The sequence below is a fragment of the Castor canadensis genome, chromosome 11 (assembly GCF_047511655.1).
Source record: "Castor canadensis chromosome 11, mCasCan1.hap1v2, whole genome shotgun sequence".
In the NCBI taxonomy this organism is placed as follows: Eukaryota; Metazoa; Chordata; class Mammalia; order Rodentia; family Castoridae; genus Castor; species Castor canadensis.
This window is the reverse complement of record NC_133396.1, coordinates 139340446-139584238: the sequence shown is the minus strand read 5'-3', so window position 1 is coordinate 139584238 and position 243793 is coordinate 139340446. Positions and strand designations below refer to the sequence as shown.

General features: G+C 45.8%; 3 protein-coding genes, 1 long non-coding RNA gene, 3 other non-coding genes and 3 pseudogenes across 11 annotated transcripts; 3 read left to right on the top strand and 7 right to left on the bottom strand.

Moving 5' to 3' along the window:
- Nucleotides 1–4684: 4684 nt before the first annotated feature.
- Drc8 (dynein regulatory complex subunit 8) lies at nt 4685–92144 on the bottom strand. Of its 3 annotated transcripts, none has more exons than XM_020185341.2 (7): nt 92011–92144; nt 59631–59715; nt 25166–25238; nt 7182–7261; nt 6507–6549; nt 6349–6415; nt 4685–4842 (listed from the first exon to the last, which is right to left on the bottom strand). In XM_020185341.2, exons 1-7 carry the CDS (start codon nt 92039–92041, stop codon nt 4727–4729), a joined length of 495 nt encoding a protein of 164 aa, XP_020040930.1. In that variant the 5' UTR covers nt 92042–92144; the 3' UTR covers nt 4685–4726. The 3 variants fall into 3 exon arrangements, with proteins under 3 accessions (XP_020040930.1, XP_020040929.1, XP_073904898.1); XM_020185340.2 differs by lacking the exon at nt 4685–4842 and adding an exon at nt 4849–5580; XM_074048797.1 differs by lacking the exons at nt 4685–4842; nt 59631–59715; nt 92011–92144 and adding exons at nt 4849–5580; nt 38118–38250.
- On the bottom strand, nt 7316–92143 carry LOC141413991 (uncharacterized; annotated as a pseudogene).
- Nucleotides 38461–59918, top strand: LOC141413992 (uncharacterized). Of its 2 annotated transcripts, none has more exons than XR_012439113.1 (3): nt 38461–38543; nt 45797–45961; nt 58197–59918. It is a non-coding gene; the product is annotated as an uncharacterized lncRNA (long non-coding RNA). The 2 variants fall into 2 exon arrangements; XR_012439114.1 differs by lacking the exon at nt 58197–59918 and adding an exon at nt 51603–54344.
- Nucleotides 92145–100580: 8436 nt separating the features above from the next.
- LOC141414135 (small nucleolar RNA U13) lies at nt 100581–100682 on the bottom strand. Its single transcript, XR_012439221.1, has one exon. It is a non-coding gene; the product is annotated as a small nucleolar RNA U13 (small nucleolar RNA).
- Nucleotides 100683–110321: 9639 nt separating this feature from the next.
- LOC141414367 (U6 spliceosomal RNA) lies at nt 110322–110427 on the bottom strand. Its single transcript, XR_012439415.1, has one exon. It is a non-coding gene; the product is annotated as a U6 spliceosomal RNA (small nuclear RNA).
- Nucleotides 110428–126104: 15677 nt separating this feature from the next.
- LOC141414196 (U2 spliceosomal RNA) lies at nt 126105–126294 on the bottom strand. Its single transcript, XR_012439275.1, has one exon. It is a non-coding gene; the product is annotated as a U2 spliceosomal RNA (small nuclear RNA).
- Nucleotides 126295–158121: 31827 nt separating this feature from the next.
- Hnrnpu (heterogeneous nuclear ribonucleoprotein U) lies at nt 158122–167878 on the top strand. 2 transcript variants are annotated; one of them, XM_074048795.1, is made up of 14 exons: nt 158122–159043; nt 159887–159998; nt 160080–160153; nt 162091–162230; nt 162730–162829; nt 163191–163303; nt 163743–164006; nt 164266–164385; nt 164705–164833; nt 164933–165101; nt 165348–165602; nt 165888–166069; nt 166550–166621; nt 167029–167878. In XM_074048795.1, exons 1-14 carry the CDS (start codon nt 158359–158361, stop codon nt 167080–167082), a joined length of 2469 nt encoding a protein of 822 aa, XP_073904896.1. In that variant the 5' UTR covers nt 158122–158358; the 3' UTR covers nt 167083–167878. The 2 variants fall into 2 exon arrangements, with proteins under 2 accessions (XP_073904896.1, XP_020040932.1); XM_020185343.2 differs by having other exon boundaries at nt 158123–158983.
- Nucleotides 167879–172522: 4644 nt separating this feature from the next.
- On the bottom strand, nt 172523–181606 carry Cox20 (cytochrome c oxidase assembly factor COX20). The gene is made up of 6 exons (XM_020185349.2): nt 181479–181606; nt 176482–176596; nt 176326–176389; nt 175505–175700; nt 172825–172862; nt 172523–172694 (listed from the first exon to the last, which is right to left on the bottom strand). Exons 1-4 carry the CDS (start codon nt 181518–181520, stop codon nt 175562–175564), a joined length of 360 nt encoding a protein of 119 aa, XP_020040938.2. The 5' UTR covers nt 181521–181606; the 3' UTR covers nt 172523–172694; nt 172825–172862; nt 175505–175561.
- A 1329-nt stretch (nt 181607–182935) lies between these two features.
- On the top strand, nt 182936–184556 carry LOC141413990 (prostaglandin E synthase 3-like; annotated as a pseudogene).
- Nucleotides 184557–223500: 38944 nt separating this feature from the next.
- Nucleotides 223501–228146, bottom strand: LOC109681015 (UV-stimulated scaffold protein A-like; annotated as a pseudogene).
- Nucleotides 228147–243793: the final 15647 nt, after the last annotated feature.

Here is a 243793-nt window from a genome sequence, read left to right as displayed (position 1 = left end):
CGGCCTCTGTTGCACAGCCTGACTATACCACTATCTGGGATGTGGTTGGTAACTGACTTGTAGTTCTCCCTCACTGAACTATGACCTTGAATAGCAGATAGGGACTTACTCATCTTCAACTCCAGTTCCTGGCATGCTATTTTGTAATACTCAGTAAACAGTTGATGAATGAACAAACAGTGATAAAGTCTCTGGGGTAGCACGTGTGAAGAAGAATCACAAGTGGCCTAATACTCTTTTATGTCTGAGCACACATGTAGAGGCTATATTAGCCAGCTTTTTGGCACTGTAACAACATACCTGAGACAATAAACTTTCAAAATCCTTTAAAAGGATTTTTTAAATTTTAGCCCACATTTTTGGAGATTTCAGTCCATGATTGGTTGGCCTGGTTGCTTTGGGGCCTGTTGCAAAGCTGCATATCATGGCAAGAGCCTGTGGCAGACGAAACCGCTCACCCCATTGCAGTTGAGAAGCAAAAAGAGAGAAGGAAGGGGGAATGGGTGCCCACTATCCCCTTTGAGGGCATGCACCCAATGGCCTATTACCTTCCAATAGTGCTACTCTAGAGATGGAGCCTTTAACACATGGGCCCCTGGGGGCATTCCAGATCCACAGTACAGCGGCTGAGAAGCCATCTTTAACTGGAGATCACTGTGTCTGTGTGCTGTATGCAAGAACATATAGACAATAGAGGAGTGCTCATTTTCCTTCTGCATGTCGACCCATGAGATTTCCATTGTGACTCCTGAGCTCAGCTCTGCCTCCTGCACATCAACACTTTCTCACTGCTCTTATTCAAGGCTATGGTTTGGTTGTGGCTTCATGTGTCATTCCCAAGGTTCATGTGTTGGTTTGGTCACCAGAGAGGCAGTGGCACTCTTAGGGGGTGGGTCTTCTGTGAGGGCCTTAGCCATTGGGTGTGTGCTCATGGAAGGCGGGTCTCAGGAGAGGACTGTTACAAAAGGAGCAAACCTGGCCCCACCCATTTTCTCTGCTCCTGGTGAGAGGTGACTTGCTCCAACAAGGTGCCGTTGCTATGTGCACCTTGAGGCGATGTATCCAAAGGGAGACCCTCACTGAGCCTCCACTATGCTATTTGGACTTTGAATCTCCAGGACCATGAGCTAACTAAGCCTCTTTCTCACACAGTTAGTCTGTCTCAGGTAGTCATTATGGTAGCAAAAGCTGGCAAGACACTCAGTGTTCAGGACAGTATTCCTGGAACAGATATTCTGAATAGGTAAGAATTCTAAAGACCACAAAACAAATTGCCACTGCCTCCCATTATCAATTTTCATTCAGCCTTCTTTGTCTAGATTCAATGATTTCAACCATTTTAGCTAGATGAGCAAATTTAAATTTTTACACTGTTATAATCTTGAATGAGATTTGTAATTGGCATTCATAAGGAATCAATTACTAACAGACTTTTCAATAACTCACCTTCCATATTCAGACTGCTGAAGTTTTGTTCTTTTTTAGAAAGAATCCTTCACTGGTAGAGTGGCTCAAGTGGTAGAGCACCTGCCTAGCAAGAGTGAGGCCTTGAGTTCAAACCCCACCTCCAAAAAATAACTAGAGCAAAATGGACTGGAGGTATTGCTGGCCTCAAACCTTGATTCTTCCAATCTCAGCCTCCCAAGCAGCTAAGATTACAGGTGTGAGTCACCAGGGCCTGGCTTGTTACTTAATCTTTAATACTGATACATTTAACAATTTTGAGCATTTAGCTTACCCAATAAGAACCCTAGCTCCTCTCTTCTTTAACCTTATTGTAGATGATGTTTCCATATTTTTACTTCATTGAAATCTCTGCTTTGCTTTTCAATCGGTGGCCTCATCATTGCTGTATGTGCTCCCTCTTCCGAGTGGCAAATTGCAACATGGAAACACAAGTAATGTAAAAAAGCAAGGCGCTATGACTCATCCAAAACTCATAACATCTCAACAACTAAATCAAAAAATGCTGAAATGGCTGAAATTCCAAAGAAGACAAAACTTCAAAAAATGATCCATGACCTCAAAGAGGTTTCAAATAAACAGATAAATTAAGTGAGGAAGTTAATTCAGGACTTAGTTAGATAAGAAAGTCAGCAACGTGCAGGAGAAATTCATCAAGGAAATTGAGATCCTGAAAAAAAAACTGTGGAAATAAACAGTTCAATAAATCAAGTAAAAATATAGTAGAGAACACTATCAGTAGATAAGATCAAGTGGAAGAAAGAATATCAGAATTGAAAATAAGATGGACAAAACACTTGCAAACTGAATTCAGCAACACATCAAAAAGATCATATGCCATGATCAATATGGCTTCATCCAGGGATGTGAGGATGGTCAACACACATGAATCAGTAAATATGATACAGCCGTAAACAGAATAAAGGACGAAAACCACACGATCAGCTCAGTAGATACAAAAAAGACTTTGACAAGATCCAACATCCTTTCATAATAAAAGCTCAGCAAAAACTAGGGAGAGAAGGAATGTACCTGAAGGTATCTGATAAACCTACAGTTCACATGACACTAAATGGTAAAAAACTGAGACTACTTCCTCTAAAGTCAGGAACAAGACAAGGTGTCCACTTTCCCCACTCTTCCTATAGATAGATGACAGATAGATATCTCTGGATTTATCTGTCTGTCTGTCTATCTGGAATTCCTAGCTACAGCCATAAGGCAAAAGGAATAAAAGGGATATAAATAGGAAAAGAGGTCAAATTATCCCTATTTGCAGCAGGTATGATCCTATAATTTAAAAGACCCTAAGCCCAGTGCTGATGCTTACACTTGTAATCCTAACTGCTTGGGAGACTGGGACTAGGAGGATCAAAGTTGAAGCCAGCCCGGGCAAATGTCTGAGAGACCCCATCTCAACCAACAGCTGGGTGCAGTGGTGCTTGCCTATGGCCCCAAGCTACGTGGGAGGCTGAGTTTGAGAGCATAGCGGTTCCAATCCAGCACAGGCAGAAAACTTTGTGAGACCCTATTTCAAGGAGAAAAACTAAGAGTGGTGGTGCACACCTCTCATCCCAATGATGGCAGGAATGCAAAATGGAGGGTCGTGGTCCAAGTCAGCCTGGGCAAAAGGCGAGACCCCCAGCTCCAGAATAACCAGAGCAAAAAGGACTGGAGGTGCAGTGCAAGTGGTAGAGCACCTGCCTAGCAAGTGTGAAGCCCTGAGATCAAACCCCAGAACCACAGAATAAAAAGACTCCATTAAAAAATTCCTACATCTGATAACACTTTCAGCAAATAGCAGGATACAAAATCAACACACCAAAATCCATAGCTTGTCTGCACACCAACAATGGACAGGCTGAGGAAAAATTGGGAAATAATCCTAATCTCAATAACTCATGGAAAAAGACCCACCTAGGAATAAACATACTATAAAGGGGAAAGACTTCTCCAACAAAAACCATAAAACCTTGAAGAAAGAAATGGAAGAAGCCACTAGAAGGTGGAAAGACCTCCCATGTTCGTGGATTCGAAGAAATACAAAAAATTAATCCTAAAGTTCATGTGGAAACCTAAAAGACCATGAATAGCAAAGCGATCCTATGCATAAAGGGCAATGTTAGAGGTTTCACATGCCAGACTTGGAATTTTCCTGCAGAGCCATGGTAACAAAAGCAGCATGGCACTGGCACAAAAACAGACATACAGACTAATGGAAGAGATCAGAAGACCCAGGACTAAACCCACACAGCTAGTCATGTGGTTTTTGGCTTTTGACACCTTTTGACAAAAAGCACCAGCAACATCAATTGGAGAAAAGACAGCCTCTTCAACAAATGGTGCTGGGAAAACTGGATATCTGCATGCGGAAGACTGAAACTAGACCCGTCTCTCATCCTGCACAAAAATAACTTCAAAAGACATCAGTGTAGTAAGCCTTGAAATTTTGAAACTACTATAGGGAAAACACTTCAAGATACAGGCCCACGCAATGACTTTCTGAGTAGCACTCTGATAGATCAGAAAAAAAGAGCAAGAATTGACATAGTGGGATTGCATCAAATTAAAAAGCTTCTGCAGAGCAAAGGACTCAATCCTCAAAGCAAAGAAACAGCCCACAGATTGGGAGAAAATCTTTGCCGGTTTCTCATCTGACACAGGATTAATATCCAGAACAATTAAAGAGCTCAAAAAATTAAATACCAAAGAACAAATACTTCAATTTAAAAATGAGCAAATGAATCAAACAGTCCAGAAGAAGTCGAGGGCTGGGGGCGTGGCTCAAGCAGTAGAGCTTGCCTAGCAAGTGCAAGGTCCTGGGTTCAATCCCCAATACAGGAAAAAGAATACAAGAACTAGAGTTCAACTCGAGTACTGTTTAAAAAGACAGCAAAAGTACAAAGGGCAGATGAACACGTGAAGAAGTGTTCAACATCCTTACGAGAAAGGAAATGTAAATCCACACAACACTGGGATTCCACCTCACCCCAGTCACAATAGCCATCAAGTAAACAGACCGGGCGGCGGAGTGGCTCAAGTGGTAGAGCGCCCGCCTAGTGAGCGTGAGGCCCCGAGTTCAAACCCTAAGACCACCAAAAACCCCCAAAATTGTTCTGACCATCATCAGCAAACAAATTATCCTGAAACAGTTAGGTCACCAGGCATTGAAAGCAGACACGGGAATGATAATATAAGATGTGAACTCAACACACAGGCAGTTCTTCAAGTTGCGCTTTAATTAGACGCCAAGGCTTGGACGTCAGTTCTCGTCGATCACCATCATCGTTATGTAGTCTCTGTAGTTCATGGCGTTTGACTCCGGGTCGATTGCCGCCGACAGCATCTCTTCCATTTCCTCTTGAGAGAAAGGCTCACCTGGGAGAGGTAAGGGAAGCAGCCATTTACACTCCGCTCGGGTTTTCCTTTCTTCCCACTCACCAGCCGAGCAGCCCTGGAGTCTCACCGGCCCCACTGCGTCACTGCTTTTCTCCCTGGACCTGCAGGCTAGCCCATGGTGACTGCCAGGCTCGTAAAGCATACTGTTGCACACCCCACGCCCCAGCAGGCTGGGGACTTATTCCACTCTGCAGCTGTACACCAAGCCACATGCAGTCGATCACCCCAGCCAAGGTGACGGGGACACAAAGAATCGGGGACAAAGTCGTTTATTCATTTAAGCAACAATGACTGAAATTAGCAGTCTATTATTATGTTCGGTAAAGTATGAAGAGGTGATTAAACGTTTGCATGATACTTGCAATAGTGACCCCTGTGTTCCCTCGCCAGTTCCCGCCACACAGTGAAGGGACAGTTTTAGAGTTTGGCCCAGGGTTGGTGTCCGCTGAAACCAAACGTTGGACGGAAAGACTGTGGCTTTCGTTGGACTCAGACAGCGGCTGGGAGCCATCTGGAAACTGGCTTCACCGAGGTGAGCAGCCCAGGAAGGAGGCTGAGAAGACTGTGACTCTTCAGGCAGAACGTCGTCCCAACTTCAGACCAAAATGCAGACCATCTTAGCGTCCTGGGGAGAGCCTGACGCATGCAGCCCAGTCCCTGAGGCCTGAGGGGTCCCGGCCTCGAGCCTAAGACACCTGCCACTCTGAACAGCACCTTCTAAATGAGAGCTCAGTTACTACACGAACTATTCAAACAGGGATTCTGATGACAATGATGAGAGTAATATGAAAGATTTGAGATCATGCCCACGTCACAAAGAAGAATGCCGAAAACGCTACAATGACAAATTCAGAGTCTCTCTTAAACCCGATCATTAACTACTAAATCCACTGCTCGGGGAACTTTGGTGTAAGTCCTCTAGAGAATGCTACCAACCAACATTTATTGAGCACCACTGTGTACCAGGCACTCAGTGCTTCATGAAATATGTCACTAAGTTAATCTCCCAACATATCCCCGTTTACAGTGCTCTCTCTCTCTCTCTCCTCTCTTTCTCTCTCTGTCATGTGTTGCTGCCGTGACGTTCTGTCTACACACAGGTCCCAGCAATGGATGGGGTCAAGAGACAGACTGAAACGTGAGCCAAAATAAGTCTTTCCTCCTTTCAGCGAGCTCCCCTGGGGATTGTGTCACAGTGACAGAAAGCTAACACACACACTACCCACCCTGGGGTGGTACCAGGGTCACGTGTGCAATCATTTGAGCAGCACCTGGGAAGAGAACTTGGGGCCGGGGACGGAGCGCCTGCCTAGCGGGGGAGAGGCCTGAGTTTGTGCCCCAGTACTGTCCAAATGAAAGGGGAAAGGGAAACCTGGCTGACGCTAGATGGCGACATAGGTCACCGAGGTCACAACCCCTCACATAGGTCACTGAGGTCACAACCCCTCACACAGGTCACTGAGATAAGTAAGCAAGTGCCCTCACCTTCTTCGGTCATAAGCTTGACGAGTTCTTCTCTGGTAAGATAGCCACGCTTAGCAGTATCTAAAACCTAGGGAAAGGCAGGTGTAGACATTTTGTTGGTGAATAAATTCTACCTATGAATTTTTCACGTATATTTAGCTGAATAATCAAAAGCTCACCTCGAAAGCTCGAAGAAGGACGTCTTCTGGAATTGGTCTGTATCTGTAATCGTGTCACAAAGTGAGTTAATGCCAGGTATTTATTTCAGTCTGTAGGTGATAAATGACCACACAAAGCAAAACAAAGTAAAAGCTACCACAGTCAGTCACCATTCGCTAGAAGAAGAATTAAGATTGGTTGGTCTTTTTTGGCTTTTTGAGACACAGTCTCACTATGTATGTAGTTCAGGCTGGCCTAGAACCCAAGATCCTCCTGCCTCAGTGCTGGATTACAGCTGTGTGTCACCATGCCCAGCCAGGATTAACTCTTACTTATAACTGGTCATTTACGACAGAAGCTAATTAGAAGGTTGTGGGGTTTTTTTTGCATCTTCTTTTCCCTTTAATTTTGTTTTGCTTAGATAAATATTAAGGTGGTTGATATTTCTAAGCATATAACAACTGGCAATTCAGAAGTAAACTAAAAGGCGAAAGGAAGCTACCCTAAGGTGTATGGGTTAGGAAAACATAAAAAGCCAAGCATTTTGCAATTAATGTAATTCCTGGGTTGGGGGAATAGCTCAAGTGACAGAGCACTTGCCTTGCAAGAGAGAGGCCCTGGGATCAATCCCCAGCACAAAAAAGAAAGAGTTAAAGTAATTCTTGTTACCTAGCCTTAAAATTGCCTTAACTTACCTTCTTTCCAGAAGTACCTTGGTCATAACTGGAAGAAATTTTTCAAATCGAATGTATCCAGTGGGCTCTTCTTCCTCTACCTAAACATTCCGTTAAAGAGACAGCCATTTATTCACTCAATGGGTGTACTGAGCAACGACTTTTTTCAAGCACTCTGCCCCATGTGGGAATTTGAGGATGAGCACATGCAGGCTTGATCCCTGACATAGAGTTTATATTCGGCTAGAGGAGGCACAGATTAACTCAAAGCCCACAGGTGAGTGTCTCATTTCTTCTTGAGATGCCAGGCACCAATGGTTCACATCTGTAATCCTAGCTACTCAGAAGGCAGAGATCAGGAAGATAGTGGTTCGAAGTCAGCCTGGGCAAATAGTTCTAGAGACCCTATCTTGGAAAAACCCATCACAAAAAATAGGACTGGTGGAGCAGCTCAAGGTGAAGACCCTGAGTTCAAGCCCCAGCACTGGGAAAAAAAAAAAAGATGGGGGGTCTCAATATGTAGCCCAGTCTTGCTATCTTCCTGCCTCAGCTTCCCTCATGCTGGGATTATAGGCATATGTCACCATGCCTGGCTTGAGTGTCTAATGACAAGCACATGCAAGCACAGTGAAGGAAAGGAGCATGGGTCTAGATGAATTTTCTAGACCAGGAGGTCAGAGCTGTCATCTGTGAGGAAGTGATAGGAGCTCATTTATAAGGGATGCATGGAAGATAACAAGACAGCGAGCGGGGAAGAGAGACCCACATGGAGGAAATGCAGGCCCTGGAACAATGGCGATGGCCCCAGGGGCAGTGAGGCTGGGGCGCCCAGGGAGCAGCAGGAGGCTGTCTCAGGAGAGGCTGGAGAGAGACAGGACCAGACGGTGCAGGGCCTTATCACCCACGAAAGTGACTTTGGTTGTTATCCAGAGGACACGGAAACCAGAGGGTCTGCAGAGTTCCCACTGCTGAGGTCTAAGCAGCCGCAGTGAGGACTGACTGAACCAGGCACTGTAACCTTCCCATCAGCCTCTGCGTGAACACTGTGCATTTTCACTCCCTTTCAAAGACCCTGTTGAAAGGGTCGCAGACCCCAGTTAAACAGGTGAGCTTTAAAGATTTGCTGTTTGGGCGGAAAATCAGAAATGGATCAGTTGCTGTGCTTGGAGCGCTGCAGGAGAGCCACAGCCAGGGTGGTGCAGCCCTCAGGATCCACCACCACAAAGGCCCACGTCTGCTGACCGAGGCCACAGAACCTCTGAGCCCTCCAGACCTGAGCGATTGCCTTCGGCTGCCTCCAGGCCCAAGGTCAACGTCTTGGGGATCCAAGTTCACGTCGCCGGCAGCTCCCAGCCGGGAGGCTCTTAAGAGGTGGGGTTCTGATCTTGCCTCTTCCTGGGCAGCCAGCCGCCACCATGGCGGTCAGGTGCACGGTTTTTGGGGTACGGGATCTACAGGCCAGCCTGGGTGGGAGGGTTTCCCATGTCTTAATGCAAAATGCAAGTCGCCATTCCTTTCCAAGAGGAACGCTTGACAGGTAACCTGGACTGTCCTCTACAGAAGAAGGCACAAAAGGGACAGTGGAAAGAAATTTAAATAAAGAACCTGACGCACAAATTCCAGGCGGCTGTCACCTGCTGATGTGACACGTCGTGATTTCCAAGAGGAATCAGAAACCGGGAGTTAGAAAGGCCCCAGAGAGCAAGCCAGCGGGCGGCAAGGAGGCAGAAAGGCTGAGCGCTGAGGTGGGAATCCTAGAAAGCCAGAGCGGGAGGCCGGGGAGGCTTTCTGCTCCCGAGTTGGTGGAAAACACTACCCTGGCAGATCAACTGTTTAAAGACCGGTCGCCAGGGCACTAGTGCTTCGCGCCTACGACCCCAGCTTCTTGGGAAGCAGAGACTGGGAGGATCATCATTGCAGGTCACCCAGGCAAAAAGGTTGGTTTGTGGTCCAGGCCGGCCCAGGTGAGGAAAACTACCTCAAAAACAACCACAGCCAAAAGGGCCGAAGGCCTGGCTCACGAGGCAGCATGCCTGCCCAGGGCCACTCAGTAAGTTAATTAATTACTGATTAAACGCGGGTGACCGCAGCGCTGGAGCGCTCGCCTCACACGTGCTGAGGCCTTGGTCTTGATTTCCAGCACGCGCGCGCACGCGCACACATATGCACGGGCACGCATGCGCACACATATGCACATACATGCACGCACGCGCACACACACGCACGCGCACACATATGCACATACATGCACGCACGCGCACACATATGCACATGCATGCACGCATGCGCACACATGTGCACATACACGCACGCACGGGCACGCACGCGCACACATATGCACATACATGCACGCGCGCACGCGCACACATGTGCACATACATGCACGCACGCGCGCACACACGCACGTGCACACATATGCACATACATGCACGCACGCGCACACATATGCACGCAGGCGCGCACACATGCATGCTCGCCAATCCCAGGGGATTGCCCGTCTTCGGAAGCTGGGGCAGTGGTGGCCCCGCCGCCACCCCGCCGCGGAGCCCGTGTCGCAGGCGGCTCGGCCTCACAAAACCAAAGCCTCCTTTACCCTCGAGCACCTTCAGCATCTAAAACTGCTCTCGGCCCGTGAGAATTGACAGGATGCGGCGCGCCCTGTGACTCGCCCCTGGCCCCTCACAACTTGCACAGGCCCCGGGGGACGGGAGCACGGGCGTGGGGGACCTGCAGCTCCGTCCTGCCTCGCAGGACGTTGAGTCAACGTTAAGGGAGCGGAAAGAAAACCTCAGTCGGCCCAGCAGAAGGGCGCCCCACTTCCTGCGGCCTCTTAAATAGGGCGAGTCCAGAAGCCTCGGGGTTGAGAGGAGAGGAGAGGGCGTGCGCTTGACTGGGTGGGACCTGCGCCATCGCCCCATGGCCCAACACTGCCCCTGGGGGGCCACACCCGCCCGGCCCCGCCCCGCTGCTGCACCGTGGCCGCCTGCTCCAAGGGCAGCAGCCACGCTGACCCCATGGGCCACGTGGTGTTTCACGATATGAAACACGTGTGCCCAAGAGCCGGTCAGTTTTAGGTGTTCTCGATTTATAACGATAATACAAACTTCTCGGATTGGTTTCCCTTTTCTCAAGCTTTATTAAGGTAGGAGTGACGAATCAAAATCGTGCGTATTTGGCGGGTGCAATGCGATGTTTTGATACACTTGAGCGGGCGGAGCGGCTCAAGCGGTAGAGCGCCTGCCTAGCAAGTGTGAGGCCCTGAGTTCAAACCCTAGTGCCACCAAAAAAACCAAAACGTAACATACGTGAACGCATTCGCACATTAGGATAACCAACGTGTCTGTCGCCTCGCCGTCTTCCCGTATGAGATGAGCACCCTTCAGGTGTACCCCGCAGATCTTAACTGCGTGGTACGTATTACCTACAGACATCAGGCAGAAACCTTTCACTGAAGGTCTCCCCGCTTCCTCACCCTGCCCGGGACCCAACCTCCCTCTCTCTTAGATCCCACACGCGAGGAGCTCCTGCTCTACCTGTTTTTCTATGTCTGGCTTACTTTGCTTAGCATGAAGTCTTCCAGGTTCATCCACATTGCAGAATCAAATGGCAGAATTTCCTTATTTTTAAAGGCTAAATTATACTCCACTGTGTGTATATACCACATTCCCCCTGTGCACTCACCCACTGACAGGCTCTGGAATTATTGCCATGTTTGGGCTGTTGTGAAAAATATTGCAACAAACACGACAGTGCAGGTAGTTTCCCCAAATTCCAATTTTATTTCCTTTGGAATACATACATACCCAGAAAGGGATTTCCGGGTCTCACCGGAATTCCATTTTTAGTCTCTCGAGGGACCTGCATACAGTTTTCCAGAACAGATACACTGCTGTCCACTCCCCTTGCTGGTGCAGAAGGGAACCTCTTTCTCCACCCTCGGCGTTTCCTGATAGATGTCTTAGGATGAGGTTTGAGGTGACGTCTCATGGTGGCTTTGTGTTTCCTTGGTCAGAGTTGTGGCAGCCTTTTTGGATGCCTGCCGTCTGGTACGTCTTTGGCCCTCTGTCCATTCTTTAATGGGGTTTCCTATTGAGTTGCATAAGTTCCTTGTGAGTCTTACCGACGTGGCCTCTGAATCCCCACCCTGCTGGCTGTCCGCCGACTTCCTTTCCCGCACAGGAACTCAGGTCTGATGCGTTTCACTTTTCACTTGTGCTTTTCACTTTCGTGGCCCGTGTTTTCACAGTCATCTCCAAAATCGTTGCCAAAGAGCTTTCCCCGTGTTCACCTTTAGTTTTATGGTTCCACGTCTTAAGATTAAATCGAAATTTTGAGTTGATTTTTACATGTGCTGTGAGGTGAGAGTCCAGTCTTCTCCATGTGGACTAAATTTTCCTAACAGCATCTATTAAAAGAGACCTTCTTGTCCCCATTGTGGACTCTTGGAGTGTTTTATTTATTTTTTTTTGCAGTACTGGGGCTTGAACTCAGGGCCTTCACCTTGAGCCATTCCACCAGCCCTATTTTTGTGAAGGGTTTTTTGAGATAGGGTCTCACAAACTACTTGCCCGGGCTGGCTTCAAACCATGATCCTCCTCATCTCTGCCTCCTGAGAGGCTAGGATTACAGGCGTGAGCGCCAGTGCCTGGCTATTGGAGCTCTTGCTGAAAATGAGCTCACCACACACACATGGGTTTATTCCTGGGATTACATTCCATTGGTTCCATTCATTCCATTCATTGGTTCCATTGGTCTTTATTTTTTCTACCATACTGTTTCAGTTATTATTGCCTTGTAATATAATTCCTCTATGGCTAACTCTCTGTGACACACTGTCACAACTAATAAACCAGTACTGGACAGTATTACTCACTAAACTCCAAACTTTATTTGGATTTCATTAGTTTTTCTGAAAGGCCTTTTTTTGGAAATATGGTATATTCCTCTACTATAAAAAAGAAAGAAACTGGGTGCTGGTGGCTCACACCTGTCACCCTGAGCTACATGGGAAGCTGAGATCAGGAAGATCGCAGTTCCAGGCCAACAGGACAAAAAAAAGTTAGTGAGACACCATCTCAACAGAAAAAGAACTGAGCACAGTGGCTCACACCTGGCATCCCAGCAAACAGCAGGAAGCGTAAAATAGGAGGATGTGGTCTGGGCTGGCTTGAGAAAAAGCAAGGCTGTATCTCCAGAACAACCAGAGCACAGAGGGCTGGAGGTGTGGCTCAAGCAGTTTAGCACCTGCCTATTAATCAGGAAGCCCTGGAAGTACCACAAAAAATGGGAAAGAGAGATTAGGGTAGAATCCCATTTCTGGGAATTTCTGGAACAGAACAAGCTAGTTAACTATGGGCAGCATCAGTAAGGTAAGAATCCAACTCCAGAAATGTGATTACTTAATGACTTAAATGATTTTATTTAAATCTATGGATTAAAATGCCTTTAAGATTTTTTTTAAATGTATGAAATATTGAACCATCTTCCATTGTGTGTGTGTTGTGTGTGTGTGTAGTGTGTGTTACGGGTTGAGTTGTGTCTCCCATCCATATGTAGAAGTCCTAATCTGCACCAATAAAAAGCCCACAGAAACTCAACCTATACCAGCTTATACAAAAAGTGAAAAAAAGCAAGAAAAAAAGGAAAGATTGAACTAAAAAGCTCTATTTGCCCACCGTGTGGTCTGTGTGTGACGCAGGTTCACTAAGGGGGAGGAGTGCATCTAGGGGCACCGTGAACGCTCCCCCCGCCACCAGCAGCACACACCCCTCCCTTCCCCAGGTTTTCCTGTTTCCACCAGGAAGTCAGCCATGGCTGGGAGCCCGTAGCCTCTAATTCTTGCACGCCATCACATTTACAAAACAACAGATCTGTTGCATCCCATCTCCAGTGCCAGAAGTGTAGGACCAACGGCAAATAAAACAGTTCATGTCACCAGCTTTTCTTTTCTTTTGGGGGGGTACAGTACTGGAATTTGAACTCAGGGTCTTGTGCTTGCTAGGCAGGGGCTCTTACTGCTTGAGCCACTCCCCCAGCTCTTTTGGTTATTTTTAGTTTAGGGTCTCTGTGATTTTGCCCAGGACAGCCTCAGAGCACAATCCTCCTACCTATGCCTCCCAGCAGCTAGGATTACAGTTGTGAAACATGATCCCTGGCTTTTTGGTTGCAATAGGGTCTCATTAACTTTTTGCCCAGGCTGGCTTCCAATCTCTGCCTCTTCTGATCCTGGGCTCCACCCCGAGTAGCTGGGATTATAGGTGTGAGCCACCACACCCAGCACATATCATTTTTAGTAAGAAAATGATTACTCCCATCCTTTCCCATTCTCTGGGAAGACTGAATGAGATGAACAAGAACCAGGCTGGGGTTGCTGGAGAGTTCTGCTTCACAGGGTGTAGATTCTTTAGACCTTGTTCTACTAACTAAAGGGCCATTTCTGAAGTTTCAAACAACAAGATCCTGAGGACATTAACCAATGAAAAATAAAAAGAAACTGTGATTTGGGACTTCTGGTGTGCTAAGGTATTTTCCATCTAAGATGGAGAAGTATAGGACATGACAGGGCAGTCATCACCCTGCTCAGGGAGAAACTGGGGATTTCTCTCTTTACTCTTGCTCTGACACCACAATGCTTCTCGACACAACTAACTTAACGTTGAACCCTGAGCACATAGATACAGAACTACCGAGCTTTCTGTGGGTTTCCTCATCAGGCTAAATGGATCAGGACTGAATATAATCTTAGATATTTAAATGTGCGTGTACTTAAATTTTGATTATCACAATGGTTAAAATGTTCAAAATTATCCTGAGTTAAATTAGGGCAGTTTTCTTCCCTGTATTCCTGGTATCCCATCTCTGCTAAATGTTCCACAATTATCTGTTGAATGTATGGAATAATTTTGAATTTCTTTTACTCATGTAAATTGGGGGGGGGGGTGAGTGTGTCAATCAGATACACCAATTTGTAATAATAAAATAGCTCTACAGCGCTTTCCCAGCCTGAATTTCTGCATTCGCTATCACAGGACCTGTGCCAGTTGGATCTAACCATTGCGCTACACTCTGTAAAGCAGTAGGGCAGAAGAGAAAAATGAGAAACAGAAGTAGAACCAGGATATGACAAGACTTGTAAGAAACCACAGAGCAGGTTCTTGAACCAGAACATGCCAGGCTTGGCTCTAGATGCTAAGTATTAGTTTTTGCCTTCGAGGAGTTTGTATTTGAAGGAAGAGGCAGACACATAAACAAATAAGCAAGATAGTTTCAGATCATGGAGAATAGTCCTGAAATAACACAAAGGGTTGGACTGTCAAATTAGACTCACCATAATCTGGGACTCTGCCCAGAAACAAAACTTACGAATGTCAGGGATAGAGTGAGACAGGGACAGGCTCAGGCACCAACACTGACTCCAAGATCATTTCCTGACACATTACAACTTGCCCTGGCCAAATTCAACATATGAAGTCTGTAACTGCTCTGGGCACTTGGAGAAGAACCCCTGGTATGGGTAAGAGTGAGAACAAAGGCTTTGAACCGAATCCAAAGGGAAGCCAGTGGGAAGCCGGGTCAGTGGCAGGAGCTGCCGGCCTCATCCGTGAGGACCTTGTAAGCCCGGGTAAGTGGGAGTGGTCTGGACCTTCTCTTCAGAAGTGGGGTTGTAAGCAGTGGAGTGTGGCTCTAGCTTCACCTGTTTAACGGGGTGCCCATTAGCTACAGTGTGAAGTCTGTCCTGCAGGGTCTGGGTGAGAGCAGAGAGCAGGGTGAGGCAGTGACTAATGAAGAAAGAAACGTCTGAGGTTCAGGTGATGGACGTGGAAGTGGTGACAGGATAGTGAGGATGGTGATGAAGTGGTGACGGGAGATCAGACTCCGCTGTCACAGACACAGCAGAAATTGCTAATGTCAGACCAGTCTTTTAACTGGTGAGTTTAGTCCAGTTGCATCTCTTATGGTTATTATACCATAATCTTGTGTTTCCCATGTACCTGGCATGGATCTTTCTCTTCTTTATCAACATTTTATTTTTATAGTTTTTGAAATACAAATCAAAGTACATTTTTGTTACATATCACTTTAACAACCTTGACATTCTTTTCAATACACGGTTAGTCAATATAGGTACTTTAAATTTTCCCTTTTTAAAAATGAACACCTTGTTTTGGAGGAAACCTAGCTCATCAAAAAGATAAACGGGCACACAGACTATTGTTCCTTGTTATTTCAGAGCAGACCTACTGGCTTAAACTTTGGTCCACTAGATGTGTAAATATTCCTCCTGTAACAAAAATAAATGAAACCTCCCAGTGGAGAAGACAGAACTGCTTGCCGTAGACCTCTGGGTGAGCTTGCGCAGTCGGCTGAGAGGTTTCAGGTGTGCAGAGGAGCCTGTGGAGCCCACGCCACCATCTGACAACAACTGGCCTGCTGCCACCCGGTTGTGCTGCTTCCAGTACAGAATAACCAGGGACAACAGGAGGTCACCGCAAGTTATACCTCACCATCCATGCACAACAGCTACGTTAACTCGCAGGTCACTGGGACAACAGAACACCTGGTGAGAAAAAATGCCAGCTGCCCAACCTTCCACCATCCTCTGGAGTGTCAGGCCCAGGCTGCAGGGGAGTCTTTCCTTCCTTGTTCTCAAGGTCAATGCTTGCTCCTTGGGACACCAGCAGCTTGGATTCTTCCAGTCTCTCGGAACAGGCTAAGTGCAGAGGAGTGTTGCCCTCTGTATCTTGGATGTTTGTGGATGCTGAGTAGCGCAGCAGGGTCTGAACCATCTTCAGGTTGCCCTTGGCCGCTGCCCGGAGCAAGGCTTTGGCTCCTATTGGTCCTTAGCATCCGGATCACCCCCGCCTTCCAGCAGCAGGGCAGCAATCTCATGCCTGTGTTTGGAAGCTGCATAATGAAGGGGAGTACAGCCATTCTGATTGACAGCGTTCACTTGTGCGCCTTTTCCCAGAAGGGCTTTTACAATCTCTTCATGGCCGGCAGAAGCAGCGATGTGCAGAGGGGACCAGCCTGCACCGTCTTTCTCACTCACTGGCACTCCGAGTTGCAGCAAGAATCCCACGATGTGCGTGTGCCCGGCCGAGCACACCCAGTGCAGCGCCTTCCTGCCGTCCTGGTCAGCACTCGTAGCCAGGGACCGGTCGGCCAGGATGCTCTCTGTCAACTCGTGCAGCTTCCCGCTGTAGGCCAGGCTGCAGACCAGCAGGTTCCACATCCCCCTCCATTGCACTCTCCCACGGCCTCCGCCTCCGCGGAGCACAGCAACCACACCTGGATTCCTCTCTTTACTCCTTTTTTTGGAGTGACTGAAGGTACTTAATTCTTTTATCCTCTATAACAATTTGGAGGGATGGGTTTACTTTCTGTTCTGTTGTAGCTAATCTTAACATTTAAACAACCATCTTACCATGCTTTAGTTCCAACATCTAGTAATACTCTCTTTCAAAAGATTATTTAGGAGCTGGGGATGTAGCTTGATAGTAAAATGTGTGCTCAGCATGGGGAAGGCCCTGGGTTCAATCCCCAGCACTGCAAAACCAACCACAAAATGAACAAAAGAGATTCTTTAACAATATCTCACGTAGGTTTACTTATTTAGACTGACGTGGAGACGGGCTTATCACGTGACCCGGGCTGGCATTGCACTTGAGATCCTCCTGCCTCAGCTTTCTGGGGACCGGGACTGCAGGCGTCAGCCACTGTGCACTGTACGTCACATTGCTGTGGAGTAGGGCTGCTATTTTCTGATTAATCAATCAGATGTCAATGGAATTTCTGAGTGAAGAAGCAAATTGCACATATGCACCTAACTTCATTCTCTCTCAAGCCTCATTAAAAAAAATTCAGTAAATGAATTTTTAAGTCATAAACCTTCTATGGGAAAATAGCAAAACATACAAGGGGTAAAATTCTGGAGTCTGCAGAGCAGATGGACGAGTGACACCATGATCAGGTAGCCCCTGAGAGCAGACCCCGAAGCCGGCAGTGGTGAGCCACAGTTACTTCTGGAGCTAAAGTGAGGAGCACTAGGGCAGAATCTGTCTGAAAAGTGTCCCCTGACCCCCGCTGCCCCAGGTGACAGGTGACAGCCTCACTGTCCCAGCAGGGGTCTGGAGATTAATGGACCAGACAGTGTCCAACCAGCAGTGAGGTGCTTTTGCCTCCCACACAGACCAGAGGCTGCTCTGGGAGTCAAGACAGCACAAGCGGGAATTCTCACACTGATGCTGGGCCAGATCGCCCAGCAGTGAAGCTTACAATAGGCCAGACCCGGGCACACTGTCACAGAACTGGTTTATTAGACATGTGACAACAGCTACCAGCAAAAAGACTAAAACAAACACAAATGTCAACTTGAAGAAAACAGACATCGTACAAAGAGAAAACAACTTCAAATAAACTATCACAATATCTTTAGGGATGTGAAACAAGGATAGCAAAGTTATTTACAAAGGAACACTCAAAAACAAAAACAACTACTGGAAATTAAAAAACAACAGAAATGAGGAACTCCATAAAAATACCGCAAGGAGTTCAAGAAATGTACCAGAGGGTAGAACAAGAAGACAGAGCTGGAAAACAGAAGAGTGAAAAGAAAGAAAATGAGAAGGTGAGTCCAGAAGCACACAATGAATAAAGGAGGGCCAAAAGAGTTAAACTGAACACAGAGGAGAAATGAACAAGACAATGGTAAGAAACCTCTGGGGCTAGAGGATGAAAGTTGCTAGTTTGAGAAGGTCCACCAGTCCATACCACAGATGAAAATGGACCTGCACCAAGGTAATCCACAGGGACATTTCTAACTCTAGAGAAGAAGAGATTGTCCAGAGATGAATTTTAATTAGAAAGTTGCATACAAAGGACGGGTTTGCACAACCTCAACAGCATCGTCACAGGCATAAGGACAAGAAGGAATGCCTTCAAAACTCTTGGCGGTTTCTTTGTTCTTGTGGTGATGAGGATGGAACCCAGGGCCTTGCACATGCTAAGTAAGTGTTCTGCCACTAAGCTGCATCCCCACCCCTCAAAACTCTTCATGAAGTCTTGAATGCAGAACTCTGTTCCCAAACCAGACTCGCACAGTTGTTCTCAAACATACAAAGTCTCAAAATTTTGACTTCCAAAGCACTCTTTTTTCAAGAAGTTATCAAAGAATGTAGAGCAATTATAAAGAGGGAAACCTGGATACAAAGAAATCCAGCCCATGCTACCAGCAATGGCCAGGACTGGCCCAGAATGGCAGTGGTGAGCCAGTGTAGAGGGAACCATTCCAGACAGAAGGAGTCTGACTAAAGACATGGCTCTACCACCCATACCACCACCTCCCTGCCATGGTATCACCTTTTTACCCAGGAGATGAATCCCAGGTCAGCCTGCCCATTCTTCTCATTCACTCCCCCATCTTTACCATGTGTTAGGAAGGCTTCTGCTCACTCCTCTATACCCTGCTCTTGGCCTGATGTGGCCTTCATTGCATTCCTAAGTACTTTTTTTGCTTTTGCTTAATCTTGAAAGCTAGAGAAGTAGGCTATGGTAAGCTCAGAAATTAAAAACTACTGGACCTTCCCACTGGCTCTCATTACAGCTCTTCCAGAAGACAGCCATGTCAGCCACAGCCCCCTTCCTGTGCAGGAAACAGAACTGGATGATGTCCCAGCCATCATGTTTAAGCCAAGGTAATAAACAGTGTGGCTGGGACACTAAAACAAGTTCCATGTGAATGGAGGGGCAGGGAGACCCTCTGAAGGACAAGTAAGAGTAATGGCAGAGGTCTCCCTCAGACTTGTTTCTACAACTGCTGCTGGCTGGCTAAAGTTCCTCTGTAACCTCCCTTCCTTCCACCTCTCCCACACAGGGTCAGACCTGTGCTGCATCTGCACAGTTCCTCCCTCCCTGGTCTGACATTTCCCTGTCAGTATTTCCTCAACAAACCTCTTGAATGTCTACTGCTCAGTGTTAGCTTCTTAGAGCACCCAAAGTAGCCCCTGTGGAGCCAGAAGTGGCCTGAGAACACAGGTGGTGGGATGGGCTCCAAGGAAAGCTTTCTAATTGCTGGGGAGGCAGAAAGGATATTGGAGCGAGCTTTCTCACACTCCTGCTACTACTGAACCTAACTGGGGGTAAGATGCAGAAAGCACAAAGGATAAAGACAGACATGCAGAAAGTTGGGGCCATGTAGGCTGGGCACTCAGATGGACACGCACAACAGTGTCATTGCTTCTTTTCTCTATTAACTCTTCTTTTACTTCTCTTCTTTTCTCTTATTCTTTAAGGCCCTGATTCTTTATTATTGTTTAAAACCTTGCTTCTTTTCTATTCTTTAAAGTCTCTTTCCTTAGACTCACTCTGTCCCATGTGTTCTTTAATCTCTCTTAAAGTCTTGGCCCTCAGACTTGTACACACACAAACAACCAGCAGCAGCAGCCAATCAATCAATCCCCCATCAAAAAAACCCTGTGTCCTCCTTTAGGAAGTCTTTTATATCCAGTGGTAAACAAGGAGGTGGAGCAACAGTTCTCAGGGAGGGGTGTGACATTGACACTGTAACAAGGGAAACCTGTGTTCCTACTTCTCTGAATGTAAACAACTTAGGAAAAGCAGCTGTGCTGCATTCTGCCTCGCTCTTTTCTGTGGCTGGGGCCGTGGCAAACTCAGCCTGCAGATCATTGAGCACACAGTTGTGTGTGATCATAGGCTCCTCATAAAATCTGCTCCCCACAGTGGTATTTGGAACATAGAGGGCCTGGCAGTCCATTGCCACAGATTTCACCAGAGGTAACCTGGGAAAATGCTACAGAGGAGCAATGTCCTGCAGGTGCCAAGCTCTGAGCACCTGAGCACTAGGGGACTGATGCCCACAAAGCAGCAGAGTGGCCCGGGGGCTCTGGCAGCCTACAAAGAAGCTCTGATCTCCATGGTGTGTCAAGCTGAACAGGAGTGGCACGTTTCTGTGAAGGAGGAGATAACAAATATTTTAGGCTTTGTAGAGTACGTAACACCTCAGTGCACATTTTTCTTTGTTTTTAGATTCCTTTAAAAATATAAAAACCACCCTCAGCTCGGGCTGTATAAAATAGGTCACAGGGAGGATTTGGTCTGTGATACAGTTTGAAATTCCTTGAATAGAAAACACAAGTTCAAGACCTGGAGATGTTTAAATGCTCAGCTGACACAGGTACAAAGGCCAGGGACCTGACCTCAGAAGCCTGGCCCGCTGGATGGCAGGATGGAGAAATGCAGAGGTGGCTGAGGATGCTGGCTGAGCAGATCCCCAGAAGCCTGGGCTCGCACCCTCCCTTCCTGGCACCTCTGCATGCTGCAAAGCAAGAGCCCCGCCGCCAGGAACACCCTATCTCCTCTCCTATCTGGCAGCCTGACAACCTGGCTTAAATCCCAGCATAAACTGGTTGGGAGGTGCTGGCCTTTTAGGGGAGAAAAGACTGTACTCTGAAACAGCAACCCGGTCAGGCTAGCGTGACCTGGAAGAGCTCGGCGAGTCCCCTGGGCAATGGAAGAGGGTGAGTTGTCCTCTGGTGAGCCAGAGAGCTGGATAAGCAAGAACTGCCTTGGGGACTTTCTCAGGTCATGGGACCCAGCCCCCAGGGAGGCATGGGGCAACAGTGATGCCAGGGAAGCCCTTAGGAACCTGGAGTACATAATGACTAACCAGTGAGCAAAGCAGTGTGGCCAGCCTTCTGGGACAAGCCTGTTATGTATGAGCCAGAAAACCAGAGGGACAGTGATACTCTGTTGGAAGACAGAAGGACAGACAAGCACTGCTCACCCTGGATGTCAGCAGCACCCTGGCCAGAACGGCATGGCAGGTTTTAGTTCCGTGTGGCCTCCTTGGCAGGTCTGGGTTAATAGAGCAGATGATCCCAGACCTGGGCTTGCTGATTGGCTAGCCAACCCCACACCCCATGCCAGGTTACAGAAACAGGTAGAGCTGTTCAGCCATTGCCAATGAATGACCAGTGAGGCTGAAGAGGAAGCCAAGAGCAACTGCAGTCTAGGAGTCAATGAATGTACAATGAATGACCAGTGAGGCTGAAGAGGAAGCCAAGAGCAACTGCAATCCAGGAGTCGGGAGCAAAACGGACAAGAGGCCAACAAGGACACTGCTGGAATGGAGGAGCAGGAGGCTGAGGGTGGCCACCCCAGTAAATAGCCTGAGTCGATAATCTCCCCAGCAGAGGTCTGTTTTACAGACATCTTTCGGTTCTCCTTTGTAATTAGTATAACTTCTCTGCGGTTCCACTTAGGCTTGAACTTCAAAGGACATAGACCTCTAATGGCTTTTCCACTGTTCTAAAATGCCATCCTCTCCTCTCAGCTGGCCCCCACTGGTGATCCAGACAGCGCTAACGGAACATCCAGGGCAGGGGCGTCTGGTAAAGCACGTCTGCGTGACCTCACTGACCCTTACTCATAGCTGCTGGTTTTATCGTCCTCCATAAGGCTGACACTATGAGCAAGCAGTTTGCTGGTTACTGAATAGTATGTGCTTGGATCAATGCTGAGTGATTTTTAAATGGTCTACTTCAAGAGAGACATAATATGTCAAACTGGTCTTCAGAAAGCAAAGGGCAGAAAGTTACAAAAACTGAAGAGAGAAGAAGGCACCCACACTACGACTCAGACACGAGGTGACTAGAGATCTACACATGGTCTCATTAAAGTGGTTTGCTCTCTGAAGCTATGACAGAGCAATCAGCAGCCCGACATTTACCCCCAGGTGTTTATCACGTGGAACTTCTACTTCCTAAATGTACTTGGTGCATGCAAACATGTGTGCCATATTCTCCCTGGTTTATTCGGGAAAGTTCAGAAAGGGTAGCCGGGGTGGTTATAAGTATATTGCTGGAGCTCAGCTGGAATAAATGAGTGGGCACATACAGAAAGCCATTCAGAGTTCAACTGAGCTCCCCATCCCCACTGGCTTGCAGCTGTTTTAGACATAAGTCAGGGTCGGAGGTCATGGCAGTGTGGCTATGACAGCATAAAGACGAGTGAGACGCTGAGCCGAAGCACCACTGTGGTTTGTGCCCCGGCCAGCAAGGAGGTTCTGTGGGACAGTCACCACAGAGTTGGCAACCAAATACGCACCCAGTGCCCAAAGAGAAGCAGCTGACTCCTCACAGCGGTGAGACTCAACCCTCAGAAGAACACTGGTGTTAGCAGACTTCTTCCATACATGTACATCCAGGCTCTTAGAGATGAAGGGATCACTGAAGGCCATGCAGCTCTAAGCAGTAGCTTATATCAGCGACAGTGTTCCGCTTTGGCGCAAGAACTGGCAAACTTGCCAGGTGCAGGTGGCTCAGGCCTGTAATTCTAGCCATTTGGGAGGCTGAAATCTAGAGGATAGCAGTTCCAGGCCAGCCTAGGCAAAAAAACTTCATGAGATCCCATCTAAACAGAAAAGGCTGGGCATGGTGGTGTGCACCTATCATCCCAGCCACAGTGGGAAGCGTAAAATAGGAGTACTGCAGTCCAGTCCAACCTGGGCAAAAAACGAGACCCTAATTCCAAAACAACCAGAGAAAAAAGGGCTGGTACTCATGTGGTACCATGCCTGCCTAGAAAGCAATGAGCCATGAGTTCAAACCCCAGTAGTGTTCCCCTCCCCCTGAAAAAGCTGGCAAACTTTTGCTATAAAGAGTCAAATAACAAATATTTTGAGCTTTGTGTGTCATGGAGTCTACCCCCACTACTCAACTCTGCCCTTGTGATAAGAAAACAGCTAACAAGTTTAGCTGCGTTCCTATAAAACTTTATTTACAAACAGAGGTGGAAGGCAGAATTTGGCCTGCCCCTAATATATAGTAAAACACAGAAATAAGCTGGGAACAGGTGGCTAACGCCTATAATTCTAGCTACTTGGGAGACTGAGTTCAAAGCCAGCCGAAGCAAATACTTCCTAGTAAGGATGAACATAAGGCATCCACGTTAGGACCAGACCCTCCACCCCTCACAGGTGGCTTACTGGAAACTCTCCACCCAGCCCTAAAGAATAACAAACATCCACCTTTAGCTGTTTACTAGAAACTCCCCACTTGGCCTCCAAGAAAGACAAACACCTGCCCTTAAGCCATTATCTCAGGAGGGTCAGAGGGCAGATTGAAGATTTTCCCACAGAGCAACCGCCCTGGGACTCTCCCTCTACCTTCCTATAGATACCCCCAGTCTGAGCGACAGTGGGCTCCAGCTCTTGCAGCTCTCTTGCTGGAGACCCTCTCCGCAGGTTTCTTCTCCCCAATAAAGCCTATGCTGACATACTGAGCCATCTCCACCTATCTGTACAAGCCTTTTTTCAGTCAAACATTCCTCAGACTTCATCTCCAAAAATAACCAAAACAAAATGCACTGGAGGTATGGTTCAAAGACAGACTCTCACTATGTAGCCCAGGTTGGCCTCAAACTTGTTGATCCTCCTTTCTCAGCCTCCTGAGTGCTGGGACTTCAGGCATACACCATCACATTTTTTCTTTGACTTTCTTTCTTTTGTTTTTTTTTAATGTGAGCACACATTCAGGAAAAATAAGCATTTTCTCCTAATCTTGGTAAAAATACCTTTTTGGAATCCAAAATGGAAAAAAGATGCATCCTTACGACTTAAGACTTCCTTATTGGATATTTTTAAATGTTAGTGAACAGTTGGGGCTGCAATTTCGGTGCCAAGGTGCTAATATGCTAATATTACTTTAGATAGCTAAGCCTTAGGAGTCAAAAATTGTCTCTTTGCATATTATTTTGTTTATCTTGAAGCAGAGCTTGAAGTAGGTATTATCAGGGAGAAAGCAATACTCAACACAAGTTAATGCCCGATGGCCAAGCTCCTGCCTTCAATGCAGCACCAAACAAGCAAGGGCTGTGAGGGACTGAGAAGAGGGAGGGGGCACATTCCACTTGTCTTTCTCTCTTGTGCTCTTTGTTGAGCCCTGTCCTCCACCAGAACCCTAGGCCTGGACGAGCAATTTGGGACAAGACTGGGATTCAGGTAGCTCCCCTCCTGCAAGGTGTTTGCTTTGATGAGCTGAACGTTTCACTTGCAGTTAGATCAGAGAGCATTCTGGAAAACCAAACATGGGTGAAGCTCTCTGGACCTGGGCTGCTCAGCCACTGCTTTTTCTCTCCAGAGCTCATCTACACTGTTGAAAACCATAGAAGGCCATTGCTTTGGAAGAAGCCCCTATACTGGGCCCTAATGGATCAGACTAAAAACCAAAGTGGAGTCACCCCGAGAAATACCATCACCACCGAGCAGAAACCGAATTGTTACCTGACCTTCCCAGAACCACCTGGATCCCCCAACCAGCCAGTCCCAGTGCGCAGGATTGCGAAGTTCCTCCTACTTTAACCCTTACCCAAAAGGGGTCCTGGAGGAGCCTGATGTCGACCAGTCCTCCACCTTTCTACTGTTCTGTCCCCTGACCCCGTACAAGGAAAGTAACTGAAATGACCAGCTCCCCTTGGCCCCGGGCTTCTGCTTTCCTCTCTTTGGAGCACCTTGGGGACACTTCTACTCATAGAACAAGGGCTGCTCATTCTAGAATCACAAAACAAAGTCAACCAAGATCTTTAAACCAAGCATGTTGTAATTTTTAATAATATTATTACAGATAATCATTTAAAACTTGAGGCTACTCAGTGTTCTTATTTTACTGTTTACCACTTACTCTGCAACTTAGTTTTATTTCCCCAAATAAGTAAAAATTCCTACAGTCTTTCTTTCTGCTTCTATTCTTCCATCTTTCTGCTTCTCCTCCTTCACCTGCACTAGTCTTTCTGCACATAGTCAGTTCCCTGTGTCTCCTGGCCTATCTTCAACTAATTTTAAAAAGACGCTGTAGTGCTGCTTCTTGATAACCATTTCTTCAAGACCTGGTCCCACCCCAACTCCTTCAGATCCTGTGGCTGACTGATCTACACAGTGCAGAGAGAGGCATTTTTAGTGTTGAGTCAGAGCAAGAGGCTCGCTCACTCACCTCAGCAATCAGATCGTGCAGCTCCCCTTCACTGGGGCAGCATCCCAACGACCTGATGATTGTCCCAATCTCTCTGAAAAAAGAAGAAAATCGTCAGTAGTTTCAGAATACAAACTGCAAAGGCAACTATTGGGTAACTATCAAGTTAATAATTATCGAAAGGATTTCAGATGCTAGGTAACATAGCAAGCCAAATCCCTCAAGTTTAGCCTCATGACCATAAAAGACACTTTCTGGCAGAAGAAAAAGGCAGACAAGGGAACCAGAGAGAAAAAGAAATGTTTACATTGACTGAACGCAAGCCCTGCCTGGGCCCAATCACACAGCTCCACAAAGGAAGAGAGACGGGAGGAGGGGGGAGAAACGCCAGCCACCTGAGGCCGATTTTAACTCCCCTGAACTCCTGACCTTGGGTTCCACGTCTATAAAATGAAGATGTGATGTCCCCCCCACAGGCTGATGGCGAAGGTCGCCTTAGTGGCTGAGCTCTTAGGCTACTGCGTTCTTCATAACTGACGAGGGGACAACAAACCACTTAACTACCGACTTTCCATCCAGTAGTCTCCTACACCCGAGGCCCTGGTCTCAGCAAAGACACGTGGAGTGTGCAGATGCACAGGACACACCAGATTCAACTGCACCAAAGGGCACCGACGCCTCACGAGCATTTAGTATGGGTCGAATATCAAAATGATGCTTCACGCATATCGAAATGTCTTACACACACAGGTCAACAGTGTTTAAATTAATTTTTTACTTTTTACTTTTGAAAAAACGTGGCTACGATAAAATGAAAACTTATGTGGGCGGTGCTCCTTTTGGCCAGTGCTGTTCTGGGGACAGCTGCCATCACGAGGTAGACCGCGAAGAGAGGTGATCAGAGCGCCCTGTCTGCAGTGTGACCCCCTGTCCCTCTGAGAAACTTTTATCCTTTCAGTTGTGCACATTGCGGGGGGCGGGGGGGGGGGGAGAGGCTGGACCCCAGGAACAACTTCTGATGTTCTGTAACAGAGTAACTGTGGTCAACAGTGATGATTCACACAGTTTAAAACAGCTACTAGGGAGCTCGTGACTGTTCCCAACACAAAGAAATGACATGATGTGCCTTGGCCTTGATCTCATCGTTTCATTGTAAGCACATACGGGAAGATCACACTGTACCCCACAAATACATACAGCCATTGTGTGCTAGTTAGCAAGGGTTTGGTTTTGTCATTGAGACCAGGTCTCACTGAGTTGCCCAGGCTGGTCCCAAACTCCTGGGTTCATGTGACCTCACAACTCAGCCTCCCAAGTGGCTAGGATTACATGTGCACACACCCACACCTGGCTTTGTGTCCATTACAAATAGTTTTAAATGCAGTTCAATTGCTTTCCAGTGCTTTTGGGACACTGCACAGTGGTTTCCTTCTAATCTGAATACGAGACTCGACACAGCCATTTAATATTCGGGTTGCTAAAGTACAAATTTCCACAACTTCATAAGGAATTAGCATTTGTCGACTGACATGCATAATGTCTGGAAAGTACTTTCACACACACCATCTCTCCTCGTCTTCACTTCACCCCATTCTGGGCCCCTCAGGACATTGTCTCAATTCACAGAGAAGGAAACAGAAACCTGGGACAGACAAACGACTTGTCCAGGGTTGCACAGCCCAAAGAGCAGCAGCACTGGAACTAAAGGGGTTTCCAGTGACCCATATCCTGTTCGTTCCACACAACAAATATGAATCCCTACTATGTGCTAGCCTACTAAGTGCAGGGATGCAGTGATGAGTACGATATGGAATTTATGCCCTAAGGAGCAGAAATACAAACATATGATTATCATAAAGGAGATAAGCCGGGCACTGGTGGCTCACATCTGTAATCCTAGCTACTCTGGAGACTGAGATCAAGAGGATCATAGTTCGAGGCCAACCCAGGCAAACAGCTTTTGAGACCCCCACCTCCAAAATAATCAGAGCAAAATGAACCGTAGGAGTGGCTCAAGTGGTAGAGCGCCTGCTCTGCAAGTGTGAAAGCCTGAGTTCAAACCCCGGTCCTACCCAAAAAAGGGGGTGGGGACAGTGGCTGGTAAAGAGTAAGGGGCCTAATGAACAAGTACAGAAGGACGGTGATGACACAGGGGCTGTGGGATGGGGAAAACTGCCATCAGAGTTACCTTGCATTTGTGTGGGGGCAGTGCTGGAGACTGAACTTTTGGCCTGGCAAGAGACCTACCACTTGAGCCATGCTCCTGGTCCCACAGAATTAGCTTTTAAATCACTTAGAACTTAAAACAGAAAAAATGTCTCACGCAAAGGAAATAGCAAAGGCCCTGAGCTGAGTGAGAGCGATCGCTGGCCCTTCAAGGAATCAACAGAATCCAGTGTGGCTGGATTCCCTGTGGATAAGACAGGGAAGAACAAGAAAGCAAGTCAGAGTCCCGACAAGTCATCAAAGTGCACGGGACACTGAAAGTGCTAAAGAGCCAACGGTGTTTGTAAGAGGTACAGAGTGGCCCTGAGGGCTGTTTAAGTTGCATGGTGATGACTCTGTAGTTGTATATGCAGAAAATGATATTACGTTCAAAGCTATTCAGTGCAGCATTCTTATAGTAGTGACGGGATAATACAAACTGAGTGTCTAACAACAGGACACGGATCAAGTAAGTTACGGTTCATCCACACGGTGGAGGGATGCACTGAAAACGAGATTACATATACAGATACAGAAAATGATGCCCAACACACATTATTATGTGAAAAAAAGGTACAAAAAATCGTTTGTCACCATTTGTACATGTGTGTGAGTAGGTTTTGTTCCTTTTTTGCTGACAGAACCCAGGGCCTTGCCTATGCTGTCATACCCCAGTCCTGTTTGTGCTTAAAAGAAAACAGAAAGGGAGAAAGAAAAGAGGCCATGTCTGCACAAGCTCCACAGGAACTGGTGACATGGCCTGGAGGGCAGGTGCCCTGGGGAGAGCAGATGGCAGGGCAAAGGTGGAGGGAAGTCTTTTCACCACAAACCTTTTGAACCTTTTCAGTTTCAAACAAATGAAGTAAATTGTAAATCAAGTGACTTAAAGTAAAATGAGTATTATAGGTGTGAGATGAAAAGCTATCAGCTTTAACCAAGGGGAAGTGTGGGGGTCTGACCAAGGGGCATATAATGGAGGCCAAGAAGAGCAAATGCATCCAAGAGACAGCAAGAGGGGCCATCCATCTCGGGCACATGAGAGGGAGGGCCGGAAGAGAGCTAAGGATGAGTCACCATCCTTGCCCATCCATGGGCTGGCAAAAGGGAAGGAGAAACAAGTTTAGGACAGATGGAGATGAAGAGCCTCTTTTCAGACACACTGAACATCTTCCTTGCTGCGTCAGGAATGCAAGGCTCCAACCAAATTTTCAGGGTTGGGTTTACAGTGAGTGACCTTAGGAATGAGGTGATGTCTCCCTTCAGGACAAAGCAGGCTTGCTGACTGTGTGCAGACATCTTCCCAGGTCAGCGCTGCCCCTCTGCCTGCCCCCGACTGCTTGTGCAGGCACCCATCTGGGCCCATCGTTGCGGAACTCTGAAGGCAGTGGCGACTGACGCCAACGGGTCAGTGCCCATGCAGCTTGCTGTGTCGATTGTAATGGAGTCCTGTCACTGACCCACTGATTTCGTGTCTTCTCCAACATCCATGAAGCACCAACAGACTATACTGGCTTAAAAGCAGGGTAAAATCAAACCATAGACTTGACACTTCTAAGAATGGCAGCTGCAGGAAAAGCCCTGGGTTGGAGATCCAGAGCAGGTAATGAAGCGGGAGCACAGATCCTGTGACAGGACCACACTGCTGGAAGGGACACCAGGCCAGGATGAACTACAAAGTTCACACAGTCGAGAGAACAGAAAAAAGGAGCCAGAAGTCTACATGAATGTGCAGGGGATATTCCACAGAAGGCAAGAAAAAAAGAGGGAAACAGTGGGAGTCATCCCCAGAAAAAACAGCCCTCTTTCTCTCAGTCCCAAAACAAATGCCTGACAGACACAAGGGGAAAAAGCACAGACTGTTCCACTGAAGCACCCATGGTGGACTAAACAGCAATTCAACAGTCACAGGAACTCGTGCTGTCCACTGGACCACTGACTGCTAGCTTACCGTCTTTTCCTCTGATGACTCTGGACAATGTTCCCTCCTGGAAAGCTCATCTCTCCACCTGTGCACAGGGCTCCCTTGACTGACCTTGGAGTGGAGGCTGTAGACACTGCCCCTCTCTGGCCTAGGGGTCTCATCAGCACAGTGGGCTTCCTCTCCTGCTTCTCAAAACTGCAGCGCCCTTGGCATCTCAGCACAACACAAGAGAGGAAGAGCAGGAGCCACAAAACCTATTTGCTAACATTGAGCTTTTTACTCGTCCTAGTGAGTGGGGGCATGGATTAAACTCAGAAAAATCTAGGGACGTGACTCTATACTCTGTTGCCTCAAATCTCACCACACAGCTCCTATCTCTAACCCTTGAGTGGTCTGGACCCACACCAGTGGGATAACGAGGAGATTCCCACAGGAAGACTCTTTCCTCTGGAAAGCCCAGGGCAGGGTCCATGCCATGTGTACCAAGCTTAGCAAATTTCTGCTCTCCACCCATCACTCCACCACCACTGCTTGCCTCTGCAGATGCCCCATCTCAGGACACAGGCCCTGGCCTGGCGCACCTTCTACAGCCTGCTCTCTGCCTGGTGGGCGGTGTATTATCTGTGTGCTCCTCCTGAATCCCACTCATTCTCCTCTCTGCCCAGTTTCCCCAAGGGACTGACCTCTACTTTCACAGGCTCCCTTGCTGCGTGCTACTGCCATGCTTGGGCATTGGGCACAGCACTGTGGTCCTCCACTGCTGTGCAGCAAGCCACCACAACACAGCGGGCATGACCAACAATGACTTCTTAGTTTTTACGGTTATGGGCTGGTTTATCCAGCACTCAATTACAGACTTCACTCGTTTACACCTAGGGTGCTCAACACTCAATACTCAGCGATTCCATAGCTCCGTTATTACCATCCTGAACTCTGGGCCCCTTCACTTCCATCCTGCCTGCTCATCACCCATAACCCTGAGAAGCACCCTGGTCCACCATGAATTCATGCCATCCAGCATCCAAGGAGTCCTGGATGTGCCCTGCACTCCTTCCGCCCATCTGTGTTATTTCCTAGCAAACCCCCTCCAGAGTAGCTACTGTCATCATGTCTGCCTAAAAGCTCCAAAGCACTGCTCCCCTCAGTTCAGCAAAAGTCCCCATCACCTACTGCGTGGCCTAGTATGGTTTGGATCTTCAACGTCCCCCAAAGGCCCATGTGCAAAGGCTTGATCACCAGTCTGGTGCTTTTGGGAGGCGGTGAAACCCTTAGGAAGTCAGGCCTAGTGGGAGGAGGTTAGATCAGTGTGGGCATGCCCTTAAAGAGGGTATTGGGACCGCAGTCGTCCTGTCTCTCTCTGCTTTCTGGCCACCATCAGGTGAACCAGCCTCTTCCACCACTGCTCTCACCTCCATGGCCCAAAGCAATGTGGCCAAGCAGCCACTGGCTGAGGCCTCTAGAGACCAGAAGCCTCTCCTCTCTTAAGAGCTATGCTGCAGCTCTTTTGAGACAGTGAGGAAAGGCTGAGTTGTACTGCCTTTTTAGCACTCCAGAGGTATGTGCTATATCTCCTTGCTTATAATCTTGGCCTTGGAGGAAGAAAACGGGCTCTTCCTTAGTAAGATGAGCCCCTCGTCATTTTTCTTGGCTTCAGTCTTGGTGCAAGTGTGGTCCTCATGCACTTGCCTCTCCCTCTCAGCATCTTCATTCTTTCCTTTAATACTTGCTTCATCTTCTGCCTTAAAATATTCATGCATCTTTCTCATCTTGAAAAAAAGGCTTTTGATTTTTTGGGGGGACTGGGGTTTGAACTTAGGGACTCACACTTGCTGGCAGATGCTCTACCACTTGAGCCACTCCACCGGCCATTTTGTGTTGAGTATTTTTGAGATAGGGTCTCACGAACTCTGCCCAGGCTGGCTTTGAACAGTGATCCTCCTGATCTCTGCCTCCTAAGAAGAGTAGCTAGGATTACAGGGGTGAGCCACCTGCGCCCAGCAGAAAAAAATGTTTTGATCCATGTCTTACCACCCCCACCCATTCTTCTTCCCTACTTCTCAATATTTCTAAATGACTGACCTTTTAACTGCCTACCCCATTTCCCCTCAAGTACGCCACGCCTAACCCTTTGCAGAATCCAGCCACCACTGGCTCTCTACCCCTCCCTGAGGCTCTGTCTTTCATGTGCCCCCTCCATTCCTGCTGTCTTCCCTTATCTCTGTCTCTCTTCCTCCATAGCCACCTTGTTGCCCCTGCCCTCCAGTCCTGGTTGCAAGATTATCTCAACTATTTGAAATCTCACAGAAGGCTAAAATAATATCTTAGATCTGGGCACAAAGATCACTAGTGACCTTGATGGAAAAAAAAGGGGGGAAGAAAAAAGCCCAAGAGTGTTGCTGGTGAGAAGACTAGATCACAAGTATGACACACAGTGAGGTGCGTGGCTACTACAGAGTGCAGCCACACTGACAGCCAGCAGCTGTGAAGCTCCTACTGTATGCTGGATGCCACTCAAGCACAGGGCTGTGTAACTCACCGAGCCTCGCGGCAATCCTGAGCACGTCCTTACCATCTCCACTTCACACACGAGGAAACTAACTTGCCCAGGATCGCATACGGGCAAGACATTCAGCTCCTTAGCACGGGGAAGTCTCGGTGAGGAGGAATTCGCCGAGCGTGGGGGCAAACAGACAAGGCTCTCGCAGCTGAGAATGGAGACTCCTCGCTCTCTGACTTGGGAGCGAGCAGCCACCTCCTTTTAGTCTCCTAGGAGAACAGCCTGCACGTCTGTCTTATGCCAGGATCACGATCTGTACGGATGTGCGAACAGCATCTTCGGGCTGTCAGATCAGTGTGAGTTAATAAGCTATGGTGTTTCGCTGTGCGCTAGCCTGTTGTAAGTGTTTTAAATATTCTTGTTCTGCTGGAAGGTTGGTGAGGCTCAGGTAATGCAGTGCCTGCCTAGCTAGCCTAGCAAGCATGAGGCTGTGAGTTCAAGCCCCAGGACCACCCAAAAAAAAGAAGAAATTACTAGCTGATGTGTGAATCCCACACCCTAGCAGTCCTGCTTGCCAGGCACCAGTGGCTCACGCCTGTAATCCCAGCTACTCGGGAGGCAGAGATCAGGAGGATCTTGGTTTGAAGCCAGCCAGGGAAATAGTTCCTGAGACCCTATCTCGAAAAAGCCCTTCACAAAAAAGGGTTGGTGGAGTGGCTTAAGGTGTAGGCCCTGAGTTCAAACCTCAGTGCTGCAAAAAAAAAGAAAAGCGCTGTGAGGAGGTGCCACTGAACCACAGAAAGTGTAAGCAATTCCCTCAAGGCCACACACAAAGAAGCAGCGGAGTGGGATTCACACACACGCAGCCTGGAACCGTGCAATTAGCCACGGCAAGAACTGCCTCCCAAAAGCTCAACCAAGCTTAACCATAGCAAGGTGCTTCCCAAGGGAACACTGAGACAGATGGGGTACCGAGAACTCATGATCAAGGGACAAACCTGGCCTAAGGTAATGTTGGGGTTTTGTTTTGTCTTTTTAACCACAGGATTCATTGTTTATGATCTGAAGCGTGGCGGGGAGGGGAACTCACCACATGCAGGCTCAGCATGTACCTTCCCGTGTCACACGTCCTGTCCTGTACTCCCAACACGATGTGCTGCCTCACCACAGGCTCCAAAGCAATGGGCCAACTACACACCGAAATCTCTGAAACCAGGAGCTGGCATAAACCTTTCCTTTTTTTTTTTTCCTGTTTGTTTGTTTTGTCATTGAGACCAGGTCTCACTATGCAGCCCAGGCTGGCCTCAAACCTGTGACCCTCCTACCTCAGCCTCCTGAGTGCTGGGATTACAGGCGAGCACCACCACGCCCAGCTTCTCTTCCTTCTCTTTAAGTTGAGTAACCCGGGTATTTCATCACAGTGATAGGAAGCTGAGTGACACACTCATAGACATAAGACCTATCACTTACATGAGAGAATGTTCCCGCTCTTGGCAGACCCACACTGCACATTTCAGGAAAGAGAACACTGTCTAGGACCTACTCTCCCGGCACTGCAAACAGAAACAAAACAGAAGTCCAGAAACTAGAGAAGGTGATGGTCAGGAACTAGAAAGTGAAGCAAAAATAAAGTTGACTGACCTATTTCTACCAAGTGAAATTTTGAAATTGAAACTTATTTTAAAGTAACCTATTTTTAATATCATTGGAATTACTTCTAAAAACATGAAAATTCTTAATGTAACCTTTTAAAACAACTCTTTTAAAAAACTGAAGCCAGGGTAGTAAAATAAAATGACAAGTTTTTAATAAGCAGAAGATGTTATATATCCTTTACCCAGGTTCCCCATGGCGAAATGTTGCAAAGATGTACAAAAACCAAAAAGGTTTTACAAGTTAAATGCTTCCTTCTTTCCGTCAGGTTTTGAGAGCAGAGAGAAACAGCGAGTTGAGCTCACTTGAGGAAACAGGGTGGGTCACCCGGTCCCGGGAAGCAGCCGGATGTGTTTCCCACAGCATGGTCAAGGCCAACACCAGGAAGGGCTCACAGTGGCACACAGGTGCAAAGCATGTCCCCACACTCATCACCTTAGGTACACAGCAAGAGGTAGACGTAGCAAGGTAAGCAGGGGCAGTAAATTTTGAGTGCGTACCTTCTGGGTTTTTTCATTGTTAATAAAAACGCTTATTTCCCATTTTATACAGAACCACCTGAGAAACACGTGGGACCTTTCACGAGTGTGCACCAGAGCCACGCTGACCGCTGTACCATTCCAGTGCTTTGGTTCAGGGGCAAGCACCTTCGCTTTCACACAGTGTAACTGAGTTTAAAGATGTTTAAAAAGGGAGCTAGTTTTTGTCAATGGCGTGCAGAATTGTGGAAGTTTAGCGCCGGCCCTGCTGAGCTGGTGCAGTGTGTGCCATGTGGTTTGCACACCACTGAGGCTGAGGCACAGCCTCTTCCTGACAGCCGAGTGGCATCCGTGCGGTCTGCACCCTGGCCGGCCCCTGAGGCATCAGACGTCAGGACCCACTCCCTCGGGGTGGTGTGCAAAGCAGATCTGATACACTCTTGTTTAAAACACAAAGCTTTGCAAGCCACACAGCGCCTGCCTAGCAAGGCTGAGGCCCCGAGTACCATCAAAAAAATTAACTGAAACTTTCTTCTTTCTTACAAATGATTTCATAGGATTGTTTTATTCATTTATTCATATGTGCATACATTGTTAGGGCCATTTCTCCCCCTCTGTCCCCCGTCATAGGATTTTTAATAAATTGTAATACTGCAGTTTTACTGAGAAAATGGACATCACCTATTTCATATAATTTTTTCTAAACATGGAGACTTCGTTTCTTTTGTCAAAGTTACAGAGATGCCTTAGATTGCCAAGTACAAGTTGAATCCCAAAGCCTTTGGAGTCAAGTATAAGAATTTCCTCCTGTGTTTGCAGCACACATAGAACAGTAAACAGAGCAGTAAAATTATCCCGGGACAAATGAGTCACGAGTGGCTGGGCAGTGGTGTCATCACTTCAGCTGGCCCAATGAAGACTGGTTGCCAGCAAGCGGGGCCCAGTAGGTGTAGTTTCATGTTTCTGACACAAGGTGGCGCAAGTGCCACTGCGCCAGGCCGGAGCCTTTGCTAAAGGGCAGTCTAAGGTCAACCGATCTCAACGTGAAGGCCTGCTGCAGGGCACTAGATGCAGTTCCAGGGGACAAAAAAACAGCAAGACACATCACCTCCTCCGCAAAACAGCTGCCACCACGCGAAGTGGAAGAGCACTTATAAAGCAATGTGAAAACTAGACAGAGCAGATTGTGAAAATGGTTTTCATTCAAATTCATTATTTTCTGACATTTTTCACACATTCACTTTTTTTGAAGCTAAATAATGAAATCAAGCTAAAACAATGGCAATATCTCTTTATTTGGCAGAACTACTCTGTTCAAAAAAGGTAACTTCCTCCAAGGTCCCTGTAAATGAGAAGACCTTAAAAAAAAAAAAAAAGTCAGGGGCTAGTGGCACACACCTATAATCCATAATCCTAGCTACTTGGGAGGCTGAGATCAGGAGGATCCAGGTTTGAGGACATTGGAATTAAAGACCCCTCTGGTGCCAAAAACAGACACATGAGAGACAGAGAAAATCTTGACAAGGCAATTTCTTTTGATCAAAAGGGTGCAAGCATGCACTCACTCCAGCTGAGCAGACACCTGAGCACAAAATGGCCAATCGTGGCTCCTCCTTCTATCCCTGATGCAGTTGTACCTGCCCCTCACCTGGGATTTGTCCAGGGCAAAGGTTTACAGTCTTTCTCAATTGGCTAAAAGGCTTGGGGGATGGATTAGGGCATGCAATTTGATGGGCAATTTGGGGGGGCAATGGGACTATACAAGAATCCAGAAGAAGAAATAGGAACGCTTTAAACAACACAAGTCACCTAAGGTGGAGACCTGAGGAATTTTAAGCAATCTAAGAGGGAGATCACTTTTCTTACAAGGCCAGCCTGGGCAAATAGTTCAAGAGACCCCCATCTCCAAGATAACCAAAGCAAAATGGACTGGAGGTGTGTCTCAAGTGGTAGAGTGCCTGCTTTATCAGCACTAAGCCCTGAGTTCAAACCCCAATCCCACACAAAAAAGGAAAGGAGGGAGGGAGGGAGAGAGGGAAGGAGGAAAGAAGGAAGAAAGGCAGGCAAATGCTCCTCCAATGCCTTCTGGTTTAAACTGCCATGCACTGGAGTTTACAGCCCCAGCAATGGCCTTTGATCTCCTGTGCATCACAGGAAAAGCAGCTCTGGACATTACAGAGTGGCACGGTCAAAATTTGATGACAGGGCCACTCTTAGTCTGCGACAGCTGGGCAAATGCCTGGCACTGGTTTCTGTGGTGAATCAAGCAGGCGGATCCCTCTTTAAGCCAGGTGGGAGAGAGCGTAGCATGCTGAAGAGGAGCTAGTTTTAGTCAGCGATAAATACTACACTGTGTTCATCCCCTGGTAACTGTATTCGCTTGCTAGTGTTGCTGTAACAAAACATCCCATGCTCACAGCTCTGAAGGCTCCAGCTGCAGATGGAGGCATCGAGGTTTCTGCTAAGGCTGCTCTCTATCTTGCAGAGAGCCACTTCTCACCATGTCCTCACTGGTCACCCCTCTGTGTGTGAGCACCCCTAGGATTGCTCTCTTATTTTTTAATTTGAGACAAAGTCTCTCTATGTAACCCAGCTGGCCTTGAACCTGGGATCCTGCCAGGCTTCCCCACTAGGAAGTTTATAACTTATAAATGCCTCGTCCTCCCCAGTGCTAGGATCACAGGTGTGTGCCACCATGCCCATTTGGTGCCTCTCCTATAAAGAACAGTCACAGTGGATTAGGCCCTACCTCAGCATTTTTAACTTAATCGCCCCTTACAGGTTTTATCTCCAAGTCAGGTTACATTCTGCCATACTGGAAATTAAGACTTCAAAATGCTAGGGAAAGCCAGGTGCGAGGGCACACGCCTGTAATCCCAGCCCTCGGAAAGCTGAGGCAGAAGGATCTCAGGTTCCAGGTCAGCCTGGGCTACAAAGTGAGACTCCTGTCTCAAAACCCCCCCAAAAGAAACCTCCAAAAAACAAAAGAACAACTAATAAACTCCAAAAAGTACAAGTGACAAAAGCGAGTCCAAGCAACAGGATTCTGCCAAACTTAGAAGCTTCTGCACAACCAAAGATGCAATCAGCAAACAGCCACAGAATGGGAAGAAGTGATGGCAAAGTTTACCTCTGACAGGGGAGTACATGTAAACATAACCTGGCTGTGAAAATGGCAAATGGTCTGAACAGACATTTCTCAAAAGAAGACATGCAAACCGCCAACACACGTGAAAAAATGCTCAGCTCCACGACTCACTTGGGAAATGCAAATCAAAACCATAGCATGAGCCCCTCTCTCCCAATGAGAATGGCTACCACCAAAAAGGCAAAAACACCATCAAATACTATCAAAAAGATCATATCAGGCTGTTGAAGGGACTGTAAATTAGCAAACACTAACAACAGTGTGGAGGTCTCCAAGGAACTAAAATAGAGCTATGACAGGACCCAGCTGCACCCTCTGGGTATAATGCAAAGGAAATAAAATCAGCACCTCAAAGACATGTCTGCACCCCTGCTTGCTGCAGCACTACTCACAGCAGCCAAGACGTGGAACCACTGATGTGCCCACCAGCAGATGCCTGGGTAAAGAGACTGTGGAATATATACATAGTGGAGTATTATTCAGCAATTAAAAGGGTAAAATTCTCTCATTTGCAACAAAATGAATGGAACTGAGTGTCTTCCATTGTCAGGCAAAGGAAGACAAATGCTGCAAGCTCTCACGCATGTGGAAGCTGAAAAGCTTTAGTCATAGAAGAGAGAATCTAAGCCGGGTACCTGTGGTGCATGCCTGTAATCCCAGCTACTCAGGAGGAGATTGGATATGGATACAAAATGCAGTTGGCCTGGAGGAACAAGTGGCGGTGCTGCATGGCACACACATAGTCCATGCACATGTATGGAAGTGTCACATGCCCTAGCTATTACATGTCCACTTAAAGAAAAAAGGACTTCCAGGCATGAATTTGGGGGAGCTCAGCCCACGCAATAACATAACTTCTTGGCCGGCACTGTGCTTGCCTGCCCCCAAGCTGTCCCTTTTGCTCTGGTCTCACCAGCCACCCCATCCTCAGGCCAGCAGAGCTGCTGCTGATTCACTTAGAGCGCTCCCGCTGTCTGAGACTGTCGAAATGAATGAATCTGTACGACGCCCTTTAGACTGAAAAGCCTTCAATTAGAAAGCACTTGCGTTACTTTCCCTCCTTTACTCACAGCAGCCGGCACTGGAGAAAGGAGCCAGCACCGGTCCTGGAGGGCCACACTGCTCCCGCCTGGGCTTCCGCCTGACACCATTTGCAGATTTGCATTTTCATCATCTCAGTCAGCTACTACCCGTGACTGGAAGTGAGAAGCGGTGCAGAGCACAAGCTGCAGGCACAGGGAACACTCGTTCTCAGGACGCTTTGTCACAGCAGTGTTCAATTAGTGTCCACTGAGTGCACCAAACCACCGTCCGCTGCCGGGAAGGTCTAACAACTTCCAAATCGCACACTGCCAATGGCCACCTGCTGCCCGCTGCCCGCAGAAACGAAAACAAGCTGCTGGCCCAGTTTCCCTCTGAGAAAGAACCGGAAGCACCATTTGGCCAACTGCAGTGGTAACTGTCGCAGAGCAGGGGACTGTCGGAAGCTAACACTGGTGAGTGAAGGTGGCAGGGGAGGTGGGCGTGCAGAGTCTCCACTACAGGGAAATTCCATGCATTTATAAGTTATAAACTTCCTAGTGGGGAAGCCTGGCAGACAAGGTCACCAACCTTAATCAGTAAGATGACATGACACTGTCATGTGTCCCTGACAATAACACTCCAAGACAGGTACAAACTCACTCCTGTGGCACTCTCGCCAAAAACACAACACCTCATTCTGTCATGAGGCGACCTTTGAGGACATTCTACAAAGTCAGGCATGAAAGACACAGTGGCTGAGGAACTGCGGTGTGGGGACTGAGGAACCAGAGGGATTGCTGAAGGACTGAGGAAAGGCCCATGAGACCTGTGGTTCAGCTCATAGTGTCATACCTACGCTGACCTCTTGGTGCTGCGCCCTGTCCTATGGTCACAGAAGACGTGAAGATCAGGGGAGGTTGGCAAAGGACATCCAGGGACACTCAGAACTAAGTATTTGCATTTCTGTAACTCTAAAATTATTTCAAAGTCAAATGTGTGGTGTTTCCTTGTTTGTTTACTTTTGATGCTGGGGTCACACCTAGGGCGTTGTATATGAAAAGCAAGTGCTCTACCACTGAGCTACACCCTGAGCCCGGAAAATGTTTTTTAAAGAACTGAAAAGATTAAATTGTAAAATAATGGAATACTAAGTTCTGTTTTTCTCTGTGGTTAAGAAGTGGAAGCCGGGTGCAGTGGTGCCCACCTATAATCCCCCCACTTGGGGGGTGGACACCAGAGGATCGCAAGTTCCAGGCCAGCCTTGGCTACAAACAAAAAAGTGGAAATTTCTGATGACTTGGCTGTTTTTGGAAGAGTTACGGCTTTTATCTCTAGGGTATTGGCCATTTGCAATAAAGGATTTTCTCGTGCCATTTCTCCTGATTTTTTACTATTATTTTGGGGAAGGCTTGAAATTTTTTTATGTGGTTGAATGTCAATCTTTTTCCTTTTGGAGTTTGTTTTGGGCCATTTTCCTCACTCCAACTTTATAAAGGAGCTCACTCACATATTTTTAATACTGTGTCTTACGCCTACCTCTGAGGCACATGTGGACTTTACCATGGTATCCAGCATCAAGACCCACCTTTGTATCTTCCCAAATCCCACCTTTCCCCTCCTGCTGGAGATGTCACCGGGTTCTTTGTTGACATTCGCATGAGCTCGAGGCCGTCTTTGGGTTTTACTCTGCCTAGTGGAGCCTTTATGCTGTGCTCCTTTAATACTGAGGATTTGGGGTTTTCTGGTGCTGGGGATACCCTCAGGGCCTCACACATGCTAGGCAAGTGTTCTCTTACCAACCTATATTCCCATCTTGTAATATTTTTTGGTTTGTTTGATGTGGTTTTTTTAGGCAGACTTGCGCTGGGTGATGTCTAATTCACCAAGTGCTGGGGTCACAGGCGTGTGCCACCACACGTGGCCTGTCACACACTCTAATATCAAGTAGAGTGAACCTCGCCTCCTGGCTCTTCCCTGTCAACATTTCCTCACCTCTTCTTGGTTACTTATTTTTCACAAGAACGTTAAAATCTACTCCAGAAAGATATACTGGTATTTTAATTTGTGTTACATTCTTAAGTTAGGATTCTTTGATAACTTTACTGTTTCAAGTCTTCCCATCCAAAGACACGGTTTCTTTCCATCTGTTCTGTGTTTCTAGATGGAAAAGACCTAAAACAGCTCCTGTACATTCCTTGCTGCATTTTCTTCTGTAAAGGTTGCTCCTGTTGCGATCACCATTGGGTCGTACATCCCGTTGCCTCGTCTCCCTGGCACTGTGCAGGCGAAGGCCCTTGGTCTCTACACACCAACTTTATGGTAGTGCATTGCTTTATTGCATCTTCTTTTTCTCTGCAGTAGATTTTCATCGATTGTCTTGGGCTTTCCAGAGATCTGATCACATATCTACAAATAAAGCTAGCTTCTCTCTCTTGCCTTTCCTGCCCCCTTATTTCAGGCACAGTGTCTGTGTCAGTCACGCGCCCAAGTGGTTGGCTTGTGCCTCTAGTTAACATTAAATAGCCGTGCAAGTGTAGTGACCTCACCTTGCTCCTGACTGGAACAGCACTGCTCCTGAAGTCTTTTCACAAGGTAAGAACCTCATTTGAGCTGCACACGGATTTCATGTTAAGGAAATAGTGTCTCAGTTTCTGCTTTATTGAGTCTTTAAAATTATGAATGTGTGCTGAATTCTGTCAAATGCCTCTTAACCAAACCTGTGATTTTTCCTTCTCAGATCTATTAATATGAAGAATTACATTAATAAACTTCCAAACACAGGACTATTTTTATATTCCTAGAATAAACTTCAGTTTGCTTAAATGTGCGACTGACTTTTGTTGCTAAGATTTTATTTGCAATTTTTGTACAGATATTCATAAGAAAATTGTTCTGTAGGTTTTTTTTGTTTGTTTGTTTTTAAGTGGGACTAGGGTTTTAAACTCAGGGCTTCACACTTGCAAAGCAGGTGCTCTACTGCTTAAGCCACATCTCCAGTCCATTTTGCTCTGGTTATTTTGGAGATAGGGTTTTGTGAACTACTTTCCTGGATTGGCTTTGAACTGCAATCCTCCTGATCTCAGCCTCCTGAGTAGTTGGGACTACAGTTGTGAGCCACCAGTGTCTGACAAAGACTCTTTATTGACTTGCCTTGCCACCTTTGCTGAAGATCAATTGGCCATAAATGTAAGAGTTACTTCCAGACTCTCATTCTACTCTGTTAATCTGTGTGCCTATCGTAATGCCCTTGTGCCGGTATCACAGTCTTGACTGATGTATCTCTGAAGTAAATTTTACATCAGGAAGTGTGAGTCAACTTGTTCTTCTTTTCAAAGACTGGGCTATGGCAGGTCCCTTACAATTCAACAGGAAAATTTTAGAATCAACTTGTCCATTTCTGGGGAGAAGGTGACAGGGGTGGGTATGTGGCTCAGTGGTAGAGTGCTTGCCTGGCATTTGCAAGACCCTGGCTTTGATTCCCAGCACAGGAAGAAAAGAATGGAAGAAAAGGGAAGGCAGGATAGGAGAGGGCGAGGAGAAGGGAAGGAGGAAAAGAGAAAGGAAGAGAGGGCAGAAGGTTATGAGTTGGTTGCTGCTCAGCTCCCATGTCTTTGAATTAACCAAAGGCTCCCTTAATAGATGGCACTTTGTGGCTGGCTTCTGACCTGGTGTCATCGCCACGCTCTACAGTGGCAGTGGCACCTCTGAATATTTGTTTCTAGTCGCTTCAAAGACAAATTAATGAAGTCTCATGCTGCTTGGAACACTGCTGCTGTGACCCCATCTTCTCCATTTCTAGCTGTGTGAACAGTCCTGTCTTTTTGCCTCCCCAGGGCAAAGAGCAGTTGCAGACATGGAAGATGCAGATGTCTGCCTCACTGTACAAGCAAGTGGCATGGATGGAGTTCCTGTCCCTCCCTCCACCTGCAGCACACATGTTGCAGTCCACTGACTATAGTGAAGCTGCAGTTACTTACTCCATGTATGTGAGCTAACACTCGTTATTACTAATGAGTGTTGGTGATACTACCTTCCTTCTCTAAATAAACCTGGGGATGAGATTTTAAACTGCTGGACTTTCTCATGCCATTGCAACTGTATGTGACACTCACAGCTTGTGGTTTGTGGAGGAATTCTTACAGGGAGACATTCTTCATGTCACACATGACTGAAGGAGCAAGACATTCAGCAGTCCTCTCCAAATGGCCTGAGACACAGCTCATCATGATGTCTGGGTGACCAAACCCTTCTATGGGTCCCTGTGGTGCAAATTCAGGAATGCCACTAGGTGAGGATTGTGACTGCTATAGAAAGCTCCATTTCCAGTGACTTAGGAGTCACAGAGGTGGCTTTCCTCCACAAAGTCGTTCAGAACCAGCTCCTTTCATCTGTGGTCTGTCACCTGCAGCACACAGCCTACAAACATCACTCTGCTGTATGGATGAGGCTCTCAGCAGAAAAGCCTGACGGTCCCACACGTGAGGTTTCTATGCAGCAGGACTCCGAGTGGCACACATTCCTCTGGTGACAACTTGATTATGATAAACCCTGGGATGTTAAGACCTGGGACATAGCTTATGGGATTCCGAGGATACCACACCCTCTGCAATGCCGTCAATAAACCAAAGTTTACGGCACTTACACGCTCAGCCTAAGCCTGACCTGAAAAACCATGCCCACTCAAGACCTCTGAGTGCTACCAGCAGCCTCAAAAATGACCTCACCCCACTCCAAGCCAACAATACTAATACCACAAAAGTATGCAGCCATTTTTTGTGAAAAGGGATGAAAGTAGGTATGTGGATTACTGTGCACACAGAACTCTTCCAGAGTGGTCCCTTTGGCTACTGGCTCTTGGGGGAGCAGGTGAAAAGAGGGCAGAAGAACTTTTCTTTGTACTTGGCTGTCTTTGGATTTTTAACCATGCAACTACATTATCCATTTGAAGTATTTTAATGTAATCCCCGTCCTAACCACTCCCTCACATCACATCACCACTTAGCTTTCTCTACTTACTCAAACTTCACTCTCCCATCTTTAACAAATTCTGCTTCCAATCTTGGTCAATGGGTCCCACCCACCATTTGAGCTGTACAACCCAGGCTGGGCTCAAACTTAAGATCCTCCTGCATCAGCCTCCCAAGCACAGCTAGAATGGGTTTCTATTTAGCCTGCCTACCATCATGTTCTCAGACTTTATTATTAGATTGCTATAACCTATCTCCCAACAACAACAAAACAAACTCTTCCCATTTAGGAAAAGAGACTGGGCACACATGGCAGTCTAGTAAAGCAATAAGGTACTTGACCAACTCCACATTAAAAATGGCAGCCCTGTCACAATTACAGAAGCGTCATGGTACAAACAGCCCAAATTTCCAACGTTAGGAGATGTTAAATTATGGCTAGTCACATGTTGAAACACCTTGCAACCATTAAAAATGGTGTAAATGTATAAGATATCATTCAAGGGCTGGAGGTGTGGCTCAAGTAGAAGAGTATCTGCCTTACAAGCACGAAGCCCTGAGTTCAAACCCTAGTATGATGAAAAAAAAAAGGCACTCAAATACAAAGTGTTCTGGTACAAAGCAAACATTTTTAACATGAAAAAACATCCATAAGCACTTTCTGAAAAAGAAGAAAAGGTGACGAGAATGCAGACAACAGAAACAAATCGAAGAGTGCAAGAGTGGAGAACACAAAAAGGAAAATGGTAGACAGCAGTGACTCAGTTCAGATACACAGGAAACACATAGGTGGTGTGTGAGCGCTGCCATGTGAGCAGGCCACCTGGGAATCCCAAGATGCCATACAAGAAAGCTTGGAAGTAAACATTTCATTATCTTCATAGTGAAAAGCTAACGGATTCTTTTAACCCTTGAAATAGATCATTTGAAAACAAAAGAAATACAGCCTCTTAATGTGTTCCCTCCATATCTTTCCTGTACTTAAAACAAATAATGTCTCTTATGACAAACATCTGAGATTCTACGATTTCTTCCACTGAAATTAGTATTCCTTTAATTTCATTTTTTTGTTTTGAAAAACATGACTATTGTGATCTCATTTTTATAGAATCACTCATCCATTCATTCACCTAGTAAGCACTTTGTTCTAAGTGCTAGGATAGCAGGGAACAAAAGAGAAACCTCTGCCTTCATGAAGATCATATTCTAGATTTTCTTTCTGGTAGTGGGGATTGAACCCATCACTTCATGCATGGTAGGCCAACGCTCTACCACTTGAACTACACCACAGCCGTTGTGTATTTTTTATCCATGCTAAGCTGAAGACAGAGGTTACATTAAAACAGATTCCCTCCATTAGCAAGATGCATGGGGCTCCTGGACTGCAAAACGTTTGTGTAAAGACTAAGAAACAGCTGGGGAAAATCTCCCACATACGGGGCAGGTACAAGGTCAACAGAGTAGCTGGGAACACTGCAAAGGTGGTCATTCCAGGATTGGACTCTGTGTTATCTTAGCTCATCAAAGTCTTGACTATCAATTTGCTCTGAAATTGCTTAGAATAGAGTGTTTAAAAATATGCAAGCTGATATAAGTCAACCGACTCTACTGACTTCAACCTAAATTTCTTCTATCAGGACAATTCTTGGGGCTGGCTGGTTGAGCATCTGCGTAGCATGGGAGAGGCTCTGTTTCAATCCCCAGCAGCAGCAAAAAAAAAAAAAACCTACTCTAAATTTACTCTAAATGACTATTGTCTCCAAAAATTAGGTTCATACTAAAAAAGTAAATAACCTGAGTATTGTCATTTCTGAATACCAGAAAACAAAAATATAGTGAGGAGACAGATGATATATATGTCACAAAGATCAAAAGAAATAATTAAAAAAGAGAAAGAGGTCATAAAATGCCCATTTAAACAAAAGTAATATAGTTTTTGGAGCTACAAAAGATGCTTAAAATTCTGAAAATGAGGATTAACTCTGAGTTTCCATTTTTTACATATTGGCAAAAATCCCAAAGTTTGACAATTAGCTTTGTTTTAGAGAGAGAAGAAATGAAACAGTCAGCATCACATAATATGATGAGAGACTATTTTCTCAAGAGAGCAACAGGGAACAAAAATATCCATGCACGTTGACCTGTTTCTGAGCACGTATCCTAGAGCAAACTTCTCCCGGCTGTGCAATGGCATGCACGTTAAGACAGGTTCGGCGGTGTGGATTGTCACAGCAAAAGCCTGGAAACCACTGGAGTACCTACTAATAATGCCAGATGATGCCAGTGTATTACAGCTCATCCACACAATGAAATTGTAGCAGAGATGAGGACCACAAAAGAAACAGATAGGCCTGAGTTCTGATAAAGTAGCAGGCGGGAAGGGATGGCATAGCAGAGAGATAAAACCTAAAGAATCCAAAGGTAAAGAAGGTCACACAGCACCAGAGGTAGAAAGGCACTTAGCACTAGGCTAAAGTAGCCTATAGAATTGCATGTAACCATATATGGCCTAAACCTTGCTTTTTTTTATTTTATTGCTTCTGTAACCTGCTTGCAAGGGTACATAAGGTGATGCCCCTTTGTTCTCGGGGCTCAGCCTTTGGACCCAAGTCCGCTGGGTCTGTGCCAGCACAATAAAGTATTGCTTCCTTGCCTCAGCATCCTGTGTCTCTGTTTTGAGTTTCCTATAACATTTCTTGGGGGCTCATTGCTGGGATTGTGGAGACTGATTTTTTTTTTACCTCCCTTGTCACCCCCAGGGTGTGTCCCCTGGACTGCCAGGAGAAGTGATCCCGCCAGGTGCCAATGGACAGCTTGATCCAGAGAAGGGATTTGTCCTCCTGGGTTCGGGGTGAGGGCCTCCAATGCACCACGGAACCTGATGAGGCACAGGAACCAGCGAGGGGAGCACTACCATCAGATTGGTAAGAACCGGGTTCAAATAATAGGCCACCTTTTGAAGGCAGAAAGGGGGATTGATCACCTCCCAGAGACCCTTAGTAGCCATCTTCTGGGGTGAAACTATGTCTCTCAGGTCAGGGAGTGGGGTGGAATTACTGTGCTATGTGAGAGTGTGTAAAAGTGAGATCCTGAGATGCAGACCAGCTGCGAAACAAGTGCAGAGTACCAATCTGCATGTCCAGGATGAACTCACATGGTCAAGGGTGAGCCCTAACAGGGCCTCTGGTCCAGGGTTTATACGGACTCACTACAGCCAGGAGCTGCCTAAATCCTTGTGAGGGGAGCGGCCAAATGGATGAAGCAAGTGAGGACCCTGTGTAGGTGCAGTTCCCAGCCAGGTGACCATGTCCAGATCACCAATAAGGAGTGTGATTGTTCTCCCTTGTGTGTTGGAGAAGAGGCCCTCTTACCTCGTCTCCAAAACCCCTCCCCCTCTATGTCTGTCTTGCCGTCTGGTAATGAGAGGAGATAGGTGGAAATAGAGTAAAAGCACTCCCTTGGGGTATAATGTTAAAAACTTAAAAAGGGATTTAATGGAGACTATGGAGTTAACTCCTAACAAGCTTAGGTCCTTTGTGAAGTAGATTGGCCTGCTCTTGCTGTAGGGTGGCCCCCGGAAGGGTCATTAAATAAAAATGTGGTTAATGAAGTTTATAGGGTAATTGTAGGAAGGTCTGGGCACTTAGATCAATTTCCCATATTGACTGCTGGCAGGATGCTGTTCTTAGTTGGCCCACATGGCGAAGGCCTTACCTAGAAGAGGCCTGTAGGATTATGGTGGCTAGGGTGGCCACAACTTCCAAGTGTAGAGAGAAAGCAAAGGAGCCTATACCTACTGAGGAACCTGAGGAGGTACCACCACCCTATGTGACACTTCATCCACCTCTGCCACCAGTGCCCTGTTCTGCACCCCACCTCTGACACTGAATGGGGAAACTAAAGGGACAGTCACACCTGTAAACTCTGGTTCAGAAGCCTCTGGGGCCTCAACTCCCCTGACCTCCCTGAGTCCTATGGACACCATACCCACTCCAAGTCCACCAGTGCTCACCCCACATCCCCCACTCAATCGAGAGCATCTAACCAGTCTCTGTGAGGACTCCTCCTTTCCTCAAACTCCTGCTGCCCCTGCAGATGCCCCTGAGGGAAGCCCAGAGCCCCACATATTATAACCAGGAAGGCCAAATAAAAGGAGGAGGATGAGTATTTGTCTATCAGCCCTTTACCACCACAGACTTCCTCAACTGGAAACATCAGGCTCTGACTGATTCGATGCAGTCTATCATCCAGACTCACAAACCCACCTGGACAGACTGTTGACAACTTCTCCTGACTCTTTAATACTGAAGTATGGGGCCGTATAACGTTGGAAGCATTAAAGTGCTTAGAAGATCATGCCCCTGAGGCACCCTAAATGCCCAAGCATACACTCAAGCTCATTTTCCCGAGGAAGACCCCCATTGGGACCCCAGTGATGACTGAGATTACCAGCAGCTTGAACGGGATCAGGAGGCATTCTTGGAGGCATGAAGGAAGGAGGGGAAAAGGTCATGAACATGAGTGAGAGAAGAGAAGTCCTCCAAGGGCCAGCTGAGGGTCCCAGCCAGTTTAATAAGTGATTGTGGAGGCTTCCCATATGTGCACCCCCTTTGATCTGGAAGCCACTGAAAACCAGAGGATGATAAATGCTGCTTTTGTCGGCCAGGTCCAGGGACACATAAGGTGAAAACTGCAGAAACTGGAGGGATTTGCTGGAATGAATGCCAGCCAGCTCCTGGAGGTGGCCACAAAGGTTTTTGTCAATCAAGATCACGAGGCTAAGTGGGAGGCCAACAGGAAGATGAAAGAGAAAGTGGACCTCCTTGCAGCAGCCCTTGCTGGACAGTCAGATGGGCCCCAGCAAGGCAGAGGCAGAAGCAATCCCCGAGAACAAGATGCCCCCAGGATGCCCCTGCCCTAGTGAGAAACTAGGGCAAAATCAATGTGCCTATGGTCATCAGGAAGGGCACTGGAAGGATGAATGTCCCCCAACAAATCAGGGACTCCCAAAAGGTCCCCCAGACCAGAGGCAGAGGCCAGGCTGTTGAAGGAAAATATCAGCCCACCCGCAGGGGAGCCAGTCCCTGAGAGGAAAGCACTGATGGTCTGGCAGGCCTGGGAGGCTATGAGGAGGACTAGGACAGACTGGGCTCCATTCCACTGGGCCCCCAGGAGCTTATGGTCCAAATAAAAATAGGGGGCCATACCACTGAGCTCATGGTAGACACAGGTGCCAAACATTCAGTTGTGACCCAACCAGTGGGCCCTCTTTCCAACAAGCATGCAACTATTATTGGGGACCAAGTCTGCAACTTCTTCTTAGTGTCCAGATGGCGCAAACTTGGGAGTCATGAAGTAAGGCATGAATTCCTCTATCTCCCCTATTGCCCCATGGGCCTGATGGGCAGGGACTTACTATGAAAACTGAGGGCACAGATAGCTTTTGATTCAAATGGCACAGCAGTCTTAGAATTGAGAGGACCTAAGGCAAAGACTTTAATCCTCACAGTTGCACAAGGGGAGAAATGGCAGCTCTATATTCCTAAGGGAGGCCTCTTGAGATACCTGAGCTTCCCTTCAAGATTCTAGGTGTGTGGGCTGAAGATGATCCAACCCCAGGTCTGGCCCAAAATGTGCCCCCAGTAGTGGTGGAACTAAAGCTGGGAGTCACCCGTCAGCCAAAAACAGTACTTCATCTCTCCACAAAGCCCAGGACAGAATTTAAAAACATTTTGCCAGACTCCTAAAATATGGGATCCTCTGACCTTGTCAGTCATCCTGGAACAAACCCTGATTACCAGTCCAGAAACTGGGGACTGAGGATTTCAGGCCAGTTCAGGACCTCCAGGCAGTAAATTCAGCAACTGTTACTTTGCACCCCATAGCCCCAAATCCATACACACTTTTAGGACTTGTCCCAGCTGAGGCAACGTTTTTTACTTGCCTAGATCTTAAAGATTCTTCTGCGTCATCCTGGCTCCACAGAGCCAGACTATTTTTGCCTTCCAATGGGAAAATCCCAACACTGGGGAAAAGGGGCAGCTAACCTGGACTCGGTTGCCACAAGTTTTCAAAAATTCACCCACTATTTTCAGAACTGCCTTGGCATCTGACCTAAAAGCCTTCTTAGCCAACCAGCATGGCTGCCTACTCCTCCAGTATGTAGATGACCTCCTGCCTCCTGTACCACCTGGGGAGGACTGTATGGAAGGGACACACCTTCTCCTCTCTCTTTTATGGAAAGGATACAAAGTCTCTAGGAAAAAGGCCCAGATTTGCCACAACACTGTCAAATACCTTGGCTTTCACCTGTCCCAGGGGCTACGCAGGCTCGGCCCTGAAAGAAAATAGGCTGTATGTTTCATCCCAGTCCCTAAGACCCACCAGCAAATTAGAGAGTTTTGGTGAGCTGCAGATTTCTGTCAAATCTGGATCCCTAACTACTCCCTTTTGGCCAAATCCCTCTATGAAGTCACAAGGGGGAAAACGGGAGCCTTTAGCATGGGGGAGGGAGCAAGAGGAAGCCTTTAAAGAAATCAAGGGGCTCTCACCAATGCCCCTGCTCTAGGCCTGCCAGATGTGATGAAGCCCCTTTTCCTGTATGTCCATGAGTGAAAGGGAACAACTGTTGGGGTCTTGACTCAGTTACTGGGCTCCTGGCACTTTCTGGTGTCTTACTTGTCAAAACAACTTGATCCCATTTCTGGAGGCTGGCTGCCTTGCCTGCATGCCCTAGCAGCCACAGCTGCTGGTGACAGAAGCAGACAATCTCACCATAGGGCAGGAATTCACTGTCTGGGTTCCCCACTCCATCCTGACACTCATGGAGTACAAGGGAAATTATTGGATGATTAATTCTTGGATGGTCAAATACCAGAGTATGCTATGTGAAAACCCACACATCCGGCTGGAGGTTGTTAAGACTCTAAACCTGGCCACCCTATTGCCAATTGACTCCAGCCCCCCAGAGCATGACTGCTTAGAGGTTATGGATAAGGTTTTCTCGAGCCAGCCAGATCTAATTGATTAGTCAATCGGCAATCTGGACATTGAATATTTCACAGATGGCAGCACCTTTGTCTGGTATGGCACATGCATTGTGGTTATGTGGTGGTGACTTTGGACTCAGTTATTGAGACTCGCTTGCTGCTAGTAGGGAATTATGTGCAAAAGGCTGAACTTGTCACCCTCACGTGGGCTCTCCAGCTTGCTGCAGGAGTATGAGTAAACATTTACACTGACTCTAAATATGCCTTCACAACCATTCGTGTCCATGGGGCCTTATATAAAGAGAAGGGACTCATTAACTTGGGAGGAAAAAGTATCAAGTATGGGCAGGAAATCCTCAAACTTGCTAGATGCTGTATGGGCCCCTAAATGGGTGGCAGTTATACACTGCCAAGGGCACCAAAAGGGAGATGCAACAATTGCCTGGGGAAACCGGAGAGTTGACAGAGGCCAAACAAGCAGCCCTCATGAGGGGACCATCCCCAACTGTCCTGAAGGCTGCCTTGTTCCCAAGCCCCTTTGCTGAATGGGACACATGGGACACACCACAAGAACAGGCTTGGTCCAAGACTGAGGAGGGAAATTTCTACCAAACAGATGGTGGAAGTTTGCTGATGGCTGCATTGCCATACCTGAGTCACTGGCCCCTACATTTGTCAAGCAGGTCCATGAAGGAACTCACTCAGGGTGAACAGTCCTTGAGACCACCCTGGCTCAGCAGTTTTATGTCCCCAAGCTCTCCAACATAAGTAAGGCAGTATGTGAGAGATATAGCCAATGTGCCAAAAATAACCCCAGACAAGGGCTAAAAGCACCTCTGCAGGCACAGAGTGTTGTGGGATTCCTCTTGAAAACCTCATTGTGGATGTCACTGAAATGCCACAAGCTCAAGGATGCAAATATCTGTCAATTTTTGTTTGTACCTTCTCAGGATGGGTGGAAGCCTTCCCCACATGAACTGAAAAGGCCCGGGAGGTGGCCAGATGTCTGTTAAAGGAAACCATCCCTCTGTTTAGAATACCTGTGTCAATTGGGTCAGATAATGGCACAGTCTTTGTGGCAAAGGTGGTACAGCTCATTCCTAAAAGCTTAGGAATCACCTGGAAATTGCATACAACCTACTGCCCCCAGAGTTCAGGAAAAGTGGAACGCATGAATAGAACCCAAAAATTATAGTTGGGAAAACTGTGTCAGGAGACCCATGTGCAGTGGGATCAATTACTGCCCACAGCATTGCTGAGGATTAGGTCTACTCCCACAAAGCAGACAGGGCTCTCACCTTTGAAGTCCTTTATGGACGTCCATCCCCCTTAATCAAGGGCATAGTCAAGGTTAAGGGAATAGATGACCTCACCTTAAGGCAGCAGATGCAGGCCCTCAAGTTGACTCTCTCAAAGATCAATGACTGGGTCCGGGAGAGACTTCCTGTCAGCCTAACAACTTCCATGTAGCCTTACAGGCCAGGTGATGCCATCTGGGTAAAGGAATGGAGTGTCCAACCATTAAAGCCTCATTGGAGAGGCCCTTTTGTTGTTATTTTGTCTACCCCTACTGCAGTCCAAGTAGCAGAGATAACTCCTTGAACCCACTACAGCTGAGTCAAGCCAGCTTCTCTTGAGTGGAAGTGCATCCCTGATCCGGCTTCACCATGTAGGATCACTCTCCGGAAAGTCAGTGCCCTTCCTTGGCAGGACTCTGCTTCCCAGGAAACAAAAGGGAACCATGAACAAGGAGACAACAGCTCTACTCTAGTCACTCCAGAAGCTGACTAGTCTACGCATGGGAGAAGCGTGAGGAATCAATTGTCTAACAGGATAGAACTGTTTCTATGTCAGTAATTTTACTGCAATGCATTGTCACCCCTTGTCTGTATCTGTTGCTACAGTTCTCATCCTAATCTTTACCATAGGTTTGTCAGAAATTGCCCCCCACTGACTGGACTCACGGTGAAAAGTTTTTATCAGCTCTCTTCTACCTCTTTTGAGCAGGATGCATAATTACTATTTATAATTACTGATGTGGTCTCCCTTCATGGTCCCAGAGCCCTCATCCTGTGACCTATACATACATACTACTCAGGCTGGAAGTGTTGTCACCAGGACTTTGCTTTTCCATACTTCCTATTCCTGTGCAGGCACCACCATCAGGTCATGCACTCACAGCCATACCATCTATTCAGTGTGTTCCTATGGTAATCAGCAGGTCTGTTTCAACCCCACCTATAGCCCTCAGGAACAATGGTTGGAGGTCTGGAGATTTGACAGTGCTATCAGGGGAGAAATTAGGGACCTCATTAACCATACCCAGGTATTCAACCCTGATAAACCAGCGTCAGTGTTTTTTGATGTATGTGCAGCCCTAGGCTGAGGTAGCAGGGGATGTGGAGGCCTCACCTAGGAGAGAGCCTATGTGTTACATGATAAATACATGTGCCCGGACCCATGCAGTGGGTCACGCAGTGGCAGAGGTTGGCATTATTGTGCTTACTGGAGTTGTGTCTCATGGGCTACTTGGCAGAAAGCAGGGCATTCGGCTCTCCTCCACAAGGGAACACCTATATCCAACTGTACACTTGGCAAATGTAATCCTGTAAATTTTACTGTACTTAAGACCTCAGACTGGGAACAGGGATGTAAGGTTGGTAAAGATAAATGGAAAGGGGTACGATCCCAGGACCCTACTGCTCCTCAAGTTAGTGACTATCAACAGTAAGTGTTCCTCTTACCAAGTGTTTCATTCCTTTTATGAGGAAATGAAAAGTTCCCTATATCTGACAAGACCAAAAACTTGTTCCTCTCACTGGCTGAGCCTATAGTCCAGGCACTGAATGCTACCTCATGCCATGTCTGTGGGGGAACCCAACATGGGAGACCACTGGCCCCCAAGCAAGGGAGCAAGATCCATGGTTGCCCTTTGATGAGACCACCTTCCCCAACCACAGGAAAAGTGTCTGGCTCCTAAAAACTTCTATCATTGGGAATTACTGTATCTCCCACCCAAAAGGCCAGTTCTCTACTTGTTTAGGACAGAACTTTTACAATGACACTGCCCAAGATACCTAATGGTGGGGAGCTCCAAACCACACAGAGCCCCAGCCCCACCACTGGCCAACTTTTCTAATCTCCAGAAAGCTTGGGACAATCCAGGGGGCTGTATTGGATCTGTGGGAAGCAAGCTTATACTGTGCTACCCAGCAGCTGGTTTGGGTCTCATGTACTAGGCTCAATCAGGTCATCCTTCTTCTTGCTTCCCCTTAGACAAAAACTGGGAGTCCCCATAGATGAAGAAAAATTAACAGACAAAAATGGGGTGCCTTACAAATTGGCAATTGGAAAGATAATGAATGGCTTCCCGAGCAAATCATCCAGTACTATGGTCCTGCCACTTGGGCAGAAGACAGGTCCTGGGGCTATCGCACCCCTATATATATGTCAACCACATCATCAGCCTACATACAGGCTGTTGTTGAAATTATAACTAATGAAATGGCAAGCGCTCTCAATTTTCTGGCAAAACAAAGCACTAAGATGCACAATGCCATCTATCAGAACCGTTTGGCATTAGACTATTTGCTGGCTTCTGAGGGAGGAGTTTGTGGAAAATTTAACCTAAGCAACTGCTGCTTACAGATTGATGATAAAGGGAAGGTCACAGAAGAAATCAGAGACCAAATGAGGAAGCCTACCCATGTCCCTGTCCAGACTAGGAAAGATTGGAACCCTGAAGAATTATTTAGAGGATGGTTTGCAACTTTTGGGGATTCAAAACCCTCACAAGTGTTATGCTTTTGATTTTAGGGGCTTGCCTGGTTTTGCCCTGCCTGGCCCCAGATTGTAAGGTCTGTCTCCAGCCTCATCGAGGCCACAGTTGAAAGAAAAATGGCCTCACATGTAATGATGCTACAGTAATACAAACCCCTAGATCAAGATGATGCTCTTTGACCCTAGGTGGGTCCAAGCATCAAAGCAGGGAGTAATGGTAGCGGGAAGGAAGATTAGAAGAGAAAGACAGGCCTGAGTTCTGACAAAGTAGCAATGCGGGAAGGGATGGCCTAGCAGAGAGATAAAGAATCCAAACGTGAAGAAGGTCACACAGCACCAGGGGTAGAAGGGCACTTAGCACTAGGCTGAAGTAGCCTATAGAATTGCATGTAACCATAAATGGGTTAAACCTTATTTTTTTATTTTATTGCCTTGTAACCTGCTTGCCAGGGTACATAAGGTGAGGCCCCTTTGCTCTCAGGGCGCAGCCTGTGGACATGAGTCCGCTGAGTCTGTGCCAGCACAATAAAGTGTTGCTTCCTCACCTCAAAGTCCCATGTTATGAATTTCCCATAACAAAATGACGAAGATCCACGTAGAGGAATAAGGAATAATCACCAATATATACTGGTAAGAGAGGAAAGCAGAGCGCATAATGGCTCATATGGTATCTTACCACTTGTATTAAACACACATGGACATCCCACAGCTCAACAACAATGAAAAATCAAATAACCTGATTTAAAAATGGGCAAAAGACTAGACTTTACATTCCTCCAAAGAGTATACAAATGAGCAGCAAATACACGAAAAGCAGCTCAACGTTACTATCACTAGGGGACACAGATCAAAGCCCAATGAGACACCGCTGTGTACCCCTAAAACACAACAAAAATCCAGAAAATAAGATTTGACACGAGTATAAAGAAACTGGAAGCTTCATGAACATCTAGGGTAGGAATGTACAATGGTGTAACCACTGTGAAAAACATAATGGAGTTCCCTCAAAAAGCCAGGCAACACAGCGACTCCACTGCGGGGTATACTTCCAAACGCAGTAAAAGCAGGGACCCAATAGGTGTTCCTACACAACGCTCACAGGAGCTTCAGTCAGAGTCAAAGGGCAGAAGCAACCCAAACGTCCAGCAACAGATGCATGGCTAAACACAATGTGTGTACACTACAATGGGAAAGTACTTACAGGAAGCTGGGGAGGGAGGGGACTAGAAGCTGGGGAGGGAGGGGACTAGTTACAGTTAAAGGAGGCAGAGTTTCAGCTTGGGAAGATGAAAATTAATGCCGCTGAACAGACACTTACAAATGGCAAAAAATGGCCATTCTTGTGTTGTCTACATTTTACCCCCAATAAAACACATGCGCACACACACACACACACGGACTGTTTCTATAAGAATTAGAGAAACTTGTTACAATTCTTGCCTTTAGAAAAAGAACTTGGACAGCCAGGAGTTGGAGGTGAAAGATTGTCATGATATGTGTTTTATACTTTTAAGAATTTTCTCCCATTTACATATATTATCTATTCAAGAATCTAACTTTCCATCAGGCTTATTGATTTCTAAACACAAAGCAGGAAAATGTATATAAGTGAAAAAAAGATTTTTTTTTAATTTTAGTGGTGCTGGGGTTTGAACTCAGGGCCTCTTGCTTGCTGGGCAGGCGCTGTACCACGTGAGTCATGTCCCCAGCCCTTTTTGTGCTCGTTATTTTTGATATAGGGTCTCACCTTATGCCCAGCCAGCCTGGACTGGGGTTCTCCCACTTGTGTTGTGATGACAGAGGCACGCCACAGTGCCCAGCCACTGGTTGGCATGGGGTTGCACGAGCTCCACCCCACACACACACCCTGCTAGTCTTGAACAGTGATCCTGCTGATCTCTGCCTCCCACATAGTTAGAGGCTCGAGCCAACATGCCTGGCCATATAAGTGAAAATGTTTACAGTCTATTTTGCAGCAAAATGAAAACATCCCTAATTAGCAATACTAAAAACCTACGCAATGCTTTTCAAGGAGCTAGTTTCAAAAGCTGTTTAATTTTAAAAAACAAAAAAGGAAAGGAAAATGAAATGTTTTAGAACTTAAAAGACCAATACAAAACACACACAAATAAGTTAGCTCCTCTTAGGAGGTTTCTGTCACATACAGCACAACACTGCCCATCCAGTTAACAGGGCAAACATATCTGCACTATTTACTTGAAGAATATCAGTTGGAATGATAATGATAATAACATTGTTTTGAACTTTAATTCAAATCCCAAGCGAATTTGTTCCAGGCTACTATCGTTCCATTCTTAGCTACTCGGGAGGCAGAGATCAGGAGGATCACGGTTCGAAGCCAACCCTAGCAAACAGTTCTCGAGACCCTATCTTGAAAAAAAACCATCACAAAAAAGGGCTGGTGGAGTGGCTCAAGGCTCAAGTGGCTCAAGGCCCTGAGTTCAAACCCCAGTATCACAAAAAAACCCACCACTGACAATAGCAGTTCTCAAACGTTTTGGTCTATACTGCTTTTTCTCACTTAATCATTTATGTAAGTTATATGGATCTACATTTATCATTATTAAATAAAACTTTAAATTTAAAAATATGCATTCATAAGCCAGGTGCCAATGGCTCATACCTGTAATCCTAGCTACTCAAGAGGCAGAGATCAGGAGGATAACAGTACGGGGCCAGCCCGGACAAATAGTTCACAAAACCCGATCTCAAAAAACCCTTCACAAAAATAAGGCTGGTGGAGTGGCTCAAGGTGAAGGCCCTGAGTTCAAACCCCAATAGCACACACACACAAAAAAAAATTCATTAACTCATTTAGAAATAAGTAAATCCACTATATGTTTACAAAAATAATTTTATGAAAAACAATACTTTCCAAACAAAAAGCAAATTTAACTGGAATAACGGCCTTGTTTTGCATGTTTGCACACCCTGTGATGCTGGCTGAGGAGGAGAGCAGAGGTCCCAGTTCATGTTTCAGGTGGTGGTAAGCTACCAGCTGCTAGCCTGGCAGTCACAATACCCGCCTCCTTTCTATTTAATGTGACACAATTCAAATTAAAACTTTCAACATGCACAGCAGGATAAGAGGAAGGGAGAGTAGCCGCCATAAAACACCCCTAAGAACCAGGTGTCAGTGGCTCACGCCTGTAATCCTAGCTGCTTGGGAGGCTGAGACCAGGAGGATCTTGGCTCAAAGTCAGTCCAGGCAAATAGTTCGAGAGACTCCATCTCCAAAATAACCAGAGCAAAATGGACTAGAGTTGTGGCTCAAGTGGTAGAGCGCCTGTTTTGCAGCCTGAGTTCAAACCCCAGTCCTAACAAAAAAAAAAAAGACACCTCGCTACCCTGCTCAATCTTTATACAGAGTACTGCCTTCCATCCTAAATCAAAATGTTTAAAAACAAGGTCACAAAGAGGTTTTACAAGTACTAAAGCCTTTTATAAACTGATAGCACTTACAATAGTACCGAACTGGTATTGACTGAGAGGTAAGGCAATAGATCTGAATAAGCTCAAGTTAGATCTAATCACAAAAAAGGTAGCATGTTATAAAGCAGACCTAACACTCAAAACGTAAACAGACTTTAGCGAGCTGAAAGTAAAAGTGTACTTAGACTTTCACTTTTAGTTATATGTGAAAATAAATTCCAGACAGATCAATGGCTGTTGTACGTGGAGAAGCCGAGGCTGGGAAAGGCAGAGGCTGGCCCTTGTCAGTGCCCTCCAGAGCCTCCCTGGGCTGGTGCACAGTCAGGCTGGAAAAGCTGACTGAGCAGAAGAATCTGACTTCCAACTTGACCGTTAACCCTTGTGGATATTGGGCCAGTTGGTTTGTCTCTGTCCTTCATGTCTAGTCCACAGAGGTGGGTGAAAATGACACCCACAGCACGAGAAACTCATCATAATCATACAAATTAGCATCAGGAACCAAGACCCGAAAGTGACATTCCCATGGTGCCACTCCTGGAATGTGCTTAGTCTTGATATTTTAATGCAAAAAGCAACACCAGGTTTCTCAGAAACCATTCTTATTTAAGTAAGTTGTGGGAATGTACCCTTCCTTCAGGGCCTTACTAAGGTTATTTTATTTGGGAATAAGAAAAAGACATAGCCATAAACATGTGTATTTTTCTTCAATTGGCCCTTTGACCAAAAAGGCCTGACTGGCATCACCACCCTAAGATTTGGGGATTTTCTTCTCACTGCTATGTCAGGAGCTAAAGACAAGAGATAAGGCTGTGTGAAGTGGAAACCAGGGCCAGGGAGGCAGCGAGAGGAAAGCAGGGATGGGAGACTTAGCATAGGAAGAGCCAATGTGATGCTGATGTGACACTGAGCAAACTATTTGCCATCTCCTTGATTCCAGAGACTGGAGAAGTTACCTCTTGCCACACAAATGAAGACACCACAATGAGGTCACACACAAGTCACCCACAGCTCCCCGCTCTGGGGAGCTCCGAGGTCACAAGAGGTGAGCAACTACTTCCCTCCTCTCCATCACAAAGCCGTGCTAGGACTGGGTGCAGCTCAGTGGTGAGCCCGTGCCTAGTGCGTATGAGGCCCTGGGTTCCATCCCCAGCACCACCAAAAAACAAACCCACAAACCTAAAGCCATATTTCCCCTGACTTCTCTCTTTTTTTTGGGGGGGGGGGCAGTACTGAGATTTGAATTCAGGACCTCATGCTTGCTAGGCAGGCACTCTACCATTTGAGCCACTACCTCTGTCCCCAGTCCCCAGTAGCAGAACTCTTCAGCTTCAAGACAGGTCGAGGTCAAGGTGCTTGCCATTCATACGTGGTAAACTAGAGCTGTTTGCTCCCTGTGTCCCTTTCAGGCCCTGCCACCACCACCGTCCCCTCACCACTCATTTCCCAGTACTCCATGCAGAGCATTCCCAGAGAACGCAAGGAGTTCAGAGCCCTGGATGCTGTGCCAGGCCACAGCCCTGCATGACCCTCACGCCTCCCCTCTACACAGCCAGGCTGGCTGAGCCAGGTGGACACAGGCGAAAGAGAAACTTAACTCTACCTTTCACTTCACCCCACAGTAAGGCCCATCGATGTAGCTGCGGTACAAAACAAAACAGTTTTGCAGTGTCACTATAAAATAATAAGACTGGAGTGCTTATCAATCTTGGACCTCGGGGTGAGAAAGTGAGACAGAGTCACAGCCTGTCCTGAGTAAAGTCCCCTACTGCTGGTTCAGTTGAGCTCGGGTATAAAGCACCCAACCCTGACTAGCACCTACAGTGAGCGGCAGCCTGTGGCATCGAACAGCCCCTTCCTGTACCAGCTTTAGGTCACCTCCCACAGCTCAGCCTGGTGACACTGTGAGGTCTCCACCTGCCCCTCACCTCGCCTGGCCTCTTGGGAGAATGTTCCTGCCGCCTTTCTTTGCTCTGTGTGGCGCCAATCCCACAATTCTGTCAGACTCGCCACACTTCCTCTGCTTTGGCTCTTCTGTGTCCTGCCTCCACTCAAGATCTACCAATGCTCCTGTGTTTCATTCTTCTATGTTCCATTTTGGTTCTTTTTGCTGTTTTGCCATTCTTTAAAAGCAAATTCTACTCCTTTGCTCAACAAACATATACTCATTAGCAACCATGTACACTAAAGCCATGCAACCTAGGTAGGAATGGCAAGGAGACCGTTCTGTCCACCAGACCATGACACCACAAGGAGTAAAAACCAGGAGTGACTGAAGCAGTTGTTAGCAAATACCCTAGAATGTAAAAAGAAAAGTTCCCACTTCTACTTACAAACTGTACCAGTAACTGAGGACTGTGACACAGTAACAAACCTCACATCCACGGTGTCATTCGACTCATGGTCAAACACTTCAAACGCCTCTTTGATTTTCCTGTGAAATTCTGCCACTGTTACTTCTGAAAAAAACAAAGTAAATAAAATCATTTTACTTTAATTGTGAATTACAAACAAAAATCTCAACCATCAGACTGGAAATCTTCCAAGGGTTTTTGCTTGCTTGCTTGCTTGCTTTTGAGACAGGGTCTCCCTGTGTCGCCCAGGCTGACCCTGAACTCAAATCCTTCTGCCTCAGCCTCCCACGTGTTGGGAATCCAAGCGTGGGCCGCCATGCCTAGGTTAGTTTTTTCTCTTGATCTTCTTTATGGATCAGCACTCAGCATGTTTAACTTCCTCTGGAGGTGTCAAAGAATGGAACAGACTATAAATTTTTCTTTCCGAGGCATAACACCAAAGTTACTTTAACCTTAACCTTGAGTGCACAGTCAAGGGCTTTCCACCCGCTACACCCTCAGAGCCACTGCCCAGATCAAAACCAGAGGCCTCTCCAGCGCCCTCTCTCCGGCAGCTTGGCTGCAGTCCTGGGGGAGGCAGAGTAAACCCAAGGCAACAAATGCTGTCTGCTGGCCTCAGTGTGCCCCGCCCACTGGGCATGTTCTATGCCCGGGGAGGCTGAAGTGGTTGAGGCACATAAAAACCATTCTGTGACCTCCCTCAAAGAGCTTGTAAACAACTTGTAGAATAGGGCTTGCTTTCAGAAAACAGTGATGCAGTTGATAAAAGTTTATTGAGTACTTACTGTGTTCTACCTGCTTCTCTATCGGACAAGGAACAAAACATACAAAAGCCGCTTCCTCTAGAGCTATTTACTGGGGAAGACACACAAGCTTGTACATATCTGCTGAAATACATAGCACGCCAAATGGTGCTAAAAGAAGAAAAAAAAAATAGAGGGAAGAGAAACCAGGGAAGGGATAGGAGTAGTGCTGGGGAGGAGGAGGAGCCTGAGGCGATGTTGGGGACACATCTGATAGAGAGGAAAGAGCCAGCCTGTGAGCACCAGCATCTTGAGGTTTCAGGCAGAGAGAACAAAGTGCCAAATCCCAGGAGGGAAATCCCAGAGGGGCTACCGTAAGGACTTGGGCTCTCACCTGACTGCCATGGGACCCACTGGAGGCCTACTCTGCTCCTGTCTCTCTGTCCACTAGGTGAGAGGACTCTGGAAAGGGAAGGAGGGAGCACAGCCCAGGTGGGGCTGCAGAGAACCATGTGGCTGGAGCAGGAGGGCAACAGTGGAGACAGAGAGAAACAACAGGGTTCTGGATGTGTTCTAAAGGACAGAGCCACCAGCATTTGCTGACAGACTTGATGTAAGGTACAGAGAGAAAGAACGGGGACAAGGCTAACCCCAAGGTGTTTTAGGCTGAGTGAAAGAATAAAAATGTAACCAAGCTTCAAACAGTAAGTATACAGTAAGAGTAACAGGACACCCAGAAAAGAAGTGAGTGAGTATAGAAAATGTAATTATAAATATAATACCTCCAAACAGGAAATGGGTCCCCCACCCCCTGCTCCTGCCCCCACCGTTGGGTGTAAGCAAGGAATCATAGTAAGATCAAAAAAGAAAACGGGAAATCCTAATGACCCATCACTGTAACTTCACACACACGCTCTGGACAAAGAACTATCCACTGAGACGAGCTAGTATGGGGAGGCCCCTCGTGAGCTCCTGGAAGGGTTCTGGATCCTGGCCCTGAGATGAAGACCTGGGGCCATGAGAGGCCAAGCAGGAGCGACCAAGTCCCACAGCTGGGCAGCAGCAGAGCTGGGGCCAGAGCGTGGTCCTCCTGCCTCCCAAGATGTTAAAATGAGTCTGCGGACATGACCCCCAGCGACTTAAGCAAAGCATGGGACAGTGTGGTGACTTCAGTTCTGGACAGCTCAGTGGAGATGTCCCCACCCGGGGGGACAGACAGAAGCAGCAGCACAGACGGAGGGCACGAACACAAGGAAACAGCTCCTGTCCTAACTAGACAGACTTTTACTGAGGGTTTTCCGATTTTTTTCTGCTCTTCTGTGATGTAAGTTTTCCTGTTTGCATAGTGGTTGGTGATTTTTCACTGAATGAGGGTAAAATATATAAAAATTAGGGTTGAATTATAAAGTTTTCACATTTAAGTGTCATTTTCTTCTACCTGTGTCAGTATACAGAATGCTAAAAGAATTAAAGAAATACCAACCCCCCCACCCCCAAAAGTCTTTACTGAATCCGCACTGCGTACCAGCTGCTTTAGCTACCTGTACAACCAGAGAGGCAAGTGAGAAACCCCCAGCTGGGTTTGCCCAGGATCCCAGCTCCTCCCCCGACCCTCCCTGCTGCTCAGCCCAAGACCCACCACCTCTACTCCTTCACCTCAACGCTGCATAACCTTCCATTTTAACACTTCCGCAGAAATGTCCCAGTTTATTGATGGAATTTTTATTACAAATAACATGACAGTGAAAAACTTGGTAATTTTATAAACACAAATGCCTCGTCATTATTTAAATTCCACTGCTCTGATTACAGGCGAATCCGCAAAGATGTTTCCTCAAATTCTGCCCCCTTCTCAGTCCCTACTGGCTCCTCCATGGTCTTTTAAGAATCTGAGCTGAGAAACACTTAACCCCGTGTCAAAATGACTGCAAACAATGTTTAAGCTCAGTTGTGGCGTTTTGCTTTTCTAAAATGAAAACACCTCCACTTCCTAATCGCCAAAAATCATACATTACTGGGGGAAGGATATGGAAGAGTTAAGTAAAAATCTTCAACTCCTAATATTTCAACCCAAAATTTTGTTATAAGTGTCCTTCCTTTCAAAAGATACTACATTATCATTTTTCCTGCTGCTTAGCATTCATCTGGAGGGTTTCATCAAAATTTACCTAACTGGCATCCGAACTGTGAAAGTTCAAGGTTCTCCCAACCGTCCCTTGTTATAATCCACTCTTTAGGGACCTGTCTTTTCCATTTCATCTTCGGGCATCTGTGACGTCTCACAGAAAGTCAGTGAGTAGAGAATGGCTGAACTCGGGGTATGGGGAAGGTTCTCATTAATCATAGTAGCTCTTGGGAGAATCTCGCTTGGTTATGCTACACTACTGTCACCAGGTTGTGTTCCCAAACTTGGTCCTTTTCCCTCTGGGGCTGTGTAACCAAGAACAAGAGCAAGCCCCACGTGAGCAGTGAAGACTTTTGTTCCTGACAGAGTAGCTCAGGGGGATCAGGTGGCTCCAGAGCCAGTACAAGGAAGGAGGGTGGCGGAATAACAGAGAGGAATAGTCCTGCCTTTTTCTGTGGGAAGGGCTGGGATTTTCAGGGAATTCAGATGCTGCCTCTTTTCTCCTTTCACGGTTTTCTCCAGTTGTTGCCATGGCAATTGTCAACTCTCAAGGCGCCAGGCATGGATCATTTAGCATGCAGATGGGAAAGAGACAATCATCCTTTTTCCAGGAGTTTAGTGAATACTCAAACTGTTTCCTTCTATAGTTTAAAAATGCATTTACACCGCCCATTTGTATGTTTGTTTTTGAGATGGGGTTTCCTGTGTTGCCCAGACTGGCCTTAGGTACCTGGGCTCAGGCGTCCTCCTGCCTTAGCCTCCTTGGTAGCTGGGATTATAGGTGTGCCACTGTGCTCAGCTATATTACCCTTTAAGCCATCTGAAATCTATTTGACATGATTCAAAGTGAGTGGCTAAATTAACTTCTGTAATTTACTTGATTCTTTGCTTCTAGTTTATAATGTACGCCAGTCTCTGCTTTCTACAGGCTGTGCATTCTGCTGGCTCCAGTCTGAGCTACGTCTTTATCCCTGTACCGTTGGGACACTGTTTTACCTCCTGCCGCCACGTCAGTCTCTTTTTAGAAATGTTCACTAAAATTCTCACCAGTTTACCCTCCCAAATGAAATTCAGAAATGCAAATAAAGGCCTTGGGGCCTGGCTCAAGTAGCACAGCACCTGCCTAACAAGCTCGAGGCCCTGAGTTCAAACCTCAGTACTGCCAAGAGTTTTAAAAAAAGAAAAGCAAACAAAATTTTAAAATTCCAAATAAATACTGTAAGGAGTTTTATTATTGGAATCAAGCTATTGATGGAGATCATTGAGAAATAATTCACACTTAAAAAATTTCAGTTTTCATGGCTAAGAGAGATCTATTTAGATGTATATCCCTTTTTATAGCCTAAATTAAATAATCTATATCGTAGGGGCAGAGGTCCAGCTCAGTGGCACAGCACTTGCTAATAAGCAGGTTCAAGAGCCTGAGTTTGATCTCCATCACTGCAAAAATAAATAAAAACTTATGCATTTCCTCATATAAGTCACACACAATTCTCTAAGGAATGTGTTCCTGGGCATTTGTGGGTTTTGTAGACATTGTGAGGGCACCTTGTTTAGGTCCTGTAATTTCCATTACTGGAGGTGAATACTGGGTTCAATTGCTCTTACATCCATCTGTTTTTCTGGTGTGTGCTGATGGTGTTGTTCACACTGAACCACATCCCATCCCTTCTTGCAACTTTTCTTTTTTCTTGGTGGGACCAGGGTTTGAACTCAGAGCTTTGCTCTTGCAAAGCAGGCACTCTACTGCTTGAGCCACTCCTCCAGCCCATTTTGCTCTGGTTGTCTCGGAGATGGGAACTAGAGAACTATTTGACCAGGCTGGCCTTGAACCGTGATTCTCCTGACTCAGCCTCCCAAGTACCTAGGCTCACAGGTGTGAGCCACTGGTGCCCAGCTCCTTCCCGCAACTTCTGATGAATTTTATTCCTTTGGTGATTGTTTTCTCCTTCCTTTTTTTGGTTTTTGTGGAGCTGGGGATTGAACCCCATATGACGCCTGCTAGGCAAGCACTCTACCACTGAGCCACCCCTCCAGCCCTGTATGGAGCACTCTAGTGCACACTGATGCAGTAAAGGAGCATCGTACAAAGTCACTCTGATCATGGAACCCCTTTCTCTAGTTATCATCTACTGGAAATCATTCATGTTCTCATTAAAATCTAGGGCTTCCCTAACTCAGGAATCCTCACCCACTAGACACTGGACCCTGTATGATGCGAGCGGATCACGGAGGCACCTGAAAGCGCTGATCCTCACATTCTCAGTGTAAACGGGAGGAAACGGTCCATTCCAAGGCTCACCAAGAGGCAGCCAGAGCAGGGCAGGGTGGGCAGCAGGCCCCGGGTTCTGTGCAGGCCATCAGGCACAGACCACTCCCACCACAGGACCATGGTCTTCCACAGTTCTCCTTCACAAGCAGACGCACAGCGCGTCCATCCTGTGTGGACAGGAACTCAGGGTGCTGTTGGAGAAGTCCACTGATATTCCGGGCACTCACCCCAATGTGAGACCAGCCAACTTTGGGGGGCTTATGCAGAAAGCAGCCCCAAACACCTGTCTTTCCACACAGCAGCTACTCTGTCCCTCTGCAGCTGCTGTGCCCTTTCAGTAGCACGCAAGCTTGTTGCATGGCCGTAACAAAATTAAACTAAATTAAATCTTCATCATCATTTTGAAATAAATGACATGAGAAAGTTCAACTGGATTAAGAACCACTTGCCTTATCTGAAAATTTTCTAAGTGATGTTTGTCAATTAAAGGATGAGTTCTTAGATTACAAAGCTGTAATTTCAACTGCTACCAAATCTTTAAGGGTTGTGAAAAATGATTTCATATTTCTGTGATAACAATTCGTTACTTGTAGAAAACTAACCAAAATTGACTCATATTAAAAACGTTTATAAGAACTGAATATAGCTAGGCAGGTAGTACACACCTGTAATCCCAACCCCAGCATTCAAGAGGCTGAGGCAGAGGTTCACAAATCTGAAGCCAGCCTGGGTTACACAGCAAGCCCCCATCTCAAAAAAATAACGACAAAACACAAAATACAGCCATTTCAAGCAAAAAATCTCATATTAAAAAGGAGTATTGGGGGATGGAAGCTAAAATTCCTAGTTAAATTTTTAGAATATATTTGGAACTGTTCAAGAAATTCATCAATTTAAATTTTCCTAATATCTGTTTTTGTGCCCTTAGAAAAGTTATAAAGAAGCTGGGGGTGGAGGCTACTGAGGAGGCCAAGGCAGGAGCGTGGTGAACAAGCCCTGGTAAATGTCTGGAAGCTCCTCACATTTCCCCAGTGAGCCCCACAGACAGACACTCTAGGAAGATCTTTCTAGACTGTAAGCGTAATCATGTGACCTCTATTTTAAAACCCTTTCCTGGTTCCTGCAGTCTTTCAAACTTCAGCCTCCTTCACCAGGTGTGCAAAGGTCTGTATGAAGCAGGCCTGCCGTCTGTCTCTTAGCTCTCTCCCACCAGACCCCCGCCCCAGAGAACTCTGGTTTTCCAATGGTTATGCTTTCCCACAATGCCTTTGTGACTGACACTCCTACCTGGAATACTGCTCTCTTCTTCCTTAGCTGACTCCTACTTTTGTTTTAACCTTGTCTTGGGGATAGTGAGGTTTGAATTCAGGGTCTGTGCTTGCTAGGCAAGCACTCTTCCACTTGAGTCAAACCACCAGCCATTTTTGCTTTGTTTTTTGTTTGTTTGGTTTTGGATTTTGCCCCCTTGCTTTGGTTATCTTTGAAAAAGTCCCCTGTTTATGCCCAAACAAGCCTGGGCTACAATCCTCCTAGTTATGCTTCCCATGTAGCTGGGACGACAGGCATGTACCACCGCACATAGCCATTAGTTAAGATGGGGTCTCATGAACTTTTCACCTGGACTAGCATCAAACTGTGATCCTCCCTATCACCACCTCCCTAGTAGCTAGGATTACAGTCACAAGCAACAGCACCCAGCAAACTCATTCTTTGTCCAAGTTTAAGAGTAACTTCTCTTGGGAATACTATCCTCGTCCTCTCTTTTAGGGCTCTGCCCTCCCATGAAATCACGTAGTGCCCACAGACATCACTACCACAACCCTGTATCAAACTATATTACAATTTGTACCTAACGTATTCGTCACCCTTTCCTACTGTAACTTTGACAGAATAGGCACTGCTATTTCACAGGTATCATTATCAGTTTTATACTTACTTCCTTCTTATGATGAAGCTGGGTGAGGATTTATTTTTTTCCTACATATGATAACCTCTTCATTTCATCATATTACATTGATGAAATCGTTAAGCAAAATATTAAAATGATTACACATTATCATCGCATGACATTAGTTCCATATATAAAACTCATACACCACATTAACAGAACAAATGGGAATTTCCTCCACATGAGAAAAGGCATTTAGGAAAAGTCCACAGCTAATAACATATTCCACAGTGAACACTGAAAGCTTTTCCTCTGAGATCAGGAGCAAGACAAGAGGACCTAATGTCCATTCAGAGGGTCTGGGCAAGCATGGAAGCTGGAAAGGAAAAAGTCAAATCATCTCTGCTTACAGATAAGAAATGGCGTGTGTGCACGTGGGTGTGTGGGTGTGTGTGAGAGTGCACAGTGCTTGGGATGGAGCCCAGGCCTTGCACATGCTAGCCAAGCACTCTCGCACTGAGCTATACCCCAGCCCCAAGACATGACCCTTACATAGAAAACCCTATAGATGCCACAAAGAAAACTGTCAGAACTAATCAATTCAGCACAGTTGCCAAATCCACAAAACACCAACTGCATTTCTAGACATGATAATGAGTAATCTGAAAAAGAAGTTAAGCATATAATTCTGGTTTTTGTTTGGTTTGGTTTTTGAGACAGTTTTGCTATGTAGCCCAGGCTGTCCAGGAACTCATGGTCCTCCTGCCTCAGCCTCCCAAAAGCTGGGATGTCACGTATGCACCACCAAGTCCGGCAAACAGTGCCATTTATAATAGCACCAAATAACAAAACAGAAATAAATTTAACCAAAGCGGCAAAAACTTGTACATAAAAACTAAAAACCACCACTGACAGAAACTAAAGACATCCCAAGTTCGTGGTTAAGGTGACAACACTATCTGTTACATGTTGAATTGTGACGCTCACTCTTTCCCTGAATTCATATGTTAAAGTCAGTAGGTACCTCATACTGTGACCTTATTTGGAAACAGGACATTACAGATGTAATTAAGTTAAGATGAGGTCATCCTGGAGCAGCAGGGCCCTCATCCCACTGTCACTAGTGTCCTCATAAAAAGGGGAATCTGGACAGGGACAGGTGCGCACGGGAGAACAGCGCATGGCTGTGAAGGCAGACAGAGACAGCAGAAGCTCAGGAATGCCGAATGGTGCCAGAAACTAGAGCAGGAGCACAGAGCAAGTTTTCCTGATGCCAGACTTCAGGCCTCCAGAACCATAAGACAAGCAACTCAGCTCGTGGTACTTTGTGACAGCAGTCCCAGCAAACCAGCCCACTACCAAAGGAGACCTAAGATTTGATGTAATTCTTATCACGGCCCTAATGGTAGTTAGGGTTTTTGTTTGTTTTCCCAGAAATAGGGAAAATCATCCCAAAATACAAATGGAATCTCAAAAAACCCAAATAGTCAAAACAATGTTGAAAAAGAAATATAACCTTGAAGGATTCACACTTCCTGATTACCGCAAGCTACAGTAACTAGACGATGTGGTGCAATCACACAGCCAGACAGAACAGACTAGAAGCTGCAGGGACAATCCCAGGCATAAATGGGCAACTGGTTTTTTCTTGGTGCTGGGATTGAACCCTGGGCCTCATGTATGCTAAGCGATGCCCTGCACTGAGCTGCACATCCAGCCAAGTCAACCAAAATAAAAACAAATCTTTTTTTTTTTTTTTTGGCGGGGGTGGGGGAAGTGGTAGTGTGGTGCTGAGACAGTCTTGCTATACAACCCAGGCTGGCCTCAAACTCAAAATCCTCCTGCCTCAGCCTCCCAAGTCCTGGGGTTCCAGGCATGCACCATCATGTCTGGCTTTCAGAATGTACTTTTTAAAACTATTACAACAACAAAACAAACCACCTGATTTTAAAATGGGCAAAGGACTTGAATAGACATTTCTCCAAATAAATTATACAAATAACCAATAAATGCACGAAAACACTCGACACTGCCAGCCATGAGGGAAATGCTACTGAAAGCCACAGTGCCACAGCGCTTCACACCCATTAGGGTGCCTGCTTCAGCAGCTGAAAACAGCAAGGTGCTACAGCTTGAGTTTTGTCTCCTCCCAAGCTCACGCTGAACTGTAATTGTCACTGTAAAGTAAGAGGTGATTAGGTCATACTCTTCAAAATATATCTTAATAAAGGTGTCACTGGGGGTTGGCACCAGTGGGAGGGGGTGGATATAAGGAAAGGGTGTAGGAGGGTGAATGTGGTGGGAATATTACGTACTCATGAATGAAAATGGAGAAGTGAGACCTGCTGAAACTGTTCCAGGAATGAGGGGAGGGGGCATAAAGGAGAATGATGGAGGGGTGAATTCAACTGTGATATATTGTAAACATGTTTATAAATGTCTCAGTGTACTCCCAATACAACAATATAATTTTAAAAATAAATAAATAAAATTAAAAGGGGCAGGTATGTTATAATTCTTAGACTCACAGAGAACAAATATGTAAGTAAACATCTCTATTATTCTAAAGAATAGACAATGAAAAATTATTTGACAATACCTAACATCGTTTCATGTTAAAAACACTCTGGAAACCAGGAACAGGAAGAGACACCTGCAACATGACACAGGTCTCTACAAACCCTCAGCCAGCACCGTGCCTCTTGGTGAAAGCCGTTTCACTGCCCTGAGAAGTATTTACCAGATGCCAACCTGGTGCAGAAATAAGGGCTTCCGTTGATTCTAAGATGACTGTGACCTAAGTTTACAGCAAAGATGCCAAAAGCAAGCAGCAGGGAATGCTGGGCCAACAGCCAGTGTACAGGCTGCCTTTTCACTTTCTCACTGCTCTTAGCATTTACTAAGCGTACATGGGGTTCCACTGTGACATCTCCATGTGGGTACCCATCAAACTCACCCCGCTAGTGCTTTCCTCTTCCTACCTCCCCCTGCAGAATATCGTTTTAAATTAGATGTCTCTGAGTGTTGTAATGAGTATACTTTGAATCAGGCATCCTTAGTTTTTGTTTTTGTTTTTTTGAAATGAGGTCTCACTGTATTGTACAGGCTGACCTCAAATTACTGGGCTCAAGTGATCGCCTGCCTCATCCTTCAAGTAGCTGGGACTACAGATATGAACTACTGTACCCAGCTAGGCTTCTTGTTATTGATACTCTGTCAGTGTCCTTTTATTGATGTTGTTCTTTCTGGCTTACAAATTGCTAAAGTGTTTCCTCTATACTTACCGAGTACTCTTCTGAAAAAGATTACAATTAAGACTTGTAACAACTTAGTCACATAAAAACATCAGCCCAAGAAAGGAAATATTCTCAAGAATAAAATATTGGTTTGAGATAGTCAAAGTCTCAAAACTCCAAGTGATGTCAGTCAAGTTTCCCCAGTGAAGAAAATAACAATGCCGCACCAACGATGACGCTGACACACAGAGGCGGCAAGTATGGTATGCTGGTTAAGAACAGAGGCCGGGAGCCAGACCAACCTTGGTTTGGATCATGGTTCACGCTTTGGCTCCTCTGTGTTCTAGTTGGGAGACCTGGGGCAAGTTACTTAGCCTCTTTGCCAGTTTTTCTTTATCCGCAAAATGGTGACAACAAGAATATCAGTATCTTCTGTGGAAAAGAGGATAGGGGTTCCTCAGAAAGTTACACACCAACTCACCATATGATGCAGCAATTCCACTTCTGAGTAAACACCCAAAAAAACTAAATAGGGACGTGAATATCAGTGTTCACAGGAGCACTATTCACAACAGCAAAAAAGTGGAAAACCAAATGCCCACGAATGGATGGACGGACTGATGGATGGATGGATGGATGGTGTATGAGATTTCCATTACTATAACAAAGTGCCTGAGCTAATCAACTTATGAAGAGGAAAGTCTGTGCTGGCCCATGGGTTCAAAAGTTTGAGCCATGGCTGATTGGTCCCATCACTTTGGGCCTGTGGCAAGCCAGCACATCACAGCAGGGCTGCGTAGTGAAACCATTCACCTCATGGTCAGGCTGTAAAAGAGACAGGAAGGGCTGGATTCCCACTGCCCCTTCGAGGGCATGCCCTCAGAGACCTGAGACCTCCACGAGGCCTCACAGGACACCAGCCCCATGGCTGGGAGATCAAGCCTTTAACAGAGGACTTGGGGGATATGTACCCAAACCACAGCAGATGGTGGTACCACAAAAAAATGCGGTACCACAACAAAAAATACCTTCCTTATAAGTCTGGGTATGGATGACACTAGACTTTATTAAGAAATAAATATCTATATATAGAACAATAAATAATATATACATATGATAGATATAAATTTTAATAGCTGAATCTGACCTTGAGGGAGATGCTGTTACAAAATAAACTATTATAAGATCAAGGCGGTTGAAACTGATGAGCTTACACTATGAGTGAGCTCTTATGAAGAAAAATAACTTATTAAAACCTTCATACTAGTGGAACAGTTCAGGTGGTAGAGCACCTGCCTAGCAAGCGTGAGGCCCTGAGTTCAAACTCCAGTACCGTCAAAACAAATAAATGAAATAAAGTAACTGTTAAAAAAACCACCTTCACGGAGATTTGTGAGAATGAAAGTAAGTTAAGGAATTCCAAGATGGCAGCTAGAGGGAGGAAGCAGAAAGCGTGCCTCCTATAGTGAAATCTTGGAGAGATGCTGGAGACACACCTTGCAGGCAAAACAACCAAGAAGAGGCAAAACTTAGACCCCTCCACACCTCCAGCCAGCGCAGAGAATCTCCACTTTACATTAAACGTAGAAACCAGGAGGACCCCCAGGCCGCCAATAGCCCGCGCCCAGATGGCATAGGAAGATGCTGACTACTTTATGTGTCCCCTTTGATGAGACAACTACAGAACAACATCTGAGGCACCATCTCCAAGATTGGAGGCTGAGACGGACACCAAAATTATTAAGACTGAAGCTTCATTGCATTTGAACTTGGAGGTCTTTTTTTCTATTTTTCATTTTGTTTTATTTTATTTATATATATATTTCTTTCATTTACTTATTTTTTATTTTTATTCTTATCTTTATTATTTTTATTTTTTATTTTCAATCCTCTCTCTGTCTCTAATGCCTGTTCAGCTTACTGTCGATTAGTACACTAACACTCCCTGTTTATATCTTTGAAATTTTTTGTTTGATTCTTTGTTTTGTTTTCTCCTACTTGTCTGTTTATTTGTTTTTCCCTTTTTCTTTAACTTCTTTGCTTTCCATCTCCTCTCACCCTTCCATTCTAAATATTACCATTGTTATTATTACAAGCTAGAAAATACTTAATTGCACATAGTACAGGGACAGTAACAACACCAAGGACAATGACGGGAAGACAGAAAAAACAGGGAAACCAGTTTCCCCACAGCAAAAAATTAGTACAGGAAGCAGAGGGAAATGAAGAAAACAGATACTCAGATCCAGACTCCAACAAAATGAAGATAAACTAAGCCAAAGAACCCAATGAGGCCCACAAGAATAATTTAAAAGAAGACATACTGCAGGTAATCAATGAGAATTTTATAGAGATGATACTGGATAGGGTCAACCAAAATGTACAGCACACACTAAAGAAATTCCAAGACAACAAAAATAGAGAATTTGAAAAAGCAAAAGAAGAAATAAAGGAAACCACAGAAGCACTGTATAAACACCAAAGTGAAACAGAGAACACGATGAATAAACAGATAAATGAACTCAGGACAAAAATAGACAACATTAAAGAGGAAACCACCCAGGATATGGAAAACCTCAGAAAAAAGAACGAAACAGAATTGCAAAACAAAATGGAAAGCCAATCCAGCAGAATAGAACAAACAGAAGACAGAATCTCAGAACTCGAAGATGAAATGGCAATTAAAGAAAAAACTGAAGAACTATTAGTTAAACAACTCAAGACCTGTGAAAACAAAATGCAAGAACTCACCAACTCCATCAAAAGACCAAACTTGAGAATCATGGGCATTGAAGAAGGAGAAGAGGTGCAAGCGAAGGGAATGCGTAATATATTCAACAATATAATAACGGAAAATTTCCCAAATATTCCCAAACAGATGCAAGAGGCCTCCAGGACACCAAACAGACCAGATCAAAATAGAACTACCCCATGACATATCATCATTAAAACAACAAGTTCAGAAACTAGGGAAAGAATATTGAAGGCTGTAAGAGAGAAAAAACAAATAACATACAAAGATAAACCCATCAAAATCACAGCAGACTTCTCAACAGAAACAGTAAAAGCAAGAAGAGCATGGGGTGAGATCTTCCGGGCACTGAATGAAAATAACTTCAACCCCAGGATACTCTACCCAGCAAAACTGTCATTCCAAATAGATGGAGCAATAAAAGTCTTCCATGATAAGCAGAAACTAAAACAGTAAGTGACCACAAAGCCACCACTACAAAAGATTCTTCAAGGGATTCTGCACACAGAAAGTGAAACCCAACATAACCATGAAAGGGCAGGCAGCACCAAACTACAGGAAAAGAAAAAGCAAGAAAGTAGAGAGTGACCTCAACTTAGGTACACACAATCAAACCTTCAAACAACTAAGACAACTAAATGACAGGAATCACCACATATCTATCAGTACTAACACTTAATGTTAACGGACTTAATTCACCCATCAAAAGGCACTGCTTGACAAAATATATTAAAAAGGAAGCTCCAACAATTTGTTACTTACAGGAGACTCATCTCACCAACAGAAATAAGCATAGGCTTAGGATGAAAGGCTGGAAGAAGATTTACCAAGCCAATGGCCCCCGAAAACAGGCAGGAGTAGCAATACTTATCTCTGACAAAGTAGACGTCAAACCTACATTGATCAAACAAGATAAAGAAGGACATTCCATACTAATAAAAGGGGAAATAGACCAAAAGGAAATAATAATCATCAACCTGTATGCACCCAATGTCAATGCACCCAATTTCATTAAGCATACCCTGAAAGACCTAAAAGCATATATTAACTCCAACACAGTGGTTGTGGGAGACTTTAACACCCCATTATCATCAATAGCTAGGTCATTCAAACAAAAAAATCAATAAAGAAATATAAGATCTAAAGTATACAATAGATCAAATGGACCTACCTGATGTCTACAGAACATTTCATCCAACTTCTACAAAATATACATTCTTCTCAGCAGCCCATGGAACCTTCTCCAAAATAGATCATATCCTAGGGCACAAAGCAAGCCTCAGCAACTATAAGAAAATAGAAATTATACCATGCATACTATCTGATCACAATGCAGTAAAACTAGAACTCAACAACAAAAGTAAAGACAAAAAACATGCAAACAGCTGGAAACTGAATAACTCATTACTTAATGAACGATGGATCATTGATGAAATAAAAGAGGAAATTAAAAAGTTCCTGGAAGTCAATGAAAATGAAAACACAACCTACCGGAACCTATGGGATACAGCTAAGGCAGTCCTGAGAGGAAAGTTTATAGCCATGAGTGCATATATTAAAAAGACTGAAAGATCCCAAATCAATGACCTAATGATACATATCAAACTCCTAGAAAAACAAGAACAAGCAAATCGAAGGAGAGAAATAATACAAATAAGAGCTGAAATCAATGAAATAGAAACCAAAAAAAGCCATACAAAGAATTAATAAAACAAAAAGTTGGTTCTTTGAAAAAATAAACAAGATCGATAGACCCCTGGCAAGCCTGACTAAAATGAGGAGAGAAAAAACCCAAATTAGTAGAATCAGGAATGCTAAAGGGGAGATAACAACAAACACCATGGAAGTCCAGGAAATCATCAGAGACTACTTCGAGAGCCTATATTCAAATAAATTTGAAATGGACAGATTTCTAGACACATATGATCATCCAAAACTGAACCAAGAGGAAATTAATCACCTGAATAGATCTATAACACAAAATGAAATTGAAGCAGCAATCAAGAGTCTCCCCAAAAAGAAAAGTCCAGGACCTAATGGATTCTCTGATGAATTCTATCAGACCTTTAAAGAAGAACTGATACCAACCCTCCTTAAACTGTTCCACGAAATAGAAAGGGAAGGAAAACTGCCTAACTCATTTTATGAAGCCAGTATTACACTTATCCCAAAACCAGGCAAAGACACCTCAAAAAAGGAGAACTATAGGCCAATCTCCTTAATGAACATTGATGCAAAAATCCTCAACAAAATAATGGCAAACCGAATTCAACAACACATCAAAAAGATTATTCACCACGACCGAGTAGGCTTCATCCCAGGGATGCAGGGGTGGTTCAACATACGAAAATCAATAAACATAATAAACCACATTAACAGAAGCAAAGACAAAAACCACTTGATCATCTCAATAGATGCAGAAAAAGCCTTTGATAAGATCCAACACCATTTCATGATAAAAGCTCTAAGAACACTAGGAATAGAAGGAAAGTACCTCAACATTATAAAAGCTATATATGACAAACCTACAGCCAGCATTAAACTTAATGGAGAAAAACTGAAACCATTCCCTCTAAAATCAGGAACCAGACAAGGATGCCCACTATCTCCACTCCTATTCAACATAGTACTGGAATTCCTAGCCAGAGCAATTAGGCGAGAAGAAGGAATAAAAGGAATACAAATAGGTAAAGAAACTGTCAAATATTCCTATTTGCAGATGACATGATCCTATACCTTAAAGACCCAAAAAACTCTACTCAGAAGCTTCTAGACACCATCAATAGCTACAGCAAGGTAGCAGGATATAAAATCAACATAGAAAAATCATTAGCATTTCTGTACACTAATAATGAGCAAAATTCCAATGACATTCATGAGAGATTGAAAAATCTACCGTGAAATTTATATGGAAACACAAGAGGCCACGAAGAGCCAGGGCAATACTCAGTCAAAAGAACAAGAATCACGATACCTGACTTCAAATTATATTACAAAGCAATAATGATAAAAACAGCATGGTACTGGCACAAAAACAGACATGAAGACCAGTGGAACAGAACAGAGGACCCAGATATGAAGCCACACAACTATAACCAACTTGTCTTTGACAAAGGAGCTAAAAATATACAATGGAGAAAAAGCAGCCTCTTCAACAAAAACTGCTGGGGAAACTGGTTAGAAGTCTGCAAAAAACTGAAACTAGATCCATGTATTTCACCCTACACCAATATTAACTCAAAATGGATCAAGGATCTTAATATCAGACCACAAACTCTAAAGATGATACAGGAAAGAGTAGGAAATACTCTGGAGTTAGTAGGTATAGGTAAGAACTTTCTCAATGAAACCCCAGCAGCACAGCAACTAAGAGATAACATAGATAAATGGGACCTCATAAAACTAAAAAGCTTCTGTTCATCAAAAGAAATGGTCTCTAAACTGAAGAGAACACCCACAGAGTGGGAGAAAATATTTGCCAACTATGCATCAGACAAAGGACGGATAACAGGGAACTTAAAAAACTAAATTCTCCCAAAACTAATGAACCAATAAAGAAATGGGCAAGTGAACTAAACAGAACTTTCTCAAAAGAAGAAATTCAAATGGCCAAAAAACACATGAAAAAATGCTCACCATCTCTAGCAATAAAGGAAATGCAAATTAAAACCACACTAAGATTCCACCTCACCCCTGTTAGAATAGCCATCATCAGCAACACCAACAACAACAGGTGTTGGCGAGGATGCAGGGAAAAAGGAACCCTCTTACACTGCTGGTGGGAATGTAAACTAGTACAACCACTCTGGAAAAAAATTTGGAGGCTACTTAAAAAGCTAAACATTGATCTACCATTTGATCCAGCAATACCACTCTTGGGGATATACCCAAAAGACTGTGACACAGGTTACTCCAGAGGCACCTGCACACCCATGTTTATTGCGGCACTATTCACAATAGCCAAGTTATGGAAACAGCCAAGATGCCCCACCACTGACGAATGGATTAAGAAAATGTGCTATCTATACACAATGGAATTTTATGCAGCCATGAAGAAGAACGAAATGTTATCATTCACTGGTAAATGGATGGAATTGGAGAACATCATTCTGAGTGAGGTTAGCCTGGCCCAAAAGACCAAAAATCATATGTTCTCCCTCATATGTGGACATTAGATCAAGGGCAAACACAACAAGGGGATTGGACTTTGAGCACATGATAAAAGCAAGAGCACACAGGGGAGGAGTGAGGATAGGTAAGACACCTAAAAAATTAGCTAGCATTTGTTGCCCTTAACGCAGAGAAACTTAAGCAGATACCTTAAAAGCAACTGAGGCCAATAGGAGAAGGGGATCAGGAACTAGAGAAAAGGTTAGATCAAAAAGAATTAACCTAGAAGGTAACACACACGCACAGGAAATCAATGTGAGTCAATGCCCTGTATAGCTAACCTTATCTCAACCAGCAAAAACCCTTGTTCCTTCCTATTATTGCTTATACTCTCTCTTCAACAAAATTAGAGATAAGGGCAAAATAGTTTCTGCTGGGTATTGAGGGGGTGAGGGAGAGAGGGAGGGGGCGGGGGCAGGGGGGAGAAATGACCCAAGCCTTGTATGCACATATGAATAATAAAACAATAAAAAAACCACTTTCACATAGCCTATTATTTAAATAGATTAAACTAAGCTGACCTCTTTTAATGTCACTACTCTGACAGCTTCCAACAGTCATGCTGGCACCTGACAAGTGCCTGAGAGAGCCCAGTGATCACCAGGAACACAGTGCCTACTGGACAGGCTGCCTTTTAGTATTTCAAAATTATAAGAAAGGCCATGGAAGAGAGGAGACACCACAGTAAGTGGGCATACTTCATCCTAACTCAATGCACTGCTGATTAGAAAATTAGGGTAGAGTGGCAGAGCACCTGCCTAGTAAGCATGAAGCCCTGAGTTCAAACCTCAGTACCACATAAAAAATTAAAGGTCACACATATTTTAAACAAGACAATCAGTTAGCAACACTGCTCCTTCTGCAAAGTATTACCCAAGGAGTCAGGTAGTTAACCAAACAGCCAGTCAAAACCAGACAGAACCATCCCTTTCTTTCTTGCATTCTTTCAGCTAGTGGTTTTTTTAAAGTATCCCGAACATCTTTCATTTAACTTAATTTTTCATCTTAAAATTTTTTTTTAAAAACCAGATTGACTACACCTTTATTGCCAAAATATAAGACATAGTCTTATCATCTTTGCCTAAATTGAAATAGAAACATGTCAGAAAGCTACATTAACCACTACCCTTTTCATGTTAACCTAATGAAATCTCTGTCAGGAGAAGAACTGAAACCTCTTCACATTAAGTAAAAGTGTAACAATGCAGCTTTGCAATCATGGATGTGAATGAATGTCTGGAAAAAATATTTGGTAACTTGCATGGCTCAAGTCAACATTCAAGATAATAACTGAAAATAAGCTTCCGATTTTAAAATAGTTCATGAGAAAATGACTTATTTGGAAAAACTTGATTTAGAATATAAAAAATGAGGTTGTTAAGAAAATGATTACATGTTCAGAAACAAATTTTTCCACATAAAGTTTATCGGAATGAAGAGCAATGTGATTCCACATGTCATCAGCGATTTGTAAAAGTGGGTGGGAAATCCCTGTGCCTTCCCCTGGCAAGTGAGCATCTGCCTCATAAACGTGAGCCCTGGCTTTGATCCCAGCCAGCATCACAAAAAAGAAAATTATTTATTTTTAAAAAGTGCTCCTCTCTACATATTTGTGTAAATGTAACATCGTAAATTGTTACTACCTAGTATGTCTTCATTACTTATTAATGTAATAGATCAAGATTTTATAGAAATTTTGAGGTACTCCCATAAAGTGTAAGTTTTGTTTGATGGTAAACCGTGGGGTCAAATGCAACTGGTGTGAGAAGCATAGGAGAGACCACCATTAGAAATCAGGAGACCAGGTCAGTAAGAAGAATGAAGGAGAAAGACCTCAAAGGGATTTCTGACAAGGAGTGGAAGTGAAGGTCCCTGGGCTATCAACTGGGTGGTAGTCTATACAGGGTAGGCACTCAGAAGGACAGTGGAACTGGGGTGAACTGAAAAGTGACAAGTCCAAAGTCTGATGGACAAGGAGTAAACTAGGAGACCAAAAAGTGATGATAACAGAAGGTGGTTAAAGTGGTATAAATTGCAAAGGAAGAATTTTTATGTGAAAGTAGAGTGCAGTAATCTGGAACTGGAAGTAGGCTGACTAAACATCCTGACTGGAAGACCAAAGACATGGGCAAATGAGCGGCCCTTCGTCAAGGAGGCCTCCAAAGAGTAGAATTCAAGAGGGAAAGCCAGGATATTAAGACAAAGAGAATTTGTAAAGAAGTTTACTTTAGGAAAAATCTGAGGACCCAAAGGACTCCATAAAAGTGTTGAGAAGAAAAGACATGGAAAAGGTCAGAGTCATATAGAGAAGAAAACAGAGCTGACTGAAAGTGGCCACAAATAAAATGAAAAGTCCTATCAAGAAATTTTCAACATTTGCTCAGCTCAGTTTTACGAACCTGTGGCTGCGTGCCTCCTGTCCCCCTCCTGCCTTTTAACTGAGGTGATGTATGTGGAAGCAATCCTTTGCACTGTGTGTTCCTCAGTTTACAGGTCTACAGACTGAGCAGTTGTGCTCAATGAGCTACACTTAGCAACAACTCTCTCCACACCTTATTTTGACATGACACTCTGAACTGAGCTGATGTTGTAATAGGATGTAAGGCCCACTTCAGGACCTTGGGGGTTTTTTTGTTTTTATTTTTGCTTTTGGTGGTACTGGGGTTTGAACCTAGGGCCTCAACATTGCTAGGCAGGGGCTCTACCCTGAGCCACACTCCCAGCCCTGAGCAGCCCAGGGAGAGAGAGTGTATTGTGCGTGTGAAAAGGATGTGAACTACTGGAGGCTGTGGTGGACAGCCGCCAAGATGGTTCCAGTGATCCCCTCCCACCTCTTGGTTTTCACGCCATTTTATAATGTTCTCCAATATTATAATAGGGTTCGTTTATGTCACTGACAGAGTATGTCCAAAGTTATGGTGTGTCACTTCTAAGAATAGGTTGTAAAAGGTGTCATAGATTATCTTGACCTCTCTTTCTCTCAGTCTCTTGACTGACTCGCTGTGGGGTGTCAGATCCATCTTGCGCAAGAAACTTAGGCCTGCAGGGAAGAGTCAGTGCAGAATGAAGGCTTCCTGCCAACAGCTCTGTGAGTAAGCTCCAGAATTAGGGCAGATCTTGAACCAGCATCACCCAGCAAAGCTGTGTCCAGACACTGTGAATCAGTAAGTGTTTGCTAGGTTTGGGGTACGTGGTTACACAGCAGTAGATAACTAACACAGGGACTATGTCAGTCAGTCCTTTGATTCTGGAAAACTGGTGCTTAACAGATTTTATTAAATTAAATCAGCTTTCCTTTCCCTTCCCTCTCCCACCTGGATTTTTCACTTTCTCAATTTTATGAAGAATTAGAGGTTTGAAAAACTATTTGGGAAGTAGCGTCACTAACCATATACCTAATTGTTCCACTGCTGCTATCGCCCCATGTTAAGGAAAATGCATCCAACTTAGCTTCAAAATGAGCAGGGCTGGTCTCCATCTTGTCATAGTTTGCTATTTTACTAAGCAGCTTTGAAGGAAAGAGTCTCCTTTCTGAAAAAATTATCAAGACTAAAAACAGCAACCACAGAAATGCCTATAAAAAGACGTCTGTCAACCGCACATTATAATTGAGAAGAAAGCATACTGCAGATTTTAGCTCCCAGTCAGCTATTCCTAGCTATTTTGTTAGTGTGCTGTAAAACACAGTCATAAAATGTTAAAGGCCTTCCATAAACCAATCAGTCCAAAAAGTCAATTGCAACAGCTTTCTACATTCTTCGCTATGAAAAACAGAAAAGTGGCTCAAGTGTTAAGAGTGCCTGCCTACAGACAGCAAGGCCCTGATTTCAAGGAAAGAAAACAAAACAAAAAGAAAAAAGTCTTTTTTTTTTTTTCTTTTTTAAGGCTCAAAGTAGCCTGGTTTGGTGGTGCATACCTGTAATCTCCCAGCACTTGGGACAGGAGGATCATGAGTTCAAGCCCTGATCTATAGAGCAAGTTCAAGGCTATCCTGGGCTACATGGGGAGACAGTGTCTAAAAAAAAAAAGGACTAAACTCTATGAGAATAACTTGAAAGGCATTGAATGTCAAGACAAAACCAGAGCTTACTCATGGGTATTTGTTTTCTTTTTTTTTTTTCTTTTGAGTATTTGTTTTCTGATTTAACAAATGTCAGTAGTTTTTCAGAAATTCTAAGTCATTAATATAAAAGTTTAAAATAGCAGGCAATAGTAAAATGGTAACCACACAGGCTCTACCTTCTAACTAGCCTATCTCTCATTTGCAAAATGAGACATCCTCATACAGTTGTGATGAGGATCACATAAATGACGCACACACAGGATTAGCATAAAGTTGGCTCACAGAAAGCAAGTTCTTACTAAATGCAACTAGAATAATAATCAGAAAGACTAATACCACAAAAGAGAGTGCTAAAAATTCAGCCCTACTACCACTCATCTCCAAGGACAGGGACTGGGGACTCAGTTAAGCACAAATGGCTGTGATTCAGTCAAGCCTGCCTACATAATGGAACCAGCACCAGAGCTGTTAAAGAAGGCTCTGGAGAGCATGTAGACTGCTGAACACATTCATATGCTGAGCAGGTAGTGCACCCTGACCCCACAGTGCATGCACCATGGACACCACAGGGGACCTTGGTACAGAAAAAGGACAGTAGGTAAACACTGAAAAAGTCTGAATAAAGCATGGACTTCAGCTCACTTAAAAAATGCTTTAGGGGCCGTGGGTGCAGATCTGTGGCATAGGGCTTGCCTAGCTTGCACAAGGCCCTAGGGTCCATCTCTAACACCAAAAACCTTACTTTATTAACATCTTATCTTAAACAAATTTTGCCACTAATTCTAGGTTGCAACACAGTGCAGTGGTTTTAGTCATAGACTCTGGGGCCAGACCACCCAGGCTTAAAGATCTCACTCTCTACTTCCTAGCACTGTGTCCTTGGGGACGAGTCACTTCACTGCTCAGGAATGGGGTCTTGCTCATCTGTAAAATGGGAAACATCAAGAGTGTCCACCCACAAGGTTGTTTTGAAGCACACTGCCCAACATGTAGGACCCCGAACACCAGCAAAAGTTACCCGTTACTATTACTGGTTTTCTCTCATTTGCAGGAGCTGCTCAGTGTTGTAGGAAAGTAAGCTATATATATTTCATAAAGAGAAAGTAAGTTTCCTATTACTCCACATGAACTGTACATAGAAGCAGAAGAAACAGGCAATATCTAACTTTATACTCAGTGTTACTAGAAACAGTTTTCACAAATTTAAGTCTTACAAGAATCTGCTGATGGTTCACTACTGACATTTTCAATTGGTAATTTTTATAAGTTTGTATCAGGTTAAATATATTAATCTTTCTTAAGATATTAAATATAATTTTATATTTCATACTCCTTTAAAAGTATTCTCTACCTCAGTTTTAGTTGTTCTTACTCTATCACGCACAAAACACACCTTACTTATTTATTTTAACATGAATGTAGCTAAGTTAGTATGTTGTATAATAGTAAAATGCTCTTTAACTGACGAAATTCCAGTCTGAGGCAAGTGATATCATTATAGACTAATTCCCTTTTTTCTTTAATTTCATATTAGATATTACTCCTGTCAAAAACTTCACAGTATATTTGATTTTTGCCAATAGAAATGCTCAGACTAAAACTACATATGAAATTAAGCTAAAATCAAACCATAAAAAGAAAAACCAAAAAATGGCTAAGCTTAACTTCGTAAGAAATGAATGATGGTACAGCCATGACCAGCACGGAACAATGACAGTTTCTGGACACGAAGTGCGCCGAGGCTTTCCTACAGCTCAGAGGTCTGTATACGTAAACATCTAACTCGGGCTCCAAACCCACCTACAGAAATTAGATGGTAACAAGCCCCACGAGAAACAAGCACCATGAGAACCACTTGAAGCACACAAGAGAGAAGTGGAGAAACGCCCTCAAGGTTAATTAGCTGGCAGGATAAAAAATGTTATTGTCCTGCTCACTCAAGCAATGCCAGCACCTATTCCAGACATATGCTGCTTAAAAGAAGTCAAGAACCAAGCCTCGTCTTTCTGAACTCATGTTTCACAACCAGCCTTATCCAAAGACAAATGCCATCAAAGCACCAGCTCACATTCAGTCATCAACTAGCTCTATGATCCGTGCCTTCCGCATCAAATGTCCACTGGTCATCCCCACACGGTCGGAGCAAGAATGGATTACTGCTACAAGTCAGCAAGGTGGCAGCACTGTTGGAAAGCAGGAGGGTGGTGCCTTCCTGCAGCAGGGACCTGAGGAGGGGCTTGGAGACCAGCAGTCAGAAGCCTGCTGAGAGCGAACTCCAGGCCATCCTATCTTCCCAGTGCTCACACCCAATCCCAGGAAACGCGGGATCTCTAGGCTAAAACCAGAGCTTTTGCTGATTTTTCTACTGCCACCTAATCCAAAGTCTAACAGGGGCTCAGAGGCCACTTTTGCTAAGGAGCACTGACTCCTTATTGGGCCAAGGAATTAACTGAAGGCAGGAGAAAAGCTTGGCACCCCACCTCCATTTTGTATCTGCATCCTTTGCTCTGAGCCAGTCTCTCCGGCAGTCACTTTTCAGCCTCTTGGAATCCAGAAAGGACCAGGATAGGAGACAAAGACCACCTGCCAATCCTGAGACCAGAAGCTGCCAGACAGCCTCTAACCACCTCTGACCCCTGGAACACACCTGAGACTGGGACTGTTCTGTAATTGTGCATACCTCCTTCTGCCCCCAATTCTTCCTCCTATTTAAACCTAAAGTATCTGTTTGAGGAAGATGTCTGAAACGCTTTCTACCCAAGGGGTATCCCTGCCATTTGATAAACTTCCTTTCTATGCCCTTCACTGTGTCTCTTTATTTGGCATTTTGGGGTGAGTGGCCAACCTGACCCAGAAGTGTAGGCCTGGAACCTAAAATCTCCTGTAACAAAGGCACCACCATGATCATCTGCCCCTGCCCTGCTCCAGTCTCCATGGGGCAACCAAGTGACATCTTTTTTTAATTAAGAAACTTTCTTTAACTTGTACAATCATAAACTCAAGCGTCAAGATTATTTGCATACAATATATATATGAGTAGCTTGAGTAGTGACCTTTTAACCCCAAACACACAAAATAAAATTTGTTCCATGTTTGAGGTTCTCCTCAAACCCGACATTTAAAGTGCAGTGTGTGAAACAAATCACTTTGGGGGTGGGGGAGGAGAGGAAGGGTTGATCGATGGCACTGAGCTGCAGGCAGACAGGAGCGACGTGGAGAAGGGCAATGACAGATTCCAACTACGGACTACCTATTCCAAACAGCTAGGAGGAAGGATCAGCTAGGAGGAAGTTTTCACCGTGAAGAAATGATCTGAGGAGACAGACATGAGTGACCTCCTAAGACAGAGCAGGATTGTATCCTATTCCCAGTTAAAAGACTGTGATGGCTTCCTCTGGTCTTAGTAAAAAGCCAGCCTGTGGCTGGTTTTCAGAGGGCCTGGCCTCTGCCTCCTTACAAGCCTTATCTCCCACCCTCTCCCAGCCTCCTCTCTCCAGTCCAGTCAAACTCTCTACTAAGCTTTTCTTTTTTTTTTTTTTCTTCAACCTTTTGAATTTGAACCAACTACTTTTCAACAGAAGGGGAATCCACACTCAGAGCCCCTTTTGTAAGGAAAAAAAAATCAAACAAGGTGTCCTCTCTTCTGGAACCTTGAACTTTTTGGAACTATTTATCCCAAAAGTAATTAAATTTTTTAATGGCTTTCTCAACAGTATGCAGGTTCCAAAAGGGCAATCTGTTGTGTCCTCCATCGGGCCCAGTGCTGACACGATGAGCAGTGACTGACTTACAGAGCTCCACTGGCTGCATGCTACCCACTGGTCCTGCTACGCCCCTCACTGACATGGGAAGAAATCTCCAGTCAGGCAGCTAGCCTAAAGCTAGCCTACTAGCTCGTACAACTAATACGGATTTCACGTTCTTAACCACTCACTAGTACTAGTGCATAAATTGCAACATTGTAACAGAAAATTTGGAAATAATCTAAATATCCAACAGTCAAGAAAACCTTAACTAAATGACAGTCCATAAATGTAATGTGTGCGTGCATGTGTGTGTGTGTGTGTGCTGGGGATGGGACCTAGACCCTGTGCATGCTAGGCAAGCACTCTACCTGCAAACTATATATTTTTAAGAAATATTTATGACATGAAAATGTGTATATACAGTAACTGAATAAAGCTGCAAATAAAACTATATTCAAAATAATCAAAGCCAGATAAAAAGCTGCCCAAAATAAGCCTTGAAGGAAACACACTAAAATGATCAAATTTACTTAGGTTTCAGATCAATGTTTCCAACCAGCATCTTCATCTTACAGCAACGTGTCAGAAATGCAAACTCTCTCATTCCCACCCTGACCTGTGGTTCAGAAACTTGGGGCTTGGGGTGAGGACTCAAGATGTTTTAACAAGCTCCCTAGGTGATTCCAACACACAGTCAAGTTTCAGAACTACTGCTCTAGAGAATGACATGCTCGCAGGCCAATTTGATTTTCTTCTTCTTTAAGTTTCCTCTTGACCTGGCCCTGTGTCAGGCATACCAGGTAGATGTGCGTGTTTCACAAACACCTGGCCACCTCGCTGCTTTGCCTTGCTTTTAATACTTTAAACATTTCACTCCTCTGTCTCCTGGTTTGCACAGTGCCTGGCAAGAGGTCAACTGTAATCATCATCCTTGTTTTCTATGCTGGTTTCTTGGTATTTTTCCTGGTGATGTCCTCTGAGTTTCCTGGATCTGTGGTTTCGTGTCTGTCATTCACTCTGGAAAATGCTTGGCCATCATTTTTGTTTTTTCAAATATTTCTTCTGGTCAATTCTTTCCTTCCTTCCTCTCTCCCTCCTCCCTGACTCTTTATCTTCCTTCCTCCATCCTTCTTTCTTTTCCTTCTGGTATTTCACACTCACACAGAAGTCTCTGCTCAGCCACCAGGAATTTGCCAAAACAAAAGTGTCAGGCTGGGGCGAGGCCCTGAGTTCAATCCCCAATATCAGCAGGTGTTTCTTCCAGATCATGTCTCTAACACCAGCAGGAGAGATAACTTCCAAGCTCTTACCTTTTCCAACTAAACCTGGAAACCTGCTTTATTATGTAAACCTCCATTTCCTCCCCTGTAGAAGTTTCTAGATGATAGTTGAGGCACCTGCCATACTGGTTAATTACAAGGATTACAGGGTGTAATGCAACACAGCCCCCAGCATCTACTTTATAGGACATGCTTTGTAAGTGTTCACTGTGGGGCTGTCTGGGGTGTTTTCAAACTTTTTGAGCATTGTCTTCATAACATCCTCTTTCCATGCTTGGCTTTCAAAACTACTGCTGCATTTAAAACATAAACGGCAGAGCCAGGGATGGGGCTCAGTGCAAAGCACTTGCTGAGCATCAGCAAGCCCAGGGTTCCATTCCCAGCACCACAAAAAGGAAACACATGAGATTTAAAAACAAGTCACTGCGCTCCTTCAGTAACTGTGAAATCCACAGGACACGTTTACAAAGCACTGTCAAGTACAGGATCTGATAACCATGTGTTCACATGGGTGAAATGGGTAAGAATAATTTGTAATTAACCTACTAAGTTTTGAAAGGTTGTAGAAATGAGATTTAAAAAAATAAATGCCCTTAAAAATCTAGCCACCCTGATTTCAGCAACTTTTGTGTTCCTTGTAGTCCAACCCATTTACACGTATAATTTTCATCTATTTTACATTTTAAATGGCTCAACTCAACAAGTGGGTAAATAACAGCTTATTTTGCATCCCCATTTGTTGGTAAGTCAATTGTATTCATGTTTCAAATTTATACGTAACTTTACATTGATCATTTTTGTGCTTATAGCTTTTCCCTTTTTAGAATATAGTTCTAAGTATAAACACCAGAAGTATATTGAAGATTAAAGCATGTAGCTGTCACTGTTTCTTTAATACAAGTTTTTACCTTCCAAATACAATGAACCCAATGGGTCTTTATTCACTTTTTATGTGATTTATTTTAATTGTAGTAAAATATACATAACATTTACCATTTCACCTACTTTTAACTGCACAGTTCAGCAGTGTTAAGGACACATTCATACTGTTATGCAACCAATCCCCAGAGCTCTTTCCTCTTGCAAAACAGAAATTCTATCCCCCTCGAACAACAGCTTATTTTTCCCTCCCCACAGCCCCTTGCAATCACTAACCTAACTCTCGTCTCTCCACTTGACTGTACTAGGTAACTCACATAAATGAAATCATCCAGTATTTGTCTTTTTGTCTGGCTTATTTCGCTTAGTGTAATGTCCTCAAGGCTCACCTAGGTGGTAGTAATGGGTCAGAATTTCTTCCTTTGAAGAGCTAAATAATATTCCACTGTATGTACAGACCACATTATGTTTATCCATTCACCCACTGAAGGACTCTTGGATTGCTTCTGCTTTTTGGCTACTGTGAATATTGTTTCTATGAACATCAGTGAACAAATACCACTTTGAGGCCCTACTTTAAATTCTTTGGGGTTATAGTAATAGTAGAACACCTGCCTGGCAAGCATAACGCCCTGAGTTCAAACTCTGGTACTGCCCAAAATAAAATAAAGAAAAATTTCAAACTTCTAATTCCTTTGGGTATGTACCCAGAGGCTGATCAACTGGTGACATGTTTAATTTCTGAAGAGCTGCCACACTGCTTTCCACAGCAGCTGTGCCACAGCGCATTCTGCCACCCGCACAAGGGTTCCAATTTCTCCACTTCTTACTGCAGTTTTACGTTATGGTAGCCATCCTAGTGAGTGTGAAGGAAAACAGGAGAATCTCATTTCCCACCGATTTTTAAATTATGTCTATCCTGGAAAAAAATTAGTACCCAGATGAATTTCAGTCTGGTTTTTCTCAAAATTTTTTAGAGAAACGTTTTAGGCAAATGCTCTACCATTGAGCTATACCCCCAGCTTCAGTTTTTTTTTTAATGTAAACCAAGTTCATTTTGCTTTTTAAGTAGCGTTTTGAAGCACTGTAGCTTGATAAATAATATAAATTAATATAAGACTTCTCAAAAGCCAGAGTTTTGCTTGTTTTTTAATAAATTGTTTAAAAAAATCTATATAGCCTATTCTAACCAGATAAACTCAATATTTAAAAAAATTCTGACTTAGAGTAAGTAAATTAGGTTTCAATAAGTTAGTTAGGTGAGGTTGGGCTACATGGTAAGACCCTATATCATAAAAAAAAAAAAAGTTTTCATCTTTGTTCAGCCTCTGCTTGAAGGTTTACGTGTTCTGAACAGGCAGAACAGGCACAGGGCACCACGTGTGGTCCTGGACTGTGAGACAGGCCTCAGGTTTTCGTAACGGTCAGACTCCACGTCCAGCCTGTGCTAATAACCACGAACTTCCAGGACGCCCAGCACTGCGTTCCTCTTTACTCACGTTCATTTAATACCAGGCACTGTGCTGGTGCTGGGACACGACCCTGCGCCATCATGAAGGAGATACATCACCCCTGCTTTACACGTGGGGAGTGAGGAGCCTTACATTCACACTTGGGTTAAGATCACATAGTTACAGTTTGGGAAACTGCAGTTCAAAGTCACGTCTTACTCCAAAGCTCACCAAAGATGAGACTTGTACTACCCACAACCTCCACTCTACCAACACTTGCCCTTTAAGGGAGCCCTTATAAAGTAGTATTCACTGTGCTTTCCACATTTCAATTGAGATTTCCACGTGCTGTCAGAGGAGTGCCACAGTGCAAGGAATTAAAACCCGTGTAAGCCTCCTCCACAGCTGAGCTGGAGGCAGTTTAGCAAGGTTGTCAACATGCAAAGTAACAAAGCATATGTTAGTGCAAACAAAACCAGCAAATCCTAGAGTAAGCGCTGAGTATCTGCAGCTCATTAGAAAAACTGACTTAGCTTGCAAAGCTCACTGGCCTGACAAGAGCTACGGCAATACCTGACAGGACACTAACTGCTCCTATGCTAAACTCCCTGGGACACAGGGGCAATGAGATTTAAAGAGCCAAAGAATCAACAGTTGCACCAGCTCTCCATTTAAACAAAACCAGAGAGAAAAGAAAAAAAGAAACAGTCTGGCCAAGAAAACATCGAAGAACTTCAAAAAGGTTTTTTTGTATCCCAGTTTAAAAGAAAAGTCATTTGAAGTTAACTTGATCTTAGGGCTGGCAGAGTGGCTCAAGCGACAAGAGCACCTGCCTAGTAAGCATGATGCCAAGCTCAACCCCAAGTATCACCAAAAAAATTAACTTGATTTTAAATTTTAAGTTTTCTTTTTTAGCTAATATAATTATGACAATCTTTTAATCTAGGAAAAACAAGTAAATTATATTGTGTTAAAGCACAAAAGAAGCTACAAGAACAACTTCACTGTATGCACTCTTACAGAAAAGTCTCCCTTGGAGGGTGTCTTGACCCCCACAGCTCACAGAGCCCAGGCGAGTGGAGGCCATGTTTCTGACCTACCCGTCTGTTTAGCCCAGGGACAGATTGAAATTGAACAGACTACCGGGACGTGGGGCCTCGCTGGAAGAAATGGGTGGCAGGGTATACCTCTGAGGGGACGTCTTGGCCTGGCCCCCTCCTCTCTCTCTGCTTCCTGACTGCCATGAAGTGAACAACGCTGCACCTTTCTACCATTGGTTCTGGCCCACCCATGGTCCACAAAAACAAAGCCAGCTGACCTTGGACTAAAGCCTCTACCACCATGAGCCAAAATAAATTATTCCTCCTTTAAACTGCTTCTCTGACTTACTTGTCATGGGCGGTGGGGGGGGGCGGGGGTGCAGGACACAAGAACACTAACACACCCCTGTAACAAATTTTTCTTATAGTATTTTCAATGCTTGAATCAAATTTATCTTCTAAATATTAAAGAGGAGCTGGACATATAGCTACCCAGAACCTTTACAACTTTAAAAAAAAACCTAGAGGGCTGGAGGCATGGCTCAAGTCCTAGAGACCCTGCCTAGCAAACACAAAGCTCTGAGTGCAGACCCCATATTGGGGAAAAAAAAAAAAAAAGTCTAGAGATTAAAGATGAACTACTTAAAACATAATTTCTACAAAAAGTTTCTTGTAGTTGTTTTTAAATACATGTCAGTGAATATTCTGGCACCGTGAAAACGTGTTTCTTGAGCCAGGTGAAATAGAAACACGTAGCTGAGCTGTAAGGAAGAGGGAAAAAAGGCTGGAACGAGTTTCACACACTTATGTACAGAACAGCTTTGGTTAAGTGGTAAGCTGTCTCTGGCTCACAGACAGCTCTGAACTCTGGCTCTGAACTCAGCCTCCAAATTCAACAAGGATTCACTGAGTGGCTATGATGCTAAGCACTCTGTGAGACAGTTTAGAAATGATCACTGGCCTTTGGGGACACAGGGGACGATGGACATGTACCTCAAGACTACCCTTTCTTTTGTGTGATTCCCGCTCTCTAGCACCTTCTGAAACGCACTTACTCTCCCCAAAGCTCAATATCCACAGTCACTGCCAAAATCATCTTTCTGGTCAATATCTCAACAAAACCCTATTTAAACTAATAAATTGGATTGGAGGTGTGGCTCAAATGATAGAGCACCTGCTTTGTGGGCACGAATCCCTGAGTTCAAACCTTAGAGTTGCCAAAAAAAAAAAAAAAAACCACCCAAAACCAATAAATCATTCAGGTTTGTACTCAGTCTTTCATGATTTGAGTTAGCTTGAGTAAATCCCAAAAATCTGATGAACCGTGATTAATTGGCTTAGATGTAATTTCTGAACCTTCAGACACAGGAATTAGACATAGGAATGGAACACTCCATGCAAAGATCCTGAACTGTGAATAAACGAGACAGACCCTCTAAGAGCGCTGCTTCTCAAGCCGTAGTGCACATAGGGGTCACCCCCAAATGTTCAAATGCGGGGGGTCCGGGAGGCCAGGGGTAGGAGGCCCAGCCTTCACCTGTCCACTCCCCATGAATGCAGGGCTGTCCTGCATACACGAGGGTATGCTCCTCGCTAGGTGCCCAGCATGGTCACCATCATCTTTCTTGGGAGCAAAACCAATTTCTTTTTCACCCTTAACACCATCCGAAGTCCTAACCTGACCCTATCTTCCAAACGACAGACTTTAGACATGTGCCAACTGAAATGGCATCCAGCCTCCAACAGTCACTACTTCTACGATTATAGACACAATTATTTCACAAAGAGCTTAAAAAAAAAAAACTGGAAAATAAACAGGGAAGCTACTTAAAAAAAAAAAAACCCTAGGGACAAAAATGGTAAAAATTTGCAGCACATTCCGGTGCATTTCTTTCCACGCTGACCTGGTCAAATCTTTGGAAAGTCATTCATCTACGCCCTAACGATTTTCCACATTTTTTGGTACATACACAGTTTAGTAAGTCACTCAACTTCAAGGGGAAAATTTCAAATTAACCTAAAAAAGTCAGCACTTCTGTGCGATCGCACAGCCGCATAAAATGGCAAAGAGCCCTCGGCGAGGGTGACAGCGGCAAATCCACCCCGGCCTGGCGGCACCCGAGGGCGGGCGCGCCGGGCTCCGTGGATTTTCCGCGGCCGGTGTGGCGCTGCAACCCCGAGCGTCCCCGAAAACGCCTGGGAAACGGGGCGGCCTTGGCTCCCGGGACCCCGGCAGCGATGGCGGCGCTCGGGCGGCGACTGCCCACCACCGGTCGTCGCCCCGCTATTTCTGAGTCACTTCACGGGCGACAACCACGCCCCGGGGCTGAAAGCCGCCACTCAGCGCGGACGCCGCGTTTCCGCCCGGGCCCCCCTTCCGGCCAGGGCCGCGGCGGCGCCTCGGCCGTCGTCCTGTTTCCCTCATTTCCAGGCAGCCCCCGGGCGGCCGGGCGGACCCCCCAGGGCCAGGTGGGGCTGCCAGGCAGCGGTGTCCTCGCCCAGGCCGCGCCCGGGACCCGCTGCCCGGCCGCACCGGAGCCGGCGAGGGCGGGGGGCGGCGGCAGCTCCGCGACCGTGAGCAAGGACGCCATGGCCGCCTCCCGGCGCGAACCGCGCGAGCGAAGGGCGGCGACGACGAGGGGCGGGGGAGGGGGCGGGGGAGGGGGGACGCGGCGGCGCCGTCCCCGGGCCGCTCTGTGCGCGCCGCGGGGCCCGAGATGGAGAACGGGTCGTGGCGGCGGCCCTGGCGGCCTACCTGCACCTTCTCGGTCTTTCTCCTCCGCCATGTTGGCGCGGCCGTCGCCCGGGAGACGCCGGCGGGGTGCGCACGGGCGCGGCGGGGACCCTCGCGGGCGGCCCGGGTGGCGGGGGTGTGGGGAGGGCAGGAGGACCGTTGAATGGGATTGCAAAGCCCCCCTGTCCCCGTGGGTGACTGATTTGGTGACAGTACACGCCGCCCCTTCCCCGGGACGACGTGGCGCGTTGGGTGGCGGTGCCTTAGCCGCTGCGGCCCGAACTGCGTGGGACGCAGGCGGGCAGCGCCGCAGAGAGCCGGGTGCAAAAGGCGCGCAAACGCCGCAGAGAGCCGGGTGCAAACTGCGCGCAAACGCCGCAGAGAGCCGGGTGCAAACTGCGCGCAAACGCCGCAGAGAGCCGGGTGCAAAACGCGCGCAAACGCCGCAGAGAGCCGGCTGCAGTTTCGGATGCAAAGTGAGGTTCTCCGAGCAACAATGGGGCGCCCGCCTCAGCCCGGGGTCGCGCACCTCCAGACTGGACGCGACCTCGGCTGGAAGTCACCGGGGAAGTCGTTTGAGTCCTGGCTTCTGCAACTTGGTAGCCTTAAGATCCCGTTCATTTTGGTTCCTTTATAGATAAGCTCACTGCGCTAGAGTATTTTCTTGTTATATAAAAAGAGCTTTGGGGGTTCGATCCCCAATAAGGAGAAACAAAGGCTTTAAATAAAACGAGCTAATGCGGCCCAAACGAATGCCTGTTTTTAAACAAGATTGAACGTTGTCAGCGCATATGTGTAATAATCAAACGACCTCTGTTACATAAAAGCGATTTTTAAGCTGAACTGTCCTGCAAAATACAAAAATATTCGTACTTAATGGTTTTATTAGCACACTTTTGCATGCTCCTTTTATTCAGGATCTCAGTAAATCCCAACCGACAACATTCCTATTTATTAAAATGTCTTCCCTGTGTCAGTTTGGTGCTGTGATCAGCACTCTGTTTGAAAGTGAATGTGAACTGAGTCGTCACGAGACGACTCATCTTAGAAGACAGATGCTCGTGTAGGAGAAATAGGCACGCCTGCAGGAAATCCTTAAGACCCCCAGATGCTCAAAACTACCCTTTGAGCCACGCCTCCAGCCCTTTTTGCTCTGGTTATTTTGAAGATGGGGTCCAGCTTAATACCCAGACGGGCCTGGACTGTGAGCCTCCTGTTTCACCCTTCCCACCATAACTGGGATGAAAGGCATGCACCACCGAGTCCAGCTATTGGTTGAAATGGGCTCTTGCTAACCTTTTACCCAAGAACGGTGATCAGTCTTAGCCTTCCAAGTTCTGTTTTGTTCTATAAAAGAGTCTCTAGGTTGCCCAGGCTGGTCTCAAACTCCTTGGGCTCAAGTGGTCCTCTTGTCTCAGCCTCCTAACTAGTTGGAACTACAGATGTGCACCATCACGCCTGGCTTGAAAAAACATGTCTTAAAAATTAAGAAGGTAGCCAGGTGCCTGTGGCTCAGGTCTGTAATCCTAGCTACTTAGGAGGCAGAGATCAGGAGGATCTAGGTTCAAAGCCAGCCCAGGCAACTAGTTTGAGAGACTCTTATCTTGAAAAATCCCTTCACAAAAAAGGGCTGGTGGAGTGGTTCAAGGTGTAGGCACAGTATTGGGGGGCAGGGGAGAGGAGTTAGTCTTTTTTTTTTTGAAAACCCAGGATTCAGCCTGGCACCTGTGGCTCACACCTGGAATCCTAGCTACTCAGGAGGCAGAGATCAGGAGGATTGAGGTTTGAAGCCAGCCCTGGGCAGCAAGACCCTATCTCGAAAATACCTAACATAAAAAAGGGCTGGTGGAGTGGCTCAAGGTGTAGGCCCTGAGTTCAAGCCTCAGTACCACAAAAAAAACCCCAGAAAACCCAAGATTCAACAAATGTATTACAAGTAAGACATTCGTTATATTTTTGTGTCGCTGTAAGTATTGGCAGGGCATGTTGATAAGATGGAATCTTTATATAAGCATTTATACATAAAACTAGTTACTATATTAAGAGTTGAACAGATTTCTCTGCAATCCCCTCCCAATAATTTTTAATATATTTTACTAAATAAAACTATGTTCAGTAAAGTTTATTATTTAAGGTATTCCAAGCCGCATTAATCTCTAAATTCCTGCAGCGCTGTTTAAAATTACCCTTTCCCCATGTTTGGGCAAGTACAAGCTAATGTGTGTTGTTTACCTGCCTCCCTCTAGGTTGGAAGGCAGGAGCCTAATTATACACACTTTTTTTTCTTATGTACCTTTTGAATCTCCACAGAGCCTGCCTAACTGGGTTGCATATTAGGTGCTTAGTACAGATTTTCAACTGTTAGACATAAAAGTATATAATTATTCTGGAAAACAGTCCACAGATGAAAATGATCACCCAAAGAACAGAACAGGCCACGCCTCCAGCCCTTTTTGCCAATGATAAGTCACCTGCAATTATTCTGACCCCACTTTCTATTAAGTAATCATGTATTTTTGGTTTTGGTAGAATGGGGTTTGAACTCATGGCTTCATGCTTGCAGAGCAGACGCTCTGCTGCTTGAGCCACACTTCTAGTGCACACCTTTCTACACTCTGTGAAAACCTGACTGCTGATTAAATTATACTTTTAACTCTTTAAATATTAGCTTGCTTTGGACAATGACAAATGACAGCTGTGTTTGTTTTATTTTTCCTGAGAATATATTTTATTTCTGAAGTATGATGTGGGTAAATTTCTAATATGGTATACTTCTAAAATCTCAGTGATTTTCAGAAATTCAGAATCATGAAACTGCTTGATCCGCCCGTGGATACTATGAAGCATTGTTAGGGCTGCATCCAAGAAGCAAGAGCAGTTTTAGACAATGGTTTTGATTTGATTCATTGTGTTCTACAGGGCCAGATGAGTGTGTACAGGTCATGTCCTTTTAGATATCTGCTCTGACAAGTCGGTACTGAGCCCACCAGACACGGGAAGTGTTTCTTCTGAGTACAGTTGATCCAGTGACCTGAGATGTGAGCAGGGAGGAAAGGGTGAGTGATGGGGAAGATGGACCTGGACACTGCTGTGAAGGAAGCTGAAGTCCCCTGGGACTAGGGACTTAGCAGGGGCCCGCAGAGACTGGTTCCAAGACCCTTAGGGATGCCTGAAGCCACAGACAGCACTGAAGCCTATGCATACTGTTTTGTCCTGTGCGCACCCATGATAAACTTCACCAACCAGGCACAGTAAGACACACGCCGAACGGCAGGTCTGGGCATCTCAGCACGTGACTTCTTGCCTCGTGGTCAGAACTCACCTTTCCGCGTGCAGGAAGCGCTTCTCGGCTTCCCTGTGGCACGGCTGAGCTGCCAGCGTCGCCCCTCTTGCACCGTGAGTTCATGAGCAAGTAAAATAAGGGTCCCTTGAACACAGCACCGCAAGACCACGACAGCGGTGATAACCAAGATGGCTGCACCGTGTACATTGAGGACGAGCTGGGAAAAGCTGACTCCCATCCCGGGTGGGATGGTACACAATACTGCATGAAACTCCATTTCCAGAGTGGCAATGACGTAAAACTTACAAATTGTTTGTTTCTGGAATTTTCCATTTACTATTTTCTGGCCATGGTTGAGCATGAGTAACTTTTAACTGTGCAGATAAGGAGGGGTTACTGTAATTTAGTCAAAGAAAAGCTGGATTGCCATTTACTGACCTCATGAGACTAGAAAAGTCATGTAATCTCTCCTCTCTCTCCTTTCCCCCACGTTTGTTTGTTTGTTTTTCTAATTTTTATTTTATTCATATGTGCATACAATGTTTGGGTCATTTCTCCCCACCTTCCCGCACCCCCTCCCTTACCACCCCCCACCATTTGTTTTGTTTTTGAGGCCACTGTGTAGCCCAGGTTGGCCTCAAACTCAAGATTCCTCCTGTCTCTGCCCTCTGTGCACTACGGTTACAAGTGTGCCCTACCACACCCAGCACAAGTAATCTCTTTAAAATTTAGTTGATTCAGAAAAATAGAAATAGCAATGTCCCAACTTCCTCCCTTTAAGTGTTCACAACATTCCATAGATATAACCAAAAACTTTGGAAAGTTTAAAGAACTTGGGAGAAGCAGGCTCGGGTGGTTCACACCTGTAATCCTAGCCACTCAGGAGACAGAGATCAGGAGGATTGAGGTTCAAAGCCAGCCCAGGGCAAATAGTTCATGAGACCCTATCTCAAAGATACCCAACACAAAAACAGGGCTGGCATGGTGGCCCAAGTGCTGGAGCTCCTGCCTAGCAAGTGTGAGGCCCTGAGTTCAAACCCTGTACCACACACAAAAAAAAGAACTTGCAAGGGAATCCACTGTCTTCAGGAAACTGCTTACACATAGTAAGGAACATGAGAGGCCAAAGCCCAGCGTCTGTCCCGAGGTCCAGCTCCCACCTGGAACGTGTGCTTTCCTGCACTGGGGGATGGTCTGACTCCTACTGTGTGCGGTGATCTAGCTACATGATTCAGCTGACCACTGTTGGTCTGTGGCCCCTCCTGGTTTTCCCTTGCCATTTTTAAACCAAGCAGATGTGTCCCCGGCACATCTAGATTCCTGGAGCTCTAGGCACAGGACAGTGAGAAGGAGGCTGTTGCAGCTCTGTGAAATTCTACCTTCCTAACAGGACAGCTCCCTTCCCTGGATGGCTAACATGGAGACTGGCCCGCCCCTCAAGGAAGAGCTGCCCCTTTCCATAGGTGAGCAGCCTGCCCTGATCCCAGAAGGAAGACCTTACCAGAATACAACAGAGTGGGCGTGGGGTGGGGCTCAGTGGTAAAGCAGGTGCTTAGCGTGCCTGAGACCACATGCACACACGCACACACACAGTGCAACAGAGTCAGAGTAAGGGTATGGTTTCATGACGATCATAACGACTGCTCTTTTATTAGCTACGTGCAACTCTTTGTACACGTTATCTCTTTTAATCCTCATGAGGTTCACACGAGTCTCCTTGTTTTACAGGCAAAAGGACCACGTCTTTCCCTAAATGGTGTCTGAAGTTCTCATCCCTGGTTAGGTAACGGTGCTGATTCCAGAGCCACGCTGTTTCTTTACAAATACGTCACCAGTAGGTCCGACTTGGTAACTCAGGTATTTACAGAAGACTGCTAAGGGCAAAAATTCTGCACAGAATGAGTCACCTCTCTCCTTGTGTTTTTTTGTTTTGTTTTGTTTTTAACTGCTTCAATCCATGAAGCAAAGCACCTGGCAGAGCCTCGTGGAGCTGTTGAGAGAGGCAGACAGTGGCATGCACTCTGTCCTGTCCGCACAGACAGTGATTTAAACTGAGCGCCTGGCCCAGCCAGCTTCTGGACAGCAAAGTGAACAAAACTCACTCTTCAAGGGCCTAGAGTCTGCCTTCCTTGAGCCTCTCTCTCCCTCCTGCCCTGCTGCACACTGAGGTTCAGGCCGGTCATGAGGGAAACAATGTGAAATCCGTGGCCCCGGACAAGGGCAGTGCGGGAGCTCCTTCAGTCTGATCTTTAGGGAGAGCAGGGACAAGGGAGCCAGGTAGCACTTATGGGCAGCTTGGTGGCAAACCTCACATGAAGCCACAGCCCTGAGAGCACTCAGAAGAGTCACACGTGACCCTGGCTGTCAAAAGCACATGCTTCTTTCTGTCACAGCAAGTGACTGATTCATTACTTGAACAGTTCCAGTCCCTAACAACACTTATGAGGACACTCATTGCTAAGCTACTGTCCTAAGTCTCTGTCCTTTATTCAATGAAAGTAAGACAGCTGATGCAAACCATCCTGGCTCTGGGATCAGAGCTCAGGTGGGTGAAGCCGGGCCATGAGTGGACTTGGAGTCTTCCTGGAAGTTTAGAGTCCCAAGAAATTCAGCCGCCCCTTCTGCAGAGAAAAAGCCAAATCTCAGCTGTCTCCAGTTAAAGAGACCGGGACTCAGGCCAGGTGCAATAGCTCATGCCTGTAATTCTAGGTACTTGAGAGGATCGTGGTTTGAGGCCAGCCCCAGAGGAAAAAAGCCATGAGACCCCACCTCAACCAATAGTTGGGCATGGTGACAAGCACCTGTCATGGGAGTTGGGGGCGTAAAATAGAAGGCTTGAGGTCCAGGCTGGCAGGACATAAACAGAGACATTATCTCCAAAATAACCAACACAAAAAGGCTGGCAGCTTGGCTCAAGTGGTAGAGCGCCTCCCTGGTAAGCATGAGGCCCTGAGTTCAAACCCCAGTACTGCCAAAACAGGGGTGGGGGGAGGAAGAGACTGGAGCTCTTTCAGATGATACCAACTAGGACTGGAGGTGGGGGCTCAGTGGTAGAGCATTTGCCTAGCAAAACCTTGGGTTTGATCCCCAATAGTGCAAAAAAAAAAAAATTAGAATAATAAGAACTTAAAGGTGAAGAGTGGAGGCTGACCTAAAGATTCAGTGTTTATGATTGCTCACACAGCCTCTTTCCCTTCAAATGTGAGCTTATACTGCTCATTAGTTGACTTTGGAATGTTTTGTTGATTCCAGCTCCAAATCCAAATCTTTGAAACAAAGTTTTGTTCATGTTAACATTTACATTAGGAGATGATGCTGTAAGGATGAACAAGTAGTCTTAGGATGTGACGTGGTCCATTAGCTATTTGGCTTTGTTTTGGTTTTGCTTTGTTTTGTGGTGTTGGGGATCTTACCCAGGGCCTCAAGAATGCTAGGCAAGCACTGTACCACTGAGCTATCCTCTCAGCCCAGCTAAATGACTTAGGTGATGTAACTTTCCTATAACCTCAGTTTCCCTATCTGTAAAATGGAGATAAAGAGATGACTCATCATTTTGGATATGCAGTCTACAGTTCTCCCTGACAGGTGGCCTGTTCTGATTTCTTTGGACTCTGTTCGTGTGACCCTGTCAGGACTCCAGGGACCATGATGCCCCTAATCGGAGCAGTCCTATGTTTCAGGAAATAAGACAAGCACTTTGCATGCCTGTCTCACACAATCATCACAATAGTCCTATAAGAAAGATACTAATGAACTCCCAAGTTAAAGATGGGAAAGCCAAGAATAAGATTCCAAAGTGGCTTCTTTATGAGGAGGAGCCACCCTACTGCAGGGCCCCAGGCCTCTCCTGGGGTTCTGCCCCAGAATCTCACCCTGGATTTTTCTTTTCCTCCTTGTATCTAGCCCCAGGGACTTAGCTTCTTGCCTCCTCTGGAGGGAGGTGCTGTGGAAGGGGCGAGGCCTCCCACTCTTTCTAGCTTCTGTCTTCCTTGCTACCCTTGGCCACAGCCGTGTAGATGTCTTTAAAATCTGAAGGATTTGCCTGCTGACTTCTGGGGAAAGAGATAAGATAATAAAATTTGCAAATGGAGATGTTATGAAAGTTCTGGAATTTTAGAAGAATTCCTGAGGCATGGCCCCCATGCATACATTTCTTGACTCTGACATGGTAAAGGGGTGTGCCTCGCAGGTGTGGCTCTCTCACTACCATTGCCGGTCTGCCAGGACTAGTATTTTTCTTCCCAGAGTTTACACAGACAAAGATGGTGTAGGAGTCTCTCATAGAAGAAAAGAAAATATCTTGGAGGATGAAGAAATACATACAGCCATACACCATAGAGTGATGGGCCCCATATGAACATTGGGTGGCTCCATAAGATTTTAATGGAGTTTGTTATGGTGTGGATGGGAAGTGTTCCCCAAAAGGCTCATGTGTTGAAGGCTTGGTCTCCAGCTGCTGGAGCCAGTCATTGAGAGGTAATTGGGTCGTGAGGGCTCTGACCTAATCAATGGATCGATCCATTGATGGATTCCTAATTTGATGGCATTCTTGGTGGGTGATGAAAACATTAGGCGGTAGGGCCCCATTTAAAGAATAGGTTACTGGGGGCCATGACTTTGAAGGCTGGACCTTGTCCCCTGCTCCTTCCCCTGTCTCTGCTTCCCAACAACCATGAGGTGAGCACCCCTGCTCCATCATGCCCCCCCGCCTCGCCTCATGCTAAGCCGTGGATCCAGCTGATCACGGACTGAAACCTCTGCATCCACGAGCAAAACAAGTTCTTCCTCTTTTAAAATTGTTTCAGGCCGCTGGCACCGGTGGCTCACACCTGTAATTCCAGCTACTCAGGAGGCAGAGATCAGGAGGATCTCAGTTCAAAGCCAGCCCGGGCAAATAGTTCACGAGACCCTATCTTGAAAAACCCTTCACAAAAAAGGGCTGGTGGAGTGGCTCAAGGTGAAGGCCCTGAGTTCAAGCCCCAGTACCGCAAAAAAAAAAAAAAAAAATTTGTTTCAGGTATTTGTCACAGCAACAAGAAGTCTGACTAATACAGAGCTGGAAATTTCCTACCACCTAGTGACGGCTAGTTAACTGTGGGGAGGCTGGTGCAATGAACCCACAGCGCGGCCAGGAGTGGAGCACATTCGAGCGTGTACAGTGTGTAATACTTAACGATAAGCACTGCCTATCACTGCTCTGTGCTTCAGACCGTTCTTTACAATGTGCTGTGCTTATAAAAAAACGTTTACTGCAGAGCAGCCTGCCCTGTTACGTCAAGAAAAGCAATCTGTACCTTTTCCTTTCTCACATCAGACCAGTAATACGCCAACATCACAACAGGATCTGAGGAAGGCACATCTCACACAAAGTGTGAAAACTCAATCATCACACTTTACCGTGTCCCTTGATTGCAAGGAGGCCACACTGAGTTGCTGAGGCTTACCATCTAGGGTTGTGAGAGTACACAACGTAATGTTTGCACAATGATGGAACCAACTAATGTCACCTTTTCGAGAACATATGTCCATCAATAAGTGACACATGTCTATAGCAACAATAGATAGATATCTGAATAATGTTTTTGCAGGGCTGAGGACTGATCCAGGGCCTCCCGCATGCTAGGCAAGTGCCTTATTGAACCACACCCCAGCCTAAGGAGATGAGAATGTTTTAATTGCTGTAAGCAAACAGTAAATGGTGAATTTGTACAATATTTTGTATTGTGGACAATTGCAACACCATGTTCCGCTCTAAATGTGAGCATAGGATTGGGAATGCTGTGCTTCATCCTGACTGTGGAGGCCCGGCCCATGCCCTCAGTCAATGCCAGCCAATGACAACAGCTGAGGCTCGTGTGCATGTGATCTGGAGGCGAGCTCCCTCACAGAGCTCCAGATTGCCCATAATGCCCTGGAATAGGAACAAGAACCGCACCCTTCCCAGCAGAGGACACCACTCAGCAATGCAATGCAACCATGAGAAAATGCTGTCCGCTTTCGCTGGAGCTGGCTCCCCTGCCCCCTTTCAGGCAGCGATGTTTTCAAGGAGGAAAGCAAAGGTGTGAGATGGGAAATGAATAGCGTTGATGGGAGAGAGGTTGGAGAAGAAAGGCATTTCAGGAGGGCGTGCATGGGCCAGGCGCAGAGAGTGTCAAACCACGGGGAAGCGGGCTAATGGGGAAGGATTTACCTAATGCTCTGTTCCTCTCCTTCCTCGTTCCACACTTACAATCCTTCCTCAGCGAGGAATAAAAGGACGAAAGGACAGCAGCTGGCACACCTGGGGCGTGCTGGTCTACTTCAGCCTCCCTGTCCACCTTTCTCTTTCTGTCATGTGGGTGGGGGCGATGGACCCCAGGGCCTTACACATGTTAAGCCCGTATTCATGTTACCATGGTCTGTGTCCCCAGCGCCCAGCACCCATGGAGCTCCTGCTAGGTTCTGGGCTGGCTGCAGGGCACACAGGGAGGACACAAACACAAGAACTACTCTGCACTGGCAGAGATGTTGGAGTTGGTAGTTCTAAACTCGCCATTTATGCTTTGGTTTGGCTTTTTCATTTAACCCTTTTGCCCCAAAGTGCTAAATCAGTAACCCACAAAACTGCTTGCCTCCCAAAGCTACTTTCCTTTTTCAAATAATGCATCCTGTACTCTTCTCATGGCTGCAGTACACCAATGGTTTGTGTCTACAGTGTGTCAGTCACTCCAGAATGCCATCAAGTGTGTCGCTACACCAATGGTGTCTTGCCCAGGAGGCAACTGGGAGGTTATACCTGTTTGTAAAGAGCAAGGTATTGTAAGTTTGTGCAATCTAAGTTATTTACTAAGTTGTTCTATTTGAGTGCCTTAAGTGGGTCTCAAGACCTTACACCTAAAACTAAGTAGAATATTAACTAGAAATTTGGTACTAGTTACAGCTTATTTCAGATGAAATAACTAAATGTGGAACTAATAATTACATTTGCCCTGATCATGCAAAAATGTTTTTCATGTTGTATGATCAGGATAAACACAATCTTTTTTTTTTTTTTAAGTGTAATAGGCCAGGGTTGGTGGCTCACATCTGTAACCCCAACTATTCAGGAGGTGAAAATCGAGAGGATCAAAGTTCGAAACCAGCTTAGGCAAAAAAGTTGGTGAGAGCCTATTTCAACCAAGCCATACATGGGATCACATACATCTGATCACATACAATCACATACATGGGATCACATACATCTGTGATCCCAAGCTGCAAAGGAGGTGTAGGTAGGAGGATTGTGGTCTGAGGTTGGCACTAGGCAAAAACACCTAACTAAAAAAATAACTGAAGCAAAATGAGCTGGGAGCATGGCTCAAGCTATAGGGCACCTGCTTAACAAATGCAAAGCCCTGAGTTCAAACCCCAGTACCAAAACAAAAAGGTATAACCAATAATGTATTTTAAAATACTGGGCTGCAGGCATGGGGCTTGCCCAGCAAGCTCGAAGCCCTGAGTTCAAACCCTAGTACTGCAATTTAACAAATGTTAAATTAATTGCCACAAATACAAAACCTTCTCCAAATGATCTTGCATAACCATACCTGTACAGAATTAGGCTAATAAATATCTTCTTAATGCCTTTCTCTCCCCAAGAGCCTCTGACCCTATCTTTCTAAAGAACGATGAGCACTTTAACAATGAACAGTGGAATGAGAGGGGCAGAGCCCTGGAATCCTGAATTTTATTTCTATTTTTGCTCTGGTGTCATTCACGAATGTTAAACCTGTATGCCTCCATTTCTTTAAAGCAGCTACAACAGACCAAGATGGCTGACTGGAGGTGCCTGATATCTCCACAGCAAAAGACCAAAGCAAAGAAAAACAAGAGCTGTTTCCCTGGAGTGTGTGAGGCAGAGAGCAGAGGGGATGTGGCAGAGACCGTGAAGGAATGGGATCCACAAGGCCTTATGACAAAAGGAACCAGGCACACAGCACCCACTGTCCCATCTCCTGAGACCAACCCCGCACCACTTGGGACCCTGCTCAGCAGGGAGGGGGCGGGCAGGAGGCCCCATAGTTTCCACTGCAGCTTGTGCTGCTGGAGATGCCTGCAAGCCTTCTAGCACTGTGCCCAGGTCAGGGAGCTGCAGGGTCACCATGCCACTGCACTGCCCAGGAGTAAGAGCCAGCCCACCGTGTGGCCCCCACCCTCAGACTCATGCGGCACTCTGTCACCTGAGACCCCACCCAACCCGGGTCTGTGAAGCAGCCAGGCAGCTGCCCCCAGCAGCTATGCTGGCCCAGTGCTGTGGGCCACCCATGGTCCCACAGTCACAGCAGCAGTCAGCAGCCCTACCCACCTCCCAGGACCCCAGAAGCTGCAGGGCAGCCTCTGCACTTGGCTTAGCCTGCCAGGACCCTTGGGAACTAGCCGGGTACCCCCCACATCCTGGAGGCCCAGGAAGCAGCTGAGCAGAACCTTGGCCCACAAAGGCCTTCAGAAGCACACACTTGGCCTCATCCCTCCACCCTTGGCCACAGGAAGCAGTTGGGTAAACTTCCCTGAGCAGATCAGCCTCTGAAAGTCCCCATGAAATCACCCCTGCAGCCCTCAAACAGTGGCAGGTGCCCGTTTGGGTTCCCTTGGGTGCACCCTGGCCCTCAGGTGGCCCTTAGAAACCGAGGTGTACCCACCTGCTGCCAGACGTGCTGCACTACACCCTGAAAAATGGGACAACTCCATCCTTGCACGACCTGCCCCACTTGAGGTAGCTGCTCCAGATGGTAGTGAAATCCCTCCACCCTCCCAGCTGAGGCACAGAGACACCCATACATTCACCGGTGCTATTCACAGCCGAAGAAGCTACAGGGCACCTCACTACAGTGTCCACCTGCAACCAAGGCCCACCACACATCACCAGCAGAAAGTCTTTCTCAATGAGAGCTACTGTGTAAAACCGATCCATCAGATGCAAATAGCAAGGTGGGAAACAAGAAGGAAATGTGATGCAGTGACTCTAGACGAAGATTTCAAAAGAACTATCTTTGGTTGTCAGTACTGGAGTTCGAACCCAGGGCCTCACACTTGCAAGCACTCTACCACTTAGCCATGTGCCCAGCCCTCAGAAAAATGTTTTGCCTAGCAAGCATGAGACCCTGAGTTCAAAACCCAGTGCCACCAAAAAAAAACCAAAAGAATATTTTTAAGAATGCTTAATGAGATATGCGAGTATGCATTTTAACAAAATTAGCAAGACAGTTTATGATATGAATGAGAAATTCAGCAAAAAAAATAGGCATAATTAAAAAAAAACTATTAGAAAAGTTAAAGTTCTAGGTGTGGTGCATGCCTGTAATCCCAACACTCAGGAAGCTGAGGCAGGAGGACTGTGAGTTTGAACCTGGGATACATAATGGGAACCTGAGGATAAAGAAAGAAAAAGAAAAACAAGAAAGAAACAAGAAATCGTGAAGCTAAAGAACTTGATAAATGAAGTGAAAAATACAGTTGAGAGTCTTAACAGCAGAGCTGACTAGGCAGAAGAAAGAATTTTTGAGCTTAAAGAGAAGTCTCCTGAAATAACCCAGTAAGAAAAAAGAAAAGGGAAAAAAGAAAGAAAGTCATAGACACTTAAGGAACACCGGCAATCAGGCAAACACTTGCATTGTGAGTATTCCAGAGGGAGAAGAAAAGGAAAAAGACATAGAAAATTTGTTCAATTGAACAATCCCTGAAAACTTTCCCAATTTGGGAAAGACAAAACACCTAGGAAACTCAAGGCCCCTGAGTAGATCTGACCAAAAAACCCCTATGATACCAAGGCACATTAGCGTCAGACTCAAGAATTCTATAAGCAGCAAAAGAAAAATTTCAAGTCACCTAGAAGGGAACCCCCATCACACTAACGACAGACCTCTTTGTAGAAATCTTACAGGACTTACTAGGCCAGAAGAGAATGGGATAATACAAAGTCCTGAAAAAAAAATTGCTGACTGAGAAAACTATACCCAGCAGAGCTACCCTTCAGAAACGCAGGGAAAATACTTCCCAAGACAAGCACCAACTGAGGAGTTCACCACCACCAGGTTGCCCCCCACAAGAAGTGCTTAAGGCAGGGAGCCCTATTCCAGAAGCAAAAGGATAACAGCCATACGAAAGCACAGAGCAAAACAGTACAGCAGATACACAGAGAAGAGAATGTAAAAATCTGCTTTTACTGGAGGCATGTGGCTGAAGTGGCAGAGCACCTGCCAGCAAGCACAAGGTTCTGAGTTCCAATCCCAGTACCTCCAAATAAAAATGTTTTAGGCACTTTTCAGAAACTCCATTTACAATTTTCTGGGCAAAATATGAGTCCTCTGTGTCCTCTGGGATGGGGGTGGGGGTCAAGGCAAATCAGATGATCCCTGCTCTGGGAACGACCAGACCACACTCTGGGCTGATGAGTCCCCAGGTGAAGGGAGGGTGTTAGGGTCTGTGGTAGCTCAGCAGGAAGTGGCTGGTCAGCCATGAGAAACAGAGATGGGAGGAAGCATGGAAAGCCCCAGTGCAAGCAGTGGAGGAGGGAGGCTGGGCAGGGGGCGAGCCAGGGTGCAGCTGGAGCAGGCTGGCCAGGGGCCTGCCAGGAAAAGGGTGAGGGAGGGGGTGTCACGGCCTCAGAGGACACAGTCTGTGGGACAGGAAGCTCAACCAGATGAATCTTAAAAACCATGTTAGGTAATTTTTGCTTCTGTAAAAAAACAAAACAGTTTTATTGGGCTGGTGAATGGCTCAAGTGGTAGAGCATCTGCCTAGAAGTATGAGGCTCTGAGTTCAAACCCCAGCACTGCCACACAACACAAAGCAAAACAAACAAACAAAAAACAGTTTTAGCAAGGTAAAACCGACGAATTAGAATACAGTTAGCTGCATCTTTGTACTTTTTAATTTACTTTTTGTGGGACAGGTCTCCTAATGCAGCCCAGGATGGCCTCAAACTCATGGTTCTCTTGCGTCAGGGCTAGAACCGCAGGCCGAGCCACTATGCTCAGCTTTACTTGGTTTTGTTTAATTGTTTCCACCATGGTGTCGTGGTCAGACCAGAACCCTGCACACACTACGCTGAGCTCTCCACCACAGCCACACCCGGCCTTGGCTGTACTTCTGTAAAGTCCACAATTTGATTTTTTACTTTAAAAACTCTTTATTTTCTTTTTTCCTCTTTTTTATATTGTTTAATTTTTAATCAACACAGTATTTTACCTAATTTTACATAAATGTAAATTATATAATTTTAATTATACAGAGAGCATAGCATGATATTTCAACACATGTATACAAAGCACAAAGATCAGGTCGGGATTATCTCAAATATGTGTCATTTCTTTGTGTTAGGAAATGCAAAGTCCTCTCTACTAGCTAATTAATTAAAGGCTGTCAACCATAAAAAGTGGCTGTGATATTTTTACTTCTTGATGACCGTGCTTTGAGATCCTGAGATGAAAACTATGATCTTTTCTGTAAGTGTCACTTGCCTCGTATTGACCCCAGCAGAATTTGAGGACCAAGCACATTAGATTGGATTTCACCAAGTTAGTCCTTTTTTCTTTCTTCAGTGCTGAGAACTGAACCCAGAGGCTTCCACAGGCTAGGCAAGTGCTCTGTCACTCCAGTTCTTTGGTTTTCTATTTCAGTTTTGAGATACGATCTCACTAACTTTGCCAGGGTTGGCCTCAAACTCTGGATCCTCCTACCTCCACCTCCCTACTAGCTGGAATTACAGGATGTGCCACCATGCCCTCCCCTTATTCCATTTGGTGTTGCTATAACGGAACACCTGAGAGTGGATAATTAGTAGAGAACAGAGATTTATTTTGCTCACTATTCTGAAGACTGGGAGGTTCAATGGCACTGCCATCTGTCGTGGAGCCTGCATGCTGCCCCCTAACACAGTGTAGGGCAAGACAGGGAGAGAACACTGGGCGAAAGCTTATCCTTTTGTCAGGAACTCACTCCACGAGATCTAACTGACTCCTGAGGTACCGTCAGTAATCCATTCACAAGAAGTTCCCATCTCCTGCCTCTTTTTTGTGTGTGGTGCTGGGGAAAGAAAGGCAGAGCTTTGAGTGTGCTCGGCAAGTACTCCTACCACCAAGCCACATCCCAGCCCAGGCCCCACCTTTTAACACTGCGGTGATGGAAATTAAATTTCTAGGAGTCTTGGAGGGGATTCAGACCATAGCAATCGCTATTTTCCTAACGTTGAAGATAAACTTTGCTCCCAGGACAAAGTGGGCGAGAAAGACCTCAGCTGCATGAGAGTCCATTTTTAAACAAGACAATGCCTCAGCTCGTTTTCCTTGTTGGACCAGTTTTCAGTTTTAGAAAAATTAAGTGAAAAGGCAGAGTTTCCATATGCCCCATTGTCCCCCAACAATAAGCTCCCCTATTAACATCTTGCATTGGTGCAATCCCATGCTTTTTTGTTGTTGCTATTGTTGTTTTGAGACAAGGTCTTGCTATGTAGCCCCACTGTCTTACCTCAGCCTCCTGAGTGCTGAGACTTCAGACACATGCCATCATGCCAGGCTCCATTCTTTCTATTCTATAATATTCCAATAATTGAAGGGAGCAAACCGTCCAAAAACCGGACCTCTGTATCAGTTACTGGCAGGATTACTTTGGCATTATCTATATCCAAACCTAAACTATTTTATTGGGTGGTAGTTCCTATATTTAAATAGCTGATCTGCTCATTGAGGGTACCCCGTGCCCGCAAACACCTCAAAGGAAGCACTGAACTTAGAACAAACTGTAGACTCATGCTGTGCTCCTGACTGCCCTTGGCTGTGATTTTGACTGGATCCCTTACCTGGGAAACAATGGGTTAGCTTAGAAACTGTAAAATAAACTTTCTGAGCCAAAATTTCATTAACTGATTGGTCCTTTATTTCTCAAAGTGAATGGAGGACTATTGGATCGTTCAATTTTTATTTATTTACATAATTCTATGTTTATTTTAAAGTATATTTTTAAAAAATCTACCAGGCCACAATCATATTTCACAAATACTCTTTTTTTTTTTTTTTTTTTTTTGGTGGAACTGAGGTTTGAGCTCAGGGATTCATGCTTGCTAGACAGGAGCTCTACCACTTGAGCCACTCTGCCAGCCCCCACAAATATTGTTTCTTAAAAGTGACATTAAATTGTCTATCTCTGAGGTGGAGACCAGCAGGATCCTGACTCAAGGCCAGCTGGGCACAAAGTTAGTGAGATCCCATCTCAACCGGCAAGATGGGTTATGGTGGTGTATTTCTGTACTTCCAGCTTTGGGGGAGGCATGGGTAAGAAGATTGTGTTCTGACAAAATATGAGACCCTATCTGAAAAATAACTAAGCAGAAGAGGGCTGGAGACCTGGTTCATGTGGTAGAGCACCTATCTACCAAGCACTGGGCCCTGAGTTCAAACCCAGAAAGAGGGACAGAGACTAAATTTTTTAAAATTAGCCTACTTATGTCAGCTTGAAGGAAATGTTAGGTGTCTAACAGCATGAGCAACACGGATGAAAGATAACTGAACATTTTCAGGAAACACTGCACCAACCAGCAAAATAATGTAGTCAACAAACACAGGATGGGAGCTTGGCTATAGCTCCGTGGGTGACTGCTTGGCTGGCACGTGTAAGGCTCTGGTTTCAATTCCCAGCATCCATCAAAGAAAAAGAAAAAGAAAAGAGTAGTGTCAAATAGAGCTGTGTCTAGAACTCTTTTTAATCCATAGTCTTAGATAACTTGGCTCAGTTAATGAACAAGTGCATCAGAATTTACAGATGGAAGACAATAGAAGGAGAAATGCCTGGGAGTTAGAATGTACAGGGAAAGACCAGTAAATGTGACTCCAAAATGCCTTCAGCCCTTCTGGAAGTGAGACAGAGACTACAGGGCCGCTGTGTGAACGAAGAGAAGGGCTCACTGACCTGTCTTAACAGTCCTCGGAGGATCCTGCACATCAATGTGACATCCTAACCTTGAACGTGTCTGCTGTTTGAATTTGTTCACAACTCTCCTAAGTGAAATGCTGTCATGGCTCTTCGGGAAGCCCACTCCCAAGGCCCCCACTGGACATCCATGTGGAGGGGACCAGAGATTTGCTTTGCATTTTTATAGATGGTTTCCTTCCCTCTCCTCAAGTCAGTAGCATGTGCTCTTTCTTCATACTTGCAACACAGAAGGCCAAAAATAATAATGTCTATTCACTGTAGCATCCCACTTGTCTTTTTCAGAGGCTCCAGACAAATACTTGTTGGGCCAAAAGTTTAAATAACTTAATTATAAATAAACCATGAGCCAGTCTTCTAAAGACACTCTCACAATATCAGTCATTTGAAAGCTTTTCACCTGTTCGTCTTTTCTGGACTTTTTCCATGTCCTACCTATACAAGTCAGAAGGCAAAGATTGTGGAGCCTATGCTTTGCTGCTGTGCTGTCCAACCCCCCAGCTGTCCTACAAAGTGGACACAAGGCGTCTCCCTTAAACAACAAAGCCGTTGGAGACATTACTGATCCAAGATTCACTTGCCACTTCCTATTTGAGTTTGGATAGCCTTCTTAATGAATGTTTATTGGGGTTGTGGGGGGTTTTTGCCAGAAACTTAAAATAATTTTTTTCTTAGCCCTTGGGAAAATCACTTCTCAATTAATAGTGGGCCACTTGGCTCAGATATTCAGGATACCTTGTTCTGTTAGAGAGTGGCAATGGCTGATGTTTGTAACACATGGCTGATCCTACGCGCTGAGCCCGTAGCCAGGGGAGGGAGCTTAGCGTCACGACCACTGTATGGGGTGTATACTGTGACTACCCTCCTGCTTCATTTTAGGAAGTCATGGCCCAAAGAAATGAGACTCTGGTCCAAAGACCCGCCGTTAGTGCGGACCAAATGCAGGCAACTAGACCCAAAATCTATGGATATGTTTTTATCCCCAACTCTCTGGATTTTCATAGTTTTCCAAGTCTAAACCTCATTCAAACTCCTTTTAAAGGAGAAATGATTGCTTCTTAATGTCTGAATCAATTTTGTGGTAAGTTTCTGTAAGATATTTGTCCTTTTAAGTGTGGGACGCTTTGTGAATTTGCTTGTCTTCCTTCACAGAGGCCACGCCAAGCCTCTCTGTATTGTGCTAATTTTAGTACATGTGCCACCAAAGAGAGCACCATAAGGTTTTTAAATCCTTTTGACGGGAGCCAACAAATCATGCTCAAATGTGTCTGCCTTGGCTTTCGTACTGCAGGGAAAGTTTTGTTTGATGTGACGTGAATGTGTTACCTCAAGTCACAGCACACACCACCTGTCATCTCGTCCGATGGTCATGGATAAGACCATGATTTAAGGATGCACTGCTCGCAGCTCTCCGCAAACAATCATGCCCTAGCAACTGAGAGAAAAATCAGAGTGTGCGCCAAACATTCTAACAGGAGAGCGTGAGCTCCGTCCTCCTCCGGTTCCAGGGAAAGGGTCTCCACATGGGGACAGAGTTCCTGCCTGCACAGCAGCTCCTGGGGTCTCAGGTGACAGAATGACACTCTTAACCCAACTGCCTAAATCTGTCACTGTGATTTTACTGTGCAGAGCTCATTGCTGCCTCCCTCTTGCCCCTACCAATCTGGCAACATGCGCACCTCCACCCAAGTATTTGAGGCATCAATGACCCCTTCTCCTCCACCGAAAGATTTTAAAGGACTGGGACCGGTGGGGGGGGGGCATAAAGTCCCGAGTTCAAACCCCAGAACCACCACAAAAAAAAGGTTTAAAGGACTGCATGTTGTTGTAGTGTATCTGTGTATCAATAAGCTCCAAGTCTGAAAGTAAGAAGCTTGTGAACAATGTCACTCAGATGAACAGAAACATGTCATCTCCGTCCATGTGTGTGCTCACGTGGACATTTGTGTGCCATGTGCATATACACGCTTTCGTGGGAGAGGAGGCCAGAGCGGGACTGAAATGGAAATGGATAATTTTATCGCATGCATAATCCACTTTCCTGGGCTCTTCTTTCTTCTGCGACCACGGTCACTGCTTTCCACGACTTGATATCTTAGATTCCATTTCTACGCTTGCTATGTTTAGAATCTATTTTTGACTTGGCCAACTGACTTGCTATGGAGCCATGTGAGGGTTGCTATTTTTAAATAAATAATACTTGTCCCTAGAACCCACTAAAAACCACAAAGAAAGTGATTGTGTCTGCCCTGCTCTACCGCAGGATATAAGCTAATAATTCAAATAAATAAACATTTATGGACTCCCACGTATGTCAGGCAACAGGCCTGTGCTTACATAAATTTCCTCAAAAATAAGCCTGTGTGAACGAGACTTCTTGTCTTATCACACACATTGTAACGCTGGGCACAATTATACAGCTGTGTGCGGAGTGTGAGATCGTGGGTCTTCATGCCAGCCAGTCCTGAGTTCAAATCCCATCTTTGCCACTTGGTGGCTCTGTGAACTTGGGCAAATTACCTAACGTCTCAGCCTTTTCATTAGTAAAATGAGAACAGGACTTCCTTGCAGATTGGTAGGAAGAAATGTCAATTGACTTTAGGCCATGTTAGGCCCTGCTACAGTGACCAGAGCAAGCAGCAGCACATTGAAAGTAGTTACCATGATTTTTAAATTATTTTTATTATGCCCTAGAAAAGAAAAGCAATTTGCAGAGGTTAGAAGGCCCATGTTAGTTACAGGGTCACTGCACAGCTCCTAAGAACGCTTTGGCCCACGCAGTTTGAATTTGAGTGGCTGGAAGTGACTACAATAAACCAAGGTGGCATTTGAGCCACTGCCAGGTCTTTTGGTTGTGTTGGTTCTGAGAGTCCTCAGACATCTGCTGGAGACTCAGGAGTGACCCCTAGTCATTGTTCAACAGCTTTGACCAGGTGCATCCCACCTGCTGGGGCAGGACAGTGCTTAATGGAGAAGCAGCTCTTTGTACACCTGCAGGGGACCGCCTTCTCACTTGTTCCTATCTGCCGGGTCTGTATTAAAGCCATGGGGATGACTTCCAGTCTCTGCAGTGCTCTCTGGCAGTCCCACTGAGAGGCTCTGCTGGGCAGCCCACAGTGATACCTCATGACTGTGTTTGCCCCGACTGCCCACAGAGGTAACAGTCCATCATCTACTCCTGCTCAGGTGGCCCCTTCAGCATGGCCCCCTCTCCTGTCTGCCATGGCACTGTCATATTAGAGGACACTGACACAGCTTCTTCAGTGTAAGGACAGGAGTTAAGAAATCTTGCTGCTGAGGTTGGGAGAAGGAGGCGAGAGTTCTCACATTCACTGACCAGAAGCTACTGTATCAAAAATGTCCCCAGGAGATGACACCAGTGCCCCCAGGAAATTCAGGGGACACCCCCTTCCCACCATGTATGCTTAGCACAAAACCTCACATGTGCCTTAAGAGCAAAGTGTTCTGTATGACTACTTCAGAAAACAAATCATTTTCTCCTGGTTATCTGAACAAACTGAAAAGAAGTGCCAGGCATCTTCCCAGGAGCAGATAATCCATGTCTTATACCACCAGGAGACCCCGGGAGAAATATTGGCAGGATGTGACTCGAGTCCCGATTCCTGTCCTTTGCCAGGGCTTGTGACTTTCTCAACCAGTTACAATATCCTCAAGGGAGAAAGTTTCTGGGCTTTAATTTTTCTTCTTTTTTGTGGACCTGGGGATGGAGCTCCAGGCCTCATGCTTGCCAGGCAAATGTGTTACCACTGAGCCACGCTCCCAGCTTGCCTTTCACTTTTCTGGCATTTCCCGTCACCTCTCCCATCTCTGTCACAGTGTCTGCTTCACAGCAGCTGCCCGAGCAGCGAAAATCGCAACGATCTCACCTAATACAAGACTTAAAACATTTCCACATAATTACTGCATTCATTTTTTTTTTTTAACCAACTGAAGGACTTTCATTTCAAGTGACCTAAAGATGTCCTCAGAGGTGGTTGGTTGGTTTATTTGAGATGAGGTCTTGCTCTGTAGCTGAGGTTGGTCAGAAACTCAGATCCTCCTTGCTCAGTGCTGGGATTATAGGTGTGTACCAACAAGATAGTGAACAATCATGTTTAGAAAACTCTTATTTGCCTTAAGTGGGCAGTCAGGGACTGGCAGAGTGGCTCAAGTGGTAGAGCACCTGCCTAGCAAGTGCAAGGCCCTGAGTTCAAACCCCAGCACTGTAAAAAAAGTAGGCAGTCATGGTTTATGTAAATTGTCAATTGTTCATATAGAATTTTGTCAGCAAAAATCAAAGATAGATAGAATCCCAAAAGTAATACAGTTGCCCAAAATACTTTGGAAAATATCTTTTGATATTTTAATAGCTAAATTGAGCCTGCCATCTCGCTCGCTGTGTTTAAAAAGTGTTGGTGGTGTCGTCAATAGATTTTTGCAGTGGCTCAGGCTTCTTTGTAGAAATAGTCTCTTTCCGCCTGAATGCTGAGCAGGCAGAGTGTAGGAATCATCATGAAGTAAACCTTTTTTGAACATGGTTCATTTAATTGGCATAGCTCACCCATATTAGCAGATATGAGTGGGACTTTTCAGAGAATTTAGTTTGGTTTCTTTGTATTCAAGGCTTTGCGATTTGATAAAAGTGCTAAGTAGAAAGGATACTGTTATTTAAAATTCTTTTTCTACTACTTAAAAATGATTCACTATTTTTTTTTTGAATCAGTAATATATGCACAGGGCCCAAAATTCAAAAGGTACAAAGGCTTCAAGTCCCTGTCCCCAGCCCTCTATTGTCACTCCAGATACAGTTATCGGTGTCTGGTTTCTCTCCACTTTTTAAAAACCAGATGCATGTATTTAAATTCTTTGGTTAGTGTCGTGTTACCTTCCTTCTAGAATAACTAGGAAAATGGCACAGACTATAATCCATCCAGAATCTCACACTAGCTTCTTACTTTGCACGTGAAGCAACATGAAAAATAAAATTTTCATGTTGGGAAAAGGTTTTCTATTGCAAGGTAACACAGCAACGACTGAAAAGTCTGCTACAGACTATGGGGAAATACCCCAGTGAGCATATGGCATACTTGAACAAAGTAGGAAGGTACTTTCATCAAAGTTAAACATCCTAATGAAACAATTTAAAAGCATTTGATAATCATTTTTGTATATACTAATTTCCCTTGACTGGAAATCCTGCTTCTCTTAATGTCTTTTCATATGTAAGTTAAGAACGTAGTATTGAGGGTTGGGATGTGGCTGGGTGGTGGAATGTTGCCCAGCGTGTGTGACCCATGGGTTGGATCCCCAGCCACAACCATGAAAAGTAATCTGCACCCGATCCCTTGAATTCGGCATGTCTAGCCCTCTTAACGCCTTGCAAGATTGGGTTCGCAGTGCAGTTTGGAGTCAGGAAACAAGCTCTGCGAGCCGAAGTGACTTGTCTCAGGGCTGTGGCACTGAGGGCAGGCTGGGTGTACACCTCGTTCTCAGGACCCACAGCTCGACCCACAATGCTTTTGGGAACACAGAACCTTCCAGTCCAGAAGAAGGTGGGATGCTGGGCAGCCAGGTCTCATTCCACCAGGGCATGGGCCCCCGAGCCCCGCATACAGTGGAGGTAAGCAAGGAAACTAGGTGAGAATAGACTTAGAAGAAGTGATAATGGATAAAATCACAAATGCTCCCAAGTGGTGACTAACTGCCAGTGCGTTCCTGGGGACAGGGACAATAGGGCTCTGTCCTTGGCCCTGTCCTCATCACCACTTTATTGGGACCAGAACAGTGGCTATTACATGGTGAGACCTATAAATACCTATTGAATGAATGAATGAATGAATGAGGATATTTGTATTGTGCTGATCATGTCTTTAGTTGTCACAAAGTTTTAAGTTAAATAATTTTATCAAACAACATATTTAAGATGAAAAAAATCATAACATGGGTAGAGGGCATAGCTCAGTGGAAGAGCAGGTGCTTAGCAAACAAAGCACAAAATCCTACAAGTGAACCTAATAAGTCAAGGCTAAAACAATGAAATTTAACAAGAATAAATATTAAGGAGGGGGATGAAGAAAGAGAAACAGAGGGCATGCATTTGATCAAAGCCCCTTACGTGCATGTGTGACAATATCACAATGAAACCCCTTTGTACAGTTAATACACACTAACAAAAAAGAGAGAGAAAGAATAAATAGTACGACTTAAATGTAAGCTTTCACAGTCAATTGTAGAATGAGAAGGTATGGGCACTAAGCCCTAAATTGGGGAAGGGAGGGAGGGAGCAAGGAAAAGAGGGAGGGAGAGAGGGAGGGAGGGAGGGAGAAAGGGAAGGAGGGAGGGAGCGAGGAGGAAAGAAGGAAGGGAGGAAGAAGGAAGGAAGGAAGGGGGAGGGAGGAAGGGAAGGAGGGAGGGAAAGAGTGAAATAAAATAACTTTGTTCTTTAGTGGATAAGAACCTCAAAACAAGGCCAATAATATAGCTGCTAAGTGAAATTAATAGACAATTAGAGAACAAAATAAAGGAAGATTTCCTTACATTTGCTCTATGTCAGGAATATGCTCCAAATCCGGGTGCTGCGTGTTAACAGAAACAGTGACGATCTGTAGAGAAGCCACGGGACACGGGACACGACTAGGGTGATGCAGAATTATGCTGTGCTGGGTGAAGTGAAATTGGTGGAGCTACCGCAGCGAGCATGAGAGCCCTCCTTCAGAACTAGAACAGCTATGGAGAAAAAGACACTTACGGGAGAGGACTAGGGGACTGGACCCGGGCTGGAAGCCCTCAGGGGTTCTCGCCCACCCGTCCACCTGCAGCTTGGCTCGCTGACACGTACCCCGGTGTGCATGTGACATGCACTCACGATCTGGACTCTAGATTAGTGGTTGTCGGAGTGTGGATCTGGGATCCTGGGATCTCGTGAGGGACAGGCAGCTTTTAAACTCCACCCAGATCTCCGGAATCAATGAGGCCCTGTGAGTCAGGGTCAGCCCTGTCTCATCCCAGCCCTCCAGGTGGCTCTGATGCAGGCTGAAATTTGAGAACCGTTAGAGACCACGGTTAGCTTAAACTCTCGATTGTGTCATATTTGAAAACCTATCTTCTCATCAATTCCTATTCACCCGGCCTTTGAACTGGTCCAACCAATATAATAACTCAGTTCAGCCAGCACATTGATGGTGACCCAGTCTTCGATTACACGACATTCAAATTCCCTTCTTATTGGAACTGACCATCTGTTTTACAAGTCTTGACGGAAGAAAGGCCAAGGTCCCCTGTGGACACCAAAATGTCCAGGTCCTCCCTCTTCTAACCCACTTGGGGGTGGGGTATAGACATGTCCTATAGTTGGGTGTTAAATGTTCCCCAAAGATCTATGTGTAACAGGCTTGGTCCCCAAGGTGGCATCATTGAAGGTGTGGCGCCTGTAAGCATGGCAGCCCCTTCTTGCCGTTTCTCTCTTTTGCTTTCTTGCCATTAGGCAGTGGTTTTGTTCTGATTACCCCCACTCCCGTTGCCATCCAACACCCCCACCAGAAGCCTAAAATCAATAGGCCCACCTGATCATGGTCTGTAACTTCCAAAAATGTGACCCAAGGGCTGGGGGGGGTGGCTCAAGTGGTAGAGCACCTGCCTAGTAAACACCAGGTCCTGAGTTCAAAACCCAGTACCATAAAAAAAATTTTTTTTTAAAGTGAGCCAAAAGGAACTCTCTCTATTTGTAAGTTATAGTGATGAACTGCTGACTAATACCACTTGTGAGCCAGCCTGACAACTTAATAGCTCTTGACCAGAATCCTGGAACTTAACCAAGTGACACAAAGAAAAAGGGGTGGTTTAGGATTCACTCATAGCGCAGAGCCTAGGCCAAAGGAAGACAGGTGTGTGTGATGCTGTCGGGGGAGCAGAGCAGCCCTTCCCATCCTGTGAGGTGGCCCTGGCTGTGAGTGCTTCTGCCCAGCTTCCCACGGATTCTTTCTTTCTGCCTGTGGTTCTCCAGCCTTCCTACAGATGCTACGATCCAGCCCAGGTCCTTGTAACACACTGCCATAACAGATTAGGCAGAGTTCACCTCTGTTGCTGCCGTCAAGGCCGAGAGACTCCTACCTTAGTATACATGCCACACGCCACATCCTGGGTCCTGCTTTGGACAAGGACAAAATAGGTAATCAACACCAATCCTGTGGGGACATTTTCATTTTCTGTCATAACGATTCTTTGGGACAGATCCCCAGTGCTTTTGGGACTTATCCAATATTGTTTGCATTTTGTAGGAAGTTCTGTTAAGTACCCATGGCTACATCTCCTGTGAGCTATTCTTGTGAAGAAACTGAGCTGCATCTAATCAAGCTTGTAGAACTAACTTTTGTTGACAGGAAATAAGGGGGACAAGTTAAGTGACACAGGAGGAAGCAGATGGGCCACTCCAGAACGTGGGATACTGACGTCTGTTTGTTTGCTTGTTTGTTCTGCAGTGCTGGGGATGGAACCCAGGACCTTGCACATGCTAGGGAACTCTCTGCCACTGAGTAGCACCCCTGGCCCAGGGTGTGGGATATTGTGCAGGACAACTAACCCAGGATCTCTCATAAAACAATAGCATGTAAAACAAACAGGTGAGACGAGCACCTGTGGCTCACAACTGTGATCCTAGATACCCGGGAGGCAGAGATCAGGAGAACTGTGGTTCAAAGCCAGCCCAGGCAAATAGGTCTCGAGACCCTATCTCGAAAAAACCCATCACAAAAAAAAAAAAAAAAAAAAAGACTGGTGAAGTGGCTCAAAGTGTAGACCCTGAGTTCAAGCCCCAGTGCCGGAAAAGAAAAAGAATAAGAAAAATAGGTGGAGTGGAAGGAAGGACTCTAGACCAACAGAAACTTAAGAGATGTAGTAGCCAGGGGCTGGGTGGGGCTCAGTGGCACAGTGCTGGCCTAGTGCCCACGAGGCCCTGTGCACACTAGCTGTGACACAGGGTGTGACGTATGAAGAAGAGAATGTGATAGGTAACGATTTAAAAGGAAACACTTAACTGCATAGTACCAGCACACTTTGATTTTCCCAAAGTGTTAGATAAAAAGATGACTTTCACGTAATAACAATACAAAGCTACCCTGCAGGTTTCTGATCTGTGAGTTCTCCTTATGGCCATTGCTCCATGACCCTGAGCAGATGACACCAGGCACTCTGCTGTGAAGCAGGAAGAACAGTGAGAAGTCAGGGTAGAGATCAGGGAAGCCAGACACAGCAGTGCATGCCTGTAATCCCAGCACCTGGGAGAGCTGGTTCATAAGGTGAGACCCTCGGTGCAGTCCAGGGCATCACCAATGCTTAGTGTTGTACCCACACCTCCATGAGGCAGCCCCTCCTGTGGATTCATTCAGAGACCCGGTCAGGTCACTGCAGGTGGATGGGGCATGGGATTTTATCACCTGTCTTCCTACCTCTAACAAGATTTTGCCTAAAGTAATGTCACATCAGGAACACAAACTGATGAGGTGGGAGCTGGGTGACAGGGAGCAGAAGGCAAGATGTCTTTCCTGTATTTCCACTTTCGTTTTAAAGTGAGACAGGACCTCACTATGCTGCCTCGAACTCCTGGGCCCAAGAGATCCTCCTGCCTCTGCCTCCTGCGTACCTGAGACTACAGGTGTGTGGCGCCCATGCCCGGCTCTTTTCACTTCTTCTCTTTCAACTGAAGGTAACATTGTTCCTGGAAAAATACGTGTCTTCTGAGCCCCAGGTGCAGTAGGACAGGAAAGCATCAGACTGTGACCCCCTCCCCACTCCTACCTTATTTATTTATTTACTTTTTTGGCAGTTCTTGGGGTTTGAACTCAGGGCCTCACACTTGCTAGGCAGGCGCTCTATTGCTTGAGCCATTCCACCAGCCCTTTTTTGTGTTAGGTATTTTTGAGATACGGTCTCTCAAACTATTTGCTCCTGATCTCTGCCTCCTGAGTAGCTAGGATTACAAGCGTGAGCACAAGCGCTGGGCCATCTCAGCTACTTTTAAGCGTGCACTTGCACTCATGTTCACAGTGTTCTGAAGATTTCTAGAACCTTCCACCTTTCCATTCTCAGAAAGCAAAAATGCCCCTTTTTTCCTCACCCTGGCTCTGGAAACCCTTTCTACTTTCTGTCTCTATGAATTTGACTACTTTAGGAACCTCATATAAGTGAAATTTGGGGATGAGGGATAAGGGAGAATGATGGAGGGGTGAATTCAACTATGGCATATTGTAAGCACATTTGCAAATGTCACAATGTACCCCAAGTACAGTGATATGATAATTATAATTTTAAAAAGACAAAAAAAAATTTAGTTTTTTTTTTTTTAAAAAGTGAAATTTACAGTCTTTGTCTTTTTGTGAGTGACTTATTTACTTACCTCAAGGTCCCTCTATGTTGTACCATGTGACAGGCACTCCTTCCTTTTTTAAGGCTGTGTGGTATTCCCACATAAGAATAGATCAAATTTTTGTTTGTTTACTCATCCATTGATGACAAGAGAAAGGAGAGGAGAGGGGTGGGAGGGGAGGGGAGAGGAGGGGAGGTTAGTTCTACCTCTTGGCTGTTATGAATAGTACTATAAACCTGAATACGAGTGACTCTTCGAGGTCCTCCTTTCAGTTCTTTTGGCTGTGCACTCAGATAGACCACAGAAGAAGGGAAAATGGGAAAATATTAGAGGGGTGAACTTGTTCAAAGTACTCTGTCCACATGTGTAGGATTATCACATGAAACCCCCTCATTATTCACATATGCTATTCAGAAAATACTAAATTAAAAGCTGAAAAAGAAGTGGACTGAGCATAGAAATTCTTTTGTTTCACCTTTTGAGAAAAACTGCATTGGTTTTCACCGCAGTTGCATCATTTAACAAATCCTGCCGCCAGTTCACGAGGCTCAACCTCGCCACATCCCCACAAACACTCCTTTATTCTGGCTTTGTTTTGTTCGGATAATCCTCTTGAATCGGTTGATTTGGTATCCGGGTCTGACTTCATTCCTTTGTAGTGGATGTGTAGTCTTCCCAGCACCATTTCTGGAAGAGATTGTCCTTTCTTGGGTACGTGGTCCTGGCCCCTGTGCCAAACATCATTGACAGGGGCTGGGGATGTAGCTTGGTGATAGAGGGAGGCCCTGGGCTCCATCCCCATTATGAAAAAAAAAATCATTTGTCCATTGATGATTTATCTCTGGGCTCTCTATTGTATTCCATCTATCTATCTATCTGTTTCTATACCAATACTGCACTATTTTGATTGATTACTGTTCTGATTTCAAAATCAGAACGTGTAACTCCTACAACTTTGTTCTTTTTTTCCCTAAATTGTTCTGGCTCTCCTGGGTTCATTGAGACTCCATATGAATTTTAGGATGGACTTTATGTATCACACATAGGAACTCATGTCGATAATCCCAGCTACTCAGGAAGTGAAGATTGGGAAGATCACAGTTTGAGGCCAGCCTGGATAGGGTGTTGGTAAGATCCCATCTCAACTAACAATTTGGGCATGGCTAGTGCACTTCTGTAATCCCAGCCATGTGGGAGGTGTAATCATGATCCAAAGGTGAGACTCCACCTGAAAAATAACTAAAAATCAAAAGGGCTGGAGGAAAAAAAAAAGGGGGCTGGAGGTGTGGCTCAACTGGTAGGAGTGCCTGCCTGGCAAACACAAGGCCTTGAGCTCAAATCTCAGTTCCACAAAAAAAACAGATTTTTTTCTATCTCTGCAAAAAAAAAAAATGCCATTGGGATTTTGGTAGGGATTACACTGAGTCTCTAAATCACTTTGGCTAACGTTGACACCTTAACAATAAGACTTTCAATTCGTGAACACAGGAAGTCTTCTCATTTATTTGTTTTTGTTTTGTTTTGTTGAAGACAGGCTCTCCCTGTGTAGCCCACGGATTTTTTCTTTTTGTTTTTTGTTGGCACTGGGGCCTAAACTCAGGGCCTACACCTTGAGCCACTCCACCAGCCCTTTTTGCGAAGGATTTTTTTTGAGATAGTGTTCCCTGAACTATTTGCCTGGGCTGGCTTTGAACCGAGATCCTCTTGATCTTGCCTCCTGAGTATATAGGATTACAGGCATGAGTCACTGGCACCCGGCTGGTCCAAGGACATAGCACAAGTTCGGCCTCTACTGTGTGGCCTGTACTGAAGAGTCTGTCTCCTGGGTCAGGTGTAGCTAAGTGGCACAGGGCTTGCTTACATGCGTGGGCCCTGGCTTTGATCCCCAGCACTGGAAGGAGGAGGGTGGGGAGGGGGGAGAGGGATAAGGAAAGGGAGGCGGGAAAGAAAGGCAGGAAAGAGAGTCAGTCTCCCACTCAGCCCCCCACCTTAGTCTTGCTCCACCTGACTCTACCCTACCCCTGATGTCTGTCATCTTTCTAAACCTCAGGTGTGCTCAGGTCCCTCCCCAGCTCAAAAAATGTAACATTCTTCATAGTGGATAGATGAAGTCCCAATGCCCAAATGGCTTCATAATATGACATCTGTCTGACTTTCCAGCTTCCTGTCTAGTGGCATTCCTGCACTTCCAAAACCCTTCCTCTCCCAAACCCTTTACCGAAAAGGAATCCCTGAATGCTTTTAGCATCCTTTGACTTTTCTCACAGTCTTGGTCCATTGAATGGAAAACCCCTACGCCTATAATCCTAACTATTCAGGAGGCAGAGATCAGGAGGTTCAAAGCTGACCCAAGCTAACAGTTCACAAGACCCCATATCAAAAATACTCAACACACACACACATAAAAGGGCTGGTGGAGTGGCTCTAGTAGTAGAGTACCTGCCTAGCAAGCGTGAAGCCCTGAGTCCAAACCCCAGTGCCACCAGAAAAAAAAAAAAAAAAGAAAAGCCCTCTCCCTTGCAGAAAATCATAACTAACCTCTGTACACAGCAGCAGTATTCCCAAATACTCACTAGAAAGTGAGTCTGGTGTCAGCGGTTGAGTCTATAGCCAGCCTCCTGGGTTTTGGTTCACTATTTATTTGCTGTGCAACTATGGACAATTAATTTAACCTCTACAAGTTCCTTATGTTTAAAATGGGAACAATGATAGTATCTTTTCTGCCAACGTTCTTTTGAGATTCACAGCCTTTAGATCATCAGCAGACAACCAGTACACATGTCATTCATTTCACGTGGCAGCTGCTGTCTGTCCACAGCCCTCCCACTGTTAAGCAGCAAACAGCTCAAAGTGTCTGAAATTGGGATTTAGGTTTTCTAACTTGCAAGCTTATAGGTGATGGATTCTGCCATAACACACAATTTTTCCTCCTTGCAAAAATCCTACTGTTCTCAAGAATCTCCTGCCATTCCATCTCTCTTCATCCGTGTATGACCTTGATAGACAGGTCATGTTTCATTGTAAGATGCACCATTGCTTTAATGCATCATCCAGTAGGAACGAATTGCCCATGATAACTGTGGGACGCCATCCAGTGTAAGGTGTGTCCAGATTTCAGAGACATTAAGCTGCACCTGAGAACAGGTAAAACAAGGTAATCCTTCTCTTCCCTGGGCATAGGTGGCAGGCTGTGTCATGGTTGTAGTTGTTGGGGTCCAGGCTGTGTTCCCTTCTAAACTGTGAGGAAAGTAACTGTCAGGCAGGGGAACCTGTCTTACTTACCTCGGGATTCCAGTGCCTAACACTGTGCTGCACTTAAGATCCAAGTTCAATGCCTATTGATTTGCTTAATGTAAATTGAGATCCCATACACAGTAGCAGACACTGTGAGAGTGACAGATGTGTGAGAGGCTTTGCATAGTAACAAAAGTTCAGAGACAACAGCTCAGCCAGACATGCCTTGGTAAACTGCACAGCGAGGAGTGCTAGGTTGCTGTCTATGCCGGCACTCCTCTCCACCGGAGGGAACAGGAGCCCCCCTTGGTGGGAAGTGCTGCCAGAAAAAGTAAACTAACAGGGGCCGGCAGAGTGGCTCAAGTGGTAGAGCACCTGCTGGCGAGCATGAGGCCCAGAGTTCAAGCTCCAGTACCACAAAAAAAAAAAAAAATTGGGTGCTACATCGCTCTGTGACAACATAAAGCCAGCTCTAGTTGTTTCAACAGAAGAAATGGAGCGATCCCTTCAAATTTAGAGGAAACATGATTTTCAAACTAAAATCTCACTCCCAGCTGAAGAGATTAAAGTAAAAAGTTTTCTTCAACACTCTTGCACGGCAAAGATTTCATTTGCCCCTGCTTTTTCTCAGCAAGTTCCTTAAGACATACAACATCCAAAAGCCAGAGCAGACCAAGAAGAGGAAGATTTCCCGAAGAGACAGGAAATCCCATGTAGGAGAGAGATCATGAAAACCCAGGGCACAGGTGTGTGGCGAGCAAGGAGGGCAACCAGTCCAGGTTGGACTGGAGGGGGAGGACTCCAGTGAGTGTGCTGGTCAGCTTTCCCTCACTGTAACAAATGCCCAGATACCCAACTTCTAAAGAGAGAAGGTTTGCTTAGGAGCATGGTTCTAGAGATTCTGATCCATGATCAGGCAGGCCTGCCTCTGGTGGTGGTGACGGAGGGACTGATGGGGAGGTCAAGGCAGAACAAAACTGCTCACTGTAGGGGCAGAGATGGAAAAGAGGAGGGGCCAGGGTCTCACCACCCCCTTAAAGGGCAAACCTTGACCTAAAAACCTCCCACTAGGCCCCACCTCTTAAAGGTTCCACTGCCTCCCAACAGTGCCAAGCTGAACCAAGCCTTCAACACATGGGCCTTCGAGGAACACTGAAGATCCAGCATAGTGACGCACCTGTAATCCCAGTACTTGAGAGGCAGAGGCAGGAGGACTGCAAGTTCAAGGCCATTATGGGCTACAAAGCAATACCGTGCCTCAAAAAATTAAAACAGAGCTGGGTGCCGGTGCTCACACCTATAATCCTAGCTACTCAGGAGGCAGAGATCGGGAGGATCACAGCTTGAAGCCAGACCTGGCAAATAGTTCTTGAGACCCTATCTTGAAAACACCATCACAAAAAAGGGCTCGTGGAGTAGCTCAAGACATAGGCCCTGAATTCAAGACCCAGTACTGCAAAGTAAATAAATAAATAAATATTAACATCAAAGTGGGAAAACTAGGAAAAGCAAAAAAAAAAAAATTACACAGGAAGAAATATGCAATTGGCAGTGAACTGTGCGTGCAGTTACAATGACACGAATGCTAATACTGATGACTACACTGGAAGGTGGGGGCAATGGAGCAGGTGCGCCAGCCATGCCTGTGATGGAAACAGGTTGTGATTGATTGTGACTGATACTGGGTAGGAGGGAAGGTGTCTTGGGAAGTGGGCAGGACACTGTTGCTTCATTGCAAACCAGTGCTAACTTTGACTCTTTAACGCATAAAATTAAGTTTAAAAAGTATTGTAACTTTTGCAAACAATCCTGACTTTTCCAGTTGTTTCATGTGTCAAGTCAAATTCTTCAACCTAAGGATAAAGTTTCTCCAGTTTCTCCCCCTTTCTCATTAAGCTTATCTTTATTTTGTTGTTGTTTTTGTTTTTGTTTTTCATCTCATGGTATGGGTTCCAAATAAGAACTCTTCCTTGGTCTCCCTCAACCACTTCAAAAATATCACTGATCAAGCCTGGGCTGTTCGCTGTCCTGTGTGATCCAAAAGATTCGCAGAGGATGCAGTGAGGAGGCAGGAAGTGAAGGCTGTCCTGTGAGAACAGTGCTAAGAAGCACCGAGGGCCAGGTCTGGTGGCTCACAGCTGTAATGCCAGGCACTCCAAGAGGCAGAGATCAGGAGGATAGCAGTTCCAGGCCAGTCCTATAAAAAGTTAGCAAGACCCCTATTTCAACCAAGCAGGGCATGGTGGTGTACATGCCTGTAATTTCAGCAGCACAGGAGACTTAGATAGGAGGACCAAGGTCCAGGCCAGTTTGTCTTAAAACACAAGACCCTACCTAAAAAATAACTAAAATAAAAAGGGCAAGAAGTGTGGTTCAAGTGGCAGAGCACCTACCTAGCAAGCACAGGAAGCATCAGGCCCTCACCGTGCCCTGATGACAAAAGATTGGGTTGGGCTCCTTGCTTTGTCTTGGGCCTTGCTTGAACTTTGCTGCAGCTGGCAAATGGCTAGCACAGCTCTGAGTTAGGTAAGACTTTATTTATGGGCTTGGTGGAGTTCTTCCAATCAGTTCCTCTTCAGCCTCGTTCTAGGGCAATCTTCATTTTAAAATAAATTTTAAACATTTTCTTTTACAGTTATCAAACATCTAGAATCAGAGAAATGAACCTAGTGACCCCCACTGACTTGTCACTTAGCTCCAACAATTGTCAACACTGGGCCAAGTTCCTTCCCATCACGCTACATGTGCTCTCCACATTTTGAAAACAATTCTGTTATAATTTCATTTATAACATTTCAGTGTGTTTCTTTAAAATACAAGGATTTAGTTGGGCACTGGTGACTCACAGCTGTAATCCTAGCCCCTTGGGAGGCTGAGGTCAGAAGAATTAAAGTTTGAGGCCAGCATAGGCAAAGTTTGGAGACCCTATCTCCAAAAAAAAAAACCAGAGCAAAATGGACTGGAGGTGTGGCTCAAGCGGTACAGCACTTGATCTGCAAGTGTGACGTCCTGAGTTCTAACCCCAGTCGAACAAAAAATAAATAGATAAAAATAAAATATTAGAGGGTGTGTTAAAATACAATAGGACGTGTGTGTGTGGCATAGATCAAACCTCAAGCTCTACCACTGAGCTACAACCCTCCAGCCCCGTAAGAAATGTTTTTGTTGTTGTTGTTGTTGTTTGCTTGTTTGTTTTGGTGGTACTGGGGTTTGAACTTAGGGCCTTATGCTTGCTAGGCTGGTGCTCTACCACTTGAGCCACTCCACCAGCCCAAGAAAGGTTTCTTTTTTTTTTTTTTTTGGTGCACCATTTCAGGAGGTACCGCAATACCAGGTCGATGTGTGGAGTGGACGGAGCAAGCTCCTATTCCATCTCCCTGTTCCAAAAATCCATTTAATATGCTGTCCTCGGATAGAGGACGTATCAGATAGTAAACTGATAAGAACAGATACTACACTTGATCTTAGCCAAAAGGCTGGAAGCGATGAAAGTTTTTTTAAACATAACTACAACTATATTATCACTTCTAAAAATGTTTATGGTAATTCCTTAATATCATTAAAAAGCCAGTCAGCTTAGATTTGATTTTTCTAATAAATTGTTATTTTCAATTTATTGGTTTTTGGTTTTGTTTTTCAGTACTGGGGTTTGAACTCAAGGCCTACACCTTGAATCACTCCACTAGCCCTTTTTTTTGTGATGGGTTTTTTCAAGATAGGGTCTTGCTAACTATTTGCTTGGCTGGCTTGGACCCACAATCCTCCTCACCTCTGTCTCCTGAGTAACTGGGATTACAGGCGCAAGCCACTGGTGCCTGGCAAGTTACTGCTTTTGTTGTGGTAAAATATAACATAAAACTTATCATCATACCATTTTTAAGTGTACATTTCAGTGGCCTTAAATACACTATTCCTGTTTCACAACCATGCCTGCTATCCATCTTAGTAACTCTTTTTTTACAACTTTAAAAAGTCAGGGGATGGGTTCCACAACAAAAGTCAGAAATACAGAGGTCAGGATCCAACCAAGGCCAGACACTGCAATTGTCCCTGGTTTCTTCTGATCTATGGCCCCCCCTACACACACACACACACACACACACACACACCTTTTTTCATCCTCCTGGCAACTGATTGTTGAAGAAATGGAACCATTTGTCCTGCAGAGTTTGTCACATTCTAAATTTTGCGGATTGCTTCCCTGTGATGTGTTCCTCTGACCCCAACAACATAGCAGCACCACAAGCAAGGCGGCTGTAAGATTTCTGGGGTACAGTCAGAAGCGCTGACTGAAAGTGGGGTGTTTTCAGCATGAAAGAAGGGAGTGATTAGTTGCAGCACATGGAGACGCATCCATGCGTTCCAGTAAGACCCCCAAAATAGATTCATAGGTCACTCTGGGAGGAGGCTTGGGAAACAAGTCTTTATTCCAAAAATAAAGAATGAAGCACCCATCCTGTCTTTCCTGCATGCACTGTGTCTCGGTAAGTAAGTAACTGATCAGAAAAGAGCTTGCTCACAAATGATGAAAAAGTGATAGAATTACAATGTTGTCATTTTGGAGCTTGAGTAAAAGTAACTAAGCAATGCACTCAGAGGCCGCTCCAAGCACAGGTGGCTGCGGATGGGACCTTTATACTGGACGCAGCAGGCTGAACTCGCTGACCAGTCTTCACAGCAGGAAGATCCTGCCGTGCCACTGAGCTGACACTCTGGGACGTCCACGGCCCACGGCGTGGCCAGGCCGAAACCTCCCCCCTGTCCCACGGAGCCCCTGTGTAAGACCCGCTTGGCGGAGGTTTGGCCTTCCTCGGGGGTGCGCGAATAACACCTAAAAGGGCCTCAGGACACGGGTGGGGGAGAGGCGCGCCCAGCGAGGGGATGTGGACTTTGGGGTGTGCCCAGTACCCCGCACCCCATGGTCCTCAGGCTCCTGCATGCTGGGATGGTCACGGTAGGCCCCAGTTCTGCATGTGCCCCATCCACGGTTCCTGTCACACATTTAGCTGATTTACTTAGGTTCGCTGGGCGGGGATGGACGCCAGCGCTCCCGCGCGCTAGGCAGGCGTCTACCCGTGACCTTGGCTCCGGCCCAGGGCTTCTTTTTCCGCCCTCCGCTGCCGGCGAGCGCGTTTCCACACACGGCCTGGCCTCCTTCCACGCGGCCCGCGCGCTGCGAGGACGAGGACGCGGGCGCCGCGCCGCCCCCGCGCGCGCCCCCGCCGCCCCGCGCGCTCCGACCACGCCTCCTCTCCGCCAGTCCCCGCCCCCGCGCGCACGTGACTCGGAGCGGGGCCACCCCCCCGCGCGCGCGCACGTGACACCGAGCGGCCCCACCACCCCGCCTCCCCCGCGCGCACGGCCGGCCGCAGTGCGCAGTGGGTCGGTGCCTGTCCCCGCCTGCCACCGCTCCCGCCAGTGGTTCCCAGCTTCCCCCGAGGCCTGCGCGTGTTTGTCGCCTTGTCCCCACACACCAGCCTCCCAGGCTCCCGCCTGTCCTCCAGCGTCGCCTCTCGCACCGCCCAGCCGGCCTCCCAGGACTGCGGAGATTTCACATCCGAGCTCCGCCAGGGCCCCGTGTCGCGCGTGGAGTCACTGATGAGGGGCCTGGTGGAGTGGCTCAAGTGGTACAGCACCTGCCTAGCAAGCAGGAGGTCCTGAGTTCAAACCCCACTTCTGCAAAACAAACAAAACCCTGATGCGTAATTTTACTTATTTATTTATTTATTTTTTTTCAGAAATCCGGTGAAAAGAGCGTGAGCTGCAGGGAAGGAAATTAAACCCGCAGTGCGCGTGGTTCCCACCGCAGGCAGACTGCGGTAACTTTTAACATAGAGACGATTTCACAGGCCACTGGGTTCTTTCATTATCTTTTCCCTTTTCCAGTATATGAAAGAAATAACCAAATAGCACTTTTTAAATAATTTTGAAAAAATACTACTTGATCGCAAAGAGTAGAATTCACGTGGTTTTCGGGTCTTCTAAAGTCCTTCCACAACCTGACAGCTGAGAGGGAAAAGCGCCTGGGGCCTCCGGCCTTCTCAGGGCAGGGTGGTGGAGCTCAGCTTCCACTCTTCAGATTCGACCCTTTTTTCTTTCTTTTAAGGAGGTCCGGTGGTGTACACATGGGAGCTGAGTTAAGCTTTTATGACTGTGTGCGTGGACTCCTGAGGTTCCACACTTGACATTTACTACCGGTGATCATAGATAGAGCCACTAAAGCTTTCCCAACAAGGCAGGCACCAAAGAGCCTCACAGTCGTGCCCAAGTGTAACTCACAAAAGTGGAGGAGGAGCTGAGAGGCAGGTAGGCAGAGGCTGGGAAAGCAAAGCAGAGCCCGTGCACCGCCCAGGTGTGCGCTTCAGGGCCCGCAGCGGCCGTGGAAGACTCCGGGCCATCTTTTATGACATGTTGTTTTCCCCGGCCCTGTGGGATGCGTCTTGTCTTGTGGGAATGGTGTCTATGCTGCACTCTCTAAGCCTAGAATACACTGAGATGATGGGAAGGCTAAGATGAAACTCCTACTGCATATTACAGCTGTAACTCACGCTCTTCCTCATGACATCCCTAATAGGATTTGGGAGAACAGGGAGGGGAAACATGGCTCACATGCATAGGAGCTGTTCCTCGTGCGCTTGTCTTTACTGCTTTGTTTGTAGAGCTTATCCTAAAATATTAATACCTTCAACACAGTCATTATCTTGTTTTGAATATGTTTTGACAACCACAGAGGGATTTTACTAGGGTTCTGCTTCAAACCAATGGAAAGGTTTGCAAAGTTTCAAGTGTGTATTGCAGAAGCAACTGTCACTAAGAAATTTTTGTTTAAAAAAATTAGGACTGGTGGAGTGGCTCGAGTGGTAGAACGCCTGCTGAGCAAGTGTTCAAACCCCAATACTGCCAAGAAAAAAAATTAAAGGTGTCGTTTGTTAAATGGTGTCATTTGTTAAATGTCATCATTATCGTGACATCGAAGTGCTGGTTTTCACTTTTCTCCTGTGCAGGGAGAAGGCAGGGTGGTTCTCAAGGTCACGGCCAGCCCCTCTGGCTCTTCGCATCCAACGTCCTGGTTTGGAGCAGGGATGACAGGAAGTGCTCTGAGCTTGTTCGCTAAGTAGATGACGAAAGGCTTCTGATTCAGCTTCCTTCATGTTTGCTGTAAGCAGTGGGCCCTGGTGGAAATCATAGAACACGACTAAAAAGAAAGCATTTGAACCCTCAGCTCTGCTGCAGAGATGGGAGGAGAGGAAGAGTGGAGCCCTCCCTGGAAAAGGAAAACTGATCAAAAATCAACAAAAAGTCTTTTAAGAGCACTGAGGCTAAATGGAGAAGAAATGAGATAGTGGGGCATCATTCACTGTGTCATCCTTGTCCACAGTGGGTTGGTGATCTTTCTTCTCTCTTTCCTTTTTTAACATTTTCAATACTGGGGATTGAACCTTTTTTCTCTCGTGATGGGAGGAATGGATCCCAGAGCCTCATGCATTCTAGGTAGGTAAGTGCTCCACAACAGAGCCACAACTCCCCAAAGCAAAAAGGTTAATTTAGCATGTGGTAGTTAAAAAATGACCAGGGCAGGGCTGCAGCTCAGTGTGAAGCCCTGGGCTTGATCCCCAGCACTGCCCCCCAAAACCCAAAAAACAAGACAATGGAAATACATATTTATGTATATAATGATTAGCTTAGATTCCTTTAAAATAATTTGCCTTATTTTCCCTTAATTTGCTTTTAAGCATAAGTAAATACTTTTTATGTTGAATTAATTAATAATTAATAATTTAATATTGATACATACCAGAACATGGCACTGTTCTATGCCTGATAATTAACCAGACCATTTTCTTAAGGGTTGGATGTATGGCTCAAGCCATATAGCACCTGCCTAGCAGGAAGGCCTTGAGTACAAACCTCCAAAAAAAAAAAAATACTTTTCCTTGGTCATGGCTGGAGCTGTCTCGTGTTGGACACTTTGTCATGCAGTGGTGTCCTCAACTGTTAGAGCTGGAGGAACCTTGGAAATCTCCTCCAGCTCCTCCAAATCACTGAGGAAGGATTGAGACCAGCTTGCACTGAGCAGAGATGATGCCCAAGCCATCAGGTGCTCCCAGAAGTCCCTGCTCCTGTCCAGTCCTGGGCCTCTGTCCCCTGGGGCAGAGCTTTCCTTATTCCTTAATTATCTCATCTGGGTGTTTGTTTTTTCCCTTATTTTCCAAAACTTCCAAAACACAAGTTTTAAAGAATTTATAATCAATAAAAGTAGCCCAGGACCCTGCACATGCTGGACGAGCACTTTGCTACCAAGTGACATCCCCAGCCTGGGAGCTCATTTCTTGAGACAGAAATATAAAGTAAGAAAAACATGAAAACATGAAAGGAATTTTGTCAAGCTTGTTCAAGTCAATCCTTGCTGAAGTTTTTGTTTTGTTTTGTTTTGTTTTACTCCCCCTCCAAAAAAATCATTTTATTTTGGAAAAACTTACATAGCTCAAATGTTTTGTTTTTTGCGGCACTAGGACTTGAACTCCGGGCCTCATGCTTGCTTAGTCTTTTTTTGTGATGGGTTTTTGTGATAGGTTCTCCAGAACTATTTGCCTGGGGCTGGCTTTGAACTGAGATCCTCCTGATCTCTGCCTCCTGATTATAGGCGTGAGCCACCTGGGGCCTGCATGACTTTCTTTTTTTTTTTTAACCACTTGAGCCCCTCCACCAGCCACTCTTGCTAAGTTTTAATCACGTGTGCACCAACAGAAATGATCAAACTCCGGTAAGATTAGTATGTCACCAAGAGGTCTGAGTAAGTAATTTTTGAATTTCAGTTGTGGGATAGCTTGGTGGCAAAGCATTTGTCTGGCATGTGTGAGGCCCTGGAAAAAAGAAATTCTAACATTTCTTCTTAAAACTATGGCTTGAAACCCTAAAATACACAGCCAAAGCAGATAAACCTGGGGCTGCTCTGCTGAAGTTGAAAAAGGGAGGCCCAGAGACTGGGCCTCCTCTCGTTTCGCTTCCTGGAGGAGACATGGCCCTGTCAGAAAAGCCAGTGACTTAGAGGAATTCCAGAAATGGCCAGAACAAGTGACCAGTGTGTCAAAGCTGAGCTGTTTTCACTGGTTCACAGCCTATTTGATCACTGCCGTGGGATCGATTTAGCTGTTGCTCCAGGATGCTGAGCTGAAATACACCTGTCTCTTTTTTGAACGTTCTGTATGTTTTTCTTGTTTTTCCTTCTCTGTGGCAGGGTTTTACTTTCTTTTTTTTTTAAGTTTATTTTTTAGATTTTCACTATTTCAGAGACAGGATGTTGCTCTGTTGTCCAGGCTGGTCTCGAACTCCTTGGCCCAAGCAGTCCTTCCACTTCAGTCTCCCAAGTAGCTGAGACGCCAGGTGGGTGCCACCATGAACTTATAAATGTGTAGTCCAGAGTGAGAAGCACCTTATTATCTTTTTCTTTTTTGATGCTTGGGGGCCGGGGAGGAACCCAGGGCCTCCGGGCTGAGCACGGACCCCACAGGGTAGGGGTTGAAACTGCAAGGTGCTTAAAGGTGACCTGGAGCACGTTGAGGATGTAGGTTCCCAGCCTCCGTCCTGTCTCCTGTGGGTTCAGGAGCTGTGGGGCAGCCCTCCATCTCTACTCCTGATGAGGAGCTGCGGGCCCCTCCCTGGGGGTCTCCTGAAAGGCCCTGCACTCGACTCACGTGTGAGAGTAATTCCTGGATTTCACTCTCACCAAGTTAATTAAAGAGGGACCCGACTGGCTATGCAAATGGGGTCAGTACTAATTGATAATCCAATTAACGCACATTAAACTGGGCCGGTCTGCAGGCTTTGGACTAAAATGAGATATACGTGGAGTCTTGTGGAAAGAACTCTGAATTAAGCAGGAACTGTAAGAAATAAAATGTTCAGAAAATATTCATAAGAAAAAAATAGAAGGACTCTGTAGTTCTCTGAAATGAACAACTAACATCATACTTGGTGGTAAAACCCGATAGAAATTCATTTTACAAATCTGAAACAGAAGGGTAAAGTGTCTACTCTCTTTGTTTTTACTATTTAAAAAAAAAATGTTAATTTGAGGGATGTTTTTTGAGACAGGGTTTCACTAAATTGCCCAGACTGGATTCAAACTTGGCCTCCTGCCTCAACTTCCCTAGTGCTGGAATTACAGGCATGCACCAGCGTGCCTGGCTCACTATCACTATTCAGTGCTCTGAATACTGAATACTGTGACAAGATTATACAAAGAAAGCAACTCTTAGCCATTGGAAAATGAGATTAGATTAACTTTTTTTTCTCTTTTGCAGTTCCTTTGTCCATGTAAACAACCCCCACGCCCAGCTCAGGGTGTGACCTAGTGGTGCAGGGCGTACTTGCCACTGGGTTCAATCCGCAGCCCCAAAACAAAAACATCTTTGTTGGAGAGAAAATTTTGTTATAAAATTAATATTGAAAATAGATTTCCGGTAAACCAACTATAAACTATAATGAGAAAATATCTGATTCAAATGATCAACCAAGGGCTGAGGGCGTGGCTCAAAGGGTAAGTGTGAGGCCCTAAGTTCAAACCCCAGTACCACCAAAAAACAAAACAAAACAAAACAAACAGAACATCATCCAAACACTCCAAATGAGCAGTGTAAGGTGCTTTAGGAAGAAAAGCCAGAAGTCATTGGAAGTTCAGGGACGACCAAGAAATGGGGAGGAGAGATTTCATTCTGAAACCAGGTCAATTTATCCCCAAATTAATGGGCACATTTAACTCAAATTCAACAAAGAGCTTCCTTAGAAAGTAACAAAGAGACCCCTCCTGGTTCAATTAACAGAGTGAGTACAGGACGTCCCCAGGCCTCTTCTTAGGAGGAACAGTAGCTCAACCCCTTCTCTTACTTTCAACAGCAGTCACCTCTACTTAGTGTTCCTTTGGTGGTTGGGAAGCTGAGGCCTGGATAGCTAACCTTAAAAGCCTGTTTCCCTGGGACCTTCCTCCTGGGCCTCCCTGTTCTCTCCACCAGGTCCTTTCTATCACGTGAGAGTTTTCCCATCATATTTTGATATTTTTCTTTTTTTCTTGGTGAGACTGGGGTTTGAACTCAGGGCTTCACACTTACTAGGCAGGCATTCTACCTCTTGAGCCACACCTGTAGTCCATTTTGCTCTGGTTATTTTGGAAATAGGGGTCTTTTATTTTTTTTTTTTGCAGTACTAGGTCTTGAACTCAAGGTCTTCACCTTGAGCCACTCCACCAGCCCTACTTTTGTGAAGGGTTTTTCGAGATAGGGTCTTGTGAACTATTTGCCTGGGGCTGCCTGCAAACTTCTCCTGATCTCTGCCTCCTGAGTAGCTAGAATTATAGGCATGAGCCACTGGTGCCTGGCAGAGATAGAGTCTTGCAAACTATTTGCCCAGGCTGGCCTCGAGCCACTGGAACCTATAAGAGGTGGGGCCCAGAGGGAGGTCATTGAGAGTGTGGCCTCGAAGGGAATTGGGGGACCCTGGCTCCTTCTGCTTTCTCTCTTTGTGTCCTGGCTCCCGCTGTGGGCAGTTTTGCAACTCTGCTTGCTCCTGCCATGTTGTGCTGCCCCGACACAGGCCCAAGGCAATGAGCCAACCGGTCATGGACTGGAACTTCCAAAACTGTGAGCCAAAAGAAACCTTTCCTCTTTTTAAGTAATTATCTCTCAAGTGTTTCATTATCATGATAGAAAACTGACTGACACAAGGACCTTCCCCCTACTTTTGATACCCTAAAAGATCATTTCACTCTTAAGATCATAAACTCTTTACACTAATTTTCCGACATCACAATTTCTGCCCATCCTAACAAAATGAGTGTCCTAGCAGTATTGTTTTTAATGCCAAGCGTGGAAGGTTCTTTGAAAAAGAAGGCTGACTGGCTTTTCTACACCTCACAAGTGCATTCACATTCCTGGTGAATGGCACTGAATTAGACCCTGAAAGCATGGGGGTTTTTTGTTTTTTGCAGCACTGGGGTTTGAACTCAGGGCCTCGTGCTTGTGAGGCAGATGCTTTACCACTTGAGCCACTCTGCCAGCCCTTTTTTGTGTCAGTTTTTTTTGAGATAGGGTCTCAGAGCTATTTGCCCGGACTGGCTTCAAACATCTCTGCCTCCTGAGTAGCTGGGATTACATGCGTGCCTGGCAAGGCATGGTAATTTTACAGCAGGTGAATTCTGCCTCAATAAAAAATAATTCACGTGGTGAAATTTGCCATTTTAACCATCTTAAGGTGTCTGATTCAGTGCTGTCTAAGCCATGCTCATAATACCATGCTAACATCACCACCGTCAATTCCAGAACGTTCTCATACCCGTCCCCAAAGCCCCGGCCCCATTCAAGGCGGTCACCCCTCTCCCCCACCCCCAGTTCATGGTAACGACCAACCCATTTCTGTCTTCACAGACTTGTCCCTGTTGGACCTTGTGCATGAAGGAAATCATGACACATGGCCTTTTTACACCTAGGTCTTCCGCTCAGTGTGCTGTGTCCGAGGCCCGTCCATGCCGTGTGCCGGATCTGCCCAGCAGCTCTGGCTCCTCACTGCCTTGCGTCAGAAATCCCCTGTTGGGGAATTCAAGATTAACGCTCTTATAGTCGCCTGCTGGGCCACTGAGCTCCTGACCTCAGAGGGAACTTTCGTTAGCCACACTGAACTTCAGGAGTTAATGCCAGTGGGAGATAGATGAATGAACAAGTGATCCTAGAAGTTCCGAGAGTTCAGGCTCTCCCTTTAAAACCTATCCTGCTTCTTGGGGTGAGGTCTGCAGTCTTTGGGACATTAAGCCCCTGCATCCCTCAATTTGCCAGTAAATAAAGCCTTTATTTCCTTTTCTCCAAAACTCTGCTCTCGTTATTCTAATCAGCATCAAGCTCAGAGAACCACTTTTAGTAACAGCAGCACGCGTGAGTACTTTATCCTTTTTATGACTGAATAATATTCCACTGTGTGCATATACCAAAATTTTCATCTACTCCTCTGCAGATCAATGTGATGGGTAGTTGAGTTGTTTCTACTATTTTGGCTCTCAGCAATGAGGCTGCTACAGACATTTGTGCACACATTTTTGTGTGACTGTTTCCAGCAATCCTCAATAAATGCTTATGAGTTCAATCACTCCAACACGTGCTAACTCGAGGCCTAACTTTCTGAGGATCTACCATGCTGTTTCCATGGCAGTCAGTCACACTGTTTTGTGTTCCCATAAGCACCAGGGTTCTTTTTTGCAGCACTGGGGTTTGAACTCAGAGTCTCATGCTTGCTAAGCAGGCGCTCTACCACTGGAGCCCCTCCACCAGCCTAGCACCAGGGTTCTGATCACCCCACAACCTTCCCAGCAGCACTTGCTATTCTCCACATCCTGGGGGTGGGCAGGGGGGGCGTTGTGGCTTTGATTTGCATCCTGGTTAATTATGTTGAGCGTCTGTTCACAGACTTACTGGCCAGTTGGTTTCTTCCTGGTCTTCAAGTTTTGTCTTCTCAGAAAGAACCTTGCTCAGCACCGTCCACACTAAGCCTCCCCATGGCCTGGGCTCCTTAGAACACCGGCCACCTTCTCCTCTGAGTTGCTTGTTCACTTCACTTTGCCAAGCACAGTTTCTGGCACATGGTGGGGACTCAATAAATATTTATTCAAGGAACAAATGCATCAGGAGAGCAAAGAGACCTGAAGCCAAGCAACGAGGTTGCCCAGCGGCAAGCAGTGAGGAAGAGGAAACCAGAAAGATGAAGTGAGAAAGGGGCAGAAGGAGTCAGAGACAGGTGGCCGGGGTGGGGGGCAGGACAACTTGTGAATGCTGAATTCAGTGTGGGAAGCAAGTTGGATGGAAGGAGACAAAGCTGCTGAAACATTCAGCCTTTACAAAATGTGCGTACTGCTGAGGGAGAGGCTCAAGTGGTAGAGCGCCTGCCTAGCAAGTGTGAGGTCCTGAGTTCAAACCCCAGTGCTAAAAAAAAAAAAAGTGCATTCCTATGCCTTGAAATGTATCCTGAGAAAATAACCAGGGCTGTGGGAAATTTTACATAACAAAGACATTTCTTGTGGTGTTTCCCCACAATATCAGAAAGTTGGAAACAGGTGAATGCCTCTCAGTTGGGAGCAGTTAGGTGAGAGTGGTGGTACATGCCTGTAATCCCAGCCATTCAGGAGGCTGAGGCAGGAAGATGGCTTGAGTTCAGGAGTTGGAAGCCATCCTGGCCAACATGACGGGACCCAGTGTCAAAAGGGGGGTTAGATGGTCACATACACCACCGTGGTATTTCACCCATGTGATGAAATACTACGCTGTCACTACCTATGAGAGTTCTTACTGAAGTGAATCAGAACTAGCCTTGGGAAGAGAAGAGATAGATGTTCAGAAGCATTAATTGAAGAAACTTCCAGGGGCTGGGGCCCAAGGCCAGGTCCTCGATCTGAAGTAAGACCCTTAGGAGAAATCTGTGGTACTGGGAACAGAACCCAGGGCCTTGTGGGTACCAGGCAAGCGCTCACCACTGAGCTCCACCCCCATCAGACTCTGCTCCTCCTTCTTGGTAATGGACAGTAGCTTCTAATTTTTTTTTTCTTTTTGCAGTACTGGGGTTTGAACTCAGGGCCTTGTGCTTGCTAGGCAGGCACTCTACCACTTGAGCCACTCCTCCAGTCCTGTTTTTGTGTCAGGTTTTTTCGAGATAGGATCTCACAAACTATTTGCCCTAGCCGCTTCGAACTGCAGTCCTCTTGACCTCTGCCTCCTGAGTAGCTAGGATTACAGGCGTGAGCCACTGGTGCCGGCACTTTTAATTTTTAAAGAGCACGAATGTGAACAGTCGAAGAACCCTGGATGGAACCAAACCGTTTCCAGATCTGGAGACCTGCAGAGAGCCCTGGCTGTGTGTTCCAGTTCTGACCAGGCTCAGGGCCGACGTGCTGTGCTTCCTCCTTCCACTTTTTAATCTGAGTTACTGATGCTCTGTCCCAGCCAGGGATGGAGCAGCTGGGTGGGATTTAAGTCCAAGGTCTGGCTGCCCCCAGGACACTGCAGTGTCCTGGGTCTCGGACACCATGGCTGGCCTCCCCCTGCCAAATGCGTTAGGTGATGATATGCTTGTCAGAGGTGAACGACTTCATGTCAGCATTTTAAAAACATTTTGTTAGCATACATTAGCTCTATGGGGGGCTCACTGTGACATTTCCACATTTGCTTACAATGTACCTTGGTTAGGGTCACACTCTCCATCATTCTCCCTCATCCCTCCCCCTACTTAGAATGATCTGGACAGGTTTCCTTGTTCTGTTTTCATGTAAATATATAAAGTGCATCGACCACATTCACCTCTTCACCTCCCCACTCACCTTCCCATTAGTGCCCACCACCTAACAGGATCCGCTTTACGTTCCGGTCCTTCAGTGTTCAAGTGCACATTCATCGGTCACGGTATTCCAGCACCTGGACTTCAGTCAGGTTGACCCCTCTGTGGCTCTCCCCCTTTCTCCTGCTCCCGACTAATTCGACAGCCTCAGGGCGTGTCATGTCTTCTTCCTACACAGATTTGATGTATTTCGGTATTATTCACTCTATCGCTCTTTTTCCCTGCCTCCTCCCTTGCTGTCTGAGACAGCCGCACTGTTGCAAATATGTTCCATATTTATGTGTGTGTGGTCCTTTGCGTTTGTGTTTATCTTTGGAGCTGTCTTCCACATGGGAGAGCACATGTGGCCTTTGGCCTTCTGAACCTGGCTGACTTCACTTAACATGCAGTTCTCCAGTTCCATCCACTTACCTGCAAACAACATCATTTCATTCTTTTTTTTTTGTGTGTGTGGTACTGGGGCTTGAACTCAGGATCTACACCTCAAGCCACTCCACCAGCCCCTTTTTTGTTGTTCGGGCTAGCTTTGAACTGTGATCCTCCTGATCTCTGCCTCCCAAGTAGCTAGTAGGATTACAGGTGTGAGCCACCAGTGCCTGGCCAATTTCATTCTTCTTTATGGCTGAATAATACTCCATTGTGTATACATACCACATTCTCCTGATGTATTCGTCAGTCGTGGGCATCTTGGCTGCTTCCACAGCTTGGCTCTTGTGAATAGCGCTGCAGGGAACATGGGTGTGCAGGTGTGTCCACTGTCTCCTGAGCCATATTCCTTCAGATATATGCTCACCAGTGGTACACCTGGATTGTATGATAGTCCTATTTTTATTTATTTATTTTTTGGTGGCACTGGGGTTTGAATTCAGGGCCTCATGCTTGCTAGGCAGGCGCTCTACCTCATCAGCCACTCCATCAGACCTTTTTTGTGATGGATTTTTTTTCAAGATAGGGTCTCCAGCCTGGGGCTGGCTTCAAACCATGATCCTCCTGATCCCCTCAGTAGCTAGGATTACAGATGTGAGCCACCGGGTGCCTGGCTGTATTTTTAGTTTTTTGAGGAAACTCCATACAGCTTCATAGTGGCTGCACTAGTCTACGTTCTCACCAACAGTGCATCCTCACCAGCGTTTGTTGTTGTGTTCCTGATGATCGCCACTCTGATGGGGCTGAGGTAACAGCTCAATCGCGTTTTGATTCACATTTCTTTTATGGCCAGAAATGACATATCAACATTTTCGAGATGTTCTGATGAAGTGTGGCTGTCCCTCTCAGACCAGTGACTCAGTAAGGATGATTTTGCACCATGGGGACACTTGGTAATTGTGGGGCTTTGTGAATGTCACCACTTGGGGAGGGTAGGTGGGGGCCAGGATGGAACCAATGTCCTACAACACACAGGCAGCCCCTCCCAAGGAGGAATTATCTGGCCCAAAAGGTCGACAGTGCAGAAGTTGAGAGACCCTGCTATAAGGTGAAGAACAAGCCAGTGATCTGACGGCTATGGAAGGGCTCTCTCTCACTTTCTCTCTCTCTCATTATTGTGTCATTTTGTACAGAAATACCACACGATTTAACAACAACAACAAATTATAAGGATTCCTGGGGCTCGGAGCATGGCTCAGTGGTAGAATGCTTACTAGTATGTGTGTGACCCTGGGTTCCATCCCTACTGCAAAACAAAACAAAACTCCCCACTCTTAGCTGGGTGCTGGTGGCTATGCCTGTAAACCTAGTTACTTGGGAGACTGAGATTGGGAAGATGGTGATTTGAGGCCATCCTGGGGAAGCAGTTTGCCAGACCCCGTCTCCAACATAACCAGGGCAAAATGGACTGGAGGTGTGGTTCAAGCCATAGAGCTTGAACCTGCTTTGTAAGTGTGAAGCCCTGAGTTCAAACAATGGTCCCACCCCCCAAAAAAAAATCCTGCTCTATGACATTGTGGAAAAGGCAAAACTATGGAAACAATAAAACCATCAGTGGCTTCCACCAGCTTAGGAGGAAGCTGGGCTGAGAGAACAGAGGCACTGAAGCTACCCTGTGATTTAATGGTGGCCATGTCGCTGCCCACTTGTCAAAGGCCGTAGAAAGAGCACACACCCTTGTGTAATCTGTGAGCTTTGAGACAGTACTGGGTAGACAACGAAGGTTTGTTGATTGTAGCACATGTTCCCCTTGAGTGGGGCGTGTTCATAGTGGTAGAGGTTGTGCGGAAGAGGGGACAAGGGCTTATGGGAACTTTTTATACTTTCTGCTTAATTTTGCTCACACTACCCTAAAAAATAAAGTCTATTTTTAAAAAATAAAGCTACCTGGAAAACCTACATAGCATGTAAGAAACTTGGCTGGTTTCCCACTGATTGGTATTTGAGAAAAGGGAATTTAAATATTCACAGCTGGGGCTGGGGGCAGCTCCAAGCCAGGGCTCTGTCTCCAGCACCATTAAAAACTCAAACTGACCTTTATAACTAAATATATAACTACACCCAAATCTTTCACTATAAAATTCTGAAGGCCATATCACAATTAAAGACAAGAGTGAAGATCCCAGGGCTGGCCAGAACCCGGCCGCCATTTTCCAGGCCATAGAAGGCTAGTTGTGCAGATGTTACCTGGCCTGACTGGAAGGAAGGTGTTTGGGAGATCCAGAGGCTGGGTTTTGTTTTGTTTTTTTAATTTTATGAAGAGCTCCTCGGGGCCTCCCAGAGGCTCATGTTCAAATCTCTGAGTGGGTTACCATTGCTAATGTTCCCCAAACCAGACCAGAGGTTCTATTTCTTTCGGGTTTTTTTGTTTTGTTTCGTCTTTTGCTTTTTGTGTGTGTGTGTGTGGTACTGGGGTTTGAACTCAGGGCCTACACCTTAAACCACACCTCCAGTCCCTTTTAGGGATGGTTTTTTTCAAGATAGCGTCTCGCCAACTATTTGCCCAGGCTGGTTTTGAACCTCTATTCTCCTGGGCTCTGCCTCCTGAGTAGCTGGGACTACACTGAGCCACTGGTGTCTGGCTGAGGTTCTTTTTCTTAAGACACATCTCAAGGGACTACTTTGGACAGACACGTTGTATAGAAGGCATAGAAGAGTCACTCAGGTTGGTTAGTGCCCTGGTCTCTCAGATGTCACCTCCGTCCCCTGTTTCCTTATTTGAAGCCTTCTCACTTGTTGGTTGCCTGTCTTTGCTCTTGGAACTGTTGTTCCCAAAGTTGTCCCCGGTCACCTGGAGTCTGAGCACCTTGCTCCCTGCTGGGTGTCCCAGCACAGGTGGTGACATGGCCCTCAGCAGCTCTGTCACTGGGGAGCTGAGGGAGTCTCCATCTGTCCTTCAGGTATGGCTGATTCCACCCAAGAGTCACCTGCTGCGAGCTCGCCCAGCCCCTGATCCCTGAGCTCGGGAGCTGGAGTTCATCCTCCTCCCGCAGGAGAGGGAAGTCAAGTCCTCTTTAGTGGCATTGGGAACGTTTTCCAAGTGAGCTCACTAGGCCTGTCTCCTGATGTCGCCTCCCTTGCCTGCCATCCAGGGGAGTTCCTGTGAGTGGGTGAGCTGTGCTATTCTGGTCCCTTTCCTGGCTGCCAACAGAGCAGGTGTTTTTCATGAAACGCTAGAGCTGCCAGGATCCACGCCACCTCCCCGTTTGTGCTCTGCACTCGTGTCTGGGCTGTCTGGTGCTGCCCAGTGGGAACTGTGTTTCTGTCCCTCTTCTATTGCATGAGAATACACAGTCATCTGTCAGCTCCACAACTGTCTCCTTTGTCTTCATAGAGGACAATGAATTTCCAGTCTTTCTTTTTTAAACTTTTTGGGGTTTGAACTCAGTGTCTTGAGCTTGCTAGTCAGGTGCTCTACTACTTAAGCCATTCCCTCCTCCCTGTTTTTTTAATATTTAAAATGGCGAGCCTGTGGTAGTCATGCACAGCTATAATCCCAGCTACTCAGGAGGCTGAGGCAGGAGAATTACTCGGGAAGTTGGACGTCAGCCTGGGCAACATAGCAAAATTCTGTCTTTAAATAAATAAAGTGGAAAACCTGATCAACCATCTTGGAAGTATTTCCCCCAAAAGACTAAATATATTAGGAACTCCTGTACACCAGGCACCGTGCTAGGTTCTGGCAATAAAGACATGACTAAGACATGGTCCGTACCTGTGGGCACAATGACCAAGAAGCAAGTACTCCCCGTGGGGTAGGCAGTGCTGTGGATGCAGAGGGGAACAGGGGGATCTGGGTGGGTTCCAGGAAGATGTCCTGAGCTAAGTCTAAGGGACTCACCCAAACTGCTAACATGACATACTTCATTCAGATTCCCAATGAATTTATTTTCGACTGCTTGTATATAACACATATAATTGGGAGCGTTTTATTTCTTTAGATCTTGATTAGGATCTTAAGAATTATTGCTCAATGGGTGGTTGCCATCACTGGAGTGCTCATTTTGTCAAAAGTAACAAGAGGGGGCTGGATGCAGTGGGGTGCCCCTGTAATCCCAGCTGAGGCTAAGTCAGGAAGATCATGAGTTCAAGGTCAGCCTGGGACATCTAGTGAGACTCTGTCTTTGAAAGGACAAATAAATAAATAAATGCGTGAAAGGAAAGTCACAGTAGAAAATCTATGCAGGAGTTGAGGAATCATGTGTAGCAGATTACATCGGTGGGACCTGTTAGAGTTTGCAAAGCACGTGAGGTGGTGTCTCATTTGGTCCCAGTGTCATCAAGTGGCAGGGAGGTCACATGCTAACATGAGTAACATGGCAGAGTCAGGCTGGGGATCGAACCCTTGCCTAGCATGCAAGAGACTCTGGGTTCCTTCCCCAGCACCACTAGGAAAAAAAAGGATAAATGAATAAACACACACGATGAAACAAAAAAGACATGGCAGTGTTAGGACACATATTTGCTCTACTGCAATGACAGGAGGAAGAGGGGTGGGTGTGAGAGCATCCTCTGTCCTCAGGTAGAAGGAGCCATCCCTGGAGACACAAGGGAGCAGCTGGCAGGGGCTGGGCGGCCCTGTCACCCTAGAGTGGAGCTCACACTGCCAAGTCTCCCTGCTTCCTTCCAGCTCTGTTGGGAGTGGATTACAGGCTGCTATGACAGTCACAAGCCAAAATCAACACACAGGCAATGGAGGAGACCTGACATAAATGAAAGTGCTACAAAAATGAAAGAGAGGTAAGATAAAATGACAGCAATTTTTTTTACAAGAGGAATATCCCACAATACAGAAATTGAACACCAAGAGAGTGAAGAGTTTAAAGGGTTAACCAGGTAGTCTGCTAGTCAGTGACTAGGAATTTAAGAAACAGAACAAGAGGAGAAGAAAATTATAAAAGAAATAATAGAACAAAAACCTCCCAGAACAGGAGTCAGGCTTCTAGGCTCAGAGGGCCTGCCCAGAAAAGTGATCCAACTAAGTTATAACCCGACAATGTTTCAGAACACTGAGATAAAGAAATATTTTAAATGTCTCTCTCTCTCTTTTTTTTTTTTTTGATGGTACTGGTGTTTGAACTTAGGGCCTACACCTTGAGTCACTCCACCAGCCCCACCCCTCTTTTTTTTTTTGTGAAGGGTTTTTCGAGATAGGGTCTGGTGAACTAATTGCCTAAGCTCAAACCGCTATCCTCCTTATCTCTGCCTCCTGAGTAGCTAGGATTACAGGCGTGAGTCACCAGAGCCCAGCTTAAAAGTTTATTTTTAACATTTCCAGCCCTCCTTTGGCATCTGCAGGCGGGTAGGGGACTGGTTCCAGGGCTCCTGTGGGCACCAACATTAGGGAGGCTGAAGTCCCTTATGTTAAAGAGTGTTGTGTTGGCATACAACCCCTACACACCCACCCATATTATTAAATTACCCCTAGATTGCTCATAATACCTAACACAGCATACAAGCAATATAAATAGTCACACTATATTTTTTGTGGAACTGGGATTTGAACTCAGGGCTTCACACTTGCAAAGCAGGTGCTCTACTACTTGAGCCACACCTCCAGTCCATTTTGCTCTGGTTATTTCAGAGATGGCATCTGGAGAACTATTTGTTTGGACTGGCCTCAATCCTCTATCCTCCCAATCTCAGTCTCTCAAGAAGCTAGAATTACAGGTGTGAGCCACTGATGCCTGGCTTATACTGTATTGTTTAGGGAATAATGACAAGGGAAAGTCTGTATGTGTTGGGTACGGACACAGTTTTTAAAAAATATTCTCCATTAGGCTGGTGAGTGGGTCAAGTGACAGAGAGGCCCTGAGTTCAAACCCCAGTGCCACCAAAAAAAAAAAAATTCTATCTCTGGTTGGCTGAAGTACAGGTGCAGAGCTGGTGAATGTAGGAGCGCAGGTGTATGGTTCTGGAGGGAGCATGGCCGTGCAGTTCTCAAAGACAGCATTAGAAACTGGCAGCCTTCAATAATCTGAGGGGCAGAGATAATCTTCAACCTAGAAGTCTTTACCTCCCCAAACTTTTGATCAAGTGAAAGTAGTACACAGACATCTGTGTTCCCCCAGGCACCATCCTCTGGAGCCCCATGCCTGTGCTCTACCACAATGGGAGAGCAACACAAGAAAGGGTAGGGTGTATTCTAGATCAGGAGAAAGGAGAACAGACCCAGGAAAGAAGCAAAGGGAGCTATCTGGTTGCTGCACCAGACAGCACCAGGCAAGCAAGGAGCCCGGCCAGAATGCTCCAGGAGGGGACGGAGGAAACCAGGAGGTAGATGACCCGTGCAGAGGAACGTGGGAAGAAATCATGACAATGATATAAGAAGTGGGGCAAATGAGAAATGAAACAGTGCCAGGTGCCAGTGGCTCGCGCCTGTGATCCTAGCTACCGAGGAGGCAGAGATCAGGAGGATTAAGGTTTGAAGCCAGCTGGGCAAATAGTTCAAGAGACCCTATCTCAAATAAACCTATCACAAAAAAAGGGGGCTGGTGGAGTGGCTTGAGGTGTAGGCCCTGAGTTCAAGCCCCAGTACAGCAAAAAAAAAAAAAAAAAAAAAGGAGAGACAGAGAGAAATGAAACAGTATAAGAAGGAGTGGAATGGGATGTTCCTCAGCTTATCAGTGATGTACAAGAAGAAATAGGGCCGGGGAGCAGCTCGGTGGCGAGTGCTTGCCTAGCATGCACGAGCCCTCAGTTCCAGCTCAGCATAATAAAATAAGCAATAAGAGCAAAAAGAAAATATTGCCCGACCAGCATTTTGATGTGATTGTGCTTGCGGGCTGAGGAAGCAGAAGTGGGGGCAAGGGTAGTGTTGAGGCAAACGGTGCCTGTCCAAGAAGGTAGCATGGCGGGTAAGCGTGCCATTGCTAGGCATGGCGCTATGCACAGAAAGAAGAAAGCCAAATGAAGAGGCGGACCCCGGGGAAGGGGCAGGCTGCGGAATGAGGCGGGTCGGGAAGGGTTCTGGGTACTGCCGCTGTGTGACAGCCCACCCCCAGACTCGCCAGGAGCAGTCATTTGATTTTGCACTTCAGCACCATTTGCAGGAAACAGAGCTGGGACAAGAAAAACTGCGTGGCCTGGCCAGTCACCTCGCCTTTGTCTCACCGTCCCACTGCTTCTCCATGTGGCAATAACTCGGACTTTTCCATAGCATGTCGACCTCAAGGTAGTTGGACAGTGAGTATGACAGCTCAGGCTTCAAAGGTGAGGTCCCAAGAGGACAGGATGCACATAGAGCTGTGACGGTTAACTGCACGTGTCAACCTGACTGCTCCACGGGATGCCCAGATACTTGGTTGCAAGTTATTTCTGGGTGTGTCTGGAAGAGATGGCCTTAGCATCAGTGATGGAGGAAGCAGACAGCCTCCCCCTGTAGGGGAGCCTCTTGAGAGCAGTCCAGGGCCCAAACCCATCAAACAGGTGAAGGGAGAGTTCTGTCACTCCCTGCCTGAGGGCTTGAGCTGGGGATGTGGACCTTCCCTGTCCCTCAGTGCTCCGGCCTTCAGATAGGGACTGGAATCTCAACCCTTGCTCTCTGCTATCTGGTCCCCACACTATACCGTAGGCCTTCCTGATGCAAAAAAAAGCATAAGCCGTTAGTTGAAGCAGAGGAAGAAGAAGAGCAATTGAACGTTGACTGGAAGCGATCCTGCTTGCTTCAGTTGAAAATGACCTTCAAGGAGCTACAGGTCCCTGACTACTGAGGGTAGCTCAGTGATAGAGGGCTTGTCAAGTTGTGTGAGGCCCTAGCTTCGATCCCAGGAAGGAAGGAAGGAGGAAGAGAGGGAGGGATTGAGGGAAGGAAGATAGCTTTCTGATGGAAAGCTAACGTAGCCAGGAGTCTGGATTGAAGCTGTGGTGGAGTGAGATTTAAGTGGCAAATGGCAAAGGGTTGAGTGTTTCTAAAAATGTTGCTTTTAAACAAAACAATGTCTTATTTAGATTTAGCAAACACTGCACACATATGAAGTGCTGACTGCTCAGGGTATAAGGACAACAGGAGCTAGTCTGTCCAGTTAAAACGTGTTTTATACACGAAGGGTGACTGGGTTTGAACTTCAAGTTTATTTTCTTCATGGCATACTATTAAATAATTGCAAGGGTTAGGGACTTGATTCAAGTGACAGAGCACCTGCCTAGCAAGCACAAGGCCCCGAGTTCAAGATGCACCTTTATGTCTTAGCCATAGCAGACACTCTGAGAACACTCACTGAACTGAAATATTAGCGGTGGGGCTGGGGTGCAGCTCAGTGGTAGAGCGCTTGCTTAGCATGCAGGAGGCCCTGGGCTCCATCCCTGCAAACAGCGTGTTTCAGCACTGGAGGACACCACGCAGGCCCTAGGAACAGGTGGGACCCAGGGCTAAGGAAGCACAGAACGGCCTGAGATCAGACTGGAGAGGGGTCTCCTGCTACCTCCTGAGGCTGGGGTCAGCAAGTGCTACCTCCAAGAGCTGGAGGCAGGCCAGGGTCTCCCATTTTTGCCCAGGGCTGGCCTCAGCCCTCTGTTCTCCTACCTATGGCGTCCTGGGTAACTGGGATGGCAGGCAAGCACCACAATATCCTCTTGTTGATTGAAACGAGGTCTTGTGAACTTTTTGCCCCAGCTGGCCTAGAACCTTTCTTATCCCATAGCTAGGATTACAGCATGAGACACCACCCCCAACCCCAATAAATAAATTGTATAACCAGACTCTGAAGACCTGACAGAGGAAAGAGCTAGAAATGAGCCTATCAAATGTCTCTCCTGACGGGAAGAGACCACCCTTCCTGAGAGAGAAAGTCTAAGCAGCCTCCTCTCTCCACTTGTTGATTCCTGTCTTCCCTCGGGGCAGGGCGGTCAACTCTCGCATCCCCTCCCACAAAATAACATTCTGTTTACAAAGTGATTCATTTGAGATAGAATTTGCTTCAGACTCATCTGCCATAAGCTACTGGGTTTATCCCATAAAGGCCAACTTCAGAGTTCAACACCCTCAACCCAGCCGCCTGTAGCCCGCAGTGCCTTCCTGTCCTGCGTGGGTCATGGCCCAGTCCCTGGTGAGAGTGAGGGCTGGACACCCCCTTTGTCAAAAAGCAAGCTTTGTCACTCGAGGGGTAGGTGGTGACGTTGCCCTTGTATTTGAAAGCACTGCATTCAAGTTTGGGCCTTATCATTTTTAATCTTTTATTACCTGTGAGCATTACGATCCTTCTGCAGAAAGCAACATGGATAAGGAACCCGCGATCTTTTTTAATCAGCAGGAGCAGCGGCTCTGAACCCCATGCAAAAGACAAGCACTCAAGAGTTAAGAACTTCTCAAAAACACGCGTTTAGATGGAACATTAATACTCCTGGAGAAAGTGACCCGAGCGTGGACTCGTCTCCGAAGCAGAAGAGGTGTCGTTAATGGAACAGCAAATATTGATGTACATGGCAAAGCCTTTCAATAAACACTGTCTCAGCACTCGATTTCTGCTCCAGATAGGTAGATAAAACCTCTCAGGCTGGTAGAGGGCCTACCTAGCAAGCATGAGGCCCTGAGTTCAAACCCCACTACTGCCAAAAAAACAAAAAACAAAAAACAAACTCTCCACCTTCTCCACCTCCCCCCCTGCATTTGGTAAGTGGAAAATGATTCGTTGAGTCCATGAATTTTGAATTTTGATAGGACTTTATAGTTTAGGGTTTTCGTGTGTGTGAGCCTTAGCACTCTGGGGAGATAGTAAGGATTATCACTTGTGGATGTAAAGCAGATGTGTCCAAGGTTACCTGTGGTAGGGGGCAGAGCCACATCTGGTCCACACAGGCCCATTCATTGGCACATCCTGGGGCTGAACACTTACTTCCAAGCCAAGGCAAGTGACATGAAAGGAGTCAGTCACCCAGCTGAGACAGACACAAGAGCAGACAGCTATGGAGCCAGAGCGCAAGGATAGCAGGAAGATTTTGGAAGCTCAGCACACCTAATCCAGTCTGGGCCAGGGAGGGTGGAGTAGGGGTAATCAGGAGGCTCTTCCTGGAGGAGGGAACTCCTAAACCAAACAATAGGAGGAGGAAGGCCCAGCCTCACACAGAGCCACAGTGACGGGGAGGTCACTAGACTATTCATGTTGTAATATTTGTAATCTGTGACAGATTGATAGATGGTGCAGCAGGGACTCTGGGAGATGGCTGGGAGAGAAACTGGTACCTTCCTGCTAAAAACCAAACCTGTTGTGAAATTCCCTCTCCCTCCCTCCCTCCCTCCCCCTCCTCTTCCTCTTCCTCCCTTCTCTCTCTCTCTCTCTCTCTCTGTCCCATCTCTGGACATCTGGACAGTTAAGACTCACTGAGGAGATTGGAGCAGCCTTCCTTTCCAGAGGCTGTACTTGTCCTCCATGACTCCACCCACTTCAGAGGTCTCCCTGGTGCTTCACCCTTTCCACAGGAAGATACCGGGGATGGGGAAGCTCCCACATGTTACCTGTTGCTGAATGGTCTACATTTAACTCATGTGCCTTTGAATCTGAATTGGGCATTTTGGGGGTGAGGGAAATGAGAGAGTTCAAGGTCAAATGTGTTCATACACTCTTGTCCAAAAAGACCAAAACCTGGCCATTGTGTGGCCTTTTCCCTAGTAAAGACCGTGCCTGTGGCAACAAAATACTCCACCTCCGTTCAGAAGTTAGAAAGTTAACCCAAATCGTTGGATAGTTGAATTTGCCAAGATTGAGTGGTCTTGTCAGAGTCCAAACAAGTATCACTGGGGTATAAGAAACCCCAGCAGTTTCTCTTTCCTTCCTTCCTTCCTTCCTTCCTTCCTTCCTTCCTTCCTTCCTTCCTTCCTTCCTTCCTTCCTTCCTTCCTTCCTTTCTTCCTTCCTTCCTTCCTTCATTCCTTCCTTCCTTCATTCCTTCTTTCCTTCTCTCTCTCTCTCTCCCTCCCTCCCTCCCTCTCTCCCTTTTCTTGGCAGTGCTGGGGTTTTAACTCAGGACCTCACACTTGCTAGGCAGGTGCTTTTCGACTTCAGCCACACCCTGCCCTTTTTCACTTTTTTCAGGTAGGACCTCACATTCTCTGCCAGGCCTCGGCCATGGATCCGATCCTCCCCTGTAACTGGCGTCCCAGGACTGAGCCAATGCACCTAGCCTCTTTTTTTTTGGCAGGGGGTTGGGGCGGTAAGGACTCACTCTGTAGCCCAGGCTGACCTGGAACTTGCAGTCCTCCTGCTTCCTCCTCCTGAGTGCTGGGATTACAGAAGGGCACCACCACACCTGGCCCCTAGCAATCTTAAGGGATCTTTCTTAACGGCCCCTTTACCATTCTCAAGAACATTTTCCTGGACTTGGTAGTGTGGGCCACCTCTAAAATCTAGGAGAGGTCACATAAGAATAAAGTTTCTCCACTTTCCCTCAAAGAATGTCAAGGGTCCCCTCCGTACATGGTCACTGTCGTCCTGCCTCTGGACAAGGGCCCTCCTGCAGACCTTCAGTGATTCCCAGCACTCCCTAGCATGTCCCTGACCTGAGTCCAACGGCCACCTGCCAGGTGTCATCATTTTACCCCTGTCCTTCATTGTTCTTGCCTATAACATGTAGGCTTGTGACTTTTCAACACTCTCCTGCTACATGGTCTCTGTAAAATCCAGAACTGACCATGCCACTTATCAGCTTACAGTCCCTTTATTTTTTGGTGTACTGGAGTTTGAACTCAGGGCCTCACACTGGATAGCCAGGCACTCTTCCACTTGAGCCATTCCAGCAGCCCAGCTTATAATTCCTTACTGCTGCCGCCCCCCACGTCTTTGTCTGAAGATGGAGCTCCAACTTCTCAGCATGGCCAGGCTCATCTTGACCTGCCTCTGTTCATTGAGCGTTTCCTCACCTGCCCCTGCCCTGCAGCCCTGTTCCCATTCCCACTGAATTCCAGCCGCAGGGTAAAGTTAATCTCTGTGCCTTCGCAGAGGCTCTTCCTCTTACCACCCTGCTCACTCTTTGAGGCCTCAGCTCAAGTACGTTTGCCACAAAAAGCTCCTTGCTCATTTTCTGTATGTTCCCATAATATTGTAAAGTAATTGCTGGCTTGCCTGACTCTTTCTCCTGGCTGTTTATCCTCAGCTCTGGCTGGAACACTGCATGCTGTTTTTAACTGAAACCCTAATGATTTGAACTTTTCGGTGCACAAAAGCCAGGCAGGCCTGACCTGACATTTTGGTTAGGTGCCTTAGCCATTCTGACTCCCAGTTTCCATTTTTATAAACTGAGACTAATAGGTCCTACCCTGCACACTTGCCATGAGAAGTGGAGGTATTTTGTATATGCCTAGCACAGAGGCTGTACACAGCAGGCACTCAATTACTGGCAGTTAATATCAGAAATTAATAAAGTGGACAAAACACACCAGACTCAAAGACAGCTCATATAAAGTGTGCGTGGATGGGGCAAAGAGAAAGCAGAAAAGTTATGCGTTGTCTTGGTAATTAGCGCAGAGTTCAATTATTTTTTCCTGACTGTGTGTGTTGCTGGGATCAAACCCAGGGCCTCGTGCATGCTAGGTAGGCTCCCTACTACTGAGCCACAGCCCCGTGTCCCCCTCCCCAGCTTTTGAGGAAGGACTTGCTCAATTACCAGCTAGCAGAAATCTGCGAGTGACAGGTAGCTCTGCATACAGAATAACAAACGTGGTACGAGTTAATCCTAGCTAATTAGTGCTTACCGCCACTGGCACACAACTGAGCCCAGGTGCATGTGTGTGAGGTTTTCTTTTGTCTTCTTTAGTGGGGATGTTTGTGTGGGGCAAGCACAAACCCACACCACGGAAGCCCGAGACAATGGCTCAGCAGCTGGCCACGATGCCTGGCTCCCCGTGCGTCATGGCACCCTACTTAAGGCATGCCTCGCTCTCTGACTGGAGGATCCTGGAGGCGGGGACCGGGTTGTCTGCATCTGTCTTCCCTGCACACAGTGTGATACTTGGTACCTAGCAGTCATTCAATAAATAGTTGTCATATAGACAGATGTTATATGAAAGTTGTTACGTAGATAAATGGATCTGGAGTGGATTAGATGTAAATGCTTTTCTCCAGTGACAAATATCCATATATCTGTGTGTCTGACACATTTTTATTCCCTTTCCCAGGGCCAGGTTTGCATTTAGTCTGTCTATTGAGTCACTTCTAGACTACATATACTTTCCTTGTTGTAAATTGCAACTTCCAGTCAGTCTATACCAGCACCATCTCAAAGAATGCTGTGATGGAAATATTCTAGTCTGTGTCTTCCAGCGCAAGACCAGTGGCTATGGAGGAACTTGAAATGTGGTTAGTGTGACTGAGAAATTGAATTTTGGATTCTATTTTAATCAACTTCAATAGCTATGTGGTGGATGGTGGCTACTGTATTAACAAGCACTTCTCAGAGATGTCCAGATGTCTGCCATCTCTGGGTGCTTTTCTAGATCACAGTCATGTGCTAGATCCTAGGTGATATATTTTTTTTTTTACTGGCGTTTAAACTCAGGGCTTCATGCTTGTTAGGCAGGCACTCTACCACTTGAGCCACTCTGCCAGCCACACTGTGTTTTTCTGTTTTTTTTTTTTTGTGGTTCTTGTATCTAATTGGAAGACTTGCTTAGTATTCTAATACCACCATTTAAATAAAGTAAAAAGTGCTTATTGAGCATCTGCTACTCAGCAATATTACAGGAATTATGGAGGATTGTGATGTCCCTACCTTTGTGATGCTACACTTTAACAAAGAAATGGATCGGGGAATGTGAAGCACTAAAACAGAGAAATAGAAAGCTGGGCACAGTGATGCACGACTGTAATCCCAGAAATCAGGAGACTGAAGCAGGAGGATCTTGAGTTCCAAGTTACCTGAGCTACATGAAGACCCTGTCTCAAAAACCAAAATAAATAAATCAAGAACAGAGAAATAGATTATAGCCTGCTCTTAACAGGAGTCTGAAATCAGTTTTGACACAATCCTGCTTCACTCGGTGCAGTTGCTAAAATGACAAAATCCACCGTGGATGGAGAAAGGAGAGTACTCAAACATCTAATTGAATCTGTGGGTCATGAAACAGTCATTTAGCAACTCTAAGAGTTTGGTTCAGGACCACTGATTAACCCTGCCGGGGTTCACTAATGGTGCCCACAATGATAACCATGGTGTCAGACTTTTCATACCTATGACAGAGCACCTGACATCACTGACTTATGGGAGAAAAGATTTAGTCTGGCTCACAGTTTCAGAGGTTTCAGTCCCTCGTGGTGGGGAAGGTGTGGCAGGGCAGAGAAGCTCACCTCAAGGTGACCAGGAAGGGACGAGGGACAAGATACTCCCACGGACCCACCCAAGAGGGCTACTTCCTCCAGCTGGCCCACCTCCTAAGTTTCTAGCACCTACCAAAACCACCAGCAGCTGGGGATCAAGACTTCAGTGCATGAGCCTTTTGGGGGTCACTTTCTATCCAAACCATAACATTGCATCCACTCCTGGCCCCCAAAAGGTTCATATTATCTCATAATGCAAAATGCGTTTGGCTCAGCTCCAAGAGTCCCCAAAGTCTTCACAGTTACAGCGTTGCGCAAAAGCCAAGTCCGAGTGTGTGGTGCATGTCTACAATCCTAGCGCTTGTAACTTGCAAGTTACATACTTCCAAGCCACAGTCTCACAGAGTAACCATTCTCATTCTGAAAGGAAGGAATCGGAGAATAGTAGCAAAGACCGAACCAAAGCGAGACTGAAACCCTGCAGGACAAACACTACACCCTGTAGCTCTGAGTCTGGTCTTTGGAGCATGTGGGATCATGACATGGGTTTCAGTGGATTTGGGCAACCCTGCAACTCTGACTGCTGTTTGCAGCTCATGTGGCCTGTCTCTTGGGCCGGCCTCAGCTGTTCTTTGCAGTTTTCCTCAGCAGATAGTTATTCCATGTTCCTGACATCGCCAGCGTCCTGGGGTCTCCATTGCAGCTTAGGCTTCACCCTCACAGCTTTACCCGTTGCTCTCCCAGGAGCTGCCTGCAGGGACTCCAACCCTGTTACACGCTGCCTGGCCTCCCTCCTAGGCTTGTTTTCCTTTGAAATCTGGGTGGAAGCCTCTGTGACCCCATGACTCCTGCATTTGGCATGCCTGAGAACCAGCATTATGTGGGCAATGACAAGTGTGGATGGTGACAAGGCTTGCCACCAGCTCAAGTGGTAGCTGGATCCCTTTGGTCACAGCTGCAGCAGCCTCTGAGTGCCTGGACAGCCGAGCAGCATGAAACAAAATGGGGACAGAATGCCAATAGAAAGGCAGACAGTAAAGCCTGTGCTCACGAGGTTCTGGATGGGAATGACAAGTCTATAGGGTACTGGCCTAGAGGCCATGCATATTACATGGGAAACAACTTCCCAGATGGCCCTGTGTGAGCAGGGCACCCCAGAGACTCTCCCTTCTCAAGGGGAAGTCTGTCAAATGAGCTCACTCTTTCATGTTCCTGAGTCTGAGATGGGTGGGGCCTGGCCAACTCCTAAGATGCCTTCAAGGCTTCAGTGCATCTTCCCTATTGGTGTAAAGGACTTACCTTCTTTTTAGTAATGCTTTCATTGGTCCAATGTCATTTCATTAAAATTATTTGTTGCCCTTGGATTAGAACTCATGGCCTTTTGCTTTATTACTTAAGTCATATCTCCTGCCCAGCCGTTAAATGAGTTTTGATTCTAGTTAAACGGCAAGCTTTTCAAATCGTTCTGCTCTTTTTTTTCTCAATTCTCACTCTAAACCTGGCTGAAACTGGTAGTAACCGTGCCACAGTCTGAATGCTAGTTGCCTTGAAATTTCCTCTTCCAGATTAATTAGTCTGTCACCTTTAAACTCAGCCTCCCGCAAAGCCTCAGGACAGGCAAAGTGTAGACGAGTTCTTTGCCACAATAGAACATGCATAGCCTCTAGTCCAGTACAGTCCTCATTCCCATCCAAAACCTCGAGCACAGGCTTTACTGGACACGTATCTGTCGGCATTCTGATCTTCTGAGCGCCCACTAGAATCACCTGGTCAGCTCTGCTTACAGCTTCCGAGGGCTTCTCTACCTCTCATCTCCAAACGTCCCCAAATTCCTCCCAAACCAGTCCCAAAGGCTTCAGAACTACAGAATCTGACTGTCACAGTAATGCTTCCACTTCTTGGTGCCAATTTTCTGGACTGGCTAGTCCTATCATTGCTGTGATGAAATACACAGGGGAGGAAAGGTCTACTTGGGCTGTTCCAGAGGGCTTAATCCAGGCAACTTGACTCCATGTTTCTGGGTCTATAGTGAAGTAGTGCGTTGTAACACAGGAGAGGAAAGGGAGGGAGAAGGGAGAGAGAGAAAAAGAGAGAGAGAGAGAGAGAGAACGAATATGCTGGCACCCTCCCTCTCCCCCAGCCTGTTGAACAGTGCTGTCACATTCAGGGTGGCTCTGCCCCACGTCTCAGGGAAATGTCCTCACAGAGACACACACACACCGGAGGTGTGCTTTCGTCCTAATCTCTTAGGCACTTCTCAATCTAATCAAGTTGACAGGCAAGATTAACCACTACTCCCTGGAAAGCAGAGCTTTGCAAGGTAATTTTAAGTAGTTTATTTTGCAAGTGATATGTCAAGAAGGCTGTAGCAGGTAGAAGTTTTTAAGTGCATAACATATTGCTCTTGATGGTAGGTACCTATGTTGTACAGCATGTCTGAACTTACTCATCCTGTCTAAACTTACTTAAGCTTGCCTGGCCACCCCATGTATAACGAAAAACTCATCCTCACCCTGTCCCTGACTCTCTTCTGTTTATTAATTTGGGGGAAGCATGGGAGTTTGAACTCAGGGCCTCACGCTTGCTAGGCAGGTGCTCTACCACTTGGGCCATTCCACCAGCCCTCTCCTGCTTATTTTTCCCTATAGTATTTATTATCATCTGTATTTTTTTTCTGTTTTGGTGGTACCAGGGTTTGAACTCAGGGCCTTGCCCTTGCTAGGCAAGTGTTCTACCATGTGAGGTATACCTCCAGTCCCATCTGTACTTTTTTTTTTCAGTACTGCAGTTTGAACTCAGGGTCTCAAGCTTTTACCAGGCAGGCACGCCATCACTTCAGCCACTCCACCAGCCCCCATCTGCATTTTAATTACTAATTCTAAGAGAGTAAAGGCATAATTCGTAGTTTACTGCAGTAACTCTGGTAGACTACTAGTGCCTGTCATAAAGATGTTCAAAAAATACTTGCTGAGCAGTGTCACATAGCATGTTCCTTTGCTTCAAGTTCAAAATGTAATGCTAACTTTGTAATTCCCTTTTTTTTAAAGACCGTCTCACTACGTAGCTCTAGCTGGCCTAGAACTCACAATCTTCCTGCCTCATTCTCCCCAGTGCTGGGATTCCGTACCCAGCTTGTAACTACCTCTCACAGACATACTGTTGATGGGTAATTCATTTCTAGAGAATTTGTGACCTTCCTACTCTGTAATCTTGGTAGATGCTAGAATTTTTAAAACCAGGGAACTCTGGGCTGGGTGCTGGTGGCTCATGCCTGTAATCCTAGTTACTTGGAAGGCTGAGTTTGGAAGAATCTTGGTTTGAGGCCAACCTGGGCCAATAGTTCATGAGACCCACCCCCCCCAATCACCAAAATAATGAGCAAAATGCATAGAGGTGTGCCTCAAGTGGTAGAGAGCCTGTTTTGCAAGCAGGAAGCCCTGACTTCAAACCCCAGTCCCACCAATGCTCCCCCCCTCCCAAAAAAAGAAACCCAAACAGCAACTGGAGAACTTGAAGTTTCTTATGGGACCCTCAGAGGTTCGGAGGAAGTGACCTGCCCTTTTGCTGTCTCGGTGGAGCAAGGCTATCATGGCAGCAGTATGAATGTAAGAGGTGGGGGTGAGCTGTAGCTCCTGAGAGAGGGCACGCACACACAAAGGAACCCAATCTGATACACATGGGATCTAATGCATGCATACGATAAAAACATATACGAGAAGCAAAAATACAATAACTAAGTAACATTTGGGCTTGTAAGTGGTAAGATATGGACTGGCTCCATTCTTGTTAAAAGGGCAGTGAGAAGATGGTGGAAAAAAACCTTTTCTTTCCTAGGGGAGCGTGGTGTGAGGGCGAGGGTCTCAGCATCCTGGGCAGTTCTGTGACCAGGCTGGCCCCACCCAGCTCTAACAGTCTGCAAAGCTCTTGCAGATAAAGCTATGGAAACTTCTGGCCATCAAAAGTCATAGTCCATATTTATTATAACTGATGTAATACTTTCAGAATGGTGCCATACGTGTACTACACTCAGCTATATCGAATGTTTTCAGTTCAGTTTATTTCAGTTAAATGGAGATCGTTTTTCGTATCACTAATATTTGAAAAATATCTAAGGATACATAAATTTGAGGAAGCCTCATAATTGCATTTGACTCGGATTCTCTTAGGGTAGTTACGTTCGTGAAAACGTAGCCCCCATAGCTCTCTTCTGTGTCTGAACCAGAGCAGAGTTTAAATTCCAGTTTGTGGCTTGTTTACAAGCTTCACAGGATTCTAACCAAGGGCTGCTGAGTTCTCGCATCCTTCTGAGGGCTGCCGGCACCACCTCCCTCCGCTTGACCTGAGAATTAGCAGGACGGTCCCTCGTCCATTGATTTCCACTCAGATCGTTCACAGACGTTAATGTTCCACGTTTTCACAGGACTGCGTGGTGAGATACAGGCTTTTAAAAAGCTACTGAAAAGAAACCTTCAAAACACATGAATCCGGTAACTCCTATCAGCCAAGGGAGACCGTTCCCGTTTGTCCTTGAGGCCCGGGGCGCGGGCGGTCACTCGCCGCGTGCTGAGCTCGGGATGGCAGCCTCGAGCCTGTCCTGCCTCCATTTACCCCGGGGAATTAAAACGCTCCAGTGCGACACAAAGGGTTTCCTTGAGAGCCGTGAGGCTGGAGCTCCAGCATGGCGAAGGGCACTGCTACAAGAGCAGAGGGCCCGGGCCTCTCGGTCAGCGGCGGGCCGGGCTGGGCCGCCGTGCAGGCCTCGGCCGGCGGCGCAGACAAAGAAAGCCGCCGCGGCCCGCGAGCGCGGTCCCCGGCCGGCCAGGGCCTGCAGAAACCAAGCCGGGCACAGCGGAGGGGCCGGCGGACGGCCACCGCCGGTCCGTGCCGCACCAGCGCGCACTGGACTTCAAGGACTTTTGGACCAACAGCGGAGAAACACACAAGGGGGTCTAAGATGGAAGAAGCGGCGAGGGAGTCGAGTTGCAAACGCCAAGTCGGGGATGGGAGGCGGCCCCGGGCTGGACGAGCAAAGCGCCGACGGGCAGTGCCCCCGAACACCCGGAACGGCCGGGGCCCGGGCGGCGGACGACCTCCATTAGCCGGGTCCCCGCGGCAGCGCCGAGCGCGGCAGGAGCGCAGCCCGGCGCCGTGGGGGCGGGGAGCGGGGGGACAGCGGGTCCGGGAATGGGCGGGGCCGGCGCGCTCCGCGTCCCTCCCGCGCGGCGCCGTCACGCAGGGGGCGGGGCCGCTATATTACGTGCGCGGCACCGCCCCTGCGAGAGGACGTTGCGTGCTCGCTCGCGCCAGGCGAGTCTCCGCGTCTCCCTCGCGAACTCGGTGAAAGGAATTGGCGCCGTTCGACACCAGGCGGGTCCGCTCTGCAGCACGAACCCATCTCCAGCCGCAGCCGCCGCCCGGGCCGAGCAGCCGCCGCCGCCGCCGCCAACCAGTGGCCGAGGGAGCGAGCGGAGCCGAGGTCGAGCCAGCACCCAGCGCTGAACCGGGGCCCTCACCATGAGTTCCCCGCTTGTTAATGTAAAAAAGCTGAAGGTGACGGAGCTGAAAGAGGAGCTCAAGAAGCGCCGCCTGTCCGACAAGGGCCTCAAGGCCGACCTCATGGACCGGCTCCAGGCCGCGCTGGACGAGGAGGCCGGCGGCCGCCCCGCCATGGAGCCCGGGAACGGCAGCCTCGACCTGGGCGGGGACTCGGCCGGGCGCTCGGGCGCAGGCCTGGAGCAGGAGGCCGCGGCGGGCGGCGACGACGACGACGAGGAGGAGGAGGAGGAGGGCATCGCCGCGCTGGACGGCGACCAGATGGAGCTCGGGGAGGAGAACGGGGCCGCGGGGGCGGCCGAGGCGGGCGCCATGGAGCAGGAGGAGGCGGCGTCGGAGGACGAGAACGGCGACGATCAGGGCTTCCAGGAGGGCGAGGACGAGCTGGGCGACGACGACGAGGGCGCGGGCGACGAGAACGGCCACGGGGAGCAGCAGCCCCAACCGCCGGCGGCGCCGCCGCAGCCGCCGGCCCCGCAGCAGCGCGGGGCCAAGGAGGCGGCGGGGAAGAGCAGCGGCCCCACGTCGCTGTTCGCGGTGACGGTGGCGCCGCCCGGGGCGAGGCAGGGCCAGCAGCAGGCGGGAGGTAAGAAGAAGGCGGAAGGCGGCGGAGGCGGCGGGCGCCCCGGGGCTCCGGCGGCGGCGGGTGAGTGCTGCGTTGTACGTTGCGCGCGGCGGGCGCCCCGCGCGGGTGGGGACCGTGCCCCAGGCCTGCCGGAGCCCCCGGGGGAGGGGGAGGGGCGGGGAATCCCGGATGAGGCGAGCGCGGAGCGCGCGGGCGGCCGCGACGGTGGCGGCAGCGCCTCCATTATGTGGCTCGGGCGCCGGGGGAGCTGCAGCTGCCGCGGGGAGGGGGGGGTGGGGGTGGGGGTGGGGAGGAGCAGACACCGCCGGCCGCGGTGGCGCCGCCGCGCTGCGTGCGTGCGTGCGTGCGCACGGTGCGGGCACATGTCGCGGGGGGAGGGGGGCGGCCGCGGTCCCGGGGCGGGCGCGCTTTGGCGGCGCTGCGCCGCGGTATTGTGCAAGGAGCGCAGGGCCCGGCGTGACGTCACTTCCGGCGGGCGGAGCCGGCGCCCGAGTGGGGCGGAAGCCCAGTACAATGCGGCGGCGGGCGCGCGGGCCGGGTGGGGGAGGGGCGCGGCCCTCGCGCCCGCCCCGCCCCTCCCCCTCCCCCCGTCCCGCGAACTCGGGTCCGTGCGCACGTGGGGTCCCGGCCGCTCGACCGGCCGCGCCGCGCTTTTTGTCTGGCTTTCTGGAATGGTGGAGGAGACGGGCCAAATTAGAAACGCCTTGGGACTGCGTCACTGCAGCCCGATTCCAAAGCTGATTGTTCTTTGAATGCTTCCTCGGTTCCTCAACCCAAAGGTCTAAAACCAGCGTGGAAAAGTACAGCTCTCTTTGCGCGCCTCCAAATAGAAAAGGTAGTTGTACGTGGTTTCTTTTGGTTGTTAGCGCTTTGGAGTCTTAAAAGTGGTGTTGTGTGTTATAGGAGACGGCAAAACAGAGCAGAAGGGCGGAGATAAAAAGAGAGGGGTTAAAAGACCTCGAGAAGATCATGGCCGAGGATATTTTGAGTACATTGAAGAAAACAAGTACAGCAGGTAGAGGACGCTAACCTAGTCTTGCTTGTCACCATCTTGTGTGGTGGGGAAAGCTGTTCAGGAGACGATTGTGTCTTTCAGAGCCAAGTCTCCTCAGCCACCTGTTGAAGAAGAAGATGAGCACTTCGATGACACAGTGGTTTGTCTTGATACTTGTAAGTGAAGTTGACTCTCCTTCCCCCATTACGAGATGCTGTGGGTCTTTTTTTTTTTTTTCCTCCTAATTTTTGGTTCTAAAATATTAGAAACGTAACATGTTGAACTAAGTGAAGAGCTTTTACTTTTTTTTAAGAAGCAAAAAGCTAACAGTTTGTTCAGAATCCAGTAGTTTATGTTTAGTACAGCTTCATTTCTATTAAAAGATTTGCAGGCTATAGTAATTTGAGAATAACTTCGTGATGTGTAAGTTTTCTTTATTAGGAATGTAAAATCAATGCCATTTTTTATCAGCTATCAGAAACTTGTAAAACTACGTACAATATCCTTCAAATAAGGCTACTACAATAATTTCATTTTTTGTGGAATTACATTAAGTGAGCTATTTGGGCTAGTTAAGTATTTACGAGTGACTTTAACCCATTAGCACACAAGTATATTCCCTATTCTAAAAGATTGTAATATTACTTTTTCAATAACTGCTCTTTTGTTCTCAATTCCAGTTCAGTAGCTGCTGCTTTAACATAAGTTGATTTCTTCCAAAGACCTGGGGCAGCAGCAGTGGGCTATCACTGAGCCACTAGCTTTCTTCAGCAGCGAATGGTATCAATGGCAGCGCTGTAAATACCGCTACTTTACCCAGTTGGGTTGCAATGAGTATGAGGAAGTATTGCAAACCTCTAAATGGGCCTTAGCTGTCAGACATGGTTTTTTAAACATAAGAAATTATGTGCGTGTAGTGTTTGACCAGAATGCATAATTTGCAGTGCGATGAAGAGAACAAAAGGTAGAAGTGCTTGAAAGATAAGTACAGTTTTGACCTACTGTTAGATGTATTAGATGTAAAGAGCTGAAGCTTAAGAGTCTCATGTTTCCTTGTACATACTGTTGTTATTCAGATTTGTAAGTGTAAATGTAAAACACTTGATTTCTTAATACCTTTTAAAGTTGATAGTTTTTAGAGAAAAAAATGCAGTCGTTGGTTTGAAAGTTTTTACATGAAATTCAGTGGTTTACATATAAAACAGCTAGGAATTGGCAAGGAGATATAGCAGTGATTCAAGAGTGTTCCATTGCCACTGTTAGGAAGTAGACTTTAGAGAGTGGATCAGCAAGTGCTTTGATAATGGGTTTAAACACAATGTGTTAAATTCTGTCAGTGATCGAGAGTGTTAGGAGCAAAGCTTATTTAAGCAGCAATCCAAAACTGTAGAGTTAATTCTTTTATTAAAAACTAAAAAATCCCAGCTAACTCGAGGTTAGCTGTTAATTGAGAACTCTGAGAAGATGCCTATTAATGAGCTAGTGACCCAAAGGTTAAGTGTAGGTACTTTGGATTTGGATAATCAAGGAAGTGGCTACTCCCTAATTGTAATAATTGGCAAGTTTGAGGGAAAGACATAAAATGCTGTTTATGTTGACAGCCTTAGACTACCATGCCTATAGGTTGAGACTGCCTTATTCACAAGTTCTAGGAATGAACCCTGGTTTTAAGTTAGAAAGTGCAGGATCAACAGCTCATGCTCCTATTTCAAAATATTTGGTCGTGGCCTCCCTTCAGTTTTTTTCTGGCACTGGTAAATTCTACCTGGTTCTGGCATGCTTCACTTTGATTTCCTGCTATCCTCTACTGCTTGCCTCTAAATCAAGGTAAAGAGCAGAGCAGGTATGTATTAATGTCACATTGTGTTGGTTATTTCATGTACTTAACATGTTAAGCCTCGGTGTTAATTTAATAGGCAGTTTACACCTTAGTACTTAATGGACAAGAGTGACTTGGTGGGGGTGGGGTTTAAACTGAAAATTGGAACAAGAGCATGATAGTAAATCTGTGAGGAATTTAAAATATAAAAAACTTAACCAAGTTTTGTCTACATAGCAGAGATACTTAACATTGGCTGTCAAAAGAATAATATTGTATTTGATATAATTACAGATAATTGTGATCTACATTTTAAAATATCACGAGATCGCCTCAGTGCTTCTTCCCTTACTATGGAGAGTTTTGCTTTTCTTTGGGCTGGAGGAAGGGCATCTTATGGTGTGTCAAAAGGCAAAGTCTGTTTTGAGATGAAGGTAAATGCAGTTTTGTGATTTCCCCTCCCAAAAAGTCCATTTGCTGTGCAGGTCAAAGAAAAGTTTTACTTCTGGAGCTTCTGTGAATATTTATAAGGTACTTGGGGGCCTTTTTTTTTTTTAAGATTAAACAAATTTGTAATATATATGCCATGTGGAGCCAGACCATTTTTTATTTAGGGTATGTGCCTCCTGTCATGTTGTAGAAAAAGGCCACCGAGGAGTTCTAGATTCCTGGTTTTGTTGGAGAGAAAAAGTATGCTTTAATTGACTTTAAAAGTCTGAATTAACTTATTTTCTCAATTTTGAGTTACAAGTGAATACGTAAATTTAAAGTTCTCATAAATTATGGGATAGAAAAGGTTGGGTAGAGCTGGATGTCTTCTCTTTTTCTATTAATAGTTGGAGAATTAGCTCATTACCCAAATGAAGCAAGACAGAGTTCAAGGATTTACCTTCCTTGATTTACAGTTGAATCATGTAACAATTTGACTTGCAGGTTACAGAGAAGATCCCAGTGAGACACTTATATACAAAAGATATTGACATACATGAAGTTCGGATTGGCTGGTCACTAACCACAAGTGGAATGTTGCTTGGTAAAGTTTCCATTTGAGTACTCAGAAATATTAAGGGTCTGGTTCAGTATTACAATTAACTTAGAAGGAATTCTAAATCTTTACCTGTTGACCATTCTGTGTTGGTATTTTGCAAATGAGTATCAGATGCAGAATGAATTTCATTTTTTGTCTTAAGTTATGAACATGATTAATCATCCACAATATATAATTAGTTATACATTTCATCTAGATCAAAAATTGCTTTTCTGGTACAGAGGTATATGAATCAAAGATTAGGTTATGCTGATTGTTTCTCTTAAACCCTGTATCTTAAGTAAAAACAAAATAGGTGGGTCTTTGGACTGTTTAAACATTGCCTTCACGAAAGTTATGTTCTTAGGTGAGGAAGAGTTTTCTTATGGGTATTCTCTGAAAGGAATAAAAACATGCAACTGTGAGACGGAAGATTATGGAGAGAAGTTCGATGAAAATGATGTGATAACATGTTTTGCTGTAAGTTAACAAAATTCTCTGTCAGTGACAAGTTACATTTAAGAATTTTTTTCAAAGTTTATATCTATCTGCTGTACTAGCTCTGGGTTCAAGACTGGTAGCACTTGAACTGGAAGATATGGGACACTTTTTTGTGGGGCTGGTGGAGTGGCTCAAGTGGTTAGGGCACCTGCCTAGCAATCATAAGGACCTGAGTTCAAATCCCAGTAGAAAAAAAGGACATGGATGAAATGATTAATGCAGTTTGACTGAAAACTTAAATAAGTTTTCCCTCATCTAGGGTAGTATTTCTGGATGTGTTGCATTGTCTACAACCATCATCAAGTTCTTAGCATTTAACCTTAGTGTTTTCCACAAGATAAGCTCAGTACTTACATTTTGAAATATGTTAGAAAGCTTAATAGAAAGTAAGTTGAAATGTAATTTCTCTGTTTAACAGAACTTTGAAAGTGACGAAGTAGAACTTTCTTATGCTAAGAATGGACAAGATCTTGGCATTGCTTTCAAAATCAGTAAGGAAGTTCTTGCTGGACGACCACTTTTCCCACATGTTCTCTGCCACAACTGTGCGGTTGAATTTAATTTTGGTCAGAAGGAAAAGCCATATTTTCCGATTCCGGAAGACTATACTTTCATCCAAAATGTCCCCTTAGAGGATCGAGTTAGAGGACCAAAGGGGCCTGAAGAAAAGAAAGATTGTGAAGTGAGTGATACATGTCTTTTAAATACGGCATCTCAAAATTACAAAGTTGAAGGATTGGGTTTTGGTTTGCATTTTGTTAAACCTGCTTTCAGTGATTTTTCTCTTAGTTGTATTTTTCCTTTATGTGTAGTATAAAACTTTCTAGAAACAGATTCCCTTAGTGTAGGGAACATGAAAATCTAGATAGGCATTTTGTTAGGCTTAAAAAGTGTTCAACAGTTAATTGCATGGTCCCTGGTAATAATATTTTCCATTGTAGGTTGTGATGATGATCGGCTTGCCAGGGGCTGGAAAAACTACCTGGGTCACTAAACATGCAGCTGAAAATCCTGGGAAATACAACATCCTTGGAACAAATACTATTATGGATAAAATGATGGTAAGTAAAATGTTGAAGGCTGGCTTCAGCTTTCAGAGGGGACTGAAGGTCCTCAGTTACTGTATTTATCATTTTTTCCTTTTTACTATCTTAGAGGAGTTTGCCCAACACTAAAATAGGGTACTTAAGTAAGCTCTATAAGGTAAACTGCCCTGCAGTGATGAGTCTTACTTTCCCCATAGATTATTTTGTTGTATTCTTCTATAGATTTTTTAAACTGAATATAGAATGTTGCCTCTTTGCATGCATGTAGATGTAAGCTAGTATTTAAAAGCATAGATTCACAAGTTTGAAAGACAAATTTAATTTTTGAAAACAGGTGGCAGGTTTTAAGAAGCAAATGGCAGATACTGGAAAACTGAACACACTCTTGCAGAGAGCCCCACAGTGTCTTGGCAAGTTTATTGAGATTGCTGCCCGCAAGAAGCGAAACTTCATTCTGGATCAGGTAAGCTACTGCTTTAAGGTTGACAAATGTTAACTGATACTTGATTTGGTGTAGGATTAATGTTTAAAGTCATTAACTTTTTTTTTTTTTTCCTTCAAGACCAATGTGTCTGCTGCTGCCCAGAGGAGAAAAATGTGCCTGTTTGCAGGCTTCCAACGGAAAGCTGTTGTAGTTTGCCCAAAGGATGAAGACTACAAGCAGAGAACACAGAAGAAAGCCGAAGTAGAGGGGAAGGACCTGCCAGAGCATGCAGTCCTTAAAATGAAAGGCATGGCGTTTTTATTGCTACGTTTGTTTCAGCTAGAAATTTTAACACTTTTCCAGCAATACTGTTTTAGGGATTATAGTAGCTCTTGGTAAATGTGTGTTGGTTTACTTTGTTTTCAAGAAAATGTTGCTAAGCCATGAGTAGATAATCTGTTGAAAGAATTAAAGCCATTCAGGAATTGAAAGTTACAGAATTGTAGATATTTGAATTAGGTTTCTAAGTTTAATTTGACGTTAATCCCTGTAGGAAACTTTACCCTGCCTGAGGTGGCTGAGTGCTTTGATGAAATAACCTATGTTGAGCTTCAGAAGGAAGAAGCCCAAAAACTTTTGGAGCAGTATAAGGAAGAAAGCAAAAAGGCACTTCCACCAGAAAAGAAACAGAACACTGGCTCAAAGAAGAGCAATAAAAACAAGAGTGGCAAGAACCAGTTCAACAGAGGTGGTGGCCACAGAGGCCGTGGAGGATTCAATATGCGTGGTGGCAATTTCAGAGGGGGAGGCAAGTTAATTTTAAGTGTACTTATTTCATTCAAGATTGAAGTGAAAGAGAAGAGATTGGGTGTGTAGTGATCTAGCTAAGTTTAACATAACTGTGTTCTTCACATTGGTCTTAGTCTGTCATAGTAAGTAGTAAAATCTTTAGCTGATTCAATTGTACACACCTGGGTTATATAAATTGTTAAAATTAAGCATTAGTTTTTAAACACTTTTCACTAAAAAGTTGTCTGAAATAACAGTCTGTGTAAGTACAATACAATTAAACTTAAGTACGCCTTGTTTTTAGCTCCTGGGAATCGTGGTGGCTATAACAGGAGGGGCAATATGCCACAGAGAGGTGGTGGTGGTGGAAGTGGTGGAATTGGCTATCCTTACCCTCGTGGCCCTGTTTTTCCTGGTCGAGGCGGCTACTCAAACAGAGGGAATTACAACAGAGGTGGAATGCCCAACAGAGGGAACTATAACCAGGTAACGATTTAAGATTCTTGAAGGCACTGATAACCTCAGTAATTTAATTTGTAAAGTTGTAGGTCTATGATGGGAGCCTCAGTAAGGAACTGAAGGAACATGGTGTGTATATATGCATTAACATAAGTAACATCAGGTGTAATAAGTAACAAGAAGTCAGGAGGATTTTTCTCTTTTTTTTCTTTTTGGTACTGAGTTTTTTTCTGTTTTTTTTTTTGTTTTTTTTTTGGCACTAGGGTTTGAACTTAGGTCCTTGCACTTGCCAGATAGGTGCTCTACCACTTGAGCCACTTCACCAGCTGAGGATTTCTAAGGAATAAAAACAATGTCAGAATCCAGCAGAGGGTGCCCAGGGTTTCTGCATTCCTCCAAGATAGTCAGTTGTCAGTTCTTGCCCCTTCCCCTAACCCTAACAAAATGGATACACTGTTTGGTTCAGAGATCTTACCAGGCTTCTTTTCCCCCCATCCTTTTTCATAGAACTTCAGAGGACGAGGAAACAATCGTGGTTACAAAAATCAATCTCAGGGCTACAACCAGTGGCAGCAGGGTGTAAGTAATTTCTTATGTGATTCTGTACATTCATTGTATTGAGTTACAAAAATCAGTCTTAAAGAATCTTGTCCAGGAATTGAAGTAATGTGTTACAGTTTTAGCTATGAACAGGTTGGAGCTGCTGTAATGTTAATATTTTTTAGTAAAGTAATTAATACATATGGTTCTTTTTTACTGCTAGCTTTAATTGTGTAAACTAACCCAAGTTCTAATGTTTCCTTTTGTAATGTGTATTGATAAATAATGGGATATTAAACTAAGTCTGGTTTAGTAGGAATCAAGTAATGACAAGTATAAATTTGTTTCCAGCAATTACTCTGAATTAGATTCATTGTCATTTCCTAAAAGCAGTTTGAGTGGCTTATTGATGTTTTTTTCTTTAAAAAAAAAATTTTCTCTTACAGCAATTCTGGGGTCAGAAGCCATGGAGTCAGCATTATCACCAAGGATATTATTGAATACCCAAATAAAACGAACTGATACATATTTCTCCAAAACCTTCACAAGAAGTCGACTGTTTTCTTTAGTAGGCTAACTTTTTAAACATTCCACAAGAGGAAGTGCCTGCGGGTTCCTTTTTTAGAAGCTTTGTGGGTTGATTTTTTTTCTTTTCTTTTTTGTACATTTTTAATTGCAGTTTTAAAGTGAATCGTAAGAGAACCTCAGCATTGTGCACGATAAGAGAATGTGTCAGTATTTCAGGGTTCTACATTTTATCTGTAAAATGTGACTTTTTTTTTTATCACAAAAGTAAAATGTTGCTTTGTACCTGGTGTCTTTTATTAAGAATTTACTCCCCCCAATTTCTCACAGAGAATAACAGTCGGGAGTCATTGTCACACTATAATAGAAATGTTAGCAACCAGATTCATGTAAGGACTAAGTGGTCCTCATGAATTGCATAAGACTCTGTAATGCTCATATTACACTCCATCCTCTCTGTAGTGTGCTGATAGTAGTGGAGGGGGTGAGCTAAATAGTAATTTCTGAAAAAAACTGACTGGGAAGGCCTTTTCTGTTTATTATCACAATGGAATTGGGTGTAATTGGGAATGAAGATGAAACTTGGAACTAAGATGGAGAAGATGGAGTGTATGTAGAAGGGCTGTTAAAAATGTAAAACTCGGTTGCATTATTTGTGGAGGCTCAAACTTGTGAAGGTTAAATACCATAATTTTTCCATTTGTTCTGCATTTTGATTCTGAAAAGAAAGCTGGCTTTGCCCATTTCTTATTAAAAAAAACTTGTTGTAAATCCAGTTGTCTAATGGGATCTATATGAAGTTAGCTCTGTCTGTATGCCCTTCTCCCACAGATACTGTATAACTAGTGTGCTTGTAGTAGTAAGCTCCACCATCTTTGTAAGCTAATGGAATTGTGAGTCACCCATTTATATCTTAATTTTTAATCATGTCAGTTCTTGAATGGGTATCTCCTTAGCCTGCTGATTTCTTTTTCTTTCTAAAGAAAGTGGGTGGAGAAATTAATTTAGACGTTTGTTTGCAATAAAAAGAATTCATTTTACTCTCGTTTTGGGATTCTCGCCATCAAGGTTCAAAATCCCTTTATATAACTCCCAAGAGGAGAGACTTTAAGTGTGCGCTTTCTGGACAGCTTATTCTTTTACTCTGTACTTGGAACATTTAGGTTTTAAAAACTTAAATGTGTACTGACGATTTTATAATATGAATTAAAGTTGAATTCTTCCCTTCCCCTCCCCACAGACTGCTCTTAACATTGAAGGAGGGGAAAAGGTACTGGCTGGGAGAAGTTAATGCTCAGTTTATCATCTTTACAAGATGCTAATGGCTGTCCTCACGTGATATTTTTATATACATGAATGTGATACGAAACATGAAACTCTGGGAACATATGCTTTTAGAAGCAAGCTGTCATGCAAGCCAGTCATTGATTTCACTACTACACATCACTGCTAACTTACTGTAGCTATTCAATAACATTAGATCCCCTAATTGTAATTTTATTGGGTTTGCACAGAACACTTAAATCTTCTAACAGACCCTCACTGTGAAGTGAGGAATCAGGAGTCAAACTGTAGAACTAAAACTTCAGCTTAGTATTTTGGTGTTTTTAACTTCTGGTAAGTTCAGGTCTGCTCTGTTCCTTGTTGGTTAGAATTTTGTTGTAGTTATTTTAAATCAGATTTTTAACTTGAGTTCATACTTCAGGAATTTTATTGCTACAAGCTAGAGTTGAGTTTTAGATGATACAGGTTCAGTTGGAGTTTTTGGAACAGGCGAATTACCATAGAAAAACCGCATAAGGTAGTAGTATCCTTACAGGTTTTTAGCAATTACCGGCTAGCAACTACTGATGTGTTACTTTTTCAATATACATCATGATTAGGATTGCTTATACTAAACTATGGGAAAAGATTCAAACTTGATACTAACCGGGGTTCAGGTTCACTTGTGCCTGTAAAAATCGTGGCTATGCCTAGTTAAAAATCACTTGAAGAATTCATAATTGAAACAGGAAGATAATGGTCAAATAATAGGTGGAGCATTATGCATGTGCAGCCAGAAAAATGGGGAAGGGAAGATGGAACTGATTTTAAAAATGCTGTCTGGAAATGTTAACACTTTGAAACAGTCCCAATATTAATGGTGTTGTCTACACTTCTGAAAAGGAAACAGCCTTAGATTGTGTTTGAGAAATTCAGGAAAGGGGGGATGCACCAAGTAGTAGGCAAAAGGGGAGAAAAATAGGTAAGTTATTTTAAAAGTGAAATGCCAAGTTGTGGGAGAATAAGATCTGAGAGACTGTAGTTTTTGTCAGTCACTTCTCCCTGCCTGCTGTGCCTTCTTCCCCCAAAATGGCAAGCAAAACTACTTCAATTTGAACAAATTCTGACCATAGAAAACTTAATGTGAGATTATTGGTTCGAAAAGTGCTTTCATGAGAAGCTTAAAATGGATGGGGTGAGGATGTAGCTCAGTGAGTTACACCCCTGGCATGTGTGATACCCTGGGCTAAGTCCAGCACTGCTAAAATAAAAGGATGGGGTTTGTCAACTCTGGGGGTACAGTAACATTATTAGGAGGAGGGAAAACAAATTTTCAAGGCTGCAAGATAGGAAGTGATTAAGTACTAAGACTAAAAGTCTTACAGAAAAATTTGGTTGCTGGTGGGTTACATGATACAAACTAGCTTTTGAGGGTCCCTGGCTGTGCTGCCTTAAGAAGGCAGATGCCTTAATAGACAGCAGAATGAAATCCTGAAAAGAATAGTGAGGCATGAGTTAGCCAGAAAGTGACAAAAGGAAGCATTTGTTTTTAAAGCTTGAAAGCATAACCAATAGCATTTGTTTCTACCTAAGGACTAAAATGCCTCATTTGAGGGGGTTGAGTAACATTTTTCTATAATAAGCTCGCTCAGTACATTTTTTTTTAGACTCTTAGGAATGTTTTAATGGGTTCTGCGCAGAAAAAATATTTTAATAGCTTTGTGTACACTTGAATGTGAAGACGTAGTTGTAGGTTTATGAGAATGATTTTCCTTAGTGAAGTAAAGGGTAAATAATTTCCTTTGTGCACATAACTGAGTGAAACTTGTAGCAGAGGAAAACTGTTTGCTCACCAGTCCCTCCAGTAGTCATTCAGCTGTTTCCCCCGGAAAGGTGAATACAACACACATAACCAATGCCATTTTTTTCCTAAAATGCTTAAGATGGTTTTGAGTCTAAGCTTTTTCTAGAAGCCTGGGAAGTGGAATTTGGAAAACTGGGTTCAAGTTTGAAAGCTTTTAGTAATAGTTAATGAAAGTAAGAAACATAAGTTAGAAGGGACTATTAAAAATAAATTTATTAGTAATGAGAGCCACAGTTTATTCTTAGTGCCTAAGCTTATGGAAACTATGGAAAGCCCTTTCCTTGGATGATTCTTGGCTTGGATTTTCTTGGTCATAGCTGACCATTCCTCAATTTCTATATTAAAATACGAAGATTTTAGATCTAGCCAGTGCTTTGGAGTCATCCCCATTTTGTTTTCTTAGTATTAGTACTTCAGGTACATGTTTGTAAGACAAGCATTAAAAGTACTTTGCCTGCTAACTCATCTTGAAGTGCCTTGTCCAACTGAGGCTTACTGCTAACCTTTATAAATGACTGACAGCTTTGAAGGGAGGGGTCAAAGTAATAGTATGTCCCTTAAGTGTGTTGGTAGAAAAACATTAAAGAACAAGGGGTCCACAATTGATCTTGACAAATGTGTTAAACACTTGTCTGTCTCATGCCAAACAGCAGAAGATACGATTTGGTTGAAATAACTGAAAAAATGTGCACTTCTATTTCACATCCTTGCCAATTGAGTAAAAATACAATGGATTAGTTGTCCTAGGACTCGATTAGTTTATAAGGTATTGCAGACTGGAAAGTAAATATTCATAAAGTCAAAACCAGGGTTGTTAGAAAATGTAACAACTACACATTTTATGAAGACATTTGGGGATGTCAAGTCCAATACTGGGATAACTTGACGTCTGATAGGCCAGGACATTGGTAATCACTGCATGGTTAGGTGAGTTTTTAGGGTCCATTAATGGTCCTTATTAAGACAAGGAACTACATAGTCACCTAATTTGCCCAAGAAGAAAGGGTTTTGCTTTTAAACGTAGTTGCATCTCTGGGTATGTGAAAATTCACAGGCTAGTGTGGAAAAATGTCTTCAGGTCTTTTGCATTTAAGTCATGGCTTGTTAATGGCGTAACACTCAGCACTAGCACAGTGCTTAAGAAGTTATTCAAGGATTGTGGGCTGGACAGCTGACAGCATCCAATACAAATAGTGACTAGTCATTTTTTCCTGCTTTGCCAGTCCCATTGTATAGAAAGAATCAGCTTTGCTCAATGAAATACTTTGTATGTGCAAACACTTGAAACATTACTATAAATTGAGCTTAGCCACCAAGAAGAGATGGCCACAATAGACGGTGAGCCCTTAGGTGTAATCTAAGTGCTTCAAAAGTAACTAAAGCATATGTAGAGAAGAAAAAACAACAGAGCTTATTTGGCTACTTTTGTGAAGAAGATGGGCAGAGGTAACTAAATTTGAGGTTATCTAGTTAAGGGAGATGGGAGAGTCAGGGAGAAGTATAAGAGTAAAAGGCTCCAACATACATTACTTGTTTTTGTGAAGGTAATAAAGCAAAAAACTCTGCTGATTTTAAATTTCATCTCCTTTTCCTTAGTCTGTCCCTGTGAATGTGCTGTGTGGAGGAGTAAAAGGGCCCAACTAAATGTGTTCCAGTGATTCCAATAGGTACTCCAAATTAATTGCTGCTTGTATATTTAACAGTTGTTATGTTAGGCTTCCAGGAGCAACTTCATGAGTTTAAGACTGGCAACCAGATGGACAGATTGTCTTGATTTTCTAATTTGCAAACCTGAAGTATTTTGTGTTTTTTGCAATTGGCAAGTCTATTGCATTATATAGAGTGCAGAATACCTTTCTGTCCTTGGTTTCCTAAAATCCTTTTCTGCATTTTTATAAAATAACAATTTTAGAAAATCTGGAAGATAGATTGAAATCTTTTGGGGTAATAAAGTATAAAAATCAAAGTGAATTTAAAGTTTACAAGATGGAGGGAATGCGGAAACGTTCATTTCCTTGTTACCAGTACAGAGAGAGCATTTAATCTACTCTTACAAGTCTGAAACTATTAAAGACTTTGTAAATTGAAAGAAAATTTGTTCTTCCAGCTAATTAAGTACAGGGAATAATGTTTTAGGTGATAGGGAAGGACTTAGTTGCATTTCTGATAACAATGTCACTTAAATGAAGTATGACTTACGGAACCTAATGGCTTCAAAAGTAGGCAACTTGGGATTTCATAACCTTCCCTGTGAATGTGAGAAAAATTCATAAAGATACAGAGAAACATTTAAAATAAACTTTGAGTTTATGTGGCAAGGAATGTTTCATTTCACATAACTTGTCTTCATGGTATAGTGGAAGAAGCATTTTCTTAGAAACTCATCTTTTAATATGCACAGATTATTTTGTCCAACGAGGGTGTGTCATGATAGGTGGGTTAAAGTGTCCAGGATTATTCCTAGAAAAACAAGGTAACACCTGTTCATTGACCTATATAGTGAACAGCAGAAACTTCCAAAAATACTACTACCTTATTCTAGAAAATGGAAGCATATGGTGAATGCAATGGCTGAAAAGCCCTGACATACCTGCAGTGGGGCAGGAGGATCCTGTGTTCAAGGCCGACCTGGGTTATCAAAAGCAAAACAATATCTGCAACTCGTGTAGTGCTCACATTACAAACTCTGAAATACAATACTTCGAGATTTGTTAAGTTTCCCCATTTAAGAAAAAGTTTAAACATTTCAGAACGGAATTTAATGTATGAGAATAAGCTGTGTTACTAAAAGACCACTGTTTTAGGTGGTAGTGGATACTGGCTTGATAATGACCTGATGATTACTGGACTATTTGAAGATGCTTCAAAAAATTATTCTAGAGAACCATTATTTAAATCTGAATTACAGAAATCGTTATAACTTCTCTACTTTACTCATTAAGGTCTGCTTACCCAAAGAATAGTGTATATTTAACTTGACTTTTAAAGGGGTGCTTTGACCCCTGTCACAGATTTTTATCTAGGAATAGAAGGATCCAATCCCTATTTGATCCCTAGCTCTGTGCTGAAAAGTGCATAAACAGGAATCCTGAATTTATTATATAGACCTCCTCGCATTATATAATCGAAGCAAAGGGAAACCAGCGATGGAGTTAGAGGTACGTAGACTAAAAAAGATGCTTGCAAATCAAATAATGGTTCTAGCATAGTCAATATTGCTGCCATGCTCAGCCAATGTAAGTCACAAGTCCAGAACAAAGCTGCTAATTGTAAATTCCCTGAGGCCCTTTTACTATGAAGGAAAAGTAGTCAAGGAAAAGCAAAGGGAGGGGTAAGGGAAGGGGTGGGGGGAGAGAGATGCATAAAGTACTTTAAAAGTTTTCAAATTAGGAATAATATGCTACAAAAAGTTTTCAAAACTAATGACTGCAATTCTATTTTAATCAGCTATTTAGCTGGTACCAACTGCTCTATCAACTAGTGTGAAAGTTTGGAGTTAATGGAACAGTGAAAGAAGCAGTGTGCTGGAGGCTCTTGGAGAGGGCACGGAAGGTAGGTTAATTTTGGGTTTAAAATTTGCAGTGATGGTTTGGATGGGGGACCTCAGATTTTTTTTTACTAAGCATCCAGTCATTAACATTTATTGACTATTTTGTGCTGGATACTTTGGAGATAGTTTCTTACCAACAAAAGACTTAAGTGCCAACTACTGTAAGCACAAACTAGTGTGAGCAGAAGACAAAAGGGAAAGGTGACATTCCCAGAGGTTTGTGAGCAAAAACTGGCAAGTTACAGAAGCTGGGAGAGTAAAGACTTGAGTCAGGCAGGGGAAGAAGGTGTACAATGGGAAGTTGGCAGAATTTGAGATTGCTGTGTTGAACAGCAAGGTGGAAATAGATTATTAGTGATCGTGTAAATACATGTAATGACATCCTAAAGGCTTCAACTGAACCGTGTTGTAACTTTGTTTTTATTCAGGTCTTCAGTTTTGCATTTCTGCTCAGAAAAGGAACTGACCTTGTTAATGATGAAGGCATTGGAAAATTTTACCAGCCAGGAGGTTTCTCATTCTGGGTAAGATGTAATTGCAGAGGGATAGAATTCAGAGACTTGACTTAGTCAGCTGCCTAATTTTGCACACTGTGTTAGTAGACTGAAACTGAGCAGCTTGCTCTTACTGATTAGTTCATCAGAATTCTCCCCCTATTCATTTTGGTCTTGACCAAGTCATTGACATTTTTATATGATGCAGATTACATTCACTGTTGGCTGTGAGGAGGCAGATCTTGTAAACTCTTTTCCTTCCCGTAAGTTTTTAATGTCCAAGACTGCCAGATTTAAAGCATTTCTCTGAGAACATGTGGTTTGACAAAGTTCACTAGTAGTTTTGGTATTTGGCAACTGTACAGCTGGTGCACTTTGATCCTCCCAGTGACAGCCACAAGGAGGTCAAGCAGAGAAAATGCTCTCAGTCTCACGCTTCCTTTGAAAAGTTGCAAGAGACTTCGTGATATTGTTGGCTGATCCCCACACGTCAAAGTACCAGGACCAGTAGTGTCTGGAATCCTGCCTGGTGTCTTTTCTCCCCTCCACATTTCTCTGTCATCTCTTACTCATCTAGCTTGTTTCACTTAACAGATTTTACTAAAAAGAAGTGATGTTAGCACAAAAATAACTGGGTATTTATGTGGTTCAGTGTTGAGTATACATTTTTTTAAAAAAGATTTAGTTTACTTTTAAATGGCTTCCTTGCATTAGTGTAATAAAATATGTATCATTCTGCAAATTATTGCACCAGACTTGCCATACTGAAATTTCCAGACTGAAATACTAGTGCACACTGCATATTTAAATTCAAAACTAATTTCATATAAAAATAAAACCCTGCATATTACCAAAAAACAATGAGGGGACTTGGAAATGTAAGGTTGTAATCTTTGTTTTTACGGCAAGTTTATTTTTTGGTGGGACTAGGGTCTGAACTCAGGGCTTCACACTTAACAAAGCAGGTACTCTACCACTTGAGCCACACCTCCAGTCCCTTTGGCTCTGGTTATTTTGGAGATGGGGTTTTGCTAACTGTTTACTTTAGCTGGCCTTGAACCTTGATCCTCCCAATTTCAGCCTCCTAAGTAACTAGTGTTACAGGTGCGATTTTACTTCTTGCAGTCTCATTAACTCACTAGTTATTGCACGGAAACTTTCCAAGTATAAGAAAGAAAGACTCTATCTTACACATACTTTATTTACATGATTGAGAACTTTCTTACATGAGGGGATCCTGGCGGTTTCTGATTTTGGGAGTTGTGTTTAAAGGTTTCCTATGCTCAGCTGCTGCTGTTGCTGTTGGCTTGTTTCCTTTCAGGATCAAGGTGGGTGCTTTCATATAAAATCTTATTTTTAATTCCTTCTCTGGCAATTCTTTCCTGGATCCTTTGCTTTGCATAGTTATACCTACAATGGAGCCTTGTAAAAAAAAATTGAGTGAATTGCTAAATGTATAGAGTTGCTGTAGAAATTAATTTGATGAATTTAACTTTATAATCACAATTTAAAAATGTTTACAGATGATTAAAATCAAGTAATAGAGTGCTGTTTTTTCCTTACTCATCAAAGTGTCTACATAAAAGGATTTCTATCACTGCAGCTTAGTGGTTCTTTGCCTGGTGTACAAGCTAAGTAGACCCATCTAGCGGCAATGTTGGGTTTGGCTTATCCTCAAAGATATTTGAGGTTCATTCATGTTTTACGTACTCAAGGTACTAACTTCAGACACAGTAAAACAGGGATGAATAACCATTAGGGTGAACAGTTGAGGTCTTCCTATAAAGCATAGAAAATACAAGTTCTTGTTACTCTGTCTGTGGTCACTTGTCTAAACATTCAGTGAATGCCAATAGGTAGATAATTGATACATACTTAAAGGCAAAGGCATTCCAGCAACATTGCTTTGTAAGAGATTACCATTGAAGTCTGTAAAAATGAAGATTCTTCATTAAGTTTAGGAATCTCCAAAAGAAGGTGTGCTTCTGAATTAGGTAACACGTTACAATGTCCAGGATGGGCATTCTGGAACACTTAACAAACGTACCAGCATCCTAAAGTCACCAAGATAAATCCTCCTACTCCAACATCACATGATCTTCTAATTCTACCTGTCAAAAATAAGCATAACCACTACAATTAGAATTTAGTTATATATTAAGTGTTTTTATACACAGAATAAACACATACTACAAATACTCACTGGTTAACAAAAAATGTCCAAGTCCAGCCACCACAGATCCTAGTGAGCCATACAATAGTGAGTCCCGCGCACAGGGAATGTTCTCAACATCTAAAATTCCTAGGAGCTTGAAGGTCTAGGATAGAACAAGACAAAAAGGAACCTAGATTGAACAAAATATTTTTAGTTAAGGGTGATTTGGCAAAGATTACAAGCACATTCTTACCCGTTACATTTGAGGATTAAACTAGAGTATTTGTGCTATTTATTCAGCAGCCTTGAATGAGTTGACATCTTTGATTATTCTGTTGTAGTCTGAATCTTTAAATTGGAAATCCTAAAAATTTTGATCAGAAAACTATGCAGCAGTAGTAGTATGCTTTTGTTGGAATAATTACATTCATTATATCTTGTGAGCTCTTGAGACTTCCTTGCGAACTAAAAATTCCAACAGATTGGGAGGTATAAATGAGAAAAGCCACGTTACTCGAACCCGTTTTGCACATGACATTTGAATAGTGCTAAGTGAAAATTCCAAACAAAGACTTATTTTCAGATATTCTTGGTGTTAACTAGGTGAACATCACTGTTACAAGAATAAGCATTTCATGTTAATATGAACATGGACAGTACCTCTTCCAGTCTCAGTTTCCTTGACTGAAATGAGGTTCACTTCGAATTCAGTTCACAGAACTTGGTAGTCACAGATGTGGGAAAATCTGGGAATCCAGAAAGCTGGATTTAAGTGCTAAAATGACATCTTTCTAGTCTACATTGGAATCATGGACTTGTTTTCTCTAGTATGTTTATATGGATGTCTGTCACTCTTACCACTATTTTATGGCTTTAGGGAGGGCAGGAAAGACAGCATTCCTGTTAAAAGTCGCAGAAGACTGGGTTTCACCTCAGTTAAACCTCCCCCCCCCCCACCCCAGTCTTAGAAGGGCTGCGGATGTAAGCTCAGTGGTAAGAGTACTTGCTAGCACATCCAGGACCCTGGCTTCTATTCCTAGTACCACAAAAACAAGTATTAGGAAACTTAGATGATACTATCGATTGAGTGAAGTGGTGATGACTGGGGAAAGAACAGTAAAAAGGCAAGTCAGATTAAAGGCTGAGAAACAAGATGACACAAAAGTATTTTCATTCATGTTTTTGCTTCACTGGCTTAAGTATCTGCTGGAAGATAACGTGACGTGGTTCGTATTAAAAGTAAAAATTGGGACTGGTGGAGTGACTCAAGTGGTAAAGCGCCTCTAGCAAGCATAAGGCCCCAAGTTCAAACTCCAGTACTACCAAAACAATTTTTTAAAGTAAAAAAATCCTCCAGTGTATATATTTTTAAATAAAGTAAAAATGATTTAGATGTTTGTTTCCATTTTTTGTTTGCCTTTTCTGTCTCCCTGTCCCCACACACCTAACAAGATTACTCCATGAACACAGTGGGTGCTTCTTGTGGTTGCAGTTTTTAAGAGCTGCCTGCACTGCCAATCTTGACATTGGCTGAGGGTGGGCTCAAAGCCAAGAGGAATGGGGTGGGGTCACTGCTATGCTGATAGGGAATGCTAGGTTCCCCTGGAAACTAGATGCTGGTGCCCAAGCCAGAAGAGCAGCAGGTTGTGCTGTAGGAGAGGATAGGATGCTATGATAAAAGACTAAGTTGGCCAGAGGATGTAAGCTTTTGCTCTACTCTCCATTTTTTAAAAAGCACAAGTCCCTTCAACTTTTGTGGACTTCAGATCAGACAAAATATAAATGTAAGTGCCAGTTCCTATCAAATGCCCTGAAACTTACTTGTCAAATACCTGAAGTGGTGCTAAAATCAGCCACTAGGTATCTGAGGTTTTAAGAGATTTAAGCTCTACCTTCTGACAGACTGACTGAGATCTGGGGTGGGTCACTGGAATCTGTTCAGAAAATGCTGGGTGTTATCTGATGACTGTCAGGTTGGAGAAATACTGCTTTAGCATCACTTTAAAAAGCTAGGAATAGTGGGATAATCTTGGCTACTTTAAAGACAAAACTAAGTGGGAGTGCCAGAGATGGTGTTGCTAAACATTAAACTATGAGATTGAGAAACCCAGGCCTACTAATTTTAAGGGTAATACCAGGCCCCTTGCACGCCTGACAGTTCTCAAGTTCTCTGGTTAACAGCTCACATTAAAAGGTTGGTAACACCAGGAAAAGTGGAGATGAAGTCCTGCGCCACTTCACTGTATGGAAATGTCACTAAAGTGGATTAAAGACTGAAAAAAAAACACAACTTTGATATATAATTTAAAAGCAGGTACTCATTCAGTGAGAAAACTGCAATGAGCTGGCTAGCCTTCATACTGACAGTGCTTTTTAAGATGCTGGGACACGGATGGTCTGAAAACACTACAAGATAGATGCACTTCACATTCCCTTAAATAGTGTTCAGTACTGTGGGGTGAATTCTCGGCCTCCAAGTGCTCCACTAGAGCCAGCCCCAGGAGTTTGCTGATTTTAACAATCGTTTTCTCTGAGTTGTAACGGAATGGTCACTGACATTCTGGCACCACCACATTCAAACCCTTAGAGATTAAGGAAACCTTAATCACCTAGTGTTAACAAAAGCTTAAGAGATTTCTAGATCAAGCTGGGGTACCTGCATCTGTGCCCCTACTTCCACGTTCTGTGTTCTGCTTTGTACAGGGTGACCTGGACTGTCTTAAAACTTCAGATGTGCTCGACTGCCCTCCTACTCAAGGACTTCGCTATCACTTTGTTTTGTGTGAGTTTATTCGTTTTAAATCAGAACACTTCCTACCCAACTACCATCCCATTTTTCTACTCCCTTTTTATGGCCAAACGCTTCCCACTCTTCCTTTACCTCACATCAGTGATCCACTTAGCCCCACACTCCTGGGAAACATCCACTATGCAAACTTCACTGCACATCCCAGCGTGGGACACAGATTGCCATCTGTCTGTCTTCAGATAATGTGTGCTGGTTTTCTACGTCACCAGCCGTTGCTGTTTTGCAGACTGTGAAGCAATCCTTTCTCAAATCTCTAAAGACTTTCAGTTAAATGCCATTTATGTAATGGTGACTTCAAGTTTATGAATCAAACCCTAGTCTCCCAAGCCTGAGTCTCACTCACCTGCCTGTTGACTCCTTTTATATGCTTAATAAGAACCTTGAATTTACATTTCTGAAGCAGTTATTTTACCTCCAAACCTATGCTGTGGAGCCCAAACTGGCCTAGGACTAGCGGTCCTCTGCTTCAGCCTTGTTAGTGCTGGGATTACAGACATGCTGGTTTATCGAACCTTCCTCTTAATGGCATCTCAACCACATTTCAGGCCAGAAAGCTGAGTCATTTCTGATTCCTTTTATCCCTTCATCAAATCCAAGTCTGGAAGGATCAAAATACATCCTCCACCAAAACACTTTCATTGATTTCTGCTATTGCAACCAAACTGCCATTGGTTAACAGCAGCTTAGATTTTTTATTCCACTCCTAAAGATGTATCAGGTACCTATCGTTCTTTTTGAAACACTTTACATGGCCTTTGATTATACTCTGAATGATATGTACTCACTGCCTCTGCTATGAAGGCCCCTCATGGCCTGGCCTAAGCCTCCTTTTGTATCCCACTCCCTTGTCTTCTAGACACACTGGCCTTACCATTACTCTAACAAGCCTACGTGTTACTACCTGGCACGTGGCTGGCTCAGTAATGACGCATTCTCCCACGTAGAATGTAAGCTTCATTAAGAAAGTATTTTGCCTGTTTTGGAACAAGGGTGTGTCCCTAATTAGTGCCTAATAGTAGGTACTCTGGAAATATCTTTTGAATGAAATGTAAATTTAGCTGTTAGTTTCCTATTTTTCTTTAAACAAAGGTGGAGGAAAGGCCGTTTTTTTAAGGGCTAGTTCTATCTAGTATGCTAGCTCGGTAACTCCCCTCTTTGCCTTAGGTTTCCTAACTGCCATTTTTAAAACTTTAATAGCTATGACAAATGTTCACAAATATTTACTGAGCTAATAAGGCGACTCGATATGCTTATCGAATATGGGCAAAATAACATTGTACACCAGGAGTTTACAACATCGCTGAAAATACGAGCCATACACAAGGAGGAAAACAAGTGCATAAAAATTTGGTAAAGGTCGCTCCCAAGTTGGTGTGTGGTTCAGTGCTACACGGGCAGCAGCAGCTTTTCGGAGGCACCAGGAGCAAAGGTTTATTTCTGGCCGTCCTGAGGTTTGAACTCGGCCCTTCCGCGAGAGCAGTCCCCAGCAGGTGAGAAAATCTGAACACTGCTTTCCCGGGTTGTATTGGAACGGATTACTGACAAGTTCTAAACAAATAACTGCTTCCTTTTCTCACATTGTACTGGGCTGTTGATCAGACTTAACACGTTAATTTTATTTCTAAATTTTGACGGGCACTACTTTTTCATGAACAATTTGCTTGTAAGGCCGTATTTTCCCGACAAATCTGTCTTAAGGCCTGTAGCCATTCCTCATTTCAGCTATTTTTTGTTTTGTTATTGGTGAGCCAAATAGGTCCATAGTGATCACTTTTTCTTTTCGATTTCCAGTGGATTAAAACCACCCTGTAAGCAATCGCGGCTATCGGTGTCCCACAAGGGACAAACATCAAGATCCCAGTATTCACCATAAAACTGACCTAGAATTTAGGGGCTTGAAATTCTGATGCAACTTAAAACATGCAAGTCTCGAACAAAACACTAACTTATGTTCCAGTGGTCTGTATGTGAGTGCATAAAAACAAAGCCACCGATGGTGTATGAACTGGCAAAAACCGTTTCGGTATTAAATACGGGAAATTCCATCCGGGCTTTTGTTCGTGGAGAGCCGAACTTAGGGTGACCGCTAAAGACCCTGCGGGCACGGCGGGTCACGTGTCCAGGTCACGGCTCTGCTCCGCGCGGCCTCCTCCCCCCGTGGGCGCCCACCTTCGCCCTGCGGCCCCCGCAACCCCCCCCCCCGGCCCCGGCGCCCGCCCGCCCGCCGCCCCGTTACCTTCCCCTTCCCGGCGTCGCCGGGCTCCGGCGCGGCGGCCATGCGGACGAGTGAGCGCAAGCGCCTCGAGCCCCGCCCTGCGCCGGCCCAGGCCGCCTCCGCCCCGCCCGCGCCGCCCGCCCCGCCCGCGCCGGCCGCCATCTTAGGCAGCGCTCCTGCAGCCTCGCGAGGCGGCGGCGCCACCTTTGTTCAGGGGAACGGGTCGCACTGTCTTCCCAGCGCGGCAGCCGACACTGGCCGAGGCGCGGGAGGAGGCGGGCGGAGGAGCGACCCCGACCCAAGCTCCGAGCCGGCCGAATCCAGCTGGCTCCACGAGGCCGTGCGCATCCCCAGCCCCTCCTCCGCCCCAACCGCCATTTCTAACCGTCGCGCGCGCGCTCGTGTAGGGCGCCGGGCGCGCGCCGGGGGGGCGGGGCTGCAGCGGAGGGCGCGCGTCCGCGCCGCTTTGTCCTCTGGGCGGGCGGCCCGCGGCCGGAAGTCGTCGGGGCCTGCTGGGCGGCCCTCGTGCCCTCCGTGTCCTTTGTCCTTCCGGCCCCTGCACGGCCCTTGGCACCCCGCCCCCCGCCCTCCCGGCTGCCCGCCTCCAGCCACTGGCGCGCCCCCGCCACCTCCCTTTCTCCCTGGCTCCGTGTCGCGGCCTAATGGCTTTAGAATAGCACGCCCGGTCCTGAAGGAGACGGGGACAAAATGGAGGGAGCGGCTCGCTGGGGGGGGGCGGGGCTGGCGCGCGGCGTCCGGAGCCGCCCTCGCCGCGTGGGACGTCGCCGTGGTCCGGCAGTCGGTGCATCCGCCGCGATGGCCTCCCGTGTGGGGAGCCGCGCAGAGGCGCCACGCCGCGGCCACCCCCTCTAATCCGGGACGCGCAGATCGGGGGCGGGGACACAGCGTGGCCTGCGCCGCTGTGTGGGACAGGACAGTGACCGCGTCCTGGCAGGCCCGCCGGGATCAGAAGGCCGTCCTGTCGACCTTTGATTGCGACTGAAAAAAGGCTGAGCTTGTGGCCTGGTTTAAAAGACTCTGCTACGAATCCTTGAGTTTTTAGTATCGCGAAAGCTGAATGCCTAGCCTGCGTTCCGCAGCGTTTTGTTGTTCAGCCGGTAGCGGGGAAAGCAATGATGCGTTCTCCCCTTTCCCGCACCCCTCTTAAACCTAAGCACAGTAGTTTGGTGGGCTTTTTCCAGTTTCCCCTGTTCTCGATCAAAATCCGCAACCGTTAGCCACAGCGTTGGCCGCGTGGGTGCTGGTCAGCGCCTGCCTGGCCTGCATGAGGCCTGGGTTCGATCCCAGCACCGCCAGAACAGCAGGGAGCCCACAGGCGGTGCGGGCCCCACGTCCTACGCGTCTGTGTTGCCATCGGCCTTCGTCTCACGGAGGCCCCAGCTGTACACACGTCAATGGCTGCTCAGTGGCTCACGTGTCTGCTGAAGTCTTGATCTTTTTTCACTAACCCTCACAGTCCCTCGGTGAGCGTCTTTCTAGGTCGTCTTGGTGGCAAGTTCGGGCTTCCTGTCGCGTAGGTGTCCTGCAGTGGACTTAAGGCGCACACACAATACAAGTGTTAGTAAGGACCGCTCATTGACCCTCAGGGTGCTTCTCTTTTTCAAACATTTTAACTTTTTCCTGAGCATCAGGTTAGCCAGGGGATGTCATTTTAGCGGTGTTTGACGTCACGCCTTGCGCACGCGGGCTTACCTGGCTGGAACAGGACACGCTGCCATGCAGCCTGCTTCTGCAAAACGGCAGGGGCGCAGGGACTGTGTCTTCACTGAAGTTTGTGTCGAAGACAGTGAAGCTGTTAATGTAAACTTTGAAAAATCCAAACTGACGTTCAGTTGTCTTGGAGGAAGTGACAATTTTAAACATTTAAATGAAACTGAGCTTTTTCACTGTATTGATCCAAACGATTCCAAGCTTAAAAGAACGGACAGATCAATTTTATGTTGTTTAGGAAAAGGAGAATCTGGCCAGTCATGGCCTAGGTTAACAAAAGAAAGGGCAAAGCTTAATTGGCTTAGTGTGGGTTTCAGTAATTGGAAAGAGTGGGAAGATGAGTCGGATGAAGACATGCCTAATGTTGGTCGTTTCTCTGAGATGATGAACAGCATGGGTGGTGGATGAGGACGTAGATTTACCAGAAGTAGATGGAGCAGATGATTCACAAGACAGTGATGATGAAAAAATGCCAGATCTGGAGTAAGAAGTATTGTCATCACCTGGATATTGAGAAAGAAAGATAACCTGCAAGATTTCATAATTGAGAAAATTCCTGAGTTGATAGCTCTAAAGGCAAATGCTGTTTTTGCCTCCGATAACCCATTTTTCAACCTGTTTGTTTTGTTTTGTTTTAAAGGCTTCACTAAGGGTTGATAATGTACCACTGTATGGGGCAGTTTTAAGTCAGCTAAGGCAATATCTTTCTGCGTGATCATATCCCAGCTGAGGATCCTAGGCAATTGATACAGCAGTTGTGATAAAGATATTTCACTAAGTCTCCTTTACTTCATAACATAGTTACTGACATGATAGGAAGCTCTCAGCTCAGGGAAAGATAACTAAATGTTAGATTCTAGAACACAGACTCAAAAGTGGCTCAAACAATTGGCTGATACTTTAAACTGGTAACTTGGCCATTCCTCCGGTGTATCCTTCATGATTGTTCCACTGAAGTTTATTTTTCAGAAAAAATTTCCTTCACATTATTGTACATAAGTGGTCACTTGTCAGTGTTCCAGATGTATCTTAGCTAAAACTAGTGAATGCCCTAACTTAGATGGTTTTTGAAGCCGATACATTTGCTGTTGTTTGGCCCTTAAGCTTTTCCATCTTAGCATGGAGGACGAAGAAAGCTGTACATTGTTGCTTGAGAGTCTGTACAATTTAGACCAGATTTGTATTTGCACTGTCAGTATGGCAAATGGGTGAGAAAAATGTTAATACACTGTTGGATTTTTTTAATTTCTTTTTTGATTCAGCTTATAATCGGGCTGAAAAACCTCAATTTATGTTCATGACAGTGAGGATGTTTTTAAATGTCTACATTCTTTCTAATAAACTGTTGGAAGATTAAAAAAAAAAACACGCTCGGAATTTTGGAAGTAATCTTCCATATGTTTCCTTTTCCACTCATCGTTTTCATGGTCTCGTCCTTTTCTGTAAAACATCCATTTTGGTTCCATTAAGCAAGTCTACTTTTTTTCTATTTCATTTATATTTTACATTTTTTCTACCTAGCATCTGTTTTGTGGCGTTTTTTCTAGTTTTTTACACTGACTACTCAACTCGCTCCTTCTCCATCTTTGTCAGTTCTTAATGAATGTATTCAAGTCTATGGGATTTCTCAGAATCCTTTTGTCATACCTTTAAAAGTTGGATGGGGATGTTCCCATTGCTACTCTTTCCTTAATTTTCCATGATTTCAGCTTCGGTTTGTTTCCAAGTGCATAGGTTTGGAAATAACTTTCTTACTTATTATCATTATTTTTAGAGGCGGACAGCGCAGGAGGACCTCATCGCCGCAGCTCGGGCCTGTGTCCTGCGCAGACGCAGCACACGCAGGACGGCTTGGAAGGCAGAGTGTCGCCGTCGCCCCCAAGGAAGCTGCACTTGGCATGGCCTCTGCAGCCTGGCAGGGGACGTCCTCCGTCCAGGTTGGGGGCGGGGGAAGCGGGGCGCTCAGCGCAGCACCTCCGCCCTAGACCATGACTTTGTTATGTCTGCTTTTTAAAAGCCAGGCCTGGTGGTACACAGCTATAATCCCAGCACTGGGGAGGCTGAGACAGGAGACAGAAACTTCAAGGTCAGGCTGGGCTACAAAGCAAGCCCCTGTCCCCATTTTGGTTTTCTTACCTTTTTTGTTGTTTTATTTTCCTTTACACTGTAGCCTGTGTGTTAGGGTGAACAAAAGGGAAGTCATGTTAGGATGGACCCCCACCCTGGCCTCAAGGGAATGGTGAATTCTCACCTTGGGGAGCTGGCTGAGCACCCATCTCCCCTGGGTTCCCTAGCAAGCATTGATCCTGGAAAAACTCTCCCGCCCCGCGAAACTTCCCCTGCAGACCCTTCCCCAACCTGCCCCGCGTCTGAGCGGCCTGGGCCCGCCTGGCCCCTGTAGTCTGCGCTTGGCGTTCAGTGCCTGCGTGAATGTGGGTTTTACCTGAGGGGGATTTTGCACACGTTTCATGGGTATTTGGAGAAAAATGTGCGTCCTCTCTGACAGCACTGAGTCCAGCTCGTTAAGGATGTGCGTGTAATTATGCATTTAAAGGCATGAAGGACAACGGAATTGCACTGGGGCTGGGCCCGGTGGAACAGCACTGCCTGGCACACACAGGCCCGGGTTCCGTGCCCAGCACCGCAAAGGAAAAATAGCACTTGTATACACAGTTACAAATTTACATGCTATATAATACACACAATACATATTTGTACAAGTGTGTAATCTTTTTGCTTTATACTATATGCCATGTGTCATATATTAACACATAAATATATAATAAATGTGTTACATATATTTATAATAAACATAAGATATATAAATACTATAGAAATAATAGCAGTAAATAACCTTATTGTCCTTCAATAATCTTTTTTTTCTTCAGTTTTTTTTGAGACAAAATCTTGCTCTGTGGCCCAGGCTCACCTTGACCTTGAAAGCCTCCTGCCTCAGGCTCCCAAGAGCTGGGATTACAGGCTCACACCACCAAGCCCCCAAATCTTACTGCAAGCAACAGACCCCAACTCTGGTTAGCTTAAACAAGAAAGAAGTGTGACACTCAGTGAACGAAGTGAAAGTGAAAAAGCAGGTCTTGTCAGGACAGCCCGCAGGGCAGGTGCGGTCTGTGGATCACATGAACTTCAGGACGACATTGGCTCTGTGGGTCACGGTGGCCCACCTCGGTCTCATTCCTGCCACTGGGCCTTGTTTCCTACCACACCACCATCTTCCTGGGAGACTTGAGTGTATTTGCCACCAGGCGCTGTGCTCAGGGCCCCTGAGTGTGCTAGAGGTGGCTGAAGTCCCTGACACTGCCTGGTGTGTCCACTGTCACACCTGCCCATGAGGGGTGTCCACCATCAGAAGCCCCATTCTGAGAGCTGGAGTGGCAGGCGGGGTGAGCTGTGGGATGATGGGGGGGTGGAATGGGAATCGCTTTGGGGCTGGTGAGGTTCTCTCTGCTCAGGTGGAGTTTTCTATACTCAGGTCTGCTGGGTTCAGAAGTCAATCTGATCTCCACTCTTTCGTATGGAAGCAGGATAGGTAGATGAGGGGACAGAGAAATTGAAAAGAATAAATGCTAAAAGAGCCGGACTCAGAAATCAAAACTAAAAACTTAAACTCCACCTCCCAAGGCCAAACTCCACCTGGTGCCTGGCGATGTGCCCTCTTGTTCCCACATTAGCTTCTGCGTGGTGTGACATGGCCAAGACCGCCCTCCCCAGGGCTGCGTGGACGAGGGTGTTACGCCCTTGAACCTCCAAAACTGCTCTCCCTCAGTAGCTCAGGCTTCGAACTGAGCTCTTCCTGCTCTGCCTCCCAAGTGTCACCAGGCCTGAAGCTGAGAGCCTACTCTGCCTCTCTGCCATAGAGGGAATCATGAGCGTCCCCAAGGCCTGTGTGTTGAACACTTGGTTGCCAGACTGTTGGAAGGTGGTGGAACCTTACAGAGTGGGGCAGGAGGAAGTGAGTCACTGGGGGGACATGGTGCTGGAGGGGATATTGGGACCCTTGCCCTTTCCCATTTCTCTCTTTTTTAGTCTCGACGTAGGTGACTTCCTCTGGCATATGCTCCACTCTAAAGTGACAAACCAAATGATCGTGCACCTAAAACTTCCAAAACCATGAGCCTAAATTAAAATTCCCTCCAAAACAAGCCCAAAACAAAACAGAAAAACCAGGAAATAAAAACTGAAAATCAGAACAGCAAGCCCCCTTCCCATCACCTCCTTTTAAATGTGTTAAGTTACAAGAAGGGAGCCATAGAGGGCCTTCTCTGAGATGTTAGCCAGACAGAAAACGAGAGGCCGTGTCACACAAGTGTCCCTGTGTTCTGGGTAGCCCTAGCCATATCTTCATGTTTTAAAACAAACAGGCCCCACCTTGGCCGTGTTTGGGGTAAAAGAGTAACCCTGAACCAGTTTTTGTAATGATGAGGGCTTGCTAGAGGACATGACAGGTGTATTCTTGCAGCTCAGAAGTATACACAACCTACTGAAAAGTCGCCATTTTCTGTGCTCAGCAAGCAGTAATGAATTTCAGGCAGGAGATGCTTGTTGCCACTTGTTTCTGTGCTCCCCACTTTATCCTGTCACACCATAGATCCTTGCTAAACTTGCCTGTCAGACTCTTTTTTTTTTTTTTGTGAGACCCCTCAAAATGCTTTTCCACTATGGATCTCAAGTTCCTGTGATTTGCATGACTGGGAGGCTGGGGGACCCCTCGTCCTTCCCACCCTCCATCACCACCATTCAGAAGTCCCACTGCCCCTATGTGCTGCTGTGGCATTTTCCCGGCTTTCCAGCAAGTTATCAATTTATCTTTATGTTCCCTTTGTCATTTCAATAGACTTTGGAGTAAGAAATGATAATTTTGTGAGTAGTCAGTCCTCTGTAGCCATCAATCTGAATTCTCCTGAGGCAGGACAGATGAGGGAAACTGAGGCATGGGGACAGCGGCCAGGAATTTTCAAATAAGCACCGTTCTCATGAATAGCCTGATTAAAAACATATAGACACTGCTCTCTGCTTTAAGGCTCACACCCATTCAACAAACTGCAACATTTACTAAAAAGAGGGAAAGAGCAGCTCTCTCTCTCTGACACTGTCCACTTGCCCAAAAAAAATTAGCGCCCTCTGAGAACTGAGCAAGGACAGCTTGTCCTGGGAAAATGACTCCTCTGGGCCCAAAAAAAAAAAAAAAAAAAATCTACAAAGAAAAATACTCTGAAGGGAGCATCTGGCAGGACCCAGCCTTTGTTAAAGGGATGTTCAGACATCTATGTCAAATTTGATGTGCAGGCCAACCTTGAAGTCTCTGGGCCCAGTTGACAGAACGGTGTGACAGCAAAAATGATAAAATATACCATGTGCACTTTTCCTAAGGTGAATTCAAGTCAAACCCCCAACCCACTTTTCACCATAAACCCCTGACGATACAGCATCATTGCACACAGGTCTGGGCTGTGCATTCTTTGCTTTGCTTTACTAATAAACTTTCTTGGTTGCTATCCAAAATTGTTTCTTTTCAACAACATCACAAACTCAGTACCCAATGGTCAGACAGAGGCTTCCTCCCTTTCAGAGACCTCCTTCTTGGAGCATGGCTCTGGTAGGACTCTTATTTTCCTCTCCTGCTCCTTTTCCCTTAAGTGATACATGTATGCTTTTAGGTCTTGCGGTGCTACCAGGATAAGGGTTTTTTTTAAAAACAAGAAACAAGGAGTGGGGTGTACTCAGCAGCAGAACACTTGCCTAGCATGTGCGAGGCTCTGTGCTCCATCCTCAGCACTGCAAATTTAAAATCAATTAGGTAATGTAAACACAACAACCAAAAAACAAGCTGTGCCCATGGGCTGTGGGGCTCACCACACTTGAGCAACGTGGAGCTCCATGGTGGGTACGTGACTGGTGTTTAGGGGAAAAGCCCATCTTGAGAGTCCCCACAGAGTAGGCTCAGCCACCATCCCAGTGCATCGAGTGTAGAGATGAGGAGTGGTGAAGGGCAGAGAAAGGAGATTCATTCACTGTGGCCTTGTAGGGAAGAACAGGTAAGGGGTTCAGTGACCTCAAGTCCGTCTTCAAGAGGACCACAGAAACTTTGAGGTTTCACAGGAAAGGGAGAGAAAGAGGACGCACACTGACAGAGCAGGTAATCTTAGTCAGTTCTGTGGTCTGACCCATCTTTTTATGTTAAGTTGTGGAATTTTATAAATAACCTATGCTTGATTTTAAAAACATGGACCCTTTCATGTTAGGCTCTGTGTATATGTGTAGCCAAACCCTGCACATCCTGATGAATTCTTATCTTTCTTCTGCTTTTGCAAGGTGTTCTGCAGAAGTTCTTTTTTTTCTTTTAGGAGGTACTGGAGTTTTGTACTCAGGGTCTTGCACTTGATATGTAGGTGCTCTATCACTTGAGCCAAACTTCTAGCCTTTTTTGCTTTTAGTTATTTTTCAGATAGGGTCTCACTTTTTGCCCAGGGCCTGCCTTGGACTGTGATCCTCCTACATACAGCCCCTCATGTAGCTGGGATGACAGGCAGGTACCATTACACCTCACTTGTTTGTTGAGATGGGGATCATGACAACTTTTTGCTCAGGCTGGTCTCAAACCCCAATCCTTCTAATCTCTGCCTCCTAAGTAGCCTAAAATTACAGGTGTGAGCCACTACACCTGGCCTCTGGAGAAGTTCTTGTCGCTGTTGGTGGAGTAGATATCGTCCCTTATCCTAGAGATGTTTATCAATGCGTCCTGTCATCTCTGGAATCAAGGTGACTGCAAGAGCGAACGTCTCAGAGGAGGAGACAGATGCAAAATAGAGGCAGAAATGCTGAGTTTTCATCCTGCTTTTAGTTACCCCTAGGACATTTGCAGGCCCACTCGAACAGTCAGTGCTTTTAACAAAAGCAGTTTCTCCGCAGCTGTTAATGGGGACAAGAGTCACCGTGTGTGGCAGTGACTGGTACAGTGTCTGCATGCCCACCTGCCAGGGTGTCAGAGTCATTTGCATAGAGAGTCAGAGTGCAGTTGTTTTCATGGATCCAGGCTCCCAGATTGTTCAATTTTAGCTTGCGGGTCGTATTTTCTGTTCAAATCTCTGATTACTTTCACCCATACATAGTACGAAATGTTTGGTCACCATGGGGGCAAACATGGTCACAGATCATCTGCGTTCCTTCAGTTTCCTGCGCGGACGTCGCCACGCTGTTTCTTCTCTAAATCTCTGAAACACCGATTGGCTTCAAGTTTTCCAAAAGCTTCCATGTCGGGTGATCAACACAGGCCGCCAGCTCGGCTGCTGTCCTCCGGGCACACTGCCGCCTCCCTCGCCATCTGTGTCCTCCCTCAACGCACAGCCTCTCCTCCTGGACCCCTTTGCTTGACAGGACCCCGGTCTCAGGAGAGCACGCTGGTAACTTCGAGTTGCCAGCTTTTTGACCTTGAACGGATTCTTCAGTCTTTCGGTTTACAGCTCCCATCTGTAAAGCGAAGATGTGAACAGTCCCTTTCGTGTAGTTTCTGTGGGATCAGTAAATGTCCAGTTACTTATTATCTCCACAACTGGGGACTTCCTGTCTGGCCTGGCACATGGGGACCCCACCATGAATTGTTATTTCCCAGCCGTCTTAGGGGCAGGAGTGTGTGTGTGGCACATATTTTTGGCAGTACTGGGGTTTGAACTCAAGGACCTCATGCTTGCTAGGCAAATATTCTATACTTTGAGCCACACCACACACCCCTAAGCCCTTTTTCTTTAGTTATTTTTAGGTAGGGTGTCTCCACCCCTTTTTTTTTTTTTTTTTTACCTTGGGCTGGCCTTGGACTGTGATCCTCCTATTTAAACCTCTGCCTCGCTGGGATCGCAGAGCTGTATCACCATTCCCGGGTTGTTTGTTGAGGAGGAGGTCTCACTTTTTGCACAGGCCATGATCCTTCTGATCTTTGCCTCCCAAGTAGCTGAGATTACAGACACGTAACACCACGTCTGGTAAGAGTGTATCTTTGCACGCTACCATTTGAACCACTCCACCAACCCTTTTTGGGTTGGTTATTTTTGAAATAGGGTCTTGCTTCATTCTGGGCCAGCTTGGACCACAGTTTTCCAATTTGTGCTTCCCAGCATTGTTGGGGATGACAGGCCCATGCTACTGTGCCCAGCCATTGGGGTCTCGGTGACTCTTTACCTGTGCTGGACTGGAACTGCAGCCGTCCTGGTTTCCTCCTCCCAAATAGTTAGGATTACAGGTGTGCACCACTGTGCCAGGCCTTTTTTTTTTTGATGAGATCTCATTATGTAGCTCAGGCTGGTCTTGAGCTTATAGTCTTCCTGAGTACTGGGATTATAGGCACACAGCACTACGCTTGGCTGCCATTTTTGTGCTTTGTTGGTGATCTTGCTGTTTAGACAACCCCTAGCTGAAATCCTGAAATGCTGCCTAGTGCTCACATGTGTAAGCAAGTCTGTGATGTGCTTTTCAGAGGACTAGGTGATAAGCTTTCTTCAGGCATAAGTTACAGCACTGTTGGCTGTCGGCTCCATGCTACTGAATCAGCAGTGGGTGTGAGGCTGGAGGAGTGGCTCAAGTCATAGGGCACCTGCTCTGCAAGCTTGAAGCCCTGAGTTCAAACCCAAGTTCCACCCAAAAAAAAAAAAAATCCCCAAAAAGCAAAACCTTGTTGGAACCACTAAGCATCTATTATTCTTATAGGGACATTTTCTTCTTGTTGAGACATCTAATCTTAAGTGGAAAGTGGGTTGAAAAAGAGAATTTTAAGTGGACATTTTCTTTACACCAATTTTGCATTTAGAACAGGATATTTATGTTTGTATGATAGTGATTTTTTTTTCAAAAGTGCAAGATCAGTTAAGTTATAACTCAGAACTGTTCACTGGAATAAGCATGATCTAATTAAAATTGAAAAAATAAAATAAAAATGGGTTAAAAAAACCCAGCTGTGTACATTTAGGGAACCATTGAACATCTGTGCAAAACAGTAAACAGCCCCTGGAAACTCACCTCTCCCTCAAGAAGGGCATTTGGGTCAGGTGCAGTGGCTCATGCCTGTAATTCTAGCTATTCAGGAGGCAGAGACTGGGAGGATTACTGTTCAAGGCTAGCCTGGGCAAAAAGTTATCAAGGCCCCATTTCAGCCAATAGCTGGGTGTGATGGTGCCTGCCTGTCATCCCAGCTCTGGGGGAGAATTGACCATAGGCTGGCCTGAGCAAAACTGTGAGACTATTTGGTAAGTAAGTGAAAAGGGCTGGGGGCATGACTTCAGTGGTAGAGCACCTGCCTGGCAAGTGTGAGGCCTTGTGTTCAAACCCCAGTACCAGCAAAAGAAAAAAGTTTGGTGCAGAGTCTAACATCCTTCTTGGTGGTTTTTCACTCACTTGACCATTTACTTAATATTTTTGGGGGAGGGTGATACTAGGGCCTCACGTATGCTGAGTGTGCTCTACCACTGAGCTGCACCAGTCCAGAGTTGTTCTGTTTTCTTTCTTTTTTTTTTTTTGGTACTGAGGTTTGAACTCAGGGCCTACACCTTGAGCTACTCCACCAGCCCTTTTTTTGTGTTAGGTTTTTTCAAGATAGGGTCTCATGAACTATCTGCCCAGGCTGATCGAGAACTGTGATCCTCCTGATCTCTGCCTCTGAGTAGCCAGGATCACAGGCGTGAACCACCAGTGCCTGGCTCAGAGTTGTCCTGTTTTGAATTTTACCATCTGCTACATGCCTGGCACTCCTCTAGGCTCAGCGGATCAGCAGTGCACAAGACAGCCACATATGGTCCGCAGCACAGGAAGTCTGATTTGCAGTAAGGAGCGACATGACAAAGCAAGGAAAACCAGTGAGCGGATGGTGGAGGCAACACCGAGTCCTCGGCTGGCACTTTCCCTCTGTGCCCCAGCTCTTTCACAGAGGAGGACGGAGGGTACCGTGTTATAAGCAGCCCAAGAGAAAGCCATTGTGAGGAATTGCGGCCTCCTGTCAGTGGTCAGCAATGAACAGGCCCTCACCACCCTGGGGAGTGAGCCTGGGAGCTTGTCCAGCCCATCCACCCTGGTCAACACAGCCCTGAAAGAGAACTGAGCCACAGCACCCAACTTCAAGGTGCTGGATTCCCAGTCCTCAGAGCCTGGGTGCGGTGATCAGTGCTCATTGTTCGAAGCTGCCAGGTTCTGGGGTAACTTGTTACCCAGCAATGGAGAGCTGGCACAGTGAGAAGGGCTGTGCCATTGCTCCACTCACAGCCTTGGCACGCCTCCACCAAATGGGGGGAGCTGATCGTCACTTTGTGGGTGGGGCTGAAAAGACACCCCCAAAACTGTGTCCATGTGCACCAGAGACACTCAGCCCTCATCCAGCATGTCCAAGATTCTCGTGGGTTCGCTCAAGTTCAAATATTCTCCACTGGTTTTCAACCTCAGCCCCTTTGTCTAGTGGATGTCCTTAACCTTCTAGTGACAGGGCAGAAGCCATCTGTGAAGGGTACCTCATCTCTGGCCACCTGCTCCCTTCACCACTTTCTTCTCCTTTGGTAACTTGAGGTACCTTCCTTGCCTGCCAGCTCAGCCCTATGGTGCTGTGACCACACATCTGTCACCTCGTGTCCCCATCCATTTCTCTACTCCTGTCTCTCCTCCTCTCCACAGCTGAGTTTCCTTCCTCCTTCTTTCCTTCCTTCCTTCCTTCTTTCCTCTCTCCCTCCCTCCCTCTCTTTTCTTTTTCCTTCCTTCTTTTTCTTTCTTCCTTTCTCTTCCTTCCTTCTCTGTTTCTTCCTTTCTCTCTTCCTTTCCTTTCCCTCCTTTCCCTTCCCCTCCTCCTCTTCTTTCTCTCTCTCTCTCAACAAGTTGTTTATTATCTAAAATTAACAACTGGTGCCCAATGTCTGTTTGTCCTTAATGCATTCAGACTGGCTTCTGCCTTCACAGTTAACCAAAACCACTTAGGTAGAGGATAATGGTGGTCTTTAGGATGATAAATCCACAGGAGGTCACTTTGAATAATGGGGAAAATAACCAAAACTTTCCATTACGGAACACTTCAAGTTAAGAAAAAAGAGCAGTACAGGAACCTCACGTCCCAGGGCCAGCTTCCATGGCAGTCTTCTCCCCTCCCCAGAGACTGGCGTTACTATCCTATTGTTTAGTGCTGGAGCAAAGCCAGGACCTTTTACTGCTAGACAAGCACACGAACTACACCCTAGACCCTTTTTTTTGAGATATTGTCTTGTTGTGTAGCCCAGGCTGGCCTCAAACTCAAAATTCTCCTGCCTCAGCCTCCTGAGTACTGGGATTACAGATGAGTACCACCATGCCTGGCTTCTAGGATTATTTTGAAGGAAAGACCAGATATCCTATCATTCCCAAACATTTCACTTTGTATTTCCAAAATATAAGAACCCTCAAAGGCCATTGTCCAGCCTTCCGTTTGTCTGAGTAACATTCAGCACAGTGGTTTTCCTTCCTTCTCACACTCACCTCCTTACACTTTGCTGACACCACCTCTACCGTCTTACTTTTTTTGGCTGCTACTCTGAAACTTTTCTGGTTCACTTTTTGTCCTCAACTATCCATTCCTCTTCTTTGGGACTTTGCTGTGGGCGCCACCTCACCTCACACCTTCCCAAAAACTCAGCCCTTCCCAAGGCTGCATGGCTGCCCACAGGCTGGTGGCCCCCCAGCAAAAGCCTGTGGCCTCATCTTCTCTGGACATGGGACTCTGTGATCAGACTCCCACCTGCTGACTCTGCCTACCTCTCACTGGGGCATCAGCTCAACTTAGTCACAGCTAAGCTTGTCAGCCCCACCCCCCATCCCTGTCCTCTGCTGTGTTTTTCCCTATCAAGTGGCATTACACCCACCCAGGTGCTCAGTCCTTAGCCAGAGATCCAACTCCAGGGGTCCACATGTCAGGTCTGGCCACTTGCCCCACCATGCCAAATAAATAAGGAGGAGTGGCGAAGGGCAGAGAACGGAGGGTTAGTATGTGACATGGGCAGCATGGGAAGAAGCAAAGGAAGCGCTCAACCTATCTCTGGGGTACAGAGCTGCGCTCTAGGCTTAAGGAGAGCAAGACCGGGGCAGGGGTGAAAGGTATGTATAATTACACAATCCTGGCCAAAGTGTGGTCTGGTGGTGAAAGGTTTGATTGGGTTGATCATCTCAGGATTGGTAAGAAAGTCATCTTTGCCTGTGAGGTAGCTTGGACTCTTGTTACAAGATGTTTATCCATCATTTCTGTCCTTCCTGGATTCCACAGTGACTACAAGGTGACTACAGAAAGAATGGCTCAAAGACAGATATAAAATGGAGGCAGGAATGCCAAGCTTTGTTGGTTTTTTTTTTTTGCAGCACTGGGGTTTGAACTCAGGGTTTGAACTTGCTTGGCAGGTGTTCTACCACTTGAACCCCTCCACAACCTTGTTATGGGGGTTGGGTATTTTTGAGACAGGGTCTTTCAGACTATTTGCCTGGGCTGACAATCCTGATTGCTGCCTCCCAGATACCGGGGATTTACAGGTGTGAGCCACCAGTGCCCAGCTTTTTTTTTTTTTTTAAGGGAAGAGAAAGGAGGCTTATTATATGACGCAGACACGCCATGGGGAGAAGCAGAGAAAGCACTTCATCCCATCCTCAGCCATCTTTGGGGCACAGACATGAGCCTTATCTTTAAAAAGAATTAGGACAGAGCCAAAAGATAAGTGTAAACACTCTCAGTCACTGGTGTGTTCCAGTGGGTCATAATCTCAGTATTGTTTTGGGAGTCGTCATTCAGAATCGTTGCCTGGCAGGTTGTCTGTCCTGAGGAGCCTCTGCTGTTCTGTTCCTCCTCATAAAGACGTCTGGATCAGGTCTGTCCTTCGTGGAACCCAGAGTGATTGCAAAGCGACAGCAGAGAAAATAACTTAGAGCAAAGACATGCAAAATGGAGGCAGGGATGCCAAGCTTGGCTAATTTGCGGGCCCAAGGAAGGAGTCAGCGCTTCTCAGCAAAAGCAATTTAAGCACCTCTTACAATTTCCCCTTGTGTTTGAACTCCCTCAATCTCGAGGGAGTTAGGGTCTTGGCCAATCTGACCAGTGATAAGTTAGCACGTGAGAAGGGGGCAAACTGTGATAGCTGAGGCATGTAAGTAAAAAGGATCGTTACTTAAGCCTGAGACAAAAATGCCAGTATATAGCAGAATACAGAGGGAGTAAGAATCATCCCATAAATAAATCCAATTAAATAAATTGCTCAGGGGAAATTTTTTAAAAAATCATCCATGAGCATAACTAATAAGGGATGTGTTTGGAGTCGGTATATTTCCAGAAAGTCAACCAAAATGTTAGCAGAGTCAACTCAGCTATCTACCTCAGACCTCGGCTCGTGGGTCCAGCGAGAGAATTCAGCAAAACATGAAAACGCAGTGACAGTGAGAGTAAAGTTTATTAGGACAGGAATGTACTTTTAATAGACTGCAAGCAGGTCACCTCTAGAGAAAGAACGAGAATGACCATGGTTTTCACCCTGGCACCGAGGTAGATGACCTTGGAGTGCTAGGTTGGTTCTCCAGGTCGCAAGCCTAGTGTAGGTCTACAGATTTATGATTTCCAACTATTATTGGGTCCACCTTACCCTTAGGATATGGTTCACAGGCCAGGTCCTTTGTTTAGTTAAGTAAAAGGTCTACAGTTTTAGGAACTGATGTTGACTGGATGACTCAAAAACACCTTGTGACATCCCATGACCTCGGTGGGGTATTTTGATCCTAATGGGGGCTGACAAGTATTTTTCTCTCAGAGACCTTGATGAATCTTTCATTTTAGGTTGTCTTTGCATATTTCTTTCCATAGCAATGGCTAACTGCTACCTAACTGTACCTAACAAGTACAAATATTCATTTTTGTCTCTATTTAAATTGAATGCCTTGACCAAAAATTTGAGTTTGCCTTCAGTCAGAGGTCCCTGGAAGGGCTTGTCCAGTAGCCAAGCATAAGAATATTTCTTTAAAACCTCTTGACTTTAGTAACTTTTGTGAGGTCTGGCACAAGAGACTCCATTTGGATTTTGATCATTTCCCCCCTTTTCTGAGAAGTTTTCTTCCAAACCGTCTCTGAACATGATCTGATTTGATCCCATGTTGGAGAGGAAGTAACAGGGAGGTCAGGTGAGAGACAGCGCCGGTAACACCCTTTTGGCCAAATTTAAGCAACTAAGAGGTTTAGAAGGAGTGGCTCTTAGGCTGGGTTTACCTAAAATCCATTTTTTTAGTCTAATTTTGTCTGTCCTGTATATGATGTCCTGCAGAATGCTGCAGAATGTCCACAGACAACAAAGTTTTATAAGCAAAATACAAAACAAGGCCAACAAAAGCAAATAATTAAAAGGCTGAACTTGTTTGACACATAAGTACTTGTCAGAGTCATTCTTCCAAATGCTCCAGCTGAGGACCCAGAGGTGACAAGACTTAGAATAGCCATGGCTAAAACCTTGAAAAAGAGTTTAGCAACTGACAGAACAGTCTAGTTGCTTCTATTGCACAAAGCATTTTAGGACAATAATTGTGACTGACAGCTACATCAGCACCATTAAGCTTTCATTATTACAATTAGAAACACATGGGTGCGAACTCCACAATAGGCTTGTATCGCTAACAATTTTAATTTGGAGAACATCGACTTGGTAAGGTTTAACCCCTCAGCTTTGCATTTCAGAAAGCTTATATATTTGGGGAAAATAAATACATTACAAAGGAGCTAGCAATATTTAGCGTTACAGCTACACAGAGTCATAGTTACATTTTAATTTAGCTTTTCCCCTTGCAATAAGATTTAGAATCTTAGGGTAGGTAAGATAGTAGGTGTACAGCACTGACAAAAGTCAAAACTTTAGATCTTTTATAAGTTAGGGGACACTGTCAAAAATCCCAAATAGCCTTATTTCCTCAGGTACAATTTGTCTCCTATACACAATAACACTCACTGGCTGAGGCAATCACTGTAGGCCAGGTTTTAAATAGCTGGATTGCCCAAGTGGTAGTTTTTTTTCTTTTTTTTTTTTTCTGAATGCTACTTATTATATCTAACAGAATTCCAATAACTTCATTGACCATTTTTATATATCAAAGGTTTAGATGTGTAATGCATTTTGGAAAAAAGAGCATTAGCTGGCCATTTCACATGTACTAAAATTACACACTTTTAAGTCTGCAAATGTTTGTGAAATATTTAGATGAAGTTTAGATGCAGAGCTCTAGATACAAAATCTTTCCTTCAGGCCAGTTTCTTGCAAATGTCACTGATAGCAAAACAATATTAAGCCTTGTTATTACAGACAGAGATCTAGGCTCCCATCATCCATTAAATTTTGCCCTTAGAGTTGACCTTGGAAAATTTATTAGGTAATTAAAAAAATTATAGCCAGCTTAATCACACTCGTAAACTTTTTTTTTTTTGTGAGACTGGGGTTTGAACTCAGGGTTTCACACTCACAAAACAGGTGCTCCACTGCTTGAGCCTTACCCTCAGCCCATTTCCTCTGGTTATTTTGGAGACAGGGGTCTCTCAAACTATTTGTCCAGGTTGGCTGGAACTGTGATCCTCCCTCTCAGCTTCCCCAGTATCTAGGATTATAGGCATGAGTCACCAGGACCCAGGTCACACTCGTAAAAGGTTGTTTTTGTTGGTGGTGCTGGGGTTTGAACTCAGGGCCTCATGCTTGCCAGGCAGACGCTCAACCACTTGAACCCCTCCATCATAAAGTTTGATTAACTTCATCTTTTGTAAATTTTTAAGACCTTTCTAATTTGCATTTTGAAATAACTTTTATAACATTTTTAATTTAGACAAAATTGCCTCTTTTTTAATAAAATAAAATACTCTCAGTAGACTAATATTTTTGTGAACACTCTGGGAAAAAAGCAATCCTACATGGTTTTTCTATATCATAGCAATTTATAAAAACACATTTGGTAACAGATCCATTTTTAAAAGTGCATTGAATGCAAATGACACTATGGCAGAATGAAATGGATTAAGGTTACTATCCATAAAACCCTTTTTTCTTCAGTCTGAAGGTAGAGGGCAATTCTGAATGTCTGCATGCTAGTTAGACCTGGTTGAGATAAGAATTTAGAAAACTGGCTTCCACAGAAGTCCAGCAGAAGAGAAGAGAGAACAGAGCCACCGCTCTGGCACATTAACTCCGCAATAAGAACACCCTGAAGATGTTCACACACACGCACACACATGCACACGCACACACACGTGCACACGCACACGCACACGCACACGCACACACACACACGCCAACAAGAAGGCTGTAAATTAGGCGGGCCTTAAATGTCAATGTAAGCACACATAGATGAGCTCCAGAAAATGTACTCGGGCCTGGTTGCTGACCTTTCATAAACAAATACCTTCAGGCTAATGTTTCTTTTCTCCAGACAAAGGGAGTCACTCCATGTTCCCCCAAAACCTCAGTGAAAGATGTGGGGTACTTGCAGCCTCCGACCTTGTCAGGGTCCTGCTAAGCTGCCAGGACCTTGTTAAATTGCAGCTCATGGCTCCCAACAAACATTTTCTGTTTTTAAGTGTCCTGTAAGGGCCGGGCAGGGGGTTAGGGAAACCTGAGGGCTGAGGACCGTGGCTTGGATGTTGATAACGACTCACATCCTGCACTGTTGACCTTAGTGGAATGGCTGTGACACGCTGCAGGCTCTTCCTGACTCACAGGTCCCGGAGCTTCTGGAAAATGACAGCCCCGGTCTGACAAGGTCAAAAACATCCCCTGCCAACATCTCTAGAAGTTAGTGACACATCACCCAGCTTTCTAGGACTGACCACCCCCGTTGTGTGGAGATCCCGAAGAGTGATGTTTTGGGACTTCCAGCTCAGCGCTTCTTCTTGAACCTGCCCACCTCCCGTCTGCACTCTTGCTTTGCTTTGCTTTGCATCAGTAAATCAGCTCCTGCTGCAGTCTTCTCTGGGCCCATCCTTGAATTCTTGCTCCCACGAGACTAGGAGCTCTCTGAACCCCTGGACCCAGTGACCTGAACCCAGTCACAAATTTTGATGAGCCAAGCCAGGAGACTCCAGGAGACCCTGAATCAGGAGTTGGTGATGCTGGGTGCTGGTGACTCACGCCTATAATCCTAACTATTCAGGAGACAGAGATCAGGAGGATCAGGTTCAGAGTCATCCCAGGTAAATAGTTTGCGAGACCCTATGTTAAAAAAACCCTTCACAAAAAAGGGCTGGTGTAGTGGCTCAAGGTGTAGACCCTGAGTCTAAGCCCCAGTACCACAAAAAAAAAGTAGCTGGTGACAATCCTCTGATTCTGGTGACCTGACTCCTTATCATATGGGGAGAACACCTTTTCATTTTTACTCTCTCATTCTGGACTTCTGTCTTGTAAAAATTTCGCAGCAGTAAAGATTTACCGTTCCTCTCTCCTGTCACCAGAAAGAACAAGTAATCCCCACCAATTTGCCTTTTCTATCCTGAGCTGTAAGCACGGGGTTAACCTGGAAAGATTCGGGCTCTCTCTGTATTTTCTCTTCCTTCTGCCGCCTTCTTGCTTGTCCTAAGATAGTTTTGCTGTTTAAGGTCATTTGGAAATTTTGTTAGGTTAGCCAGTCCTATCTGGAATGTAACATTCTGTAACTCTTAAGCTTGTTTAAGGCCAAAGGGAGAAAATGTGTAAAAGTGCACTTTAAAACACCCCATCAGGGCTGGGGGCATGGCTCAAGACATACAGCATCTGCTAGCAAGTGTGAGACTGAGTTCAAATCCCCGTACCGTCAAACAAAACAAAACAAAAAAATCCAACAGCAGCAAAATCTGCATGATATCGTAGCTATGTATGGGCAGAAAGGTGATCTTTTGTTTGTTTTATTCTGTCATGAATATAGTTTGTGTTTAAAAAAATAAAGGTAGAAAGGCACCAGCAGGTAGGAGATGAGGAAATGTAAGAAATTTTATAAAAGAAGGGAATTTGGGGGCAAGAAAGTATTCTGCATGAAAATAAGGTTTTTGTCCTAAAATCAAAGGATTGTTTAAAATGGAAGCAGGAAGATGAAGGCAAAACCACAGGGATAAAAACATGTCACAAAAGGACTGTGTTAGGCAAAAAAAAAAAAAAAAAAAAAAATCAACAAGGAAACCTCAGGATTAAAAGGCAGTATGGAAACGGACGTCACAGATGTCTACAGAATATTTCATTCAGCAGCTGCATAATACACATCCTTCTAAGTAGTCCATGGACCACTCCAAAATAGTTTATGACATAAAGCAAGTCTTAATGACTATAAGAAAAACCTAAATGCCCCCTGAATTCTATCAGACTACAGGGGAATAAAACTAGGAATCAATAGCAGAAGAAACTACAGAAAATATTCAAACACGTGGAGATGGAGCAATATATGATGAGTGACCAGAGGGTCACTGAAGAAACAAGGCAGGAAATCAGAGTTCCTAGAATGAAATGAAAATAAAAACACAACTTATCAGAACCTTTGAGAACCAGCAAAGGTAATGCTTTCTTTTTAGAAAGTTTATAGCTATAAACACCTACATTAAAAGAGGAGAAGAGAGAGAGAGAGAGATATCAAATAAATAACCTGATGGTGTAGTTCAAGTTCTTAGAAAAAAACAAGCCAAACCCAAAATCAATAGGTGGAAAGAAATAAAGATTAGGGCAGAAATTAATGAAATGGAGTCTAGAAAACAATTCACAGAATTAATGAAACAAAAAGTTGGGTCTTTGAACAGATAAATAAGATGGATAAACCCTTAGTCGAACCACCAAAAGAGGGAGAAGACCTAAGTCAGTGAAGTTAAAAGTGAAAAAGGCTATCTCAGCTATTATCAGTGAAATCAGAGGTTCATTAGGGAACACTTAGAAAACTTAATATCCCAAACTGGAAAATCGAGAAGAAGCAGACAAATTTCTAGATGAATTTATCCTATCCAAATTGAACCAAGAGGATATAAAAAACCTAACTAGATCTATAACCAGTAATGAAATTAAAGCAGTAATAGTTTGAACTGAATTCTACCAGACCTTGAAAGAAAAACCAGCAACAGTGTTTCTCAGACTATTCCATGAAACAGAAAGAGAAGGAATGTTACCAAACTCATTCTATGAAGCAAGTATTACTCTGACCAAAACTGGATAAGGACACAGCGACAACAAAAAAGAAAATTACAGACCAATTTCTTTGATGATCACAGATGCAAAAATCCTCAAAACACTTCCAAACTGAATTCAATAGGATTAAAAAGTTCATACACCATGATCAAGTTGGCTTCACTCCAAGGAAACGAGGATGGCTCAGTATACATGAATAGATAAATGTAACACAGCACATAAACAGAATCAAGGACAAAACCACATGTTATCTCAACAGAAGCAAAAAACCCTTTGACAGAATTCAACATCCTTTCATGATAAAAGCTCTGAAGAAAGTAGGAATAGAAGGAATGTACCTCAATGAAAGAAAGGCTATATATGGTAAACCTACAGACAATATTGTACTAAATGGGGAGAAACTGAAACCATTTCCTCTAAAATCACAAATAAGACAAGGGCGCTCATTGTCCCCACTCTTATTCAATACTGTGCTGGAATTCCTAGCCAAAGAAATAAGGCAAGAAAAAGAGAGGAGACTGAAATAAGGAGGAAGTGAAATTATATATTTGCAGATGACATGATCCTATACTTAAAGACCTTCAAGACTCCACCAAGAAATTCCTAGATCTTATTAACACTTTGGCAAAGTAGCAGGATATAAAATTAACCTACACAGATCAGTAGCTTTTCTATACACCAATAATGAATAGGCTCAGAAAGAAATTAAGAAAAACATTTCCATTCATAATAGCCTTAAAAAAAGACCTAAAAATACCTAACTAAAGAGATGAAAGACTCCATAATGAAAATTATGAAACCCTGAAGAAAGAAATTGAAGACACTAGAAGATGGAAAGACCTCCCCCACTCATGGAGTCAGTTGCAGAATTAATATTGTGAAAATGGCTATACTACTGAAAGGAATCTACAGATTCAATGTGATCCCCATAAAAATATCACTGTCATCCTAAAATCAATCCTGAAGTCAATAGAAAGTAGAAAAATCAATCCTAAAATTTGTATGGAAGCATGAAAGACCCCGAGTAGCCAAAGTGATCCTGAGCAAAAAGAGCAACACTGGAGGTGTCACAACACTGAACACCAAATTATACTACAAAGCCATAGTAACAAAAACAGCATGGTACCGCACAAAAACAGACATGGAGTCTAATGAAACAGACTAGAAGATCCACAAATAAAGCCATATATCTACCCATTTGATTTTTGACAAAGGAGCCCTAACATTTGTTGGAGAAAAAGAACTTCTTCAACAAGAAGCTGGGAAGACTGGTTATCTACATGCAAAAGACTGAAACTAGACCCCTATCTCTCACTGTGCCACACTCAACACAAAATGGATCAAAGATCCTAAGGTAAGACCTCCAGCTTGGAAATGAGTACAGGGAAAACTTGGAGGTTTAGGGATAGGCAAGTATTTCCTGAACAGAATCCAATAACCCAGGAAATTAAGAATTGACAAATGGGATTGCATCAGATTAAAAGGCTTCTGCACATCAAAGGGAACAATGACCAGAACGAAGAGACAATCCACAGAATGGGAGAAAAATCTTTCCAGCTACCCATTGGATGAAGGACTAATATTCAGAATATATATAAAAAGCTCAAAATATTAAAGATCAAAAGAACAAATAATTCAGTCAATAAATGGGCAAATGAATTAGACAATTGTTAGAAGAAGAGATACAAATGACTAATAAACACATGAAGAAACAGTCAACACCCTTAACCATAAAGGAGATGCAAATCAAAACTGAGATTCCTCCTCACCCCAGTCAGAGTGGCCTTCTCCAGGATCACAACCACAACAAATGCTGGGGGCAGGGGCTGGGGGAGGGGATAGACCTTACACTCTGTTGGTGGGACTGTAAACTACTTCCAACACTGGGAAATCAGTGTGGCGCTTTATCAAAAAGGCTAGAAACAGACCTACCTATGATCCTATCTTACCACTCTTGGGTATATAGCTGAAGAAATGTAAATTAACATACAAGAGAGAGACCTGCACACCCATGCTTATCACAGCCTTATTCACAATATCCAAGCAGTGGAATCAGCCTAGGTGTCCAACAACTATTGATGGATAAAAAACATGTGATATATATATGTGTGTGTGTGTATATATACACATATATAATGGAGTATTACTCAGTCATAAAGAAGAATGAATTTTGTTATTTGCAGGTAATGGATGGAACTGGAGATCATCATATTGGGTGAAATAAGCCAAGATCGCATGTTCTCAGTCTTATGTGGAATCCAGGTCCAAGAGAGAGAAAAACAGGAATAACAATGGGACTTGAGAACAAAAGAGACTCTGTAAGGGGGAACTGAATGGTGAGGGGGGAGGGGGAATGGAGAGGGTCCTGGGGATGAAGTGGATCACAGTAGGCTATGGAGATAGCATACAGAAACCATCAAATACTATTTTGGAAAAGGAGGGAAGAAGGAAGGGAGTTGGAGAATTTAATAGAGGGGATATTGGGGGTATTGCCCCAAATACTCTGCTAAGATACTACTGAGGAAGTGGCAGGGCTGAAGGTGTCATCTGGATGGAAAGGTTTCAACATGGGAAAATGAGGTTTTGTCTTAAAGGATTGTCCCAAAGTGAAAACAGACAGATTAGGGACAAAACCAAGAGGACAGGAGTATGTCAGGAAAGGGTTGTGGCAGGGTTTGTAATGAGATTTAACTGATTAAAAAACTCCAATGCTGTCTTGCTCCTGAAAACTTTCCCTTAAACCCCAGTAAAGCTGGGACACAGTGTGCTGTCACCTCCGAGACGTCCGTCCGCCCTCCTCTATAAGGATGCACCCTTTCTTCCCTGGTTAGACTTTGCTGTCACTTTCACTACACGAAAGTCTTGCTCACATGGCCGCAAGGACAGAAGACCCCAACTAAGACTCCTGGTAAAAAGCTGACTATCTGAGGTTTTGTCACAAAGACAAGAAGCTAACACATCAAGACACACTCTCTTCTCAGCCTGTGAATAAGTCACGAGTTTCATCTCCTTAGCAGTGTGGAGTGTCTGAGATGTCATTATCACAGAAGGATCTTCTATGGCTGTCGTTCCTCTTTGAGAAAAGATAGCCAACAGCAGAGCCTCTTTCTCACCCAGGACACAGGCTTCAAACTTAACCAAAGCCCATGGCAGAAACTCAGTGGACAGCACCCGCCCCATGCCGCCTGCAAGGAAAGGCCGTTCTTAGGTTAGGAGCCACACCTGGTCTCCAAGCCTGGGTCCTTCAAAGAGCACCTGTCACTCCTACTGGCCCTCAAAGACTGCCTGCCCACTGTGCAGAGTCACACGTTTGGGGAGAATCTGAAGAGTACCCCGGCGCTTCTTCCCCTCCACCAGTGGGCTACCATCTTTCATAGGAGGCCACTCCCTAAATTTGCACATGGTAAGTCTTGAGGTTTTGTAGGATGGTGTAAGAGGCTTTATTATAGTAACTCATCAACTCATTTAAGTCTTTCTGTGTGTGTGGTTCTGGGTTCGAACTCAAGGCCTTGGCCTTGCTGGGTAGGCACTGTACCACTTGAGTCACACCTCCAGTCCTAATTCATTCAATTCAGTTTGGTGCCGGGGATCGAACCGGGAACTTTCCACATACTCAGCGCTTGCTTGTACCAGAGCTGGATTCCCAGCCCCAACACTTAAGGAGGAGAAAGCCACAGTATTTTCTGTAGGGATTCTTATTTACATATCGGATCTAACTTTCCGAGTACCATTTGGCAGCCCTGGCACTCACTTGTAGAGACTGTGATCAAAGACCAATGAGTCACCTTGCCTTGTCGCGCTGCTCAGGCGGCATTGGAAATCCCTCGTCATCAGCAATGGGCAGCACTGTGCGCGCCCTAGTGGTCAACCCAAGACTTCTCATCCCAATATTTACTGGAAAGTAGGTGCAAAACCACGGCATGGTTGGGTTGCTGGACAGGATCCCACAATTTTTTGTCAAGAATTTTACTTATATTATTTTTAAGCTTTTTGTCGGAAGTGAACTAAAACACACGATATCAACAAAATGATAATCACACAAAACCAAACATGTGGCTTAATGAATCATCGAAAGGAAAACACCTGGTAGTTACCATCCAGGTCAAGAAACACAATTTTGGCAGCCGTGGAGAAGACCCTCTGTGTGCACCATCCAATAATGCCATACTCCCCCCCGCCCCAAGGAACCATGAGGACAGCCACTCACTTGGTTTCTTCACCGTTCTTTCTCCAAGTGAACACTTGGGTCGCGATATATAGATGGTTGTCAGACTCACAGGATTTTAAGTCTCTGAATCAACCACTTTCCCCTCTGCATTTCTCATCCTTCCGGTTTATCTGACGAGAAACCCGGGTCCTTTGACTTGTGAAATCCCCCAGTCTGGGTGCTGCTGACAGTTGTTGGTGCAGGCCAGCAGGTTCTGGGGCTCCTACAACTTGGCAGCTGGATCCCAGGGTTTGGTGAGGCTTAGTCTCAATCTCTTCAGCAACCAGATCCAAAATTGCTCCTGAATCAGGAAGCTCAAAATATCTGATGACTCCTGTCACATTCAAGCTTTTGATGTCACTGCCAAAATCCATTCATTCATTGGGAATTACAAAATCCTAATCGTCTACTCTGTCACTTCTTTTTCATTCATCGGTTGAAGTACTTTCATAGATGCCTCTGCCATCTACATTTGGTTCCTCAGTGGAAAATTTATGTAGGAAAGGCTGGCAGGGTGCTTGATTCTTTTCTATTATTTACTAATTTGTTAAAGATAAATAATTGGTTTCCTAACATCCTCCAAATGTGATGATTTAGAAAAAAAAATTTTTTGTGGAGGGAGAATATAGTTGAGTTTATGGATTTAAAAACATTCACTCATTTTCTTTTCTTTCTTTTTTTTTTATAGTACTGGGACTTGAACATAGGGCCTACACCTTGAACCACTCCACCAGCTTTTTTTTTATGATGGGTTTTTCAAGATAGGGTCTCATGAACTATTTGCTTTGAACCACGATCCTCCTGATCTCTGCCTCCTGAGTAGCTAGGATTACAGGTGTGAGCCACTGGCACCAGACTGTTCAATCATTTTCAACCCCTTGGGATTTTATCTATCATCTATCTATGCATCCATCCATCTATTATCTATCTGTCATCTATCTATTATCATCTATCTATCTATCTATCTATCTATCTATCTATCTATCTATCTATCTAATAGCAGGGTCTTGCTATGTTGCTATGTACCCAAGACTGGCCTGGAACTCCCTATGTAGCCCAGGCTGGCCTCAAATTTATAGTCCTCCTGCCTCAGCTTCCCAAGTGCTACCCACCAGCTTTTACATTGATGTCTCTCTGGCAGAAACTCCATTTGTGTCAGGTTCACTTTCCCTGTGAGAAAATGAAAAGTGCGAGCAGTGGCATCCATGTGGACAAGAACAAGAAGGTGACTGCTTCCTTCCTGTTCCCTGGACCGGGTTCTCACACTCAGTACTGTGCACATTTTGGGCTCGATAAGCCCTTGTGTCGGGGTGCTGTCTGTGCCCACTAGGATGTTCATCACCAGCCCTGGCCTCTCCCCACTATGTTTTGGTAGCCTCTTTCCCCTGGAGGTGACAACCAGAAATGTGTTTAGATATTGCCAAATTTCCCCTGAGGACAAAATAGCTGCCAGTCCAGTGAGAGCCACTGACCCTGAGGTTGCTGTTTTGGCCCTCGTGGATTGGGCACCCCTGAGTACAAGTCCAGACTAAAGCTGTCTCACTTTTCAGCAATATTAAAATTCCTTGAAAGGAAACTTGGGCTGAGAGTAGCCTATGTAACAATTGCCTCCATTACAACCGCTGACTTTGAATAAGATAACACATAGTCATACCATTCACAACACACTTTTCACTCTCTCCACGCAGTGAGCTAAACATTCCTATTTTCTGATGAGAAAGCTAAGGCCCAAAGCCGTTCCAGTTCCTGTACACCTCAGAGGAGGAAGTAGCAGGGCTACACGCTCACCTTGGTTGCTTGTGTCTTGGTTCTTTTCTGTCCTTAGTGCAAAGGAGAAACACACACGTGCACACAGATGTCCCACGTACACCTTCCACGTGTTTCTGCTGACTCCTTGGAACTGTTCTTGAAATGTCCACATTGTTTAGCTTTATTTCAGGGACGAATCCACCATTACGGAGAGCCAGGGTGTAATTGCACATCTTACCGTCAGGTGTCGCCCCAGCACACCTAACGCCTTCTTCCATCGGCGAGTTCCTAATTCACTAACTGCTGCAAGGATGGGGGCCGTGGGGCCTGAAACAGCCCAAAGAGCAGAGTGAGGATCACAAAGGTGAAGAGGGCGATGGTCTGAGAAGACCGGTGACATGGGATGAGGTCCACTTTCTATACAGCAACAGGCAAGGTTTGACTTTCTTTGCCAGACTCCTTTTGCCACACAGAATCCCCACTGTGATTTCTGAATGACATTGATATAAAAATTTTAAGGCTCTTTAAACATCGCTTTTGGATTACTAAAGTTCTTGAGTTTAGTTCAGAAGAAAGTTCTGAGTTAGAGGGCGGGGCCTGGGTACAAAGAGATCTAAGGCAGTCCTAGTCGTCACCTGGGGAGATGAAATGTCTTCCTATGAACACGGCCTACAGGTCAGCTTAGGGCGAAGGACCAAAGGACCGTTCAGGTGGCAAGGACCGTGTTGCAGGTTCTGAGATAGAGTTTGAGATGCAGGATAAACACCCTTGGTTTACCCACTTATGGAAGAAGGAACAGAAGCAAGAATAAGTGGACGGAGAAGTCAAGCTGTGACACAGGCCAGTGACAGCCTGTGTCAACCCCACGGGGACCTTGGACAAGAACGGAGCCTCAGAGTTTTCTAGAGTTGGACAGAGGCAGATAGACATACTCCCACATATGTGAGCCGTGGATGTTGACCATCACAGAAAAGGGGTGAATATTGAAATATTAATAATCAAATGACAGCTTGACCACTATTGATATTTTTGTGCTGGTCAGGTAGGTGAAAGATCACGGGATTGTTGACCACAGTTTGCAAATGCAATAAATATAAATGACATGAATGTTGGCTATTTTGGCCTTCAAAGGTCAAGACCAAATCAAAGCCGACGAGCAAATCTGGGCCAAATGCCAAGATCAAAACCCAACTTGTGTTTATCTCTAACAATTTGACCTAGAAATCCCTCTTCTTAGCCAGGTATGGGGGGTGAACACCTGTGATTCCAACACTTGGTAGTCCGGGGCAAGGAGATCACAAGTTTCAGGCCAGACTGGGCAAAGTTAACAAGTAAAAAAAAAAAAAGGGGGGGGAGGCCTGGGGGCATAACTCAAGTGATAGAGCACTTATCTCAAATGCATGAGGATGTAGGTTCAATCCCCATTAAAAGAAAGGAAAGGAAAGAAAGAAGGAAGGAAGGAAGGGAGAGAGGGAGGGAGGGAGGAGGAAGAAAGGAGGAAGGGAGGAAGGAGGAAGGGAGGAAGGGAGGGAGGGAGGAAGGGAGGGAGGAAGGGAGGAAGGGAGGAAGAAAGGAGGAAGGGAGGAAGGGAGGAAGAAAGGAGGAAGGGAGGAAGGGAGGAAGAAAGGAGGAAGGGAGGGAGGAAGGGAGGAAGGAAGGGAGGAAGGAAGGGAGGGAGGGAGGAAGGAAGGAGGAAGAGAGGGAGGGAGGGAGGAAGGGAGGAAGGAAGGGAGGAAGGAAGGAAGGAAGGGAGGAAGGGAGGGAGGGAGGAGGAAGAAAGGAGGAAGGGAGGAAGGAGGAAGGGAGGAAGGGAGGGAGGGAGGAACAAAGGAGGGAGGGAGGGAGGAAGGGAGGGAGGAAGGAAGGAGGAAGGAAGGGAGGAAGGGAGGAAGGAAGGGAGGAAGGGAGGGAGGAAGGGAGGGAGGAAGAAAGGAGGAAGGAAGGAAGGAAGGAGGAAGGGAGGGAGGAAGGAAGGGAGGAAGGGAGGAAGGGAGGAAGGAAGGGAGGAAGGGAGGAAGGAAGGAGGAAGAAAGGAGGAAGAAAGGAGGAAGGGAGGAAGAAAGGAGGAAGGAAGGGAGGGAGGAAGAAAGGAGGAAGGGAGGAAGGAAGGAAGGGAGGAAGGGAGGAAGAAAGGAGGAAGGGAGGGAGGAAGGAAGGGAGGGAGGGAGGAAGGGAGGAAGGGAGGAAGGAGGGAGGAAGAAGGAATCTTCCTTCTAGAACTGTAAGCTCCCTGTCATGGACATATGTTGGCTGTCTAGCATCCTTCCTTGGGGTCAGTGCACCCCTCCATTGGGGGATTTCTACCTTGTACTAGCAGGCTCTCTGCCACAAAATCCCACAGCACTAGAACAGGTGGAACAACAAATCCTCCTTTGAAGGGACAAGGTGGGCCACCACAGTGTCCCCAGTGACTACAAGAAGTTATGGAAGGGAGGGAACTGGTGGCCATGATAAAGGGGACTCTGGGGATGGGGATGGAGAAGCAACGGTTGAGGCAGCTGACTGAAGGGGACCATCATGTTCTTAGCAGTCCCCTCCTGTCTTTCTTCTCCCCATCCACATGGATGGGGAGAAGAGAGCTGAGTGGAGAAGAAGGAGAGAAGAGAGCAAGAGTCAGGATAGGACAGTCGTCCCAGACTGTCATACCATCAGTGGCTCAGGCCCTCAGTGACTCAGGTGATGGCTAGCTCCAGATGAAATGTGATTTGGCAGCTGGTCACTTATGACACTAACTCTCCACTTGGCTTCCTCCCCAGGTCCCATCCCGGGCGCCAGGACACCGGGAAAGGTGGAATGTGTGATTGTGTGTCCCCACTGGAATTGCTGTGCTGACTTGTCATGTCTTATGATTACACTGATCTCAGAGGTAGCCATGGTTTCTGTCCAGTTCTTTCAGATTTTGCAGAGTCATCAAATATTATGGACACCAGAGAAAGTGAAAATGAACTGTGATTGTCACTGCTTCTTTATTTTTAAATTTAATGTTAAAATCAGGAACGAGACAAGGATGCCCACTATCTCCACTCCTATTCAACATAGTACTGGAATTCCTAGCCAGAGCAATTAGGCAAGAAGAAGGAATAAAAGGAATACAAATAGGTAAAGAAACTGTCAAAATATCCTTATTTGCAGACGACATGATCCTATACCTTAAAGACCCAAAAAACTCTACTTAGAAGCTTCTAGACATCATCAATAGCTATAGCAAGGTAGCAGGATATAAAATCAACATAGAAAAATCATTAGCATTTCTATGCACTAACAATGAACAAACGGAAAAAGAATATATGAAAACAATTCCATTTACAATAGCCTCAAAAAAAATCAAATACCTAGGTGTAAACCTAACAAAAGATGTGAAAGACCTCTACAAGGAAAACTATACACTTCTGAAGAAAGAGATTGAGGAAGACTATAGAAAGTGGAGAGATCTCCCATGCTCATGGATTGGTAGAATCAACATAGTAAAAATGTCGATACTCCCAAAAGTAATCTACATGTTTAATGCAATTCCCATCAAAATTCCAATGACATTCATTAAAGAGATTGAAAAATCTACTGTTAAATTTATATGGAAACACAAGAGGCCACGAATAGCCAAGGCAATACTCAGTCAAAAGAACAATGCAGGAGGTATCACAATACCTGACTTCAAACTATATTACAAAGCAATAATGATAAAAACAGCATGGTACTGGCACAAAAACAGACATGAAGACCAGTGGAACAGAATAGAGGACCCAGATATGAAGCCACACAACTATAACCAACTTGTCTTTGACAAAGGAGCTAAAAATATATGATGGAGAAATAGCAGCCTCGTCAACAAAAACTGCTGGGAAAACTGGTTAGCAGTCTGCAAAAAACTGAAACTAGATCCATGTATATCACCCTATACCAAGATTAACTCAAAATGGATCAAGGACCTTAATATCAGACCACAAACTCTAAAGTTGATGCAGGAAAGAGTAGGAAATACTCTGGAGTTAGTAGGTATAGGTAAGAACTTTCTCAATGAAACCCCAGCAGCACAGCAACTAAGAGATAACAGATAAATGGGACCTCATAAAACTAAAAAGCTTCTGTTCATCAAAAGAAATGGTCTCTAAACTGAAGAGAACACCCACAGAGTGGGAGAAAATATTTGCCAACTATACATCAGACAAAGGACTGATAACCAGAATATACAGGGAACTTAAAAAACTAAATTCTCCCAAAACTAATGAACCCATAAAGAAATGGGCAAGTGAACTAAACAGAACTTTCTCAAAAGAAGAAATTCAAATGGCCAAAAAACACATGAAAAAATGCTCACCATCTCTAGCAATAAAGGAAATGCAAATTACAACCACACTAAGATTCCACCTCACCCCTGTTAGAATAGCCATCATCAGCAACACCACCAACAACAGGTGTTGGCGAGGATGCGGGGAAAAAGGAACCCTCTTACCCTGTTGGTGGGAATGTAGACTAGTACAACCACTCTGGAAAAAAATTTGGAGGCTACTTAAAAAGCTAAACATTGATCTACCATTTGATCCAGCAATACCACTCTTGGGGATATACCCAAAAGACTGTTACTCCAGAGGCACCTGCACATCCATGTTTATTGCGGCACTATTCACAATAGCCAAGTTATGGAAACAGCCAAGATGCCCCAGCACTGACGAATGGATTAAGAAAATGTGGTATCTATACACAATGGAATTTTATGCAGCCATGAAGAAGAACGAAATGTTATCATTCACTGGTAAATGGATGGAATTGGAGAACATCATTCTGAGTGAGGTTAGCCTGGCCCAAAAGACCAAAAATCGTATGTTCTCCCTCATATGTGGACATTAGATCAAGGGCAAACACAACAAGGGGATTGGACTTTGAGCACATGATAAAAGTGAGAGCACACAAGGGAGGGGTGAGGATAGGTAAGACACCTAAAAAACTAGCTAGTGTTTGTTGCCCTTAACGCAGAGAAACTAAAGCAGATACCTTAAAGCAACTGAGGCCAGTAGGAAAAGGGGACCAGGAACTAGAGAAAAGGTGAGATCAAAAAGAATTAACCTAGAAGGTAACACCCACGCACAGGAAATCAATGTGAGTCAACTCCCTGTATAGCTATCCTTATCTCAACCAGCAAAAACCCTTGTTCCTTCCTATTATTGCTTATACTCTCTCTACAACAAAATTAGAGATAAAGGCAAAATAGTTTCTGCCTGGTAGTGAGGGGTAAGGGGGGAGAGGGAGGGGGTGGGGGAAGGGAGGAGAAATGACCCAAACATTGTATGCACATATGAATAAAATAAAAATTTTTTAAAAATAAAAAAATAAATTTATTGTTTATTTTAAGGTTTGTTGTGAAGATAATATATATTCACATTAAAAATTATGGTAGGTGTCAAGTGCTGGTGGCTTACGCTTGTTATCCTAGCTACTTGGGAGGGAGGCTGAACTGGGGAGGATTGAGGTTTGAGGCTAGCTGGGGAAATAGTTCAAGAGACTCCATCTCCAAGATAACCAAAGTAAAATGGACTGGAACTGTGGCCCAAGAGGTAGAGTGTCTGCTTTGCCACCACAAAGCCCTGAATTCAACCCCTAGTCTCATAAAAAAATTTATTAAAAAGGCCAGGGATGTAGTCTAGCATCCAGAGGGCCTGGGTTCCATCCTAGAAAAAAAAAAATGCATTTCAAGTACACAGGGCTGGATTTGCCTAGCAAGCTGGAGTCCCTGACTTCAATCCCCAGTACCTGAAAAAAGAAAAATCCCAAATGAAGTGCACAGAAAAAAGAAAGAAAAGGTATTTTTTATTCTAGGTTTGTGTGAGTGTTTTTTGCTGTTTTGTTTGTTTTGAGACAAGATCTCAGGTTCCTGAGTTCAAGTCATCCTCCTCCCTCAGCCTCCCAAGAAGCTGGGACGGCAGGCATGTGCTCTTTGCGTGGCCCCCAGTCATGTAGGCGACCTGTCAGCACTTAGGTGTCACTTAACGTTAGAGATTAACCTACATTTGCTGAAGATTAAAGCTTGTCACTAATTCTTTAACACTTCCCCATTGAGAAGGGAAGTCTGTGTCTTCTCCCCTTGAATTTGGGCAGACTGTCTCCTTTGACAATAAAACATAACTGAATGCACTGTGCCCCTTTTTGGGTCCTGGGCTTAAGAAACTGGCAATTTTCATTTCCGGTCTCTTGCAGCACTCTGGGAGCCCTGACCCACCACCTAAATGCTGAAGAGGCCATATTAAGCTCCTCGTGGATGTTCCCAGCTGAGCTCAGCCTTCCTGCTGTCCCTGTCACGTCAGACCCATGAGTGAAGCTGCCCTGGATCCCCGGATCAGCCTGTCCACCCTGAATGCCCCAAATGACACATGGAGTTGAAGAATTACCAGCTGAGGGTGGCCCGAATTCCTGAGTCACCAGATTAGGAAATGTAATGAAATACCTATCTTAAGCAATTGTGTATTTGCGTATGTGGCACCAGCACTGTCCCCTGTGCCGCACCCCGCCCGGCAATGGCATTCTAAGCGGGTGAATGTTGAGGAGACTTGTGACGGCCTGTCACCAACCGGAAACCGTTATTGTGTGAAGCTGGTGGACTACAGCAAGAGTTACCTTTCCATCCGCCTGCCAGTGAGCTCGTGGATTCTTTCAGTGGTGCTGCTAATAGGGATATCTTCTTCCGTACCACTTGGTGTACACCTGCAAACCCCCCTTGGGCCTGTGTCTAAAAGTCCAAAGCCCAACTGCAGCACATCTAAGTGCCCAGATTTCCAGACAGTCCCAAAGTGTTTGCCAAAATAAGTCTGCCATACATTTCTTCCACACCAATGTATGACAGCCTGTTGGTTCACAGCCTTTCTACCATTTGGCCTTGCCAGTTGCAACTTCTTGTTCTCTGAATGCAGTTGCAATGTTATTCCATTGTGGTCTTCATTTGCAGTTCTCTGATTGTCAATAAGACTACATCTTTGTCCTGTCTTTGCCATTTTGTTCGTCAGCTTTCTGTCACTATAACGAATGCCCAAGACAATCAACTTATAAAGAGGGAAGGTTTATTTTGGGTCATGGTTTCAGAAGTTCCAGGCCATCATCCATTGGCCATGGTGCTTTTGGGCCTGTGGTGAGGCAGCACTTCATGGCAGTGGCCTGTGGCAACATTGCTCATCTCATAGCTGGGGAACAAAAAAAGAGATGGAGGAAGGGTCTGGGGTCCTACCATTCCCTGTAAGGACGCCCCTTCAAAACCCACTTCCAGTAGTGACAAGCTGGGGACCAAGCATCCAACACCTGGGCCTTTGGGGGACATTTAAAATCCAAACTAGACTTGTCTCAAGAATGCGTGTGAACACACACAAGGACACAGAGACATGGGGACACAGGGACACAGAGTGGGCTTGTGTGCTGGACAGCAAGCAGACACCCTCTGGGATGGTATCGGAAAGAAGCAGGAGTGGGCCTGCTCTCATTTCACTCTTGAACCGAACTTGCTGCTGCGACACCCAGGGGACAGGTTCTATGACAGCCCGCGGCCACTCCTGGGGACAGCAGAGCAGGTCAGAGGCGCTGCATCCCTTCCCTGTTTGCCCTTCAGCTGAGCAGCCCCAAGTAAACCTAAGGTGGTGGTTTGGCTGGCACTGACCATGGGCCCACTCAGGACAGTTAGACCTCAGTCACCCACCTTGCTGGCCTCTTCACCAGGAGCACTAGCCTTCAGTCCTGGCCAGTGAGCAGGGGCAGCTGTGCTCCTTCTCTTGCTGTCACATCAAAGGTTGACTTGTCTTCCCAGCCAGTTTGGAGCTAACCGATGACATTGCGATGTGTGGTCTGACACCCATTTGCAATGTAATGGCATTATTCCTCGCTCGTGGGGAGGACACAACCACTCAGAAACAAAGGCCTTCATTGTCACCACATCCTCCATTCCTTAGGTCCTGAGGGTTTGCCTGGATCGTGACTAAAGGAGTCGCTCCTCAGCTCCTGCCGCGTTAAGTACCCTGCATGGCTCTCTCTTGCCCCTTGCATAGGATCTTGTGTTTTCTATTTCAGTCCAGGATGGGTGTGCAAACTGTCGTGCTCTTGAATTTAGCACTGGCTAATGGAACCTTCTGGCACGCAGGCAATGTTCTCGATCTGCACCAGTACTTTTGTCAGCCTCGTGTGGCTATTCCACGCTTGAAAGGTGGAATTCCTAATTTAATCTGATGTAATGTAAACTTTAAAATCACGCGTGGCTTGTGGCTAGAGGGTTGGACAGCACGGTTCTGTACAGAAAACACAGAAACAGACATTTCAGCCTCCCATGTCATGGACAACTGTGCTCTGGACACAGGGTCGCAATGTAAAAAGCTGATTATCTTGAAAAGTTTTATAGCTCTAAATCAATTACAGTAAGCCATGGTGGGGGGCAGCTCTGGGGTGGAACACCTGCCCAGCACCACAAGCAGCAAAACAAAGGGAATAGAAGTAAACATTTTTTCTGCTAACGAGGAGAAAGAGTGCCAATTACCTTAAAATTTTTGTAGCCACCAGGCAAGGGTCTCATTGTAAAGACAAAACTCAAGGTATTTAAAGAAGAATCTGAGTGTTCCCCTAGGACTTTATTAAATAAAAATTCACGCCAAAATAGAAGGGTTTGGGGAAGAGTGGCAATGTGTATTGAGAGGAATTAGAGTGCAAGTGAAGGGTGTGGATTAATTTCATTCTTGCTAGTGGAGTCATTTTCATTTCCTCTGCTCCAGTAACCCGGATGTAGGTTAGTGTGGTCATATCAGTGGTTCTCAGCCTCTGTGGCAAATTAGAATTACCTGGATAGCTTTCTCGTTGGCGGGGTGCTGGTATTGAACCTAGGCCCTCCTAGACATGTACCACTGAGCCTCTCTCCCAGCCCCTGGGTGTCTTTTAACAAAACACTGGTACCTGGGCCCCATCCCCAAATTCTGATTTAATTCTAACTGGTCCAGACTGGATGGAGCTGGGTCACACGTCCCAGGTGATTCTAAGCACAAATCTAGCCAAATCAGCAGCAGGGCTGAGAACCACTACAGGCGAAGCTGAGGACGTGGTCATCCTGACGGGCGCCAGGCATCGAGTCAGGGGAGATTCAGACTCGACAGAGGCACCAAGTTTGAGACCTTGCTACATAACAAAAATTCAGGGGAGTCCTGAGTTTTCTTTTATCTCCTCGCATGTGGGGAGTGGGGGTGAGGAGAATAACCTTCCTGTTTAACAATTGTAATGGCATTTGGCAGATGGAGATGCTCAGTTTTACGGACATGTTGGAGGTTATTTTCCAGTCACTGAAATCGCAGGGTTTTATCAGATCCTTTGCCAGGACTGCTATTCACAAGGTTGGTTCATGAGGCAGAAGTGTGTTTCTCCATCCAGCCTCAGCGTCGCTCTGTCTTAGGGGATGTCCTTCACCAGGTGTCATAGCAGTTGGCTTTTGAAGCTAAGTGCTTGAGTTCCATCAGTGAGCACAGAGTGGGCTGGGGCTGAGAAGTGGAAAACTTAAAGTATGGATTGAAAACAAGGGCAGAGAGGAGTGTTAGCCCAGGGAAGACAGAGCTCACAATGCTTTGCGGTATAGACCTATTTGTTCATCAGTTGCTTCAGCTGCTCCACGTTTTCCCATCCCAAATTCTCACCCAGAAAGCCCCAGGCTCTTTGTGATAAACCAGGAAATGCCAGACTTCATAGAGATATCCCAGTGTCTTTGTGACACAGGAGCTAGGCAGGGAGTTAGGAAACAAAACTGTCTGGAACCACGCCTTTGATGTTGATAAGATGTCACCTCCTGGCCCACTGACACTAACGGAATGAATGACTTGTGACATAGAGCAGGTTATTTCTGTCCTTCAGTTCCCACAGCCTGTCAAAAATGATAGCCTCAGACTGACCATGAACAGGCCAACACGTGACTCAGTTTTTCAGGACTGCACCCCCATGTCCACAGATCCCAATAAAAACTTGAGGTTGTGGGCCCTCCAGCATGGCACTCCTTCTTGTGCCTGTCCACGCTCTTGACTGGAGGGTGTACTTTTGCTCTGCTTTCACTTTGCTTTGCCTCTCCTACTCAAGGCTCCTCTGTGTCTGTCCTTGAATTCTTTCTCTGATGAGACCAAGAACTTCTGGCTCCCAGACCCAGGGACCTGAATCTGGTGACATTTGGATAAGCCCACTTTCATGGCTATTCCTCCTACGTGGGCAAGTCTTCCATAGCTGAACTTGACCCTTCTCTGTTGTAATGAAACCATATTTCTTCTTGTCTTAACAGTGAGCAATGTTTGCTGTGTGCTTTGTTATTTCAGTAATAAACAAGGTGCTTTGTTTTATCGTAGCACAGGGCCAGGATGGAGGGGAAGGTGTGGAGTGGCAACCATGGCCCTGGTCAGCCTCGTTTTCCCATTCTGATGGCCATGAATGTGACAGTGGTGCCACTCCATCACTGTCTTTCCGATGCCTCCCATCAGCTCTTGACCCCACAGTCTGACCTTGAGAGCACCCCAGCCACCATGACCACTGAGCAACCCATGACAAAGACCATTGTCATGGGGCTGAAGCAGCTGGGCTGGAACTGTCCATAGGAATCCATGGTCACTAGCATTTTGCTTGTCATTTGCTCATTGCTCAGCTCTGTCTCCCAGGAAAGACAGGCAGAACACATCATCTTTTAGCCATCAGGGAAATCCTTCTCAAGCCATGCACCTGGAAATGTTATACCCTTCCCTATGACTCATGAAAGTAAGTTCCATTTCACAAGTGCCCATGTGTTGGGCGCAAAGTCCACAACCTGATTCATTAAATCTGGGAAGTACATAATATTGATAAAATGGGACTGAAATTAGTAAAGTCCCATTTCACCAATTAAAAAACTGAGATTTAGAGAGTATTTTTCCCAACATCAAAATATTAAGTCAGCCAGGCATGGTGGTGCACACCTGTAATCCCAGCATTGAGAGGCTGAGGCTGGAGGATTACGAGTTTGAGGCCAGCCTTGGCTACACAATGAGACCCGGTCTGAAACACACACACACACACACACCCAAGAGTGAGAGGTTAGGAGCCCAGGCCCACAATGGGCTCCAGTGTTTGGAAGCAGGGTGGTCAAAGAGGCCCCACTGCTGCAGCCTCCTCTGCAGCACACAGGGGTGTGGGCTCTGAACCCCCTCACGTATGACACTAGGACAGCCCCCCTCCTTCACTGCTCACAGGCATCTGCTCCCGGGTGGGCACTGTCAGCTCCGTTTGCTTAATCGTAGGTCTTTCTGCCTGTGAGTGCCTAACACGTGACTGCCTGACTCCCCTAGACAGTGGGACCCAGCAGTGACCCAACAGAAAGATTCCCCATGGCACTTTATAGGGGTGATAGACAAGGTCAGAATAGATTATGGGTTTCTTTCTTCAGTGCTGGGAACCGAACCTACTGCTTTAAGCTTGCTAGGCAAGTACTTTACCACCAGGCTACAGCCCAGCCCTATAATTACTGTTTTATTTCTTCTTTAGACAGGGTCTTCGCTATTGTCTATGTAGCCCAGACTGGCTTGCAACTCGAGATCCTTCTGTCTCAGCCTTCCAGGCAGCTGTGATTATAGGCATGAGACACCTTGCCCGACAATGTTATATGGCTAAGGAGAAAAAAAGACAGTGGGCAACGTGGGTAGGAAATGCTGGGAAGGAATGAAGTTTTCAAGAGTGGGGGGTCTGGGGAAGAGCGCCCAGGCCAAAGGGCAGAAGTTACAGACCTAACCTGCCTGCAAGAGGTCAAGGAAGTTAGCGAGGACACAGCAGAGGGAGGGGACCCAGAGGGGACAAGGGCAGAGAAGAAGGATGGGAATGGATGTGCCCTGCAGTGGTTGGAGCACTGAAGTGATAGAGTTTAACCGTTCTAGAGCTGTGTGGAGAACAGACCGTGAGGGACAAGGACACACCAGAGAGACCTGTGCTGAGGTCATGCAATGACCCAGGCGAGGGGTGACCCCAAAAGCACAGGCAACAAAAGCAAAAACAGACAAAGGGGACTGATCGAAGCAAGGAGCAGAAAGCAGGGCGAAGAGACAGCGGCAGAGAGGGAGAAGCACTGCTGACAGAAGATGAATGCCGAGGATACATAGGCACCCCAAACCCTACAACAAAAATGAACGGCCTAATCGAAGCGGCCGAATGATCCGAATAGATATTTTTCAAAAGAAGATACACAAATGGCCAACAAGTTTATTAAAAAAGGCTCAACGTCACTAATCACCAGTCAGAGTCACAACGAGACTCCATCCCTTCCCAGGTGGAAGGCTGTTACCAAGTGACAAAAGCAGCCAGCGCTGGGAGGTGTGGAGAAGGGGAGTTTCTCATGCACCCCTGGTGGGAACATAGGTTACCCGGCTGTGTGGAACACAGCGTGGGTGCTCCTCAAAGAGCTAAAAATAGTGGTCCAGCTCTCCCCTCCGAATTTAATCCCAAGACAATGAACTCAGCACATCAAAAGACATCTGCACGCCCATGCTTACTGCAGCACTGCTCACAACAGCCAAGACATGGAAGCGACATGGGTGTCCATTGACAGGTGACCAGATAAAGAAAATGTGGTATACATACACAGTGAATGATATTGACCCACAAAGAGTGCCATTCTGTCACTCACAGCAAAATGGGCTGCACCGAGAGACACTGTGTTAAGCAAGATAAACCAGATTCAGAAAGAGTGTCAGAAGGGCCTCTCTCTTACGGGAGAGCTAAAAAGTCTAGAATAGTGACTATGAGAGGCTGAGAAGGGAGGGGAGGGGAGGGCTAGAGAGAGGCTGGATAGCAGGTATCACACCACAGTCGGAGAGGAGGAGGAAGCCCTAGTTCTGCAGCACAGCAGGTGACTAGAGTTCACAATGGCTTGTCACTGGCTATTACTCTTGCGGTGCTTGGCTCTAGCCTAGGGGTGTGTGCACACGTGTAGACTTTGTCAAGACCTAGAAGAGAGGAAGCAAGTTCTCCAAACACAACGAGATGATGAGGAGGGCTGGTGGAGTGCCTCAAGTGGTAAAGCATCTGCCTGGCAAGTGTGAGGCCCTGAGTTCAAACCCCAGTACTGCAAAGAAACACAAGAAAGAGAAAAGAATTGCTGAGGAGATGGCTGTGGCAATGACCCTGATTTGATCAGTCCACGCTGCATACCTGAGGTGAAATATTGCCCTGCATCCTGTGGAAAGGTACACGCATTACCTGCTAATCACGTTGTAAACAATTGGGTTTTGGATATGTTTTGAAGGCATAGCCAACAAGATTTGCTAGTCAGAGGGGTGTGGGGAGAGAGGCAAGAGTCAGGGGCAGCAGCCATGACTGTGGTCTGAGCACCTGGAAGGGGAAGAGGACCACAGCCCAAGAGAGTGGAGAATCTGGGTGGAGCCGAGAGGCCCGTTAAACACCCAGGTGAGGGTCTCACAGCAGTCAGTGTGTGAGGATGGAGTTCGGTGGAAGATTCGTGATGAAGACAGCAATTTCGGAATCATCACACCTATCACACATGGCACTCGAACCTGGGAGAGTTCCATAGGATGAGGACAGATGTGAAAGAGGAAAGGTCCCCAGATGGAGCCCTGAGCACATGACATTCAGAGATCAAGGATGCAAAGGAACCCACAAAAGGGCCTGAGAGGGTGGCTAGGGAGGGAGGAGGGCATGGGAGGGTGGCATCCTTGAACCAAGAGAAGAAAGGAGAGAGCACTGTTGTGCACGTGTCACCCACACATTAAGCAAGAAGATGAGGTCCTGCAAGTCTTTGGTGACCTTGAGACGAGCTCTTTAGTGGAGTGTTGGGGACAAAAACCTGGTCATGGTAAATTTAAGCCCTGGGAACAAGGGGAGAGAGACTGGAGGTGACAGAACAGTGTAGTACTCCATTCTTCTCGGGAGCTGGGGTCTGAAGCCAGGACCCATGCTTGCCAGGCAGGTGCACAGTGGAGGGGTTGAAGAGATGTTGAGCCGCTGGCCAGGGTGGCACCAGAGAGCATGGTGCGTCCTGAAGGCAAAGGCACAGCTCCTGGTCCCAGACAGCAGAACCAAGTCACCAGCTCAGTTTCAGAACAGCTGGCTACTGCTTGGTTAACGTTGAAAGACAGAAGGACAATCCAAGGGTGACCAAGACAAACATTGAAGACTGGCACCTTCCTCCAGCAGCTTGTGGCAGTTGTTGATGTCCTGGGCTCCTTACCTGTGGTGAGTCACAGAAACATAATGAGTGGACAAGAGAGGAGGGGTTCACTCCATGGAAGGAGAGAGGTACACAGTAAGGCACCGGGCCCCTCAACTGTGTGCTGAGAACTCTTACTGCAGCATTACCTCGTTCTTCAGCAGAGCGAGTCTTTGAAATGCTGGTCTAGTCACCACTCCTGCCTGAGTAATTATCTCTGCCAATTTCTTCCCTTTTTTTTCCAATTGAATTTCTTGCTTCACTACTGTGTATATGTGATACTTTGTACATCCATATAGTTATTTATAAAGAAATTAAATTGCTAAGCCTCGTTCTGACTTCAAAGAATTAGTGTTTCTCCCAACAGTAAAATCAGTACTTCTGATTATCTACTTATTTTTGCACATGTGAGGACTGACTTGCACCTCCAGCTCAAACTTCCTATTTTAAAATTTAAAAAGGATCTGGGTGCTGGTGGCTCACACCTGTAATCCTAGCTACTCAGGAGGCAGAGATCTGGAGGATCTCGGTTCAAAGCCAGCCCTGGGCAAATAGTTCACAAGACCCGATCTTGAAAAAGCCCATCACAAGAAAGGGCTGGTGGAGTGGCTCAAGGTGTAGGCCCTGAGTTCAAGTCCCAGTACTGCAAAAAAAAAAATTAAAAAGGAAGAGGAGGAGAAGAAGGAAGAGGATAAGAAAGAGAGGAGGAGGAGGAGAAGGAGGAAGAGAAACAGTGTAGTAGCTAAAGGGGGAAATAGAGACTTTCTTTTTCTTTCTTAGGAGAAACACAGTATGACTCATTCCAGAGAGAGAGAGAGAGAGAGGAGAGAGAAAGAGAGAGAGAGAGAAAGGCGAGGATCAGGAGACAAGACCAAGCTCACAGGCAAGTCCCTGAGTAGATGGGGGTGATTCCCAGCTGTCTGGCAAAGCAGGGGAGCTTACCAGCACAGTTGGGGACCCAACACAAGCTGGGAGGTCTGGGTGGGACACAGTTGGGGGGATGTTTCTTTTCTGGTGGCTTTTTTTTTTTTTTTCTGGCCCAGCCCTTTAATTCGGTTCATAGTTAAACTGGTTTGGGAACTCTTTGTGTTTCTTCTGGTCCATCTGGTTCATGGCGGCGACCACCCTCTGCACAGCAGCCTTGGCAAAGACCTTCCTGATGTGGGCCCAGGAGGTGTGGGCCTGCTCCTGCAGGTCCGTGAGCCGGGGGTGCTTCCTCTTCCCTCTGCCCTTTCTGCTGTATCTGGACAAGCCAAGGTCCGCACCTGTGGCTGCCTCCACCTCCTTCATAAACTCAGGGTCCTGCCAGTCTAGGCACACTGGCTGCTGCAGCCACTGCCTCTGCTCCCGGGTTCTGTCCTCTGGGTCGAGGGGCCACCCAGCATGGCCTCTGGGGATGATCTTCCCATGGAGTGGGCACTTCAGCCACTCTTGGTGCTTCAAGAGCCGGCCAGCGGGGCCTGGGCCTGGCACTGAGGCCGCACAGGCTCACAGCTCTCTGCCTCCCTCTCTGAGCATCTCAGAACCGTCAGCATTACCTGCTTCCTCCTCCCCCCCATGGGGCGTCCAGAAGCGGTGCTGAGGGTCGGATTTGAGGATCTTCCCCTGGCCCTGTAGCACAGGTCCACTCCAAAGGGCTGGCTCTGCTGCCAGTTTCTGGGCCTCCTGTGGTCCTAGCCGAGCCCTGGCAGAGGAAGGTGGGGTGGAGGGCGGGTGGTCCTGGAGCTGCTATGGCTGGGCAGCAGCAAAGGTAGAGTCAGTCCTCCTTTGTCCCTTCTTGTCCTTGCTTGAAAGCCCTGTGCAGCTGTATCTTTCTCCAGAATCCACAGTGGGGCCTTGGGCTCCAGCCAGTACTCAGCCCACAGGGGATCGGGGAAGTGATTCTCACCCCTCCTTCTCTGGGACCTCCAGGAGATCTTCGTTGTCCTTCTCCCTGTCCTCTGGGGATCCTGTCCTGCTCTTCTGCCCTCCTTTGGGCTCAGTGGCAGGTTCCTCATACTTGCTCTGGGCAAGTCCAATTCCATCTTCAGGTCAATGGCACATTTGAAGTGGACACTGTGGATCTCTGTTTAGACCAGGAGCACGCAGCTGGCAGACTTGTTCCTAGTGAGCTTGAGTGCGTCCTGGTGGAGAGGAGCAAGGTTCTCCTCTCTCTCCTGTACCTTCCGGCCAGCCGAGGAGAGCGCCACATCTGATGTGTACTTGTGCAAGCCCAGCCTGGGTCGCTGTCCTCATCCTCATCTTCCCAGGGCCCCCTGTGTCTGAGTGGGGGTGACTCCTCCCCACCTAGCATTCACATCCTGGTGTGTCGTAAGAAATGGTAGTGCTTATAGGTCTCCCCAAACTTCTCTTTCCCACCTTCCACGCCTCCAAGGCCGCCTGCTTCAGCTGCTGGGCTGCCTCTCTGGGGGCTGCTTCATGGACTGTGCCCAGCGTGAGCTCCAGGAGCTCCTGAAGTTGGGAACAAGCAGCACTTGAGCGGGCGAGGCCTGGTGGAGAGCTTGCCCACCCCTGGAAGGCAGAGAGGCCTGGGTCAGTCATGTCAGCAGCAGGCGGGAGGCATGGCTGAGCTGTTCCTCTGAAGATCTGAGAATTCTCTTCAGGTCAGTCGAGGTTCTTCTGATGATCTGAGCTCTTCTATCAACCTCAAAGATTTTGATCCAAATTTACCACACCATGTGGCCTCTCGCTTTGTCCCTTCTGGTGGCTTCTGTGTCATGGTGAGGTGGACACCGCTGGGCTGCTGAGGGGGTGGGAGGATGTGGGAAGGTGTGGAGGGGAAGAGGTGTGCATTTGTCACCTGGGAGCGTGTGCGAGAACCAAGACTGGGTAGTACCCTAGCTCTGGGGCGCATTTGATTTTTTGGGAATGTGGAGGGTGGCTGAGTGTAGCATGTGCTGTTTTGCAGCTGTCAAGGGACAGGCGAGGTCACATTGATCCAGTCTGTGGCTTACTGAGTAAGAGACCTGAAAGTGAAAGGGGGACAGGGTGTGGGGGTGTCAGCAGTGGAGCACAGGGGATGGGGTGTGGCCAGTGAGAGGACAGGAGGTCCTTAGGCTGCCCTGTACCACACTACGGGACCACGGGACTGCTTAGTGTGCCTGCGGGGGTGAAGCCCAGCAGCAGAGCTCTGCTTAGAATGCAGGAGGCCCTGGGCTTCATCCCAGCACTGGTGCTGAAGGCGGAAGAGTGAGCACCAAGGAGCTGCAGGTATCCCAAACAACAAGGTTGAGGGTGGCTGAGACAGGAGGAGATGAGGCCCAGGGCCTGGCGAGCAAGGCTGTCCAGCCAAGCAGGGCAGTGTCCCCGAGGCTTGTCTGATTCTTGTTCTCACTGACTCTCTAATCAGCACACTGTGTGTGCGGAGGTTGCAGCAGCTCTGCTGGGGAGCATCTCCCCTAAGCCCCCGGCTGTGAGGAGAAGGGGCCAGCAGGAAAGAAGAGAAGGACGAATGGGAGTCTACACTGAGTTGTGGACTCGGCTCTCAGTGTCTTCCACTGTGGGATCTCCAGCAGCAGGTAAATGACTGAGCCAGAGGCTGGTCCACGCCATGGGATGTTTTGTGGGGTTTGCAGCCTGGAAGCACAGGCAGGCTGGAGGCTGGGCCCACTGAAGAACTCTGTCCGGAGATCCTGGTCACCTTTCTTTGCCCACACTGTGTCAGTTAAACCCTGTGACCAGCAGGTGGGAACGGGAGAAGTAGGGGCTGTATTCTAAGGCAGGCTGGCAAGGTGGGGAGTAGAGACAGGTCGAACCCCACCCCTCTCCTCAGGGACAGTTTCTTGGGTCACTGGGACCCTCACTTGGCATGGTCTTCCATGGATGTCCCTCCCTGGGGACCTACACTCTATCTGGAGCTGGCCCGGGCGTCTCCTGTGTGACCAGTCGTTTCTGTGAGTGTAGGAGATCTTTCCATGGAGGAAGCTGTCGTCACCATGCCTGCTAGCATTTGCCCCCATCCACATGGGGGACCACGCAGGCCGGGCCAGTGTTCAGCAAGCGGACGGGGGGTGTGATTGACTCGACTGGGTGAAAGGCCATGTTAGATCTTGGGACGTCACTTAACTCCCCTGGGCCTGTTTCCTGATCTGTAGAAGTGAAAGTTATTTATATTTTTCTATGACATCATTAAGAAACTTGAATGAGGTATTTGTGAAACTGTTCTGCAAACCATAAAATTCTAAAGAGTGGTTCTTATTATTGTTCTGTTATCATTGACGATAACAGCAAATGAGTACAAGAAGGCAGGGAGGGAGAGAGAGAGAGAGAGAGGAAGAAATTATGTTCTGGGTGGAAGAAAAACCCTAAATGATAAAATGCTTAGAGGAGCCAGCCATCCTAGACCAGATTCCCATAAAAATCAAACTAGGAAGAAATAAGGAAGCCAGAGTTCAAGTTCACTGCTGAAAAGCTTGTTTTTCGTGTAGCGCCTGTGGGAGGGACAGTCTTTATAGAGTCGGAAAGGAATATAATTCAGTTTTTCCCACCAGAGGTTTTTAATGTGTTACCGTGATTCATGGGCTGTGACTCACACATTACAATTCCCACTAGCATATCAGTAATCGTTTATATTCTTTAAAAAGGAGATAAAATGAAGCAGAGAGATTACATAATTATTTTTATTTCAGCTTATACCCTGGGTTTATCTGACATGATAATTTCAGAGAGTTTCCCATTCCTTGCAAAGAAAAAAAACCTCATTACTGCTGCAGAAATCACATTTCCAAAATGCATGTTAAGCTCACTACCTTTTTTTCCTTTCTTTTTTTTTTTTTTTTTTGATTGCAATACTGAGGATCTGGAGATTGAGCTCAGAGCCTCATACTTGCTAGGCGACAGCTTTACCACTGAGCTACACCTCAACCCTAACTTCAGTACATTTGTGGTCACACTTTCTAAACTTCTGTGTAAGAAATTAATTTTTCTAAGGCTAGGAAGAAAGCGAAAACGATATGAACCCCCCTTCTAATAGTTCATTGTTGCTCATAGTCACTCTAAAATATACTTGTTATATTTTTGAATTGTATTTGTTATTTTGAATTATGTTTATCAAGGTTTAAAAACCCATGGGTTCATGAAAAACACAACACACTACTTTTCTACCATCCTTTCCATATCAGCAAAAGGATGAATCCTATGTAACAAAAGCACCGGCCAGCCATGTTCAAGTGTTAAGTGCATTTCATTTATCACTTTCTGTGAAGATCTGAGTTAGCTAATCTGGTAGGTTCAAAGCCTGTTGGTGACCTGAACTGTGTAAAAGTTCTATTTATGTCTCCTGTTGAATGTATCAAGCTATGAACTTCCTGAAGAATAAAGGAATTCATGAACTTGGTGTTTTGAGACAGGGTCTGGTTATGTAGCTCAGGCTGACCTTGAACTCTTGATCCTCCTGAGTGCTGGTATTTCAGGTATGTACCACGATGCCTGGCTTTCATCACCTTGACTTCCTTGAGCCAGGTCTACACATTGGTTCCACCCAGCGATGAGATGATAACGAGTGTATGTGATGCTTATCTGGGAACTGCAGTGACTTATGCTCTTTGCAAACCTGCATTTGAAATCCATCCCATAATGCTGCAAGACTGAGGAAACCACCGCAGAAAGGTTAAACAGCACGCCACAGGCCACTCAGCTTGTAGGTGGCTGAACTGGAGCCCAAACCAGGCCAACCTCTTTCTGACATACGCCATGACGCCTAGGTGGATAACCCATCAAATGAGGGGTGATTTTAGATTTTAGAATTCAAAAAGGCTCTCAGTTCAGGATGACATTTTAACGTGGTCCATCTGCCTGGGTTACCTAACAGCCGGTTTTTGTTACACAAGTGCCCGTGGGCTAGGGCTGTGGCTCGTGATGGAGCCCATGCTCTGTGTGCATGAGGCCCTGGGCTTTGTCCCCAGGACTTAGGGTGGAGGGTATGAACTTGGAAGAATTAGCGGAAAAATTCCTTGCATAGTTTGGCTTCAAAAAATTATGCCCAGAGTCAAAATGTAAACCAGAGTTTAAATCAATTTCTCACTATCAGGAAATTTCCAAGAACAGAGTTCAGAAGGAGAGGGGAGCAAGAAGGGCAGCAAGAAACGTTGGCTGCCATGTCCTCAGGGAGTGTCACCTCAGCTGGGCAGGTGCTTCTTGGACTTCCCAGCTGGGGCTCATCATTGTCCTTCCTGCAAGGGACTCTGTGAGGCCTTTGACTTACTGGGTTTTAACTGAACAGAATCGAAACAAGAGCTATCCAGGAGATCTGAAGAGGTGAAGGGTATGGAGCAAGACAACAGGTTTCTTGGAAGGATTTATGGTAGTATTAGCTTCTAGATGCTCCAACAGGACCTTCTACCAGGCAACAGCCACACTTCATGAAAAATGTGAAGTATGGCAAGTTCTGATGTGCTCACAAAAGGGCTTAAACCAGCAAATAGCTGGATAACTTTCACGATGTCAGCGTACCGTGTAACTAGCATCAAAGCAGGAAATAAAAGCACCACTCACCAGGAGCCCCTAAGAGCCCTGTCCTTCCCTCCAGGAGATACTTTCCTGACTTTGTTACAGAAAAAACTCACTTTGCCTGTTTTTGTAGTTTATACAGTTAGACCTTCTGGGATGGTTAGTTTTATGTGTCAACTTGGCTGGGCCCCAGGGTGTCCAGACAATGTGGGTGGGCCTCATCCAATCAGCTGAGGGCCTATGTACCACAAACAGCTGACCCTTCTGAGAGAAGAGAATTTCTCCTGACCAACTGATAGAGCTGGGCATGGATTAGTTTCCTGCCTCTGAATCCAACTAAAATATCAGCTCTTACTGGGGGTTGAACTTCTGGTCTTTGCAATAGAACCACACCATGGGCTCTTCTGGGTCTCCATCCGCAAGTCTTGGGACTTCTCAACCTTCATCATGTCATGAGCCAATTTCTTATAATAGACGATCTCTCTCTCTCTCTCTCACCTATCAGTCATCTATCTTCTGTCTCTATCAGTCAATCAACCATCTGTGTATCAATCAATCAATCATCTATCATCTGTCTCTATCAGTCAATCAACCATCTGTGTATCAATCAATCAATCATCTATCATTCTGTCTATCTATCTATCTATCTATCTATCTATCTATCTATCTAGTCTATGTCTGCACCCTGTTGCTTCTGTTCCTCTGGAGAGCATTAATAAGCTCTCTGCTTGCTCTAGCAATACTTACGCACCACTTCCTAATGGATAATTCTGAGAAATTTGTGGTTGGGGATTTCATCACTGTGCACACATGGTGGAGTGCACTTACACAAACCTAGATGGAACGGTGCGGGTCAATTACTTGATGCAATGAGAGACAAGGTAGCAGGCTGCCGCCAGCATAACTCAGACTCTCCTAAGTCCAGATTGGCCTAGAATTCACCAGTGCTGAGATTACAGACCTGTGACTCCATGCCTGACATTCTATGGTAACGTTTTCATTAAGCAGAAAGAGCACGCTCTAAAACAACAATGGAAAGTGTAGCGCAGTCGGTACATAGACAATAACACATGTTTTATGGTGTACACAATTGTATGTGCTATGTGTTTCTAGGACCGGCACACAGGATTGCTCACACCAGCACCCTACAAGCACATGTGTGATGTGTCATCCTGTTACATTATGACAGTGATGACTGCTTTAGGCAGTAGGAAGTTTTCAGTCCTGTGATAATCAGGGACCCACCGTGGGTTGTATGTGGTCCATCGTCAACTGTCACGGCAAAGATTATTTTGACTAATGCAGTACTCCAGTCTGTGCTATTAACAAGCTCAGACCGAGCACCTGTGGTGTGTGACATCCTCACTGGCACCGGGCAAGGTGCTCATGAAAACCATGTTTCTTTTCCCCAGGACTGTAACTTTGGTAAAAATGGACCTCCAGAGAAGCACGCATGCCATTTTCAGTCTAGCTAAGAAGAGATGACCAAAGTCACACCTCCCATCCAAGGACAGTCACAAATGCTTAGACCAGTGAGTGCCGAGTTCCACCAACACCCTGAATATACCAGGACAGCCACCTGAATCCAAGCTGATGGCGAAGGTGTGCTCCCTGATGGGTGGTGTACCAGCCTTTGAGGTGAGCTCACATCAAAGCCCAACTCAGAATAACAGATGGGAAGTGAGTTTTGTCAAAGACCTAGAGATGTGTGTCCTTCCACAAAACCCGCTTCACCTGAACACTTCCTCAAATAATCAGGAGCGGGGTGGAGGGGTGGGAGGGAACACATCTGGGCAGAGGAGCCATCGCAAGCAATGGCATGACAGTCCTCCACACTGGTCAGCTGATCAATCATTTATTGGAATTTAATCCACATGCCAGCCAAGACCTCCCTGTCCATCTGGCCTCTCTGTCCACCTGGCTCCTGCATGCACAGAATATCTCAAAACCTCCCATTATCCTCCATATAAAACTTGGCCCTTTTATGGCTCCCGCAGAAATCCAGCCCATGCCAGCTGCTTTTGATGCAGTCTTGCTGCAGGATTCGGGGTAGGGTTGTCTCACTGTGATGCAGTGGAGAGACCCTCTCTGCCCCCACCCCGTTTGCAGCCCTTCCTTGGCAGCCCTCTAAGTTGCTCTCCTGACCTCAGGGATAGTAATTTAGCAAATTCTTTTTCGCGGTTGGAGAATGTCCTGGAAGGCTGGGTCTCCTCCACCCTCCCCTGTCAAAGTGTTTCTTCCTAACACACAGCATTTCTCCAGAGTGAGCAAAATAAAAACTTACCTTCAGGGAGCCATGCAGGAGAATATAAACTGATTTCCCGCTGGGTGCGGAGCTCAGCGGTAGAGTGTAAGCTTGTTACCATGTGTGAGGCCTTGGGTTCATTTCCCAGCACCACACCCAATCACACCCACCACACACACACATGCACACACACACTCACATGCAATCCACATGTGCACACTCACATAAACACACTTACACATGCGTACATAACCACACACATGCACACACATGCAATCCACACGTGCACACTCACATAAACACACTTACACATGCACGCACACTCACATGTGCACACTTGCATACAATCAATGTATACACTCTTGCACACACAAACCACATGTACACACTCTACACATGTACACGCTTACATGCATCCCACATGTACACACATGCTCACACACATGCACTCACACAGTCACATGCACACACACACAGGATTTCCTATTCCCAAGGCATTAGGAAGAAACACTTCAGTGCAGGCTGGCTGTGATACCCATACTGTGGACATCGATTGAGTGTCTGGGTGGGGTGGGTTTGAGGTGCTGGGAGAGGGTCCCCAGGTGGATCTTGCAGGAAGGGCTGAATTTAAAGTGGCTGAGTGACAGATGGAGCCCAGTCAAGGGGGTAGGTGCTGCACCACGCAGCTATGTGTTTGCCCAAAAGGACACAGTGCCAGTGAGAGGACCTGGCATGTACTGGGTATGGCCAGAGGAAACATGGCGGGAACGATGGGTGAGGTCTGCAGGACCCTGAAAGGCAGGCGGGGACGAGGGCCTTGGGAGCAGGTGTGAGGCTTCCCAGCAGCTCCGGAGTGGAAGGGAGGGGAGGCCATGAGAGGAGCCTCCAGGACCCAGACCTGTGGTTCCCTGCACATCCTTGCTGCCCTCTGTGTCCACCTCACATCATCTGTGCGCACTGTCACCACAGCACTTCTGCAGCCAGCCCACCTGCGCCCCTAGGCTCTGCCAGCGGGACAAAGCGCTTCCATGACCCAGAGAGAACAATGAACCCGTTCCCTGGGTGCCTGCAGGGTCCTCCTTAAGTTATTGACAACCTGAGCTGTTTGCTCCTACAAAGGGAGTTTCCATTTTGTTTGGCCAGGTTCTTGCTATGTTGCCCAGGCTGGCCTCCAACTCCTGGGCTCAAGTGATCCTCCATTCTCAGCCTCCTGAGTAGCTGGGACTACAGGTGTACACCACAACACCTGGCTAAGGAAGGGAATCTTCTTCTTGTCTTTTTTTACTGTTAAGAGTAAAGCAGGAAAGTTTATTGAGATAGAAAAATATAAAGCGGGAGAGTAGAGCCCCAGTGTTGGGGGTGGCTCCCAAAAGAGGGTGCTGGAGAAACAACAGGATCTGAGATTTTTATCCAAATGCATATGAGATTGGGCGTTGCTCAATCTCTATGCTAATTACATTGCAGAAAGCAGCATTTTGGCTGGCTGTTCCTGCAGCTGACTGGTTGGTCCTGATCTCACACTGTCCTGCCTTTCCTTCTTTCCATCCTTTAAGGTCACAGGGAAGTCATAATGAGAGCTTCCGGGGGCCAGGAAGGGATTCTTAGCCAGCACTGGGGATGGGTCTCACGGTTCTTGAACTTACACAGGAAATGCACCGACCTCTGACTCAGGTGCAGCTGAGCACCTCCTTCCTTTATAGAGATGGCAACAAACCACAGTAGCATTAGCTGTGACTGTGTCGCCAGTAGAGCTCAGGGATATTTTTATGTCACATCGTAGACGTTCAGGAATCGTGAGCTGCCTTTGCAGCTCCTTCACAATATTGGCCTGATTTCAAACTTGTCACAAATTTAAAAAATTTTTTTTCTTTTCTTTCTTTTTTTTTTTTTTTTTTTTTTGTAGTATTGGGGTTGGAACTCAGGGCCTTACACCTTGAGCCACTCCACCAGCTTTTTTTTGTGAAGGGTTTTTTGAGATAGGGTCTCGAGAACTATTTGCTAGGGCTGGCTTCAAACTGTGATCCTCCTGATCTCTGCCTCCTGAGTAGCTAGGATTACAGGTGTGAGTGTCTGGACTTTTCTTTTTCTCTCTCTCTTCTTCTCCCTCTCCCTTCCCCCTTCCCTTTCCCTTCTCTTTTTGTGGTGCTGGGAACCCAGGGCCTCCTGCACACAGCACGCAAGGCAAAAGCTCTACCACTAAGCAACACCCCAGCCCCATATTTTGTATTCACGCATAGCACTCTTAGAAGTCCATAGCTGGTGCAGTGGTGTGTGCTCGTAGTCCCTGCTACAAGGCTGAGACAGAAGGATCACTTCAGCCTAGGAGTTTGAGGTCAGCCTGGGCAACACAGGGAGACCCTGTCTGGAAAAAATGAAAGAACATGACAGAGTTCATACCTGAAAAAGAAAGAAAGAAAGAAAAGAACAGAAGAGAAAAAGAGGCCTGTGGCTAAGAATCCACGAAATCTTGTCAGTTTGGTCTGGGTGCTTTGCGTGGGGATTTTGCAGCACACCGTGAATCTGACTCACACCGAATTGTCACGGCCTGGCTTTGTCACGGCCTGGCTTGGTGTAACGTGGTTGCCTGGAAACAGAAGCCCGATGAGATTGTTACTCTTCTTTTTTTAAGGAAGGAAAAGCCTCTGATGCTGACAGAAGCTGACATTGGTCTCCAACCCCAACAAAAGCCTGATGGCCTCTCTCCTCCCACACAGTGGCACAATTACTTCCTGGTCCTCAAGTTCTCACTATGCACTTCCCACAGAGAGGGCCTTGTGCCAGGTGCTGGAATGTCACCATGAGCTCCTGCAGGTCTAGGGACTTGTACTGAATTTGGGTGTGGGGACAACTTCTTTGTCCTGCTGCTGGGCCCGGTTTCTCTGCCTCCTCCCCCACTACTGTCAGGGGCACACCTTGCGGTAGTGGCTGGAGGATGAGAGTGGCGTGTGGTCTTCTCTAATTAGCCCGCCGGAGTGGCCCAGAGGTTAGAAGCAATGGTGACAGTCACTGTCTGGGAGTTCAGAGCCGTCATGCAGAGCATCTTCCCATGTGCCTTGATCATGGTTACTTCACAGCCTCAGCAGAAGGTTCCTCATCACGAGCTGGGAAGCTACTGTTCTAGACCAGTGTCCTTGGCACCAGGGGGTCTGGGATGGGTGGCCTTGGCCTCCAGAAAGATGTGTCATAGTGGAAGAGTCACATTTCTCTGCCCTGCCCCAGCCTGGGACAAGCATCCCATATGACTTCTTGCTAGAGTTTGGATCTCGAATGTCCCCCAAGGTCCATGTGTTAAAAACTTGGTCCCCAGGGTGGTGTTATTGGGGGATGGAGGAACATTAGGAGGTAGGGCATAGTGAGAGGACTTTACGTCTTTGGGGGGGTGCCCTTGAAGGGAATTGTGGGACCCTGGTCCCTTGCTTCCTGGCCATTGGGTGAGCAGTTTTGCTCTGCCACTCACTCCCACCGTGGTGTATGGAACTGGAACTGCCAAAACTCTGAGCCATTGCAGGTGTAGGTGGGTCCTGACCTATTGCGTGGAACTATGAATGCAAATGTGGTACATCCCTTACAGAAACCCAAGCTGCCAACCTGATGCTTTGTTGCCTTTTCCCTGCCTGAAAAAAGACAAGGTGTTAATGACTTCGTTCACACACCTTGAGGAATGGTCCAATTACAAAGAGTATTAAAGTTTCACTATGAAGAAGTATACATTTAAAAATCCATCTGTGCTGTCTTCCAGAACTAAAAAAAAGTACAAGCTGAAAAATCGTACCGTTTCTGTCCCTGAGATACCAGGTGAGCCGTTCTCACTTCAGCGGTTCTAGCACAGAGCTTTTCTCTGTCCTTGCAAATGCTTCTGTAGGAATGGAAGGCTAAAAATAGAGCTGAAGGTAACATTCATCACTCACACTATACATAATTCGGCAGGTCTGGCGGGATGGTGCTTGCAAGGCCTGGCGATTTTCTGCTGCACGCTGGCTGCTTTGGTGACCCCAGATCGTTCAGGTGCTTAGCACTTAGCACCGTCAGACATCCTAATTCACACCGTCTGAGCAGTTGCAACTGGGCACATGGACTCTCAGGACTGCCAGGATACCAGCGTCTGTGAATGCTTACGTCCCTTGCATAAGTGGCGTAGAACTTGCACATAACCTGTGCGATTCTGTACGCTCAAAGCTTCTCTAGATCACTTACTATGCACAGGACAAAATAAATGCTACGCAAATAAGCATGCTTTGGGAATAACATCCAGGAAAAAAGGTTCGTGCTTATTTAGTTAGCACAGACACAATTTTTGGCACTTTTTTGTTTCGATGCTACTGGGGTTTGAACTCAGGGCCTCACGCTTGCTAGGCAGGTGCTCTACCGCTTGAGCCACTCCGCCAGCAACACAGACACAATTTTTTTAAAAAAATATTTTCCATCCATAGTCTGTTGAATCCATGGACGCCAAAGCCTCAGATACGAGGCCAGGTGGCATCGCAGGGGAGGAAGCAGTTCTCCTTCACATGGTACGAGCTGATTGGGGACCTGAGGCGTGTAAGTTGCAGCTAAACTTCCTAGTGCATTATTTTATGGCCTTCGCAATTGCCTCACATGTCTGTTGAAACTCTGCTCTACTCAACTACTTCTTGCTTGAATGGGCTTCACTGAAGAGAGAGCTACCATACCGCTGCTCAGCTAGATAGGTAGATGGGGAGGTACATATGACACATATACTGACTTTGAGATATGAATCTGTATTTTGGTGTAGGTGGAGAGTAGTCCCCTAGGAAGTGTCTCATTAAATAGAAATGGACAACGTCCATTCTAGTCTAGACAGCTCCCATCTATAAGCTTGGGTGTAATGGTGCATCCAGTGGTGGGGGCCATGGCGCCTCACTCCTGAGTGACTGCCAGGTTCTCACCCACATCTTCTCGCCAGAATCTCTGCCCCAGCTCCCAGTTGCCAGGAGAGAGATTTCTTTGCTGTGGTTTGGGTTCCATCCTCTGCCCTGGGAGTAGCCAGTCATTGAGTGTGATGCAGAGGGCCTTGGGCAAAATCCTTGAGGAGGGAGGTGAGCTGGGCCAGCCCAGGCCTCCATCTCCCTCTCCTGGGGGTTTTGTTTCTCCCAGGAGGCCTTCAGGGGTTTCCACCCGTGAGAGAACGAGGCTCCCTAGGCAAAAGAAGCTGGGATGGGAAGGCTCCCCCAATGTCCTTCAACTCTCCACACCGGCACGGGTAGGAAAGTCCTGAAAACCTACCTGGCTCTGCCATTTTAGGGGCATTGCCTGAAGGATAGAGATGGAGGCCTTGGTTTCTTTTCAGAAATGGCACGGACTGCACACCCAAATATTTTCTTTGGAGGTTGGGTTGACTATCTGATGTTCAATATGAAAGTTGTTGACTGAAACAAATGTTTGAGTTCCCTTAAATAAAACACTTGCCAAAATAAATGCAGCCCTTGGCCAAGTCTCTGTCACTGACACAGTTGGGATGGAGCCACCTATCATTAACATCCAGGCTCAGCCTCAGCTCGTGTGAGCTGGGAAGTTGTGCCCAGCTGCCTCAGGGACTGCCGCAGACAGGGATCAGGGCTGCAAATAGCCCTAATCCTCCCGTGGACCTTGGCAGCAGAAGCTTTGGCTTGGCTGTCCTTGGGGAAGACAGCTGGGGAGCTGTCCAGTTTGCTGCTTCCTGGCCATGCCCGGGAGCCTTGCAGCTGCCCTCGGAAGGGAGTGAAGTTGGTCATCCCTGTCCTAGTTGCTATGTCACTTTTTCCCTCAGATGTAGAAAATGAGTCACCAAGAGAAGGCATTCGGACTTTCTGGTAATAGTTTTGATTTTGTAATTCCCTAGATTTCTAGATGGAGGCTGGTGTGGACTCCGTGGTCTGTGGCCCTCTGTGGTAAAGTGGGGGACCCTACCCCTCCTAGAGCCTACCTCTAGGGCTCTCCTCAGGGCTGCCTTACATTACATAAAATGGCAGACCAATGAGTGGTGGCTACAATGATCATAAAGGGGTGGTGGTGATGCTGCTGCTGGCTCCACTCTCTCTCAGCCAGGTGCTGGTGGCACATGCCCGTAATCCTAGCTATCTGGGAGGTTGAGATCCATCACGAGGATCACGATGCAAGGCCAGCCAGGGCAAAAAAATTGTGAGGCCCCATTTCAATCGAAAAATTTGGGTGGGTGGCACATTCTTCTCATCCCAGCTATGGCAGGAAGTATAAAATTGTGATCCAGGTGGCGAAACCTTATTTCCAAAACAACCAGAACCAAAGGGCTGGTGGAGTGACTCAAGGGGTGGAGCACCTGTCTAGCAGGCATCTAACCCTGAGTTCAAACCCTAATTCCACCAAATGAGGCAGAGAGAGAGAGAGGGAGGGAGGGGGAGAGAGAGAGAGAGAGAGAGAGAGAGAGAGAGAGAGAGAAGGAAGGAAAGAAAGGAGGGATTAGGAGACAAAGGATTTTCAGAAACCCTGGGGAAAATGGTCTGGGTTCCACTGGCCAGTACATGGGGGACTGTGGGGACAGGCCCTGATGACAGCATCAAGGTTAAACTAACATTTCAGTAACCCTGACATACTGATGAGAAGTGGCACCCACACAGAGAGAATCGGGTTCCCTCAAGGTCACTGAGTAGCAGCCCGACATTCAAGGGCGTGCCAGTGTCCTAGGATAGAGTTTACTTTCCTAGTATGGGAGCAAAGCCTTTCTTACGAGATGTTTAGTTTATCAAAATATGTGAAGAAAACATTTGACCCTCATGATAAGGGGCAATTTTGAAATGTTCTCCTGGCAAAGTCTATATTCTAGAAGGAGAGGAAGAGGCAAAAACCTGTTCCGCTCTACTTCCACCCCACTTCTGGCTGCTATCCACGTAAAGATGGCTGTCACTGCAGGTACTCTCAGTTTCTACAAATGTGTCCCTGCTCACACAGGGATGATGTCACACACACACACACACACACCCCTGCTGGGTCAGCACTGACTTAATCTCCTTCCTAATCCTGCTTGCAGGTTGGCACCGCTCTGCCTGTACCTGGTCAGCAGGTGTCTGCAACAGGGGAGGTGAGCAAGGTGGTCCCACCAGCCGTGTCCTCTTGGCACCATGCACTGGTCCTTTGCTGTCCAGACTGGAGAGAGCTGGAAGCCATCTGTTTTCTTCTCTCACGTGTTTCTGTGTCCTGAGGCTCCCTGGGAGAGTTCCAGTCGCGGGGCTTGGCTTTAGCTCTCGGCCTTCAGAGATAGGCACATGGCGGGGACTGGTGTCAGACTCTGTGTGGATTGGGCAGTAAGGGGCAGGAGATGAGAGCCCACCAAAGTGGACAGGATCACGCGGCCACAGTGCCCATCCGCCCAGCCTCTGTGTCATGCCAGGCACTGTTGTAAGTAAACCCTCACCTGCCTTGTCCCATTTGCCCCTCAGAAATGTGGGAATCACAATCCCAAGTTCTGATGGGGCAACCTGGAGAGCCCTGTGTCCTACTGCTAATTCAGAACCAGTTCTGTGCAATCCCAAAGCTTATGCTCTTTTTTATGATCCTCTGTCACTTCTCGATTTAGGTGTACCGTGATGAGGTCCAGATGTCCTGTCACCTGTTTAAAATCCTGGGGAGAAGGAGTGGGGTTCTCCCTGCATTGTTTTTTAGGGTGAGTTTGTCTTAGCCTTGGAGCCTCTGGGCCTCCGGGGCTGCCCTGGGCCCTTGGGTGAGGATGAGGTGGGCCAAGAAGCCTGCTTCTGCTCAGGGGTGGGAGATGTGGAGGACAGCTTCTGGCCTACAGGATCCTCCAAGGGACTGGGAGAAAAACCCACCCAAAGTGCTGCTTTTCTGGGGGGGGACACTGACTCTCCCTATGACCTTAGTGGGGTAACAAAAATACAAAGTGCCCATTTACTTTTTTTTTTTTTTTTTGCTGTACTGGAGTTTGAACTCAGGGTCTACACCTTGAGCCACTCCCCCAGCCCTTTTTTGTGATGGGTTTTTTTGAGATAAGGTCTCCCAAAACTATTTTCCCAGGCAGGCTTCGAGTAGCTAGAATTACAGGCGTGAGCCACTGGTGCCTGGTCCAGCAAAATTGCAGACATGAATTTTATTTAGTATCTTTTTTTTTTTTTGGCAGCACTGGGGTTTGCTTTTTTTTTTTTTTTTGTGGCATGGGGTTTGAACTCAAGGCTTTGAGCTTGCAAAGCAGCCACTCTACTGCTTGAGCCACACCTCCAGCCCTAGCACTGGGGTTTGAACTGAGGGAGGGCCTCACACTTGCTAAGCAGGAGCTCTACCCCTCAAGCCACCCCACCCACCCCTGCCCACTTACATTTTAATTTCAGGTAACAGCACAAGTTTGTCGTTATGGCTTGAGTATGGGTTGCTCCCTGTCCTACAAACGCTTCACTGCTCACGTGGAATTCCTGTGGAATTGCTTGCCCTTGTGATGATGTTGGGCGGTGGGGACTGAGAAGTGATTGCCGCATGAACAGGCCTGGACCACACCATGAGTTGAGGCAGTTCAGGGTCCTCTCCAGAAGATGCACAGGCACCAGTCCCAAGCTCCAGAACTGGGAGCCAAAATAACTTCTGTCCTTTAAAACTGCCCAGTCCAAGGTCTTCTGTAACAGCAACAGAAAATGAATTAAGACATTTAAGACTTATGCTTATGCAATAGTGGGGATGGATACCATGATGTTAAAACTGATTTGTTGGGCTGGTGGAGTGACTCAAGTGGTAGCATTCCTGCCTAGCAAGCACAAGGACCTCAGAACTGCCAAAGCGAGGAAGAGAGAGAGAGAGCTTCAAAAATTGATTTGTTGTTAATCTGATGGTCAGATTCAGGTGGCATCCTGTATTTTATATGGCAATCCTGGACCCAGGGCCTCAAGGGCTTAGTCTGAGCAGCCGTGGATGGTGACATTCTCTATGCCAGGCCTGAGGCTCTGTCTGAGGCTTTGCAGACCGCCACCAGTAGACTGGGGGCACTGGTGGCCTTCCAGCAGCTCAGGTGCCACAGGCCTGGCAGGACTTGCATACGTGGAGGGAGCCTGGGCACAGAGGGGCCTGAGCCCCGGGGGTCAAGGAAGTGCCACCTGGTGTCTCAACAATGGAGTAGCTCAGGAATGAGGAGGGATTTGAGGCCACTGAACTGGAAAGCCAACGCCAGGGTATTAGTGTGCTGGGGCAGCTGTGACAAAGGACCACAGAATGGGTGCTGTGAACAACGGGCATTTTATTTTCTCACAGTTCTGGAGGCTAGAGGTCAGAGATCACCTGCTGATGACCGTCCTCTCACTGTGTCCTCACACCATGTCCCTCTTTGTATCCCTTCTCTCTGATAGGACACCAGTCCTGCTGGACCAGGCCCCACACTCATGCCAAGCTCCACATTGTAGCTTGTCTCCAAGTACAGTGACTTTCTGAGGGTTCTGGGGGTGCTCGGAAGTGGTGGACACTGAGACACCCTTGCTCAGTGACTATGGCAAAATATGCCAACCTGAAATAGGCCTCTTTGACATAAGAATTATTAATTATTAATTATTATTATAATTTATACTAATAATATTAATTATTAGTATAAATTAATTGTACAAAGGAGTTGACTGTGATATTTCCACACATGCATAAAATGGGCTGCAATCAAATTCACCTCCTCTTATACTTTCTAAACTCCCCTCCTTCCTCCCTCCCTTTTAACCGTCTTGAAGTGGGTTCGTTATACTGTTTTTGTGCACATAATAATAAAATATGACATACTTCCATCATATCACTCTCTCTTCCTCCCCTCTTGTTCCCCCCAACAAACAGTCCCTTGGCATAAAGGTTATTTTGAGAAACAGTGGATTGGCACCAGGAAGAGAAAAACGACTACTGATCACTAAAGATGCTGAACAGTGGAGTGGCACTGACATTCATCAAACTGACCTTGGTTTACTGACATGTCACCTCCCCATTACTGGCCTCGGCAATACACTTTTGGCATTTAATCCTTAATTCTACGCCACTTATAGACTTTTCTCTGGGCATCTCCCATGTACACTTGAAGTACATGTGTCAATTAACTTCTGTTTTTCTCTTGTAAATCTGTTTTTTGCTGGGTGCTGGCAGCTCACGCCTGTAATTCTAGCTACTCAGGAGGCAGAGATCAGGAGGATCACTGTCTGGAGAAACCAGCCTCAGGTAAGTAGTCAGGAGACCCTATCTTGAAAAACCCATCACACACACACACTAAAAAAACCAGGTCTGGTAGAGAGAATCAAGTGGTAAAGCGCCTGCCTAGCAAGCATGGAGTCCTAAGTTCAAACCCTAGTGCTGCCAAAAATAAAGAAAAAGAATTGCTAGAAATAAGAACTGGATACTCCCTCCGCCTCCCGCCCCCGCCCCGCCGTGCATCCAGAGACTACATACACAAACATTAGGTGCTGGTCCAAAATGTTGGCGGTGGACATCTTGGGGGGAGGCATCAAGAGGAAGGTGAATAGTCAGCAGCATAGAAATGGAATAGCTTTGGGTTCAAGGAATATGGCTTAAATCACACCTCCCTCACATAGAGGAGGAGAAATTGTTCCCTTGCACCCTTCTGGGCTCTTGGGCTGATCTAGGAGTTAAATTTTCACAAGAGAGACTAACAGGGGCAAAACTATTCCCGTTACAAATGTACTTGTGGGAGTCCCACAAAAACAATGTGGCCCAAGAAGGGGTCAGATGACAGGTTTCCACATCATCCCAAGCTGCAGAAAGGAATAGGGAGTGGGGCTCCAGGGGGTGTCACTGGGGGTCAGTGAGGGGGCTCAAGGTATCCCCTGAGAAGAAGAGAGACCTCAACCCAGCACTTAGGTTCTTTGGTTGCAGAATTTCAGGATGAGACACAGGGTAAGAGACTGACATTTATTCACCAAGTAAGCAGGAAGTACAGACACATGGCATAGGCAAGGGGGGGCGTATTGGAAGGGCGCACATTAGCTGGCTTACAGGGGTGTGGAGCTGGGACAAGCAGGGCAGGGGACATCTCAGTCATTCCTGCTGCTAGAGTGGGTGTTTGTTTGTTTGGTGGGACTGGGGTTTGAACTTGCGGCTTCAAGTTGGCAAAGCAGGCACTGCACTGCTTGAGCCACACGCCCAGCCCTGCTATAGGGTTTTGATATTATCAGTCCAGCCCAGAGACTGACGTGTGCGTTAGCCCTGGGTCCTTGTGGCTCTCGTAGCTTTTAGTGACCGTTGTCTGTCACAGGAGGTGAGCGGACCAGGCAGTTCTCTTAAAGATGTGCTTGGTTGCTGGGGTGCAATATGATCTAAGCCCAGGTCGGGGGGAGGAGGGGGGAGGAGGGGGGAGGAGGGGGGAGGAGGGGGGAGGAGGGTCAGCTTTCAGCTGCTCGTTGTTCAGTGAAGGAGTGTGAAGCCTGAAGAAAAGAGAATGGCGCTTGTGTTCTCATCAGCTTACACACTAATACAATGCCTATTCCTGAATTCCTGCTCTTCCTTCCCATGCCCCCTTCCCTAGTCTATCCTGCCTCAGTGGGACCCATGGGGGGGGGGAGGAGGGGAGAGGGAGAGGGGGGAGGGGAGGGGAGGGGGGAGGGGAGGGGGAGGGGAGGGGGAGGGGGGAGGGGAGGAAGTCCTGGCGAATCAAGGCATGCAGCTGAGTCCCTAGGGATTAAAAGGTGTCTCCACAGGAGACACAGGTGTGAAGCGAGAGCAGGATAGGACAATTTCCGCGTCATTTAGAATTAAACTTGGTATTTGAACATTGACTTCTTTTGATCTTTTATAAATTGTTTATAAATCAGTTTTCTATAAAAAGTTTTTAAATGACATTTATCACACCAACAACTAGTTAAAATGTGTGTGTGCTGGTGTTCTATTTTCTTGCTTTAAAACAATAAGGAGCTTTCATTTTGGACCAGCATCAAGGTGCAGAATGACTTAAGAATTATTTACTGACTTTGTTTGATAATCACAATTTTGAAAAAAGAAAATATCCCAGGTGACCCTCTTTCTGGGACAGGTACCCTTATGGGTGAAAATTTCTCTTCTACATATAAATTTCCTGGGTAAAATGAGAATTTTATACTTTTTTTTACTTTGTTATCTCACTTTCTTGGAGCTTACCAGAGGCATGTTTTGGAGGACGGGATCTGAGTCCTTCGTTTAACTCACAGGCGAGGTCAGGCAAATGACTTTCTTCTCTGTTCTCAGCAAAATGAGCCTGTTCCTTCACTGGCGGTCACCTCACGTGACAGGTTGTGAGGGCTGTGCCATACTTTATTCGTTGTGCAGTGACGATATGCTAACACATGCTAAACCTTTGTATATATTCTCTCAGTTCTCACAGTGACTCTCTGGAGTAGGTTGTTATCGTTTTACAGATGGGTAAACTGAGGCACTGTTAGTGAGGGATGGGGCATTGAGGCAGAGGAAGACCGACTCCCGAGCTTGCTCACTGATCGGTGAGCTACAAGATTAAGGATGGAAGTTAGGACAGGTTAAGTAGAGGAACACGTCAGCATGATACCCAGTGGCTACTATTGTCCCACCGTCCTTACCTGAATTTGAGAAAATGGACGAGCACAAAAAAACACTAAAAAAGAAGCAGGCGAAAAGGTGCCTCCTTTCTTCATTGTAGTTGTGTTTTTCAAAATGTCCACAGAAATTAAATTACTGGGGAAAAACGTA

Excerpts from the sequence above, each read along its gene's own strand:
- Cox20 (XM_020185349.2), bottom strand. The coding sequence starts at position 181,520 with ATGGCCGCCGCGCCGGAGCCCGGCGACGCCGGGAAGGGGAAG. Across the intron at positions 176,390-176,481 it reads TGGACATTTTTTGTTAACCA|GTAGAATTAGAAGATCATGT; the intron begins GTGAGTATTTGT and ends TATTTTTGACAG. Across the intron at positions 175,701-176,325 it reads TTGGTGACTTTAGGATGCTG|GCTCCATTGTAGGTATAACT; the intron begins GTACGTTTGTTA and ends TTTTTTTACAAG.
- Drc8 (XM_020185340.2), bottom strand. The coding sequence starts at position 92,041 with ATGGCGGAGGAGAAAGACCGAGAAGGTGCAG. Across the intron at positions 25,239-59,630 it reads AATGACACCGTGGATGTGAG|AGAGATTGGGACAATCATCA; the intron begins GTTTGTTACTGT and ends TTCTTTTTTCAG. Across the intron at positions 7,262-25,165 it reads TGCACGATCTGATTGCTGAG|GTAGAGGAAGAAGAGCCCAC; the intron begins GTGAGTGAGCGA and ends CGGAATGTTTAG.
- Hnrnpu (XM_074048795.1), top strand. The coding sequence starts at position 158,359 with ATGAGTTCCCCGCTTGTTAATGTAAAAAAGCTGAAGGTGACGGAGCTG. Across the intron at positions 160,154-162,090 it reads AGTGGTTTGTCTTGATACTT|ATAATTGTGATCTACATTTT; the intron begins GTAAGTGAAGTT and ends ATATAATTACAG. Across the intron at positions 165,102-165,347 it reads TGCAGTCCTTAAAATGAAAG|GAAACTTTACCCTGCCTGAG; the intron begins GCATGGCGTTTT and ends TAATCCCTGTAG.